This window comes from Archocentrus centrarchus, chromosome 16 (assembly GCF_007364275.1).
Source record: "Archocentrus centrarchus isolate MPI-CPG fArcCen1 chromosome 16, fArcCen1, whole genome shotgun sequence".
NCBI lineage: Eukaryota > Metazoa > Chordata > Actinopteri > Cichliformes > Cichlidae > Archocentrus > Archocentrus centrarchus.
In genome coordinates, this window is record NC_044361.1 from 18,183,319 (window position 1) to 18,469,275 (window position 285,957).

Sequence of the window (285,957 nt, forward strand, 5' to 3'; positions counted from 1 at the left end):
CTTTATCGCTTTGTTGATGATACCGGGTCGCATACAAGAAAGGATTTATAATGTTTCTTTTTTTTGGAGTCTGCAGAAGCAAATAAGGGTCTACAGGATAATACAATGGGATTTTGTTGGCTGAATGGTTGTATTCTGAAAGCACTGGCTTTGAGCACATAAGCACAATAATCCATTTAAGGAAGGCCTAAATGCACATCTCCACCAGATACACACTGACGTGTCAGTCTGATTCTTCTCTGGTGAGATGCAACAAGCTGACAGCGTACAGAGATGGACAATGTAAACAAAAGCTGTTAAGTAAATAAAAAAAAGAAAAACGCCCTCTGGCCACTGAAAGGGACTTAATAGTGAGGACCTAAAAGCTTTACTCTGGCTTGGACCGCCTCATTACCCTTTAAGTCTCCACAAAGCTGATGTGTGCTTTGATATTGTCTCTGTGTACATGTTTGTGAACACTAAACAGAGAGGCCCTGGTACGTTTGTTTTATACAGTTACTAGGTTCAGTTGTGAGTGTTTGCATGTATGTCTTGTACAGTTAAAGGGTGATTGTGTGCCTTTGTGTGGGCAGAGCAGCTGCTGTCCAACTGCTGCAAAACAGTTTCCCATTATGCTTTACCAGCCACTGCATCACATGACTCATTTGCAGTGGATGTTTAACAGCTATTGTAGGAGAGTAGGAGGGAATTTCAATAAAATACAGTTTTAATTATCAAGGTTGAAGCACAGTGTATTCAGAATGAGTTTCAAGTTTTAAAAAAGTCAAAGGAAAATGAGACAATCTGCTTTTTGTTGGTTTTGATCTCTCAGGACATTCTGCTCTTTAATAATTCTTATATTACCAAGTGGATTGAGCTAATTTTAGATGACAGCGCTTTTAGATAGATCTGGACAATATTATTATATATAAATCCCCACTGGTTCCACTATCAGCCTTCCGCAAAGATATCTTAAGCCAGAACAGAAAGCTATTGGCTCTCTGACCCTGCTGTGCCAGGAAAACTGAATCTTTTCTAAAGAACAAGCTTAGATGGCTACCTCTGATCATACTGTATGCAACTTCATTCATAAAAACAATGACTGCATAGAGAAAGATACATGCTTTGGCTTAAGTAATTTCAAGTTTACAATTTTGTTTCCATTTATTCCATCCATCCATCCATTCTCTTCCACTTATCCGGGGCCGGGTCGCGGGGGCAGGAGCATTTATTCCATGGAAACATAACCCCTCTTGATCTGTGGCCTCAAAGCAAAACATCCCTTAACCAGCATTGCTCCAAGCTTCTAAACAGGTTATAAGCCTGTTAGGTAGAGCTGAATTCTTAAGTAATGACCCATTGGATGCATTTGTTATGTGGTGTTCCACATTAGCAAGTGCTTCACCTGAGACCTTACAGCTCCTGGAGTATGTTTGATAAAAACCAGGACCACAAATGATGTAAAACAATATCAGGTTAAAACAAAGGGTGTGCTGTATTAATCTTTTTTTGTAAGATGAATATTTGCACACCATATTTGTTGTTCTTCAGACTACATGCTTTATGACATTTAGTTTGACATAAAATATTGGTTTTACATTAGTCCAAGATGATAAAATGAAGACATAAACCTCAGGTCAGCCTGAAAAATAAGGAAGCTATACTGCGGTTTTCAAAAATGAAAAAGAAAAAAAAAAGAGAGAGAGAGAAACACAACATACAAAATAAACCAGAACAGCTGTGTGCGGTGAAGAAACAAACTGTTCCACGTATCTGGACAAAAAGAAACGTGTACCACCTCATTTTATTAGAGATGGTGGCGCGTTTGTTAACGACATGAAAATGTAAAACATGTAGAGCTATACAGGAGCTTTCTGTGTGCTTTCATTCAGTTGATTGCATCAAAACCCTAAAAGAATAATGTAGATATTACTAATTAATATCAACACTGGTAGATTATTACAGGATGCAAATGGATTGGAGGTCACCCAAAGATTAACATTAACAGTTTTATTGGATTAGCAGTTTTTCCTCAGTTTGTTTTGTTTTTGCTATCAATTTGTTATTGCAGATTTATAATCCCAAAATGCTGTGGCGGGTCTGCTCGTTTTCACATCTCAAACGACCTGCACCTGGAACTCGTCTCAGGCTGATTGCACCAGGCTGCACCTGTCAAAATTCACACCAGTCCGAACAGCATTAAAAGGGCAAACACGTGGTTTATTTTCACCAAACCAAACAGGTATTATACTGTTATGCCCTAAGAAAATGTTTACGTTTGACTTGCTTCTGAGCCAAAATGACCATTCTTTATGATTTGTGTTCACTGTTGCCCAAATAAATGTACCATTAGTTAAAATAATACTTGAGAGAATTACCTGCTGGATTATAGCTATTAATCAGGTAAACTGATTAATTAACTGTGACTGCATTTTCGCTGTAAGTACTCTTTAGAGAGTTAATGCTAAGACACACGGCATGCTGTGTGTCTAAGTATGTTTTCCATTTTCACTTGGAAACAAGCCCGTGCGTCCAGCTCCAAGAACTAAGACGCTGCACAAACGAAGCTAATGAGATCATTGTTTACCATCAGTGGGACCCTTTTCCTTGATGAAGCAAATAAAGTTGTATGTAAAGCTATGGCCCTGGTGACAGGATTACACATTGAACTCTATAAACACTGACTTATCTGCTTAATGTAGCATACTGAAGGGACAGCTCACCTACAGGGACAATTTTCCTGTGTTGGCCATTTGAAGCTACACCTGTTGTTACAATATTGGTGTGCAAGCTGGAAGCCCTTTGAGTAATTAAGACACAGCTACTTAATAAGTGCATGCATGCATGAATATTGGTTGGTGTGTGTGTGTGTGTGTGTGTGTGTGTGTGTGCGTGTGCGTGTGTGTGCACACATATGTGTGAAGAGAGATGGAAAGAAAGAGACACTCCTTTCCTTTAAGGCTTATTTTCTTGCACTTGTCTATCATAAAATATAAATATATGAGAAACCCAAGCTGGCACTGTGGCAGTAATAGTAAGGTAATGAGTTAATCTGTGGTACTCTCATATATAATTACAATATTGGTGCGATAACTTTTATGCATGACCGGGGGAAATTCTCTTTATTCCCAGAAGAGGGCACTATAGTGCTGCACTTGAACACTTCACAGCACTTCATGAACAAAACATTTGTGTTCTTATTGTCCTCAAAAGTCTCATTTACTCACAGCTGCAGATGAGCTAATGGTGGTTGTAAAGAAACAACAAATTTTTAGCTGACCATTTGTGCTGATGCAGGACCAGCTAATAAAGAGCCAATAACATGTTCTCTAAAATTTATTTTCTTTAGATTTATTTTTACTTCCTAGAAACAGAGAACATGCATGTATCCGCATTTCAGTTGATGGCCGAGCACAACCCTTAAGTAACTAAGTTCAGAAATACCTTGTGGCATGAAGCTTTGTCTGTCTGTGCTAAACTGGGAACAATAACTAGTGAAATTTATGAGGGCAGTGGCACCGGGCCCATCACAGGGACAGACAGCTGACCCCAGTTCTTATTCCATGTCTCTTCTGTTTCTTTTCTTTTCCACCTCCAGAACATTCTCACTAAGTAAACAACAAATAAGAAAGGTGCTGTAAATTGTAACCCTTAAAAGTCTGCCTCTGTCCTTCTTTGTGGTTGCATTTCAGTCCCTCTCCAAGGTGAAACCTAACATTCCCATGTTGCCAGTGAAAATAGCCAAAGGACCTATAAGCTGAATTGTAAACAAAATTCTCAATCTACCAGGTCACTGGTTGCCAGGGATTTAACTGAGCAACTCTGACCTTTAAAATAGGTCATTCGAAGACATTTGTCTCAGAAAATTTTGTTGTCATTCAACCTGATTCAAAATGATGAATAAATAGATGAAATGTTTTAACTGTCTCATGAACTTCTTCAGACTCTGCTGCAGAATCGTATAAAGATCGGCATGACCCACTCGTAAATAAGAGAAAAGTGGGCTGATTACAAATTTTCTTGCTGTTCTTGCATTTGCTTATTAATTTGAAAATGTTTGAACTTGTATATTTTATTTTCCTACTTGCTTTGAATTTATTTGGACACCTCAGCACAAAGCAAACAGGCAGCAAAAACCTTTAACCAGATTACATTCACATGATCATCAACCTTAATATACTTTATTCTTTAAAGTCTAAGTCCAAGCCCTTCTGTCATCTTTTCCAGTCAGACCTCTCTCTGTTTATTCTGTTTTTGGTGCACTGTTAAAAATAATACCCCCACAACCTTGACTATAAATGAGATTTTTATTTTTGTCTGTTTTTTTTTTATATATAAGATCTCCCCCAAGTGGCAGCCATGTGTTCAGTTCTTCAGACACAAAGATGTTAAAACAAACATCACCATGGAACAGATGAACTCTGCCCTTGGCTGCAAACTGTGACAAACAGAAAACTCAACAGGGTGTCCTGTTGGAAATGCAAAGACTGACTGTGAATAGCATTAACTGTGGTGTTGTAGTGCTGCTGCTAGCTCTCTCCACTGCCTCAAAATGGCCATCAGAATGAACGCTTTTTTATTTGCTTTAGCTGTATCTTCAGAGAACAGTAGACATGAAAGTAGATACATGATAGTGATTTTGTGCAGACATACACCCCAGTTCAAGTACCTTTAACAGCATGAGTGACCCCCCCAAAGCTGACTGCTTAGGCCAAAATATATGAAAACTATGATCTGCTACTGAGTGAAAGAAAGTTGCCTTTGGATTATGAATGAACCCATTTAATTAATTTTGTTTCTTATCAAAACACTTCCAAATTAAAAAATTCATAATCATTTGAATCCTTCATACTTCATGACCAGATCCAATTACTCCATCTGAAACAGCTGAAAAGCTGGCTGAGTCTAAATGTTCCCCCTTCTCCAACACAGGAAGCTATCGGGTCACTCTGTTTCCTCTAGCAGAGTATAAAGCCATTTGACATCCTGTTAAAGTGCAGCTCGTGGTTTTTCCATACAACATGTTTTATTAGTTGAAGCTCCACATTGGGTCCATCTACTACCACCCATCATAGGAGACTGATGCTTCTGTCCCAGTGATTCAGCTCATATGCAGTGGCATACAGCAAATAAACCCCGACTGAGAGATTTGCGGTGGCCTCCCAAGCTGCTTGACTCACTGCCTAACTGCCACTTGGCAAGCAAACTGAAATCATGATGAGCACTCAGCTTTGTAAATGATTTGTTTTAGAATACATTGTAGACCTTCAGTATGTTGCCCTGAGCAGATTACTAAAATTTGGGGGACAGCAACCAGTCACTTTGATCAGGATGTTTCAACTCTTCCTGAACCCGACCAGAGCAAGAGACGGATCCCTTGTCAACTATCTGGTGAGAGACCCTGAAGCCATATTTACAATGCTTTGACTCACTGCTTGCATAGCTTATTGGGCTGACACTTTTTCATTATTTTGTGTCCAACACACACAGCTATGATTGGAATTCCTTTCAGCTTCTAAGGAAATAATATGCTGCTTAGTTATGTGCCTGAGGAATTAAAGCCAATTTAATGATTTGAAAACAATATTTGGACTTACAGCATGGCTGTTTTAGCCAACTTAAATTATTCAGGGTCTTGTTTTGTAATTCCTTTGGAAGAAGACTGATCAAACACCCCAGTTACTTGTGTTTACACTCTTTCATTTACTTCATACAACTGCAGGATTGCACACTAAATAAACTAAATAGTTTATGGGTTGCATAAAAACATATCCCCCAGAGACCATTAACCCAAACTAACTTTGTGTTCAGTTTTATCATTTTTATGAAATGGGAAAAAGCTCTGTTCTATGTGTGTGATGCCCAGACACAGTTATTACAAACAAAAGGCTGTGCAAATAATTACAGTATTCAACAGAGAATCCAGCCAAATATGCACTGTAAATGTTTGGATCCATATGACTTATACCAGGTGGTTTTCAGGTGGTGAAAACTTTCTACAAACAATGAAGTCACTTTTGAAAAAAAGGATTTTATGAAAATTATTAAAGGACTATAAAGGTCCTGCAATAAAACTGTAACTAAATGCAAAAGTAGAAGAATGCCTCACATGCAGCAAAAAGGCCAAAAACTGATTTTTGATTCCAAACTACAACCTTAAACAGTGTAACACTCACAATAGACTAAATCTAATAGAACATTTTAAATATCTTTTCATAACACATGTCAACAGAAAACTGAGCAGCAACCTCAGGAAGTGAAAAAAAAAAAAGCCACTGTGTCATAATCTGCTGTTCACACGTCCACTTGAGGCTGGTTGGGTCTATTCACATGGACTTCCATGTGCATTGCATAAATTTACAACCTGAATAAATTGCACAATAAATTTTTAAGTAGTACAAAAATAAAGCCAGATGTAGCAAATTAAAACTTGTGTATGTAAATTAATATTAATTTTTTTTTTCTTAAATTTGTCAGCAGGTTCAATAAATGCTTCTGGTTCCCTTGAATTATTTCATGCTTCAGACAAACAAACGTCTGTGCAAATAATTACAAGTGGCCGGACCCTCCAACAGAATCCACCCAAATTTGCACTGTGAATGTTTGGATTCATATGACTTATTGCAGGTGGTTTTCAGGAAGTGAAAGTCTGGTCTCTATAGGCAGTTAAATAACTACTGTAGAAGGAGGATGTATGGATGGTTAAAACCACCTGTTTTACATTGTATTAAGGCTTAGAAGTTAATTGTAATTGTGGGCACATACTTTGAGTGGTATGTGGTATTTAATCACTTCCGGCATTTGGTTGCTTTGTTTGCATTTTTATTGGCTAAAGTCAGCATCCAGTGTAAAAACACGGTGAGTTATGAATGCACCTTACTAACCAAGCTAGCTAGTCAGCTAGTACAAGCCTGTAACTCCCATTTTGTCCAAATATACTGTAGTCATGCCTGGCTTCAAAAAAGAAAAGAAAAATCTCAAGATTGTGAAAATGCCAAACTCAAATTTTTAAAACAGTTCACAAACCAACAAGTTGCAAAATGTCAAAATGGCAATTTCCATCTTTTATATACAGTCTGGAAAAGCTTGTAGCAGTGAATGCAACATAAAGAACAGGACAAAGATGCTGAATCCTCCACTTCCTGCACCACACAGAGTGTTCACCACAAATGTTTTCATGTGATTTGTTGGAAAATATTGTTGGCTCATCCATGTAAACTCTCAGAGACTCATGGTGTGAAACACTCAGAGGAGGCTTCGACTGTGTGGTCTGACCACTTGGCAAAAGGCTTTAATCCCTACAGCAGAGACCAACAACTTGCAGGATGACAGGCCAAGTTAGGGTAATAACGTTTTACCGTGTAATCTTTGTTTAGAAAAGCGTGTGCCAAACCTCCTTTTAAAGTGGCACTAAAACACGTCCTACCACTGGATGATAAAATGATGGTAAACAAATGATGAGTGACAATAAGGGGAAAAAAAAGAAGGCATAAGACTTCATCTGCTATTGCAGCCACAGACCTCCTCTGGACAAATGACTATAGACACAGACTGATAAATAGACCTATGCCTGGATAAATGTTGTCTCAGCCTCCACAGTGTTCCTTCTCTTTTCTTTCACTTATTTTCTTCCACCAACATTTCTCTTTAAGGTGCCATCTATTTTTCAACCCATTCCTTGAACGCATGTATGCAGACTTATCACTTCATTGCTGGAGGATATCTGAGTAGGTTATGTGCAATGTTGTCACACTGCAAATAACCATTCATTGTCTGTTTGCATTTTCATTTAAATCTTTTGACTACTGGTCACAGTTAGTGCAAACTTTACAGCAATCAAAAAGCTGTAAAACTGGGTATTCTTGGAAAAGGGAAAAAATGAGAAGAGCAAGTTGATATAATGTATTTTTCTACCAGTGAGCAAGCAGGCCTTACTGAAAGGAGGCATATTGGATAGTTGATAGTGTAAAATTATAAACACAAAAGCACTTTGTGAATTTTAAAAAATGGTGCTCCCTTCAGTCAATCAGTTGCGCTGTCTTCAGGCAAAGTAGGAGGTTGCGTGGAGTGAAGCATGATGACCCACTGAACTCTTTGGCCTGACAAAAAAGTAGAGGGCCATGGGAAATGATGGCTGTCTTTTATGTTAATATTGTTACCTTAACTGATCCAATTATGAAAGGCTGGAGGGAGAGCAATAAAATGTACAGAAAAAGGATAACTCACATTCAGAATAACCATCGCTAACAGGGTCAGTCACTGCTTTTTTTTTTAGGTGTCACTGTATCAGGTATAAAATCCTCCTGCCCATCCTGTTGGGATGTCTGGCACAGCCTCTTAACCTATCACTCTATAGGAGAAGATAAAACATAAAAGAAGAGGTTAAGAAGCAGAATTCTCCACAGACCAAAACAAACAAAGCCACAAAGTTTGACATTCTTCGGCTTCCTCGGGTAAAACTGTTTGAACAGCACTGAATTTGAAGCTTTCGCCAGTACTAAGTCACTTAGAGAGGGCTTTTTTTTGGGGGGGGGGGGGGGGGGGGGGGGGGGGGGGGCTTCCTTTATGCTACTAACTATGAAAGGGAGTATAATGTGAATGGGCAGTCCAGACAGAGAAGTTTTTAAAGGCATTAGACGAGTGCTTTCACTCACAAAGGAAGATGTTTAAAGAAGTTAAGTTGGAACCTGCATTTAAAAGCTTTGCAAAACTCTCCCTCTGTGGTCATAGTTTTCAGCAGTTTCACTTATTTTAGAAATGTTGGGGAAAAAACACACACACACATTGATGTAGCAACAAAACAAATATGGTCAGACATAAATTTTTGTATTGCTGAGTGAAACCAGGTAGTACATGCCAACTTTCCAAAACAGAAAATGTTGAACACTATTCTCTTACACTATATTATTACTTGCTCTGGATTTTAAGGAGACACAAATCCATCTGGGGTTGCTTCAGGATACAGTATGTGGAGCTACCTACTGTGGAGACCCTTTGTGAATTAGGGAGTAGCCGAAAGTGGCTTCTGTCTCTTTAGAAACTACATATCCTTATTAGAGTAACTGGATCCACTTAGGACGTTGTGTGCATGACCAACCCAGCTTCAATATAATCTGCTCTAATCTATTCCAAAGACTTCAAAAGTTACCTTCACCCCCATTCCATGGATATACCTCTGCTGAAACTGCAGAAACCATAACACATCTCACACCAGATGTTTCTGTCATCTCCCTGCTGTTCCAAGCTGCTGATGAACCAAAAGATTCCACTGTGCAGCTATTTAAAGAAATAGAAATGAGTCTACAGGGAATAACTTGGTTTTTCACTGTGACCTCCAAGGCACGGTTCAAGGAGAGAGGTCAAAGAGTCAAAAGTAACAGAACCAGCCAGCTGCATGTGATAATCTTAACATCTTGGATTGCAATAAAGAGAACCCATAATATAGATAATGAGAAAATGAGCTAATTACTAGATGCTTGTACAATCAAGTGAATGTACTAATATAATTTCTAATGACTAATTGAGCTGAATACCATTAAAAAGGTTTTCTGGGAGAATGCTATTTTGTGTAGGCTGGAACCTCTCCTGTTTGTCGTACCCTCTTTGAGAGGATCTCACCATAAAATGCAGCTCTCGCCTTCATCCAGCAGTCTGGGAGATCTTCCCAGCATTCCTTCCCATTTGTCGTCATGGTGCCAGCAGGACAGCTCGGCCATATTTAAGGTCCTCCTCTTCTGAACCCTGACCAGAACGACAAAGAGACCTTCTGCTACATCACAGCCAGAGACGAGGGAAGATTAAGCCGCCAACTAAAAGACTCAAATCAGGCCCAAAGATCTGGACTGAAGACAACTGAATACTTTTTAGGCTGCAGTTATTTTTGATTCTGTGCAGGAAGATGGCCAATCTGGTGGATAGAGTGGTGTTTGTTTTCTTCATCACAGCACAGGTATGCATTACAGCAATAACTAAATATCCCTGTATGACTTTACATTTCAGTCTAGAGATCATTTTATAATTTAATACCAGGTACTTTTGATAAATACAATAATTTTTTTTACTACAAGTTGTCTAGAATTAGTTATCATAATCAGTTACTGAGAGTTCCTGACATCATTTTGTTTTTCCTTTAGGTTTTTACACTGGTCTGGTCCCAGGTGTGTCCACGGAGATGCCAGTGCCCTAAGGAGCCCCCCATGTGTCCCCCCGGGGTGCCCCTGATTCTGGATGATTGTGTTTGCTGCCTGGTGTGCGCCCGTCAAAAAGGGCAGGTCTGCTCTGACATGAACCCCTGTGACACACGTAAAGGGCTGCAGTGCGACTACTCGGCTGACGTCCACAAAAGGACTGGCATCTGTGCAGGTGAGTGGACCCATTTTGTGGCTAGTACATCCACTCCTGGTATTTTTTTTAATTTGTAAAAATCATAGTTTAACCATTTTTGCCCTCTCTTGTTATTTTGTCTCCTTCCTCCAGCTCCCAAGGGAGCTGTGTGTGTTATAGATGGTTCTGTCTACCAGAATGGTCAGACCTTTTTCCCCAGCTGTAAGTATCAGTGTATATGCCGCGACGGGCAAGTAGCATGTGTGTCACGCTGCAACGTGGATGTTATGCTGCCTGGGCCCGACTGCCCCGTGCCACGCAGGATCCAGGTGCCTGGAGAGTGCTGCGAGAAGTGGGTGTGTGAGCCCCAGGCTGGGACCAGTGCACTGGGTGGCTTTGCCATGGCAGGTGAGAAAACTACAAGTAGGATAAAATAAGATGGGTGTTTATATACTGAAACGCACAACTGCACATTGGTGTCACTCATGTGTGAGACACTGTGGTAAAATATGGTGATTGCTGCATTTCCCAGAAAATGCTTTTAAACTTTTACTTTTAGGTTTGAGGTGTCTAACCTGCAGTCTCTCTGTGTTTCATTCAGCCTACCGTCAGGAAGAAACTGTAAGCTTTGATGGCTGGGACCCAAACCTGAACTGCATTGAGCAGACTACAGAGTGGGGCGCCTGCTCTCGAACATGTGGCATGGGGCTCTCCACCAGGGTCACAAATAAGAACAGTCGCTGTGAGATGGTGAAGCAGAGTCGACTGTGTATGATCAGACCCTGTGATGAGCAGCAGGTCCAGCTGGCACAGCTTGCGCGAAAGGTACTTTTCGAGTTGAGCTTTCTGGATTTTTTTTTAGCTTGCTTAGATATTACTATCCTGATACTGCATACCATACTTAACTGCATCAGGCCAGTTCATCATGACAAAGCACAAGAATAGCATTGTTTTCCAGAGAGATATAGTGCACATTAATTGAGTCATTGTATCGATCTCTCCTTGTAGAGAGACACTAGGTGCCAGAAGATGGTGAGGAGTGACAAAGCCATTCACCTCTCCCATAAGAACTGCACCAGTGTCCAAGCCTACAAACCTCGCTTCTGTGGCTCCTGCACAGATGGCCGCTGCTGTACCCCTCACAGAACCAAAACCGCGCTGGTGGACTTCCAGTGTGCTAATGGTAAAACCGCACGGAGGCTGGTCATGGTGATCATGACGTGTGCCTGCCACAGCCACTGCCCTCGAGACAATGCTGTGTGGCCTCCATCAGAGCTGGGTTACACTGGCATGAGAATATAGATCAGGGAGTACCCAAACGTTTATTAGTGAGATCATAATTGTTAAGAGTCAAAAACCAGATTGTAGCTGGTGACTCCACTCTAAAACCATCAATTCCTCTAGTTTGAATGAAGAACAATTTTAAGCTATTTTTTAAACAATTCACATTACACAAAGTATACTCTACAGACCTCTAATTTGGGACATACAGAGTACACAGTAAAAATAAAATGATATCTGCTCATTGTGGTAGTTGTATTCATAAAAAGAGAATTATCTTTTGATTCCTCCTGGAGAGGGATTGTTAGTATCCTGTGGAAAAAAAAAAACTTAGTACAATGTAAGCACTTAAACTTTATGGCATATAAAACCTCTCCACTTCTGGAGCTCAGATATCAGAGTATACTGCAATCTTTCCATAATAGATTTATCTGGACAGATGGGTGTAGGCTGTAAAGGTTCATTTAAACACCCTCTATTCAAGAGGTAGAGTAGTATGATTGAATACAAGCACAGGGTTGTGGTTACTGGTTTGATTAAACCGGAGACTTTTGTTCTGCCTTAATTATGAGGACTTCTGCAATATAATGTTTACTGCCAATAGATTCAAGAATACTCTATATCAGAATAAATGTTATTGTACAGTGACAGCTTGACACCTGAACCCAGTAAAAACAACATAAAAATATTAAATACTAAAATATTAAAAATTCATATTGATAAAACAGAAAGAAAAGGGGGGAAAGCAGAGATTATCAACAAAGACTATCAGTAACCTTTTCTCCCACTATGGGACACATTTTTGAAATAACTGCACTGTGTACTTTGACGTGGTTGCAAACAAAAGCTCAACCAGTGAAGGAGAGGTCACTGTGGTGTCTCGGTGCTATTTCTAACATTGTCCTGAAATCTTACCTCTGTTTCAAATGTACGCTTTTGTAGTTTTAAAGAAGATGTTGTTTATCTGTTTTTGTTAAAAAAAAAAAAAAAAGAAAATAGTGCACATAACAGCTATTTTGATCATGACAAGAGTTTTGTAAATACTTGCTGTATAGTCTGTTTTACTGAGTGTGTATTGAATACACAGAGTCAATTGGTGATATTAAACATGAATTGTATATATTTTTCCTGCTTGGATTATTCTCAGCTTCTTTCTGTATCTTTCTGAACAAAAACTAGAAAAACTCAGCATTTGAAATAAATGTTTTTTCAATTTTTTTTTGTATGGATGCTGCATTGTCGTTATTGTAATTTACTGTAATAATAAAACCTGCATTTGGAATCATTCTTACGCTTAAGATAAGGATGAAGATTGGAAACAGTATAATTTCGAAGTAAGTGGGCCACAGCACTCTTGACTTTTGGAACCACTGCCCTACACCACGCTGTTTTGCTGTAATTGATGTCTTCAAAAATTTGTTAACCAGTCAAATTCTGAATGAATCTAAATTTGGTAATATATTTTTAAGAAATCACAGACACTCAAATAGTTTTGAATGACTAAAAAAATGCCTTTTCCTGGAAATAAATTCACATATTTTATGTTTCACACGTGTGTTTTGGGAAATACCTCTTCCAGGGGATTCCCTTTTAACACTTCAAGATGTCTGCGTTGGGACCTGGGAGTTGCCAAACCCTGTGAACTCTGTTGACATTGAGTGGTGGTTCTTTGACCTTTCTCCATTTCCCCAACCTGGGTGGTTATAATGGAAAACCCTAATATTCCCTGTGGGACTGCTGCAGTTTCCTAAAATACCTCCTCAGTGGAAACTTTAGTTCATAGCTCAAATCAGCAGACACTGACAGTGTGGTCGGCACATCTGATCTGTGTTGCTCAGAAGAGATGTGTGGTAATGCTGCATGTTTTTAACACGTGGCTCTAGGATTTTAAGCTTGTTCTGGTTTCCGCTGTCATGCTACAGTCAGTTTTATTTATTCAGAATTTTTCATCGGTATAAGAATGCATTCCTTTACTGCTGTTTGATTTTAGTTGTTTATGTATTTATTACATATACCTTGCTAATACTTCCTTTATTAACATAGATAAAATGAGTGAATGGATGAATTGTTTTGCAAAAGAGATCAGAAAACAAATAACCCATTATAAATTAAACTGTTCAAAAGTAATTTAAGTTATCACAACTTGAAAACCATCTACAATATAAAATTTCATATCTTAGATAGCCAGTATCAAAAACAAAGGTCTTGGAGATTTGTGGATATTTACTACTCAAAATATGACAAAGGATGCTGCTTCTTTGACGTTATAGGCCAAGAAAACAATGGGACATTGTATGCACACAAAAAAAGCTTTCATTTATTATGATTTTATCAATTATTATAATTTTAGTTGCTATAATGTTCTTAGTTCAGCATGATAGGATGTTACTGACATCAGAACCGAGGCTAATGGGAATGTCAGCAGGATTGGCCATGAGATTGCCTTACAAATGGAACTGTTGAGCTGATGGTGCAAAATGAAAAGTCCGGGGATCATCAAAGTTACTGTGGTTATCCAAGAAAATCCTCTATAGGTAATTATGTGGCAGGGCTGTGTAATCTTGCTGAAACAACATATAAAATCTGAATCATCCTCTACTGTGCAGGTTCCCTGCTCAGTAAAAATGTCTTTTTATCTTCAGGTGCTTTATATGATATTTGTTTTGAATTATAAAATGTGGCAGTTTAGTTGCATTAAGTATTGTTCGGTTAGATGCAATATTTCATCTGACTACATTGATGTATGACTCAAATGTATGAGGTGGTGTTATGAATAATGATCATATTGCTCCCCCAAGTGGTGTTACCATGCTCTTGAAAACCTTTTGTGAATTCATTTTTCATCTCATAAAATGAACATTCACTCAAAAATGATGCAAATTAGAGCTTTAAAAGCATTTATTGGGATTTACCAATATGCTGCACATGAAGTTCCATCATTTTGTTGCACATGGCTAAGTGACAGACTTCTTAACCCCTATACCTCTGCAAGAACTTTGACCACTGTAGAAACTGTTCAAGGCAAACAAGCAATGTTAAATGTATATAATTACAGAAAATGTATCTAAAATATATAGAAATTGCTGTTAGATAGACTGTTTTGGGTCAACCCTTGATATTGTTTTATGACATACAAAATGAAATTAGAGCAATGACCACCAAAGCAAACCAAAACAAGTAAATGACATTTGATTCTGGATCTTGTAAAATGTCTTGGAACTTCCTCCGTATCCTCTGTGCACAGCTAACTTCCTCAAAAAGATGAAAGAACAGGAAAATCCTCTCACTGAAGTTGCAGCCTGTAACAGAGTAAATCACCATTGCATTGTCTGGATCATAGAAGAACAAGCACCCCTGCTCATAATCCATGACTGTCTCAGGCCTCCTTCTTAAAACAGGCATTTGCAGGCATCTTCGACATCTGCAGCTTTTGCTTCCTGACCTCACAATCCTATTTTGATTTCTAGGGTTTGGCCTGAATGTGCTGTGTCTTTGCATCGACTCTGTGACTACTCCTAAAACCCAGTCGGTCCTCCCTTGGACCTGAAACTCAAGGAAAAAACTCCCTTCGGACAAGCCCCTATTTTTGGGGACGTAGGAATATCCATTCATACATTGTGGGTCTTCATTGCGAAAAGAAAAATTAGAAGAGCCTACCATCTGATCAGACACCACACTATTTGCTTTTGCGCCACCTTTGCCTTTCTTTTTGCTCTGCAGTTCTACCTTCATCTTCTGAGTCTTCTGAGTGTTCTTTCTCTGTTTTTGTTTCATTTCTGGTACTTTTTCCTTCCCCATCTGAGCCTTTTTATCAACATACTCTTCCTCCAAAGGGACGGTATCATGAGCATTATGTTCTGTACACAGGGTACAAACACGAGTCTGCTCTGTCCTGCAGAAGAACTCTAAAATTCTGTTGTGCTTCTTACATATTTTGTCCTCCAGGTTGTGCACAGGATCAGTCAGTTTGTGCCTTTTTAAAGCAGCAACTTGTTTGTGAGGCTCTAGATGTGTCTCGCAAAAAGAGGCCAAACAGACCAAACAGGTTTTAGAGGCTCTGTACTTATTGCCAGGGCAACAATCACATGGCACCTGCCCAGGTTTGACTGGTGCATTATTGTCAGATATTACATGGCGTGTTTTAAAATTCTCCACAACGTCCCTGAATCCGGTGTTGACGCAAAGTTTGAGCCCTTTGTTGAACTTCTCATTGCAAAGTGGACACTGACATCGGTTGTTGCTGTCCCAGTGTTTGGTGAGACAGGCTTTGCAGAAGTTGTGTCCACAGGGAATAGAAACAGGCTCAGTGAAGACATCCAGACAGATGGAGCACTGGAGCTGGTCTTCAGACAGAAAACTGCTGGCTGCAGCCATTCCTGGAGCATGGGTTTTAAATGGACTATCAATAACAACACTTTTTTTTAAAAATTCCACTGCTATGAACCATTACACACAACAAAAATAATAAAACAACAAGCACAGACGATATGATGCTGTCAACTAAACTTTCATGGAATTTACTAATAATTATGTTTTAATTATTCACTTACAAACATAAGTAAACATAAGTACATAAGTAAATGAATATTATTTGAACACTTGATCCTCACCCTCATGGATGCAGATGCCTCTCTAACTCCTTAAAAGTTGTAAAGAGATTCCTTTTCGCTGCAGCGCTCACTTTCGTTTCTTTCTAAAAGATCCAAATGCGCTCCGCCTCTGCTGACTCATGCTCACATTTGAAGGTTGGCTATGGCTACCACATCCTGTAGCTTTAAATCTCTAGTGTTGACATGACATCTGAGTGCAAAAACATGCAAATAAAAAAAAACTAAGCAGATTTCAAAGTATTAAAATACCCTTCCCAGAAATCTCTGATAAATACCTCACAGGTTTTCACAAACCAACCAAAACAGGGAAGCCGAGTCTCACCTTTTTGAATGCGGGTGCTCTGTTTTCTCTCTTTGTACACAAACTGTTCTGTTTTAGAAGTTGTTTGCTTTAATTTCCCTGCAAATGGTGCAAATATGTTCCACTTCTACTGACTCATGCTTCCTTTGACTCATTTATTTACGACCTTAAGCTCTTAACAGACGAGCCCTGGAGAGCAAACATTAAATGAGCACAATTTCTGAAATCAGTGGTCATTACTGCTATCACTAAAACAAACTTGTACACCAAAACCACAAGAAGCATCTCGATCTTGAAAAAGTCTCCTCTAGTTAGCAAGCATGTGGTTATTTGTAAATCTTCTGTTCTTAGAGGGTTAACTTAAACAGCTATTTTGGTGTTTTGCTCACAGGAATGAATCATTATACAACTCTTCCTTCCTCTGCTTGGACAGTTAACTCAAGTTCTTGTTTTTGATTGTGGTTGCTTGAATTTTAAGACCAGCTAGAAACTGGTGATAGAGTTTTACTTGGTCAATGAGTAATGTGACCTGATAACATTTTATTTTCGTCTCTAAAAAAAAACAAAACAAAACAAAAAAAAACTAAGCACTTTGCACACTTTTAGTGCTGCCAGCAGGGCAATGATCTGTGTTTTTGATTTTAGTATCAGATACCATTTGGCACCAACGTGTCATCCTGACAGCTGGCTTCTCAAATATTTGCATAACTTTGTGTCAGTCGGTTGTTTGATTGCCAATAACTTAATCTCCCAGCCACTTCAGAGTCTGCTCTTCCCTCTCAGTCTTGCAGTGTTCCCATTCAGCATCATGTCACCTCCTCATCCATATGCAGAAATCAATTGCAAACTAATCAGTAAATATAGGTGCCCTTTCTATTGTCCACACAGCTTTCTGCTGTATGTAGACAAAAACTGCTTTCCATTTAGGCGGAGTAGTTCCAGCATCCTTGTGGTGTGCATGCCGACTCACTGTCATGGCTTACTGGAACAGAAATGTAATTTGTTTCAGCTGTGCTTTTCCTGTAATCAAAAGTAAAAAAAAAAAAAAAATGTCTGCTGGGAAAAAGTTTTTATAAGCGAATGGAAATATGAGAGGATTAGGAGGCAGGAAAGATGGAAGAACAGGTGAGTGGATAGAGGGGCAGAGGAAGAAGGCTCAGTCACTTAAACCAGGAAGGCAGGAAATAGCAATCGCCTAACAAAACAAGTTTAATCTGACATCTTCACATATATATTTAAAACAAACTTATAGCTGTGAATGCTGATATAACTGCTGAGAATAAAATATATTTGCTGAGAATGTGCAGGTAAAACTATAATTAATCTCTAAATAAAAGAAAAGTTTGGTCTTATTTTCTGGTGGACTAAGAATAAGATTTTACTTCAACACATACATATTTTACCCAGTCCTGTTTTGTTTTGTTTCTTTGTCTATGAATGCAGGCTTCAAGACCACCTTGTTGCAGGTTCCCAAACAAAGAGATGCATGTGCCATTGAGCAAGGACAAAGGTAGTGGTCATTCCCACCACCACTCTGTGAAGGCAAGACACAAAGAAGTTTGTGTGCTGACCAAGCCTCAAAGGACCAAAAAGTTAAGATGCAAACTGCAAAGGGTTCAAATATGGAGTTAGTACTGTAAATATAAGCAATACAGAATCTTAAACCTTTGTTTTCAAAAAGGCCAGTGAGGAAATGCATTTGAGCATAAGCACACACAATGAGTTTTGGAGAAAAAAAAAAAAAAACTCCAAAGGGAACTATTGCTGTCATGCTTCAGCTAGCTGCTGGACTCAAATGCAGGACTCGTAACAAATAAGACAGATTTGCACGGATAAGACACACAGGTAAAAAAGACAAACTTTTGCGAAAAAGTTGTTAAAAAGTAGTGCCAAAAAGTAGTGCTGCGCCCAACCCACCGTTCAGTATTGGTTTAAAATTGAGATAAAGTTTGATTTATTTATAGCATTAAATAGCTTTTCCAGTCGTTTGCATCCCGTTTCCCAACTTGAAACATGTTGCAGCTGACATAATTTTTTTTTTTAACACAGCATCCTTTTAGGGAAAACAGGCCTACCAGGGAGGATTAGCCCAGTAAAAATAGAGATGGGTCATGAAGAAAAGCTGAAGAGAAAAGGGGAGAAGACATACCAAAGCTAGCAAATGTGAGCTATAAATGTGTGTGTTTTTTTAATGCCCTTAAGACCACTTTTTTTTTTTTTTACTCGAGCCACCAGTGTCTCATTTTTAAATAAAAACAAGCTTGAATCTTTTCAGTCCACACGTGTGTCAAAATACTCTTCATCTGGGTGCTTCCCTCTCTTAATTGTTGCCAGAAAGCAAGTTCACAGGCCCACAACACAGACTCCATGTGTGTTTGCGTGTAACCACACCTCTGTGCAGCTGCTCCCTGATGCACTGAAAACAAAATGTGCAATCAACTCGCTGGGGTGAACAGGGATATAAAAAAAGATTTATTAATGCCTTTAAATACCATCACCTTTAATAAGATTTCACTCTCTCTCTCTCTCTCTGTTTGTTTGTTTTGAAGGTCATTATCACAACAAAGAATGTACATTTCACGTGACAGCTCATTTCCATATAAAAGTAAAAAATCAGTTGTAGCTCCTACACCTCATTAAACTAAAAATATTCTTATTATTTCTGTTCCACGTTCTTTCTCACAATAAACAAGTTAATCCTGTCTTTGGTGCAGCTCAGTAGAAATGATTTGACATAGTTTAGAGGGCGGACATATAAGGAAACTTGACTCCCACACTGCACAGCATTCCTGTACTATATATTTACATGATTATTTCTTTGTGGGGTTTCCATGTGCAATGACACGCTTAGTTACATATATAATATTAGACTCACATAATATTTACATGTTCCTTCACATGAGGCAAAATATAGAGCAGCTATTTCCTGAATTCTTTTTCAATTAAATTGATAAGACTAAATAAATAATAATAAACTAATTGTGAATATACAGCACAAAACGAAGGTAAAAAATACTCTAGAAGTCTGTGACCAAGTCGTACATTCATTATGTCATTAGAGAAGCGCAGGTATAAATTTAAAGTGTCACCGGTAGGTGTCGTAGCAACATTTCTAATAGTTTAGTGTGACACATGGTCCACTTCAGCACGTTTCAGCACTTCGGCAGCAGTGAGTAGGATGTGCAGCCTGACAGGTGCTGGAAAAAATGCGTTTACAGAAGTACATTTACTTACTCTCGTTGTTCCAGCCTTTACTGAGTTGTAGACAGCGGCAAGCGGCTGGTGTCTGTGGGTTTTCTAAATAAGCTCATGATGAGGTGAAACCCATCCCCGTCAGTCACTCGCCAGGCTTGAACACGGGTCGTGCTTGTGAAGAAAGGTCCACCCGGTCACTATGCTGACAACTCTGGCTGCGCTTTCAAGGTCTGAGCTGACTTCTTCTTTTTTCTTTTTTTTTTTTTTTTTTAAAACTCTAGATCGCGTATGACTGACAGGGGGGTGCGAGGACGTCCTTTAGAATAATAGTAATAGAGATGGAGAGTAAAGCCTCAGAGAGGGGCCCTTCCTTGACAGCGCTTCGGAGCAAAACGTGTTCTCTCTCTTCTTTCGTTCTTTGAAGCAACAAAACCAGCACAGGCGCATTCCTTTACGCACATAACCCACCTCACTTCAGCAGCGCAAAGAAAAGTGAGACCCACTAGACACTGGAAGACTGGAAATCAGTTGTATTATTATTATTATTATTATTATTATTATTATTTAAATGCGTATTTAAAAAGCTACCGCATTGAAAAATGACACATTTTCTGTTACTTCAGTTTCATCTTGCCCAAGAGCGCACAAAACAAACATATCTTTCATTCACAAATTAAACTTTATTTTACTTTAAGTTTGAAAGGTTAGTAAAGGCAGTTTTAAACATGACAGTAGAATAGGTGCACAGCGTGGTAAGCCGTGTCAGTTTGATGACTGAATGGATGAAAAGTGAATTTTTTTGCTTCATCTTGCTGGTATTTGTATATCTCTGCACTGGTTAACGTGTTTTAGAAGAAGTTGGGAAATTATGTACGCATTTTGTGCAAGCAGGATCTGGAGATGGGATCGACTAACGACGAGGAAAACTCCACCCAGCAGATAGGATCTTGGGCAGGCAGAGCGGAGGGGAGTTTGCGCTGAAAGAGCTGGGGCTGGTCGGACGGGACGCTTGATACAAGTCCTGCAGAAAACTTCAGAGGGAGCAAAGTCCAGCCCGGGCGAGAGGGTGATAGGGTGGAACTTGCAAGCGCGCTGGGAACTAAATCACATGTGATTTAGAAATGCTCCAAAGATGGCGGTGGTAGTAGCGACTGGAGTCCCGATTGGCTCTGGAGTGCAAAAAAGTGGATTTGTGGAGGTTTTGGTGCGAGAGCGGTGGCACAAAGTTTTGGTCAACTTGAACGAGGAAGCGCTCACGTTAAGCTGTGAGAGTAACGTTAACGAGAGTGCCAACGATAATCCTAACTCCAACGGCGTTAGCAACGGATCTTACCATGACAACAGTAATACTAACTCCAACAATGGCCCCCAAACTGTGCGCACCGCGTTCACGGACCTCCCGGAGCGAGTACCCGAAGCGATCGCCAACAGAAAGCGGTGCGTCAAGGTGACCAAGCAGGAAGTTGGGGGACTCGGAATTAGCATCAAAGGAGGGAAGGAGAATAAGATGCCCATCCTCATAAGTAAAATTTTCAAGGGGCTCGCAGCGGACCAGACCCAGTCCCTGTATGTGGGGGACGCTATCCTGTCCGTGAACGGTATGAACCTGCGGGACGCGACCCACGATGAGGCTGTGCAGGCGCTGAAACGAGCTGGGAAAGAGGTGACTCTGGAAGGTAAGCAGACTGGACAGAAGGCGTGAGAGAGGATAGCAGAAACAGAGAAATACTTGAAAGAGAGGTAGCGGCTAGGGAATCCTAAAGTTTTCCATCCCCCACAGATTAGACTAACTCCGTCGAGATTAAGACTTGTTTGGGGGAGCCGATATGAGCCCATGTGATGCTTGTCTAAGTACAGATATTATTTAGTGAAGGGCTGAAAAGCATACCCTAGAGATCAGAGCCGAGTGTTAGATATCCCAAATCAGTTTGTGGCTCGTTTTCTCAAATGTTGCTTAATATTTTGGATAAACCTATAAACTGGCTTAAAGACCTTAGTGGCTCTGTGGTGCTTCATTGAATGAAAGATATAATATGGGAATACTTTTGACTCCAAATGGTTGCCTTTTTGGGTGTGGGTTTTTGGTGTATCATCTACATTAGGCGAGTTTTATATTCTCTGCTTTCCAGTTAATTACATTCACTTGTCACTCATTTATTACATTGATAGAATGGGGGAAAACAGCTGGCCTTTTTGACCTCTGCTGCAGGATGTAATTTATTTTACATTAAAAAAGAGAGGTGCTGGTTGATATACCTGGGAAAGTAAATATTCCACCAACCAATATTATTCACCCTGCTTTGCATCAAATTAGATCTCACTCACCTGGGTCTTGAACAGCTTTGGCATTTGGTGCTGTTTTATTACATAATTTGAAAACAGGTTACCAACGGATTGTCTTTTGCAGAAAAGAATAACTGAGATTAAGGAAATAGGTATTATGCAACTAGATGTACCATGGGACAATCATGCAAGATCAAACTCATATATTTTCCCTTCCCCTGGCCTTTTTTACTTCCTCAAATGTGCAGCCAGTTTGGTATTTTTTACCGTTGCTTATAGCTAAAAGATTGAGATGTAGATGAAGATTAGGCTGAGGGCAGACACACTCCACTGAGAAGGGTGAAGACCATTTTACTCCACACACACACACACACACACACACACACACACACACACGCACACGCACACGCACATACACAGACTCATTCCATCATACAGGAAACTGTTGCACACAAGTGCCTGCTTCTGAGTTTTTTTTTAAATTCCTGTTCCTGTGAGGACTCTTGGACCCAAGACAATAAGAACAAAGTGTCACTCTCTTTCTCTCTCTATTTCTCTCTCTCTCGTGCACACATATGAACATCATTCTCGTTCAACTCAGATACACAAACAGGGTGATCATCCTCCTCATGGGGACACGCTGGTCCCAGCTGAAAACTAGGGTTTAATATTTTTCCCGAAAATGACATGAATCAAATCCCGGGAAATGACGAGCCATTTCCCGGGAATCCCGGGAAAAAGTTTATTTATTTTTTTATTTTAATTAGGCCTTCTGTAGCCTGTGTCGGCCTTAACCTATTGTGATATAGTAGAGGTAGCTTTCCAGCTATGTCCTGTTATGCCCAGTAGGGGGCAACGTTGGCTTGATTAACGCAATAAAACCTACATCTCGACATTTGAGTGCTCGAGCTATGCGGTGTTGTATCGTTCCTCAACACTCCCTTAACAAATATAATTCGAATATTCCTCCATTGTACATGGAATTATACCAAGATATTTTACAACTGCTGGTGCAAAACAATACGGTTCATCTCCACAGCATTGATAATGGCTCAGCCACGCTGTCGTGGCGACATCTGTTGCGCTATATCTCCACCAGTGGAACGCTGTAATAGTCATTGAAAAGTTAACTACCGTACTACACTATAATATGGCATAACACAGGGCCTTGAGTAATGCACTACGACTTGGTCATTGCCATTCTGGCAACAACAAATTTATAACACCGTGTCTGAGGGTTAAAGTAGGTTCGCTGTGAATCGTCTTTTGAAAAACTGGCCAATCCTTATAGCCTAAAAAATATACATTTTACTCAACTCCATTTTAAAAGCGAAATATGTTAAAGCAATCTATTTCATGATAATTTCTTCACACATTAGGCCCGTATCCTAATTCATGATTGTTAGTAAGCGGCTGCAAACGAGGAAAAGAAACACTCGAAGTTAAACAGATATTTCTTTATTGTTCAGGGCAGGCATATTTTATAGGCTATATAATGCAATATAACAATATATAATAATATAAAATTATATAATACAAAATACCTTAGGGTAAACACATTGCCTACGATTTCAACAAATTAAAGAGGAAAAAAGCACAACTGTGTAATACCTCTATTAAAACGCTTGAGATGAAGGCTGAAGCCTTAAACGGAGGCTGAACGTGCCTGAAATGAAGAGTAATGCTTTTCGCATTAAACGAACCCTTCTCTCAATATTTCCTTAAATTTAACATTCTGAAGCTTTCTTTTCTTTCTGAAAGTCAAATCGACGCGCGCGACTTTTTTCCCGGTTTCCCGTCTAACGTTTCCCGGGAAACGGGAAATGGTTCTGATCGCATTTCCCGGGAATCCCGGATCCCGGGATTAAACCCTACTGAAAACTGGATCAAGATCTGAAACAAGGGGAGAGGGAATGGAGCAGAGGAAGGTGAAGAGAGAGAAAATAGGAGACGGAAAGGGAGGGAGATTGAAACAGAATGACAGCTAACAAGGGATTTGAAATAAAGATTACGCCAGTAAAATGACTGTACCTGCTATTTAACAGAGGATTTGGGTAAAACATGAAGGGATTTCACAACAAAATGGTGTGAATTAGTCAAATATAAAGTAAAATGGAATGAAGAGTGTGGAGCCCTTCTCTTATTCCAGAGTGTGAGCCATCTTTAAGGATTTGAATGAGGTAGACTGTATCATATGAAGAAAGAGATCAAGAGGAAACATCTGATGTATCTCTTAGGAGATGATACCTGTCCCATGGGAATGGAGTGTGCGACTGCATTTTTGTGCATTTTGTCAGCAAGTGTGTGGAAGAGGGTTTGTATGTGCATGTTTGTGATCTGTGTATATTTTACTAAAGCACTGACAAGACATCTTGAAAACTCATTATGAAGGAGAGATTCAGCTGAAAATAGGCAGCTGCCACTTCCCTCCACTTTATGCAGGCTGTAAGCGGGCATAAATTTGATCCAGTGGTTTAAATCTGCTCTACAAGAGGAGAACAATGGTTCAAGCCCTGATGTCAGAGAACCTCCGCTTTTGTTAAAGAGTTCCCAGAGACTCTCTGCAGGCTATGTTCTGTGCTCAGTATGCAGTCTGACAAGCCAAAAGGGAATCTCTCTAAGGAGATCAATCAAGGCTCTGCACCACAAAGCTCCTAGCAACCACAGCCGGTGATGTTATGGTGGTCCGGTGAAGGACCAGCCATGAACAGATGGTGCCTTCAGTGATGTATGTCGAAAAACGGAGGTACAATTTGTGTCACAGAATTTAAGTGTCCATCTTGTGTTGTGCAGTGCAGCTGGATTTTTTTGCACTCAAGATTGTTTGCAAACTAGGTCCACTTAGAACACTGTTTAATCAGTCACCTTTAAATAACAGCATGTAGCAGGTCACTGTGATAAAGGCCAGGAGTTTCAGGTTGCTGCGTGTTGTGTTCACAGAGGACATTTTGACATGTCACAGCAAGAAAAGCAGAGCAAAAGAAAAATTATGCTGAATTTAATTTTAACTGCATGAGCACGAGAAATACCAGGACCCTGAAATGGAGGCAGCTACATGGAATTTACCATTCATTATTTTTATTGTTTACACCTGTGCTACTGTGACATGTCAAAGTGCCTTCTGCAAAAGAGCTAATGGCCAGGTGTGCAGAGGTGAGGAAGAAGGCAGGTTTAGTTCTCACAAGTTTTTTTTTTTTTTTTTCAATATAATGACACATGAATGCCTTTGAGGAAACATTGTTTACCAACTCGCATGATTCATATTGTCCAGATAAAGACATACAAACAGACAGAGTTCTTTGACAGATTTGAACCAGTGTGGTGCTATGATGGCAAGTGTTTTTTCTGGTCTTTGATTATTTATTTGTCTACTGCTGCAAATGTGCTTTCTAAATAAAGTTCACTTCATTTGACTCTTTCCCAACACACTTTTGCTTTTAGACATGGTCGATGTCATATTTTATCAGCCAATTTGTTTGAAGTGCACTGAGCCCTTACATGACAATGAGGGATTCTCCTGTGCCCTTCATCAGCAAACATAGGCCTTAATCTGCCTCCTCTCATATTATCAAGCCCCTATAGAAAACCTCTGAAATACCCTGTGTGGCAACATCACGGATGCGAACCCATTAACCTTCCAGCAGTCAACTACAATAAGCAATTTTTGGTCCCTGTACTCTGTTTTGTTTTCTTTCTTATGTTTTATTTTTTGTAATGATGTTTTATGCAGTGATGATTGACACTTCAGTCCAATCGTGTGGGTGTTAAAGTTGATTTATCCCTCAGCTTAAGATGCTAAAGATGAAAAGAGATGAAAAGACTTCCTTTGGAGAAAAATACATCAATTCACTTGTGTCTGTAAAGATAAAAGAGTTTAACCTTATTATAAACTTAGCACAAAAATTAAGGACATTTTTGTTTGGTCAGTTATTTCTTTGTTATAATAATGGTTCTTAGACCATTGGAAAGCCTGTTCATTTCCCCCTAGATGGAGCCACATTTGTAAGGAAAATGCATTTGTGGGTTGAGACCATGAAAAACTTGCCAAATCTTCCCATTTATATGTAAATGTAAATGGGGACTCTTCTTCACACAATAAGGTTAATTATGGCATTCCACATGGTTCTGTCCTAGGACCAGTTCTATTTACATTATTCATGCTTCCCTTAGGCAGGATTATTAAAAGGCGTAGAATACATTTTCACTGCTAGACAGATGATACCCAGCTTTATCTATCTATGAAGCCAGATGACACACACCAATTAGTTAAACTGCAGGAATGTCTTAAAGACATAAAGGCATTCTCTAATTTCCTGCATCTAAATTCAGAAAAAAATTGTACTCTGCCCTACAAATCTTAGAAACTAACCAGATACTTACTCTGGATGGCATTATCTTAACCTCCAGTAACACTGAAGAATCTTGGCATCTGACATGCCCTCTTCTGTGGAGTTTGGATTCAGGAGACAGACACCCTCTCCATTTTTAAGATTAGGATTAAAATTTTCCTTTTTGATAAAGCTTATAGTTAGGGGTGGATCAGGTGACCCTGAACCATCCCTTGGTTACATTGCAATAGGCCTTGGCTGCTGGGGGCTTCCCATGCACTGAGTGTTTCTTCCTCATTCACCTCTTTTCAGTCACTGTGTTGATACACCACTCTGCATTTAATCATTGGTTATTATTAGTCTCTGGCTTTTTTTTTCACAGAAATGTCCCTTCCCTCACCTTCATCCTCATCCTCACCCTCACCCTCCCTGAACCTGATTCTGTTGGTGGTTTCTTCCTGTTAAAAGGGTTTCCTTCCCACTCTTGCCAAGTGCTTGCTCATAGGGGGTCATCTAATTGTTGGAGTTTTCTCTTGTTACTGTAGGGTCTTTAGCTTACAACATAAAGCGCCTTGGGGGGTGACTATTTGATGGAATTTGGCGCTATATAAATAAAATTGAAAAATTTTAAACAGCAACAGGGAACAATTGTACAGCATACATGCTTAAAAAACAAGAATTGGGTGCACAGGTTTGAATTTATTTTGGATTTTTTTCTAATTCACACAAGGTCAAAAGTATACATATAGACTCAAATATATACATGTACTCACTGAAATCTTTTAATAACTAGTTCTACAAGCAAGCATCTCTGCTTGCAGGGCAATTTGCCTAGCACACAGCTGCCAGTGCCATCAGCCCAGTTACAGGGCCATCATTTGGGAGCCACCCTTCTCAGATGTTTCACCCCTTTAATTCCAGAACATCTCCAGGTGGTGGGGCAGCGATAATGACGTCTCCCTACCACCCCATGCAGCTGGCCTCATGATCCTCTTTTCCCATCTCAGGCCTAATCCAAGAGCTCCTCTGCTCTGCTTCCTTATCTTTTAACTTGACAAGGCCAAGTCCTATTAACTTCTCATTAGTGATCATGATAACTATAACTGGTGGTTTCTCGTTGACAGCATTCATTGGATTGACCAATAGTCAGAACAATGGGAAAGTCCAAAGAAGATCTAAGAAGGGGAATTGATTTACACAAGCTGGGAAGGTTTCTAAACAGGCCATTTCTAAACATTAGTTCAAACAGTTGTATGCCAGTATGCTTTGCTGCCAGTGGCACTGGTACATTGCACAAAGTTCAATTCAATTTTATTTATATAGCACCAAATCACAACAAACAGTTGCCTTAAGGCACTTTATATTGTAAGGTAAAGACCCTACAATAATTACAGAGAAAACTCAACAATCAAAAAGGCCCCCTGTGAGCATGCATTTGGAAAAACTCCCTTTTAACAGGAAGAAACCTCCAGCAGAACCAGGCTCAGGGAGGGGCAGTCATCTGCCACAACCCATTGGTGCTGAGGGGAAAGAGATGACTAGTGGATGGAATAATGAAGAAAGAGGACTACCTCCAAATTCTTCAGCTTCACCTCAAATTAACGGCTAGATGGTTGAAACTTGGAGACAATTGGGTGTTTCAAAACAGCAATGATCACAAACAAACATCAAAACTGGTTTTGGAATCGATAAAGCGAGCTAATGTTAAGCTTTTGGAATGGTCTTCCCAAAGCCTGACCTCAACCTTATTAAAAACTTGTGGACTATGCTTAAAAGCTGGGTCTGTGCTAGGAAATCAACCACTTTAAATGAATTCATCCAGTTCTGTTAAGAAAAGTGGTCAAATATCACAAAATAGTGGTCAAAACACGTGTTGGCATAAACAAAGCAAGCACGTGACTAATGAACACAAATATGATTAATATTACAGTATTGATTGATTGAATACTTAAACAGATCCTAGGTTAAACTCTGTATTTTACCATAAAGCTTGCTTGACATATCAGTAGTGTCCCCTACACCTACAGTGATGAGGGGGATTCCTCAGTTTCTCTGTCAGGGCTGTCCCATCATCCAGTGCCTACCTTCTCTTCATCCACTAGGCTGAGCATTTCAAATAGCTTTTAAGATACTTTCACATCTTCCCAAACAAGTCTTATTGCCAACTGTATTAGTAACAAAATGTCATTGGTGGCAGTGCGGTTGGCAAAACCATGGCAGCGGAAACACAACTGCAAAAACAGAGATGGGCTAGTTTCAACTAAAGTAGGACAATTTGGGAAAAATCTCCCCTTTAGACTGTATATATAAAACTGGTGGGGTTTATAATAATTTTAAAATGTCATCAACATCAAGGATACTTAATTCAAAGAAAGTCTACCTGTCACCTTGTTTGGAGAAGCATAATTCCTTGTCTGAGTAGCACAATAACACGTTTATATCCTGCATTTGAGCAAACAATGCTGAGTATTTATCCAGCTTTGCTATCCAGCTTTGCTTTGTGCTTAATCCACATGGCAGTCAGTATATTTGGTAGCCAAATATACTGTTCCTGAATAAAACGGAGCTGCAGATATTTGGATGTTCAAAACAAGTCACAAGCAAATAAGTGCAGATCTTAATTTAGAAAATTGCTGTCAGTTTTGGATTTGCGCATCTCACTTCTGTTTTTTTCCCCACACCGTGTGCTTGCCACTGGTTGCAAAATAAGTCAGACTGCATAGAAGTCTACCAGCCTCATGCACAAACAGAGCATAAGCACAAATCCAGGATTCATGCATATTTTGTTAACTGAATTTATTTGTACTCTGTGAACAAAATAACTCTCAGTGAGTAAAACAGACAATAATGCAGGGTATGCTTGAGGGTATGGCTATTTGGTCATTAATAAGCCACTACAATAGAGGTGTGCAGTGTCCTCTGGTACTCCCTTTGATCCATTCCTTGCTTGGGTTCTCTGTTCATTTTTTTTATATAGTCTGTGGAGAAAACTTCATCTGCAGTTGATTGTTTTAAAAGGAGAAACTTAAAAGAGATTTTATACACATGGTAGTTACCAACTGTGCTAAACGAATGAGGCACAAGCAAGAAATGTTTATTTTCTCAAATTGGCCTCTTTAACCCTGCAAACACATTATTATCTAAAGTATGGAAGTATATCAACTGAAGGAAATATTGTGCACACTTGATTGCATGCAAACAAGTACTGGCAATCATCCCATTGGAAGCAGAAGATATTAAGAATAAAAAGTCAGAAAACAATAGAGAACACCTGCCACACTTCAGCCAGTGGGAAATGAGTCAGTGTCCTGTAAGCCCTCCTGTTGAGCCTTTAACAAGCCAAACCTGCCAACAACTGACATCTGGAAGAGTCTGTGCATGAGTGTGTGTGTGTGTGCTGCTGTCAGCAGAATGATGCAGCATGTGCGTGTGTCTGAATGTGCATCTGTCTGCTTGTGTGCATTCGTGCGTGCCATCAATTTAAATCATCAGTAGTGTTGTCTAGACGAGTGCTAGTCGATATATGGCTGAGTGTGTACGGAGAGAGCGAGAGAGAGAGAGAGTCAGCGTGTCTACCAGCTGACTGTTTATGTCATTAGAGAAACTATCATCTCCTTCAATACAGCTTGTGGAGACTGACTCAGAGCGGATGACTGTGATGATAATAACAGCAACTGTGGCATTGCGCTAGTGGTTGTGGTGGTGAAGATAATAGATTGAATCATTCATTCCTCTCCTGTGTGAGTGCTTATAGAGACAAAACAAAAGCAGCGACCCGGCGCTGAGTCTCATCTGTTTTTCCGACCGGCTTTGTTTGAAAAAATACAAAAACTCCTTTCCTCTCCAGGTGTAATCATTGTGTTTATGTCCATTGTGTCTATTTTAGCCTAGTTTCCTTATGATTGTCAGTACAAAACAGATCTTTTTTTCTTCTTATTATTATTATTATTATGGTGGAGAAGAAACACATCAGTTTAGTGTTTACATTGGGATTTTTAAAAGATGGATCAAAAATGACACGTTAGAGTCTCGTAGTCATGTAACTACACTGACTTCTGTTGAGTGTGTGAGCTCTTATCAAAACCACCATCTGTTCTCACTGTCTGTGGTTGTGGTTTTTAGCAGGAATAATAGGTTTGTGTTGCCATTTATGGAAATAAGGGAATATGTTGTCACCTTGTACTTTGTTTTGTCATATTTGTCAAGTTTGATGACTGGATTAGGTGTCCGACGAGTTGCATTTTACGATGTAGCTACCGGGTATGTCTTTAGCGATATGCGGAAATTTTGTAATGAGAAAAGAGGAAAATCAAGTAGATTTATCTTCTGAATTCAAACTTCCTAAACAACAATAAACACTTTTAAAATGAGAAGTAAAAACTGTTTTAGTAACTGAATTGAAATGATTGCCCGTATTGAGTTGACCTTTACCCTGTGTGCCACGAATTAACTCACTGAGTGTGATTTGTGGTTGTAATTTATGAAAAAGTTGGAGAAAAGAGGGGTAAAGTTGGAAAAAAAAATATTTATTTTATTAGAATGTGGTTCATTGATAGGATGTCAGATATCAAATGATCAATCAGTCAACCACACCCAGACTCTGTGTTAATGCTCTCACCTTTTCACCTTCGCACCAGGCCTTACTGTGATCAACCAGAACTAAAGGAAAGGATGGAGGATTGCCTTCATTTTTTTTATGGACACGGGACTCTCAGCCACTCCTGAAGTTTGTCTGTCATAGTCTGCACACATCTTCTTCTCTCCCCTCCTAAATGAATGATTTACTATTGCGTGGGTGCCTTAGCTATACGAGTACATGAAAACTAAATGAGGACCAATAACACCAAAAGCAAGAGGATATCAAGTCTCTCTGGTTGGATAGTAGGTAACAGGGTGCAGACCACTACCAGTGGAGGGAGGTATATAGCATGCAGGTGCTGTCAAGTCTACAACCTCTAAACCTAGTGAGTGGCAGGCTGGCTTACAAACCACCAAGAAATGAGAAGCTGGCTTTAATATTAAAACTTTTAACTTTTCTTGAATTTATCAAGCAAGAGTCTAAAGTATAGCCACTTAAACTGACTTTTTAAAAAAGCAGGAAAAAACTTTCTTTTGAACCTTTAATTTGATTGATTTGCACACAAACAGGACAGATCTTTATAGCTACTCTATTTCAAAGAAGGCCTAAACATGCTAACATGCTTCACAGCTCCATATATTATCTGGTTAAAATTGCTTGCTTGATAGCAAAGGTTGCCAACTCATGCCTTAGTGGAACAAGCACACTATATTGGCAAAAATATTTGCTTGTCCACCTTCACGCACACACATGAACTTGAATGTCATCCCATTCTTAATCCACAGGGTTTAATATGATGTCAGCCCACACTTTGCAGCTATAACAGCTTCAACTCATCTGGGAAGGCTTTCCACAAGGTTTAGGAGTGTTTATGGGAATTTTTGACCATTCTTCAAGAAGCGCATTTGTGAGGTCAGACACTGATAGTGGACAAGAAGGCCTGGCTCACAATCTCCACTCTAATTCATCCCACAGATGTTCTGTCGGGTTGAGGTCAGGATTCTGTGCAGACCAGTCAAGTTCTTCCACACCAAACTCTCTCATCCATATCTTTATGGTCCTTGCTTTGTGCACTGGTGCACAGTCACGTTGGAACGGGAAGGGCCCATCCCCAAACTGTTCCCACAACGTTGGGAGCAAATGTCTTGGTATGCTTGAAGCATTAAGGGTTTCTTTCACGGGAACTAAGGGGCCAAGCCCAACTCCTGAAAAAGAACCCCACACATAATTCCCCCTCCACCAAACGTTACTCTTGGCACAATGCAATCACACAAGTACTGTTCTCCCGGCAAGTGCCAAACAGAGACTCATCCATCGGATTGCCAGATGGAGAAGCGTGATTCTTCACTCCTGAGAACATATCTCCACTGCTCTAGAGTCCGGTGGTGACGTGCTATTCACCACTGCATGCAACGCTTTGCATTGCGCTTGGTGATGTAAGGCTTGGACGCAGCTGCTTGGTCATAGAAACACACAGTTGACTGTGGAATATTTAGTAGTGGGGAAATTTCACGACTTGTTGTACAGGTGGCATCCTATCACGGTACCACGCTGGATTTCACTGAGCTCCCGAGAGCGACACATTCTTTCACAAATGTTTGTAGAAGCAGTCTGCATGTCTAGGTGCTTGATTTTATACACCTGTGACCATAGAAGTGATTGGAACACCCATATTTCACTTGTTTACTTGCATCATTTCAGTGTTATAGACATGAGCCCTCTAGAATTTTACTTTAATTTTATCTTGTTTTTTTCACCAAGTGAGTGATTTTCATAAAAACAAATGCATCCTATCTGGTTCTCCTTTACACATTAATAAGGTGAGTGTACTGATTGCTCAGTAAAGTTGTCACGTGTATAGCTACATGCATGAATTTGAGCTGAAAGAGTTTGCAAACAAAATCTGTAACCCCATAATTTGATGTATATACTTCTTGGACCTGGAAGTGACTGTATTTTGTAGCTTCCTGCCCACAGTTTCACTCTCTGAAGAAGCCTTGTTCATTTATGCTTGCGAGCTGCCATAATTCAGGGGAAGAGTTTTATAGGCAAATAGTCAACTGCAAGTTAATTCTGATAAACGTGTCTGCTAAATGAGTGTGGGTTTGCTATCTTTCATATCCACATTATTGTTTAATGTAATTCAGATGTCAGTTTCTCGTGTCCTGAACACACAGTGCGGTGTCCACATCCTCTGCATTTACATCTGCTTATTTGCATTTTTTGTTTGTTTTTTTGCAAATACGTCTTTGAGCGCTCCTTTTTGTGCTCCTTTCTCTTTTCAGTTTTTTGCAGTCAAACTACTCTGTATCAAATTCCCTCATTCATGCAGTCAGTATCATATTTACAGCACGATAACTATATTATTATGTTCAATACAGATGACCTGTCACACTAGACATTAGCTTTCATTAATCTGCTGGTACCAGCTCTTTTGTGCTGTAACATCAGTGGCAGTGTATTAAAATATGACATTTTAGCAAATGCCTTTCAGACATAAACATTAGCTTTTATTTAAGTATGCTCTTCAGAAAGTTGCTTATCTTTTGAAGTAGTACAACTTTGACTTTGGTGTCAGTTCATGGTCAGTGCGTAATCCTGTCTATGCACATTTCACGTTTCTTTAACCTACTGTCAAAATGACCTTCACATTAGTTACTGCTCATTGTTCAGTTAAGGTAGTATTGAAATCTTTCAATATTGATTGGCCAACATCTTACAAAAAGATGCCCCGAGGGTGGATTTGTGAGGGCTTTTTGTGCTGCTGTAGTATCCTGATACAAGAGGAAAAGGCTTCATTCTACAGTCAGAGGAGCCTCTTTTTTTCTCCCCCTTTTCTACCTCTTTAGTCTGGTTTGTTCTCTTTCCAGCTCTCACCAGTCTGCTTTCACTTCTGCAGATTTAATGAGAATGCCCCCCCCCCCCCCCCCCCCCCCCCCCCCCCTTTTTGGTGCATTTTCTTACAAAATAAAAAGTACATTTAAAGCATATGGTAGAAAAGGCAATGACTTCTCACCTCATTAAGTATTGTTAAAGACCATTAAATAAAAAAGAGACCACAATGAGACAGCTACAGTAATTACACTTAATGTTATAGAGCTGAAAGTGTGTGTTTGTCAAGCGGGTTGGGACGGACTGAAGTGTGTGTTTGTCTTTGTGCATTCAGTGTGAACAACAAGCTCTAACAGTCAAGAAGAAATTGAGTGCATCAGCTGTAAAATGTGTAAGTAATGGATTGAGTACAGTTTCCAATAAGTGAATAACATTTGAATGTCATCAAAAAAAGTGAGTGAGGATTTCACTGGTGAGTGGAACAGCTGTTTTGATATATTGAGGCATCTGCATCATGACTGCTATACTGTACTGCAAACTACCGTGGAGAATGGGAATCATAATAAAGAAAGATTTATCTGTACATGGGTGAGCATGCATGAGCTGGAAAATGGAAACTAAAATCAAACAGGAAAATGTAGCCCCTCATTTGGATCTTTTAGTTTGACTTCTGTAACAACAAATCAGCTCATAGACTCTCCTCAAATACTGGCTCGAGTACTATGAGCTCTATCCTTTTCAAGTTCTTCTCCAGCTATTGAGGTTATTGCGCAGAATCGGGGCTGTAATAGGACAGAAACAAAACCCAAGGGAATGCACACAGATGTACACACTTACAGTGTAATGACTGCATGGACTGTATCCCTTTTTATTTTCCCCTCCACTGGAAACACTTGGAGCTCTATTTCTGGGAATGGTGATTCTGTTCAATGTGTTTTGTCTTTGTAAATGTTAACTGCAAGCAAATCATCAACTGAACATTATGTTTTTATAGTAGATGGATGGCATGGACTGTAAATTTATAAGCAGGGTATCAGCCGTTTGGCTTGATAATGAAAGTTTTATTTGAAATATCTTTAGTGTGAAATAAATGAGCAAATTGTTAGAATTATACTGGATGTGTGTGAATGAAGAGCAGGGAATGGATTCACCTTGCTTTAAACTGTCTTACAGTCACATCCTCTACCAGCGTCAGAAACTGACAGAACAAAAGCCGCCTGTGCTGCTCAATCACAGGTCTTGTGGTTTCCATGTGGTATACATGCTTTCGCAGTCATTTCTGAGGAGGTGTGATTTAGACACAGTGCTATGGGAAGGCCAGTTAGGAAGGTGTAGCTATTTTTGACCTGAGCCCTAATACCAAGTCTCAACCTTCAAACTGTCCTTTGAAGGAATGCGGAGGGGGTAAAATGCATCCTTTAAAAGTGCTTTTATAGTGAATTTAGTCCTCAAAAATTTCAGTAAAAGCCCACTGCTGCAGCTTTATGAGGTATGAGGCAGACCATCTCTGTGCTGCTTTCTAATCACACAAGTCAAGCTCAGATTTTTAAAGTGTTGCAATTTCCTTTCTGTATGTAAATTCTATGGGTTAATGCACAACACTTAATATATAAAGCAGAAGTGGTCGTTCTCATTTGACTACTCCAGATTTGATCTTTTCGGTCCTTTGATTTCATTTGTATCGTGCCTTTTTATAACCCTTTTAAACAAATGTATCAACCATTTTTCAGTTCTTTTAATCTGATCTGACTGTGTGGGTTATTCTACTGTGTGATTAGATCACATCGTAGCTGCAGGTCCATTGAGGACACTCTTACATCACCCCTGTCTTCTCCTCTGTGGTATGCGCCTCTGTGTTATGAGCCTATCATCCCTAATTTACAGGTTGGCGGTTAGGCTTGTTATACCATCTCATAGTGCTCAACAGTGCTTCTACCGAGAATAGTTCACATGCTGGATTACAAATGCCACCAGCCATATGCCAATTATATGCGGCTGTACTGCGAGATATGCCAATTAGACATTCAGACTATAATAAGGATTTAGAGTATTCAGGACATAGAAAGCATTCTGTGCAGCCACTTTATCTCTGGCTCTATTTCTGCCTTTCATTGAAACATGTGTCCAGCCTTCTTTTCTCCTCTTCTCAAACAGGACATATGGAATTTAAAATGGGTATCAGTGTGACTTGTACAAGTAAAGCTGTTTTTCCTGCATTGAATGTTTCGCGGACAGCCCAGCAGCATCAGCTGTGGGTTGTGAGGTGACTCAGTTTTGATGCCATAATTCCCAGCAGCAACAGAGATACGGTGTGAATCAATATACTTCTACAAATTATTGAGAGGTGAAGAGGCACTTGATTCTGTTGACAAAAACCAATGGAGTTAAGTGGCATATTAACATTTGTAGGTATCATTTCAAAGTGGCAGCACAGAGGGCCAGTTAGCTGTTATAGGAACAACAAAGTACCCCCCCCCCCCCCCACTGGACTTCCTGCTGTCTGTGGAGCAAACATGTAGTGCTTTATCGACATACTCTTCAATAAGAAAATATCAAGCTGTGGGCAATAGTCATCTTCAGAGATGTTTTAATGCAAAGCCAGTGCTCTCCATGTGTCTTTCATGCTATTCAGTGGACACCAAATGGAGTATTTCAGTGAGAGAGCATCTGAAGTGGATTCCTATTGTGCACTACAGAGCACATGTGCAAAGTGTACCAACCTGGTTCTCCCAGTTTTATGGGTGAATATGACTGTTCTTGTAAAGATCTTTTGGGGGCATTTTTTCTGTTACTGGACTGATGATTGTGAAGCAGCACACAGGAAATATACAGTTAGAGTGAGTGGCGTGAAATGCAACACAGGTCCAAGGCTGTAATCAATCCATTTAACTGCCATTGGATGACACAGACATTAAACAGACTTATGGTCCTAACTTTTATTACTATTGGAGGCAACTTTCCACAATATATACACCCTCCTGGGTCTCTGACAAGCATAATTAATGCACAGAGATGTTGTTGAAAATTACTTTTCTGCTGCCGCCCCATGAAAGTCTGTACTTGACAAACAGCTGTATTATAATAAGTCAGTTTCCATTCTGGCTGTGCACGTGAGCCTTTGTGGTATCCACACTTCCTTCCTCTGACTTGTGACAGAGACAGACAACCTTCAAAACAACTTAGGTTTGTTAATTACTGCTGAAACACATATGGATTTTACATTATGAGTATCTGCAAGGCTGCAAACATTATGCTCAGATTTTTATTGGCCTTTGTATTAAATGAGGTTACAACACTGCCAGCAAAAGGACAACCATAATGTTATACAGCTGGCCTTAATTTAATTAAAATTCAGACAAATAAGTGTTGCTAGTCTCTCTGTATGTTGTTTCTACATATAAATATTAACCATTTAATCCACAGAAAATAAAGATGATCAAAAGTGAGGCCAAATCATTTAAAATCTCAAAATGTGCCTTATTTATTAAGTTGCTTACTGAGCACTAAAACTATATCTCTTCTTTCCTCTCCAGTCAAGTACATGCGTGAGGCCACACCGTATGTCAAAAAGGGCTCTCCCGTGTCAGAGATCGGCTGGGAGACGCCTCCTCCTGAATCTCCCCGTCTTGGCAGCCCTCCCATCACCTCCTCCTCACCTGAAACTCCAAGCCCTACTATTCAGCACTCCTTGTCTCTGAACGGTGACAGGAGGTGCATACCACTGAAGATGTGTTATGTAACCCGAGCCATGACCACACCAGACCCCGAGAACAGGTAGCTACATAGAAACACACATTTCATTCTTGAGCAGATTCTCTGGACATGCCGCCGTATTTATGGTCCTTCTGAAATATTATCTGTATTCTCCTTTTGGACTTGTTTAATGACATTAATCACTTGCATACAGTAGTTCCACCTACCTCACTAGTTTGATTTTAAAGGATAAAACTGCGCCGTGGAGGCTGAGAGCGTGTCTTGCAGTGCTGTTTATCATGTGGGAACAGGATCATTACTATAGTTTATATTTTTGCTTACACCTAAAAATGGAGAATTTAAGTGCCCTGCCTTAGCAACAAGGATATGTTGGGTATAAGTTGTAGTAAAAACATCTGTCGTGTGAGTGTAATCTAAAATAGCTTGCAGGCTTAGGTTCTAGCAAATTTTCCAAAGTTCAACCCAGAAATAAACAAAAGGCGGATATTTTAATTAACTAAAGGTTAACTAGTTCCTCGCTGCTCCTTTATGTCACAGTGAGCGAATGGAAATGTCCGCCTCTGGCTCTGCAGCCTTCTTCAGCTATCCTGTGGGGATTACTCAGTAGTGTTTTCTCAAATTTTTTTTAAGTCCGTTTTGAGTTTTTCTTAAAGACAAACCTTTGAAGTAGTGCCTAGCTAATTCTCAGTCAGTGGGGGTGGTCTGTTAGGGCCTGTCATCAAGCTAATTGGTTGGTAATTTGACAATGGCCCACTCAAACAGCATGGGGGCAGATGAGCGTGATTTACTTTCTTCTTCCGAACACTTTTGATATCAGAGTTTGTGTGCTTTATGCCCCAGCTATCTCTTCCTCTGTGCCTCACGTTCTGCATTGTTTCCCTGCTTGTTATACTCGCTCTCTCATGTCTGTTTTTCATACTTGTTTGTGTTTTTCTGGCCCTTTTTTTCTGCTTGGTTTCCTCTTACCTTTCTTTTCTATCATCATCTCTCTTTGTATTCTGCCATCTGAATCAATTTTCTATCTCCATTGTCCTCCCATCATTGTCACTCTCTTCATATATTTTTTTTTTTTGCCCTCATAACAATTGTTAGTGTTTTCCTATCATTCTGTCTCTACGTCTAGTCCTACCCCCTCTCCATATGTATGATTCAGAGAGAAAGTGGAGCCTCACACTTGAAAGCTTTAGATGATGAAGGAAACATCAAAGCCAAGTCAGCTGTCTTTATAGAAACACTACGACAACTCTTTAACATTATAAAGCTACTAAGATAAATAACCAGTCAATAAAACAAACAATACGAATAAAAATAAAATGTAAAGTTTGTGGACAGAGCACATGGTTCTCGGTCAGCTGGAAATTTTGTGTTCCTTTTAAATGTTTGCTTAATCAGTTTCTCATGAAACTGTTATACTCATGAAAGTTATTATTGTTAAGTTCAGATTGCTTTTGTTTTTACATTTCCTCAGTTTGAAGCGTTAGTTTCTCATTGCACTTGAAGCTACAGCTGCTCCTGCTGAAGCACCTTGAAATAGATTCAGTGTAAAGACAACATGAAAGCTACTTCTGATCATACTGGTAATTTCTACATTTAGGGACTGACACAGATACCAACCTTCATCATGGTTATCATTGTTTTAGTATCAAAGAAAATAACTTTGGGTTCATTTAAAATGTTGATTTAATTTAAAAGCAAAGCACGAACTTTCTATTTTGTCTGCTTTCCGCACACTACAAAGAAGATGAGTTGATTCTTCTGTTTTAAAGTGTGCCTGCTTCCATGCTTCTTATTGGATTCACACTGAATAGTGTATAGTGGCGGGTGATATAGCCTCAAAATCATAGTGTGATATTTTGAGGAAATTTGTAGTTTGACGATGTAGAAAAAAAAATAGTGAAAATGTTATCTGTGATTGCAGCTCACAGGCAGCCACATTTATTACTGCAGACAAAATGAAGCATTTTCCATCCTTCTTTTTCTAATGAGCTGCTGTCATAGATGACTAATTCAACGCGTGAACTGAAAGGTGCCAGCAGAAGCAACATTAAAGTGCAATAGTAGTGATGCAGCATAAGCCAAATGTAAACACAAAAGTAGCCTAGCTCGTGTTTTCCATGGAGATTTTAAATAAAAATATAAGGTAACTGCTTAACGCTTTAGTTCAGTTATAGCTAAAGTAACCTAATCTTGTAACTCTTCAGGAGCTTGCAAAACATGATAAAACTGAAAAATGCTTTCTACCTAGATTACCTGTCATATCTTGGGTGGAGCTTTTTAACCACAACCATATCATTTTCATCCACGGTTTGCTCTTTCTGTCATATGGAGTGTAACTCTCAGGTGCTCCAACTACGCTTGGTGGAGTCATTTGTTTACTTTTGAGTTGTGCATGACCAGCTGCTAACATCTGCGCCTCACAAGCTTTTGTAGCCTAATTGTACTCGATGGTGTGTTTTTTGCCTCAAGTGGTGAAACAAATTTGTTGTTTCCACCTTTGCATATTTTGCAAAGTATAGTTATTGTGCTTGGTTTGAGGTCTGAGTTCTTGTAGCCAAGCTCCTTCCTTTTTTGAAGTAGCTAATAAATTGTCATTGCCGTGTACAGCGCTGCTCTTGCTGTCAGACATGTTTCGGATTGTGTTGTTGTCGTTATGCTAGGGAGTGTAAAGGCAAGGCATCGCTATGTCATTGATATTGTGATATGACAATGTAAAATTTATGTAAATATTAGAATAATATGGCACAGCCTTATAGTGTGTATATCTCAAGATACTAAAATAAAGCAGGGCCACGTAAGATCCTTTTTATATCAGTTGATGTTAATGAGCATAATGTTAGTTGAGACAGACACCAAAGTCAAACTGGGCTTGCTATTCTGGTACTTAAGCTAAAAAAAAAATTACACTCACAACTTGCTCACACTGGATATTTGCTGAGTGTTGCTTCTCTATACATCCAGTTGTCAAATCTCACATATAATGGGCTGTTAATTTGCTTCAGCCTGTCTACTGCTGCTGCACCTGCAAGCCACTTTGCAACCAACATTGACCCCAAGTCCTTCTTTTCATGCTCTGCCTGGCCTAATCAGTGTTGTGTCATTATGGATTCCTTCTCTGTTCTCTGGCTTTCCAATGAAGGGCAGAAAGGTCCCAGAGCACAGCCACACTCACAGACATAAACTGCCACTGGAAATAACAGCCTTCTTCTCACTAAAGTGGGCCTGACTGAAGCACTTTAATGGTACAAAAAAGTTGCAATTAATTAGTATTGACCTGGCCCTGGGGTATTTGCTCAGTGCTATTCAGCTCTGTCCACGGGAAACGATCATCTAGTCATCTCATTATACTACTGTTGTAGCTGAAAATTTACTCATGATCGCCCACAGACTTTCAGCAGCATAAATCTAAGTTGAAGAATTAAACAAATAAAAACACTACAGAGTTGAACATTCACTTTGCTGGCCATTATGCTGACTTTCTTTATGAGGAGTTGGGATCAATATCTCATCTAGTGACACAGTGAGCTTAGGCTTTACACAGATAGCACTGTGTTTTGTGGTTTGATAAAGCTTGAGGGCAGATTCACAGACACAGATAGCAAAATCTACCTTGACTAGCCTGTTTTTATAGAGTTCTTTCCTTATCCTTGCAGCCAGGACAAATTCCCCTTTGGCTTACCAGTAAACGTTTGGTAAATGTTTAAATAGAAGGACGCCCAAGTTGAAATCTGAGCTGTTGTCCTTAAGCTATAAAACTTTAAAGTTCACGTTGTTCACATTTATACTAGAAAGTTAGATGTTTCTCAGAGTTTGGCTTTTCCAATATAATAAGCAGAAGTTAAAGATTGCAGGTTGAGACTAACCTTTGTTTTTCCTTCTAAGGATTCAGGGATAAAACAGATTTATATTAAGTGAAAGAGAAGCCTGTCTTATCCTCTTTTACATTATACTCAGTGCAATGTTAATCCATCTGAGGTTTTTTCTTCATTTCAGCAGATGCTGTTTAAACTGTGTTTAATCCTAAGAGGAGATTCAGAAGATTGGGATTTGAGGAAAGGTGGGACAGTTATTTTGGGGTGAAGACAGTAAGGTGATAACTAAAATGCTCAAGTCAGGGCTTCACAACAAGACTTAAAAAATCACTGGATTGCTTCAGTGTCTACACCCATACAGTCTATGCTTGGATCACATCTGTATGCTGGAACAGACCTTTAATACATATTTACTAAATAGATTGATAATCCCACAAGGACAGCTCTCCTTTGATCAAGTGAGAGATTTTACTTCTTTCATGCAGGAGCAGAATTATGTAACTCTTTGCGTTCCTAGCTGGATCCTTTTCAGCTCAGCTCAGGTTCATTTCTTTAGAGCCACTTCCCAGGAAAATATCTTAAGATGCTAAGTAAAAAAAAAAAAGAACTTAAAGACCGTATAACGATCCACTTGTTGTTTGTGTGTTATATGGGTCTTGGTAATAGTCCTATGTTCCCCATTCCTGCATCATACATTCAAGACACGGATAACTTAGGTTGTCAAAGTTGTTGCCAAAGCAAATAGGACAGCAAAGTATTTTATCTACGAAATGCACATCTAGCCCTGGAGTTCAGTCCTTCCACCTCCTTTCCTCTTCTCTCCTCTAGGCTTCCCTTAATCAATTTGCCTTTTTTTACTGGCACCAGATCTATTTTTAGTTCAGATTAACACCTGGAGCTGATCTGCTGTAGATGGTCTTTCCCACCTCCTAGGGTTTGATAGAAGAGCAAATTATTCATATTCACAGGGGATTTTTCCAGGTTTCCTTTCTGTGAGATAAAAGAAACCTGCAAAGAAAGCATTTTTGTGGTGTTGAAATGTGGCGTTTTAGTCCACTGTGCAACAGCTCCATGTTGACATGCAGTTTACATTTTTTTGTTTCACTTGAGTGACAGATGCTGTAGACTTCACATACTTCAGCCACAGCCCAAACTCAATATGAAGTACACACTGTACACTTGTTACCGGGTCTAGTCTTTTAAATCTTTGAGTCAAGAATATTTAATTGTTTTGTGTGCTCACTGTTTTTCTTATTATTGTTTTTCTTCCTCCAAAGTGGGCAGGTTATCTTTAGATAGCATACTGGCTTTACTTCATAGAGATGAGTACTTGCTGTGCTACACTACACTATACTATAAAGCAACAGTGCACTGCTGTACTGTAGGCAGACAAGCGCCTTTTTAAAATTCATATTCAGTGAGCACACAATCAAAGAGCCATTCAGAGAGATTGAAAACCATATGTTTTTTCTTTTTTTCTTTTTTTTTTTAACCAATGCCAGAAAGACTCCCATATCATGTAAGCAGATTAGATATGGAAATTTAGTGAGCGACGGCACTGGTCTCCCACAGAGAATGCAAAAGCAGTGTTTGTTTCATGTTTTGAATTAACATGAATAAACAAAGCTTTCCATGCCATTTATTTCATTGTTCTGGCCAAGTTCCTGTGATTAAAAGGATAAGAAAACAAGCATATGTTAAAGCAGAAACCTAAAAAAGATAACATGATTCCTAAAACTATTAGTTGAGAATATATTGGTGTGTATTGATAAGGCTAACAAATACTTTGAAAACACACCAGTCAATGGGGAAAAAAATCATGCTGGTTATCTATACTGATATGGACTGGGTTATGTGTTAGGAACAAAAGACACCCTGAAAATGATGCAGCAGGCTAGTCCATTTTGCCAAAAATTTATTGCAGCAACTCAAAATGGTACTTAGTAGTTTGTATGGCCCCCACATGCTTGTATGCATGACTGACCACGTTGGGGCGTGCTCCTGATGAGACGATGGGGGATCTCCTCCCAGATCTGGACCAGATCGCTGAGCTCCTGGACAGTCTGAGGTGCAACCTGGCAGCATCAGATGGACTGAAAAATAATGTCCCAGAGGTGTTCTGATGGATTTAGCTCAGGAGAGTGTGGGGGCCAGGGCGCCGGGGTGACTCAGGGCGGGAGTAGGCCACCATGTTTATACCGCGTGGCGGTGTGGACGGTGCTGGTTCGAGTCCTGACCTGTTGCTATTTACCATGTGTCTTCCCCATCTCTCCTCCCAGTTTCCTGTCTCTCTTTGCTACGAAACTTTCAAATAAAGCTGTGAAAAAAAGGCCCAAAAAAAAAAAAAAGGAGAGTGTGGGGGCCAGTCAGTGGTATCATCCTTCATCCTCTAAGAACTGCCTGCATACTCTCACCACATGAGGTCGGGCATTGCCATAGATCAAAAGGAACCCAACTGCACTAGCGTAGGGTGTGACAGTTAGTCCAAGGATTTCATCCCAATACCTAATGGCAGGGTGCTGTTGTATAGCCTGTAGAGGTCTGTTGAGAGTCCCTCTATAGATATGCCTACCCAGACTGTCACTGACCCACCACCAAACTGGTCATGTTGAATGATGTCACAGGTAACATAATGTTCTGCATGGCTTCTCCAGACCCTTTTACATCTGTTCTGCTCAGCATGAACCTGCTCTCATCAGTTAGGATATCAGGCCCTCAGGCCACCCTTGTGAAGTCTGTTTCTGATTGTTTGGTCAGACACATTCACACCAGTGGCCTGCTGGAGGTCATTTTGTAGGGCTCTGGTAGTGCTCATTCTATTCCTTCTCGTGCAAAGGAGCAGATTCTGTTGATGGGTTAAGGACCTTCTACAGCCCTGTCCAGCTGTCCTCCATGCTCTTGAGACTGTGCTGGGAGACACAACAAACCTTCTGGCAATGGCACTTATTGATGTGCTATCCTAGAGGAGTTGGACTACCTGTGCAACCTCTGTAGGGTCCAGGTATCACCTCATACTAGCACACTGACCCTAGCCAAATGTAAAACTAGTGAAAAAAAAAGTCAGAAAAGATGAGGAGAGAAATATTGTCAGTGGCCCCCACCTGTAAAACCATTCCTGTTTTGAGGGTTGTGTTATTGTTGCCCCTCTAGGGCACCTGTTGTTAATTTCATTAACACCAAAGCAGCTGAAACTGATTAACAGCCCCCTGTGCTACTTAACTGACCAGATTAATATCCCAGAAGTTTAATTGACTTGATGCTATACTCTGATTTAAAAGTGTTCCTTTTTTTGAGCAGTGTATATTCTCAACATTCAAAATTTCTGTTTGCCCATGGTTGTGAATTATAAAGTTTAGGACTCCATAACAATAACAGAGAGGTTAAAGCTATCTAACTTTTCTTATATCCTCCTGTAGACAACTAGAGCTACACTCACCTGATGTCAGGCACACTTTGGTACTACGTTGCCCAGACCAACCATCTGCCCTGTCCTGGTTCTCCGCCATACACTCTGTGACATCAACACTGGCACAGGTCTGGTTTTTATGTGAAATATTATACTCGTATCTTTCACTAGTAGATACACTGTATTGCCAAAAGTATTCAGTCACTCATCCAAATCATTGAATTCAGGTGTTCCAGTCACTTCCATGGCCACAGGTATATAAAACCAAACACCTAGGCATACAGACTGCTTCTACAAACATTTGTGAAAGAATGGGTTGTTCTCAGGAGCTCAGTGACTTCCAGTGTGGTACCGTGATAGGATGCCACTTGTGCAACAAGTCCAGTCATGAAATTTCCTCGCTACTAAATATTCCACAGTCAACTTTTAGTGGTATTATAACAAAGTGGAAGCAATTGGGAACAATAGCAACTCAGCCACAAAGTGGTAGGCCATGTGAAATCACAGTGCGGGGTCATATTGCACAGAGATCGGTAACTTTCTGCAGATTCAGTGGCTACAGACCTCCAAAGTTCATGTGGCCTTCAGATTAGCTCAAGAACAGCACATAGTAAGCTTTATCAAGCGCAATGCAAAGCATCGGATGCAATGGTGACAAGTCTGGGTTTGTCAGTTGCCAGGAGAGCAGTACTTGTGTGACTGCGCTGTGCCAAGTGTAAAGTTTGGTGGAGGGGGGATTATGATGTGGGGTTGATTCCAGTGACAGGAACTCTTAATGTGTCAGCATACCAAGACATTTTGGACAATTTCATGCTCCCAACTTTGCGGGAACAGTTTGGGGATGACTGTGCACCAGTGCACAAAACAAGGACCATAAAGATGTGGATGAGCAAGTTTGGTGCAGTAGAACTTGACTGGCCTCAACCTAATGGAACACCTTTGTGAAGAATTAGAGCAGAGACTGTGAGCCAGGCTTTCTCATCCAACGTCAGTGTCTGACCTCACAAATGTGCTTCTGGAAGAATGGTCAAAAATTCTCATAAACACACTCCTAAAGTTTGTGGAAAGCCGTCTCAGAAGAGTTGAAGCCGTTATAGCTGCAAAGGGTGGGCCAATATCATATTAAACCTTATGGATTAAGAATGGGATGTCACTCAAGATCACATGCAGGCAGGCAGTTGAGCGAATACTTTTGGCAATATAGTGTATTTTAGGGCCTTGATTCAGGCTCTCTAAATGCGTTGAATGTTAAGCTATGCATATTGAATGATTTACCTCAAAAACTGTCACCCTACCACAGCGGGTGATGCAAGAGGTCATCCAGAACACAGCCAGGACAGGAGTTGCTGGCAGCAAAGAGATACGACACCTGGGATGGCTTGCAGGCAAGGTAGGTGTATGTATGTGTGTGTGAGCACTTGTATTACTCGTGTTGTGGGGACATAAATTTGTCTACACATTCAGATTCAGGGGGGCCTTTTGGGAAAAAACAGCAAATTCCCGTATCCATTGTTAATCAGCCACTGATTTATAATTTAAATGTATTTTATGATGTTTTATATATTCTGGAATCTGAGTTAATATCCTCATGAGATAAAGTGTTTGTTGTTTGTGTGTAAAGTTATAAAGGTTTTGTTTTGTTTTTTTAATTGAGCTAGAAGGTAGAAACCCTTCAAAATAGCCACTTGAAAGCAGTATAAAAAGTGAGCTGTCACAGAGCAGGGGGAAATATGATAATCAGGTGTAAAATCATGAAATTTGTTTTAAAGTTGAACTCATTTGAACACACAAAATGTGAAATAGTTGTGAAAAAAGCACTTGTTGGAGTTGTCAGATTATGTTTGAGAAAGATACAGCAATTGGCCCATTTGCATGTTGAAAGGTGTAAATCTAAAAGAGGGGCAGCCAGGGAAAGGGACCCAGATGGTTGAATATATGACTAAGGATTAATGTGGAATTGCAAAATGTGTGTGCATGTGTTTGGTACTATGTATACATATATGCACACATCTGTGCATATTTTCACGCCCACGAACATCTGTACCTACCTAATTTAGTCCTCATGAATTTGAAAATATTTGAATTTTTAAATGCAGTACACTACTGTTACTTAGCAACATATTCAGATTATGTTAAAAAGATGACCCTTGACCCCCTAAATCCCACGAAACGATTGAATGAGGCAGAACTTCAAAGAGTAGCTTAGGATTCCATGGCTGTGCTGCAGATAAGCTCTCATAATGAGAATAGTTATGGAGCATTGTAAAATGAAATACCAACTCGGTGTGTGTGCGTGCCCTGAGTGAGGGGTTTGTAGAGATGGGTGGCTGAGGGGGCACAGTAAAGTAAATGCATGAAAACTGTACCTGCATCTGCACATCAACTGTATTCAGGGTGCAAAATAGTGAATCTACACACACACACACACACACACACACACACACACACACACACACACACACACACACACACACACACACACATCAGCCTTCTCTGGTACTGCCAGTCATCAGCCTCAAAAAGGCAAAGTTACTTTTGCACCACTGAGTTGTTTCATCCATCATCAGTACTCAAACATTAAAAACATAAAGATGATCTCAGTATTTGCAAAAAACACAATAGGGAATAGGTATTTCTAATCATGCAGAATTGAAGTAATCACATTTATTTTGCACAAGCTTGCAGGATTAACTGCTCAGTTGACCTATACTGGAATTATACTAGCATTTTACTAATTGGTCATTTAATTTTGAAGTCATCTATCAGCCTTTATGAGACATCAAGTAATACTGCTTTGCTGCTGGTCAGACCTAATCAATGCTAGGTTGTAAATTCATGTCACATATTGTACAAACATATTGGCTATATAGGCCAGTAATGGGAGTTTTTGTTGTGTGGATAATCCTCCTGATTAGTGCAGCTCTTTTAAAGACTATTATATATATAATCAGACCATTAAAAGAAGGCTGTCACAATCTCATTGTAGACAGAGAGCGAGAAGCAGTGCTGGAAGCCGGTACTTGTGATGGTGACAGAAAAGGACCTCCTGCTCTATGACTGTTTATCACGAGGCCAGGAAGCCTGGCAGAGCCCTGCACACACCTACCCACTTTTAGCAACACGGTAGGCCTCTCATATAGAGACATACTTTCAGAAACTAGCGCATGCAGTATGATTGTGCCATAAAATATTTCAAGTGTAAAGTGATGACTAACACTGGGGTGTTGCTGTAATAGTATTTCTATTGAAAATATTGCCAATGCAAGATATCTCATTTCTTCTCTTTGCTAAGTGACATTGTATGTGTGTATGTGCTTATTTAGTCTGGTCCACTCAGGCCCTGACCGGGGTTCACCTCACTCTGGCACGGAGCTGTTCTTTGCCACTCGGACTGGCACACGACTTGGCATTGAGACTCACCTGTTCCGGACTGAAACCACCAAGGATCTGTCCATGTGGACCAGACACATTGTAAATGGATGTCATGCATCAGCTGAGATGATCAAAGAAGTCTCTACAAGTGAGTCCTGATACACAGAACACAAACAATCAGATAAGTCACACAGACACACCATTATAATGCATAAAAACACAGAGAAGCATGAATACTAAGACCCCCTTAGACACAGGAATGCATGTAGAGACTAGCAAGCATGTAGCTATAGATGGAGCAGGTTGAATTGTGCAGGTCACTGTGCAGCTTCCTCACACGTGTTCAGTGATGCTGCAGCAAAATATATCCAGAGAGATTTAAGAGGCTGCATCGGTAAGTACAGCCTGAGGTTTCGCAAGCCTATATCTAGTGCAAAGAGCAGAAATATATACAGACTCCTACATCCACTAAAACACTGGAATACCTTTGGGTTTGTGATATAATTTGACAGCCATATGGAAGATGTGGACAAAGTACTTGCTTTTTATAGAAAGGAATTCTTTTCTAGTGTGTGTGTGTGTGTGTGTGTGTGTGTGTGTGTGTGTGTGTGTTATTTAGCATTGAGCACTGGTTGTCCAGGGAATTTCAGCCGAATACCACCCCTCCCTCCTGGTGGCCTCCCTCTCTCAAAGCACAAAATGTCCTGGGAACTCCATTTCTCCCTTGGGTGCCCCTTCTCACTTTGCCAAACTAACTTTCTCTTCAGACTCTACCCATTTATGAAACGCAACGTATGCCACAACAAATGGTGACCATCTCCATCATCATGTCCTTGCTGACAGTGTAGTTTTTATCACCAAGCTCTTGTTAAAACTTTCCAAAATGTGTCTCCACCCATGTTACGCTGCGCTTAGCGTAGAGCAGCTTTATTCACATCTATGAAACTTCATGTAGCCCCTTAACTGGCAAGGGCCCGGTGACGGGCCGTTTGTAGTCCCTTTTATATGGCAGGCTAGACCCTCCCATTTTTATTGACACGTCATTCGGCCAATCATGTAACTGGCTGCACCAAATCACCTGACAAAGCTACGTGACGCCCTCTGAGTATTATTGGCTCTGGGAAACCCATTTCTTAACATGATTGGCCGAATGAGGTGTCAGTCAAAATGGGCGGGTCTAGCCTGCCATATAAATGCACTTCATTCGGCCCGCGGACCAGACGCAGCCGATTAATAGGCTATGAAATGGGTTGTTCAGAGCCAATAATAACCAGAAGGCGTTATGTAGTTTTTGTCAGGTGATTTTTTTGCTGCCAGTTAAGGGGTTAAGACCTCTAAGCTGTGTTGTAAAAATGTGATTTTGTTTTTTGTCATTCTAGTTAGCCATGAAATGTGAGTATAATGACACCATTTATTTAAACCCATGACTAAACATTGTCTAGACTGATGTGCATTGCTCAACATAAATGATCTGTTGCTCTAAATGTAGCAATGAAAGAAACGGGCAAAGCCAAAGGTCCTGCACAACCATGGTACAGACACACAGGTGATTTTTCTTGTCTACTGCATGATTAGAGCGCTTTATACAGAGTGTGTGTGGGTGCATACCAGTTAGTTTTGACTCCGTGGCAGCTTTGTAAAACTCTGGAGTCTGTGTTGCTCAGCATAGCTTTGCCCACCTCCAACCTGAGCAGAGGTTTATCCCACCAAGATGAGTGAAAACACACGTGAGGTCATGCAGAGCCTTTACAGTCTGCTGCAACTATTTTTGGCCTCTTAGCTGAAAATAATCTGTGAAAACAGCACCAATATATTATCATCATTTAAGTTAATATGACCAACTTGTAAATACTTCATCATTAATACATCCAAGAGACGGAGAAACGTTCACATTCATTTGGAGTCGTGCTTGTGAGCACTTGATTAATATATTCATTCTCTTTTCAGCTGTCTGTCAATAGGCCTCAGGGAGCAAGGAGAGCTGGCCTGACTTTCTGCTGTTTGCTTCTTGACATGTTTTCTTGACAGCTGCTTTATTTGCTAAAACATCTGCATGCACAACATCTGTAAAGACTGTCCATCTGCACATAGTGGCACCAGCAGTAAGCAAAAAAAGCTGGGTTTAAAAACCAAGCAATAAAAACTGATTTTGGAAAGGATTTCAACAGTGTTTGTTGCTGATGGGAAGAGGAAGGAGAGTCACACTCTCCACTATGTCTGATGTTGTGGCAGTGATGTATGTATCTATGGTAAAGGGGTGCCAACCCATTTAACACTGGTATGCATCCCTTCCGTGGTCACCATTTAGGGTATTAAAATGTTAACGTTTTCTACTTAGCACTAAACAGAGAGAACTGCTTAGATTGTTAGTTGTAATTTTAAATAGTGACCTGATAAAGAGCATCAGATGAAATGCAAGGGATTCATTAAACGCAATATTTCTTTTTATGCTGACGAATAATTAACAATAAAATAGCAATTGAGCCAATAGTGGTTGCGAGATTTTACTCGCAACTCGTGTTTTTAAACCTCATGGTGATTGTAGAGGTCAGCTCAAGAGGCATCATCTTTTGGGAATGGCAATAAATATACACATTTCTTCTGCTGCAGTCCATTTAATATTTGGGGTGGATTTATTAGTCTGGGCCAGCTAACAGATCAACATTGCCATCTATAGAACCATGCTGCTACCGCTGCGGCAAATATTTATTGTAGCAGGCTGCTTTGATTTTACACTTTAATTGTGATTTAGGATGCAAGTTAGTGACACGGGCAAAAAAGAGTAAGAATATTTTGTATGGTTATGAATCTCCATTGCACACTATACCGCTCCATATTGTTTCCAAAACAGACCGATGCACCAAGTCCTCACAGAGCATTCGCTCATTTTTCAGCAGTTGCCACTTGAGGATTCAATTATGCCGACCTTGTCAGCTTTTCATCTGTGTTATATTCTAAATCATCCTGATAGTTTATTCACTGTCAAATCTTATAATAAAGATTTACTCTGAAGATGGATTAACTCTCAATCACTCACTGGGCAGAAGGCCATTCTTGAGGGGTTTTAAAGGGGTATTTGAAATCAAATTTCATGAGCTCTTGGCCTGCTGTCATTCCTGTTATTACAATATCCAAGGTGACTTGAACCTTCTAGAGGTTATACTGGTATTTTAAGCAATTAGCAGTTAGAGTTACTGCCATGATGTTCTGTGGTGCATATCATGGTATATTATAAGAACATATGAGTTCACAGGATAATAGCTTAAACCCTCCTCACGTCCACCATAAATCCTCTCTCCCTGCCGTCTGACATCTTACTTCACTGCATGCTTTTCACCAGTATTAACCAAAATCAATAACTGAAAGCTATCTGCCTTTCCTTCTCTAAAGCACACTAATTAAAATGTGATATGTGGTTTGTCTAATGCAGTTTTACATGGGTCTTGTGGCGAGACTGCTTTCTCAACTGTGTTTTCCAAAGTCAAACAAACTTTGACCCACAGTCTCGAACCATTAGCTGTTCAGCCACATCGCCTTCTCCTCAAAGCTTCTCTTTAATGCTGTTGTTGAAGTGACAGCTGCAAGGCTTGCTGAATTGTCATGGAGGTCGATACAGTCTCCTTAATGAACAGGTAAACCGCTTAATGACTTGGAGCACTTTAAAAAGCAATTTTACCTCAGGGGTTGTGGAAAATTAACCTATTAACCTGCTGCGACACTTGAAAACGGGCGCAGTGGGTCGCAGTTTCAAAATATGAAGTACTTTGCCTCCTCCTAATGAGTTACAAGTTAGGAGACCGATAGCACTGAAAACAACTTTTTGTCCCCTAATAACCTTTTAGCGTTTCCACTTGTTGTTGGTAAGGCAGTTAGTGTCTCCCTCCTTTTTCTCTGACCCTCTCTTTCCCTGATTCATTTAGCTACTCTCTGCCTCCCGGTGTTATCACCGTCTGCCCCTCCTTCTGTCTCTTCCACTCACCATCAGGCAGAAAGAAGGGCTTTTGTTGTAGCCTGAAAAGCCTCTTTCTCCCTCTGTGTGTGTACTCTGGTGGGAACTCTCCCCACAGAACAGCATTCTCAGGTAGAAGAGTTTCAGGTCTAATATTCAGTCCTGAAAACCCCCAGCACTCTTTCTTTCATTTGCAGCGCCATTTACACCATTAGGAACGCACTGTTCCCAGTCACATTGTTTATACATCATTAGAAAAATATTGCACATTATGAGACTCATTTTTCATCATGAACTGGATGTCTTCAGGGTTAAAACAGGATATTATACTCCATTTGACTGTTTGTGTGCAGCTCGGCTTCTGTTTGACTCAGACTGTTCTCCGTATCAACATTGCTTCCTGAAGTGTAATCATCACAGGCCCTGTTGTTTGACTATTACAGGCAATAAATAGTAAATAGATTAATTTACTGCTTTACTGCCTCAAATGTAGTTTGAGTCTAGCATTGCTTTTGGGTTACTGTTACCATTAATACAAGGTTGCATATATATTGTAATAGACTATAAATGCAAATACAGATGAGACAAAATTGAAAAAACTTAAAACACCTTAAAAAAATACTTTAAAACACTGCTATGAAAAATTCTTATAAAGGCTTACAAGATAATTTTCTATTTATCACCATGATGCTGACATTGCTCTCCAACTTTTCTTTCAAAGTTTTTGGTTTTGTTTGACGAGAGAAGTTCATTTAGAGGCGCTCGCCTGAAGAAACTGATCTGTTTATAGCATGAGGTGTACAGTAAGATCTGACTGAGGGACTTTCAGAGTTTCAAAGATTACAGGTGTCAGCAAGTTTCTGTCTGTTTAACTAAGGTCCTCAAAAAAAAAAAAAAACTGATACATGAACTTTAATGTTCAAGTTAAATCAGCAACACTGACAATGCTGTACACCTGCAGGAATATTACTGGGTGAAACAGGCAGTCAGCTAATGCAAATCTGACTTTAGTTCTGTGCCTGACCTAAAGCTGTGATACATTTATCACTTTTATGCTTTCCCTATAACTTGACCTAAACCTGCAGTTTTTAATCGCCCGTGCACCTGCAGTTTGGGCTCCTTCTCTTCTCATTTTGCTTTGTAACAAGTGTGTTGAAGTGCTAATTGAGCACGCTCCTGTAGCATTTTGTTCCATGCTTGTTTTACAGCTGACAGCTCTGGCTAATTGGCATCTTTGGAGCAGTGTGTGTAATTGTGAGTAAGGCATTTGTGAGTGAAATTTGTCTTTCTGTTGGCCCTCACTGTTAATGAAAACATGCTTGAAAACAGGAAAATCAAAATGAAGTTAGCATGCATTTTTGTGATTTGATTTGATTACTGTGCACTGCAAATTATCTTCTGCCCTGTACGGGGTAAATAAAACTCACCAGAAGTCTGGTCTCTACTGACTGTGCGATCAGCTAATAGCCCCTAAAGAGCAACAATATTTATCATATATATATATATATAAAAAGAAAGAGGCATCCTTGCATGTGCTACATACACACATCTGCTCAAACAGTGGAAAGATCTCGCTTTCCATCTCTTTGTCAAACGAACACTCTGCTTGGTAAATCAGATATTGTCAGGAGAGGGGAGTTTGTGCTGTAAATGAAGTTTTCAGCTTGTGGCCTTCATGTCTGCCACAGGGAGTGCTGTCAAGGAGTGAAAAATAAGACTAAATGTACCTAGATCACACAGTGTGGGGACAAGGCAAAGCAGGAGGAGTTGATAAAGATAGTACACTCAGCTTTCAGCTAGTCACCTGCTGTGAAGAGAGGAGTGAGAGCAGGGAAAAAAAGTGATGAGAAATGTTGTAAACTAGAGAAATTACACTCCCTGCTTTCAGCCGGATGGTCTCTGCATGAGGAGGAGAGCGTGTCACTGAAATGCTGCTACTTTACTTAGTAAGAAAACAGACAAGATATGAGATGGCTACTTTTTTTTTTTTTTTTTGAGTGGATGACAGGACTGACAACCAGCACTATGACAGCACTAACTAACGTTACTGGTATAAATATGCAAGAGGGGTTCTTTCTATATCAGCCATGCCAGTTCATAAGATATCAAACACATTTCACTCAGAGGAAGCGTGCCTCTCTAGCACTGAATGTGATATATTTAATATTTCTGTCTCTTATTGGACTTTGGGTTCCACAGCCACAGCTATTATAAACTGTGACCAAGACATCACCAGTCTGAGCACACCACTAGGTCGTTTTACACATAAAAAGCATATGCCCTTCTATATTAATGCCAGCAGTTCCGCTCTTGTTCTCTGCAGGTACCTGTTTTTTTTGTTTGTTTGTTTTATTTTGTTTTTTTTTTTTACTTTTTGATCTCACTCTTCCATCTCCTCACAATCAAAAACCTGTGTCTTCCAGGTTGCCTGTACCGGGGTCAGGAGTGCCGGCTCGTGATCCACTATGAGCAGGGCTTCTCTGTGCTGGCTGATCCAAAAGCAGAAGATGGGGAGGACTTTGAGGAGAGAGTGGCTCACACTTCTTGCAAGCCCCAAGTTGTCCTCTCGTACCCCTTTGAAAAACTAAAGATGTCCTCAGATGACGGCGTACGCATGCTCTTCCTCGACTTTGGGGGGAAGGAAGGGGAAATTGTAAGTGGGTTTTGTTGTTGTTGTATGTTTTTTGACACACAAACTGTAACAGCATGTTTATGCACAAGAATAAGTTTCTTGTAAAAGGTAAACATTGATAGTGATTGGTGTTTTTTTTTTTTTTTCTTGTTTTTTCAGCTACACCATAGTTTAATAGACAGTCTTCACAACAGGACTTACAAGAAGTCCTGTTTTTTTAAATTTAATAAAATAAATTAATTTCTAGAATCATGAAAGTCAAACTTGCAGAAGCTACAAACTATCACTGAAAGGGCCGGTAAGAGTCCCTTCAGTAGACCACAGTGCAGCTCCGCCTTCTGCAGATGTTTCACAGGCCTGTTCAGAATGAACTTTAAACAAAGTGACACATAATTTGTTACATTTACTTGATTATAAACCACGCCAGTTAAATTTCTAACTATGATTCAGAAGTGGAGTTTGGGTTACTGAAGAGGTGTAAAAACCTTTTTTATTGACAGGTTGATAAGACAAGGGCCAGAAGGCTGCTTGAATCCATAGTGCTTCGACACAGGTAGTATCATGCAACAGTTATCCACTCTAATAACCATGAAAAAGTGTCGTACTTACGTCAGTCAGCCTTTAGAACTTTCAATATCAAGCTTATACTTTTGTGGTCACATACGGCTCACAGTAAACAGAATAAGTTCATTCCCACTCTCAGGGGGTTTCACAAGGCCTTCTGGGAATTGAAGAGCACAAGCTGCAGTACAAGTGAGCCCAACAGGAAGAGGGAAAGTGGTACAACAGAAAGTGAATTACAGCACTTCATCACAAAAGCTGAAATGAAATCAGCTTTTCACACACACACACACACACTTAGGTCTTTGAAGGTAAGCACATTCAAGAGTGGAGTTTATCTTAAAAATAGCCTGTCACTTACTGTAAGAGTTTTAATCTGTTTTACACCACCCAGCAGTTCACTGATTGGATGTTCAGGTGGCTCATGTTTCAGAGGCCAGCCTCGAGTAATCGGGACCAGAAAGCGAACAAGTGCAAACACAACCCGATGTGTACGTCAGCGTATTTGAAGTTGGATTTTATGTGAAAATGCTGATATGAATATTAATGTGACTATCAGGAACCTTTCCCGCCCTCAAACAAAGTGTTTACCCAGGAAAACAACATTGCTTTTTCATCACTCATAAAACCATGTCGTTTACTGTATGCTGGAAGAGAAAATGACGGTGGAAAAATATAGACTCCCCAGGCTTATGGGATTTAGAAATTGGAAACGGAGGCGTTTATGTCAACGCCTCGATCTGTTCTGACAGTCCACATACAGCTCTGTGTAAAACTTCTGTCAGATACACTCATATTTGACTGCTCTATGTATGCTGATGACAAATAAGCAAAGACTTTGGAGCTGTGAATCAAAATCCGCTGCTGGCTACCTTAGCAGAACAGGCTTTATTGTATATAATGTTTCTAAATCCCAGCACAGCTATAGGCTTTGTTAGAGAAAGCCCGAGGCATTTGTGGATGTGGCTGAAGGCTCATTAGCTCATCATTTGAAAGAGGAGATACCTAGGCCTTTTTTTTTTTCCCGCACAGTGTTGACTATACTGTCAATTTAGCAGGATGCAAACCTGTCTAATTTTGTCACAGATGCCCATACAGAAAATGTGTAATATCAGGACAATCTTTGTGGTCCAGTCTCAGTGTAGTTGTGTGTAGATACATGTAGATCTGCTCAGGCCTCACTTGAATTCCTGCAGTGTTAAAGTTGAACACCTTGACAGCAGTTTTAGTGTTAATTTATAGGTTAAATCTCCCCATAGACCTTAGAAACAGGATATGAGTCATAGTACTGGCGAAATCACCCACTGTTGATTCAGGCTATGAGAGGGCTGTGCTCATAGTGATGTGGTGTTTGTGTGCATACTTGTGTGTGCTTGGCACCAGCTAGGGCCGTCTAATACTTGCCACATGGAGAACCAATCACGTGCAGTTATTTTTGAATATATATTTTATGGTTTTATTTGCTTTGCAGAAACTTTTTCTTTTCATCTTTTGCTGTTAATAGATCATCATCATTTTATCCCAGCTATGTTTGTCTTCATTCTGTTTTGTTCTAGTTTCTAATCCTGTTGTTCTCCCTTTTTTTTTTTGTTTTTAACAGCAATTGGACCTCCACTCATGTCCAAAGCCGATTGTCTTCATCCTCCACTCCTTCCTGTCTGCTAAAATCTCCCGCCTGGGTCTGGTGGCTTGACGGTATCTCCATAAAGGGGCATTTCACCTCCTTTGAAAGCAGAACTCCACCTTGTGTGTCCACCTATCTGCAGCCTGCATGCAGTAAAACCACCTCAAACTCTTTCAGTCCGGAAACCCGAGCTGAGTGAATGTAGCCTCTATCTGGAAATAGAACTTTTTTTGGGGTCTCCAACTATATGTTTAAAAAAAAAATTAAGAAAGTGATCAAAGTAAAAATGTGCTCTTGATAGAAACATTTTCTATAAGGGCAGCATGGACTGAAATGTTGAATGAAGAAACAAAGTGGAAAGTTGGGATTGGGGAAGGATGATATAAGGACACACGGAAAGGAGCAGATCGGGCATTACTGTCACGTTCGGATTTGGAAGTACTGTCCACGTGTAGCAGGGCTGGGATGAATTCACTTTCAATTCAATCAAAATATAAGGCAAACTGCCTTCCATTTACCAATTAAATAATTTATTTACCATTAGCTCTGAAAGGACATTCTGAATTTCGCTTGTCATTTTTCTTCCACAAACACTTGACACACTGTGGAAAAACTTTGCGCATTTGTCTTTATTAGCGTCCCCCGAGATGGCTTGCTAGCAGTGTCAGCATTCATCATCGAAGCTAGACGGCACAGTCCGCGGCTCGGATTCACGCAGTGTGACAGCACATTCAAATTTTAAAAAGTCAGTTCTTTTAACACACCGAACGTGGTAAGCCTCTGGTGGCCCGGTATTTGAGCTGACAGTGACCTGACAATTAAAATAGCATTACCATGCGTACATGGAGTTTTACATTCAGGATGTAAGGATCCATGTGATTAAATTATCCCTGATAGTACAACAACTAAACAAGACATCTAGAGTACTTTAGGTAACTATGCTATGCTTGCTGAGACATAACTGCTTTAAGCACTTGTGACTACTTTATTAGGAACTACTAATGCATTCTAATACAAAAGCAGTGCCAGAAATTTTCAGGTTCTGTGCCTAACATTTTGACCCCTCATGTTTGCGAATGAGTTGGACAAAATTTTAGGAAGCACTTTTCAGTCTAAACTAAATGTCATGGAACGCTGTGGCAGGCAGGATTGAGGACCCCAATATGCAGGACACGCCAGACACAGACTTGAACTTAAATAACTCAGTTTTATTGCCGAAACTCAAAAAATACATACATGAATGAGGGCTAGAACAGAGAGGCACACAGCAGGAAAACTATGAAGACGACACAACCACAAGCAAAGCAAACACAGGACTTACATACACAGCAGGGCTGATAGGGGGAGCGGAAACAGCTGGGAACACAGGTGAACCATATAACACTAACGACAAGGGGGAAGCAAAACAGAACCTCACACGCAGGGACCAGAAGACTATCAAAATAAAACAGGAATTAACCATGACACAAAGATGCAGACTAGATACAAGAGGAGGCAGGCAAACCGGGAATACCAAAACATAGCTAAACTATGAAGATCCGGAGACACACAGCAAAACCTAATAACACAACCTCATCGTAGGAAAAGAACAACACAAAATGTTGGGCCATGACACCAAAAGTCATAATGTGTGTAAAGACTACATATTAAATGTTCCCCAAAAAATAAAATTTAATGCAAGAATTTGCACCAGTAGTCACAGGTTTCTTATCAGTAACTAAATGTTTACTTATCAAAACATTGATATTGCGTTTTCTGAGGAGCATTCCAGCACAGCATGAACAGCTAGCCTTGCAAATAACATCTGAGAAAACAATTTTTCAACAAACTCGTGGTAAAAGTGACTTAGTATGAAATAACTGCAGCTAAATATTAGACAGAATTAGACTGGCATGTGACCCCTGTAAAATAATAACTGAATGTTTTCACACAATAAATGCATGCTTTAATGTGTTAATAAGTCAGCTTGAGAACCTTTGGACAGATCCAAGTTAGCTGTTTCCTCTTTCCAGTCTAAGCTGCGTTCTGTGGCCTTAGTTTAAATGACCAAGTTGTTCTTCTCATTTAAATCTCTTCAACAAACTGAGTCAGCATACCTCAAAAAAAAAAAAAATTGAAAGTATCTCACTAAGAGTATCCGCTCTGATCAGACATGATGATGCTGTTCACTCCTTTCATCTTCATTTCAGGTCCAACAGTTTCCCAGCTCACATTGCTCTAGATCACATTTTGCCTGTTTGACTTAAAACTGCAACCCCACAAAAAAAAAAAAAAAAAATACCTGCCCTGTGTAATTCTAGTGATTCTCAGTATTCGTGTTGAAACTAAAGTTCAATGAAACGTTGCCCCAAACCTCCCATCAAGTATTGTTTGTCAAAAACAAAACCAAACAAAACAGAGTAGCCATGATGGTCTTTAATCCTGCTTTAGTCCTGCAGCCGCCATGCAGCTCATTATTCTTTTAGATGTCGTGCAGCAGATCAGAGCTGTATGCTGCTCCGTCTCTAACAGGGCTGGCTGCCGGGTCTTTTTTTTTCGTGCCTTTAAACGTCTGAAGAAAGTAAATATTTGAATTGTAAAAGAAGTGAATCAAAGATCACAGGCTGAGAGCGACTTTTATGATGGCTGCGTAAGTTACAAATGTGGTATTTTTGTGTTTGCATTCTTTATATTATAAACACACTGAAATACTTCCATTGGTCATTTACACACACACACACACACACACACACACACACACACACACACACACACACACACACACACAGAGTGATTGTAATCCTACTACACTGTAGAAGAAATCTCTGTTGTACTGATAGTAAAAGATAGTGGAGACACTGTAACACCTCGGTAATCCAGCACTTAACTGATAATGCCAAGCGGAGAGAAGCTCTTTGACTAAAGGATGCTTTGATATGTAGAATACTCCAATGCCTTCGGCAGCTACTGTACTGTCACTCAGAATGAAAAAGCTTAGTTTTCAATTCAAACTGTGCACATAAATCATGTATTTAATAACAGTGATGTGATGAGTTTGTTTTTATTGTCTTCCTTTGTGATTTATTCATTGCTCACTAACGTAAAGGACAAATCAACACTACTGCCATATTAAAATGTAAATTAAACTTGTTGATAATTTCGGTTTTCAGTTCATTTTTATTTTCGATATTATGATAAAAAACTTGAATCCTCTGTTCTTCCGGCTTCAGACTCCAGCTGAATACAGCACCATCTGTAAATACTTTCTCTGCAGTGCAGTGTAAACAAGTTTTTACTTTGGGGAGAGTTGGGATGAATGGCACTGTGCTTATTTACCATGTATTAGTGACAGTTCAGCTTTATTTAGAAAGTGTTTTATTGAACATTTCAACGGAAATGATTCATGGAGCAGTTGAGTTGTAGGTTGCACTTAACACAGCCATAACTCTTGACACTGTTTACTTGGATTCCAGGTGATGAGTTAGCATCCTTTCACTCTCCTTCCTCAACAGTCTCACACACACACACACACACACACACACGAGCAAGTGGACGGACACATCGGTGTTGCTGAGTGTAACGTGTTGTGACGTGAAACAGTAATAAATCTCAACATCGTTTATTAGTTGTCATCCTTTGGTAATAAATTTCCACAGCTCCTTGTATTTATCTGCGTTCCCCGTCTGTTCAGGCTAATATTGGATTCAGAAGTCAGACTCTCAGCAGGACACCAAACGTCTGCAGATAGTAACAGTTGCATCATGTGAAAGAAAAACACTTCGCTGCAGGTCAGCTTTCCCACTGAGACACACACACACAAGGCTGTGTTTGTGGCAATATTAATACTTGAAAACACACACACAAATGGACTGAAATTCTGGCACGCACAGAAACATGAAGGCTTACATATACCCAACTTTCTCATGGAGAGGAGAGTGAGAGACCGGGCCATATTGAGTGAGACTTCCAGCTTTTCATTTTAAGGGCTTGGAAAAGGGCCAGATCAATTAGGAATCACTCATAAACTCTCTATGTGTGTGTGTATGTGTGTGTGTGAGAGAGAGAGCGCTGTCCAAAGTTCTGTTCATGTGCACACAGTAGCTACTTCTCTCAGCAGCATGCAAACGCATTCCAGTGACTGAGGTTTTTTTTTTTTTTTTTTAATGTGTGTGTGGGTGGAGGGGGCGTAAAGGGGCTCTGAATGAATAGCTTTTCTCTTGGCTCAGCCTCTTGTTGCATTCCTTGGCTGTGGCAGGTCCTCACAGGTTCTGGACGGCCTCCGCGTGTACATTTTTTGTGCATTTGCATTTGGTTGCATGCAAGTGTGTAAACTGCAATACTGATGTATGTTGTGTGAGTTGGAATCAAAATGAGGTGGTGTGGGAAGAACAGAACAGGGCATGTAAGATGAACAAAGAAAGCAAGAAGAAAGCAGGAAATCAATATTCAGCTTATAAATTTATAAGGTGAAATCTCTCAAGTAAAAATGTACACCTGGATGGAAACTGAAACTTTTATACGGGTCCTTAGTTTGGCAATATAAAAGAAGTACAGCTAGGCCGCATGTCATGTAATGGTGAAAAGTCAATGTCCAAAGGGACGGACTATGAATGGTGTGATCTAGACAGCAGAATACTTGAATAGCCAGTATGTTTCACTTTGATTCATGGAATGACCTGTAAGTCTTTTGAGGAAACAAGACTCGGTGTGTATAATGCACAGGGTGCACACACACATATTCTCAAACCAAACAGACTTATCTAAAATATTTGAGTCTGTGTCAACTATTATAATAAATATTTCTAATGAGTTTGCAAGTCAAGGTACACTAAATCTTTCATGGTGTGCTTCATGAATTTCACGATGCAGCTTACACAAGTTGCCTTTACATTGGAACTGCAGACTTTTACAGTACCCTTGAAGTCTCTCACCATGCTGTGCAGTTGTGCTGTTAAACCACCTGCAGATTACCCTTGAAGGTAGCCGCATTGTATTATCACAGTGTTAAGCTGATATGACAAATGTGTTGGCAAAGTAATCCCTATTTACATGTATAGCATGGATAATGCAACATTAGCATTAATTGAAGGCCTGTTTTGAAACATCTATTTAAATGTTAGTTTAGTATTTTCTCTTTTTTAAAGATAGAGTAAGTAATTTCTTTTGACGTTATTTAATAGAAATATTGTAGTCATAGATATATATTCATAACTGTGTAATTACATCATCCAACAAATTGATGTGTCCTCATAAAGTTTGAATTAATCTGTTAAAAATACACAGGAGCGGGCGCCGGTTTGTGGAAGCTGCCATGTTACCTCGCTATCTTGAATACAGTGGCTGAGCTGGACATGCTGTTCCACCTAATCATGTTTTATGTGTGTGGCTAGAAGCCAGCCACATACATAGTATGAGAAAGGGGGAACAGAACTTGTGGAGTTTGCATACAAATTTTAAGTTGTGTCTGCACCTTCAGACTAAAGATATGAATGATCATACCTATGTTTTATCATCTTAGAAGGGGTCCCTTTCACCAAAGAAGCAAAAATGAGAAGGAAAGAGACATTGCGACTGGCATCTGGATAAAATTTCATCCTCTTGTTCCTCACTTCAAGCCTCATGTCCTGTACTGAAGTCAGAGCTCTAACACACAAAAACATGCATAAACATGCTCATTTATTTACGATATTGTCACAATTACTTACTGTCACCAGATTAGACTTGCAAAACCCTCCTGTCTCCAGACAGCTGACAGCCAGTCAGCAAAACAGCAACAACAATAGCTGGTTATAAGCTAGCATTATTTAGGCTTTAGTGTCCTAAAAATCCCACTCTGTCTGATAATCAGTTTGATTACATTCTCACAAAACATGAGAGTTTGTTCGCTAAGTGTCCAAGTCCAGCATTGTTTGATCCCCTTCAAAGAAAGTTTCACTAACGGCGGCAAAAACAGCAGCGCTTACTGACAGAAAAGTTCAGGATATCGTCAACAACTCACCTCAGTGTCACTGTCATCGGTCAGAAGGGAGCTTCATTGACTCATTGATTCGAGTTGGACTCCTTTCACAAAGTTTTATAGCTTCTTCCAGATTAAATAGGCGTGGACACCCAACATACAGCTTGATCTGCACAGAATGAAAATGAACAGCTTATCAATATCAGATCCTGCAGCAAACTATCCACCTGTTTCCTAAAAGTGGTAAGTGGGTATGATTGCTGTGAATCAGAACTCGTATTTAACCATAAAATTCATTTTTCAGTCAAATTTTCATACCACCATAATCTGTAACTACTAATGGCATTTTCAATTAGGGACACAAAAAATTGTGTTGCTGATGGATGAGTCAGAAAGGAACCTGTGACCAGACTCAGCATTAATGAGCCATTAATTTCACAGATATTATTATTTCACAGATAACTCCTGATCCAGGACTATAGTAGATGATGATTATTTAGTTAAAAACTAGCTGGGAGATACTAATGTATATTAGGGAATCTTTATATACTGATCAGTTTATAAGTCATAAAGCACTAACTATTCATTTATTACTGAGTGCCAGAACATTCGTTTTTTTGGCATTTTTGCATTGCCTCTAGTAGTAAAACATCACACTAAGTAGTTCTCTGGGCTATATTTTAGGCAACACAAGTGGTGATGACCTAATTATCATTATTAATAGGCTCCAAAACACAAAACAATAGTAGCTTGTGTGTAATTTGTTATCTACTTCTAAAACAAATTTTTTTTCAAGCTTCCACTATAAGAGTCTTCATGATCCCAAACCAAACAAATTCAAATTTTATGGACAGTTTATTATGATTGGTTTAGTGTGTGTGATGTTTCACTTCAGGCCACAGTACTGGAGTTTGGTGGTCCAATGCTGATTTCCCCCTAGTTTAGTGATCTCCTCTCTGCAGTTATAAATACTTTTAATCATTGCAAGATTAAACAGGTGAAGGTGGCTGTAAAAGTACTATTCAGTGTCTTTTCATGATTTAAGAAAAAGAACTGACTACTGTTGTATATTACAAATCATTTGTAAGCTAGCTGCAGTAATGTGACAGAGGTTGTCAGAGGAGGGGATCTATTGAGCTGTTGAAGGTGATGCTCAAGTGGGATGTGAAGGACAGGATTGCACTCAGTGGAATTCTCAATGCTTTCATTACCCAGAAGTACTTCAACAGGAGCTCCTATCTCACATCCTGATGACTGTGTGAGTGTGTGTGATGAGTTATTGAGTCCCTAAGGACATTACTGCTTTGTACATGTGTCAGACTGCATTAGACAACAGTAATAAGGTCAAAACCATGTCTGTTTTTTTTTTCTCTCTTTTTTTTTTTTTTTCAACCATCAGCTGCTAAAATGCCCTGAATCCGTTTTCACATCTGCTTTAAGCATGGCACAGCTGGGTCATGTATTTTTTAAAACTTCTTTAAATATTTTCAACAGAAATGCTCAAAGCAGAACCTCTCGGATCAGCCTGTTTTCATTTCTGACTTGTCACATACTGACTGTTGGTCAGAACCTGTAGACATTACACTGTAACATATCGGGTACTCTTTTAAAATAATTTTTCAACATTTAATTTAGTCTGATAGAGTTCAATAAGGGTCACTCAGCGTACACCCCGTATTCAAATTTGAAGGGAAGTGTTTCCAGGCTAGATTGAGATGAGCTGGGTTTTCAAATTTGTCTAGATCTGATCAGAGAAACCTAAACTCCTTTCCTTGGGGCATCGACTCTCACAGAACCAAGAGGAAGCAATCTCCAGGTTTATTAAAAAAAAAAAGAAAAAAAAGGCCCTGAATTAGAAAGGTGGAAGTTCTAATGCCATATTCAGACGAGCAAAACTGGGGCCAGACTTGGGAGGGGAGATCTTGGGCTTGGACTGCACACTTTGCAGACAACATTGATTTGCTGCTCTTTGGATCCACCATCTGCAGGGACAGGCATCGGCACTGGGTGCTGTATAACCTGTGTTTCAGACAAAATAAGGGATCTGGTCACAGATGTAGAGATATGGAATATCAGTTTAATGATCATAAAGTGAAAGGCAGCCCTTCTCTACACAAAATCTTGAAGTTTTCATTTCCACTTCCTTACCCAGCTGGGTTTTCATGCCTTTAAAAAGACTTTTTTTTTTTTTTTGCTAGTTTGTTAGTAGAGTTATATCAAACCTCTGAAGCTGGGTACTGATGTGTTTTAAATGAGGCAGTGCGAGAATGACTCTGTGAGACAAAAGAACACTTTGTAGGCACTGCAAGAGAAGAAAAACTGGGTCAGCTCCTCACCCTCTCCCTATTATTATCTGTAAATAGAGAAGAGGAGGATGAGTAACCTTCTGAGCAACATGCACATCCTGTCCACAAACACAGGAAAACACACTGTCTGACAGCATTAGACAGACGGAGGCATGTTTGTGAGGTAATGCTGCTGTGACCCTCCCTGTTAAGGAGGGCTGTTCTTCAAGGTCTGTTACTCTCAACAACATCCGCCTACATGTAACCTATGCACATACATGGCCTCAACTCATGAAACTGTGTACTCCCACTGACTGTACATAGACTTTCACTATGTTTGGCATCGGATGAGAGACTCTGCATCTACCTGCTCCCTTTCTCTCTCAGATACAAAATGCTGTGCAAACTGCCAGTCTCTGGAAACCTGATGATTAAAAAACTGAGCGAGACAAAGGAATGGTTTAAGACGCCACAGCCAAGTGCCTCTGAGTGCACACCGTCTCTATTGCATGCACGCATGCACACACACATTGGACGATGGCTGCTCTGCGTTCTCCTCTGTACCATAAACCTGCACAGAAGCACAGGTAAAGTGTGTGCTTTGCTCTCTCACATTCGCCAATGGATCCCACAGGTACAGCGTACTGTCACAAAAATAGAACCAACAGGGGTTTGATGCAGTGATAATCCCATCTACTTCAAACTACACGTAAACATTGTTTTTGTGCCATTATTTGATTTGATCTGCAGAGAACTGCTTCAGCTGAACCTATGCCTGTAACAAGATATCCTGTGGACAATCAGGGACAGGGACGATGTAAAGAGTGCATGCAAAATCCATGCAAACGACTCACAGGCTCTATTTTACTCATTTATCAGTATTATAGTCTAAATCTGTATGTTAACAAGTGGGAGGGGGAGAGAGACTACAAAAGATAGAACAAACCCTCTGAGCTGAGACACGGACCGACACAGAGCGAACATGTAGCATGCAGGGGAAGCATTAAAGAACAAATCATTACACTCTCGTTGTGGCAATGACAGGACTAAGTGGCAGTAATATTTGTCAAAAAGAAACTTTGGGAGACTAGAGACAAGGAGCTTGGGACCCAGGTGTTTTCTTCAGGAGACAAAGTTAAAAGAAAAGCTAATGCTGGTGCATGGCTGCCGAATGTTCGAATAAGCAACTATTCGCTAATGGTTTTGCAATATCGGCTTTGCCCAGTAAAAACAAATGGAGCTGCTTTTAAACGTTTACAGTGAGTTTTTTTCATAGGAAACTTACTATGAATCTGGGTGTTTGAGGTTTATATTAAATTTCAAGTAATATCTTCACAGATAAAAGTTTTCTCACCCACACACAGTTATTTTATTTAGTTCAGACAGCAAATATAATACACACTGAAGTGCATAGTATTGATTGTCTTATTACAATGTCTTCTTGTGCTTGGAAAACTTGGCATTTATGTGGATATCACTTTACCACCTACTTAAAACCTGAACATTGTAGAAGAATGCAAACCTCATGGTGCTCCCCAACACTCCAGCAGGACAATACACCACACTAGGAAAGGAAAGGAAAGGAAAGGAAAGGAAAGGAAAGGAAAGGAAAGGAAAGGAAAGGAAAGGAGCGGCCAAGGCATTGACCTCCCCTCCAAATTCCACAAATCCTGATTGGAAAAAGCACCCACAGATTGCCCCACCAACAACTCAAAGGACCCAAAGGTTTCTCAGCCAGCATCTAGTTGTTTGATACAACAGGACACTTTCAGAGGTCTTGCAGAGTCCATGCCCCCATGAGTCAGAGCTGTTCTGTTGAAACAAGAAGGATTTACACATCATTAGGGAGGCAGCTTTGATGTTGTGGCTGACTAGTGTAAAGTGATCACAGAAACAGACCAACAGCAGCAACATTCCCATTGCAGTTTATCCAGAAACTTAATAGTATAGTATTACTGTACTTTTCAAAATAAATAAAAATATTTGTAAGGATAAAAACTGTATTAAATATTTACAAGAACACTTGTATCTGTCTATAGAATAATAGCGCCCTCAGCAATAGTAAGCAGGGTCGGTCAGATTCACATATTCAAAGATTGTTGGGGAAACCCCAGTAGGATTTGTCCTCCTATAGCATCCTCAGCCTGTACTCTTCATTCCAAAACATCTCCTTAACCCTCCACCCTGAACTGACAATCTCAACCATGTTTTTCATTTTTACAAAGTCTGTGGCCTTTACTAATGATGTTGATAACCATGCTGAGTTAGAAACTGATAAATTATTTTATGTTTCTTTAATCTTCACCTCATAAAATGTGCCTGATAGGTCTTAGACTCTTATGAAGTCCTCTCTCATCTGATCCGTCAGCCGTTAATGCTATGACATAGAAGCAGTCAGATACCTACATCTCATCTAGAATACAGAGCAGGTGTTAATGATGTTTATCAAATGTCAAATAATTCCTAGAAGAGAATCTTCTCTGAGGTTTTCCCCTATCCTGCTACCTGGCAGTTCCATCTTCAACATCCTTTGCCCGATATATCCACTATCCCTCCTCTGTACATGTCCAAACCATCTCACCCTTGTCTCCCTAACTGTCTACAAAACACTAAACCTGTGCTGTCCCTCTGATGTAACTTGTTCGGCTACATACCAGCTACAAATGTATACAGTGTTTTGATATTTGTATATAGTGTTTTAATGTATACATGTATGTGTGTATATGTATACATATGTGTGTATTGATATACATTTTATATATATGTAGTGTTTTCTATTTTATTTCATCCTTCTTCTCTGTACTTGAGCTGCTGTAATATGCAAATTTCCCCGTCATGGGATCATGAAAGTTTTATCTTATTTTCATTCTGGTCACTTCCAATGAAAATCTTATCATAGTGCCACCATCTCCAAACCATACATCACACCAGGTCTCACTGCCATCCTGTAAACCTTCCCTTCCCTTCTTGCTGCTATCCTTCTGTCACAAATCACCCCTGTCTGTTGTTTTAGTTGATCCCAGGTATTTAAACTCAACCACCTTCACTATCTCTGCTCTCTTGCATCTTCACTGTTACACCTGTGTCCCTCTCATTCACACACGTGTTTACTGACTTTCATTCCTCTTCTCTCCAGAGCCTCCATCTCTCCAGGCTCTCTTCCACCTGCTCTCACTACAGATCACAATGTCGCCTGCGAGCATCATAGTTCACAGATGCTCCTGCCTGATTTTATCTGTTAACCTGTCCATCAACATTGTAAAGAAGAAGGGGCTCAGAGCCATTCCCTGATGTAATCTCACACCCACCTTGAACCCACCTGCCACTCCTACCGCACACCTCACCACCGTCTCACTGCACCACCCTCACATACTTCTCTGCCACTCCTGACACCCTCATTCAGAACCACAGTTCCTCTCCTGGCACCTTATCATAATGTTTTCTCTAGATCCACAAAGACACAGTGCCACTCCTTCTGATCTTGTCTACACTTCCCCAAAACATTCTCAAACCAAACATCATATCTGCAGTGCACTTTCTCATCATGAAGTCATACTGCTGCTCACTGATCATCACTTCTCTCCTTAATCTAATTTCAACAACTCTTTCCCATAGCTTCATGGTACAGCTCATCGACCTTATCCTTCTGTTGTTACTGCAACTCATCACCTTTGTTCTTAAAAACTGATACCAGTACTCTTCTGATCCATTCCTCAGGTATCGTCTCACACTCCAAGATTGTGTTAACCAATCTGAAAAAGTCCCCTGCCCCCTCTCCTAGACAATCACCATACCTCCATAGGTATGTCATCTGGACCAGCTGTCTTTCCACTCTTCCTGATTGACTATCTTTATTCCATCTGGCCTCCTCTCTCTCATTATATTCTTTTATCAGCTGCTCAAAGTGTTCCTTCCATCTCAGCACACTCTCTTCACTTGTTAGTACATTTTTGTCTCTATTCTTAATCACCCTAACCTGCTGCACATCCTTTCCAGCTTAATCTCTTTGTCTAGTCAATTAATACAACTCCTTTTCTCTTTAGTTTCCAGCCTCACATACAACAATACAATTTCACATACAATTTCATCATCTCCCTAACTATCACACTTTTTCTTTGCCAACCTCTTTCTTCGAATCTCAACTTCTTGATCTGAAATAGATGTTTTTCAGCTGTGTGTCAGTTATAGTGTTAAGATGTCTGGTCGTGGTTGGTCTACTTCAGTACTGTTTTGGTACCGATTATGTATGGCTGTGTACAGTGGACACAGTCGAGATTGTAATTTCAGTTAATGGCACCTCACTTTCATCAAGTCTCATAAAACATCTGGTGAAATGCATTTTTAAATTGCTGCGGTTTTTTTGCCAGGGAAATGAGCACTGTCACACACTGATGCACCCGTTTAAAATCAGGCCCCTACCTCTACTGACACACAAACGCTGTGACTGTCACTGTGGCCTTTTATGACCTTTTCTTCACTAATTATTGTTCTATAAAATGTGTAAGTCTGCCAGCCTGTTTCTCTTGTGACCTGTTTTCTTTCAACCAGCACATAACAGTTTTGCTACAGGTACAGAGAATTATTTGTCAGTCGAGTGATTTTCATACGGGTCAAACAAATCTTTGTGTTGCTGTGTAGAAGTCAATAAAGTGTACCAGCCAGTGTGCAATGAAGTAGTTCTGAGACTTTTTTTTGTTTTACATGTGGCCACAGTGCATCATACTGAACAAATTAAAATCCTTCTAGAAACAAGTCTTCCAGATTGGCAGTCATACTGTAATGCATCCAGCGACTTATTTGGGCAATTATTTTGAAGCATTATCTAAATTAACTAGTTTTAATAACTGGCACATAAAAGCTCCATGTTTAGAATTACCAGCCAAACCTGATTTAAAAAATAAAATTCTCCCATACATTTTAATTCAGGATTATCTGAATGCCATCTCTCACTCTTTTGATATCTGAGGTTACTGAGCCAACAGGAAGTCTTTGATGGGAGACGGGGTGTTTATATCAACAAGAGATCAAAAACATTGTGAAGGAACCCAGCCTTTCACCCTCCTACCATCCAACAGCCATGAAGCAGGAGCTCCATTTTTTCCTAGCTATGGAGTTTGGATATGCAGGCCAAAACTCCAAATCATCGCCCATAAACTGTAACTTCCAGGCCAACGTAATCTTCCCCCAGAGACAAAACCACAGCATCCAGTACTGAAATGCATGCCATTTGAACCGTGTGTGCCTATCCACTGTGGCGCATGTAATTTACATAGAAATTTTTAGGAATTCATAGATATTTATTTACTTTTTCGTGTGTACTTAGTTTTTCACAGGACTGCATAGAGTCCTGTGAAAAACTAAGTAAACACTCACTGATTCCACATGATTTAAGAGGGTAAGTAGCAGCCAAGTGCTGCTAATCAAATGCACTTGGTCACCAGCCAGTGTGAGCACCTCTATAAAAGCAGAGATTTTGGCAGTTTGATGGTCTGGAACACTCAGGTATGTGTCAACATAATGCCACAATCTTCCCAGGAGTGCACATCCCAGCAAATCTGCCCCAAGATCAGACCACGCAGCACTCAAAGAAACTGCAAAAAACACAAGAGCTACATCTCAGCCTCTACAGTCCTCAATTAGCATGTTAAAAGTTCATGACAGCACAATTAGAAAAAGACTTAACAAATATGGCTTGTTTGGAAGGGTTGGCAGGTGGAAGCCTTTTCTCTCTAAAAAGGACAAGGCAGCACAGTTTAGGTTTACAAACTTGCATGTGAACAGATCACAAGACTTCTGGAACAATGTCCTTTGGAGTGAAATGTGAGGCCATCTGTCTGACAGCTAAAGCTTGGTTGAAGTCGGCTCATACAACATGACAATGATCCCAAGGAGAAAAGAAAGAATGGCCCAGTCAAAGTCCAGAGCGCAACCTGATTTAAATGCTGTGGTGGGTTCTTAAGAGAGATGTGCATTAACAAATGCTTCTAAATCTCAATGAACTGAAGCAATGCTGTAAAGGAGAACAGGCCAAAATTCCTCCACAACAATGTGAGAGACTAATAGTCATACAGAAAATGATTACTTAAAGTTATTGCCGCTAAAGGTCTAGAGGCTGTTGAATCACGGGGTGTAAATTAGTTTTTCACAGGACTTCACAGAATCCTGTGAAAACTCTCTTTTCCACATGACTGTATAAGCTACAATCATTTGCACATTCATCACAGGATATTTTTAATTTTTTTTTTTTTTTTTTTAAAAAGCATGGGAAGGTAAAGTCTTTTGTGCTGATTGCATTGTTGAGAAGACACATTATCATAAAAATGACTTATTAATAAATTGGTGTACGGTCAGATTCAGGTGTGATCTGGAACATTTCACTCGCAAATTAACAGTGGGAGGCTGAAATAATTGATACTGTAGGATGTTTTAATATTACACTGTTTATAAGTAAGCACTACTCTCATCCCTCTTTTTATAAATCTATTTCAGCCTATTTTTTCAACACTTTTTCTTCTTTACTTTCATTTTGAAGCTCCTGGAACAAGAACATCCCATGGCCATTAAAAACATTTATTTTATATGTTGCAACAACAGATGGCCAACTTGTTTAATCTTTGCTGCACTTATTTAATGTTCCCACAAAACAAGCCTGTAAATCATTTAGAGTCCCAAAATCAAAAGCAAGACAACAGCAATACATTAAATTCTGTAGATGTAGTCTGGCAGGGGAATTTTTGAAATTCTCTTTTGTTTCTGTCCTTTTTTTAAAAAAAAAAATATCTGACATCATCTTGTGACATAAATGGGTACAACACAGCAGGTTTTGGTCTTCATACTGGGAGTCTAGGCCAAGTTTTTCTTATCACTTAATCCCAAGGACTAGCGATAAGAGTTACAATTTAGTGCCTTGTTCTCTGCACAGCTCCAAAGTATTTTCCTTTTCTGGTCATTTTTCCACCAGGCAGCTTGCTTGACGCAGATGTAGGAAGGACTGTTATATCTCTGTTCTTGATCTGTGCACAACTAATACATGTAGATAATACACTTGTATGATCCACAGTAACCCTGACACTCATCGTACTCTCCTGCACACTCTATTCCCACAAACGTACATCTATGTACAGCACATCTCACTGATACTGTGTACTGTTGATTATACGGTAGAGTACCAGTAGATGTTAATATGCCACTTGCCAACCCTTTTTCTGATCAATTATATTATGGCAACGATAGTAGCAAGCCTGACAGTTTTTCACAATATTGTCCATTCAGTAACTTTCAGCCAGTCTTTTAGCCAGTGGGTAGCAGGTCAGTTGAAACTGCAAAAATGTAGTCATAGTAAAAGTTTTCACAGGACTCTCTGCAGCGCTGTGAATAAGTACACCCCATTCAGCAGCTTGTAGAAACACCTTCAGCAGCAACTTGAAGCAAATATCGTCTGTATCAGGTTCAGGCTTTTTTTTTTTTTTTTAAACATTGCTTTAGTTCATTGACTTTTGAGGGCATTCATTTATTCACAGCTCTCTTAAGGTCCCACCACAGTATTTCAGTCAAGTTGAGGTCTGGACTTTGACTGGTCCATCGCAAAACCTTGATTTTTTTTTTTTTTCTCCCAGTCATTCTGTTGTAGATTTCCTGCTGTGTTTGGAATCACTGTCCCTGTTTCAGCCAAGCTTCAGCTGTCAGACAGCCTCAGATTTGACTCAAGAATAATTTGGTATACAGCTCAATGACTGCAAGGTTCCCAGATCCTGTGGCTGTAAAACAAGCTCAAATCACCACAACTCAGCTGGAATGTGGTGTGTTCTTTTTAGAGGACGCTTTCTCCAGGCAACTCTTCCAAAAAAAAGACTTATTCAGTCTTTTTCTAACTGTACTGCCCTGAACTTTAACATGCTGAGGAATATAGAGTCTGAGTGGTACTGTTCCTCTGAGCATTGTCCAGTCTGACCATGGTGTGCATTTGCTGGGACGTCCACATCTGGGAAGATTGTGGCATTAAAATTGCATTAACACACACCTGAAAGCTCCAGATGGGCAAACTGTCAAAACGTCTGGCTTTAATAGAGGTGCTCACACTTCCTGATGATCAGTTAAAGAAGTGCATCTGATGAGCAGCACCTGGATGCTACTTACCCTCTTAAATCATGTGGAATCGGTAAGTGTCTAATTAGTTGCTCACAGGACTGCAGAGTCCTGTGAGCAACTTTTTTTCACATGACTGTAAATTTGTGTACGGATACAATAAATAATATTGATTTATTTGGTATAAAGAAAATGACAAACCTGTCAAATCTGCATTTTAGATAAAGTTACATTGCCAAATACCAAAGTTTGATGAAGTTATTTCTGTAACAGTACACGAGCCAGCCTCACCATATTTGGCCTAGCAGGAGTCTGCTTCTCATGCTGAGTAACAAAACTGTCTGTCTAGTCATCTTGTTCCACCAGGTAATGTAATACGCAGACAAAATTGCCCACCCCCCCAAAAAAAACAACCTGTTTTGCATGTTGATTTGGCAATGTGGAAGCATTTGTTTTCAATCAGAAACCTGTGGTCAGCTCCTCTTAGGGGAAAAGGAGTAATTCTGGTACCAGTTGTGAAAAGCTGGCTGAGTGTTTTTCTTCCTACGGACGGGGATATTGTAGTAGTGTTTTCCTGATGCACTGTGAAACGAAGAACAAACTAGTACAAGCAGGACTGTCAGTTATAATCAGCACGGTATATTTCGCTGCACTGCTCCTGGCTTTGTTTTCACTGTCTGCACAACAGCTACCATCCAGAATGGGCCATCAGCTGTCAGCTGTGATAATATAGCACTTCCTTCTTTTTTTTTTGGCACAAATGAACTACAAAACTGCCCGCATATTTTTTTCCACACACCCAGCGCCTTTCCTGTAAGTTAAAGTGTTCGCAAAATGAGATCAAATACATTTATTGGGATACAAACAGGAGATTACAAAACACAAAAATATGTACATTCATAAAGGCATGATAACAGTAACTAATTTAGAAGAAAAAAATAGTGAAGAATTAGAGAATTGCTACAGAGAAAAGGCAACTTCATCCTGAAGCCAACTTCTAAAGCCCCCGCGGCGAATGCAGGGAGAGCGGAGTGAATTATGTCGATATGTCTGTTTTTCTGTTCTCGGCTCTGGAGCAGGAGGAGTATATGAGGGTGGATGAACACAAAACCAGGAACAAACAAAAGCTTAAAATGACAGGCTGGTAAAGGGGATCCTGAAAAGTAAATAAAACCACATTAAATAAAGGATTAGGTTGATTAAAACAGGCTGAATGTAACAATTAGAGAAAGGCTTGAAAATCCAAATGTTCTCTTGAATGTTAAAAAAAAAAAAAAAGAAGAAAACAGGATTTTTTGAGGAAAATCTTGTGACAAACCTCATTTATTAGCATCTTCACTTTTTTGAAGTCTTCTCCAACACCCAGTCAATGACCTACAACAAAAAAATATGGTTATATACATGTGAATAGAAAAACAGACAGAGAAGCACTGACATTTGGTAGCATTACCTGTTTAACATTGCTGCTAGCTGCCTTCTTCATCTCATCATGCAGACCCCGAGATGTTTTCAGATCCTTGGAGCAAGCATCAACATGACCCAGTAAGATACAGTAACATCATACAAACTCAACATTTGGACTTAAAGAGTAAAGAAAATATAAACAAGGAAAATTAGGCACCATCATCAAATTTGCACTTGACATCAACATTAAGCAAGAAAAGGTTTTTATGCCGTTTATGTTTTTATCTTGAACAAAAGCATAACGCTGGTCCAACATACAGTGTTGCGCAAAAGTCTTGAGGCACCCCTCAGATTTTGCTAGGAAAACGGGAAATAGGTGCAGAGATTTATTGAAACACACGCAAATATAGATTTACATACAGTACATAAAAACAGAGTTTATATAATTCTAAGGAGCATGAAAGTCAATATTTGGTGTGACCACCTTTATTCTTCAACAGCCTGAACTCTGAGGCAGCTTTCTTGTCATTTCTTAAAGTAGTTTTCAGGAATAGTTCTCCAGGCTTCTTGGAGGACATTCAAAGCTGCCTTGTCTTCTGTTCTCTGTCGAGATGATCCCACACTGCTTCAGTAATGACTGATAGTGTTCCATTGTGTGTTTCTCTATCCAGGTATACTTTTACAGCATTGCCAGTGTGTTTGGGATCATTGTTATGCTTAAAAAAAAAGAATCTCTCAGGTCCTGTTTCAGGTCATTGGTGGATTTTTTTTCCTGACTTCTTAAGGGCATGACTTTCAGATACTGTTCATCTGCTGTAGATAGCTTTTTAGGCCAGCCACTTTTTCTTTTGTCCTCCACTTGTCCAGCTTCCTCAATTTTCTTTTGAGGACACACTGCACACCATGCCAAGAAATGCTAAGTTTTCAGCTAATAGCTCTTTTGTTGGTATAAAAATACTATTTCGTGCCTGTCAAACTGTGTTATCGTTGACATTTTCATATATACAACTAAACAAAGAGGAACACAATATGTGTTTCTCTCACAGGCTTCTAATAACAAAGTGCCTAAAGACATCATTTAAAACTGGTTCTTTGTCAAGTTACCTGTTAAACACAATACTGCTTCATCCCTCAAGTTAGGTGATTTTTTTTTTTTCATGCTTGAATGAGTCACAGGTCATTGTTAAGTGAATTTACAAACAACAAAAACATATAATGGTTTGAAAAAGAGGGGTGGCTCAAGATTTTTGTACAGTACTATAATCTCAAGTTGCCTGTAGTGCTGGGTATTTCTTACTGAACAAATTAACTTTGGGGTACTTAAGTAAAATATCTGAGTTCTTCTAACACTGTTAAACAAAAGCAGCTGATTAGGAAACACGACGAGGCACAAAGAAATTAGCTGATACGGTATTGACAAAAAAATGGGGAAAAAAAGAAAATGTCTTTCAAATGGCTCCTATTATTGGCATAATTTGTAACAATGATCCATAACAAAACACAAGTCCTAGAATCATAAAGTAACACAAATAATCAAACTGTCAAAACAAAGCACAACACTGACTCTGAGAGGGCAGTAAAAAGACAAACCTTGAGATAAAATTTCGAGATATCAAACAGTCTTTTGCTGCAGGCCTCAAAGCAGTCGTGCTCAGCAGTGATCCCATGGTGTTTGAGTGTTTTAGCCACTACCTCCTGCAACATCTGAGGACACAAAAGACAGACACACTTTTGTATTAGTACAAGTGAAAACATTAAATCTAGTTCTGTTTATTCCCTAACCACCTAACGCTAGCCTGGTTCAGAGAAACTAAATTTAGCACAGCTCCCTTTTTAAAAGCAAGGGATGTCAAAATGTCTCGACTTTGGAGGGGGGGGGGTGTGTGTGTGTGTGTGTGTGTGTGCACGTTTTCATGTCCTTGCATGAAAACGTGCGCCTTTACATTCACAGCATGGTGGAACAAACATACAAATATTTCACTGCTAATGGCGACAGGAAAAACACATTCCTGAAAGAAATAGATCTGCTTTTAATCTTGTCACAACAACTGTTCCAAGTAAACACCATAAATTATTTTGAGAAATCATTGGTACTATTCAGTCTCATGAGGAGTAGAAAGACAGCTTTTAATCTCTGTCCTGAATAAACTGCTATCATTATTTTTCAATAGGGCCAACTGTTCTTTCCTATGCTTGGGTTTGGATGATAAGTGTGTTTGCATAGTAATCAGAATTAGAACAAGTCAAGGTCAGATTGTTCACTGTAGGTGGAACAAACTAAACTGTGAAGAGGTAGGTGTGCGTGTTCACTTATGTATGTGTCCATTAATGTGCCATGGTGTCCGCATGCTGCACGTAAAAGGAAAGATGTGGAAACAATGTGCCTACCTACACACACACACACACACACACACACATACTGTGTGTGTGTGTGTGTGTGTGTGTGTGTGTGTGTGTGTGTGTGTGTGTGTGTGTGTGGGCAGCAAGTGATACGATAACAGTATAGTTGTTAAAGTGGTTCTGTCACAACATTATGATTCAGCCCACATACTCACAATGATTGCATGGAAAATATTACACATTTATCTTCGCTGGAGCTGCTGCACAATTCTCATCTGTAATAGAAAGACTCTGCGTTTCTCACAGGTTTATCTATCACCATCTGTGTAGGCCAGGTGGTAATTACAGGAATTGCATATCCACTTAAGATTTTTGTAGAAGTAAACAAATGGGTTTATAGCTAAACAGGTCAATAGGTAAACTCTGCTCATTAAAACTTGGCAGCACACAAGTGAGTATGTGGTTAGATTTATTCTGGGTTACATAAATTTTTTTTTGTTTTGTCACCATTATTAAAATACGAATGCTTAAAAATATTCTGTTTAAAAAGTGTGTGTGTGTGTGTGTGTGTGTGTGTGGGAGTGGGTATTTTCAAAATAAGACGCACAAAATGTTCTCACCCTGTTATGTTTCTGGGAGCGTGACTCTTTGTCAGGTTTGTCCTTGCCCTCGCTGTGTCCTCGCTGTGCCTTCTGCTGTTGACATTTAGGTCTCTCAACACCAGCGAGAGTCACCAAACCTGTAAAGTAATGAAAGGAAAAAAGAAAATTAACAATAAGGCATTCCAGCCAACGTCCAACACTGGGAACCATAAAATTAATAAATAAAACAAGTACGCACTTAGAGATAATAAAAATGTGGTACCAAGCAAACAGTAAATATACTCTGATTCTGTTGATCTGTTCAGACCCCAACACATTAATCTCTCTGTTGTACTCATCACCTTTATGACTACATGTAAAAACACTCTGTGTTAACCAAAGCAAAGGTCTAGTCATGCAGAATAAATGTAAACAGTTGCAGATAATATTAGCTCTAAAAAGTTAGGATCTTTTTCTGGTGTGGCCAACTACTACCTAAGCACTTTTAAGCACACACTCACACTCCGATGGATGCATCAGGGGCAACTCAGGGTTCAGTGTATTGCCCAAGGATACTGGGCAAGGAACGCAGGTCAGAGAAGCCAGGAATCGAACCACTGAATTACCAATAAGTAGGTGACCCTGAAAAATCTGAAAATGTTCTGTCTGCTCTACCTCCTGAGCCATAGCCACCACCCCACCCACCACCACCAATGTTGCTTCTTAGTCCTGTTGCTAAACCCCTGATATGAGGATGACTTATTGTGTAGCAGAAAATGTAGAAACTGGTCCTAACACCTACTTAAAAGAAAGTTCACAAGTGTCCCTTGCCATGTAAGGCTCACTTGTTTTGTATTACCTGATGTCTGTCTTGTGGCAGATGAGGAGGACTGGGACCTACTTGGCTGTTGTCGTAGGGACCTAATGGCAGGGTGTGTCCCACTGCTGCTACTACTCTGAGAACAGATTGAGTCACTGCTCTCTGATTTTGCCAGCCTAGATCATTCAGACAAATGGATAAAGACACTTAAGTTCTACACCATCCATCTTTAAATTTACCAAATCACCTAAACAGGAGGAACATACACCATCGTACCTCTTGTGAGGATAGCCTGCAACCATGTCTGCTTCCCAGGACCTGCGCTTGAGTCGCGCAACATCATTGTTCTGCAGAGTCTCCCCATCGGGTACACTTCCTGGTTCTGACATCACAGCTGGTGAGGGAGCAGGGCTGAGGGCAAATGGGAGGGCACATGGCTCCTTGGAGCAGGTGGTTTGGGTCTCATATCGAATCAAACGAGACTGGAGCCGTAAAAAAGCCTGGTCTCGCTCTAGGGACCGCTGGTTATCCAGACAGAACCTCCACAAAGAAAAAAATATATTAATATACAAAGAATGAAAGTGAAAGTGATGAAAGTCAGCTTCTGCTGATCATAATTAATGCTTCACAGCTGTGAGATAGCTGAACAGTCAGTATACTTTATAGAAACTTACTCTATGCCGTGGTAATGGGAGGCTGCGGCCTTGCTAAAAGGCAACTGGCTGACTCTCCTGGGAGAAAGGTCTGGTGACAACTGGAAACCACTGTTACTGAACAGAACAAGAATGTGGAGACAGAGTAGGGATGGGAGACATAGACAGTAGGGTTTAATCCCGGGATCCGGGATTCCCGGGAAATGCGATCAGAACAATTTCCCGTTTCCCGGGAAACGTTAGACGGGAAACCGGGAAAAAAAGTCGCGCGCGTCGATTTGACTTTCAGAAAGAAAAGAAAGCTTCAGAATGTTAAATTTAAAGGAAATATTGAGAGAAGGGTTCGTTTAATGCGAAAAGCATTACTCTTCATTTCAGGCACGTTCAGCCTCCGTTTAAGGCTTCAGCCTTCATCTCAAGCGTTTTAATAGAGGTATTACACAGTTGTACTTTTTTCCTCTTTAATTTGTTGAAATCGTAGGCAATGTGTTTACCCTAAGGTATTTTGTATTATATAATTTCATATTATTATATATTGTTATATTGCATTATATAGCCTATAAAATATGCCTGCCCTGAACAATAAAGAAATATCTGTTTAACTTCGAGTGTTTCTTTTCCTCGTTTGCAGACGCTTACTAACAATCATGAATTAGGATACGGGCCTAATGTGTGAAGAAATTATCATGAAATAGATTGCTTTAACATATTTCGCTTTTAAAATGGAGTTGAGTAAAATGTATATTTTTTAGGCTATAATGATTGGCCAGTTTTTCAATAGACGATTCACAGCGAACCTACTTTAACCCTCAGACACGGTGTTATAAATTTGCTGTTGCCAGAATGGCAATGACCAAGTCGTGGAGCATTACTCAAGGCCCTGTGTTATGTCATATTATAGTGTAGTACGGTAGTTAACTTTTCAATGACTATTACAGCGTTCCACTGGTGGAGATATAGCGTAACAGATGTCGCCACGACAGCGTGGCTGAGCCTTTATCAATGCTGTGGAGATGAACCGTATTGTTTTGCACCAGCAGTTGTAAAATATCTTGGTATAATTCCATGTACAATGGAGGAATATTCGAATTATATTTGTTAAGGGAGTGTTGAGGAACGATACAACACCGCATAGCTCGAGCACTCGAATGTCGAGATGTAGGTTTTATTGCGTTAATCAAGCCGACGTTACCCCCTACTGGGCATAACAGGACATAGCTGGAAAGCTACCTCTACAATATCACAATAGGTTAAGGCCGACACAGGCTACAGAAGATCTAATTAAAATAAAAAAATAAATAAACTTTTTCCCGGGATTCCCGGGAAATGGCTCGTCATTTCCCGGGATTTGATTCATGTCATTTTCGGGAAAAATATTAAACCCTAATAGACAGAAAGACAGAGAGGGAGAGACGCTGTTATTAGTCTTGCTTCTCAATTTAACTTTCTCTTCATTAAACCACATAAACAAGTTTACCTCTCTACACCGTTTGGTTTGACACAGCCTTTATTAGCCCTAACTGATTACTGCTCTTCTCCAATTTTTTTTTTTTTTAATCCAGCTCAATAATCTTCCTCCAACAGTTGTAATCTCACTGTAGAAGGTTAATGATTATAATCAAATCCTAATTATGGCTTTGTTTAGTGTGTGTCACGTAGATCCATCCTAGGACAAAACATAACTGGAGCAGGTGCCAGGCTACAGTACGTGTATATTCAGTTGTAAATCTGAAAATGTTTGATCTGCCTGAGTACAAAACTATAGTGTGTTTATATTGATGGAAGCTTAATACAGTGGAACTAGGAAGGTGCTTTCTGAAATCTGAAAAAATGAGCCCACCCTCTGTTGATGACCAGTGGTTGCAGCTCCCCTGTAGGCAGACCATCAGACGTGAAGTGTTTCAGAAGTTCTTTGGCATCAAGTAAGGCAGAAGACCCCCTCTGACCATCTTTAGGACCCAGCAGACTGTCACTAGAGCCTGGACCTAACAAACCAAATCTAAGACACAGTCACAAAAACACAACATAACAAAACAAAACAGGAAGGTCAGTCACTTCAACAGTGTAGAGTCACCCATACACAAACATCTCACCCCTTTTACCTTCTCTTCTGGCGTCTCTTCTGCAGGTTCTCCATGTTGTGGAGAACACTTCTCTCAGGCCAGTCAGATGGCTGCTGAGAAATAGTCTGAAAACCTAAAGTGAAAATCAAAAGGCCTCCTGTTTATAGAAATTCAATTCAAAATATCATCAACAAGGGCATGATTTAAGAGTGGTTCTTGTGGCACAATGTTTTACATGCAATCCAGTGATTACATACTTAACCAGCAGTTGAAAAACTGACTTACTGTTTCCTTCTATGTCAAAACCTTTACTGTTTGATTTTTATGAAATGATTCCAGATTATGAAGCAGCAATGGACACAATGGGATACTTTCCTCCTATTTTACTAGTAAATGGGCCTTCATTTTAATGGAAAGCCAACTATTAGATATGGCCTCAGATGCTACAGTAGTGTTTGTCTCTGTGCAGCCCAGAAGCAAGAGCACACAGTAGTAAGAAGCAGGAGTTATCCATCACTTTCAAATGTTGATGAATGAGCATTCACTGCTCCTAATAGAGAATAAAGTTGGTGTTGCAGGAAAAAAACAAATCAGTAACAATAACAGGCTGCAACATCCACTCACCGGCCACTTTACCAAACATTAGATTGCCAGTATTGGGTCCTTTTTGCCTTCAGAACTGCCATAATTCATCATGGCAGATATTCAACAAGGTGGTAGAATAATTCCTCAGAGATTTTGGTCCACATTTGACATGATAGCATCACACATTTGCTGCAGATTTGTCAGTCGCACATCCGTGATGTGAATCTCCCATTTCACCACATCCCAAAGGTGCTCTATTGGATTAAGATCTGGTGACTGTGGAGGCCATTTGAGTGCAGTAAACTCACAATCATGTTCAAGAAACTAGTTTGAGGTGATCTAAGTTTTGTGACATGGTGTGTTAACCTGCTGGAAAGCAGTCATCTGAAGATGTGTGCACTGTGGTCATAAAGGGGCCCAAAATGCGCCAAGAAAATTTTTCCAAACCATTCATACGATGGATCCAAGTTTTCATGTCATTTTCACCAAACTCTGACCCTACCATCTGAATGTTGCAGCAGAAATTGAGACTCATCAGACCAGACAACGTTTTTCCAATCTTCTATTGTCTAATTTTAGTGAGCCATGTAAACTGTAGCCTCAGTTTTCTGTTCATAGCTGACTGGAGTAACACCTAGAGTGATCTTTTTCAGACCAATCTCTGTAAACCCTAAAGATGGCTGTGTGGGAAAATCCCAGTACATAAGCTGTTTCTGAAATACTCAGACCAGTCCGTCTAACACCAACAACCAAACCACATTCAGAGTCACTTAAATCACTTTTCTTCTTCATTCTGATGCTCAGTTTGAACTTCAGCAGGTCATCTTGACCATGCGTATGTGCATAAATGCATTAAGTTGTATCCATGTGACTGGATGATTAGATACATGCAGTAACAAACCTAATAAAGTGGTCTGTGAGTGTACATTAGAGGTGGAAAAACTAAGATAAGATAGATAAGATAAGATAGTGTTTATTTGTCACATGCACAGTTATACACAGTACAATGCACAGTGAAATGTATTTTGTACCTGCAACCTTATATACACACACATATAAATAAGAAGAATAAAAATAAGAAAAAGTAATTCACACTATACACTATACTCTATATACTATACACTATACACACTTTTTAAATTATAATATTTACACTGTGCAATAATGGTCCAGTTAGGGCTCAGAGTTGAGCAGACGGATGGCTTGTGGGTAAAAACTCTTCTTCAACCTTTCAGTCTTAGTCCTCAGGCAGCGGTAACGCCGGCCTGATGGGAGCAGGGAGAAGAGAGAGTGTCCGGGGTGGCTGGGCTGTTTTAGGATCTTCATGGCCCTCAGCCTGCACTGCTTGGTGTAAATGTCCTGCAGGTTGGGGAGGGTGGTTCTGATGGTCCGTTCAGCTGAACGAACCACCCTTTTTAGGGCCATGAAGTCCTGCTTGGTGCAGTTTCCCATCCAGGTGGTGATGCTCCCACGCATGATGCTCTCGATGGTGCAGGTGTAAAAGTTCCTGAGCACCTTGAGTGGGAGCTTGAAGTCTCTCAGCCGCCTGAGGAGGTAGAGACGCTGTCTGGCCTTCTTCACAGTGATGTTTATGTGATGAGTCCAGGACAGGTCCTGTGAGATGGTCACTCCCAGGTATTTGAAGGTGTCCACTCTTTCCACCTCAGCACCACTGATGACAAGTGGATGGTAGTCCCTCTGCTGCTTCCTGCTGAAGTCCACGATCAGTTCCTTTGTTTTGCTGACGTTGAGCAGGAGGTGGTTCTCCTGGCACCAGTTCTCCAGGCGGGAGACCTCTCTCCTGTAGGCTGTCTCCTCATTGTGAGAGATTAGTCCCACAACAGCAGTGTCGTCAGCAAACTTGATGATGACGTTGGACTCTGACGTGGCCTCGCAGTCATGGGTGTACAGTGAGTACAGCAGAGGGCTGAGCACACAGCCTTGGGGGGATCCAGTGTTGAGGGTGAGGGAGGATGAGGTGAGGTGACCCACTCGTACCACCTGTGGTCTGCTGGTCAGGAAGCTGTGAACCCACCTGCACAGGGATGGGCCCAGGCCCAGGTCCAGCAGCTTAGAGACCAGCCTGGAGGGAACTATGGTGTTGAATGCTGAGCTGTAATCTACAAACAGCACTCTCACATAGTTCCCCTTACCAGTGTCTATGTGTGAAAGGGTCTTTCGGAGGAGGAAGGATATGGCGTCATCTGTGGATCTGTCTGGCCGGTATGCAAACTGTAGTGGGTCGAGGGTGGTGGGCAGTGAGGAGGTGATGAATGTCTTGATGAGTCTCTCAAAACACTTCATCACCACAGAGGTGAGTGCTATGGGCCTGAAGTCATTGGGGCTGCTGGGGTGTGGTTTCTTTGGGACAGGGACTATGATGGACTTTTTAAAGCAGGTGGGAATCACACACAGTTTCAGTGAGAGGTTGAATATCACTGTAAACACAGGTGCCAGCTGGTCAGCGCAGGTCTTAAGGACACGTCCACTAATACCGTCTGGTCCAGCCGCTTTCCTGGTGTTTACACGTCTAAACGCCCTCCTCACGTCGCGCTCCGTCACAGTGAGTGTCTCCGCCCCTCCGGCCGGGAGCGCAGCGGGCTGTCGGCTTCCCGACTCAAAGCGCGCAAAGAAGATGTTGAGTTCATCAGCCAGAGAAGCGTCGGCACTCACCGGGTGTGTGTGTGGTGCTTTGTAGTCCGTGATGGTGCGTAGTCCCTGCCACAGTCCCCTGGGGTCAGACTGTTGTAGTTGCTGTTCCAGTCTGCGGCCGTAGCGATGTTTTGCCTCTTTCACCGCTCTGCGGACGTTGTATGATGCAACCTTGTAGTCCTCCATGTTCCCAGAGGCGAGGCCGGAGTTGTAGGCAACGGTGCGGGACCTCAGGGCGTCGCGGACAGATTTATCCACCCACGGCTTCTGGTTGGGAAAAGTCCTGATGGTCCTCCTAAGTGAAGTGTCTTCAACAACTTTCCCAATAAATCCCACAACAGTTTCCGTAAACTCCTCGATGTCTCCGCCCGCGCTGCTGCGAAACATGTCCCAGTCGGTTGAATCCAACGCACCCTGCAGAGCGGCCTCTGTTTGATCAGACCACCGTGTCACTTCTCTCACAGCAGGGGGTTCCTGCCTGAGCCGTTGTTTGTATTTCGGCATGAGAAGTACAGAGGTGTGGTCAGACTTCCCAAAAGGCGGAAGAGGCTTTGCTTTGTAGCTCTTTGAATGGAGAATAGCAGTGGTCTAGGGTCCTCTCTCCTCTGGTGGGGCAGTCGATGTGTTGAATCAACTCCGGTATCAGCTTTTTCAAGTTTGCACTGTTAAAGTCCCCGGCTACGATGAGAGCCGCATCACGCTGGTTAGCCTGATAGGTGGAAATAGCCTCATGTAGCTCGGATAGTGCAGTGTTTGTGTCCGCCTGAGGTGGAATATAGACGGCGCTGAAGATGACCGAAGTAAACTCGCGGGGCAGGTAGTGGGGACGGCATTTCAGGGTTAGGAGCTCCAGGTTAGGTGAACATGATTGTTTCAGAAGGACAACATTCCTACTGTCACACCAGTTGTTATTAATCGTTAGGCACACCCCTCCTCCTCTTGATTTTCCAGACTCACTCGTTCTGTCCGTGCGATGAACACTGAAGAACTCCGACGGCTGTACGGCGTGGTCCGGTATGAGGGGAGTCAGCCATGTCTCCGTGAGACAGATGATGTTGCAGTCCCTTATGTCCCTCTGAAACTGTATCCTGGCCCTGAGTTCGTCCAGCTTGTTATCCAGTGACTGGACATTAGCCAACAGGATGCTCGGCAGTGGCGTTTGGTGCGCTCTGCGCCTCAGCCTCTCTCTTACGCCGGCTCTTTTCCCTCGGGGCCTTGTCCGTGACCTGGGTCCTTTGTTTGAGCTGGCCCACTGGAAACGCAGTATCTCCCGAGGCCAAGTCGGGTCGGGAGAAAAAGGTGTCAGAATACAGCCAGAGTGCTGTATTCTGATATTAAAAAGAGTCTGTCTGTCATACGTGATATGACACAGAGCAGGCGGAATTATAAAGTCCAAAATTAGAGCTAAACCTAATATATACAAACAAAGCGTAGGAGCAGGTACGACGGCTGCTGACCTCACCGGCGCCATCTTGAATCAAGACTATCTAACTAGCATAACATAAGCATTCTCCAACAGCAACATCTGGTACAACGTTAATAATCAAACCTGCAGCGCCCTTTGTTAGTGAGTACACAATCAACTTCAAGTGATGACTGAACTTTGACTTGATGCTGGCCAACACACTGAACTCTTAGCAGATGGATCCCTGAACAGAACAATTCTGAGCATCCAAAATATCATCAACTCTGCACTTTTTTGTGCAAGGACAGGAAGACTGCATGTTATCTCGAGAAGGGCAGAAATGTGATTCATGTGAATACAGCAGGTTCACTGATGAGATGAGGGTGTTTCATGCACAGTGATAGCCTAAGGATCAAAGTGTGTTGTATGCAGAAACTGAAGCCCTCCGCCAGCAGTTTGACAGCCCACACAAAGTCATTCACTCCTTTAGGCGATGTAGATATACAAAGAGAGAAGATGTATCTAATGGATTGCAGAAAAAGACATTCCAATCCCCAGAAATAAGGATTATGGGCAAAATAGGAGTGATTTGCACTTTAGACTGTCTATACAGCCACCATATAATCTCTTGTGATTCTGAAGCTTCCTGGTTCACACTTAACAAAATTCAAGATTATATATGTGGGAGGTCCAGGACCACTATAGTCAAGTATATGATACAGAATATCAAATTCAGGGAATACACTTTAATATGAAGGCCATACTGGGCTGTGTTAATGAACTAGTGGCAGCTTTACTGGAAAGGTGTTGGTCTGTTGGGAGTTTAGCCCAATGGCTTAATATACAGTATCAGTCAAAAGTTTAGACACTGGATATGGATGGGTGAGTGTGTCCAAACTTTTGACTGGTACTGTACAATCAGTTAATTCTAAAATGACTATAAAGATATTGTGTAAAGACAGTAAACATCATTTCCAAATAATATTGCAGCATGACTGCATGACATGTGGGTCTATTAGCGGTTAATTATTGGCGGTTGCCAGGAGAGCAGTACTCGTCTGACTGCATTGTGTCAAGTGTAAAGTTTGGTGGAGGGGAGGTGGATTATGGTGTGGGGTTGTTTTCAGGAGTTCTTTGTGGGAACAGTTTGGGGATGGCCCCTTCCTGTTTCAATTTGACTGCACACCAGTGCACAAAGCAGGTCCATAAAGACATGGATGAGTGAGTTTGGTGTGGAAGAACTTGACTGGCCTGCACAGAGTCCTGACCTCAACCTGAGAGAACACCTTTGGGATGAATTAGAGTGGAGACTGTGAGCCAGGCCTTCTCGTCCAACATCAGTGTCTGACCTAACAAATGTACTTCTGGAAGAATGGTCAAACATTTCCATAAACACACTCCTAAAGCCTGTGGAAAGCCTTCCCAGATGAGTTGAAGCTGTTATAGCTGCAAACGGTGGGCCAACATGATATTAAACCCTATGGATTAAGAATGGGATGTCACTCGAGTTCATCTGCATGTGAAACAGAGAACTTAACATGAGAGGATGATGTAGGAGATGTAATCTGTGCACTGTACTGTAACCTGATCAGCCTAATGTAGCTTTACACAGAAAATAAAAATACACAATATTGTCTTGTTTTCTTAGTCCATACCTGAGTTTTTAGAGGCCTGATTGTCTGTCAGACAGGCAGCAGTCGTGGGCAGAGTGGAGTCAATCTTCTTCAGATAATGCTCCCTGGCCAGATTCAGAATGACCTTCAAGTCATTGACAGGTATTGATGATGCTTCTTTCTTTCCTAGTCACAGAAACAGGGGTAGGTTTTGACTCTGGCAACAATTCAGATTTTGTTTACATCACACTGGCAAACTCACAACTGTTGGAAGAATTTGGCATCGGTCTTAATGTTATGTAATGAGTGGTTTGGTGATTGATTCTCCTCCAAAACAGGAATGTATTCCTTTTATTTGAAAGCTCCCCTGGGTACAAAAAAAAATAAAAAATAGCAAGTAGCCATTTCTATCTCCCTAAAAGCAACTTAACCTAAGTTAAGCTTCATAAAAGGTGTTTTATTAAACTGGAACATTATGTAAAACTACATGTATATTATTATAAAATACTATTTTACTCAAAAACCATCTTTTCCCAAGCTCACTGCACTTGACTTAAACTACAATAGATTGTTAAGATGGGTGTACCTGGAATTTTTGAGGTTTTGTGGAGGACATAGAGATCCAGTTACAAACAGAATGATAACTCCTTGGCAAAAACATGCATGAGCTTGAAAATTCATTACAAACAAGCCACCACAAAAAGTCAGACCCATGATTGCGCCAATACCCACACTCTTCACAATAATCATTAAAACTTCCTGCACTACAAGTAACTTTTAGCAACTTACACGGACATGCCTTTTCCCAATTTAATGCCAAGTCAGAATAAATTGCGATGAATTTCATTAAGGCCCGTGCTCTGTCAGGACTCTACACTCTGCTCATGGCCTTTTCAAAGAACAACCCCACTGCTTTTTCGCAAGTCTGATGAATTTCACTCCACTTTCTTTAATCTGGCTCCACTCTGCTGGCGTTTCACTATCTTTGCTTGCCGAGGGGACATTATGTACGTCTGTAAAATAATGATATTTCAAGAGCCAGCTTGTGCTGAGGGCTGAAGAGAGCTGAGACAGTTTGGGGTGCTCTAAGTGGACTCCACAGCTAATAAGCCTCTTAGGTCCATTACATCAAATTTGTATCATCGGCCAACACTGAGGACTCCTGTTAAATTACACTTGTTTTTTCTCCACCTGCAGATAGGAAGAAAAAAAACAAAACATATGCAGAGTAATGAACTATAGCACTTTGATATTTTTATATTATTAGCTTTAAAGAACTTAGTTTTAATTACGACATATTATAGTATTGATAATGAAATGTAGCAACATGTACCGAGTTGCTTTTACAGGATCTCACCAACAGTTTAAAGACTAAGTTTACTAACACATAAGATAAAGAAACACACCAGTGAATGGGTGAATGGGGTTTGTAGCAAAAAGTGCTTTGAGTGTTCAGTTAGAGCAGAAATGGGCTGTATACCAATAACAGTCCATTTACCAGAGGTTAGAATAAGTAACAAAGGCAAACACATCCCTCTGAAAGAGCCCGCTTTATCCTGAAAACCAAACAACCCCAACCTTATATAATTTTTTGATGTGACTCCACACAAATAAAAAAATTAAATTCACATAAATCTCTAAGAGAATAAAATGGCAGTTATTACACTTCATATGGAAAGGTTAGATTAGATTAAATTAGATTCAACTCATTGTCATTGTGCGCACAAGGTACAATCGTTTCGTTGTGTGCGTCGTTAAAAGGTCAAGTCTAGAAAGACTTGGTTGTAAAGTACAATTTGACAACCACACGACTGTAATTCTCATTAATTTTCAAGCAATATTCAAAATCATAAGATGCACCACATTTCTTACTGTAGGTTAGAAATCTTCCCATAAAATTCCCAAATCCAGCCTCTTCTCTGCAAGATGTCACTTCCGCTTTTCCTGCTTGAGGGCTTTAAACTTTTGATTGACATATCAAACTGAGCTCAAGGTGTTCTGCTGAGGGCTAATCTCTGTTATTATCATATATTGGCAAGCAAGCAATTCATAAATGCACGATGGTAGCAGTAAGAAGTGTTGAAATCTGTCAGACTACAAGAGTGTGCAACCATTTGCTCTAGTGTCATAATGTGTATTACACTCAATTCTGCACTTTTCACTTTCTGGGTCATTTCATTAAAAATCATCATGTCCTTCCTGCCTGAACCCCACAGCATCAGAACTTTTTTTTTCTAAACAATGAATCAAGCAAATCTAATAAAGCTGTGCATAGAGGTGGGCTGAAATTTGGCATTTTTTAAGTCCAACTTATTTTTCCCAGCAGTTTTGAGCCTTTAACACAACATTACTGTTATAAAAAAGGAAAGAAGAAAAAAAAAGTTGTTTACTTTAAATTGTGGCACTTGGAGTGGGAGTAAGATTGATTTGGTTGCAATACTTGAACAGAGCTTGAGCGTGTTTTCCAGCCCTGAAAACGTCATGTGGCTACCATAAAAAATGCTGGAAAAAAAAAGGCGACTTACAAAGTGCCAAATTTCAAACCACCTGCCTGAAAATTATCATAGTATGAAGATTAGCTACATTAAAAAAAAATAAAATCATTTGATTCTGAGGGATCAGGTGGGATCCTTTCTCAAATGTAACTGATTTTATACAGAATGACCCTTCTTGTTTCTTTTCACCCATAACTGCAGCATATTCAAACTCGTCATATTTTACTTACTAAGATATTCTTGAAGTACAAGTTTTTGAACCTGGGTCACCGTTCTCTCTCTCTTCAGCAGGTAGTCTCCTTGAAGACATGGCAGAGGGTGGAGGATGTTACCTGCAGCAGCTCCTGATAGAAGAGATATGCAGAAAACCAAGAGATGGATAAAACAACTGATATTTCTCTTGTGAACTCGCCACTGATTTTAACCAAGTTGACAAAACTTGCACAGAAACTCAGGGCCTGGGGTTTTTAATGATGACAGGATATAACAGGCAGACTTATTGATAACAGACTTATTGAAATTGTGACAAAAGATAAACCTGAGGAGTCACAAGATGATTTATAGGATACAAAAGAAGACAAAACATCCTTTTTGCAAAACAAAGAGTCTTTTGTCTGATCTTCCTGTGTATGCAGCATGTGACAAATGGTTCAAAGTACACAATGCTTCATTTTGTACACATCATAAAGAGCTGGAAACAAGTAAATTAGCACGCTAAATGAAACAAAAAACCCAACCTTGGGTTATTGCTCCAATATTTTGCAGCGAACATATGTTTCCTTAATTACATTTGCAACTCTGCACCCCCCCCCCAAAAAAAAAAAAACTTTTAATCTCACCCAGAATGATTTTGCTGGTATACGACAAGGGCGTGTAATTAGATTTTGTTCAGGTGCAGCATCCCTCAGGTGTGTATTTATACTTGTATTTTCATTCAACCTATGCCGTGTCATTGAAGCAGTCAGGGCATCTTTTATAGTCTTGCTGTGCATTTAAAAGTATCTAAAGTAAAGAAAGATGTCCCCTGAAGGTTGCATAAAATGTTAACAACAACAGGAGCTCTCGAGAGAAAACATCATAGTAGGTCTCTTGAATCACATATAAAGCCCAAGCACAATGAAGGACTTTTATGAGAACAGAATCTTTTAGTTTAGGAGAAAAATAATTTTTTTTTTATTTCCATAAATGTTCACCCATCTAGTTATTTATAACCTAGAAAATTCAACACAGACACTGATTTATACATTACTTCAGTCCTCATGGCCTTTCATTCCCATCTCTGTCAGTCTCTCGCCTTCATTTAAAAAAAAAAATAAAAAAAATAATGAAAAATAATGAAAGCATCAAGAGAGCACGCACAATAGTTCAGTGAGATGAGGTCAGAAGGGAGCAGTGAAGAAAGAGACGAAGCAAAAAAAAAAAAAAAGAAACGAAAAGAAAAAGAAAAATATAGCTTTGATAAAGAAAATCGTTGGCACCCAGATGGACAGCAGAGTTGAAGAGTATAAGCTTTCATTACACAGGCTAACACGATGAACAATGACAACCTCGCAACTTCTGTGGAAGAAGCCAGAAGGGCTTCTACTCCAATCAAGCTGAGGAGCTGCTTTAAGAGAACGTGACACACTTGAAGGGCTTTTCTGGCAGATAACAAATTACTGTTAGAAGTTCCAAAACTACAAATACTGATAAAGTACTAGAGTGTTCTTTAAATGTAATTACAGTAGAACAAAACTTCCCCAAAGGGGCAGGGGAGACTCGAATGGAACATGGCATTAAGAGACTTTTAATTTTAGTTTGGAGCACTTATTTTGTAGAAACTGTGACACAGAACTGAGTCAATTATGTTAGCTTAAAACCCTTTTTATAAATCACACTTATGATACCAAAAATACCATTACCAGTGTTGTCCATTGTGCTTAAACATCTAATACATCCACCTGCACTAAAGAGCCAGTCATTGGGTCATTGCAAATAGGAACTAATAATAATTATTTTAGCATTAATTTAATGGTGCTAATTTGCTAAAATAATGCAAAGTTATCAAAGTTTTCCAGAGTGGATAGCCACACTGAAAGGAAGGTGAAAGCAAAACCTTTACAATTACAGCAGCTCACACAAAGATAAGCACAAGCCCAGGAAAATGTCGAGAGAACAAGGTCAGTACATTGCAAGCAGTTCCCGTTTGTCATATGCAGCACACAGCAGGAAATGGTACACTTCAGATGTGTTCTCACTACTAGAAATATCCCATTTGGTTCCCTGTATAGAGCGTGCAGGAGGCAGAGGCTGGGAATTCTCTGGACCATCACCTGCTCTATTCCCACAGGGGAGCAATTAGACATTACACAAACTTTGCAACAGATACAGGTAAAAAAACAAACAAACAAAAAAAAAAAAAAAACATTTGACATCCAATCTGCTGAGTCAACCACCTGGGCTACATGCACCTATGAAAGTTTAGTTCAGCAGTGCATGTGCGAAAACGGCTATGCCCACCAACAAATATTTCCACATAAAGTACCTGATGATGACGGAGGCTTCTCTCTCAGTAATGCGGACACAGTTGCCATGGCAGCCGCTCCATTAAATTGACTGTCTGAGTGCAGCATCCTGATCCTGCAGGCTTCACACTCAACATTGTCTGAGCCCTGGACCAACAGGAAGTAGGCAGCACTCTCACCTTTCACCTCGACATCAGGCACTAAAGGAAAAGAAAGACAGTAACATGTTTTGTTGCTTTTATCAACTGCTCTCACTTTATTATTCTCTTGTTCTTTGCTGCAGCACTGAACAACACCTCTCACACTGTGCATGAGTATTATTTCATGCATTTAAAAAAAGACAAACTCCAGTCTTACCCGGTAAAGATTTTGGTCTCCTGGCTAAAGATTCTTTCCAGCGCTGGGAGCTGAGTTGGCTGGCTGCAGGCTGGGAAATGGAGGTACTTATACAGGACAGACTGAACAAAGCTCCAACCTAGAGACAGAAATACAGCAGATTAACATACACACAGTGTTTAACTCTCAGGAACGTCATATGAGTAGTCCTGTACATAATATTCTTTGTCTTCTAGATTTGTGTAATCTTGAAAAAGTTTGAATGAAATTATCAGATTTATTTGCTTAAATGGATCTTTCTGTAGCAGACCTTTGTACATATAAAAGCACAGCTTAGAGGCTGATACCTTTCCACGCAGTGATCGCAGCTGATTCAACAGAAGTTTAGCTTTCACTGACTTCCCAGACAGGCATCTGTTTGTTATGTGTGAAGGAACGGCACAATATTGAGGAGCAGGAGTTAACAACCACCTTTAAACAGAGGAAAAGTCTTATGGCAATGACGTAACAGGAAAAAAACAGCAGATTCTTTCTGTTTTTGTTAATTATCATTATTGAAAATGTATATTAACAGCCATGGCTGTTATTTCTAACAGCCAAACTGCTTGCATGGGACACACACTAAAATCTTCCCATATACTGCATCTGTTTCATTCAAACAGATGATTTAAGCAGAAATTAGATTTTCTTTTTAAGCATGCTCTCTCTCACACACACACACACACACACACACACACAACCTAAAAATGAGGATACAGTTCAAACTGGGTGTTGGACATCAGGAAGCTGGGCAGGTCTGACAGATTAACCAGCTGAATCAAGTCTAAAACTGGTGCATAGTAATGAAAGACCTGCAAATGAATCAAGAAAAGAAACACAGAGAAAATGGGATGATGAAAGACATCAAAGTTTTCACACAGTACAGCCTTCAGCTCTGTTTTATATCCTTATCTGGGCATCCTCCAGGATACAGATATTCAAAAAATATAATCCTTAAATATTTTTCAAACCTGACCACTACCTTGGTCTATGTATGCCATATTTTGATAAAAGCAAGGAGTGACCCCCTGGTATATTTTTCAACAGCAGCATGAAGTCACGTGACCTGGCATCCACATGGAAAACCTGGTCATTTTTCAGTGCAGAAACTGAAGAATTCCGGTGACTGTTACCTCTTTAGAATTTAGAGTAGATGAAGATTTTAATGATCCTGAGTCAAAATTACAGTTTCTTAAGAAGTTGGAAATATTTATTAATCCCTTGTCTAGTTCAGTGAAGGCTCCGACTAATGCAGTGACCTGAACGTCATTACTACAAGCATGAATTTACCTGATTGTTGTGTTTTGTTCTCGTCTCGTTGACGTCCCCCAAGCGATTTTTCATTTAGACAGTCCAGGTGTTATTCAGCTATAACAGGTTAATGTGAAAGCACAGACTGCTTCACTATCTAACGATGACGAATCAAATGTTTTGCAACAATTTAGACAAAACATGTAGATACAATTGTGTGACTAAACACAAACCCTTATCAGACCCATGGGAAACTGATTCATGCAAATTCACAGTTACATGTTCTGAATGCAATGATCTAGTTTTTTCCGCTCTTCAAGGAAAATGAGCAATGCTATCAAGAAAGAAACTATCACACCCACTTATTCTCAACAGCTTCTGAGAAAAATGCCTCATCTGAAGCTTGAGAAAATCCAATGCATTACACACATCTGACAAAAGTTGTTTTGTTTTTTCACTAGGTTTGGAGATCATACTCTAAGAGCCCCTAAGTATATGAGTATGTGGCTTTTTTTCCACAACATATCACCCACCTACTCACTGTATTCACATCAGTAACCACTTGTTCATATTTTAAACTAACCACAGTGCGTAAAGACTGTCAACAAGCAGTATGAAAGTTGTGAGAAGAGGAAGTATGAGGTTACTTCCTGGCTTATGCTGACGTGATACGGACATTGTATAATGTCTCTTTGATTGAAATTGATACAAATATCTTTGAAATTTCCCTGCATGTTTAACAAGTTGCTCATTCATGCAGAGGTAACAACAACCAAAATGTCTCCTGTAACCTTCAGCACATTAGCCATCAACAAGTAGTTGCTGCCTGTTGCTGACAAAAACCACTTACCAACCAACTTTCACTGCATGATAAACTGTGTGGGAGTCAACAAAGTCTAAAAGGTCTGAATGTTTAAAACCCCAAAGACAATGCCATGTGGGCCCTTTCCCTTTCTTGATAAACAGGGTTGATCCTCTCTTTAAAATAACACTTAAAGAGACTAAATGTCACCATTTAAATATGCTGCAGGGCAGAAAATTCACTATTAACATTTTTCCTCATACAGCTGCCTGCATATGCATTCAGAAGAACAGTTTTTGGAGCATTTGCTTCCATATTCTTGGAAGGGAGTGAAATAGATTTGATATTACTAGGAACTTTCTGGATGCACCAGTGAATCTCCATGAGAACAAGGCCTACCATTTATGACAACTGTAATATTACATTTTGTTCAATATTTTCACTACATTTCTCTTTAAAATGTGCCCCCCCCCCAAAAAAAAGTCAGTGACAACTGCGAAAATATTAATGTTGCACTAAGTAGCTCCGTGGGTTCCCTTTCCATTCAACAATACTTTAAGCCTGTCTTTTTTTAACAGTTAGAAATTAGTCAAATTTGCTTATGATGTTACAGTTTCAGTTATGTGAACCCTGATACCAAGAAAATTAAAAGTCAAACTTCTGTATCCTCCCTGTCTACTGAGGCTGGGCGTGTGTGTGTGTGTGTGTGTGTGTGTGTGTGTGTGTGTGTGTGTGTGTGCGTGTGTGTGTGTGTGTGTGCTAGTAATTATCATGTCACTAACTCCTGGCAGTGAAAAGGTCTAATAGTTTTTGTTTGAAACTAGTTTAAATTGTGTGTGTGTGTGCGTGTGTGTACCAATCACTGCACAGTCATTTATCCCAGCAGTGTGGAGATGTGATAGTTTTGCTGTCCTCAGAGCTGTTTTTCTAATTGTGTGCCAAAACAATCATCACCATCTGCTTCGCTGTATAGGGATCTGATGAAATTCATACACACACACACACACACCCACACACACACCCCCTCTCTCATTCTCCATGGACGCATAAATAAGCAGCAGGCACAGACGGACACACAGACACTTAAGCTATCAAACTCTGCTTTGTTAACTGAACAATAAGCAAACACAACAACTGACATACTATCTGGTGCCAAACATAAATTCACATAGCAGACGCTTACACATATTATACAACACAAAACATGTATTGTAATATTAGTCTTGCCTGAAGAGGTAATGATTCCTATTTTTTTCTTTAATGCGTACATCAGACACCTTTAAACTAAATATGTCTCTATTGCTAATCCAGTAAATGTTAAAGGTTCCCTGTTTGTGTATGTATATAGACATGTATAATTCTTGGGGCAGCTTGGGCACACTGTCATGTATATTAATCTATATTACAGAACTTTACAATGTAATATAACAGGGATCCTCAAATCCAGGCCTCGAGGTCCGGTGTCCTGCAGGTTTTAGATGTGTCCCTGATCCAACACACCTGTTTCAAATGGCTGAATTACCTCCTCAGTATGCAGTCAAGCTCTCCAGAGTCCTGCTAATGACTTCTATATTTGACTCAGGTGTGTTGGATCAGGGACACATCTAAAACCTGCAGGACACCGGACCTCGAGGCCTGGATATGAGGATCCCTGTAATATAATAACAATTATAAAACATCATGTCTACCACAGAATATAATGTCTGTGAATGCAGTTCTTTAAACTATACACAACCAGCGCCAGGACACAAACTTGGCCAGAGCGCACTTTCTCGGTATGAGCAAATGATCAAAGCAGTTACAAGAAAAATTTTGGAGACGAGTGGAAAACAGAAAAGGGTCGAAGTCCTGTTATCTGATGAAGTTATCAACATACTGGAAAGTGATGTAAGTAGCATCTGTTTTGTTATCCTGCTTTTGTTTGGTATGGTAAAATATGTCAGGTAAAGGTGGGTGTACAGAAACTCATTTTCACTTAATTGTTTGTATATCTTTCCAGTAGCCGAGCACTTCATTTTCAGTTGCTTAAGAGAGAGAATAACCTGTAACTTTCTGCAGTTTGGTGGAAATTATGAAGGCTGATAATTTATTTTATTATGAAAATTATATTTTGCATCAAAGAAAATCTGATTTTTTTTTGTATTTATGTACTTTCAGTTATAGTTCTAGAAAGAAAAGAAACTGCAATTGGTCTCTAATTTTAATTTTGAGTAAATTACTATTCTAAGAGCATAAATAGTTTGTATCTCTAGTTCAATACACACAATCACAATCACGGGGAAGGCTGCTGACTTGACAGCTGTCCAGATGATGATCACCCACCACAAGGAGAATAAGCCACAGAAGGTCATTGCTGTTCGCAGAGTCCAGCATCAAAAGATATTAATGGAAAGTGGACTCAAAGGGAAAATTGTGGTAGGGAAAGATGCAGAAGCAACAGGGATGGCCACAGCCTGACCGCAGAGGACTGTCAAGAAAAGTTGATTAAAGAACTTAGGAGACCGTTACAAGCAGTTGATTGAGAGTGGCATCAGTGCATCCAGAGCCAACATGCACAGATGCCTGCAGGAAAGGGACTACAACTAGCACTGCTCCTGAACCAGAGACCCCTTCAGACCATATCCTGGGCTAAGGAGAAAAAGGACGGGACTGCTGATCCAAAGTCCTCTTTTCAGTTGAAAGTAACTTTTACATTTAATTTGGAAATCAATGCCTCCATGCCTCTACACCGATTCATGGTAAAGTGTATATATGGAGTATATAAATGAGCACACTTTTCAGAATTTCCATATTTCTGTATTGTAAATCTTAATTTGTAAGTCGTATTGTAAATCTAAATTGATCTTGGTATTCTAATAAGTTGAGATACTGGTTTTCTAATTTCTTTAAGTCATAAAGTTAAAACAAAAAAAAAAAAGGGCTTAAAATATTTCACTTTGCCTAATAAAGGCAGAATATGTGTAAGTTTACCTTTTTTAATTAAATTACAGAAAAATGTACTTTTTCACAACGTTCTGGTTTTTTTTAATGCACTGGTATATTTAAAACTTAAGCAAACAAAGTAATTAGGTCCTTAACAAAAAACCTGCAACAACAATAAGACTCATAGTCTAGTTTGTCTGTAAGGCTGTATTGGTTTGACCTATTCAATTCAATTTTAATTATTTAGAGCCAAATCACAACAAAGGCCTCAAGGCACTTTATATTGTAAGGTGAAGACCATACAATAATTACAGTCAACCCCAACAATCAAAATGACCCCCTATGAGCAGCACTTGGCGACAGTGGGAAGGAAAAACTCCCTTTTAACAGGAAGAAACCTCCAGCAGAACCAGGCTCAGGGAGGGGCAGTCATCTGCTGTGACTGGTTGGGGGTGAGGGGAGGAAGACAGGACAGAAGACATGCTGTGGAAGAGAGCCAACGATTAAAAATAACTCATGATTAAACGCAGAGGTGAATGAAGAAACACTCAGTGCATCATGGGAATCCCCAACGGCCTAGGCCTATTGCAGCATAACTAAGGGATGGTCCAGGGTCACCTAATCAAGCCCTAACTGATCAAAAAGGAAAGCTTTAAGCCCAATCTTAAAATAGAGAGGGTGTCTCTCTCCTGAATCTAAACTGGGAGCTGGTTCCACAGAAGAGAAGCCTGAAAGCTGTCAGTACTCTAGCTGCAGCATTTTGGATCAGCTGAAGGCTTTTTAGGGAGTTTTTAGGAATGAAATACAATAGTCCAATCTAGAAGTAATAAATGCATGAATTAGCTTTTCAGCATCACTCTGAGACAGGATGTTTCTAATTAAACGCTAAAATTAGTATGACATTGTTAAAATTTTTAGTACCAGTGAGTCATGTTAACCATTATCAAAATGGTGGGCTTTAAGCATATGTTAATAAAAATATTAAATACAAAGGTCAGCTGAAGAGAATCTCATTAGCTTTACAAGTGTGATCAAAACCAACAATATATAATAAATCAAAAAGGTAAACTATACTGTATTCTGCATTAAATAATGTATATATTTATTTGAAAACAACATTCCTTATCATCATTCCTTCTGCAGACATCCTACTTTCTGCCTGCATTTTCCTCTTTTCTTATTATTTTGCAGTTTGTGACAAGTCTACAATCTCTGGCCAGTGGGTGTGCAGCCCCCAGCTATTTAAAGCAGGATCATCACAGCGATTCTTTCCAAGCAGACCAGGAATGTCTAAACCAAATGGCAATCCATTAGATCTTGAGATTTTTCACCATCACACTGCATGCTGCTAATGGGGCTAAAAAATGCCAAAAGAGTCCCAGTTCTATCTTCTCCCCATTTCATACGACTGTACATCGTAAACAAGTCTATGCTTTTTGTCATTTTTGATAACAGGGAGCTGTGGGTGGGAGCTGTACTGTATTTAGGTTACAGTTATTACTTTGTATTAATGTGGGGTTTGGAGTTTTGGAGAAACAAAAACAGGATGTGACTTATTAATACTTACTAATAATATTGTTAATAATAATAATATCACCATATTAATACTATTAAGGGTCTGGTAAACACTGAGTTAAATATATTGTCAGAAAACACAAGTATCAATTTTAAGTTAATATGAGTGTCATGTTCAATCTATAATTCTGACACAGACATTAACTGAGTGTTATGTGGATGGAGACATGAAGACAAGCTGACAGCTCACTGACAGCTTCTCAGTACCAGTAAGTGAGTACTGAGTGAATCAAATGACTCCATTAAAAAAAAAAAAAAACATACACTTTTACAAAAAAGCAGGAAATAGATTTCCCATGGTAGAAGCCTTGACCACTGGCCTACCCTGATGAGATGATAAATCTATATTTCAATGCCATTTTCTGGCTGCAAGGTCATAACATACATACAAGGTTAGAATTAATTTGGCTGATAAAATACGTTTGATTTATCTGACTGATGGATCTTCTGTCACAGGTTCCACAGTGTGATTAAAGGGCAACCAGAAAGCGACCCTTTCTCAGTCAGTCAATCTCCTTCTAGCCACCAGCTATCATTAGGACATGCACTGCGGGGGGTTCATTCTACTGGACAGCCTGAAGCAAAGTATGGCTCTATGATAAATACAAACTGGGTTATTATCTACTTAATCTGTCAATCAAAACTTTACCCTGAAGACTGTGTGAAGATGAACACACACGCACACAGTAGCCTTTTCTCAAGCTGCATTACGATTCTTGATAGAAGACGTTCTCACTGACAGAGTTTGGATCAAGTACACACCCTACAGTGCTCTGGCAGAAGACTCTGCTCACTACTGTGAGCAGCTGCTGGCAAGCTGGGCACTAAATCTTTGTCAGAGGACAAAACAAGGACTGATTTGACTTTTTGGAAAACAGTTGAACAAAACAGTGAAGTCTGATTATTGAGCTGCCTTTCAAAAACTTGAGCGTAAGAAGGTAACCACATTTTGATTAACTGTCGTCTGTTTCCAAAGTTAAGTTTGAGGCCATCTGAAGTTAAATTAAACAAAAGGTCCAGTGATGTGGAAACTTAGGAGTCAGAGCTCACCTCAGATTGCAGTTTGTGGTCCGTAGTGGTGCAGTGAGCTTGCAAAAGACCCGATTCTGATATCTGATACTCGGGAGAGCGCAGGGAAAAGCCATCAAAGCGGAGTTCTGAACCACACTGAGGAGGAAAATAATAAATTACACAATCTTTCACAGTCAGTGCAAATGTAGAAATGAAGAAATATCTGTACAACCAACAATAGAGAAACACAAACTGGCATCATCCAGACTGCTTTTAACATAAATCATTGGAGCTTTAGTGTTTGTTCCAATATTACCTCAAAAATAACCACTTTTAGCTCTTCATGACCGGCTCTGCCCTTTAGAGCTACACGTGCACAAACAGATGGAAACATAATAACTGCATCAAAAGGCAGTAAAGTGGTGCTGGTTAGTCTTAGAGAAGCTTTTATTCTTTCGGGAATTCTCCTTTGTTCACCTCCTCCTAACTGTAAAGCTTTCACGGAGTGACTGCAGAGCCCACTCGCTTCAGATGGTAGCAACTCAGAAAAGGTCAATTTAGTTGAAGGAGAAGCAGCAAGCTTGCCTTAACACACCAAACTTGGAGCAGATCATTTGCTACTTACAATTTAACATACAGCATCTAAAAGCTTTAATGTGAGGCTCAGACTGCAGCTTTGACCATCTTTTGTCCCCCAAACCTGCATTCCAGCAAGCAGCAGTTCCTCTTGTTTCAAAAAGAAGTCTGAGTGTATAGAAAGCTATGGAAAAATTACTCTTCAGCTCCCTTGATCTGTGACCTCCTTTGGAGAATAGATTTCCCATGGTAGAAGCCTTGACCACTGGCCTACCTTAATGGGGCCAGTGGTCAAGGCTTTCATGTTGAGTTGATTCTCTTAGGTCCCAGTCAGGGCCCATAAACGCTCGCCGCATTGGTTGTGTTGCAAGCAAACAGTGATGTCGCCACAGCTCCATACCATTTATACCTGAGCTGAGGGCACGAGCCACTCGGGAAAAAACCTCCGCATCAGCACTGATATAAGAGCAGAAGTCATCAAAACTGGAAGCAAAAACATCGCCAATTTTTTTCCCCCAAAGTTTCTCCCAGGAAGTCTCATCTTTTCAAACTGTTGCAGCATCTCCCGTCTGTATAATCTGTGAATTTCTGACCTTCTGTACTGACATATCATTAAAATGGTGGTAGAAATCCAACGCAATCATGCAACTGTGTCTTCAACTCAGCTACAGCAATTACAAAAACTGAAAGGTGCACAAAAACAGTGAGATTAAACAGGCCATCACACAGGCTTAGAGACCATTTGGCAATCCCTTAGCAATATCCAGTCACTAGTTTATTTATTCCCTGACTGTTTGGTGAGTGGTTAATGGAGGCTGCAGGCTGTCACTAGGTGAAATTAGTTGCAAAGAGGGTGCTGCACCAAAACTGTCTGATTTGTTTGTTCACTAGCAAATTGCCACGGTTGCTCATAGTTTGCATGGAAGACTCCAACTCATCTGCAAACACTCACCAAGTGGTAGTGAAACCTGAAAAGGTGTGACACAAGCAGGAACCACTGCAACCAACACATTTTGAAAAGCGTCTCTTCTACTTTGAAGGCAAACAGTCTCAGTTTCCAGTTTGTGTTGCACTTTCTACGGTTTCACCACCACTTGGCAAGCGGTTGGTAAGTGTTTGCAGATAAATTGGCATCTTATATTCAAACTACGGGTGACCATGGCAACCTGATTGCAACAAAAGCAATCATAGGAGGTTTTCAGTGCAGCACCATATACCTCTTTGCAACCAATTTCATCTAGCAATTGCCATCATCCTCTGGCAACCATGTGACACTCACCAACCAGGGAATCGGGGAATACAAGTACATATTTTTGCCTAGCAACCAGTGGTTGGCAGGAACTCACCAACTGGTCTCTAGGCCTGTGTGATTGAAGCCTTAGTTATTACTTTAAAGTCTTACTGAACACAACATGATGTTGACTTCATAAAACATGGCCCTCACTAGAATTAATAAAGGCAATAAAGCAGCTTCTACAGGGCAAGCCTGCATTGTGTCCCTCGGTCTCTCAGTCAGATCTGCTTTTTACTTATCATGTCCAATTTGAACCAGTGTTAATTTTGACAGCAAATTTTGATTTAATTTTAGTCATAGTTGATGAAAATGTAATTTAGTTTAGTCATAATTTAGACATCTGAAAAGATTTAGTTTTACTCTAGTTTTAGTCGACTAATTAGCATAAGAATATAGTCGACTAAATCTACAGTCGATTCAGTCGACTAAAATATAAAGGGTGTAAAATGTAAGTGCTTTTTCTTCAGTTCCCTTTAATTAGTCATTATACACACTTACACAAAATTAAACATTTATTAAAAGTTATGGAATATTATTAATGCTTGAAAGACCAATACACATGCAAACATACTGAACAAACAACATATTTATCTACCTGACCTTGTTTATTGACAATAAAAAAAATAAAATAAAAAAAATATTGATGAGTAGGCCTGCTCTGCCTGAAAAATATTGCATTGTTCATAACAAATTGGGTATTACATTCTTTATAAAACTGAGTACCATAAAAGCAGCAGTGTCATTAGTGCAAAAATAAACACCAAACATAACAAAACAGCTAATGTATTAATAATTAAGTATTCACAGGCTAGTGTGGCCTTGCCGGGTTTAGATTGAATTTGTACAACTGTGTGTTTGACTGGATGTTTTCCTAGCTTGTCCCTGCCTTCCACAAAATTAAATAAGTTCTGATTTGATGTCGTCCCCGCCAAGCATTTTCGTCTCGTTTTCATTAGTTGACGAAAGTGTCAATTAATTTCATCATCGTTTTTATCCTTTTAGGTAGTTTTTATTTAGTTATTGTCTCATTTTCCTCATGAAAAAAAGGGTCGACGAAAACTATGACGAAAATAGTTCGTCAATGAAATTAACACTGATTTGAAAATACAAAAATGGCGACGGGAAAAATGCTCAGATCAACAGGATTTCACTAAACCCTGGATGATGTCCCAGTAGCTATGTCCATCTTTTACATACAGTCTATAGTAAGGCTCTAGCTTATAATTCATCTCAACTATAGTATAAAAAAAAGTCTAGTCTTTTTTAAGGCTATACAACCAAGTTTCAATTTTGTTTTCATTTTGTTTTTTCTGGTTGTATAAACAGAAAGAACAGAGCCTTCCAAACATTAAGCCCTAAACTGGGAAATATACAGTAAAGGTAAGATTTACAATAAAAAATATTTATTTCTTAAAAAATGCTCATATTTCAGAAATATCAGGCTTTAGCCTGTCACCAACACCAACAATACACCTTTCATTTTATATTATTTTATTACTATTATTAATATTTTATAATATTTACAAAACACATACCAGAAAACAAAGAAACTACTTTGAGTTGTTTCAAGAAAGCTCAGCTCTATAAATTTCAGCTGATCAGTGTTTAAATCATAAAATGGGACCTGAAAGTCTCAGCCAGATTAAAAACAAAAAACAAACAAAAAAAAACACCAGTATGAGACATGCAAGGAAACCTCACAGTGAAACAGATTGCTGATTCTCCCCAGAGAGCCATGAAAGAACAGCACAAAATTGGCAAATTCTGTCCAGAGAAAGGAAAACTACTGCACCTGCCAGAGTTTTCACTTAATGACAAATAAAAAACAAGTAGGCCTGAAATAATCTCCAGAGTAGGAACAAAAGAAAAAAAAAAGCTGTCACATCACCTCAGCCTAGTTACTTTGATGCCAAAACACAGTTACTTCACAGCAAAGTCGGGAAAAAGTAAAAATGCATGGCCACCTAAACACAACATACACATGATTGTTAAACCTCTAGTTTCAGAATCATTAGCATCAAGGTGATGCTACACTAGCCTGCAGTCTTTAAAACACTTGTCATGAGGTTATAGAACCTGGTTGCAGGGATTTGTTCTATTTCACAAGAGCATTGATGTTGGACATGGTTTGTTCAGGACATTCTGCGACCCAGTCAAGTTCTTCCACACTGAATGCCGATGCAGAAGCGCCTTAAATCTGCTTTCTTTCTAATGGCCTAGATTTATACCCTTCAATAAGAAAAATAATCCTACTTCTCACTTTATTTATGACTTCCTTAAACACTTTCCTGATGTGTTTACGATCTCAACTGCTACTTTCAAGTTTTTCTGAAAACAACATGATGTTCATTTAAATTCTGATTCCAGTTAGAGTCAAACCATAAAGCAAGGCATGCATTATGGTGGGCCTACCATGTGAGTGACAAGCTGCTACTGTATGAACATGATAGCAAGGGAAAAAATAAATAAATATGATGATGACAGCCAAAAGGAACTTGGCAAACTGCACCACAGAGCTGCAAAAACACTACTTATCACTTTATGCTTTTGCATGTTCCAAGTGTACACGAACAAACCTGGGTACACATTGCACAAAAGTATGTAGACACAGGCCACAGACACTTTGCTGCTGTTTGGTTGGGGGTAATGGGTCAGAGTGGGCCAAGCTGGGCTGAACTGGCCCGAACTGGCCCATGCTAGGTCATCTCTGCCAGGGCAATGCCAGCAACACAGCGCTATTTCCCATGACCCTTTAATGACCTCCAGTGATTTTCCAGATTCATTAAGCAGCAGAAAGTGGAGACAAAGTTAGAGAGGCAAGGTTGGATGTTGAAGATGGAGCAGCCAGGCAGGAGGAAAAGAGGAAGACCTCAGAGGAGGTTGATGGATGTGTGTGTGGTGTGACAGAGGAGGATGATGCTAGGGATAGGGTGAGTTGGAGGCAGATGATCTGCTGCGGTATTTCCTAAAGGGAGCGGCCGAAAGCAGAAGATTCAGCAGCAGAAAGACTCATACCTTAAATTCAAAGGAAATATGTAAAGAAATTACCTTTGTATGCACTGAATGAGTAATTTGACAAGAAAAGCGCATGGGAACAAATGCTGAGGCATGAATCAAGTCAACCATGATTAGCCCAGATACACACAGTTCTCTCAAGGAAAAACTCATCTTTCTCTGCTGTCTTTCTCTGAGCCCAGCTAGCTGTGTGTTCATACCTACAGAAAAAAATGTTCATAATAAAAAGCCCTGGGCAAGCAAGCTGGTAAGTTCAAAAGGACACAGATTTTTCTCAGGCCCGCAACAGTATTTGCGGGCCAGTATGCACACAAAAACGCACAAACACAGAGCGGATAAAACAAAAGATGTTCAATCGCTCAACAGCTATACCTACCAAACAGCTTCTTTTCCTTCATTGCTCCTTTTAAAACCATCAATTACACCCACATTGCTAAGTTTGGAACAATTACATCCAAGTTAGTGTATAGAGACACAAGACTTCACAGTCTTCTCTTTGGCAAACAAAACAGCACCCACATACACACGTTCCTAGATGCCTCCACTTTCTTATAACTGACAAACAGCTGGGGCACACACAGCGTCCACAAAATCTTTATAAAAATCCTTCATCTCACTTATAAGCCAGCTCTAGTGGACCCTCAGAGTCACAAAGAGCAGCTCTGCTGTGCTTGTAACAATTACCGGTACACTGATTTGTTTTGTTTTTTTTTTTGTTTTGTTTTTTTGGGGGGGGGGGGGGGGGGGGGGGGTCAGAAAAAACGTATACTACTGGGGAGATTGTGGTATATAAGATGGTGCAAATTAAAGTGAAAATTATTATTTATATTCATCATATAAATTATGCACAGAGAGCTGTACTCGCCTCCACTTTTGGAGCCACACTTTGTCAAACTGCTTCAGAAGCTCGCTGCTACACCTTTTCCAATTCTGATTGCAGGGAGGCCACGTACCTTCCTCTCTCTGATAAGCAGGCTTCCCCTCCACATTTCTTTGCGGTCGATACAGCTGTCCAAGTCAGCCAGCTGGACTAAACCAGCATTCATTGAGGATGCCGTTTTCTGCCATCTGAATGAAGAAAACAAGAATCACTTAATAAGCTTGAGTAACTTTTAGCTCCTGTATTCCGATTCATGTCAAGTCTGTTACATATGCGAGCCCTTTGCTCCCATTTTCTTACCGTCCACAGCAGTAATGCAACAATTAAAGAGCCCAAGCATCATACTGTTAATCGTATTTTCAGCCTCTATAACCTTTAAATATGTTCTTATTTAGTTGCTTTGATTCTGGAAGGTGAAAAAGGTCATTCTGGCAGATCCTGAGATTATCTGTGTCAATGTTGTTGTTTTTATCATTAAGAGTGCTTCTGCAGAAATGCTCCGACTACTCGCCCGTTACTTCGAGCCGGCTCTTATTTATCCATCTAACTCCCCCTAGTGGTGAGCTGGGGAAATTTAAAAAACAATGCTATTTGAAAAGGAATGTTAACACTGTTGCATTTCCTACAGCAAAAACACATCTCCTTTCAAAGTTACAAAACATTTCACAGTAAAATCTATGAATTAAAGTACATTAAAAAAAAAATCTATTCTTTGGTTGAATTGCTGTTAATAAGGGTTTAAGTGACAGCCTATTTAGTATTTTTTAATGAGAGAATAGAGTATGATGCGTGTATATTTTTCATCTTCTCACCCAGTTGTGTGCTGTGCGATTACACTGATCTTTGCAGCATGCCAGGAGGACATGTGTTTGATGGCTCCCAGCAGAGGCAGCAGGTCTTTAATAGAAGGAGACTGCTCAGCAGAGCCCAGCACCAGAACGTCCAACAAGGCTTTACCTGATAAGAGGGAGAAAAAAAGGAAACTGTTTCTCTCTTTCATTTTTTTTTTTTTTTTCTTTTTCACATCTATGTCTCAGTGGGATTTCGAGGCAAGTCAATGAGCTTTTAAGAAGCAGGCAGAATCGCTTGTTATCAACTCCAAATTTCAAGAAAGCTTCAGAAGCCTGTAGTGATTCCGGCTCCTTAGGGTAACTAATGTTAGAGGGTAACTGTTCCTGAACTCCTGTGGAGGCTGTGCGCCAAAAGAACGTTCTTTAAAAGTTTTTTTAAAAAAAGCATATCACTTCGGGAAGGATATTTGCAAAGAAGAAATCAGAGCAGTGGTGAGCACATATTTATGCAGTGCAGCAGGCAACCTTTTCCACAAGGTTGCAGCAGGCAGATTTTCAGAATCTAACTGCTTAAAATTCGACAGCATTCTTATAAGAAAGCCAAGGAGTTCAGCTTCAGCAAAGAAGTTTTAATTCCTTGTTTTGGCTAAGACACAGTCATCCCTTGAGAAATTGTTTTGTGCAGCAAACTTCTTGTTCTGTTTCCATATCAGTAAAACAAGTCAATCATTGTTCTGCTTATTAATGCAAAATGGAAGTAACTGAACTGGGGAGCTGGGCTCTAAAGGTAATCATCGAAATCATCTCTGAACTGCAATGGGGAAGCTTTGTGGATTAAAAACCAAAGACAGAAAAATTGTGTCACTGAATTCATTTAAATAAATTTATTGACTTTTTTTTTGTTAAAGTAAAAGCCTCATAAGATCCGAGTTAAACACCTTCAAAAATGCAAGCAACAAGATTATAAGGGGAAACATATTGCATATAAAGGAAACTGACCGCTGTGAACTGGTCAACTGTACCTGGAGGGGGAAGCTTGTCTGACAGTAGATGCAGACCTTCTGCAGCCTCCTCCATCAGCCTGTTTAATGAAAAAAAGTTCAGAAAAGATGAGCAAACATGTCCCAACTGAGAAGCTTGGATGGATAGATGGAGCAGATCTCTGTTATGGACAATATCATTATCTCACTCTGTCAGTGTCAGCTGGTCACCCTTTTGGTCTGGTGCCTCCTGATTCTTCAGAGAACTCAAAAAAGCTTCCAGAGCAGTTGGTTTCTCCTCCTCACCGTCAGATCTGTTATGGCCGGTACCCAACTCTTCCCACTCAGAGGTGCAAAACTACAAAACAAGAGACATTCGCTGACGTAGTTTGAAAGGTAAAATCCTGCATTTACTCCTTATGTGCCATACGTGATTAAATATGAGTAAAAAAAACAAACATTTCTATTTAAAATCAGCTGGTCAGCATAAGCAGATGTCACAGGGTGCAGTTTGTTGATAGCAATGTTAGAAAATCCTAGAAAAGGTGTGTCTTCTGAAATTTGCAGGTAAGTATTAAGCACACAGCACCTTTGCAGTTTTTATAAAAGACACTCTGACTCTTGACTTGAATCAAACAGGGCTACAGTGCTGTAAAGCTGATATTATAGTTAATAGGTAAAAACCATAAAAACCATTCGCCTCATATTTTGCCAGGAAATGGCACAATAGCTAATTTAATGCCAACTGTAGAGTACAGACAGCTTTCTTCTCAACAGGCACAGACATTCATGGCATCACACCTAAAAAAAAAAAAAAAAAGGCTAAAAATACATACACCGTATCTATGGTCTTGAATCTTCCAAGTGTCTCACCTGTGCAGCTCCTTGACAAGCCTGAATAGCAAAGTACCACTTCTGAGCTGATGGGCTGCCACTGAGAGAACAAGCTGGGAAAATATGCAGTGAGAAAGATGTAAGGAAAGAAAACGACTTGGTCTCTTTTACCACTGTTACACTAAAACATGCACAGTCATGTGAAAAAAGAAAGCTTTCACAGGACTCCCTGTACTCCAGTGAAAAACTAAATACACCTCATTAATTCAGTAGCTTGCAGAAACACTTTTAGCAGCAATAACTTGAAGTAATTATTTTCTGTATGACTGTATCAGTCTCTCACATTGTTGAGGAGGAATTTTGTGCTCCAGTCTGCATGCCAAAGTATCCTTTAGGAAGACACTGAACCCCAAATTGCTTCCGATGCATCCATCGGAGTGTGAATGTTAGACAGAAAGCACTTAGACATAGAAAAAGCATGAATGTGTGTGCGTGAATGGGAGAATTCATGTTGTATAAAGCAATTTGAGTGCTTGGGTAGAGTAGAAAAGCACTATGTAAGAACCAGGCCACTCCTGACAACCGTTAGAAACAAATCATTCTTGTCCAGTCTTTTTCCAACTGTACTGTCATGAACTTTAACATTTAACATGCTAACTGAGGCCTGTAGAGTCAGTTAATGAAGTGCATTTGATTAGCAGCACCAGGCTCCTACTTACACTCTTAGTTCATATAAGTAGGGTGCAGACAAAGTAAGGGTGTGCTTAGTTATTTACAGCATTTAGTCTAATGAAAGTTTCCCTTTTCAAATGACTGAAGTTACAATCTGTATATAAAAGAAGTTGCCATCTTCCTGGATAATAAATCAAATATCTACCAGCACTGTGATATGATATCATTTAATGTTATAGTTTTCATCAGTCATAAAAATATCACAAATGTTATATAGAAAAGATATAGAAAAGTCTAAATGAACTACAATCTATCCCATTTATTACATTTATGCTTATAAAAATGTTAGGGACAGATAAAAGAGATCAAGACTGAGATGAGACATTGTTGTCCTAGAGATAAGAAGAAAAAAACTTTGCAGAGAAGTGCTGGATACACACAATATATGTTGTAGTCACTGTGACCGTTCCTGAAACTGTATTCTTAAAAGTTGGTTAAATAACAAAACTTGCCATCATAGTTTCTGCATGTTGCATGTTTTACTCGCTTTCTGTCTGTGTTTGTTAGATTCCTTCATACCTTTGTCATCTGTAATGTGATGGGACGCTCGCTCTGACTAAACTCAAACCACCAACTCTGTCTATGCAACATCAACAGTTTTCTATGTATCTGTTTTATTTTACAAACTACTTGCATAATTTTAAGCTTTTTTTGTCCTTTATTGCTTTTAAGCAGCTTTAAAATAAACTGTTTTTTTGACGTCTGGCCAAAAGATGACTGTTGAAGCTGGAACATTTGCAGTGATGCTGGTTAATATACACAGACAGACTCACTGACAGACAGTTGCCCTAAGTTATCTGTTACTGTACCTGGAAACACAGAAATCCTCTTCTCTGATTCCTGAGTGGAGATCTCCACAAGTCTGTCATACATCTGCTGTAGTGGCTCCAAACCTGCGAACAGTGACCACTGAGCTGTCAGGATTTATCACAAGCAGATTATTGATTTAATTAAATAAATAACTAGTAGCATATATTGTAAAAGCACTGCAAGCTGCTAGCATCTTTCATTCTTCAACTTCCTTGACCGGATAACCACCATGCTTACAAACCAGATGTACCGCCTTGAAAAACACGTACGTATGAGAACAAAGGGTAACAGTGTAAGTACGGGATTAAGTGCTCAGCCAGACAAAGCTTACAGCTACAAGTGCCCTAAAGTGTATAAACTTAGCCCATCTTAGGGCTAAGGCACTTGCAGAGGAAGTATTGCTTGTTTCCAAGTTGAATTAAAACTTACGGTTAAAATCATCCGCCGGGTCGTCATCAGTTTGGCAAAAATATATAACTAACACGTACCGGTCCATCTCCAGTAAACATTAATAAATAAATTGTTTGTTTACGTGGATATCTCAGTAACAGCCGCGTACTGTCAAATTTCCCACCAGTTTCTCTTCTTCTGTGCAAAGCAGCATGAACTATTAACACTCAAAAGGCGCGCCACCTCCACCTACTGGACTGAGACTGAACTACTGTATTTGTATTCGAGTTGTTCTATGCAAATTAAAAATTACACTATGCGGCCAAAATTATTCGCTCGCCTGCCTTCACACGCATATGAACTTGAGTGACATCCAGTTCTTAATCCATAAGGTTTAATATGACGTTTGCCCACCCTTTGCAGCTATAACAAATTCAGCTCTTCTGGGGAGGCTTTCCACAAGATTTAGGAGTGTGTTTATGGGAATTTTTGACCATTCTTCCAGAAACGCATTTGTGAAGTCAGGCACTGATGTTGGACGAGGAGGCCTGGCTCACAGTCTCCACTCTAATTCATCCCAAAGGTGTTCTGTCGGGTTGAGGTCAGGACTCTGCAGGCCAGTCAAGTTCTTCCACACCAAACTTGCTCATCCATTTCTTTATGGACCTTGCTTTGTGCACTGGTGCTCAATCATGTTGGAAGGATCCATCCCCAAACTGTTCCCACTAAGTTGGGAGCATAAAATTGTCCAAAATATCTTTGCATGTTGAAGAATTAAGAGTTCCTTTCCCTGGAACTAAGGGGCCGAGCCCAACTCCTGAAAAACAACCCCACACCATAATCCCCCGTCCACCAAACTTTACACTTGGCACAGTGCAGTCAGACTTGTACAGTTCTCCTGGCAAGTGCCAAACCCAGACTCGTCCATCAGATTGCCAGATGGAGAATCATGATTCATCACTCCAGAGAACACATCTCCACTGCTCTCGAGTGGCGGCGTGCGTTACACCACTGCATCTCATACTTTACATTGTGCTTGGTGAAATAAGGCTTGGATGCAGCTGCTCGGTCATGGAAACCCATTCCCTGAAGCTCTCTGTTCTCTGTTCTTGAGCTAATCTGAAGGCCACATGAAGTTTGGAGTCTGTAGTGATTGACTCTGCAGAAAGTTGGTGACCTCTGCGCACTATCTGCCTCAGCATCCGCTGACCTGCTCTGTCATCCTACAGTGCCTGCCATTTTGTGGCTGAGTTGCTGTCAGTCCCAGTTGAGTCAATACTTTTGGCAAATATAGTGTATATATGTAGTACCATGACAAATAAATAATCGAAAAAATGACTTTTTAAAATGTTGTAGTTTTTGTCCAAATATTGCTAGAAATTCCACAGCATCACATATATTCTGAATTTTACCAAGAACATCATCTATGGTTTTAACTTCCACCTTCTTTTATGTGCCTGTGTGTTTATTGGGAAGTCTGCTTTGTTGTATCTCTAATATATTGCACCATCTTACAAGCTTGTGGTGTAATCTGATGAAATGAAACCAGCACATCAAGGGAAGAGATTTTATTAAAATACACTTTGTTAGTACAAAATATACCACATAATCACAGACATATTGCACTTACATTAATAATTGACTGAAAAATAAATATAATTAAGGAAAGTGTTGAAAATGATAAGCAAAACATTCCTAAACTCATGTTTTACTGTTTATTGGCAGCACATTACTAGTTGATTTCTACAGTGTGTTCCTGGACATAGACGATATAGTGGTGTGCGTCTTCTCCCTGAGTAAGGACTGTCAGGGTCTCGAGGCCGTGTCCCTCCTCTAACACCATCACCTGGTCGCCATTTAGAGCCCCGTCTGCATTTACCACCATCAGCTGGTTGCTGCAGTTACCGACTTCCTGCTCGTCGGCCACCTGCAACTTCAGACACAGGTCGACATCAGCTTTTTGTTTGTTTGTTTTTTTTGTTGTAAAGGCTCCCCTCCTGAGATGCAGATATTTTGTCGTTTACCTGCTGTACTACAGTTACAGTGCCTGGAGCCATGGCGACCATCGAGGTGACGGCATCCCGAGTCTCCGAGCTGAGCTCAGCGATCTGCTGGATGTTAACTGAACAGAAAGGACACTAAATGAATGCACTGTTACAAAGGACATATGCAAAAGCACATTACAAGCACACAGGAACAGCTTTAATTATACGTGTGGGAGAAAGAGTGAAAAGGTGTGCATCAGGTGTAGGGTTCAGGTGAGTCGGGTATCCAGTGTGTGATTATCACTCTTGATGCTTTTACCGTTGTCCTGCAGGGTTTCTAATGTCGACAGGTGCTCGTCATCCCCCACAGACACATACTGCGCCTCTACTTCCTCTCCCACCTACATATTCATACACATGGAAGAGATTATATTAAAATATAGCTTATGACAATTGGGATCATGAATCAGTTGGCTACATGCTGAAATGTTTTATGGAATATGTAAAATATTTAAAACCACTATCAGTTCAAGTAACAGTCCAGACACTTCAGCCTTCACACACAGCTAGGTTGTTTTTTCTTTCTAATATATCCAGCTTTTGTGTATTTGTTTTCCATTTACCTCCCAGTGGCCTTCTACTACTTTCAGACTGTGTTTGCTCTTCAGGTGACGATTCAACTCCCACTTTGTGCCATAAACAAATTCACATTCAGGACATTTGATACCTCCTAGACACACAAAAGCATGCACAAAAAGCTTTAAAATCCACACATTATAAGTCAGACAACAACTGCAGCTACTACAGAGATAAGGTGACGCAGTCTCCAGAGATTGACAAGAGAAAACAAATGTTAACCACATATTAATATGATTTACAAATGTCTAGCTGCAGTGAAATGTTATTTTAAATAACAAGAAAAGGTTTTTGGACACAGTGGAGGGAGAGCGGAGTTAGGACCTTGCTGTTTCAGAGCGTCGGGGTTAGGCAATCCGGGTCCGGCATTCTCGTATTTCTGATGAGGGTGCTTCACGTTGTAGTGTCGCTTCAGAGCACCAGCAATGTTGCAGGAGTAGTGGCAGTGAGCACAACGAAATGGCTACAGAGACAAACACAAGCACCACGCCGAGAGCGTGCAAAAGAGCGACCTGTTAGTGTTGCTGTTTCATTTTTCTACTGTTATAAATCAGACTGGGTGTAAATACTACAGCTGGGTAAAAATTTGCAGCATATCACAAGCAAGTTAAAAAACACAAAAAACAAAATGCTGATGTTTTTCTAACTCCACTGATATTCTAGTAAAAGAATTATAAAACTGAGCCTGTGAGTTAGGTAACTAAGTGTGTAATCTGACCTTAAATTTAGCGTGTTGCTCCATGTGTCTGAGTAGGGAAGGTTTAGAGACCGAGGTGAAGTCACACTCTGAACACTGAAACCTCTTCCCTGGACACACACACACACACACAGGGTAATTGCCCTGACATCATCATCACTAATCATTTAAGATGTTTATTCATAATTATAACAAAGTGCATACCTTCATCTGTGTGGCTCAGCCTGTGGCTTTTCAGCGTGACTTTAGATTTGAACTTTTTACCGCACAGATCGCACAGGTGACGTCTCTCTGTATTATGTCGGTTCATGTGAGTCTTCAGGTTGCTCTTACTGCGGCCTGCGTAGTCACACATGCTGCAGACGTACGGCTTTAGGCCTACACACGTGGACACACACATACAAGCACACACTTAATAGGTTGCCAGCAGCTTAGAAAAGCCATAAACAGCAAATCTTAACAGGAAAATGTTTTTACTCCAAAACTTTGATGAGCTATGTGCCTACATCGTCTATTTAGTGATATTTGGTGGCAGGTGTTTCTATGAGCAACTGCTGTAAAGGTGCAGCCATCAGTGAGCTGGATTAGAGTTGGCCAAGTGTGGGAATAGAGAGCGATAAGAAAACAAAGCCAGATAAACGTCTTGAAAATTGCTGTTTTATAAACTGGCTGCATTTGATTTCTGACCTCAGGACAGCTTTAAATTCAGGGTAAAAAAAAAAAACTTATCAAGGCAAGTGAGTACAGCAGGGACTAAGGAATACCAGCACGAATAACAATTCACTTCCTCAAGACAAAATGTTGTAATCTACAGCAGATATGAACAAGCTGTATGCATTAAGCAGTTTCAGCTGAGCAGGGGCATATTCTTCAGTCTTCAAGCAATTTTAGCAATCTCACTAACTTAAAAAAAAAAAAAAAAAACTCAGAACTTTTGTTCTGCTGCAGAGGCCACTGTAAAAGAAAAACAGCCATTAAAATTAAAAAAAAAAAAAAAAAGAGTTAATCTTGCCAACATCACACATGGACAATGTTGCTTGTTTGTGCTTTTATCATTTTAAGCGTAACTTGACCAATGGGCCAATTTCCCTCAACAACATCTGCATGTGTATTTTCAGTCTAGTTCATCCTTCTGGAAGGCAGCCAGGAGGAAGAGAGACAGATGGAAGCTCAGCTTCCAAAATAATGATACAGTAAAACATTGCGCAGAGGTGCTTGCCCACATGTGTTGAGGACTCGTGTGGTGCGCGTGCCTGTCAGGTTAAAAGGGCAGAGCGTTTTCGCACCTTGATGGGCCCAGATGTGCTGCTGAAAGTCACTGCTGTTCTTTAGGAAGTAGGAGTCACAGTAAGGGCACTTCTCTGCACGCTGCACCATCAGTCCTTTACCTTGCACAGGAAGAGTGTCTGTCCAAAACATCCATGCAAACATGCAGTAAATGTACAAGAAGGAACATTTCTTATGAGCATCAATATAATTTTGTCTCTTTCTTTCACATTTTTGTTCTTTGGTGAAGGGGACCCCTTCTCAGATGATAAATATAGAGGTATGAACCTTCATATTTTGTGTCTGAAAGTGCAGATGATGAATTAAATGAATGAAAATGCCTTTGGCATACTATATATGTGGCTGGTCTCTAGCCACATACATAAAACATGATTAGTCGGAACGGCGATGATCATCTCAGCCACTGCATTCAAGATGGCAGGGCAACACGGCGGCTTCCACAAAACGGCACTCGCTCCTATGTATTTTTAATAGATTAATTCTATTAAAAATACACACACATCAGTTTGTTGGAAGATGTAATTACACACTAATCAATGCATATTTATGAGTATTTATCCATTTTTTTCAATTAAATCACCTCAAAAAACCGAGTGTCCCTTTAAAACTAAATCTATCCAGAAATGCACCAAATGTGCTCAGAATGAGTGACCATAATAAAATATCATTTAGATTTAGTGAGGAAGGAGCAAAAGTTAATACAGACACAGCTTTTAAAAGACAGACCTGAATCTGCTTTAAAAAAAAACTGTTATGTTGATGTACGCAGGTATACTGCAGTACTTGTGTGTTCTTTACCAGGGTGAGATGTTTTAATGTGGTGTTTTAGTCTGTGCTCTGGATAACTGCGATGGCAGACAGGACAGGTCTCACTTCTCCCCTGTAATCGACAAAAAGAAAGAAGCAATGGCTGAAGGCGTGATCATTTTCAGTTGATTAAGCCTCAGTGTATTACAGTAAATTCAATGGTACTACACATTACCGACCTATCACTCGGAATTTCTCTCTTCAGGCTAGTTACCTGCTCTTGGTGCGTCCTCATATGTGCTTGAAGTTTGTATTTGTCAGGTGTGGTGTATTTGCAGCCAGGATTTGAACAAGGCAGCAGCAAGTCACTGTGCTTCTGGATCTGGTGCCGCTTTAAAGAGCTTTTGGTGATGGAAGAATAGCTACACTTTGAGCAGTAATGCAAGTGCTCCTTGGTGTGTGTGCGTATATGGATGTTATAGTGGACTCTGTACCAGAACAGTTTACCTGCGCGGCAGAAAACTGTGATTAAGAGCAGCCGAGAGTATTGAACACAAGTAAATTACAGGTAAATGAATACTAAAAAAAATGCAGAACAAAGGAAAGTCCGCCTACTCAGAGGTTTTTTTTGTCTTACCACAATATTGACATTCCAGTTCTCCATAAATTTTCCTAAGCCGCTGGAAAGTCTCCATAGTCAGTTGAGTCTTCTGAAGAGACGAAAACACCTGCTCGAACGCACTGTGATGGGAACCCTCTGAAACCTGCCGGCAGAACAGGACGAGTCAGGAGTGAAGAACAGAGAAAGACAAGCTCAGTATGAGACTACTCTTATGAGTAATTTATCTCAGACATAAATTAAGTAAAGCACAATCATTAAACACTTAGAATTAACACACTATAAGATAAGTTATTCCTAAGCAGTCAAGCATAGGAAGTTCCTTTAAAACAAACAGGACAATCTACATCTTTAAAATGATGCAAATTGTCTAGTAAACATAAGATCTCATACCACTAACTTATACTTGTTTTTCACCATTCTTTAATACAACATGTTTTTTCTCTTTTGGTAATGATGTTGTGTCATCTTGAAAAATGTTAGAACATCACTAATGTGGAGAGAAAAAAAAAATCATCCATCTGCTGGGGCCAAAATAATGACCTTTTATGTAAATATAAAAGATAATAGAGGCAATATTTATCTTTTAAGAATCGAATCATCTCATAATTTTGCATTTACCTCCTCGGATTGTGGAGTCTGGCTATTGTCTGGACCTGCAGACAAATGTCTGTGTGCGCTGACATCAGATGATGATGATGATGGTGACGGTGTGTGTGTTTTCTCAGCAGGTGTGCGTCCAATTTTTTTAGTCCTGTCCTCCAAGAGTGGGCTGTGAATGCTCTCTGGTGATAACAAGGTACGCGTGTGCTCTTTAAGTCTTTCAGAGCTGCATGAGTCTGTCGTCTCATTGTGTGACTTCTCCTCTGCTGCTGCTTCTTCTTGTCGGTCTTTGGAGGCTTGCTGTGCTCCTCTCTCTTCTATCCCTCCTTCTCTTCCTGTCTCTCCATCTATCAGCGGCACCGCTTCTAAACTTTCGGCGTGAGTTTTATTAGCTTGTTTTTCCTCGTCCTTCTCTTTTCTCTGCTGCTCTTGTTCCACATCTTGCCGCTCCTCCCCCTCCATGCCATTTTGTCCATCCTGGTCTTGCGTTCTGTCACCTTCACGCCCCTGTGGTATCCTGTGCTCCTGTGCGTCCGCGTTCTCCTCACTCCCCCACATGGCCCCTCCAGGCTGAGCCAGATAGTAGCTGCTATTGATACAGTCAGTCAAGGTCTGCTCTTGATCCAGTTCTGGGTGACACTCTGTCAAGTGACTCTTCAGCCTCTGCGAGCTGACAAACTTCTCGTTACACACAGAGCACAAGTACAGGAAGAGGTGCTTCCTGACGTGGGCGGCAAGGGCAGCCATCTTGGTTGAAGCATGGTCACAGAGTAGGCAGGCGTAGGGACGTTGGGGCCCATGGACCAACATGTGGCGCTCCCGCTCCAGGTGGTTCTTGAAGCGTCGGTTACAGGCGGGACAGTGGTAAAGGAGCTGTCTGAGACCCTGACGTGTTTTTAACCTAGATTATATAGACAAGTGGAACAGATTACAAAGACAGGGTAACAAGAAATGGTCGGATGTAACACAAAATTAAGTCATCTGCACCTTTTCACCCAAGTCTTAAAAAAATGCATGAGTGCTGTGACTCTCGAAGGTAATTTTTGAGGTAAATCGCAATGAACTACATGAACTTGTTCTATCGGGAACTCCTTTTTCTCTCCTGCTCTCTCCATAAACCCCAGTCAACATCTGACACGTCCTCTCTGGAGGAGTGCCTGACAGTTTGAAAACCAGGACAAGCAGGACAAACCTCAGTTGCTGGTAGCTCTGGTAAACAGCGGGATCTTTTAGATTATGTCGTTTCTCTATGTGTTTCAGCAGGTTCTTGACATCAGAGTACTTTTTCTCGCAGAATCTGCAGTGCTGCTTCACCTTCATATGGACACGCTCTATGTGGACCTGCATCAACAGAAACACAAATTGCAAACTATGCAGCTTCACACTGAAAATATATTCAGTATATCTAACATAGTTAAATGATAACTAAAGAAAAAAAGGATAACCAAAATGCTCAATCACATGGAATAAAAATCCCACGATGAGATTTGACCCTAAAAGTCACTGGACTGACTGATAAAGAAAAAAAACAATAACAAAATAATCCAGATTAAATGAGCTTTTAATTTAATGTTGATAACACTGTGGAGGTAACACTATGAGAATATTACTAAGAAGAGTAAAGTTATATCAGCACCTTGAGGTGTCCTGGGCTGAGGCAATTGAAAGCACAGTGCTGACAGCTGAACTTCTCTCCAGTGTGCTTCCTCAGATGAACATTCAGGTTTGCTTTGAAGGAAGAATCAAGTAAGTAGAACAACTCTTGCTTTCCAGTAAATCCTACCAACAGCTTTAACATACTCTGTCCCCAAAAAACTAAGTTGTGTAAAAATTTGTATTAATTTACTTAATCATCCTGAAACTTATATATATATAAAAAAAAATCCTGCATCCTACTGAGGCTAATTTACCTTTAATGGCTGATGCGTAGTCACAGTGTGGACACTGAAATGGTTTTTCTTGGGTGTGTGTCCTGAGGTGGGCAACCAGTGAGTGTCTGAACTTAAAGATTTTGTTACAGAACTCACAGGCAAAAATTTTCAGCTGGCTCTGAAGCAAACTGTGAGAAAAAGACAATGTTACATTTTTAGTTGACCAGTTTCATTGTGGCTGCTATCATGTTGAAAGAGGGTGTAGAAAGAGTCTGTGCCTCAATATGCAAACAGCTGCTCAAAGCCAAAAAAAAAAAAACTCTTTGATATTATATTAGAAGGAGTTTTTAGCTGTACTTTAACCCCAAACACATAAACAGTATAAAATAAAATGGATATAGTCATGTCTATGCTGTCATATGAAAAATTAAATATACCCCAGATTTCAGCTTGGAAAACCACCTTTAGCAACTTGACATAACCATCGTCATTTGAAAACCTTCTTTTTCATATGACTGAAAATATAACTATGAAGATTAAAATATCCAAAAAGTACTTGGCAGCATCTTGCTTGATTGAATATTCCTGGAAGCCTCTGCTGTGAGCCGCTGCTGTTGTGGTAGAAATAGAACTAGAGAACAAAAGAAAGCAAAACACTGACAGGTCACACAGTGACAACCAGAATCCTAAAAGACCTAAGTTTAAAAGTCAGCTATTTTACCTATAATCAAATATAATGATTTCCCAATTATGTATTGCATTCAAAAAAATAGAAGATGGGCATTATACTTTACTACCTTGGCTCCTGGTCTGTTTGAGGGTTAACTGTGCAGGTGGTGGCTTCACTTGGAGCATCATGTGACTCGCTCTGGGAGACTGCAGAGTGCTGAATGTCCAGAAAGATCAATATAATAATACCATAAAATACTGAGTTCATAATTTTGAGATAATAAAAACCAGAAAAACAAACTCTGTGCCATTTTTAGCACAGAAGCTACACAAAACACTGTTAACAGTTTATAGAGACTTCCGTATAAAGTAGGCTTAACGCAAACTCTGTGCACAATCCTGAGCAATGGAGGTGGTTTCTGAAGAACAGATGCTGCCGATTAATTTTCTTTAAATGTAACTTTCCACCTTTGTGAGCCCCATGAAATCAAAAGACCACACACGTGCCTGCGGTGGCTACAAAATGTGCATAATTTAAACTGTCTGCGTGGCTCCAAAAACATTTGGGTGAACTGAGTCTATTCCAGTGCTTACCTGAGCTTCAGGCTGAGGTTTGATAGCAGCAGACTCTGCTTCTGCTGAACTGTCCTCTATTGGAACCATTTTGTAAACACCTTTTGAATTAAAAGTGAAGTATTTTATTCATTCATCAAACTACATTTTTAGCCATTACATAAAAAAACAGGTTCAAATATCATTTTAAGACCAACCTGGAAGTGTTTCATCTTCTGTCAGAACAACACTGATGACAGATTTTTTGCTTCCTGTTGTTAGGCCTCCTTCCTTGGAGATGCGACTTCGGTTGTTTTTTGAGGATCTAGAGTTTCCCACATCTTGAAACACAGAACAAGAAAATAGATTAGCTTAATAATCTTGTAATAATCATTCATTTTAAGAAACCACGTACTGATCTTTAACTCACCATTTTCTCTAACAAGTCCTGGTCTGGTTGGGGTTTGTTTTATCTGGTTTGGATCGGCTCCTTCAGGAGCCACACTTTCAGAGCCCTCCCCTTCTGCTGCACCACAGATGCTCCCTGAAAATTATTGCGTGTATTAATTTGAAAAACTTGAAATGTTAGGTACAGTAAATACATCTACTGTAGCACTTACAGTTTTTGCAGCACCTGTAGTCAGTGCAGAAATACTTAATAATCTTCAAGCATCATTTTCAGCACGCTTCTACAGTATTCTCTTCAGCTAACTGCTCTTTGAAGTCGTCTGTTGCATATATTGACTTTCCTGCTAATAACGAATTTCACATTTCTGCCCTCTTCATTCCTCACCATTTTCCTCCTCGACCATATCTTCATCCTCTTCTCTTAGGCAGATGTGTTTAAGGATTTGTCGCCTGTTACTGAATGAGCGATGGCAGTGTCTACATTCCAGCCCTGACTTCCCATAATTTTTTTGTACTAAAAAAGAAAAAGAAAAACCAATTACAAAAACAAATTTACCACAGATTACATATCACAGCAAAGCAGTGTTACTAATAAGGAATGCAGAGCAAGAACCAGCTAGACAAATAATACAATCAGTTAGCAGCCTGTAGGACCAGCACTATTTACACTGTATAAGGCAGCAATACTGAACTAGATTGTTGAATTTCCTCTTCATTCCTCTTTTCTTCTTTTTCAAAGTTATCCTCTGGAGAATAGCTGGAAATGGCCATGCCCTCCGTCAAATCTGCACGCATTTTCTTCGTAGAGCCCTTTGGTCTTCCTCGTTTTCGCTTCACTGGGGTCTCTATGGGCCAATAATCAAGCAGAACAGATAAAAAAAAAAGTCAGCACTGTTTTTTCATCTTTTTCTATTTCTAGAAAACACATTCACCTAAGAGAACAACATCAACAAAGAGGTTATTCTGCAATTATTTCCTGTGTAGCCAAAGTCAAATCACTGTACCCTGGTTGTTTGTGTTCCAGGCATTGACTGTCAACATCAAACACAATGGGGAAAAAAAAAACAAAACAGATGTCTTTTTTTCTCACATTTGTTTTTATTTTACATTGTATACAACTATATGCACAGAATATGAAATGTTCTTGAGTCTTACACTAATATTGTTCAAATATAAAAAATTCATCCCTGAATTTGTGAATGTAAGGACAACGTATATGACAGAGCTTATACATTGTGTAGTTTGAGAGTAAACAGATTTTGTGAGAGTAATCATGGTGTAATGGTACTCTGACCTGCCAGCTTCTCCACAGGCTCTGCTACAAGGGGCTGCAGTGCAATGACGATGTCATCTAGGGAATTGTGCTGGGGGTGCAGCTGGGAGCAATGTGCAAGCAGCTGAGAGCGACTTGGAGAGAAGAGGTTACACAGCTGACACATAAACACAGAACCACCTGCAGACACAGAAAGTAAAGGTGGCAGACCCAGAGGCTTTTACATGTGACTTCTGTATAACTTGTTCTCTACATGTTTTCTTCTTGATATTATATACAAGAGAAATGTAGATGTTTGTGTTTCAATTACTTAACTTGTATATCACACAGAAGATAAATTATGGGGAATTTAAGAGATTGTAGGGAGGAAATTGGCCAATTTCACCATGTTGTATTCTGCATGTATGTAATGAGAGATACCCTGTGCATCTGCTGGAAAGTGTTAAAAGATTAATAAAACTCAGCAAGTAATCAGGTTTCATATAACCCCACAATCCAGCTCAAATTAAACATATTATTAGAGGGAAATTAACTTTATGAACTGACAGTAACAACAAGCAGAAAAAACCACCTCAAACACAATAAAAAGTTGTTGTACTTTCCCATGTCGTTAAAACTGAATAATGTAATGGAAAGCCAAGCGTGAACCACTTGGTGCTAATTCAGTGAAAGTGAAGTAAACTTATATGATTTGTAATTTTATTCCTAAATTAAGGGTGAAAACTACATTGAGTCAGGTCAGACCGTGTGTTTACGTGACATGTTACGCTTTGTAGCCCATTTGTACTTTTCTTTCAGTAAAATAGTGTCTAACAGAATATCTAAACAACGCAAAATGAAAGGGTGTCTTTTCAAACCATACACGTTTGTTTATTTTGATTTGGCCCGAGTTAACATGAAGACCCGAAAAACATATTCGAGTTGAAGCTAGCCGCATTTCTTACCTGCTTTCTGTCCGTCCATTTCACCCTGCGGCCAAACAGCGAAGTAATTCTAATGTATAGTTGGGCCGGAACCTCCATGCAGACAAGTTTAATCACTGAATTATGATTTAGAGTCAAATTTTACATTGCAAAGATACAAATTTCTGTCGAATCTGCGACACAAGTCCTTCACGCCAGCGGAAGTTGGCAGGGGCGGCAGCACTGTAACAGACATCGCCCTTTGTGGCGGGAGGACCGTACTACAGCTAAAGCAGTGCGTTTCGGCTAAAAACGTTTGTTACAGACTAATTACTCATTATTTATCCCCAAATTGTCAAAAATTAGTCTTTGGACGAAAACTGCGAGTCCGCTTAAGTTTCTTAGTAGTTTGTCAAAAACTTGACAATAAATAAATGAATATTATACCCCTACTAAGACTCCAGCTGGTGACCACAGCTCCTGAATTATGCTATAAGATGTCCCTCTTACAGAGCTTACAGAGTTAAAGATATGTTTTACCATTTCCGATTCATTAAGCACAGTCATAGTCAAAGTAGATGACCAGTGCAGATTAATTCATTCAGGAATTTAAGGAAAATTTGACACCCCCCCAAATTCTTTTTTTTTAATGATTATAATTTCTGTGGTTTTGGTTCTGTCTAATATGGTTTATTTCACTATCAGGAAGTAATTTAAATTGTTTAGGTTTAAACAGAAAACTTATTCACTTAAACATATTTGCTCCCCAGTCAAATAACAAACTCACACTGATCTTGTCATGGAGAGTAAGGGCTAAAGTTGCAAAATTATGGAAGCTTGTAACTCTAAAATTTAAAAAAAATGAAAAATAATTGCCAGAAAGAGTCAAGTTGAAATATGAGGTTATTAACTAAGCATTTTAATGTACTTCTAAATAATCTGAAATTTCAAAATACCTAATTTCCGATAGCAATTTTATTAATTTTTTTCCCAGAGGTGGTAAGAAGTTTCCATACAAAATATTTATAGATAGGCATTAAAGTGTGATTTGGCAGGTGTGGAAACCCTAAGGTCGGGTGTGGCGGTGCAGTGTGGGGAATAGAATCACTTATAAATAAGTGAAAATTTGCTTTTGTGAGGTCCAGATTTTTCTTCATTTTTTCTTCAGCTGGCCTTGTGCTGCTACTCCAATAGTTGCTGCTCTTTGAGGAGTTAGCCACCTGAACTTAACAAGACATAAGCAGATGTTTGACGAGGTGTATGGCTCATCAAAGCCATAAAGCTTTTTTGAATGGTAGAAACCAGTGAGTGAATCTAATCAGCTTTGTCACCTTAAATACAAATTGATGTCTGCTGCTTTTGATGTAATCTAGCATTGACCATGAACATCACACACCACATATATAGATAATGGCATGACATTTATTGAACAATGCAAAAAATTTACAGACAATACATTTACAGCTTGTTTTTTTTTTTTTTTACATAAAAAAGTGTCAGTGTCTAGAGACTGCCCCATACACCTACCCACACATACACACATACACACAGACACACACACACACACTCAAACAAATATACACACACATCATGTGAACATGAAAATAGTTGTAATTTGTTTAAAATGCTTTCAGGTAAAAATTGTAAATCAAAGAAACTTTTCCTTCACTACAGTTTCCTTACTTCAGTTTTACACCCTCTGCTTATTCAGTTATTTAGTTTTTCATAAATTGTAATTTGGCATATCAATTCAGGTTGAAGATTCTTTTAAAACAAAAACTCATGAGCATCCTAAGTTTTACATTAAAAAATGCATGCTCTTTCATCAGCAAAAATAGGTTTTTGTATGAATTGTTCAAAGCAGTTGCTTACATGCATCATTCAGGAAAAATACAAATGAAATAAACTCCACACCATTATGTATAAAGAAAACTTTAACCTAGACTAAATAGTGTAATAATGCACATGCAACATTTGTGCTCAGATGAGACTAATACCTCCACCTAATGTTGTTCAGTGTTTCAGGCTAAAGTTAGCCTTGGATTCAATCAGATTGGTTGGTGTGTGAAATTTTAGTCTCTCCAAATTGTTTAAAACACATTTTTAAGTTTTTTTTTTTAAAGCCAAATAAATCTTAAAGAAACACAAATCCACAGTTTGCAGTGTTACGTCCTGATAGTGTTGAAGTTTCATTGAAGTTGAAGCAGGCTTCAGGTGTTGAAATCCAGTCACACCAGAATTAGAAGTTCCACACCAGATCTGTACAGGTTTCTCCACGTGCACATACAGGGATTTATTTTTTGTGGAAAATTTGAATGTGACTCATGCACCTCATAGCAAAACTCCCCGCAAAATTATATTTTATTAAGCAACAGCAGTCATCTATATCATATTGGTTTTTTTTTTTTTATGATTTTCTCCCCTTCAACCATTTTTCAGTGTTTTTTTCACTGTAACTTACAGTATATGGTACAGCAAAAAAAAAAAAAAGATTAATAGACAAGAAATAATTACAAAATGAAAAATGTTTATAAGATTAAGTGTGTCCAATGAAGTCTCTGCTTTTAATATCTGTGACAATGACTCAAGCCTGTGTACTGTTGAATTCCTGAGAAATTTGTGTGTGTGTGTGTGTGTGTGTGTGTGTGTGTGTGTGTGTGTGTGTGTGTGTGTGTGTGTGTGTGTGTGTGTGTGTGTGTGTGTGTGTGTTCACATGATGCAACATTTGTTCTTGTGTGTGCGGGAGTCTTTGAAACGGAGCCTATGCTTAGATCGATATTTCTCCAGGTAGGTTAGCTGTTTGCTATTGATGGCTCCACGACGCTTCCTGAAACACAAACACAGTGGTATGAACTTTTAAAAGCTTTCAGAGTTTCATTAAATACTGAGTGATTGCAAACACCTTCCATTTCCTGTCCATTCAAGTATAAAATCCTTTTTCATCACATCACTTTGTCCATTTTCTCCTGTGTTGCATTTCTCCTCATATAATAGAAAAAGGGTGCTTAACCCTATGACCTAATTTTTTTAAAACAACTTATATTAAATCAGCACAGACTCCCATATAAAAATGCCCAACTTACAGTATTAAAAAGCATTTTTACAGCCTGGAACAAAAAACATTTTGGCTTCTATGAATAATTTCACCCTAATAACAACAAGCAGACTTTCTAAGTTTGGTATGTAGTAATCTACTGTATCGGAATGTTTATTTTAATTTAATTGAGAGTGTTTTGTGATGTTGAAATTCTTGTTGCAAATAAATATTGATGTTATCACAGCTGGCCAAATGGCACTTAGTGAAAGAGGGATTTATTTCTGACATCTTAAACTGTGGGTGGCGTGGTGGTTAGCACTGTTGCCCCATGGAAAGAAGGTCCTGGGTTCAAACCCACCATCTAGCTGTGACCTTTCTGTGTGGAGTTTGCATGTTCTACCTGTGTCTGTGTGGGTTTTGTCTGGGTACTCTGGATTACTACCACAGTCCAAAGACATGAAGTTAGTTCAATAAGAAAGGTCTGAAATCACGCATCTGCATTCTTCTGGTTAATTCCTATCTCTACTGGGATTTCCTTCAGCTTCGATGGGCCATCAGTGTCTAATCGCCAAAGAGCTACTTGTATTATCAAATCTTGTTCAGGTTCTCTCAATGATTTCTCCTTATTGAAATGCAGTTAGTGAGGTTAGGTTACTTGGTGATTCTAAATTGCCCATAGGTGTGAATGGTTGTCTCTCTGTGTTACCCCTGCATTGTACCCTCTTGCCCTATGGCAGCTGGGCTAGGCTCTACTCACAAATTGCTCCCTAGTCTTATAATTAATATAATACAGGATGCAATACATAAATGTACTTACTGTCTGATGAGTTGAATGGCATCTTCATACTTCATCCCACTTTCTATCAGAGCCAAAGCTACCAACACAGGAGCCCTGTGTGCACGTGTAAACACAAACGTCCATGTGTGATGCCATTGTGATTTTCATGTACAATGACTTCTGCTTATCTGTAATTTAGGAAATCTTCCATAATTTTAGTAACTTTTGGTAATTGCAAATCAAACATATGAGTTATTGTCCAGTGATGCTAACATGTAGAGGAGCTCTGGTATGTGTGCGCTCACATGCCTTCCTCTGTTTTTTTAAATTCAATTTCTACTTTAAATGTCTCCTACCTCCCTAGCCCAGCCACGCAGTGAACAGCCACACAGCTTCCGGGATCCTCCTGAAACTTCTTCTTCAGCAGATTCAACCAATCTTCAACCAGCTTACTAGGTGGTGGGGCTCCATCATCAAATGGCCAGTCCTAAAAGAGATGTCAAACTGGTTTTCTCTGTTCTGTATTTTGTCACAGGATGTGTAAATTTTAGCCTTAAAAGTGTGTGTTTGTGACCTTACCACCACCGTAATGCCATCTTTCTCAAGTCGTGTTTTGTCATAGGTGATGTCACAGACTCGGACCACTGTTGTCGCACCATATCGCTTCAAGTCCTGGAAGTAGCAACATGGGGAAAAGCTGTTTTTGGAAGTCACGATACACAAAGCTTTTATGACATCAAACAGGAAAACAAGCATGCAGGTAATATCCTGATTTTATAAAGCTTGTCACTGTATTGTTTTCTGTCATAAAGGACACACATGCACATTTCTCACCTCTATGAAGGAGCTGAGTGTGCCATCTGTTGGGTTGTGTGTAATAAGAAATCTCATGTTCTTGTGGCACAGTTCGACTGGAGCTGGACGGTTCATGTTGACCGGTGTGAGGAATTCTTGCAGTAACCCCTGTAAAAACCACAAGCCATCTTTTTCACATTTTGTTTTTTTAAGTACTAATTAAATAATCAAGGAATGACTGGTAATGTGATCATTAAAAACAAAAGCTAGTTGTGGGACCTTAGAGTTCTACATGGATGGAAATTACCTTGTTTAGATAAAATCAGAAACACCTGTACTGTCTACTCCCACAGATGCTTTCACTTTCCTGCTTAATTAGAGCTTCTTCTTTTTTTTGTGCATTATGTTCTTTTTTATGCTAGTGACAGTGTGATAGTATGTAAACATTAATGGCATCTCCCTTCAGCTAAGCTGCAATTAAAACTTTTGAAATACTAATAATCTCACTCACTCGACTTCTGGTTTTATTGGGGTAATCTGAAAAGAATGGGCCCATGTGGGATAAACTTTTTTTTATAATGCAATCAACAGAAGGTATTAACTCAGACCTGGGCATTGTATGGCCACATCTGGCCCTTTGGCTGTTCCTGATTAGGCAGTGGGAGGTCAATGGGAAATTAGGATTCAAATGCAATCGTCCAGTTTTTCCCATGTCAGCTACCAAACTCTCTTTCACTAGAGATTCCCCATCAGAGAATAACTTACAGTTTTTTTGTTTTTGTTTTACAATTTTATGGAAAATCATGATATGACTTTGTTCCTTTTATTTGAAAACTGCTTTTTTTTTTTTTTATTTCAATTTACATATGTATGTACATGTGTGCAAGGGAATACAGCTTCACTGCAAAAGCGTTGGAACGTAATCAGCTCACATTAAAAAAGAAAGACTGATGCAGATTGTAGAGTTTTTAAACGAGATGTGGACTTCTGAGTATTTATTTTCAGAAGTCAAAGGTAAAGTCATGTGCCTAGGTTGTGGAGAGCAGATTGCCATGTATAAGGATTACAGTTTAAATTGCCATTATGAGTCTAAACATGCAGAGAAAAACAAGCATTGTATAAATGCATGTATAAAACGACTTGACTGATGCAGAGCAGGAACGGTTGCGTTAAGCTTTGCTAACAAAGTTGCAAAAAGCAACAAAGAATTTTTTCTACCAAGATTTACACATCCAGGGATGGAGCAGTGAAGACTCAAGACCAGGGGTGGGCAATTCCAGGCCTCAAGGGCCGGTGTCCTGCAGGTTTTAGATGTGTCCCTGATCCAACACACCTGAATCAAATGGCTGAATTACCTCCTCAGTATGCAGTCAAGTTCTCCAGAGTCCTGCTAATGACTTCTATATGTGATTCAGATGTGTTGGCTCAGGAACACATCTAAAACATGCAGGACACCGGCCCTCGAGGCCTGGAGTTGCCCACCCCTGCTCAAGACAATCAAAGTGTCTGATGCTAATATGAGCTGAGAAATCATTTCAGCATGTGTCCCTCTCCTTGCTGTGGATGTGACTGTTCTTTACTTTTCCATTACAGACACTGAACCTGACTTCAGTGCACTTGTTCAAGCCCAAAAGACGCTCATTGAACAAGAAAAACAAACTGAAAAACTGCAGATGAAGTAATTAAACTGCAAGCCAAACAGCAATAGCACTTTGTATAAAGTTAAAAGTCCTCAAATGTTTGTAAAAACATACACATTTTGTTCACATTTGTTTTTGGGAATGTTGATTAAATAGTGATTGTAGCATCTACTCTCACCAGTAGTTTATAAAGAGATAAAATTAATATTCAGAAGAATTGAGTCCCAGTTTCTTTTGTGGCCCCTTGAAAAAGTAAATTGCCCACCCATATATTACAGCAATAGATATTGTTCCAGTTTTAGATTTCTGTCTGTTTTAGTTATCATTTAGGCTCTAGAGCTATCAGCAGACTATATAAATCCTTGATTGACCAATCAGAATCCATTCCAGCTTTTTACTGATAGTACTGGCTTCTCTATGAGTAAAATTAAAGGAAATATGCGAAATAAGTGATACTGTATCTGTGAAAATTAATGCATAGTGGTGGGGGTGATGGTCTAGAAGCCAGTGTAAAGGGTCATTTAAGCAGTTTAGCTCCATTAGCCCTCGAGTGTCCTCTACTACCACTGGCTAATGATTAATAGGATTAACAGGAAGTGAAATGGCTCTACTAGATCGGTTAGGGCTGTAATGTAAACAGTAAACAGTAAAAAAAAAAAAAGAAGTTCACACATGAATCTGCTCGCAATAAGGTTTGTAGATTTTCCTTTTTCTTTCAGAAGCCAGTTCAGGATTTTTGGAAAGAGATGTTTCTTTTTCATTTTCTTCTATTTTTCTTTTTATGTTTTTGACTCTTTCAGCACCACCAGGCAAGTGCCACCTGGTTCTGGTATATTCAAGTCAAGGTCGATATTTCTATAGCTGACAGCTCCAAAACGTGATGTGTAAGTAGCACTACGGGCAAGGGGAAGAAATGTGTGAATGTGATCTTAGGTGAAATTTAATGACACTGAAAACGGAGAAGGTCATTTATTTCTATGTAAGACCTGGAACATAAAAGCATCATTGTGAGTTAATTTTATTCTCCAGAAAAGGCAAAACATTTAATCTCATACTGACCAACCTAAATAAATTATTACTGAATCATATAACCAGTCAAATGCGGTTATATGAAATATTAATAAAGTGGAGTTGAAGTGTTGGTGCATTACTATAATTAGATCACTCCTCACCTTTAGCTCCAGCTGTTAGCAGCTATGTCTTCAGTTTATATTTGATCTCCAGGTGAGTCAGGACTTCTGTTTTCAGATATTTTCCCAGATCTGAGGTCCTGTTGTCTTGATTATTATTCCATCAGTTAACAGTCTCCTATAGTCCAGGAAGTTTCAGTGTGTCGGCTTTATCAGTCTCAGTCACTCTCTTTTTCCTTCTCTCTCCAGTTAGCTTTCAGTGTCGAGGTTCCACTTGTTACCCCATGAGCTGACAGGTTCAGAGGTCAAAGGCCATTCATCTTTTAGGGTTCATAGCCCTGGGACTACATGGTGCAGCATCATCCTAGATGGGTTTAAAAGTGTTGGGCGTGGCAGTAGTCACCACTTCGCCTCACAAACTCCATCAACCAGCGATTCTGAAGTACAAAATATATATTTAAAATAAAGATTAAAAAAGTCAGCCAGAGAAATGAAACTTGTCATAATCTTTTTAGTAATTTAGCATGGTTTTCACTGTTTTAGGCCCATATGATTCACATATCTTATGCTGCCAGCTATACTAATTACAGTCATCATTAACTGTGTAAAGGCTCACTGGAAATCTGCTTGGCTGCACAAATACGCACATAAACATACGGTAAATGCTCTTGTTTAAACCACATATACAGTATAATAATACAGATCTTCTGTCAGACAGAGGTGATAAAACACCTTTTGATCAGTAGTCGATGACACACTGAACAACAGACACACCCATTAAATACAGGATGTGTTTTTACGGTATATGATACACTGTAGATAAACATGAAGCTTAAGAATGAAAATGAATTAAAAATGTGGGAGTTAATGAGTGTAGTTGTAGCCGGCCTATTACTGAAGAAATATAGCAACTCTGGTGCCTGTAATATTTTCAAATTAATGTTAAATTAACAAGGCCAAACATATTCAAGGCCACTGATACCCTCAATAAACCTGTAATTCTCTTTTATTTGAAAAAACATACCCATAAGGATGTTCAATATAAACAATATGATAAAGATGTAGAGTTCCTTCGTGTATGTGACTGATGTACAATGATGACGACAATGCAGTGTGAGTGGAAAGCTGACCATATTTGGACATTATCAACAAATTAAAATAGGTTTGAAGAAAACTTTGAGAGGAAAGTCTATAAAGAAACGCTCTGGTTCATCTAGTCCAGGTTTTTTTTGTTTATGTGAAAGCAATATCTAGACAATGTTTAGCTGTCTCAGCGAAGATAAGGCGAGAGGAAAATGTTTTGTGAACCTGCTGAGCACTTGAAGTAACTTGTTTTGATTTATTCTGAACTTTAACCATCATACGGTTTTAGTTTAATATATTTTCAGGAAAATCTGCTCTGTTCAGCACACACAGTTACTGTAGGAACGCATGAAGGATGAGCACTGCTCCTTAATTATAATGCAGTTTCTCTAAAGTACATTTTATACATCACTCTTCTTAATGCATGATTCAAAACAAGGCATTGCATCATCTTAATAATATTCCTCATAAAAAAAAAAAAAAAGCATCCTCATAGTTGTCCAAACTTTAGTAAACAAACTACAAAGGAAAGTCCAGAGGTAATCTCTGGTCACCTTTTGGCCTCTGTTCTGAGACCACACACAGACACACACACACTCACATAATCACTCACAGACTCACAGGCTCACTCTTCCAGAAGAGTGTAGTCAATTCCAACTTGTTGACAATCTATATTTAGGAATTTATCCTGTGTCACCACTAATCGGGATAGAGGTCATTTCTTTTCCACTGAGCTGGTTAAAAATGAACATTCGCTTTACTTGAAGCCTCAAGTGACACAAGCACACCAAAATTACAACTGAGACACAGGATTAAAGCTCATTTGTAAAGCAGCGTAGCCGGCACTGACACAGACAAGCTGTGAATGCACAGAAACTTGTTCTAAAGCATCTGAACATAAATAAAAGGTCAACTCTTCACTCCTTCTGCTGCCATTTAGCTGCATCTAAAGCAGAGTGACTTGATATAAAAGCAACATACAAAAACAAAAAGGGCAGACATCAGATGGGATTCCAATTAAACCTGTGAAGCCAGTCACCACTTTTACTTTAGAGTGTTGTTTGGTTTATAAAAATAGGCATGTCTCCAGACTGGCTGCCTAGCTGTTTCCCTGTCACATGCTGGGTCAGGACCCAGAGAGGCTAAAATGGATCTCAGTATTATTTTAGAGCTGCTGTGTGGTTACTTTTTCACAAGGTCTGTAATGTAAAGATGAATGAAACACATTAAGGCTGTAGATTAACAGCAATAAGAAACTTGGTGGGCCTTAAATAAGAAGAATCCTACATTAGATTAACACATTCACATCTTCTGACTTCCAGTTATCACATGAAAAAGAGGTTTATTGCATCAGCGTCAATCATCTAAGTCACTCTGAAAAAGAAGCTAAATGCCTTAATTTTTCCTTTTTTTTCTGGAAACCTAATCTCTCTCTTACCTCAGAGGACAGCTTGTCTGTTGAACAGGGAAATCCACAGGGCTCTGACTGGCAGTTACACCAAAGTCCTGCAGAAGCAGCAGCAGCAGCAGCAGTCCTACAACAGTTTGAGCGCTGACATACAGCCAGCTGACTGCCTGTTATAGTAAACCCCTGTAGACTCTGAATACCTGCAGCTGTATTTTTAGCTCCATCTGTACTAGAGTGTGATTCTATGACACATCAGATTTTTGTGGGGACAACAGTATCCTCCTGTCTTCCTACTCTCAGCCTTTTCCAATACAGGTCTATGATTACCATCTGGCAGCAATATAGTGTGGATAAAAATGTTTATGTAGATTTTCTGTAATTCTCTGCATCACTTATCCACAAAGCAGGGCGTTGGTCTTCTGGCTGTGTGACAGCATGAGGAAATACTATATAATTATGCTATTTATATAGCAACAAAACAAATGCAATATTTGTTGAGTGTTTGTTCTTACCGCTTAGCTCTTCAATGCCATCTCCAATCACAGGCTAAACACCAGTTCTTCTGCCCTCTTGTCACGGTAAAGTCAGCCCTCTTTCAGTCTTTTTCTGCTACAAGATCTTGAAACACCTGGTAGTCAAGCAACAGAAGGTAAAGTCTTTCCTCAACAACCTGTAGCTCTGCCCCACTATAACACTAAACTCCCGTAACACCTCCCGTCCCTTCTGGCCTGTTCAGTGGCGACTGAATGTGCCAGCTCGTAGATCCACCCTAGTGTAACAGTGCAGCGTGTTGGGCTGGGGATCTGCTGTGAGCTGGTCTAATCAGGCTGAGCAGCCATCTGACCCTGACAGCCCTGTCACCAGCAGAATGCACTACAGTTAATGCTCTTAGAGCCAGAGGAGAAGAGCCTCACGCCCCCTCCTCCACGTCTTCCACTTCTTCATCCACTCTACTCCTTTCTGTCGCCACTCTTCCAGCAAGCACTGGGTTAGAGTCCTGCTCCTAACTTTTCTAAGGTGCTTATGATTATGTGGTTCAACCAGGGAAATCCATGGTCTCACATACAGTACTGAACAGAGAGAAAATATAAGAGGAGCAATGTTTTCATCTCACGCTCCTTGCATAAACTAAAACAATTGGTCCCCTGAACACTTGCTGCAGTGTCACGTCTGTCCGGATCTTTTCTTGTTTTCCCTCCTTCCCTCCATCTCTCCCTCCCCTTCTTGTCCCTGAACCATCTAAAAATAGACAGTCTTTTGAGCTGCCAGACAGATTGGCCAAGTCAACCTGTGGAGTCCCATTTGTAGAAATTAACTTTCTCTTTGAGTTTTAATAGAACCAGGATTGTTTTCTTGAACTCAGCTCATCACTGTTTGCCCAGTAAATTTAAAAAAAAAAAAGGGGAAAAAAAGGATCAGTGTCTCCACAAGGTGAAGAATATGAGTTCAGAGAGTCACAAGGTAGTCACAGGTCCAGACTTTTTGAAGCAGGACAAACTGGGGCCTCACCTCACTATCAATCACTTTGAGTGGTGGTTAACATGACTGTTCACCCACACAGAGAGCTTTAAAAACCACCACTTATTTGCTAAAATTAGCTAAAGCACCAATTGAACTGTTTCCAGTTCGTCACATTAAAATCGCAGTGTTCGTTATCGTGCTGGGAAAGACAGAGTGATTTTCTGGGTGTGAATCTTTGGAGCTATTTTTTGATGCATCAAGGTGACAAGTATTCATCTACTCTAACGTGGTACACTGTTATCTCACGTTTGATTTGCTTGTCTTTCTTATTCTTATTCCAGATAACACTGTAAAAATATCTACGTGTGATTATTAGAAGATCTCAGACAGTTCTTTTTGCCTGGTTGTTGTTAAACGAGGACTTCTGTTGCAAACAGCATCTATTCATTCATGTACACTGCTCAGGAAAAAATAAAAGGAACACTTTGAAAACACATCAGGCCTCAATGGGAAATACAATCATGCTGGATATCTGTACTGATTATGGACTGGGTAATGTGTTAGAAATGAAATGCCACATCCTTTGGCGGAAATGAAAATGATCAGCCTACAGAGGCCTGAATTTAAAGATACCCTGAAAATCAAAGTGAAAAAAAATGATGTGGCAAACTAGTCCATATCAAAATTTCATTGCAGCAACTCAAAATGGTACTCAGTAGTATTTATGGCTCCCTCATGCTTGTATGCATGCCTGACAATGTTGGGGCATGTTCTTGATGAGACGATGGATGGTGCCCTGGGGAATCTCCTCCCAGATCTGGACCAGAGTATCACTGAGCTCTTGGACAGTCTGAGGTGCAACCTGGCAGCACTGGATGGACCAAAACATAATGTCCCAGAAGTGTTTTATCGGATTTAGATCAGATGAGCATGGGGGCCAGTCAGTGGTATCAAATCCTTCATTCTCCAGGAACTCCCTGGGCACATGAGGCCATGCACCAGGAGGAACCTAGGACCCACTGCACCAGCATAGTGTCTGACAGTGGGTCCAAGGATTTCAACCTGGTACCTAATGGAATTCAGGGTGTCGTTGCCTAGCCTAGATGTCTATGTGTCCGTCCATGGATACTGACACCACCAAACCGGTCATGCTGAACAGTATTAAAAACAGCATAACATTCTCCACGGCTTCTACAGACCCTTTTACGTCTGTCACATGTATTCAGGGTGAACCTGCTCTCATTTGTGAAAAGCACAGATGACAGCGTTAATTTTCATCTGTGCTAATTCTGGCATTTTATGGCAAAAGCCAGTTGGGCTCCACGGTGCAGGACAGTGAGCACAGGGCCAACTGGAGGATGTCGGGCCTTCAGTCTAACCTCATGAAGTCTGTTTCTGATTATTTGCTCAGAGACATTTGCACCAGTGGCCTGTTGGAGGTCATTTTGTAAGGCTCTGGAAGTACACATCCTGTCCCTCCTTTCACAAAGGAGCAGATAATGCTGAAATTGCTTTATTGTTTTTGCAGGTTGTGTTATAAATACAAATAATTTGTGGAGAATTACTGTCATCCAGTGGCTTGAATCATTCTGACATGTTTTAAATGTACTCAAAAACACATTTAGTAAATTATGATGACTCCTTTGTACGTGTTTTTACATATAAGAGTCGCATTTAAATGCATCTTTACAAAGTTTCTGGAGTAATTATTTGGATCATTTGCCAGACAAGAAAGTTACAGTTAAGGTTGGGAATTTAAGAAAAATATTGATACTTGAGGATCTTGATTTATAAATTGTATTGACTCAAAAACACTATTTTCTCAAATTAATAGTATCCATACCTAGATATTATTATAGGCAAATGTTAAATCACATCCCAAGACTGAAGAAATAATGTATTGCTATGATTTTAGATGTTACAGAGTCTGTGATGAATGCAAATGCTCATCATAGTCTTTTTAATAAAAAAAAAAAACATTTTTTACTCCGATTTAAATCTATTTAGACCGTGATAGTTTCTCTAGATGATAATTATCTTTGACACTGTCTTTGTTTGAGTAAGTTGAGTAAGCCTCATCAGTCACACAATTCTTTCAAAATAAAGTGCAAATTTGCCATCACAGTCTATTCCATACAGAACAACTGTAAATTTTGTCCAGAATTCTCGTTTGTGAAATTTAGAGTCCCTTAAGTATGGATCCAGTCCCTTTCCACTGAAATTTATTTCATTCAGTTAATTTGGACTTCCATTTTTGCTACAAGTAAAATCGACCTGCGACAGACCACTTCTAACTGCTTCTCAAACCCATGTAGTCTTCCTCTGTCAGATCATCCTGTGTAAAAGTCAGCTCTGGAGGGACCATCTGTTTTGATCCTACAAACTTGAGCATGCAGGCATGAACATTGATGTAGTGGTTTCTGGAAATGTGAGCTGACACTCAGTAGGTCAATCCAGACAAGCTTGTGCTTTTTGAAGACCCCAAAGGACACTTTGAGCACTGGCTGCAGCCACACTCCTGGTTTCATTAAAGCACTGACCTGCAAAGACTTCAGCAGTGAATCCTTTCCCAAAGGTACGAGGAAGTAACGAGGAAGTATTCACGCCTTGTTTTAATAATAGAAACACTGCTGATGGTCATGATCATGGTATTTATAAATAACTATGCATCCATCCATCCAAGCTGGAGCCCATCCCAGCTGTCATAGGGCTGATAGTCTATCACAGTTGCAAAAATATGACTGGAGATAAGTTATTGTTTTGCTCATATCAAACCTTTAATTTCATATCTCATTAGTGTGTGTGTGTGTGTGTGTGTGTGTGTGTGTGTGTAGGTGTCTCTAGGCATTAGTGTAAATGAGCTTTTCAATTTAAAAGATGTGTTTATACAAATATATGCTACATATTTTTTGAAGTGGGATCTGTTGGGGGAATTGCTAAAATTGGAAATCAATTTACAAAAGTTTTTTAATAAATTATAGCCAATAAAATTGACCTATCCTGGGAGGTTTGCTTGAGTTAAAAGAAAAACAGTTTTGCGGTGATTGTGCATAAATAAGAAGTGTTGCTGTTTTTCTTAGTTTATTCCTCCCATACTTGCATAAATGTTGCTGTTGTATTATATCCTTCCTGGTAAGCCATTCTTGGAATTATGCAATGCCTTGTTTCTATTTAAACCTCTGATGGCCTCCACAGAGACGCTCTAATCTGGCTCAGGAGCTTCTAGTCTCACCCTGTTGTATTTATTGTTGTGTCTGGAGAAAACAAACATAGTTAAAATAAATAAGCCAACCTATTAAACACAATTATGGGGAATTTAAAAGCTTACTACCACTTCTGTGACAACTGTTATTGAACCACAATGCTGTTACAATACTACTGTGTTTATACAATATATTTACAGCTGTTAATTCCATTTATCAGCCCATGTATCTCTGCAAATTACTCAGAATGTAATCTTTCATAACCCACTTTCCCATTTTGTCTAGCTCTGAATCCTTCTTTCATAATGAATGCCTGAAGTGCGAGTGCAGGCGAGCTTACTCTGATTTACCATCTTCGTATATGCAATTACAAAGTGGGTCCCCTGCTCTGGAGCTGTTTGTAATTCTGTCTCTCAGCCACACCACTCATACCGCTGCTGTGTGAAATCGTATGTAATTCCCTAAGCAGCTACAAAGAAACTGGATATGAAAAGGAAGTGTAGTTCCTCCCATTAGTTGTAGCTCCTAAACTGTAATCAGTCCTTCCATATTTCACACATAATAAGTGTGTGTTAATGACTTCCAAATAGTGCAAAGTCACACCATGCCAGACTTTAGACTTTAAGAAACTCTTGATACAGCCTACTTATACTTTATAAGTACTGTAATACTTGTACTATTACTTCAGTTGTAACAAAATAATTTCCTCTTGCTTGGCCATTAAAATCCTACAATATAATCTTACAACGGATTTGTTAAAAAATAAATAAATTAAAAAGCAGGCATGGAAAGGGTAATGTGGGGTTTTGCACGTAAACATTCACACACACGTGCTGAGCACTCACACGCGCTCACGTACAAACAAAAAAAAACCCTCACACACATGCGCACACGCAGTCAAGTGTGTGGCAAGCGGCGGCAGCTGCTGTGTGTATAATTAGAGTGTTTTGAAAGCTGAGAGTCGGACAGTAAGACTTTCACCTGCGGACTGAACGGTTACCATGACAACCAATTATCAGCACGGTAAATAGGACCTTAATGTGCTTATGTGGCGTCTCTGCGTGGTAACCCTGGTGCCCTGAGGTGAAGCAGCTTCAAGAGGGGGGAAAGATGGAAAGTGTGGGGGGATACTTGTCGCTGAACAGCCACTTCACCATATGCTGAGATCTGTTTCCTTTCAAAACTCACTTTCCATCTCACCGTCTCTGCCGTCTGTGCTCGAGCAGGCACACCCACGCGAGATTATCAAAGCAAATAAAAATTCAAATTGCTTCGCCAAGCGTTTGAAAATATATTTAAAAGCAGGTGATGTGTGGAAATCACACAGGGGGGAAAAAAAAAGAGAGAGCATGCACCGAAACTAATAACGGGGTATTAAGAATGTCGTGTCAGAGGTTTATCAGGTGAAAAACAAAGAAAAGTGATTCTTACCTGCATCCAGAAAACTGTAACGGCGCTCCATCTAGTGGATTCTACAGGGAAACGTTACGAACACGCAGATTGTAGGGTGGATCGAGTGCAGCTTTTCTATTACCACAAAAAAGTTAGTGAATGAAAACAGGTTTCATTGCATTGATGATTCCTTTCCTTGTGCACTAAAAAATTTATAACTAATCACTTCTATGAGTACTTTCTGTTTTTCACAGTAAAGTGCAGTTTTGCTCCAGTGCCTGGTACAGCTGAAACACATGCTGTAAAGTTAATGCTTTGGCTCGCGTTTGCTGTAAAGCTGCCGAACCAATTCAACACAAATGCTAATACCTTAAAAAAAAACAACAAAAAAAAACAAGACAAGTCAACAAAAACATTTAATTTCAATTAATAATTTCATTTATTTGGCAATAGTAAAAATTTGTAAAAAAAAAAAAGAAAAAAGAAAAAATACATTGTGTAAAACTTGAACAGCAATTGCAAATGGCTAGAAATATTTAATTATATTTCATTTTATTTTACATTTCAAACATTTCAAAACTATTCTTTTAAAAAGCAACTGCAAACTGCAATAATAACACTGGAGGCTACAACCACATATCAATACCCTAACAAGAAGCACTCCAAGAGCATAAACCTCCACCAAGGCAGCTCACTCTTGGGCAGTATGAATAGCATTGTATTTTTTTTACATATTCATTTTGCTTTCTTTGTTCTTTTTAAACATACGTTAAGAAAATGTTTACTTTGATTGCACAAACTTTATTTTGGAGTAGGTAATGGATAATAGGTATTGATTCATAAATAACTGGACATCAATAACTTGAGCTTATTATATAATATTATATTGCAGTATGTTTCTAACTAACAATGGCAGCTCATTTTCTTTCTCTTGACAATATTTTCTTTAAAGCTATAACACATTTTGAGTTCAACTTGAAAGAAAAGCAGATGTGAAATATAAAAGTGAGGTCAGAGGTCAAATGTGGCATGATATTTGGATGCAAACTAAAATGTGATATTTAGATCCCCCACATACTAGTATCATTTCCTACACTTTTCAAGCTATCATGTTTACAGACAGAACAACACACATAAACGCACACATACTACCAAAAACATAACTGGTTATAAAGGTTATAAACCGTTTATGAAAGCACAGTCATTCACCTACTCACTCAGTCAGCTGGGCATTGTGTCTCAGCTGTACACTGCCTACCACCCTGCACATTCTTAACTTTGAGTTTATTAATTAGTTAATTAGTTTACATTTTGCAGTAGTTTCATCCAACTACAGTCATTCAATTACACCCCCCCACACACACACACCCTTTTGAGTAGTTAACTGCTAAAACATTTAAATTTTATCTTTGCTCCTTTACTGTCATTGACTTTGTTTGACAAGCACTGTTCCCCAATGGTTAATATACACACTTTATTTATTTATTTCGGCCATTATTAACATTTTTTTTTCTTTTAAGCCTGTCACATGTGGCATTTTTCGCAATCGGAATGATGATCCGAATGCACTGATGTACCAAACATATTTGCTTTACAAGAACAGCTCTATAAGTTTTCTATAGGCTATTCTTGTTAATGTTTGTGTTTTTATTTATTTATTTACTTTATTTAGTTATTTAGTTATCTGACAGGCAACAAGGAAGGGGCAAGAACAAGGGGGGGGGGCAAAGGGAAGAAAGGGGAAAAAAAGAATCAAAAAAAAGTAGATATACATACACTCACACATCCATACACACACACACATGCACATACATGCACATACATACACATTTTTTTAATGGCAAAGGGAAGAAGACAAACTGTTGCCCCTATTTCCCAGTTTCCTTGCAAAATATGAGTCATGGTTGGCTGAAGACTTTTGCACAGTACTGTATTTATCACCTGATCTTAGTGAACTACACACGACCTTAATTCCTCAGCTTGTCCATCACTCTTGCAGCCTGCTCTATGAAAAGTGCTAAACAATGCATTAGGCCAATGAACTGCCCTTGTTATATTACTATTACTACCATTGTCATACTGCTGCTGCCTAATGAAACAACTTACCGATAAAGGTAAAATTATGTATATAATATTCTTTATTAAAAGTTTTTTTCATTAGGAGTTATTCTTGATACTTTTTTATGCATAAAAGTCATAACCTGCAAAGGTAAGTAATAACAAAACTGGACTCAACTCTTCTTTCTAAAATCTGTTATGACTGAATCAGGGGGGGTTAATTAATATTGCGCTGGCCCTGTAATATGAACAGGAAAAATACAAGAAAACCCCTTGTCCATTGCTACTGCTTTATTAAATATTACTGAAGTCAAACCTCTGCATACAATAAGTGACAAACTTGTGAAGCTGTGAATAAATGAAATAATTTTGATCACAACGGTTTCCTGAATATGGGACAGTGACCAGTGGTGAAATAGGCTAGTAGGGCAGAGCTTAGTCAGGGTTCACATTTTGATATTACGCCTTCACAGTGACACGAAGCTGGGTAATTCCCATCTGCTGCCTTCTACTCTTCAGTCACTACTAAATGGATTAAATCTCCTGTGAACGCAGCTCTCATCTGGCTCTGTGTGTGTATGGTTAAAACAGTGGTGGCAATATATCTTAAAGAAGGCAGTCACGGTGCAGTCTGTTCTGCTTCCGTTCAGCCAGCTGTTACTGTCTGCAAAGTATTCCAGGTACCACTCTGCAGTTCCCCCATTGCATGTTTAAGATTTATCAGCTTAAACATGTGATGTGGTGCACGTCCTCAGAATGATATTTTTTTAAAATAAAGCTCTTCTAAAGTCTCATTTGTAGTCATGATTCAGTGGTTTGCTCAGGAATATATGTCTAAGATCATAGGAGTCATCATTTACCCACAATTATTTTCTACAGCTATTCCAATCCAGAAACCTTTGACTTTTTTGCCATGATGAGAATTTTTAATGCATCTATTTTTTTCTTGATCATTAGATAGCCTAAAAACTTCAGCCAGAAACCCCTCAAAGCACCCAAACAGAGAAAAAAGATGTATTTAACACATATTTAATATGCTAATTTATAAATTGTCGCTTCAGTAATGTACGGTTCACACTACAGGCAGTGTTAATAAGTAAATATTTTCTTTTAAGAATAATGAAATTTGCCCTCACAGTCCTGAAAAACATAGAGTCTGATTTTAAGCAGATATTTTAAATTTGTTGCTGCTTTTGCAAAAGCACAAATTTGATATGTAAACCTGGATGCAGATATTCATGGAATTTAAAATTTATTTACTCCTCTGCTATCACGTTTATCTTCTGAAGGATCACATCTCATTTTATCCTTATCTTTGGTTAACACATTTACCAAAGAAGCAAAAGATCCCAATCAACCGTGGGGAGCTACCTGTTCTGGCACTCCCTTGTGAATAAGGGAGCAGTCAAAAGTAAGTCTCTCAAAGTGCTTTAAAGCCACATTGAGATGAAACTAAAAGGTACTGCTCCCAGATGAACCCTTGCAGTGACTTTTGGCTATCAAAAATGTTTCAAGGTTAGCATGGATTAACCTGGTATAGCACATTTGTTGGATGTTTTTATTGAGAGGATGAAGTTATAGGCCACTGGAGATCATTTCAGCTGCAGTTCTTTGCAAGACCTACATGATATGCTGGGTTTAGAGCAGCTATCCACATTAAATTATAATACCCTACATTAACAGAAGGGTCAAGCTTAGTGACAGAGAGCAGACTGCTTTCCTGTGAGGAACAGATGGCTCACTGAGATTAAACAGCTGACCTGCTCGGCTCATGTCTGAAGGTGCTGTGATTCCACTGATACTCACAACATTTTATTTTATTATTATTTTCAGTTCAGTCTATCAGACTTCCTACAGGTCAGATTTAAGAGTGATTTCATCACATTTCCCTTGTCATTGTATAGGAAGAAGAACACACAGAACACACAGAACACACAAAAACAAACATAACTCAAGTAATCTTGAAAATGATATGAATAACTGTAACTTGCTTGTATTTAATATTTTTGAGTGTGATGCAATGACACTTCAAGATAAAGCTTTGTTTTTGCAGTATAAATGTTATGGATAATTCCCTGTACAAATCCCGTGCTGGTTCTGTGGGAATACAGCAGCCTGAGGTCAGATTAAAAAAGAAAGGTCCACATGGTCACGTGTGAACCAGGTTGGGGTTAGGGCTTAAAAACAGATCAGAGTCAGAGGATATAAAAACCAGCTCAAACACATAGTCTGTCACACACACAAAGAGCTGACGATAGGACTATCCAGATACACTAATTAGGAAAAAAACTTTATTCAATTCAAAGAGTTTAAAGGAAGTTCCTCTGCAACAGCAGCCATGGTTCTGGAGAACGACTGTGACTCTGTCTTCAACCCCCAAATCACTGTGAGTATCACAGAAAAATTAGGTTAACCTTAGTGTCCTGAGACCCTCTGTGCTCATATGGGGACGTTATATTTTGCTTTACATTTTGCACATTATACTTCATTCTGCTCATTCTGCGCATGCCAAACAGGAGCCTCAGGTCTTAGGAGGTTAAGGGTGTATCCATTGTGACTGCAGTGCAAACTGTAATGAGTGATGACAAATAAAATAGGTCAAGCAAACTGTATCTCTGAAATATCTGAATCTTTGTTTCAGGAGGAGCATGTAGAGACTCAGTACGGGAACCTCCACTGTATCATGAGCGGGACACCAAAGGCAAATCACCCTGTCATCCTGACCTTTCATGATGTTGGACTTAACTGTAAGTACCAGCTCTTAGCCCCAACAGTGCAGTATTTGTCATCATTACATCCTCTAAACAACTATAATATACCTGAATACAAGTGGACAGAGATAAATAAAAGTGGAAATCAATGGAGCAAAAAGCTGAAGTTGTTTAAATACTATGATATCCAAATCCAAACGAATCTATTTTCATATCTGGAACACATCGTATTGACTTTATCATGCAATTTCACACCTTCTAAATTGTCTAAAAACAGTTCATTTGTTTTCTTATGCTTTCTTATATTATGTTTCACATTCTCACTGCTCAAGAGTGCCATTTCTTTGTGTTTTCTTGCCGCAGACAAGTCCTGTTTTGAGAGCCTGTTTAATCATCAGGACATGCAGGAAATCAACAGACATTTTCCTGTTTGTCACATTGAAGCACCAGGACAACATGAGGCAGCCAAAACTCTGCCTGCTGCGTCAGTAGATGATCTTTGTTACTCATTTTTCACAGCACACTTTCATTGTGTGCATTTTAACAATTAATGTTGGAATTATAAAATGATTTGATATGAGTTCTATAAGCTGTATAGTCACAGAGTTTGTGCACGCTAAAGGCAAATTTGACTTTTGACCCCTCAGTTACACCTATCCTTCCATGGATCAGCTGTCTGAAGCGCTGGCCTCTGTCCTCAAACATTTTGGGTAAGACAGACTTGAAACTCCTCAGAGTTACCAAACAGCTTCACTTGGAATTTCCTCTCAGTTAAATCTGGACCAAATTCATCTTTGGCTGTGTATTCTGCAGGTTTCGTAGTATAATTGGTCTGGGAGTGGGAGCAGGAGCATACATCTTGGCTAGATTTGCTGTGAGTTTGAATTTTTTCTCTAAATTCCATTCAACACTAAAGCCGGTTTTATGCATAGTATATCATTTTGTGTAGCTAGAAAACAAAACTAATTTCAGAGCAGATCTTCCGGGTTTCCTCTCTATTTAGATGGGAATAGGGATGTTGCCAGAGGTACTGAGCAGATCTTTGCTTTTCAAGTGAATTTACAGAGATACAATTAGACATGTCTTATCTCAGAAATGCGGTTAGGTCTGTAAATGATTTTGTGGATGCTTTAGACTAACAGATTTCTAATCTTTTCACTGTGTGTACAGCTGAATCACCCTGATTTGGTGGATGGATTGGTTCTGATCAATATCAACCCCAATGCTAAGGGCCTAATGGACACTTTTACAAACAAGGTAGACAGCATGTAGCATGTATGCATATATAGATGGGTACAACCTCCTTTAATGTTGGCTGTTAAATTTGATCAATTGCCATGGGAGTGTTAATGATACCGGTATTTTTTTTTTCACTGTTCCCATTCTCCATTGTTATTAAACACCCCTAATGTCAGTGCATTAAAGGCTATTAAATGAAGGTAGATTAACCTGGTGAAACTCTGTTTGTTATAGATCACTGAATGGACCCAAACCCTACCAGATGCAGTCATTGCCAACTTGTTTGGAAAGGTAAGTTTTCAAGCCTTCTCTAAAGTGACTAATTTCAGTTAGCATAGCAAGAAAAACTGAAACATGCATCTTAAAGTTAAGCAGCATGGTATATGTGTCCTACTTATAGGATGAGATCCAGACCAATCATGACCTCATCGCTACATACCGTCATCTCATCACAACAACGATGAACCAGTCCAATGTCAGTCAGTTCTTCCGCTCCTACAACCATCGCAATGCTCTAGAGGTGGAAAGACCCATTCCTGGAGGAAACATCAACGTCAGGACTCTCAAGTTAGTAAAACCATTCATGTTGATACAGAATCTTTCACTTATTTAATGACCCTTCTCCCAAATCAGTTTTTTTAATGCCCTGATTGCAGCAGGCCAAGTAAATGCCTGCCATGTGTTTAGCCTCTCTGACTCTTTAATCTCCCTTTTGTAGGTGCGCCGCTCTGCTAATTGTTGGCGATAATTCTCCAGCTGTGGATGTTGTGGTGGACTGCAACTCTAAACTCAACCCCACCACAACCACACTGCTTAAGGTAACCAGATGACTGGTTGATTCAAAAATAAAGACACATGCAATATTTGATGTATTACAACTATTTCATATAAAACTGCGATGCTGATAAGGACACAGCCTTAGACTGAATCCTACACATTTCTTTTTCTTTCTTTCCTCCTCTAGATGGCGGACTGTGGAGGACTTCCTCAGGTGAATCAGGTGTGAAAACATGTTTTACTGGCTACTCTGACAGTAACGTAAATTCTCTACTCCTGTTTTATTACCCATGATTTAATACTTATCTCTCTTTCCACAGCCAGCCAAAGTGATTGAAGCCTTCAAATATTTCATCCAGGGCATGGGATACTGTAAGTGGATATAACTAAACTCGAAACTATATCTCTAAATTCCAGCCATTAATGATCACAGTATTTAATTCAGTGTCTTGATTCTCTGCTGGTGACACTCTTAATTACATGAAGTCATTATTTTTCAAAGCAATATTCTGAAATAGCAGTAATTTATATAAAATACCTGAAATCAAACTTCATTAACAAGATGTACTGCAAAATGTGGGGGGAACAAAAAGAGACCATTGAATGGCTGATGCAGTGTAGTAAAATGACTCTGTTCTCATTTCTCTACAGTGTCCAGTGCCAGTATGACCAGACTTCGCTCACGGACGACGTCCAGTTCAAGCCTTATGTCCTTGGACGGCCCTCGAAGTCGTGCACACACCAATGAGTTGCAACGTGGCCAAATACATTCACGCGGCAATGAGGAGAAGCGTGTGCGCTCGCACACCGATGTCTCCATGGATAGCATTTCCAGTATGAACCAGAGTGTCTCAAAGGCCACTGAAGTGGCGTGCTAGAGCACAGGCTCCTCTAAGCTCCATGCACTTTATACAAATTATACCTCATTATATGTAGCCAGGTGTATCATACAGTCATCTTTACTTTCCCATCTCTACCCATCTTCATCCAATTATGCCCTTTCATCTGCACTATCTCTGCTTGAAAGGCCACAAGATATGCTTCTATGTGACTTTCCTCCATCCCTCCATTCCCCCTCGAATTTCCACTCTGTATGTCCTTATCCCTTCACTACTCTGCATTCTTTCTAGTCACTACTACTTCATCTTCTCCAAAGCCTCCTCCTCTGTATATTGCAGTTTACCTTTACCTTTTTTCACTTGGTCTCTATTCCTGTCCTTTTCTTCCCTCTGTCACTGACCTTTTAACAGAGATTATACTGCAAACATCCTTGTTTACTATTTATTATAAGATACAGTACATGAGAAAATCATGTAATCTGAAATGCATTCATTGAAATTTTAAGTATATTCACTGTAGAGATTGTAATAAAGATGTAAAATATGGATTTTCTGGTACAGCAATTGCATGTTTATAACCAGGTATGTATATTGATTGTATGCAACTATGACAGCAGTGCATTGTTAACTGCAAGAAAGTGCTATGGATATACACTGTAGTTCACACAGTGTTTCCTTTTGGATTATCTGTGTAAAATAAAGTTACAGTAGGAGTTTCACATTCAGGTGAAATATTAAAGCATTTCATTTAAATGGCTCTTGTGTTGTCAGTGAGCATTTTTTTAAATGTAGGCACACTACAAAATATTAGATTTAAATAACTAAATACAAAAACTTCCATAAGTAGAGCCAGATAATAAGAATGAACACAATTTCTGATGGAATATTATATACTGTTGACCAATTATTTCAAGAATCACTATTTATAGGACCACTTGCATTTCAGGGCAACTCTTGATAGATTTTACTGTAATCTTGTTTACAGATCTTGGATAGGACTGTGAGAAAAAAATGCAGCTTGAAATCTGATTAATCGTGCTGGTTGAATGCGAAGATCACAACATGGTAAAAGCTCAGAGTCTGGAGACAGAAAGAAGTGAGCTTAGCTACTATCAGTGTAACACAGCTGAATTGCAAATAGTTTAAGTTCAAGTTGCATAGCAGGTTTTGACAAGTACTTTGACAATATTTATTTTTTTTAATTCTTTATTTAAAATCAAAAAATCTGACAATATTGTTAAAATACAATTCTCAGTAACTAAACTGCTCTTCTTAGATACAAGAAAGACACTGGGGAAAAGTGAGATATTTCAAATTTAATGTGTTATAAAACATGAACCTAAATACAGGCTAAGGGACTGTAAATGCTGAGTGTCAGTCTATAAGAGCTTTAATGCCAAATCTTGCTCATCAACATTTCTTTTGTGTCATTTCTGTGATTCAGTGATAAGATGCTTATAAGACTGTAATGAATCCTAAAAAATTAGAATAATTTTCAAGCTCATATAGTACTTCTCCAAATTTACCACTAGATGGAAGCCTGTACCTCCTCACTTACTCTGATCTAATAAGCAGTCAGGCACCACTCAGGAAAACACTCAGTCCTAACAGATTGCATTGTCTAAAAGAGCTGCATGCAAATCAGTCACATAGAGACCAGCTCATCCACCACATACTAGGGTTTTAACATCACTCTTCTCCCACAGTGTTTTTTTTTTTTTTCATTTGTTTTTTTTTTTTTTTTAAATATCACTCTTTGTTCTCTCCCAGAGGGCTGGATTAAATTGTACTGTATGAAAACTCTGCCCACATTCTCTGACATTACACACTCATATGCCATTCATTCATTTGTTCAATTTTGGGTGACAATTTTGAGCTATTTTTTTTTAATCATTTAAAAAAGAAATAATGTGCCAAGGAAAAATAGCAGGTCAAAAGAGAATAAAAGAGGAAAATAAAGCTGGAAGATAGTGATACAATTTTAAACCCTTAAATGTGACTCTCTCTAACTGACTTCTGCAATGTAAATATGTTAGTCTAAACTTAATATTTTGCCCCAGTAAATGCCAAGGTGTGTGACGTGCAAATGTGGGCTGCACTGCTGGCCCATCATACACCACGTAATCATGACATTGTGAGTTAATCCAAGTGTCACCATCCCTCGCATCATAATTTGCATCGCGCGTGTGGATAAAAATAATCTCTGAATTGAGAATGTGTCTGCATGAATGCGTGTTTGCATGGGCATAAGCTGGCTGCATGCATGAATGTAGTAGATATGTAGGTGGGACTGTGTGTGGGGGTTGTGAGTAGATGGATTGTTTTGAGCTTTGGCTGCAAGACAGTGGAGATACACAGATAGAAGAAAACACAAATGCAGCCAGCATTAAAGTCACAATAATTCTGAGTGTGTGTGTGTGTGTGTGTGTGGTGTCTCTTTATTTCAAGGCCTCTTTTGTTTGTCTTGCATTATAAAATGATGATGAATAATGTATGACATAAATCTCTTTGAAGATTTCATTTAAACATGAGGCATCAGCTCTACCACAGCTGTAGGTTCAGTGTGTCCTTTATTTTACTGTGCCTCTGTGTAGTGTGTTGCGCCATGAAAACGCAAATTGCTCAAAACTTCATCTGCACTGACATACATTTGTGATTTGTCCAGCGGGGTTAACTTAATGGCTGTCCTGTTATTGCCTGCGTGACTGAGTGGATATCAGCTTTTTTAGTGCATTCACTAACTATAACTGACTATACATCTTTTTATTCAGTGAAGAAGCAGGCAGATAAGATTATAGACAAAAAAGTGTAGTTTTATTGTGGCAGTGGCAGTTTTACTTCACACTGTGAAACAATATTGCTCTGACAATCCCCCCAACACACTCAGACACACACACCTCTTAAATCTTAAATGAAATAGAGATGCACTTCAGTGTGTGTACATACTTTACCCAGGCAAGGGCTCTGTGCTTAATTTCTTATGTTTATGTCTGATATAAAGCCTGCCAGTGACCATATATACACTAAGTGCATTAAGTTCTATTGTTTGTATAGCTTATTAACCAGAAACAACTGTGAACATAATGCATTTCCTGCTCAATTTCTGCTCAATGTAGCAAAAAACAGATTTCCCTCTATGGCCCTATATAATAACCTATATTAACTGGTCATAAATATATAAAAATCAATAAAATATCACTAGTGCATTAAATGTTGGGATTTTGAAGACCTTCAAGACCGGTGCACAGTGTAAGGTAGTTTTACTCTCCTGTGCCACTTGTTTCTCATATGACGAGAAATATGGGATAGTGTAGCATTCCAAAATCTGGATCTCACATGCAAAAACATCTTGGGACCCTTGGTGCATGAGTGGACACGTAGGGCCCCTCTCCTCCTGTCAATGAGCCCTTGCCAGCTGCAGCCATGTTGGAAAGGAGCAGGCTCCTCCAGCAGCAGCAGCAGCAACAGCGGCAGCAGTGCTAACAGCTAACGTCAGTGGACACCGACAACCGGGCACGGCGCTGTTGTGGACAAAAACAGACAGGGAGAGGGACCTGGAGCGCAGAGGCATAACCCATCGAGCCGGTTCCTATTATCAGCGGATGTATTAAGAAAATTCAGACACGCTGGCTGGATAAGGTGACCGGTTACGGAAAGAAGGTGCGGTCGTGCTCCAGGGCTGAAGCGGGTGAGTATTGATCCCACTTGGGGGGGTGAAGGACTGAGTGGGAATAGTCCTGCGTTAGCTGAGCTAGCTTAGCATTAAAGGGGGTAACACACAAACACAGACAATGGGGGTTAACGCCAGTGCACTTAGGCGTGGGTGTGTTTTTAGGAGGTGGCATCAGGGTTTAGGGGAAACACTGAGGAGCAAGCGATGTGAATTACTAGTCAATTTTTGGCACAGCGGAGTCATTTGTATTCCTAACAGACAGACAGTGGTGCAGTGGCCGAAACCACCCCTCCGTGTTTCTCCGGTGGGTGCAAAGGTCCAAACCAAGGAGGATTTCTGTCATGCGGAGCAACAACGCCTTTGCAAAACAGCTGTGTTTTGTTGAGCAACGAGTGGCTCAGACTGAGACTTATTGTTACAGGCAATGGTTTGGAGACAAAAGGGGGGCAGCTCTTGCTTAAACCTGAGCGTCTCAAGTGTTTGGGACTGCTTGCTGCCTTGTCACCCACAATACTGCACACTTAGCACTGTACTAGGCCGATTGAAATGTACTAATATATATATATATATATATATATATATATATATATATATATATATATATATATATATATATATATATATATATATAATTTTAGGGCCACAAATCATTCTTGAGCATGCTTGATGGGATTAAACAGAAATGGATGTGTATTGGTAAAACTGACAGCTCTGTGGTTGAGATTTGTCAGTCATTTGTTCCCTTTTAATTTCAGGGTTTTGCGAATCAAAGCTTCCCTGTCTTGTCTCCTGCAGATGTGTGTTTTCCTGATGTTTTGCCTGTCTTGTTTCCTGCCTTTATGTGACTGTTACCCCAGATCACAACCCTGCAAACATCCTCTAGCAGCAAAACTACAGGGTCAGGAAACCAAAGTGTGTTTGCAGATATTATGGTGTGATTGTGGACAGAATAATCACGCTTGACACGGAGTGTATGTTTGTCCTGAAAAGGGATATGACCACTTTTATTTTTTTTGTTGGGTGAATGAATTTCACTTTCTGGCGTTTTCATGAAACTGCTTCCCTTCCAGTGGATGTCTTTCTGTGTAGATACTATTAGAGCACTCATTAATGTTTTCTAGATTGCACATCCAGTCAGTGCAACAATTCATGTTTTTTCTTTCTCTTCTGTATTTGCCTCCATGTTAAATATATTTGTCATTATCTCAAAAATGTGTTATTAAAAAACAAATATGATGATTGTGAATGAGTTTTTATTTGTAGAAGTGATGTGTAAAAGGGTAAGCAGTGACTTTGTTACTATGCCTGCTGCCTGATCGCCTGTTATTTCCACTAAGATGAAGAGGCAGGGATGGGGAAACAGCTTTTCGGCTATTGGATTGATCTCTTCTCTTGTCAGTGGTGGAGGGGTGAAAAGGGTAGGAGATGAGGGGAGAACCAGTGGGAAGGGAATCAGAATTAAGCAGAAATTAGAAGAAGGCGGCAACAATTTGGAAATGAAACTCAGCCCCTCAGGTGTGTCAGTCCTAAACATTCAGTGGGCGGGTGTTTTCACTCTCCTATAAGTGACAGCATACAGTACAACTAGGAAGTGGAGAGAGAGGGGAGAGGAGCACACAAGCATTCGTGATTTAGCAGAGGACCGGGCCTCTGCGTACCGACTGCCAACATGCAGTTCTGGGATTTCCTTGGTTGCACCAATGGAGGTACGTACGTGTGTAGTCATACTGATGGCTCGGCGACTCTTCTTGGCTGTGATTGGACTGGTTTGTGGGTGCTCTGTGCCAGGCGGGTAGAAAGGGTCTGACGGGCTGAATGCTGGAAAGGAATTTGTGCTGTGCACTGCTGTGCAAGCAGTTGCATGTGAAAACCTCACAGACAGGTAAAGAGTGGAACACAAACAAACAAGATTAGGGGTCTGATATGGTCTCAGCCTGTTGTGTTTTATTTGTTAAACCTGGTTGGTTCTTTCTAATGTTCATAAATTTTTTTTTAGTTAAGTGGCACAGATGTGCTTGTTTGTATATTTTAGCCTAAATGTTTTCTTTTTCTTTCTTTTTTTTTTTCTTTTTTCCCATATTTTGCTGGCTCAGCTGGACTTGTGAATCATAGCATGACTGTGCGCTGTCCTGTCTACACTGAGCATATTTAAATTTTTCTGGGGAACAACTTTGAAATCCTATCAACCTCAAGTTGGGTTATAACAAACACTGCTGCGACTATAGTTCCCAAACAGTGCTCTCATTCTTTAGATGAACTAGCACCTATGTCAGTGAAAGCCAACAGCTACATCTGAACAACCTGGTTATTCACAGGGCTAGGTTTAACTCCTATTAAGATGATCGCATGTAACCCTGACATATCTCTCTCTCTTATGGACTGTTTTTTAATCCTAGCCTGCTATTCTTAAGTTAACCCTCTGTATCTAAGCCTTTATTCACACAGACAGCTTTTTAAGGTGGTTGAGAAAAGCATGGAGTCCAAACCTGTCGACTTCTTTGTTCAAGCCATGTTTGCTTATACTTGTACCGCACTGAGTTAAACATCTGATTTCTAGTTTTGTACAAATGCAGCAAAACAACTGCCCACAGCTATCAAATGTCCATTTTCTCGTTCACAGAACTGTGTGTAGGTTTTTTATATTGCCTTTACAGCAGAACAGATTGTCCCCACGCCTATAGAAAAAATAAATTAAGTGTGTTTGTGTCTGCAATATTAGCGTGTGTATATAAACACAAACACACCCTTATAATCTACAGTATAAAGGATGTAAAACTTCAGCTTATGATTCCAGTTAAGTTGTGTTGTCTCACGTCTTGCCTTAAATGTGGTTACTTTATTGTGCTGTATTGAATTCCAGGACACTTCAAGCTCCAACACCCATCCTGTGCCCGAGGCCATGTTTTCTGCTATTGCACAAATAACTATAGCTAAGATACCTGATGGCTTCTGTCATATTTTTCACACTTACAGCACAGGATCACAAATAAGAAGCCGTTGCTTGAAACAGTTTCTTAGCTGAAGCATCCGTCCATAAAATTTTCTTGGAAAAGGTTGTAATGTTGCCGATCGCACATAACATGAGATCGCAGAATGTAAAATATGCTTAATCGTGGACATACAGCTGTTTAGTTTCTGCTACAGTTGGTTTGTTAAAGTTAAAGCCATCTTTTGGGATAATACCAAAGCAGATTGTGTTGAAAGATCAGTGACTGTGTGACTGAAAGGAAGTGCTCATGTGTCACCATCATTCTGCCCCTATTTGCATCCACAGCTCGCTGTTTTGCTTAAGTTAATCCATGTGGGTCAGCAATCACTGCCTGTGAGGTACTGTGATTGGAAATTGATATGAACGTCTTCTCATACGGCCTGATTTAGACTTCCGTGCTGAATCTTTGTAGAGCCAAAAAATAACCTATATAAGTGACTGATGTTGTTGCCGGCATTAATGCTTGTGCGAGGTGCATTATGTGTTAATTACCTTGCGGTCGTGTGTCTGTGTTTTATGTGAGGTGCCAGCTGATAGAAACAAATAAAATACTGGGAATTTTTTCCCTCCCTCACTCTTTGCTGTGGTCAGTTTTTTTTTTTTTTGGGTGCAAACAAAGTTGTCCCTCTAGTTTTTCCACTTCTTTGTACATTACCGCACGCACATTCTGATAATTTCAGCAATCTCTCTCCAGGAATTTACTGACATCCTTATATTGATGCTATGATCATTATTCCATATACTGAGATGATTATTGACAAATGTGTTGTTCCAAAATGACTTAGCTATCATGTTACCATATTACCATTACTGAACAAAGTGATTGTGATTATTGTTTTGTTGTTGCCATAACCGGGGAGCTCTCAGCATGTTAAATATTAAAGTTCATGAAAGCATAATTAGAAAAAGGCTGAACAAGTATGGCTTGTTTGGAAGGACTGCCAGGAGAGAGCCTCTTCTCTCTAAAATGAACATGGCAACATGGCTTAGGTTTGCAAACCTGCATCTGAACAAAGCACAAGATCTCTGGAACAATGTTCTTTGTACAGATGAGACCAAAGTGGAGATGTTTGGCCATAATGTACAGCACCATGTTTGGCAAAATCCAAACACATCACATCAGCACAAACACTTCATACCAGCTATCAGCACGGTGGTGGAGGGGTGATTTGGGCTTGTTTTGCAGCCACAGGACCTGGGCACCTTGCAGTCAATGAGTTGATCTTGAACTCCTCTGTATACCAAAGTTTTCTAGAGTCAAATGTGAGGCCATCAGTCTGGCAGCTAAAACTTGGCCAAAATTGGGTCACACAACAGGACAATGATCCTAGACACAGCAGCAAATCTACAACAGAATGGCGGAAAAAGAAAAGAATCAAGGTGGTGATGGCTCAAAGTCAAGACCTCAACCTGACTGAAATGCTGTGGTGAGACCTTACGAGAGCTGTGTATAAACAAATGCCCGCAAACCTCAAATGAATAAAGCATCATTGTAAAGAAGAGCAGGCCAAAGTTCCTCCACAACAATGTGAGAGACTGATAAAGTCATTCACTGGTTCTACAAGCTGCTGTACTTTTCACCTATGTTATACATTCGGCCCTTTATCTCATACTCACTTGTATCAAAAGGTGTCTATAGCGTTGGGAGATAACTAGCAAATATATATTTATAGTACAGATAAACATATACTGTATTTGGTTTCATGTTTATATCTGACTAATGTTTCTTACATGGTTGTGTGAGAAAATGAAGTGTACCTCAAGTGTTTTGAAAGTAGGGTGGATATATTAATCCTTGAACGGTCACCTTGGCTGTAAATGTTCTTGGCCATAAATCTTTTTAATGGCAGACAGGTCTTTTCATAGAGTAAATGGACTGAGAGGAATTTATATAAAGCATATAGAAAATCAAAACTTTTGGGTGACTAATAGCAGAATCCCCTTTTCTGAGTTCTTGAAAGTATTCAGAGATGAGAAGTTTTTGTTAGATCCCACTGACGCTGTGGTTTGAGTTAGTGTGTTTATAAATGTCTGAACTGTTAACTCTGGTGCAGTGCGCTGCACACTGAGGTAGAGCTATAAAACTGCTTGTAAAAGAATGACACTATAAATCTATGAAATCAGAGGAAAAGCTGCAAGAATAGGAGGGAATAAAATAAATATCTGAGCGTGCAAGCTCCAGTCGTGCCTTGTAAGCTTTTATATAAAGTCAAAAACATTTAGTCTTTACATGAAAGTGAACATGATCTGAAATTTAATTCATTGTATTGTTCAGCCAGAGAAAAGATGTGATAACTTTACAAAAGACATTTATGTTAAAAAGAAACTTTTGGAAACAATCCATGTATCTGAATTTGTTAAGTTTAGTTTCATATACACTCACCGGCCACTTTGTTAGGTACACCTGTTCAACTTCTCAAATATCAAATATCCAAATATCCAATATGCAAATCAGATGGTGGCAACTTAAAACATAAAGACATGTCAACATGGTAAAGACAACCTGCTGAAGTTCAAATTGAGCATCAGAATGGGGAAGAAAGGGGATTTAAGTGACTTTGAATGGAGCACGGTCACCACACAACCCATCAAACCTTGAGGCAGATGGGCTACAGCAGCAAAAGGCCACACGTGGTGCCACTCCTGTCAGCGAAGAACAGGAAACTGAGGCTACCATTGCATGGGCTCACCAAAGTAAGACATTAGAATATTGTAAAAACATTGCCTGATCTAATGAATCTTGATTTCTGCTGTGATGTTTAGATGGTAGGGTCAGAATTTGGCAAAAACAACATGAAAGCATCGATAAATTGCATGAATGGTTTGGAAATAATTTCTTGCTACACTTCGGGCCCCTTACTACCAGCTTAGCATTGTTCAAACACCACAGGTTACCTGAGTATTGTTGCTGATCATGTCCATCCCTTTATAACCACAGTGTACCCATCTTCTGATTACTGCTTTCAGCAGAATAGCGTGCCATGTAACAAAGCTCAGATCATATCAAACTGGTTTCTTGAACATGTGCACTGGCCTCCACAGTTACCAGATCTCAATCCAGTAGAGCACCTTTGGGAACAGGAGATTCCTATTTTGACAGATTTGCAAGAACTGTGTGATGCTATCATGTCAATATGGACCAAAATCTCTGAGGAATGTTTCCAGCACCTTGTTGAATCTACGCCATGAAGAATTGAGGCAGTTTTGAAGGCAAGAAGGACCGGCACCGTGCTAGCAAGAAACACCTATAAGGCATTGCATCAGCTCTTTTTAAAAAAAAAAAAGATTTTGGCCGGACATTTTTGCCTTTAATGGATAGGAGTACAGTGATGATTGACAGGAAAGTGGAGAGAGAGAGAGAAGAGGAAGCCACACAGTAAAGGGCCATAGGTCAGAGTCAAACCCAGGCTGGCTGCATTTCAGCCATGTGGCATATGTTCACCTGCTCACCCACTGAGCCAAACTAGCACTCCTGCATCACTTTCTTAAAGGTCCATCTGATAACTGAGTGATAAATGGGCTGTGTGCAGCAGATGCCAGGGATGTTACAAACTTAATAAAGGATCTGTTCATTTTTATGCTCAACTCTGTGAATTCATGGGGACGCACTGGAATGTGTAGTAGTGTACATATATGCTTTTTGCTGTTCCCTTATTCACAAGGGGTAAGCACAGCAGGTAGCTGATTGATTTGGCAATTTATTTTTTATTTATTTATTTACTGCACTTGATGCCCTTCCTGATGCAATCCCAGAGGGATTTGTAGCTCCTTTTGGGATTGAACCAGTGATCTTTTGCTGCGTAAACTACAACTGTGTAAACCACTACACTACCCATTCAACATCATTTGATTAGGAACTTAATCTGCCCTATGGCTTCTGCTAATCTGTAGCCTATAAAGGCCATTACACAGGTGTCTCAGCCTGTGAAAACTTAACCTTTGTGACATCAGTGCATGTTCTGCCCTTTCTGCTTAACATTAAAAATGCAGATGTGAAAAAGTGCTCTGGTGTAAATGAGAATGGCCCCCATCTTACTTCCCTACTGGTGCAGTAGTCTTAATACTACAATACCATTTTTTTTTTTTATAGCTGCTACGTACACTGACAGCTACCTCATTAAAGCCTTAGCTGCTGCTGTGGTGACTGCTCTGATGCCGCTCTCAGTTCGATGCCCCTCTATTCTGTTGTACTCTGTTCTGACAGGCTAAGGAGCTGCAAAAGGCTGTTGTTGTTTTCATGATGAGAATGGAGTTGTGCAATGCCCGTAGCGTGGTGTCAACTGGTGTAGCCTCTGTGGTTTACAGCCAGAGGCAATAGCTTTTTCACTCCGAGTTGGAAAGCAAAAGAATAGGGCCTGAGAGCATGAGGGAGAAAATATGACAGAGTAGGAGGGAGAAGCTCTGAAGAGTGTTTATGCAACTGAAAATGACTTCAGCAGTTCTAGTGGCAGATGTATTGGTCCTGTTTTTATTAACGGGCTCTAGTTTTGGGACATTATTTGTGGATTTTAAAAGTTTGGATTAGATTTAAATAATTTCTCATGACAAAGATATGTCTCTTGAACTACATATGAAGATTTTTTGGTTTCTATGTTGTACTACCGTTATCATGCATACGGTAAATGTTTAAACTAGATGCAGCTGTATATATATCAAATTTATGGGTGATTTTTAAAGGGCAGTATTGGTTCAGAAGACTACACTTTGATGTATATTTTTAAATGCTGAGAAACATTTCAATGCATCCTTAATCCTTTGGCCGTCTTTGCTGAATGTACTGCCAGTCCTGGCTTAAAATTGCTTAGATCCACCGTGCTGCATTTATCGGTAGTGAGTGTTATACTCAGTGTGAGGTAGAGAGAGAATAATGCCAGGATCGGTGTTGTGTTGCTTTTTGTAACAGCATGCTACTTGTGGCCAGCGCTTTGGATACAACTCTGGCAGGAACAAACAGGATTATGTGTTTACAGGAAATTACCATTTATAAAGTGGTAGCGCACACGTAGAGCACACGTAAAATCAAAATATTTTTTAATATTTTGTAACTTAATACGCAGTAAATGCTTATATGGTACAACATCCATCCGTCCATCCATTCATCCTTCTTTTTTAAACCACTTATCTGGGTCCTGGTTGCAAGAACAGCACTCTAAGCAGAGATACCCGTAGAGCTTCCTCTCCCTGGCCACTTCCTACTTCCGAAGGGACATCAAGGCATTCCTAAAACAGCGGTCTCTCTCCAGCATATTCTGGATCTGCACCAGGGTCTCCTCCTTGTAGAACATTCCTGAAACACCTCACCTAGAAGGCACCCAAGAAGCACCCCAGTGCTGGTTCCTTTCGGGTTCCTTTTGAAGTGGAAGAGTAGTGGCTCTTCTCTGAGCCCCTCCTGAATGACCAAATTCCCCACCCTATCCCTAAAGGACAGCTGAGCCACCTTTCAGCAGACGCTTATTTCTGAGGCTTATATCCATGATCTTGTTCTTTCAGTCACTACTCAGAATCTGTGGCAGTAGGTGAGGACTGGAACGTAGATTGACCAATAAGTCGACAGCTTTCCTTTCATGCTCAGCTTTCTCTCCACCACAGCAGATCAGTAAAGCATCTGCATCGCTGCCAACTCCACACCAATCGATCTGTCAATCTCCCTCTCAACTCTCACTTGTGAACAAGATCCTGAGATACTTTAAACTCCTCCACTTGGGAGAGCAGCTCGTCCCCAACCCAGAGAGGGCACTCCATCCCTCTCTGGCTGACAACTGTCGATTGAAAGTTGGAGGTGCTAGTTCTCCTTCCCGCCATTTCACACTTGACTGCAAACTGCCCCAGTTTGCGCCAAAGGTCACCGCCTGATGAAGCCAAAAGATCCTCATAATCCACAAAAAGTAGTCCTGAGGCCACCTAACTGTAGATTAGCTCAGAACCTCAGAATTTGAGCTTGTTGGGTTATTCAGTTTCAGATCTCAGCAATGGTACCACAGATTTTTTTCAGATAGCTTGAACAGTAAAGCCAACACTGAAGTGCTTCAGGAGGTGACTCTAGTTCCAAAACAAGAAGTTGGGTTGTAAAGAAGTATGAGGGAAAACGACTTTGGCTTGCTTGATGTATGACCTCAGTAAACATTTTCCTAATGAGTTTATACTTGCAATTGCTAGTTTCAGTGCTTATTAAATACAATGTGGGGCTCATTTTGTAAATTATGGCTCTTACTAGAGTTAAAAAGGACGCTCAAGCAGGGTATGCTTTAGGGTGGGCCTGTTTTGTATGAGTGTGCAGTATTAAGATGGGAAAATTGTGAAGTTGGGAGGCTTCAGGGCTTTAAAGAGATGTCATTAACTGATGGGTTTTGGCACTCTGTCTACATCCATATACAGTGTGTTATTGGTGTTAAATTTATTTAATTTTGAAATATGTTGTTGAAAAACCACTCTATCATCTGACAGAGTATTGCATGAAGTACTTATTGCAGTGTTACATATTGTTTGCTGCCAGTAGAAAAAGAACATATTTAGATATCTTCTACTGTCAGCCATGTTTGCCTATATCTTTAAATAACACGGCAAATTAAATATTTTCTATCAATTTTGCACACTCATTTTTTGTCTTCTCAGGTGTTCCCTAAGAAATTGTACCACCAACCAAAAATTGTGTAGCTGTTTTTCAGCTGTGGCCACTTCAACTAATTTCTTTGCGCAACTGATAAAAATAAAAATAATTAGCTTGTACACAGCTTAAATTGAGCATTTAAGATTGAATCAGCACACACCTCCAAATGAATGCAAAATGAATATTAATCAAGTCAAAAACGTCTCATTCGAGTCTCATTAGATGTAGCTTTATGAAAAGCAGGTCGCTGACATGTTTCTCAACATGATTTTTTTGGAGAAAGTGTGACGTTCCTGCATATGTCAACACTGATGTGCTCCACTTTATGGTACAGTAACATAAGACTGGATGGAATTAGGAAGCTTTTTTTCCCCCTACATGTATTATAAGACAAAGCCTCACAGCATCCTTATTAGCATCACAGTCCTGCTGTCTGTTGCTTAGTAACCGGCAGCTGCTTAGCTTCATATTGTCGGACGTTTCCATACAATGCTCGGTTTGGTGTTGTTTTTGCATGAGAATCTGGGGAGTGAAAAACATGAGAGGTCAGGAAACAGATTGAGATTTGAATGTGAGCAGGAGGGGAAACTATTATAGCATGACAGAGCAGATATATTCTACAAAGTCATGATTCTCACCTCACGCCAGCTGTCTGGAAGGCAGGTCGCATCAAGTCCCCATCATTCATCACAGCTGCTGTGCGGCCAGTGCTCACAAACGTGTAAACCAGTGGACGTGATTAGCACGACTACACATTAATTTTTGCCAGTTAGGAAATAAATTAAGGATTTTATTCTGTTCTAGGTGGAGTTTTGGAGTGATCAGAGTCCTTTTTCTCTTTCTGTGTCTTTATTCCAGAGTACAGTACTTAGGCAAGCAGGTAGCACACATGCAAATAGTTTAAATTTATTTGTGCATGACAAATCTTCTTCTATCAGGTACTGAATGTGATGCAAAGCGAAATGACTTTAAAGTGTGCTAAATTTGATGGCATCCAGCAACAGGACATTCTCGTGTTTTTGGACACAGACAAGTTGTATCTCTACCCACTTTACGGCTGGGTGCTGTATTGAGAATTATTCAGCATGTAAGTCACTGAGTCATATCCACAAATTTATCAAAGTAAAATCTTTTATTTTCTTTCTTTTCCCAGACATTTCCAGAATATCATACTATGCCGGTGAGTACACATTTTAATTGTTTTCAACACATGAATGTATTGTTGCAACTTTGTGTCAACTAATGATAGAAATTAAAAAGTCTTGCTTTTTTAAAAGTTGACCTTGCATTTTCGACTTTGCTGTTTAGAAATCAATCCTGTAATTCTAATATTAATAAATTGTCCAATTTATATACACATACACTATTTTATATTGAAAAGGTAAAATCATGGAACCCTTTTTTTTGTTCACTTTCCAGCTTCTTATTTCACAAACTAGTGAGCAAATGAGTGTTAAGCCAGCTGCTCAGCTGTGATGCTACATATGCTGCAGACAATTGGAGTTCCAGCCTCTCTGCTGGAAAAGCTACGCAATGAAATCTTTTTTCTGTTCTGTAGAAAAAAGCAGTTTTCATACTGGGGTACGCTGGTAAAGATGTGCCAGTGATAAGCCAATATTGACCAAAATATATCAGTCAGGCTTTATTAAAACACATCGACTACTAGATGAAAGCTAGTGCAACAGTGCATGTTGATGTGTGCAGTATGCAGCACATGAATGCTTGTATCAACTTTATTTTGAGTATGTATTTCCTTTTGCACCCTTTTTTTGTTGAATATGCAGTGGATGCTGTAGTATGTTTGGTTTAGCGCATTTGCACAGAGTTGCCGTTCGGCTTTATTTTTCAGAAGATCTGATGTTATTTGATCTTACTCTTGACTCAGACTTCAAGAAGGCGGCGTTGCTGTGTCACAGAGTGGATCGAAGTTGAGTGGAATAATTTTAGAGGTATAGATAAGACATTTTATAGCGCTTAGTGCCTGTATCTCTCCATAGCTGTTGCTAGGTAACCGTTGATCCTACAGTATGTCTTCAAGCAGGATGCTGGATATTCGGAGCTGAGAAAGACCAAAACAAAATTTACATTTCTTAACTCTGGGAACTCTCAGATGGCAGCCGTAATGCTAAAGTTGAGGGTAACATGAACCTATAATCAGATGAGGCTTCCTCTGTTTGCTGGAAAACAACAACAGCACCACATCCAGCATGCAGACTGGCAGAATGTAACCTTTGTGGTAGTTAGACATTGTTGGTAATTGCTACAGGGTTGGATCCCCTTTTTCCTTCAGAACTGGCTTAATTCTTTGTGGCACAGAATCAACAAGGTGCTGGAAACATGCCTCTGAGATTTTGGTCCATATTGACGCATTTGCTGCAGATTTGTTGTCTGCACCTCCGTGATGCGAATATCTTGTTCCAGCACATCCTAAAAGTGCTCTATTAGAATGAGATTCGATGTGTGGAGGCCATTTGAATACAGCAAACTTATTGTCATGTGTTCAGAGATGCTCTTCTGCATACCTTGGCTGTAATGAGTGGTTATTTGAGATACTGTTGCCTTCCTGTCAACTCAAAGCAGTCTGCCCAGTCTCCTCCTCTTCACCCAGAGAACTGCTGCTCACTATAAACCCTAGAGATGGTTGTGTGGGAAAGTCCCAGCAGATCAGCAGTTTCTGAAATACTCAGAACCAGTCCACCTGACACAACAACCATGTTCAAAGTCACTTAAATAATTTTGTCTTCACAACTTCATGTTATATATTTTTAATTTGTTATACATGCATGAATTTGCAGAATTAACACTTAAACATTAAGCTTTGGTGGTGATTTATTTTGTTTTTTTTTTATATCAAATAAAAAAGTAAAGTATAGCAAAAACTAAAATGCATAGACATCCTAGCATTTAAACATGTTTCCTGTGTGGCTGCGCATATTCTGTGAGCAATTGTTTGCATTGTTTTGCTTCTAGAAGCTTAGCTGTAAAGTGTTTGCAGTTATTTTGTGTGTTGTCACATTAGAGGCATATAATATTAGAGTGAAGCTTGCAGGCTGCAGGAGCAGATGGAAAATGTGCAGAGAGGAGGAGAGTGTGGACAGAGGGCAGTATAGACCTGCTAAGGACTGCAGAGTCAAAAGGGAAGTATGGTGTAATGAAATGTAGACAAACAAGTGTCGTCGGGGTAGGAGAGTGGAATGTATGTTTTCAGTGGCTAATCACTAATCCTGGTAAAACCCTGTGTGTGTGTGTGTGTGTGTGTGTGTGCCAGGTTTGTGTGTTCATATGAGTTCCTGTTTATCAAAGTCAATGTGGTCCTTTTTAGCATACTGTCCAATCAGCACACCTACTTTCCAATGCATCAAGTCTCATTTACAATATTTCTATCTATCTTTTTTCCTCCTCTTCCTCTTCCCCTCTGCCTTACACACACGCGCGCGCGCACACACACACACACACACACACACACACACACACACACACACACCCCTCTACAAACACACCAACATCCCCCTCCCTCCATGGTTCTGCCTGTTAGCGATCAGAGCAGCTTTTTCGCTGCGTGGTCGCAGCAGCTTAGAGCAAAAACACAGCAGAGGAGAAACACTTGGCTCACAAACACACTCTCACTTTTTGCTGACACTCACATACAGTCACTTTCTTTCTCATTTCCTATGCATTTCCCCCTTGTCTCTCTCTCTCTCTCTCTCACTCTCATACACGCACGCATACAGTCTTACACACTCTCTCTTTGGCTTACACACACTATGACTGTCCTTAAAGATTTTGCTGGATGGACTGTGTGTGTGTTTGGTTGCAGTGTTGTATCTGTGTGTGAGAGAGAGGTTGGAAATGATGTTGTAATCTAGCTGCTTTTCCGCTGCCACCGAAGGACTAAACGACTGACTTCAAAATGGATTTACGGCATCAAACTTACTCCTGTTAAACAATTTTTCTCTTCGTAGTCCTACTTCCATCCTGACCTGCTTTGCATCACAGCTTTTTTTTTTTTGCTCATTTATGTCCCTCTCTAGCGTCAGATACCTGCTCTGACCTGGTTAACTCCTGCTGGCTCTGAGTATTGTGGGAAAGCTTTGGAGGACGTGAGGCTCAGCTTCGCCCCGCAGTTTCTCTGCCTTTCTTTCATCATCCTGCTCGCTTCATTTATCCCCCCCTTTGGAACTCAAAATTGTCTTTTTCAACTCATCTTTAATTCTAACTGTATTTCATCTTTCTATTTTTTTTCAGCTTTATGTCTTTGCTTTTTCTTTCTGCCCCTTGCTTCAGTCACTTTTGTTTTCCTTTCCCTCATTCAGCTCAGTTTCTGTGCCCTACATTTCTCACTGATGCCTCTCTCACTGGTCTCCTTGCTGTGATCTGTTTTGCCATCCCCTTTGGACAGCATTGTGGATTTACTGAACAGAAAATAAAAAACTACCTTCCTTGGAAAATGAACTTTTGATGTCATTTTATGGAGTCCTACTTATCCAGCGAGGGCTGTCACATATTTTGTAACCTGGAAATTTGACGTGCAATGCCAAACCCGGTGGCTGAAGATTTACGGCTGTGGGGAAGAAGCCTTTGAGTTTCGTATCAAGGACTGATATATTGGATCACTAACTCTATATGGATGACCTGAATTTGATATTTTGTGGAGATTTATTGGCCTTCAGGATGGCCTAGTGGGCAAGGAAATCATCAGTCATGAGTATCTTTTTCTGGAAGCTTCCACAGAAGTGTCCTTGAGCAAATTACTGAATTATCTCTACCCTCAGAGGCTCAATCTCCTTGAGGTGAAAGAGCTTCCTGAGCGAGGATCATTACATATTATGTTGCAAAATGTTCTGGGTGAGAGGACATGGCAAGAGTTGGACGGACTGATTATAAGAGCTGGAATCCAAGTCATGAAGTGAAGTAATGTTTGAGCAAGCTGTGGAGAAATGAGTTGCAGTCTTGTGATCGGCAGCTTGGATTTTCTCACCAAATATTATACATTAAGTATTTATTAATGAGATTATTGTGCAGAAGAAGCCCTTATGGACCTCTGTCTCAGTATTATTTAAAGGATCACACATTTGCGTCTTCTCTCTCAGCTGCACTTGTAACGCCGTGTTGTCTGATGTACTGACTGCTACAGCACAGACAGCAAGACTGCCAGTGTTTTCTCTATTTGATGTGTCATCAGATTGTGGAGTACAAAGGATATTTGACACTCTTTATTTCCTTGTATTGGTTTATTTCCTTTACTGGCATTGTTTTCAGTCCTTGGACACGAATTGATTTTTAGTTATTTATTTTCTACAATCGATACACTTTTCACCAAAAAGAGTCCAGTCACCAGCACAACAAATTAAAATTTTTAACTTCTGGGGAACTTTTTTGGGTATATCTCTAGTTTCATTTTTAAAAAATTATTTGTGTCTTCAGATTTATCTTCTTGGGTTCTTTTTATTGTTGCAACAAGCCAAATGAGGAACTGCCCCTTGTCTTAGACTCTATGCTGTTTTCAGGGCCCAGTAGTTTTGTCTGGGCCCCGTGGCCAGACCTGGAATTGCTCCCCCTACAGTACAAATGGAAAGCAGCGGCTGCATCCCTCTCTGCTGGACCAAGGGGGGCTGCATCTATGCACAGCACCCCTTACCAAGTAGGTACTAAGAAGCATCAGTAGAGTTAGTGGTAACATGCTGCATGAAAACTGGAGATCTATAGCATGCATTGTCCGGTTAGATTTTGTTATTACTTTCCACTTAATATTTTACTTAAATAATAAATCAATAACATTGATTATCCAGTTTGAACTATTCTTTAATACAGTACACTGTTCCTTCACTAGGTGCATATATGTTGTGTTTGTGTTCACTATTGGATATAGTTAGCCTGGACAAGCTGAATAGTATTTTCATCACGCTGAGCTTTGGGGACATTCTTACAGTATACTACAAGACACTGAGCTCTGCCCTCTGTTTCTGTTTGCTGTCAGTATTTGTTACACACGAGGTCCAGTTGCAGTAATGGCTAAATTTATGGCTGGTTCCTTCACGAGTCCTTTTTACCACTGGAAAATGAATGAAAGTTGCCAAAATATGTGTAAAAGTGAAAATGAGCAGCTCTCGTCACTAGTTTTAAATTGGATTTTGTTTGCCCTAGAAGCTCCTTGTAGGGTGGCTGGTTGCCAAAGCTGTCTAATGAGTTGTGTTTATCAGTCCATGTCCACAGCACTTGATTAAATACAGTAGGAAAGTGTGAATATGAAACATGCTTAACCATAACAATTGATCTTTTTTGCCGTTTGTTATATAGTGCGAGCAACAGGAAAGTGGAGAGAGTGTGTGTGGGAAAACACAGCCAAGGGTGTCAGGTCAGAGTTGAACCTGGGTTGCTGCATTTAGCCACTGATGCATGTTTCTCCAGTCGCCTTACTTTGATCTGTTTTGCCATCCACTTTGGACAGCACTGTGGATTTACAGAACAGAAAAGCTACCTTTCTGGGAAGACACATAGCCAAGGGTTTTAGATCAGAGTCTAACTTGGGTTGCTGCATTTAGTCTTGAGGCATATGGACATCTGCTCAACCTGTGAGCTAAACCAGCACCTCAGCAGTCTTTCTTTCAGAATAAATGGTAGAAACAGTTTAACAATTTAACTTTGGTTTAAAGTCCAAATCCTCAGTTTGCCAGATTTGGAGCTTTGTCGTATTTGTGTTGGGTTATGATGCTTGTAAATCTTAAGTCTGTATACACAAACTAAATTATTTAGGTTACTGGCCCCTCACAGTGTGACTATAGAAGCAGTTTCATACAACCACACCATTAGAAATATGGTTTCTGGTTCATTAAAAAAAATAAATAATATTGAACTATTTATATATTTCCAACTCATATTTAGTCTTCACACTTCTTGTCCTCAGTCTAATATAGATAATGTGTATGGTTGGAAGTAGAGAGAAATGCACAGGGATAGGGAGGGCAGAGGAAATTGAGGATGAGAGAAAGATGAGAGGGAGGAAGGAAGAGAGGTGGTTCAATCAAATGGATCAAATGGACTTGTGAAGGCAATGGCTAAAAAGGTCTGTAAGTATGAGAAAAGAGACAGGAGGAGTTTAAGAGTGCGAGAAGAAAAGAGAAAGGGTGAAATCATGGGGAAAGAACCTTTTGGGAGGTTTGATATATGAGAAACAGAAGAGAATGCAAAAATATGCAAACTTCAGAAAGAGAGGCTTGATTAGAGGGATGTGAACAACTGAGGAGGAGAGAAAGAGAATGGGTACAGAGATAGAGAGCCCAGGTCTCTGTTCCTCCAGGGTTGCGCTAACCCCAGTAACCCAGATACCCGTTAGAAAAGGAGATAAACTGTCCTCAAGCTGCTGCTGCTGTGGGACTGAGCTCAACTCCAGCCTTCTGTGGTTCAACAGGCTTACTGTCAGTCAGTGGAGCCCCACTGAGAGTGCGGGTAGTGGGTCTGGAAGCTGCCTGCACCCCTCCTGGCTGCCTACTTGGCCTAGTTGATTTGATTCATCTCTTCGTGTGTGTGTGTGTGTGTGTGTGTGTGTGTGTGTGTGTGTGTGTGTGTGTGTGTGTGTGTGTGTGTGGGAGGGCTTGCATGTGGGAATTTAGTGCAGTTGCACTGAGCAGAAATTGGTGCAAATGAGAGATGATGTCATTTGTTCTGTGTTGTGCACCTATTTTAAAATGGTTGTTAATTTGCATTTAGAGCCATACGTGTACTGAACTGTCCTAATTGCCATTGAGTGTGTGTTTATATATATATATATGCATGTGTTATTAATATGATTATTATAGCAACACAATTTAGAATAGCTAAGCTACAAGTATTGCCTTCTAGCCTATAGTACATTATATAGATTTCTTCTCATACTTGCAGGTATGAACACAACTTGTTTTGATAAACATTTCCTATGTGTGATGTAAGCGTATTAGGATTATAAAGTGGCTGTGTGCATGCACCGAAATGTAGGTATGCCTACTTCTCTAACAGGATTTAGCAAAGCTCTATGTAGTATTTAGGTTATCGGTGCATGTAGGTGATTTTGTGCTACTACTGTGTTTTATGTGTACGTGGTGGTGTGTTACAACGTTGGAGTGCTTAATATCTAATCTGATTACTGACTGACCGAGTGAAAGCAGCAGATGGCCGACTGCAGTTTTGCGACTCTGTAGCTGAAATGCTGCAGTTGCCTAAATTTAAAAATAAGTTGCAGTCAAAATAATGCCCCCAATACATTTTTTAACATGCCCCTCTGAGACAAGGCATGAAAGCTGGAGCTAGTGCTGTTAAAACAACTGAGGAACTGTTGGGCAACTGCATCACAACTCTTTCTGGACTCACAGTCGGGACAGGGGTTTTCACTAGTGTTTTAGTGTATATTTACCACCTCTTAAAAATTAAACTAAACTGAGACAATGCTGAAAGCATTTCATGAGAAATATGAGCAAATGATGCACCATACCTCTACTTTCAAATGCAGGGTTGATTGGTGGTAGGATTGTTCATATCAAATCGATACTTTAAAAGAATGGTTCAGGAAGCCTGGAAATTTGAAGCATTAAGCAGAGCTAATTTGCATATGCCTCCTTATGAAACTTGAAATTTCAGCTGCTGTCAGAGTAACAGTAGAGGGATTATAAAGTTCTTTGCTGCAAAGCCCCACTAATATATTTATTATGTGCAGAAAGATGGTAATGGTTCACCTTTAACATATCCATCTGGGTTTCATCAGATGGATTCAATGGATTCAGCAGTTATATTAAAAAGGCAGTTGGTCATTGTTAAAAAGGATGGTATAGTGGTAATATTAATGGGATTATTGGGGATTGTTACAAGCCACCTAATAATCCTAATATCATAGTAGTATCATTTTAATTGGATGATGATAGTAACACTCTAGGAGGGGCATTTATAATCTGATCTATTAATCTACTTTATTTATGCCTTGAGGATTTGTTGGGTGACCATTATACACTGACCTATATGCATTACAAGCACAGCATGAGCTCTTTCTCTTTTCATAATGTAACCTTGTACAGCATGATGTAATCTAGGTAGAATATTAATTTCTTTTAAATTTCAGGGACTTCTTGCATTTGGTCACTGAGAGGTTGTGATTTTAATACAACAGGGTGCGAATAAGGAAAAAAAAGGATGCAAACATTATGGCAGTCTTCTGATGACCTGAAAGTCAGAGCGAACAACAGTCACACTTGAGCGAACCAACCCCTGATTTTAAAAGACGCTAATTTTAGCACAGTAGTGGTGAGTTTCCTTTAGCTCTGGCTAAACCCTGGATTCACAGAATAATGAATCAGATGAGTAAATAATCCATGTGCGAATCTACAGACAGTAAAGCTAATGCATCACCTCTGCATAGATCCAGGAGACAGACAGCCACACACACACACACACACACACAGTTTTGATACAGCAGATTCTTATAAGAGAGTGCTGAGTCAAGTCATCAGATGCATACTGTCCTCTTTTACATTTCTGTTGCAGTCACTACGCATACACACACACACACACACACACACACACACACACACACACACACACACACACACACACACACACACACACACACACACACACACACACACACACTTTTATCTGTCTACCACTTCTAGCTGTAGGTCAAACTGTTAAAAGTGTTCCCTGCATCATTCAGTCTCCATAAATCTGTCTCAGCTTCTTTCAAACTTTCTAACAGTTCTTATCAATAGGAAATAATCTGGCTGTGACCCAACATCTGGTAGATGTTAATGATACAGATCACTTTCACATTTTGTCAAAGATTGCACTTTAATTACTGGAAATGAGCTGTGAAGTAATTCTGATTCACTTCACTTGCATCTAATTTGTTACCACATGATAGCCAAAATTCACAGTCAGCTGAAACCAGTCTCTGCAGTGATGATGACTCAACAAAAGCCTGCTGGGATGACCAGGAAGCAAGATTGTGACACAGGAAGCATCAGGGTGTGTGTCAGGCACAAAAATGCTGCAGAAAGAGGGACAAATCAGCAACTTATGAAGGGTGAATAGGTGAAAGAAGAGTTAGAGACAAGAATTTGTTAGTATTTGTTTATTAGGCAAGCCAGCATTTTTATTATAAGCAAAATGTGAGACTCAAAATGTACTTCAGCTTGCTCTTTTTGATAGGGCTATTTATTATTATGCTCATGTCATCATGAATTTGGGAAAGGAAAAACAGAAATGCCTTCTATACTCCAGCTGCATTGCACTTATGATATTCAATGATTTACATACTTAACTGGTTGAAAAGGCTTCTGTAAATTGAGCCAAAACCACTCTCAGTCAACAGCAGTTTTTCCAGAATAGTTTAGTTATCCTCACGTATCTTTTAGATTTTAGGAAACACCGAACTGGAGACAGCAGCTTAGGAGCTACACAGAGATGTCGCTCCACAGAAGTTCAAATGTGGCATGCATCAGCTCCATCTATGCCGCGCTGCAGGTGGGACTGAATCATCAACCCACTTGCAGATAGTCAGTCTGAAAGCTGTCTCCCTGCTTGATTTAGCAGCTGCTGTCCTCCTTAACTACATGATTTCCCACTGGTTGAGGATTTATTTTCTAGAAATCTTTATGCATCCATTAGATCCTCATTAAAAGGCTGCAGGTTATTGTTTTGCTTGTTTAGATTGACTCACTGACTCCTCTGACATAACTACTCTTCATCACACACTTATACATGAGACCTATTGTTAAGTCATCAAACTACGTATACATATATGTGCATGTTTTCTCACACACACGCACACACACACACACACACACACACACACATACATATATATATATATATATATATATATATATATATATATATATATATATAAAAGGTTTCTTTTACCGTAGCTGCAGTTGTGTGAGAGTTGTGTAGAGGTCTGAAATCTCTTCTCCACTTCAGTTTGTTTAGATTAATTCTTACATGGCTTTATGAATATTACTATAATATGTTTTTGTGGGGACTTACAGGCTTTGATATGTTTTTACCCTTTCAAATTTGTCTTAAGGATTGAAGAAGCATGTATTGTTTTTTTCTTATTCTAAATTTACTGAATTTTCTTTTTCATTTAAGGTGTGCAGTGCTCCCTTCATACATAAGATAACTTATCTCTTTTCAACTCAGAATACAAGTTGATTCATGTACTAGGTCCTTATTCTGTGTCTTCATCTTCTTTTCAGAATATGATGGCCAGTTAGCCCCAGGAGGAGCATCTGAGTCAGGCATGGCATCGTCTTCCTACTTGGAACCCAACCTCAACCACTCCTCAGCGGGTGGCTGTGGGGTTAAATCCCGGTCTGGAATGCCTGGTGGACCCAGCACCAGTGGCTCTGCTGGAGGTCTAGAGCGCCCTCCAGGCTCCATGGACCGCGTTCTTAAGATCTTCCATTACTTTGAGACAAACAGTGAACCATGTACATGGGCTAGTAATATCAGGCACGGAGATGCTACAGATGTCAGGGTAAAGGGCACAGACATTTCTTACCTGTGTAGCTCTTTATTGTTGTTATTTATGAGATTCTCACTTTTCTCTTTGTTCATCCAACCATTTGTTTCCACAGGGTGTAATCCAGAAGATAGCAGAGATCCACAAACTGCGCTGTGTGGCCTCTTTGGGTCTCCGTCTGACCCATTTGCGCTCAGACGCTCTCCATTGGTTACACCCTGATTTGGGTGTGTCTCATGTGAGGGAGAAATATGAAAAACAGCACCCGCAGGAGGAGTGGAGGTAAAAATATAAGATTCTGTGTTTTTGCTCAGTATCTGCCCCCCCCACTGCTCATTTCTACTATTCTCTGACCTTTTCCCATCAGAAATAGTAAAGAACAAGGTTTAAGTATGTATAGACTAGAGCCTGACTGATACTAGCCTTTTGGTGGGTGATACTGATGTGAAAAAAGTCTGATATCAACAACGGTTAAGATTCTTCATACAAATAAACAGTACAGTAATACTGAAAAGCAGAAACTATTGAAACACATACAAACATAAATACATAGTACAGTATATAAGGCAAAAACAGAGTTTGTACAATACTAAGGAGCTTTAAAGTCGATATTTGGTGTAACCACCTTTATCCTTCAGCACAGCTTGAACTCTCTGAGGCAGATTTCTTATCATTTCTTTAAGCAGTCTTCAGGAATAGTTCTCCAGGCTTCTTGAAGGACATTCAAAGCTCTTCTTTGGATGTTGGCTGCCTTTTGTTCTGGTCTTTGTCAAGATGATCCCACACTGCTTCAATATTGAGGTCCGGGCTTTGTGGTAGTGTTGTAGTCAAGACCACCTAACCCGAGACCGAGACAAGACCAAGACCAGAGGGTATCGAGACCGAGACAAGACCAAGACTTTTAGGGTCCGAGACCAGTCGAGACCAAGACCGAGGGGGGGCGAGACCGAGACAAGACCAAGACCAGTGCCTGACACTACATGACACAATAAAATGTGAAACATGATCAAAATCACTTCTCAAATTGATCTGAAAGATCCGCATTCCCATAAAATCATCCTGATATTAAACACTCACAGCTCAAATAAATATAACCATCTTTATTTAATACTCCTGGGTGACTTCTATCATTTATCACAGAATGTAAAACAATTATTCATAGTTCATCACAATAGTCTTAACTTTTCTCTGCCTTTCATAAACTATGCATAAAGTTGTGTTGTTTTTAAACCAACAGCCTTTGTAAAAATGGGTGCTTTTTCAAAACCACATAGCTAAATGTGTAAAACTGAAAAAATGGCAAACACTCATCAACAGTAAGAACTAAAGCCTTTAATCTTATACAGATTAAAGCTGCAGGATGTAACTTTTATAAAAAATCTGGTTTTTACATATTTGTTAAAACTGTCACCATGTCAGACAGTATGAGACCGATAATCTGCGAAAAAAATGGAGCTCCTCCACCTCCTCCCTGAACCGCTCCCAGTCAAAAACAACCGGTCAGAGCCAGGAGGAGGGTCTTAGCACTGTCAATCACTCCTGGTGTATGCTGCTCAATGTAGTTGTGTGCAACACTTCATAATTTGGTATCGATCCTATGTAAAGTAAACACAGGGCCATTATCACCGATACTGATACCAATACTTTTTAATAATTATGAAGAATTTCCATGAAGTTTAATTGGTTTGAGATTTTTTTCCTTTGGATCATTAATTAGTTAAAACCCAGAATAGAATTGGGCAAAGTTTATATGTAAGTAGAAAATACTTTATCAAAATAAAAGTAATTGTTCTGAAACAATAGAATAAAACATTTTTCCCCATAAATTGATGTCTGGATTTTTTTTTCATAAATTAAGTGTACAAAATCATCACTCAAGAACAAATGCAAACTTTTTTCCAGGTAGATTTTTCAGAAAGTATAATAAAAAAATGTAATAAAAAATGTTCCTTCATTCACTAATTTTCTACAAATTTAAATTTAAATTTGATTTAAATGTTTCATAGCAAAATCCTTTTTTTCCCCAAATAAAATATGTTATGCATCACATGACAGTATAACAAAACACTGTGGGGAGGGGAGGAGCAAAGTGCTCTGTGCTGTGACAGGAGCGACACTTAGACAGTCAGCTCGCATCTTTGATGAAACCGCAGCACTGCATACAGGAGAGAAACTGAAGCCAAAGTATCGATCTCATCACACTGATATTGATCAATACCAATACAACGTTGGCATCCATATTATCGATATTAGGATCAATCTGCCCACCACTAGCTCAATGTACTAATGGCGGAGAAACAACTTACTTACTTCTCTGCTGTTACCATTGGTGGTGGCCATGGTAACTTCCGGGTTCTAGCAAGAAATATTCCTCACCCCAGCACTAATGCTAATGCTAATTAGTAAGCTAATACTAACCACTAAATGCCGCTCCCACTTGTTAATTGAGTGATGGGGCCTAAGACATAACCAGAAAGGAGTAATCAGTTTTTTTGGACGTGTAGTTACATTTCTCGAGGTGCATGTCAGGTTTGCTTCAGAGAGGATTTTCAGTTATACACAAAGGATCAATGCAGAACTCTAAATCAGGCCTTATTAGATCGATAGAATGATCATTTTTGCATATAATCCAGAAAAGTTACATTTATACATCAAGCATTTAATGTGTCCCAGAGTGCCGTTTCCTTCCACTGTGTTTGCAGAAATCACATAAAAAAATACACAACAAAAACATAATCCAGATTCCTCGGCTGCTAATAGCATTTCCTACATTTGAATATCAGCCACCATATTGTGAGCATAAACTATCACGTTTTTAATGCAACAATAGGAAGTGACATCATCTTGCTGGGAACTGTAGTATTTTATTCTTGAAGGCCTCTCATAGCTCTACTGGTGCTGAAAACTAATGTTTGACTATGGCTTTCTGAATACAAGTAGGGCTGCAACTATCAATTATTTTAGTAATCAAGTATTTAATTGATTACTCCGTCAATTAATCAAGTAATTGGATAAGAAATAATTTTTCATTTTAACAATTCATCAGCATATTTTAACTTCCGTACTGCAGATGTTTCTCTGTGTGAAACAAACAGGGTGGATGGAGCAGCTACAAAGTTCTCTGTTCTTCATGTTGCTGATCAGGTGGTTGATAAAAACATTTTGAAGGAGCCCCTCTGTACTGAAGGGGGTGGAGGGGGCACCGAACGATTGCTAGTGCTAATGGCAGCCCCCCCTTTCCCCAGTACACTGTGGTTATAGATCTGTTCTGGTGGCTACAGCTGACGTAAAGAAAAAAATAACAGCTGACATCCTCTGCACAACACGTGCGCACATTCAAACATGCGCACTCACAGCACAGAGAAGTGGGGGCGTGAAAAAACATCTCAGCGATCCACTCGCGTTAAAGGGTCGTTTTTGTTTTTTTTGGAAATGCTCCGCTTACACGGAGACACCTGAGCTGCAGAGCTGAAACCAAACATCAAAGCAACAAATTTGTGTCGAGGATTTTTAATAATCGAATTGCGTTATTCCAAGAATCGTTGCAGCCCTAAAACTTGCATTAAATTTTTAGTTTGTGTATCAAAATACATGAAGGTTGGTATTTACCTTTCATGCTGGGATTTTTTTGTTGAATCGGAAGCCTGAAATTTTCCTTTGATCTTCATTTTCCCTCTTACTTCTCTTCGTGTTCATGCAGTTATTTCGATTTATGCAGCACACGCGTGACCATAGTGAGATCAAACATACACATTGTGAATGAAACTGTCCGTGCTCTGTGGTAGATTGCAAACTGCGGTGAAATGATACAGGCGTAAGCAGCGATAATAGCAGCGACCTAGCCGGGGCGGAGTCTGTGAGGTGCGCTCCTTTGAGAGGCAGAGGAGCGCAATATTTGTGGGATTTGAATCAGTACGTTTTGCATCCAATAAAAGCAAAGATGTTAACAAATAAATTGGACAGTATTCTGGCAATTTAGTGATATTTCCACAGCTGTGGTCTTGACTGGTCTTGAAATAAAATCCCGAGTCCGCAAGGTCCGAGTCCATGACAAGACCGAGACCAAATGCGGTCGAGTCCATGACAAGACCGAGACCATCAAAAAGCGGTCTCGAGACCGGTCTCGAGACCAAGACCGATCTCGAGTACTACAACACTACTTTGTGGAGGCCAGTCCATGAGCGATAGTGTTTCACTGTGTGTTTTTTCTATTCAGGTATGCTTTTACTGCATTGGCAGTGCGTTTGGGATCATTGTCTTGCTGAAAAATGAAGCCACTGCCAATCAGAAGCTTTACAGATGGTATTGCACAGCAAATGAAATTCTTATGGTACTTTTCTGCATCCATAATTCCATCAATTCTGACAAGATCTCCAACACCACTGGCTGAAATACAGCCCCAAACCATGACAGAGCCTCCACCATGTTTTACAGGTGGCTGTAGACACCCTAACCTCTCCTGACCTCTTCCATATACATTGACAATGATTTTAACCAAAAATTTCAAATTTGGATTCATCACTTTATAACAGCTGTTGCCACGGATTTTTCAGTCCAGTTCTTGTGTAATGTGGCATACCTCAGGCTTTTCTCCCTGTTTCCCTTCCTTAAGAATAGCTTCTTGACAGCCACCCTTCCACTGAGAGCATTTCTGATGAGCTTCAGTAGATGGATCAGCTGACGAGCCCGATGCAGCTCTCAGGTCCTGTGTCACGTCTCTGCTTGATTTTTTTTTTGTCCAGTTTCTTAAGGACATGACTTTCAGATACTGTTCATCTGCTGTAGTTTTTTTTTAGGCCTGTCACTTCTTCTTTTGTCTTCCACTTGTCCAGTTTAATCAAACTTTTTAACGATACACTGCACACCATGCCACGATACATCAAGTTTTTAGCCAACAGCTCTTTGGGAATCACCTTGTTGGTTCAAATATATAATTTTATTCCTGTCAAACTGGTATTTTTTGTATATTCAAAATGGAAACAAATGATGTGTTTCTGTGACAGACTGTTAGTAACAGTGCCTAAAGATACACATTAAAATTGTTTCTTTGCTAAATTGTCTGTTATGTGTAGACAACACTGGTTCATCCCTTCAGTAAAAGCCATTTCACACCGGATGCGTTGTGTAAAAACGACACGAAATTCTGAATCTTTCGGCTGCGAACTTGCCATGTAACCTACATACACACCGGATGCATTGCTCTTTTGTGAATAAATCATCCTCATATAACCTTTTTTATGCTTGATGGATTCATAGGTCAGTGTTAAGTGGCTTAACAAATGGAAAAAAAACCCATTCCTCTGAAAATGGTCAGGTAGAAGTAGTGGACTGAAAATGAGTGAAAAAGTAGCCAATGCCCAAAGAAAATACCTTCAGAAAGTCTGGTTCCTTGGAAACAAAATATAAATAAATAAGTGGTGGTTTAAGACTGTATTTCAATATTTTCAAACTAGATAACAACTTAACATGGTGGTACTGCTCGACTCCACACCAGCATCCACAGACCAATGCCTTAAAATACTTATTGTAAACTATGTTATACAAGCATTGAAGAATGTTATCCAGTTTTTAATGGAGAATTGGCCCATTTCAGGGCCACAAAAACTACTCTTGGTTTCCTAGTATTACATTAGCACTGCATTGCTGGTTATTTGAGGGCAGTCAAACTGTGCTGATCCCTGGTAGACACTATTGATATTGTTACTAACTCTCCTTAAGATTCAGTCCTTTGTCCTGCATCTGATGCATTACACCCAGAGTCATTAACATTTAAATGAATTCAACAAGAACAAGCTGTTCACACTGCTGACATACAGCAGAGGCGCTCCGCCAGTTGTTGCAGTTCTATCTTGGAGGGCGGCAGAGCTGCAAGCCCACAGGAGTTTCTGCTGCTGCCAAGCTATTGTTAGAACAGCAGCAGTGGCCCAAGGGATGAATTGACTATCTCACTGCTTTCCTACTCCCTTTGTGATTTGTCTCATTCTCGCTTACGTTCAGTCACTGTTCACTCTCATCCTTCTCATCATTCCCTCTTTTTGATTAAACACACCATTTTATCTCCTATCATTTCCTTTTGGTTCCTTCATCATAGACCAATCATGTTTTATTCATTTTGCCCTCAGCCTTGATTTTCTTTGTTACCTAACTACAGTCCTGTAACGTCACAGCAGTTCGGAGCTCATTACTCTTCTGACCCACTTCTCTCCCCTGTAGTGACTGCAATATGTCACTCATTAGATAATATACCATCATAAACAATGGTGACCCATCTGGGTACTTCTGTGACATAGCTATTGGCAAGTGTAACTGCAGGAAACTTGTTATTCTTTATGGTGTCCACAAAACATAGTGTAGTGAGTACTAAAGGCTACATAGTTCAAATTTGAGACTCAGTTTCAAGCACATGTTGGCAAACAGCCATTCTGTTAAAGTGACAGAGCAAGCAAGATACCCAGATGCATCAGTGCTGTTCTGTCTCTGACACATACTTTAACCTCTCCATCTTTACAGAAAGCAAAATTTCTAATTCATATAGCTGTATCATCAGGCAAAACACAAGTGCATTTTGATGGTATAAAACATAATGCAAAATACAGTATGAATTTTAAAAAGCTTTTCCTGCATTATCGCTGTAAAAGGCTGAGATTTTTCTCAGGAATAATAAATGGAAACACCTTCAGATTATTTGAAAGCCTATGGATGAATATAACAATTGTGATTAACCTTAACTTAAGGTGCACTGGAAAACTTCTGTGCATGATTTGGTGTTTATCCGTTAGTATAACCACAGCAGTTTTCCAAGTCACAGATGTTAGCCAATTAGAGACAAAAAACTGCAAAATAATGTCAAATTTCTAGCCTCAATCTGTCAGATTGGTCCATGTGATGTGCAGAGTTTTTAATTTTTGCACAATGTGTGTCTAAGCTTTAGGGATGTGCTTTGAGATGAATGCTTCTTTTTAGTCAGGTAATACCAATTTAATGATCCTGCAGGTTGTTCAGGCCAACAGATCCATTTTGTTGTTTGTTTATTTATTTATTTTTTTAATTTCTTACACTGTGCCAGTTTTTTTGCTTTAAAATGTGTGTATGCATAAGCATCCTCCTTCTGTTTTTAGTCCTCAGGCAACTATTGATTTTGGATGCTACACATTATTTCATTATGTGTTGGTTTGTGAATGTGTGCATGTTTATATGTGTTTCTGTTTGTGGGTCCATTTGAGCACTATTTGGTTATTAAGTCACATGTTGCTGTCATTCTCAGGTATGAGTTACGGATACGATACTTTCCTAAAGGCTATCTCAGCCATTTCTCTGAAGACAAACCTTCTCTCAACTACCTCTATCACCAGGTGAGGCCACATGGCAGAATACTGAATGAAAGAAAACTAGTCCATTTGACTTAAGTGATTTCATTTATTGTAGCCTGTTATATTATATATAGTTGATTCATTTCTGTTACATCCTAATGAGGCCTTAAAATCGGTTAAAAAGGTGTGCCGCTCTTATACATTTACAGTCCTTAGCTTACCCCAGAGCTCATTAACATTTATTAAAAATGTGCTGCCACACTGTGTTTCTTCAGGTAAAGAGTGACTACATGCAACATATAGCTGACCAGGTGGATCAAGATGTTGCACTGAAACTGGGCTGTTTAGAAATAAGGTGAGCACACACAGGTACACACTCATCACGCACATGCACATACGAATATTTGAGGCTACTCCCTGTTTGTTTATTTATATATATATATATATATATATATATATATATATATATAAAATGTTTTTTCTGTGAATTATGCAGGCGGTTCTTCAGAGAGATGCCAGGCAACGCCCTGGATAAGAAATCAAACTATGAGCTACTAGAGTAAGATTACATTATTTGTCCACACTGTAAACCATGTTGTCTTGAGAGTATATTTCATAAATTTTGTTTATGTTGAGGTAGATTAGTCCAAAGATAAATGTTGTGGCCCTGTTATTCTTTTTAGGAAAGATGTTGGTTTGAGAAGGTTCTTCCCCAAAAGCCTGCTGGACTCGCTTAAGGTGAGGTTAAACCACTGTAATTATATAAATCCACTTAGTGACTAACTGTCCACCCACTGCCTGGTAACAAAAGTGTCAAAAACACAAATTACATCTGACTCCTGCTTTGTGTATCGGCTGAGTTACGGCTGACAGGCTCTTTGGCTGACTGGCAGGGAGACAAACTCGATGACTGAAAGGACATTTGGCTAAATGCCTGATCAATCAGATTGTCTGGAATTAAGTTAAACTTCCTGTTGTCACTCTTAGTGGGGCCTGTCAGTTGTGTGCTGTGCTTTTCTTGGCTCTATCTCAATGGTTTCTCAGAAAGCCCGTACTCTTTTAAGTGTTTTGTCCCCCCCACTCTCTGTCTCTCTATCAGCCGAAGGCTCTTCGTAAGCAGATCCAGCAGACCTTTAAGCAGTTTGCTAACCTCAATGATGAGCAGAGCATCCACAAGTTCTTTGAGATACTTTCTCCCATCTACCACTTCGACAAGGAGTGCTTCAAATGTGCTTTAGGGGTAGGACTCTCAGTACATTGAGATAATGTTGCATGTAAAGATCAATAGTGATGTGTTTTTAATGCATTAGCCATACATTAAAAGTCACGGGGTGGGAGGCTGGGGTCTCTTTATCATGCACAGGGTAGAAAATATCCATCAGGTAGTGTCCTCTTTAACAGTTATTGATTTTCAGTATTTTGTTCTTATTAGCATATTCTCTATAGTAATTTAACTTCAAACCTAACTCTGTTCGAAATAGCATTAAATATCAAAAGTTCAGAGAATATTAGAATTTTTGTGAAATTTGTGAATGCACATGATGTGATGAGATGTGAGATACACAAGTTTTCTGTACTGTGTCTCTTCTCCCCTCTAGTCCAGCTGGGTAATATCAGTAGAGTTAGCTATCGGACCAGAGGAAGGAATCAGCTACCTCACAGATAAGGGCTTGACGGTGAGTATTCACACCGACAACTCATCAGAGAAAGTTACAGTAGCCAGCTCTGTATTTTTCCTGTCTCTTAATAAGGCTTCCAGCACTGCTGTATAATGCAGCATACTTAGGTGGAAGGTCACAGTAACAGTTCACCATGCTGCCCTCTTCTGGTGGGCCTCTTTTTTTTTTCTCATCTCCTCACTTGCCCAAGTTGGAAAAAGTCAGAAAGGCCAGTTGGATTGGTAAAAGCTAGGAAACATAAAGCTAAATGTGTGATCGTCAGATCACAGGTCGATTAGAAAAACGGTTTTCAGCATTGACCAGACACTGTGGTGTTTGTTCTAAATTACACCAAACAGAAAACTCCAGTGCCTAGACTGACTTAGTCCTTAGTGAAAGTAGACTGCCTATCAGCTGCTGGCAATTCATTTTAAGATGCAGCTTTGCATGAAAACAAATTAGAGCTTGTCCTCATAGAGCCTAAACAAATAAAAATGTGCTTTGACTGATGCTGTCTAAATAGTATACAGTGATAAAAGACTGATTTTAGTGTGCTGTTGTATCTAAAAAAAAAAATAATAACATGACTAACTTTTACTGGTGCTATGTAAAAATATCAGCAATCGTTCAATAATACACGAATAATGAAAATTTCTTTTAAAAGGCACCAATCTGAGGCCGCAAATGAAGATATTCTTTTTTGCATTCATATACTTTCCCTATAAATGATCAGCTTCACAATTTGAGTGGAAAGTTGATTTGCCCTCTTTTCGTTTTAATGACGGCAGACTTTCTGGCCGGTATGGACTCAAGTTTGTGCAGAGATGCTTCTCGTATTGTCAGAAGTTCTTGGCTCTCTCAGACTTCAGGCACCCCTTAAATTGTTAATGGGGTTGAGGTCAAGTGCTGAAAATGGCTCCTTGTTCCCAAACCAGAAGGTCTAGCATGTCTCTGAAGAATGGAGTGCTACTTCACCCTTCTGAAGGTGGAGTCAGTTCAGTGCAGGTGTCAGTAAAACACCCTCAAACTTGACATCACCATAATTAGCTAAAAGTTTGATACATTGTGATGTTCTTCTCTCTTCCTTTTGTTTGCTTTAACACATCCTTCTGTTACTGCCAGTAATGTCAAACTTTGCATTAATTAGTAAATGGGACTTTTTTCCATTGCCGATAGTAAGTGTTTGTTTTGTTTCCCCACCTGAGAAATGGTTCATAGACCTCTACTCATGCAGTCGAGACGAGTGCCAGACAATCTTCTTTCCACAGTACTCTGTGTCTGTGATGAAGTTGCTTTTCTATCTGTCAGTGAACAAAGCTTGATGTATTGATCTTCTGATGTTGTGGTCACTTTTGGTCTGCTTATCTGTACTTTGGATCCAGCTGATAAAGTTTCTGCAAAGTGTTTTAGAGTGCTGTGCGCTGCCTCCTTAGAGACTTTCTGTCTAGACGTGGTTTGACGCTGAGAAAGCTGCAGTTTGCTTAGTACAACAGTCATATTTCTGACACGTTCACTTAGTTCTGATGTCATGTGTTTCACTGGTGCAGTGCTTCTTAGTAAGCAATGTTCTGTTGGAAACCTGAGGCACACAATGCATGCCATACAATCTAACGCTGCAAGATGACTGACTTTAACTGTAGTGGATCAGATCCTGCTGAGTGTCATCTAATTTTATGGGGTTTTTTTTTAATCTGTGTAGAATCATTTAGACTATTTCCAGATTTATTTAATGTGTGTGTATCTGCCTTTGTCTCTGCAGCCCACACACTTAGCTAACTTTAATCAGGTCCAGTCCATCCAGTACTCTGCTTTGGAAGAGAAGGACAGGAAAGGCATGCTGCAGCTGAATGTGGCCGGAGCTCCCGAGGTAAAAACACACATACTGTATACTCTTCAACTAGCTGAGTGTGTGTGTGTGTGTGTGTGTGTGTGTGTGTGTGTGTGTGTGTGTGTGTGTGTGTGTGTGTGTGTGTGTGTGTGTGTGTGTGTGTGTGTGTGTTACAAAAGGATGGTTCAATGTGAACATAAATTATTGTTATTCAAGTTATTGTAACACCTGTTTGTATTTGTGTTGCCTCTCATTAAACCACGTGGCTCATGCAGATTTTAATCTGCAAGCATATTCTCATTGAAAATGCATACATTGTGCATACAAGTGGATATTATATTTCTGCTTATGTTGGCTTCTGATAATATCACATTTATTCCATACAGCTGATGAATACTAATCTCATTGTTTACTTCAAAAAATAACTTTAAATAGACTAACTGAAGCGTATTAGTTGAAGTTCTATTAAAGCACAGGGAAAACAAGATGAAAAGTTTTAGGGAAAAGGAGAAAGATTGTGCGTTTGCAGCAGGCTAGGACTATTATTGGAGCAGGGATGTATGTGTGTATCTATATAGGACTGCATGTGTGTATGTGCGCTAGTAGTGGGCCTTATTCCTAATAGAGCCCTCATTGTGTCACTGTGAAGCAGCTCTCTGTCCCACTCTTACACTAATCCCTCTGTGTGTGTGTGTGTGTGTGTGTGTGTGTGTGTGTGTGTGTGTGTGTGTGTGTGTGTGTGTGTGTGTGTGTGTGTGTGTGTGCGCGTGTGCGTGTGTGCGTGCATGCGTGCGTGTGCAGCCCCTCACTGTCACTACAGCACTGCTGACTACGGCAGAAAACATGGCCGATTTGATTGACGGTTACTGTCGGCTCGTCTCCTCGGTTACTCACTCCTTCATCGTCAGAGTCCACAAAGGTAGGACGTCCAATTATGCAAATTTTGTGTCACAAGCTTGTAGTTTCACTGCACACCCAAATATCAGTGTTTTTCAGCTTTGTAGCGGTAGGATTGTGCAAAGATGATGATTGTGGTCATGTTTCTGTTGTTTATACCCTAACTGTAACTGGAAATGAAAACACAATAAAGCAGACATATACAAACATATAAATAGTACTCCAGATTGAAATTGCTGTCAAGTCATCTCTCAGACTGTAGTGGAGTCTGATTGTGACTAGCGAGGCTTTATGCTTGTTGCTTTGAATAACCAGCTGGTGTCTGGCTAGTGTTTTCTAAAAATAACTGTGACTACAAAGAAACTGAAATTGTAGCTCTAACTTGAAGCCAGTCTGCTCTGTGACCAATTTAATTGTTGATGTTTGTCTCTGCAGAGGGAGACAGAGCTCTGCCTTCTATACCAAAGTAAGTCAGCTAATTTGATTTATGCTCATTAAGGGCTGTGTTAAGTGAAAACAAGCTATCTTGTTCCAGTGACACCCACCCCCTCTTCCTTTTTTTCCCTGTGCAACCTGTTGTCTTTTGTTTGTTTGGTTTATTGCTTATTTTTATGGGTTGAATGTGACCATGAAACTAAAGCATGGCATCATTTTTTTAGTCCACATCTCAGATCCATTAATTCAACATTCTTGAGCTGCTACAAAGTAAATATAATATTCTTTCTAAACTATAGAAACTCATATTTTTTTAATGTTTGACACTCTAAAGCAGCACACATGACAGGATGTGGGAGGACTCCCCGTTTCTCCGATTGCTCTCTTCGTAGCTGCAAATAGAAGCTTGTTCTGTCTTAGGACGACGTGAGCCAAATCCCCAAAATAATTTTCTTCTCTCTGGTCCAGAGTTTCAAATCATGAGAAGCGGATGGAAAAGCGGATGGACGGAGTACGAACTCGAGCGGTTTGTGTCTCAGGTATAAACCCCCCGTCCTGTTTCCTCTTTGCTAGCCCATCAGTTTCTCCTCTGTCGCTGTGCTTCTCTGTCCTCTGCTCTAAATGTCATGAATGACAGTGACCACTAAGGGTTAGCTAAAGGGTTCACAAGATATGTGTGCATACCCTGTTTCCACATAAAGCCTCATCTGTGTGTGCAGTGAAGAGTCCTTGTCTGGCCAGATGTCTTCGTGGAGAGCTTTAGTCACTGTCACTCTGTCTGTGCTCTGACTGTCGTCTGACCTCAGATTAACTCACATTTATACAAATAAAAACAAGCTTTAATGCAGTCTAAAACCATTAACAATAAAACTAATGCTTCTCTCCATGTTTCTCCCCCATATTTGTGTTTCATGCTGCTTGTGGCTTCTGCAGGTCACATTAGTGGCGATGGTAAACAGCATTTTCTTTAAACCTCCTTCATTAGTAACAGTGGAATTCCTCATCTGTATCTTCATTAAAGGCTACCGTATGTGTGTAGAGTATCTCTCTATCTCTCTGTCTCTGTTTGACACTGTATTAATCCTCTCCATGACTCAACCTGTTTTTCTTCAGCTTGTTTCTCTGGAAAGAAAGAATATTTCCATCCCTCCCCTTTCCTCTCTTCTTTCTCTCTCCCTCTCTATTGTTCTGTGTCATTCCTTGTGTGAGGCTGCACTGTAGTACACGAACATTTCAGTTGTTGTGCATGTATTTGGAGTTGGGTATGGTGACGGGCTTTTGGAAAGGTAGTTCTGTCTGATGATAGTGTTTCTCTTACTGTTACAAATTGCACTCTTTGTCTCAGGGAAGATGTGTTTACTGAACTCAGTAATTTAGTGTTATCAGAAGGCGGTAGATGTAGTGGCATGAGATGCAATTATATTGTTGATACAGAAGATTTTGTTGTGATTTTTTTAGATGTGAGCTTGTTTGTCAGCTCAAAACTGAGATTTGTTCTTTGCTCTTTTTCCCCGTCATGACTTTTCTCTTGCTCTGCAGAAACGGACGACTATGCTGAGATCATAGACGAGGAGGACACCTACACCATGCCTTCAAGTAAGTAGACATATGCTGAGGCGCGTAGATGTAAATGTTGTGGGCAGCTAAAGTGACAAGTGGAGAGGCAGTGATAGGTGTTTATGTCTGTGCTGATCAGTGGACCTTGTCAGAGTTATATCAGAGGCATTTTATAGAGGGACTTTGGTTATACTCTGTATACTTACAAGCATTTCTTTATGTTGATGTGATTATGAATAGAGATTAAAAGTCTTTAAGAGACATAGACATTGCGTGGTGGCATTTTAGATAGATTTTGCTGTTAAATTTGGATAAGATTAGAGTCGGAAATCTCTTTTGCTGTAACACAAATTTACTTATGAAAATATATGTATTTTATCTTGGCATACAGTGCTGTGCAAAAGTCTTAAGCCACCCCCCAGGAAACTGGGAAGTAGGTGCAGTGATTTATTAAAATGTGCAAACCATCCATCGTCTTCTGCTTATCCTTGTCAGGGTCGCGGCAGCCTATCCCAGCAGTCATAGGGCGAGAGGCAGGGTACACCCTGTACAGGTTGCCAGCCTGTTGCAGGGCTAACACAGAGAGACAGACAACCATTCACACTCATGGGCAGTTTAGAATCACCAATTAACCTAACCCCACTAACTGCATGTCTTTAAACTGTGGGAGGAAACCGGAGTACCCGGAGAAAACCCATGCAGATATAGGGAGAACATGCAAACTCCACACAGAAAGGCCCGGGCCAAGGTGGATTCAAACCTTGACCTTCTAGCTACGAGGCAACAGTGCTCACCACCACACCACTGTACTGCCAGAAATGCGTGAACATTCATGTAAATACAGTATATAAGGCAAAAACAGAGTTTGTACAATTCTAAAGAGCTTGAAAGTCAATATTTGGTATGACCGCCTTTATTCTCAAACACAGCCTGAACTCTCTTCAGCAGCTTTCTTGTCATTTCTTTAAGCAGTCTTCAGGAATAGTTCTCCAGACTTCTTGAAGGACATTCAAAGCTCTTCTTTGGATGTTGGCTGCCTTTTGTTCCTTCTCTGTCAAGATGATCCCACACCGCTTCAGTAATGTTGAGGTCCTGGCTCTAGTATGTTTTTCTCTTCAGCTATGCTTTTATTGTATTGACAGTGTGTTTGGGATCATTGTCCTGCTGAGAAATGAAGCCGTTACCAGTCAGATGCTTTTCAGATGGTATTGCATGGTGGATCAATATCTAGGAGTACTGGGAGATAGCTCATGGGGTAAGCAGGTGACCATATGCTGTGAGGCTGACTACAGCAGGTTCTTCACCCACTCACTCTCCCTGCTTTCCTGTCTACTCTTCACTACTATGCAATCTAATAATGGCAAAAAAAAGTTAAAAAAAAAAAAAATCTGATGCAATCTCTGCATTCATAATTCCATCACACGATCCCCAACTCCACTGGCTGAAATCCAGCGCCAAAATTTGGATTCATCATTCCATCAGACCTGTTGCTAGAGATTTTTAGTCCAGTTCTTGTGTAATGTGGCATACCTCGGGGGTTTCCCCCTGTTTCTCTTCCTTGAGAATGGCTTCTTGACAGGCACCATTCCACTGATGAGCTTCAGTGAACAGTAGATGGATCAATTGGAGGGCCAGATGCATCTCTCAGGTCCTGTGTCAGGTCTTTGCTGGATTGTTTCCCCTATTTCTTAAGGACATGACTTTCAGATGGTGTTCATCTGCTGATAGTTTTTTAGGCATGACACTTCTTTTGTCCTCTTTTTGTCCAGTTGCCTCTAATTTTTTAAGGACACACTGCACACATGCCAAGATGCTCCAAGTTTTTGACCAGTAGCTCTTTGGGGATGGTGCAAAAATACTACTTATCCTTGTCAAAGGATAAGTAGTATCCCGTGTTATCTTTGGTGTTTTTAATAGGTTCAACTAAAGAAATGGAAATAAATTATGTGTTTTTGCAACAGGCTGCTAGTAACAAAGTTAGATACAATTTAAAATTGGTTCTTTGCTCATCTGTTATGTGTAGACACAACACTGGTTCAGCCCTTGAGTTATGTGGCTTTTTGTATGCTTCGAGGATTCATAGGTCAGAGTAAAGCAAGGAAAATATAAAAAATGAGGGATAACACAAAACTTCTGTACTCTTTCTTTAAACTAAATCAAGTCACCTTCCAAACCTGATTCACCCTTAAAAACAGATTTAAAAATGAGTTTGCTTGAAATCATTTTAAAGTTGAAGAATTTCCCACAAATTCCGATGAACCATTCAGCATTTACACGTGTTCCAAAATGAAAAAAAAAAAAAGACATCCGTTAAATAGGTGTCGTGATTAACAGTACGATTTTTTTTTGATCTGGTCAGACTCTAGTGTGAATGACCACATTTTCCATGGTCACATGCAGTAATATTATTTAAAAGGGGGAAGCCACTTTAACCACATACTGTGTGTATTTTTGTACTCCTAATCTATATTTGTTTTCATGAGTTACGACAAGCTTTGGCAAAAACCGCAGCTTCCTCCGGGTCTTCTGACGCAGTATGTGCACATTGTCCGCATTTTTAGTGAACATTTAGAAATGACTGATCACTGCCGTGTTAGTGCTTCATGTGAAAGGGTGGTAATATTTTTAGTATGAGACATCAGTGTAGGCGCTTGTCTGGCCTTAATGTGTCATACATGGAGGCTGAACAGTTCTTTGCATTAATCAAAAACATTGCTGAATAAATGAGTAATGAATATGAAGAAGTTCGTCTGTGCTGCTGTTGCTGCTGAGCGTTGTCTGTGAACCAGGCTTAAGACTCATACTAAGCTGAATTCAGTACTATGTGGTAATGCTGAATAGGCAACACAAGCAGAGTAGACGGGCAATAGCAGCTTAGTGAAAGATGGGAAGATGGAGCGGGGATTTTAAGTACTTTTTTTTTTAAAGCTGTTTTGACAAATTGCCTGTGCACAGCACCACAAAATGTTGCCTGAGTATCATAAGCACTCGTTCCATGCAGCTGAATCCCGACATGGCTTTGCTTTTTTGACCATTCATAAGTTATGGCGTTGTAGTTCAGTCTTCTGGACTCAGATGTAAACACAGTACCAAAGAAACAATTACTGTATTGATGCTTTTTACTAGTCTTAAAAAGCTCTGATACATTCACTTGCATCACAGCTGCAAATGAGTCATTCAGGTCAAGATCAGCTGTTTATGTTGGGACTGGGTAGTTTTACAAAACAAACAACTTATACGAGACCTGCTGTTAACACAACCACAATACTCAATCACACCTGCTAAAAACTGTCTAAGATAGCTGGCGGTGACTGGTGGTGTGCGCCTTTGTTGTTTTGCTTTGACATTTGTGTTTAAAAGAATTTAATTTAACGCACCAAACGAAAAGGATTTTTATGCCAAAAACAGTTACACATGCTAATATTTTGTTGGACCTCCTTCAGCTTTGATGGCAGCACACAATTGTCATAGTTTCAGTAAGCTTATGCAATTTCACAGCGTTTATTTCCATCAGGTGCTGCATTAATTATCCGCCAAGATCTTTTATCGATGATGGAAGTGTCTGTGTTGCTGAACCTAGACCCGACTAACTAAAACAGCCCCAGAACATAACAGTGACCCCAAAGGCTTGTATGGTAGGGATGATGGGTGCATCACTTCATCCACCTCTCTGCTTACCCTGCCCGTCACTCTGGAACAGGGTAAATCTGGACTCACCAGATCACATGACCATTTCCCATCGATCCAGAATCCAATCTGTATGCTCTCTGTCAAATTGATTCCTTTTATTCCCTCAATTAGCCTCACTGGTAATTGGTTTTCTAAAGAATACACAGCTGTTTAGTCCCCAACCAGTTGTATTCTCTTCAATGCGTTTGTGTGGAAATGCTCTTACCTTCATTGTTAAACACAGCTGTGAGTTCTACTGTTGATTTATTTAATTTTTTACAATTTGATTTTTTACCAAACATTGAAGTGATCTCTGATCACGATCACTGCTGTCCTTCCAAGTTTTAAAATGTGTTGAACAGTTTTTAACCCAGTGTTATTAGTTTCAGCAACCTCCTTAGTTTTTTTCTTTGCTTGACCCTTCTGAAATGGATTAGCATCTCTCTCTTATCTGTTTGTGTAGTTAAATTTTTTTTTTTTTTGGCCAGACAATCTTAGAATGAGTTATTTTATGTGATAACACTGTGATTGACTTACAGGACCCCAAAACCATCAGCATCACTGTCACACTCACAATCACCGCAGCTGTGAAAGTAACACTGACCTAATTAGTAGACTTCAGTAACAATTTGTGGCTCTCTGTACTCACAGCTAGCTATTTCTGTCTCTTATCACTAACCCATTTTCCCAGAATACTATGGACTAGATCAAGGTAATGACTGAAAAAGTACCATAAGTCTGGTTGTTTTGTGATGGCACTTTGATTTGGTGGTTGTTGTGACCCTTTTATGTTTGCTTGTGACTGGAAAATAAAATTCAGAGTTTCTTTCTGTACCTCTACCCTGTTGATTTGGCGCCCCCACCCCTCCAAACCCACCCCTCCTCAACCCCCTCTGTTCATGTGTGATGTGCTGTGAGTTTCTCCTAAATTGGTGGTAGTTTCAAAACTGAGTCAACCCAGATAGACTTGGAGCTTGTTTTTGTCTGTGTTTAAAAGGTGGAACAAATTGAGAATGAACTTATACTACTCTACAGAAAAAAAAAAAAAAAATCAATAATAATATCAACAGTCAGCCGCTGTTAAAACCCATTCACTGCTCAGAGTAACAAAAACATGGCAGGTGTTCAGAAACATTTTTTTTTTTTCAACCGGGCAAGTTGTTTCAGAGCATGCTCCTTTTTACAACTTTGGCCTCGAGGAGGAAGTGCAGTGAGAGGAAAGGCTTTAAATAGATGCATACATTTATGCACTGTAACATTTTAAACCCAGACCACTAACAAACAGGATTGTCTTACTTCATTATTTAACACTGGGTTTTAAAAGTGTCAGCCACACGGGGGGCATTTAGAGACAGAGAACAATCATTATGGTTCACTTTTTTGTTACTGTATTATGTAGCCACATTGGGGCCATTCCAGCTACTTTTTACTACCCAACAACCTTGTCTCTAAAAATCACCCATGTGCTTGAACAGCAGTGATTATCATAAAAGTCCAGAGAATAAAGTAAAGTGACATTCATGGCTTCAGGTGTGCTTTATTCATATGCTTATTACGTGGACAAAGTCAGGTCAACAGTGTCATGCACGTCAGGCAGAGCAAACCATCAGCTTTCAACAGCCTACATTTCACAGACCAGCTTAAAAGAAAATACACAAAAAAAGCTGCATTGTTTCTTTACAGAAAAGCCACTGAATACTGACCTGCTACAGCTACAGTGATACAGATTTGTTTTGTACCAAGCAAAAGTAACACAGGTCTTGTGATGTTTCACCATATACCACCTGACTTTATCCATATAACATTTAAATCAGCATAGAAATTCATGTTCATTGATTGCAACTGGCTGCTGTTTGTCTGTGTTACATGGCATGTCTAGCTGTGGTTTGCTGATGCTCTTGTTGCATGCTGTTGATGGTGAGCTTGTTGATAAATTCAAGCTTGTCAGAGTAGGTCAGATTTTTTTTTCCCTCCCAGAAAAAGCATCATATTGCATCTGACAGTATTTACACGGTGCACTCTGCAATGAATCTTAAACAGCTTAAATATGCATGTTTAACATAAAGATTTATTGGACAAGCTGCAAACACTGTAAAGTGCTCTGACAAGCTTGGTTAATGCAAGGCCAGCGTGTGGACATTAACGTGTGTGTTTTTCATCTGAAGATTTAATCTGTTCATTCTCATGTGTGTGACCGTATCTTTGTGTTATTGTGCATTCTGTGTGTCCAGCGCGTGACTATGAGATTCAGCGAGATCGTATTGAGCTGGGACGCTGCATAGGTGAGGGTCAGTTTGGAGACGTCCACCAAGGAATTTACATCAGCCCGGTATGTTTGCTCTCTCACGCTCTCTCTGCACAGTCACTTTTAAGAGAAGCTAAACAGAATGAGTTATATCACAATAATGCCACACAGCGTAGTCAGAAAAGTTGTACCAGAGAAAAATAAAGGGACGGGTTTGCCGCTCAGGAGCTATGATACTGTATACTAACAGTTAACAGTGGACTTACAGTGGAGTTTGATTTTGACTCTTTCTTTCTGTTGAGCAGACTGTGAATATGCTGGATGTGGATGCCTCTGTTGAAATGATCTGATTTTGCTTGGGTGGATTTATTTCTTGCAGGAGAACCCAGCGCTGTCTGTGGCTGTGAAGACGTGTAAGAACTCAACATCAGACAGCGTCAGGGAAAAATTTCTCCAAGAAGCATGTAAGTTCCTGAACTGACAGTTGAAAATCTTTTTTTCAGCAGCCCCTTTACTAAAGAACCCCCCCCCCGCGTCCTTCTTACAGTGACCATGCGTCAGTTTGACCATCCTCACATAGTGAAGCTAGTGGGAGTCATCACTGAGAATCCAGTCTGGATCATCATGGAGCTCTGTACATTTGGAGAGGTATAACACTAATAAGCATGCGTGTGAGTTGCGTGTGTTTAAAAAAGAACAATTAATCCCTCTTTCTCAAATCTTCCTGTGTGTTTTTCTGCACAGCTACGGTCATTTCTTCAGGTGAGGAAATACAGTCTAGACCTGGCTACTCTCATCCTGTACTCTTACCAGCTCAGCACAGCGTTGGCATATCTGGAGAGCAAACGCTTTGTACACAGGTATGAAAGAGACATACTGAAGTAATATATCAGAATATTCATAATTAATAAAAAAATTTAAAAAGCAGTCATATAGAACTTTCACAGTGTAGTGGGTATGTTGATATGTTTATCAGTTAAATCATAATTTCAAATAACTGCTTAAAAAGTTTTAGGATTGTTAAATGTAACGGAATTTAAATTTTATCGCAAATGTCCACAGCCTGGTGGTGTTCTGTTAAAAATGAAAACATGTACTGATATGTGGAAAAGTTCACTGCTGATATTAGTATATGAATGTGCGCAGTGAATTTGAGTAAAAGAATGAATATAAATGTGTTTTTGACTTCCTCTCATTCCCTTTTATCCTCTCCAGGGACATCGCAGCGCGGAACGTGCTGGTATCAACGGTCGACTGCGTAAAGCTGGGAGACTTTGGGCTGTCACGATACATGGAGGATAGCTCGTATTACAAAGGTGAGTAAACACGCATCACCATCTTTGTCCAACTTTCTTTGTTTGATCCCATGGAGAAGAGTTCCATTATTATTCAGAGTGGACCTGATCAGTGAAGTGTGACACAGTTTTCTTCATTTCTGTTCAGCATCTAAAGGTAAACTGCCTATTAAATGGATGGCTCCAGAATCCATTAACTTCAGACGGTTTACTACAGCCAGTGATGTCTGGATGTTTGGTATGTTTTAAGCCTGTGCTGCTTCAGTTTTTTCCCCCACTGCATTGTGTTTTATTAGTCTGCTCCTGTTTTACTCTTCACCTTGTGTCTCTTGCTTTACGACCCCGTGGGTGGCTGTCTCATTCTCACTCACGTTATCTGTCTTGCCACAGGTGTCTGCATGTGGGAGATTCTGATGTATGGCATCAAGCCTTTTCAGGGTGTGAAGAACAACGATGTCATTGGCAGGATAGAGAACGGCGAGCGACTGGCTATGCCCCCCCAGTGCCCTCCTACTCTCTACAGCTTGATGACAAAGTGTTGGTCGTACGATCCCAGCAAGAGGCCACGCTTTAATGAACTTAAAACACAGCTGAGGTACTCAGTGGAGTGTGATTGGTGTGTGTATGTGTGTGTGTGTGTGTGTGTGTGTGTGTGTGTGTGTGTGTGTGTGTGTGTGTGTGTGTGTGTGTGTGTGTGTGTGTGTGTGTGTGTTTGAGGAGCTTTGAGTGTCGATGCTGCAAGTGGATGTTTTGTTTGAGTGTTTGAATGAATATTAAACTATTTAGATGCTGCTCTAAAAAGAAAGAGAAATTACAGGAGCACTCACGCAACACTAACATAAGGTACTTTAAAGTTCAGAGATCAAAACGACCACAAAAGCGGGACTGGTTTTTCAGGTGGCCACAGACCATTGTATCCTGACTGATCTTTCTTTTGTTTTGTTTTTTGCTAGTGTCCTGGTAGCATGTAGCCCATTCGGGTTGCACAGGTAGTCCAGTTCCACCAAAATGGTACATCCATATGTGCCAAAGAAGTTTTGCTGTGTCTCTGAGCGCAGCCTCAAGAGTGTGGAGCAGATACCAGGTGGTGGGCTATTACACAAAGAGGGTTGGACAGGGCAGCAGGACCAGTATGTGCACCTTTGTCCAAAGAGAAACAGGAGGAGCACTGCCAGAGCCCTACAAAATGACCTCCAGCAGGCCATTCATGTGCATGTTTCTGACCAAACTGTCAGAATCAGAGAGTCAAATGGTAGCACAAGGGCCTGATGTCCTTCAGTGGGGCCTGTGCTCAGAGCCCAGCAGCATGCAGATCAACTGGCATTCACTAGCAAAGATCCAAACTGGCAGGTCCACCGCTGGAGCCCTGTTATCTTCACAAGTGAGAACAGGTTCACACTGAACACTTGTGACACGTGAATGAGTCCAAAGTCAGCATGGCATATGCTATGCCAACTGCAACATCAGCCAGCATCATGGGTTTGGCAGTGAATCAGGGATGGTCTAGGTTGGCCTTCGAGGGTTACATAGGGTGCAGTGAGGGTTCCTCCTGCTGCAGGACATTTCCCTGCCTCATGGGGTCAGAGTGAGTAGATCGGGCCTAGATAACACAGGCATTGAGGCAATTGACTGCCCCTTATCAGACCTGAATCCAGTTGAGACTCTCTGGAACAGTGTATCTGATGCTACCAAAGAGTGCCACAAACTGTTCAGGAGCTCACTGATACTCTGATCCAGGTCTGGGACCAGAGCCCTCAGAATACTGTTTAATCAGGAGCATGCCCCAGGCTTTGTGTCATGCTGCCAGGAGTGACAAGGACACTACCAGTGACTCAACGATGAGCCTTCCTTTAATTTTTTGAGCAGTATATTTTGTTTCAGCTGAAAAAGCACTAATTCTTGGATTTTGGATCTGTCAGCATTTTGTTCCCTTGGTTTTAGCTTTGGCTTTAGTGATATGGGTGAAAAAAAAGCTCAAAAATGTTGTGACTCATGGGAAAAAGGCAGTGTCATTTTTATTTGATCTGGTTTATTACATCTTATCACTAGAAGGAGTCTACAACTAGAAATTTTCACAGCTACATTAAAATAGCTGATCTTGATTTATACTAAATATTAACATTAGTTATGTACCTGTTTGCCTTATAAGTGAAAGTGTGATTGTTCCATTGCTGTTAAGCCCAGTGGACGTTTTTCTTTGCTGCTTTCCAGTTGGTCCATTTTCCAGATGAAGCTTTTTTTTTTTTTTTTTTACACTTGTTTGACAGCAGGTGTCACTCTTAGTCTGTTGTAATCACAGTAACATCACAATGAGTGGGCCAAAGAAGGAAATGTTGCAGATATTTCAAAAGGATAAAACATACTGTGGTCTTCTATTTTACCTGGTGACATCAGACCAAAATGAAATCTTAACTATAGATAAACAGGTCAGACAGCAGAAATGTCTGCATGTACCTGGAAAGATGGGAACTCTTTGTTCATTCAAGCTTGGATTATTTTTGTCTGGTTTGTTTAAACAAGTTTGTAGGTCCTATGTTACACTATGAGGGTATTTATTGAATTATAAACTATTAATGTAAAACTAGTTTTAAAGGTAACAGTTCCTATCCCTGTATAAACTCACTGACCACTTCATTAGGTACACCTGACTAGTACTGTTCAGATCTTGGTGGCACAGATTCAACAATGTCGCAGCAGAAATCAAAACTCGTCAGACCAGGCAGCATTTTTCCAATCTTCTATTGTCCAATTTTAGTGAGCCAATTCAAATTGTAGCCTCAGTTTCTTGTACTCAGCTGACAGGAGTGTCACCCGGTGTGGTCTTCTGCTGATGTAGACCCATCTGCTTCAAAGTTCAATACGCTGTGCATTCAGAGGTGCTCTTCTGTATACCTTAGTTGTAATGAATAGTTATTTGAGTTACTGTTGCCTTCCTATCAGTTCAAAGTGGTCTGGCCAGTCTCCTCTGACCTCTGGCATCAACAACACATTTTCTCCCAGAGAACTGCTGCACACTGGATATTTTCTTTTTTTCAGACTATTCTCTATAAACTCCAGAGATGGTTGTGTGGGAAAATCCCAGTAGTTCAGACTAGCCCATCTGGCACCAATAAGCATGGCACATTCAAAGTCGCCATTCTTTTCCATTATGATGCTCAGTTTGAACAAGTATTACAACTTTTCTTGTTTATTTGCAAAGTGTGCTGTTTAAGTAGTTTGGCATTGCTATTTTTTACTAATAAGAGAATACTCAGCTCACTTTGTCTTCTGCAGTTTTAATAATATTCACGCCCTTAATGAGTGCCCAGAAAAGGGTTCCTTGGATGCATTACTGCTCAGCATGCCGTATGTGCTCAGGATTTAGGATGTAACAGCCCAAACAAACCTGTCCAAATATAAAACAGGGTGCGTTTTGCGTTCTGTTTGGGCTGATGACTTTATGGTTGGCATGGTAATGGAGGTGCGATGATGGCAGAGATAGATTAAGTGAGCAACTTCAGTCATGCCTTGCCTTGTTAGATGATACATCACGACCTTGTTGCTAGATTTGCCTGAAGATGGTTTTGCAAGGATAGATCATATTTTATATGAAATCCTGGGTGTGTTGTGATCAGATAAGGCAGAACCAGACATCACTTCTGGTAATTTAAAAATTCCCTGAGTGAGTCCCAGACTAATGTGTCACTTAACACAGGAAGGCTCAGACACATTTACACATCAAATAAAGGCATACTCATACCATTTAAAAAGAATTTTCCAGTTGCCGTGTCAGTTGTCAGACAGCGCGGGGTGTGCTTTTAATCCGCTTTAAAACAACATTTGGTCACCGTGTCAGTTATCATCATTAGGTGCGGTCAAAGAAAGAGACTGACTTTATAAGCTGGTACATGTGTAGAACAACAGCCACACAAAAAAGGTGAATTTAGCTACTGAAGCTACAGAATGTTCAACAATTACAGTTATTAGTTTAATCTAAGATTCTCTTCTTATAAATACTAATGTCATTTAATTCATAATTTAGTAGTACTTAAATCTCCTTCAAATTAATATCGTCTTTCTTTGTGGTACACTGTAGGGTTAAGTAGAGGTCCAGTAAAGACTGAGTTTTTCTCAGCCATCATTGCTCAACATTTCATAATCTTTTGGCATGAACAGACCTGCAGTTTTTTTGGAAGCGATGTTTCAGCATTGCTCCTTATGGGAAATGAAATTTTTAAAAAAAGGATTATGAGATTAGGTAGGCTGATATGAAACTGTTATTAGAGTGTCATCTGAAACTTTAAAATCTGAACAGATGATACTTGATGTGCATATTCATTATATTCATTTAAGTAATGTCCTTCTTGTTTCGTCATCTTTTTTTTTGCTGAAACCATGGCATTGGTGCTCCAGGTGTCGCCTAACCATGAACCACAGAGTCCAGATTAATGTGCCGACAATGTTTCTGCTTTATTGTTGTCTTGTGCATATAGTCTACATGAAAGGAGTCTGCAAGAAATGCTGTCAGATATTTAATCTAGACAGGCCCTCCCTAATAACTTCATGATGAGTTTAAATGCCATTATTTTTTTATACAGCTATGCGTTCACATCTGACTGAATTCCTCCTGGCAGAACATATAATATTCAGTTTGTGTATCTTATAAAGTTTAAGTCACATTCTTGCTTTGTGAAACATGTGGGCAACAAAGCAGCAGCAGAGCAAGATGCCATCATTGTTTCCTTCAATATGCACATTCTCTCTACCTTACGCTTTTTTTTTCTTGCACAGAAACCGGAAAATAAGAGTGCATATTTAACTCCTGTGGTTTTACGAGCTTTGCTTAAAACCAGCATGACTCACACCTCACATTCCACCTCCAATTTTCTCAGTGTCAGCTCCCCTGTTTCTCTAATTCTGCTCCTTTTACACTTTCTTTTCCAACTCAGTTTTCTGCCCTCTCCTCCCAACCTCTTTCACCTCTTTAATTGTCTCCTCCTTTTGGCTCAGAGCGAAGTACCGGCCTTCGCGTCGTGGAGATCTGCTCGTTACTTTGACACATGCTCTGCATGTTTGTGGTTGTATGTTTTAACAGGGTGAGAACAAAGTGTGGAAAAGTACACGTGAAGTGTGGCTGCTAAGCTGGCAAAATTAAGGACATTTATTCAAATTGGGATGGCTGAGAGCGAAGGAGCCCTCAGTGGGCCTCATCCAGTGTCTTGGTTACCAAGTCAATATTGACCATGTTCACTGTGGTCACTGGCTATTAATAGGAGAAAGTGGGGCCATATAAGGGTATACAATTTGGTTTACTTTCAGTCTGGCTGGCTTTTATATCATAATATCAATTATAGGTCCCTGCTGCCAAATATGCAACTCTCAGCTACTACTAGAGAGAGAGAGAGAGAGAGAGAGAGAGAGAGTGTGTGTGTGTGTGTGTGTGTGTGTGTGTGTTTACACAGTGTGCAGCTGCCATGAGCCACAGCTTTCCAAAGAACAGAGAGAGAGAGAGGGGGTAGAGAGAGAGAGAAAACAGATAGAATTAAAGAAGAATGGAAAAAGCCGAACAGAGCTACTGCAGCGCTGCGCTCCTCATCGTCAGAGCTAGCCTACTAAGATCAGCTTGTGTTGTCCTGGCAGTGAAGTGTATGTGTGGTAAAGCCTGTTGATTCGTGTGAGGCAGAGCAGATTTATGTCATCCCACCCGAGGAATTAGGCATTACGATTCGAGTGATGCTAATATCCTCTGCGGTTCATAATGACCTTCAGTAGAGTATCAATGCTGAGTGCTGTTGGTCCATCATCCTTCTAGTGGCTGCTTTAATCTTCCAAGGTGCTCGAGTGGATATAGTGGACGCTCTACTTGGGTTTTGCTTTCTTTATTAAAGGTAAAGTATCGTCTTTGCTCTTCTGTCTCATTTGACTTTGCTGAATGAATTGTGATGTCAGCCAATAAAAGACTTTTTTCTTTTAGTGTATAATGAGCCGCATAGAGCAGTGCACTGAACAGAGTGGGGAGCTTTTCTTTTGTGTACCTCTTGCCGGGTTTGTTCTTCTGGCATCCTTCTTTGATGCTCTGATGGCTTTTGTGGTCATGAGTTTGTCAGTATTTCAGTTCCATCTTTTAAAAACAGGGTTATTTTTTTTTTGTAGACCTTTCTTGACTAGTTGTGGTCTGGTGTCATATGTATGTCTGTGTTCTGATAATCTTCTATCGTGGTCATACTGACAGCTCTCAGGTGAGAACTAGAGTACGTGAGATTAAAGCCTGGTGTTGCTTGAAACCCTAAGACTATGTACGTAGTCAGCCCGGCCTGAGTAAATAAACCAAAGAGGCCTTGTTATTCCAGGTGGTGGTGTGGTGTAGGTCGGGTAGGAGACGGTCTGTGTTGATGTTGCCAGGTGTTGATGGTATCGTTATTGCATGTCGTTTACTGTCATTTAAATTGCTAAGCAAGATTGGCAGATTCATTTGATGACTTCTTACATTAATTATTGTCTTTGCTTGTAGTTTAAAGAATTTGAATTAAGAAATAGATTTTAATTATTAATTATTAATAATCAAGTTATCGACTATCTGTTCACAAAGGTTGATGTTCGTGCCGTGTTTCAGTGTGTCTGGATGATGTTGTGTGGGATGGAAAAGGAGAGCAGACTGGAGACTGACTTGGGCAGGTGCAAGGACACGCAAACAATCAGCAGGAGACAAGAGAACAGGAGCAGGGTAACAGTGCCTGCTAGAAATAGCTCCTGCCCTTGTTGAGGCGAAGCAAGCAGAAAGAGCGTGCGGCTGTGTGGAGAGTGTGTCTGCCGGACTGTTCAATGGCAGTTCAGTTTTCTGTTTTGTAAAAACCATCTGCTCTTCCTCTGGGATTCAGGGTTTGGCTTGGTTTAACTGCAGTTTTCCCAGGAAACGGGTCAGTAATTTTATCGCTAAAATTCAGTGTGGAATCTTTGGCTACACGAGGCCTAAAAATGTTGGGTTTGGGGCATGGGATGTTGCTGAAACAGTGAAGTGATTCAATCCGTCCTTGAGCAATAGGACCTGAAGATTAACTGCATATCAAACGGTTGATATGCAAGTAAATGATAACTGTAGTGATGTTTTTAACACAAAAACACTGAAATTGAAAGACAATGATGATTCATTTTTATTAGGCAAAATGCCCTACATTTGAATTGTTCTGTTATCATAGCTGGCCCACTGAGAGTTATTTATATGGGATAAACTGTTGTGGTAAGAAGAGGCAGCGGTAATGCATTTCACAACACACTGGAATTTGATTTTACTCTCACTTTAGTAGTTTGTGTTTGGAGAGTCTGTACAAACAGTGTGTGAGGAATGCATGAATTTTAGTGGGTGCACAGCACAGTGTAATAAAACCCTGATACAGAGGACAGTGTGTGCCTTTAAAATGGGGTTCACAGCGAGCTTTCATATTTACAGCAGGAGGCAGAAAACCACTTAAGCCGGCAGTTTGCTTGTAAAGAATCGCTGTTGGGAAAGACCCTAAAAAGTGGGAATTGTGTGTTGGTCTAAGAACTTGTGTTTATGTGAGTTGAAGTAAAATTTCTATGCGAAACCTTTTACTGCATATTTTGGGCAGCAGTGGGTGTTACAGTTTCATTTAAGAGCCTCTGGATGCTGCGTGCGGATGGACATCATTCTTTAATTTCACTCATTATTCACTTTGTAAGAGGCCCGATTAAATACCTGGGACCTCTGTAACACAGCACTGTATTATAATAAACAGGCTAAAGTGTGACAGAGGCACTCCTGCCTATATACTTATAGGCTTATCTATCTTTGAGTAACAGTATATACAAGTACCATGTATGAGTTACATCATGTTGTTTATTTTTTCTTTCTTTCAGCACGATATTAGAGGAAGAGAAGGTCCAGCAGAAAGAGAGGAACAGGATGGAGATGAGGAGACAGGTCACTGTTTCTTGGGACTCTGGAGGGTCTGATGAAGCACCACCAAAAGTAAGACTACACCACATGCATTTGTTGTATTACACAGTCAACTAAGTGGCTACCATTAACATTAAGGAGTAAAAAACAAATTTATGGTAGCATGTTTGATCTGATGACTGCTCAGTTTGCGCCCTTGTGATGTATTCAGATGAGTTATAGTAGAATTCAAAACAAACAGATGAGAAGGGATTTGATCTCTTTAATCCAGACTTTTCAAGGAGTGTCGTGCGTGTGTGTGACCAAGTCTCTCCTCATATAAATGCTCACATAAAAAAAAGGAAGGGCCTCTCTCTTGCTTTTGCATGTGTAATAAATTTATTTTTTTGTTCGAAAAGCCTTTTGTTTTCCAGTGTGCCAGAGTTTCTATTATGCTATTTTAAATATGATCATGACGGTGATGACTATGCAGGCTCCTGACCACAATCAAACCCTGTTACACAAGACAAGAACAAAAAAGAAGACTTTTTTCTTATTTCCTCTTCTACTTCTTCATCACTTATGCTGCTTCTTTCAAACATGTAAACCAGACTTATCTCTTATTTGTTGCTACAAATACAACACTGGTTTGTAAATCCATAAACCCAGCCCCCTGCCTCAACTACTACCATTACTCCTCACAGCTTGTTGCCCCAGCTGCTGGTTGCTTCACCCTCGCTTACTGTCCTCTGTTACCCCGCTGTTAGCATCTGTTTTAACTGCTTCCTCCAACTACAACGAAAGCCAAATGTCTTGAACAGAAGTTTATGAGATTGGGATTTTTTTTTTTAGGCTCCATTCAGGCTAGTTTTGTTTGCCAACATGCAGCCAGTTCATCGACAACAAAAGGAATGAAAGTGTTCTCGCAACATATTGAGTATTGATTCGGATACTGTATTAAAGCTCATTTGCATTAGGATACAGTCGTGTATATTTCTGTCTGTGCTTTGCCTCCACCCACCTGTCTACAATATATCCTAGCCATCTGTGGTGCCTTTATTTCCACATCTCCCTCCTCTACCTTTGTGTTTCTGTTTGCAGCCCAGCCGCCGTCCCTCCCTGCAGCCCACCTTCAGTATGGATTGTGTTTCTGCCTCTTCTCCTCATCCTCACTGCCATCAAAAGCAGCGCTTTGCTTCACAGCTTTCCCTCTGCACTGAGAACCCTCATCCTTCATGTCCCTGCACCTCCTCTTACCTACCCAGTCATTCACTCAACTTATCATCTCTAAAATGTCCTCAGCACTTTTCCTCTCCTCTCAGCCCTCAGCCTCAATCACCCCTTCAAAACACCACTTACTGCAACAGCTCTTTGTCTCCGCTCAGCCCAAAGTTGAATCGTGAATTCAGATCTTGTCCTTCACCCTCGCTTCAGGCTCAAACTAACGTCTTTTTTCCACCTCACACATATTCAGAGAGCCTATCCAGTGGCAGCTGCCCACACAAGACAAGCCCCCCTACTAACGGCCATGTGCTCTCTTCCTCCCATCCAAAGTCAGACAACTCCCACTTACATCGCTGGCATTTCTCTCTCCTTTCCCAGTCTAGTCCAAACTTTAATTCTCTGCCCTTCAGCACACCAAATGCTTGTACCCATACCCTCCGAAACATCCAGGCCAAGTCACGTTCTGATCTTAAGACCCTGCTGTTGCCCAGGTCTCACACTGACTCCCAGACTATTCACAGTGCTCCACTCCAACTGGATTCTGACCACCAGACCCGACATCCTGCTGTGCAGTCATGTGGGAATTCCCTGCTTGTCCCTCCTGCCCCACTCACAGTACCCTCTACCTATAATCTGTCCTCCACCAACCTTCACCCACCCAGCCAAATGTCCAGCCTCCCCATAACTACCCACGCACCCTTTTGCATCCTCTGCTCTGAAAGATCAATGTCTACACCTTTGAAGGCAGGTGGTGTGCTGCTAAACTAAACTAAAGCTTTTTCTAATAACAAGAACAAATTTCCATTTGTGGAGAGTTTGAGAAATATTTTGGGTTAAAACCAGTCAACATGAATAAATAATTAAAATTATGGGATGAATAGTGTGTTTTTCTTTGTTTGTTTGTTTTTTAAACATTCTTCTGGCTGATCATTTATTTTAATGGTCTAATTTCCACATTCAAGAAAAGGGGGCACAAAAGTTGCAACATTTTTTAAAACTCTCCACTGAGGACTAAACTCTAATCTTTAAACCATTAATCATAATTACCTGCAGTGTTTCTTTTTCCACAGCATGTTTATGCTTAGTCTGCTTGCATGCTTCACTCATGCTGCTGAAAGGTCCTCTGCTCTCTGTGATTGAATGCAGCCACATATATGTGTGTTTGCGTCTGTCAGGCATAGTTTTGACGTGTCCGAGGATTATTGCACCCTATTTCTGGCTTGTTCAGGAATGCCTTCGATGAATCCTAAATCCGCTGGGCCAACACTGACTAATCTAGCAAACATGACACTTAGAGTAGAGTGTGTGTTAACTTTAAAAAAAAAAAAAAAAGTCACAAATATCTGAACTGATTTTTCATTAAATGAGCTCAAAACTATGTTTAATTATTGTTCACACTAGATGGAACCAAAGTCTGTTCTCTGTGAGTCACAACTAATGCAGCCATCTAACACAGCATAATTATTAAATATACTGTAATTCTATGGATCTGCATTATATGTTGTACTATATTATATTACTTTATTCCATGTTAGGAATTATTATTATTAAATCCGGTTGTCTCATTGAGGTGTTTTTCAAGAGCCCAAAAAACATACAGAGTTTCTACTAATATTTAGAAGATCATCTGAAGACAGTTACTATAAATACCCAAATGAGCTAAAAGCCAAGCTAAGAGGTCTGTCTATACCAAATGTGTGTGCTCTGTCACCTTGAGCTAGCTGTTGGGTACCAGCCAGTAGTAGTAGTAGTACATATAAGCTCTAGGTAACTATAGGTTACTATATAGGGCATGTTGCCCCATATAGTAACTGTGCTTCAGTGATACATAAAGGTAAGGAAAAACCTTCTTATGGAGGTTTAACATGGGATCACATGCCTGTAACATTGTATGTCTCTCAAAATTATAGATTTTAAAAAAAAAAATCCTACTTACAGTTTTTCCAATAACGTGGTGTCTAGAAATTGTTTTATTTTTAAATTTCACACTCTGTTTAAAGGTGCAGTAAGTGAATTTCAGAGGCACTGAACATCACATCACCAGCATCTTAAACAAACAAACAAAAAAAGGCCTTCATTTCGACTCCACCCACCTTTTGTGTGAGGCAACACAGTACTACAGACTCTCATACTCAGCTGAAATGAAAAAAGTACACTTAAAAAAAATAAATAAAAAAAATACACCTGCTGAACACTCCGCTATTAGTGTCAGATCCATACGGATTTGGTAAATGTAGCGGTTTTTGTAAATTTGCCTCTATACACCACCACAGTGGATTTCAAATCAAGATGTGATTCTCAGCTTTAATTCAAGGGGTTTAACAAAAGTATTGCTGTAAATGTTTAGAATTACACATATTAGACTTGCAAAAATTGTGTCACTGTCCAAATACTTATGGACCTGACTACATCTAACCTCAGCACAAAGTCACACACGCTAATGTACATGCACAGCTGGAGAACCGTTGGATTACCATGCACACAGATGGAGTATGACTTCACTTTGTTTTTTTTTTTGTGTGTTTGTTTTTTTTAAGCATGTACGTATATTTTAAATGAGGTGATATTAGTTTTATTAGGAGGACTACGGATGGAAATTAGCCTTAAGGCTATAATCTGGCATATTTTACATTGTTACAGATGTTTGTTAATATGTGTTGTCCTTCTTAAACAAAGAAAGAAAGAAAGAAAGAAAGAAAGAAAGAAAGACAGGATGCTATTATTCCACTATTGCTATTATTCCATGCAATGATTTCAAAATGTAGTGGCTTCTTAATGTAGTGGTTGAAACATTTGCCCCACAAGTGAAAGAGCCCCTGTTTGAGACTGAGAGGGTTGCTTCAGGAAGGGCATCTGGAGTAAAACCCTTCAAATCAAATATGCGTATCCATCCGCTTTGGTGACCCTTGTGAATAAGGGAGCAGCTGAAAGAAGCTTTTATCTCTGTGTCTTTATTTGATATTCTTAAAGTTCAGAACCTCATATAGAGAATCTGTAAATGCTAAAAGGTAATTAAAAAATGAAGGTCAGCTGCTTTTGCAGGTGTTCCTAGCTCCATTTTTCAGAACAACCAGAAACCAGCTGCATGCAGTTTTGTGTAGTAACATTTACCTCAAACACTTTTAGTCTAAGGTTGTTTTTTCTGCTCGTGCACCTGTGACTTCAGTTTATTTATTTATGGTAATATCACATTGCCATACCTTAGATAGATGCAAAGCAACTCATTGAACAGGATTATTGCAGCCTCTTAGCTGGTTGCACTGATCAGGAGCTTTAGGTTGCGTGAATGTCAGAAGTGCGTCCGCTTATTTTCCCCGAGATGAAGAGTATTAGCACATGCGCATGTTTTAAACTCCTGCTGCTATTATGTTTTTCATGCTAGGTGGTGCAGGTCATCGAAAGCCTTTTTATTTATGTGGTCATTAATTATGAAATTCAGTCATTCACCACAACCTTTCCAAATATCAGCCAATGTTTGTCTTTATTATCCCATCTGATTAATCTTCCATCTGTCTGTCTGTCCCTGTGTGTTTATCTTTCTGTTTTTATCTTGGGTATTCCCAGGGAAACCTCCCTCCCTGTGGACTGACTGCCAAAGGAAAATGAATCTATTTGGTGCAGATTTAAACTTCCAAGATATAGTTTTGTTCTTATTAACCCTGAGTCCTCCCATGTGTGAGCCTGTCCACAGACAGGCTGAACATCTGAAGCCAGTTTTTGTCTCGTCTTCAGTGTTTTTGTCTTGTCTGCTTCTCTTTGTCCCACCCCCCACCCCCACCCCTCCTTTCTATTTTCTCCAATTTTTCTTTCCTTGTCTCCTTCCATCCCTCTTTGCCTTTCTTTGCATTCTCCCTCTCTCCTCGTGTGTCTTTGTGTCTCATCTTGCTGTCGGAGGTGTGGTCCAGAGAAAGCTACTATGAGAGACTGTGGAAGGTAGAGGTTACAACACTGCCGTGCTAGAAATTAGCTAAATGTGTCAGAGAAGTTGAAATCATTATGGAAAAAAAAAAAAATGTCTCCAGTCATTGTAAGAGGGGAAAGCAGTTCATCAACTTTCAACAGCTTCATCTCAACCAGCAGCAGAGGAAACAACACTGTGGGTTCACCAAGCACTTCTGTTTTTAGCTGAAACTACCAGTGGGAGGAAGAATAGGATAAAATCCAGTATTTGACTTGCTGATCTCTACTAAACTTTGTTCCTTTGACCAACAACACACAGCAGAAGACAGGAAACACCCCATTTATTATGCTTATTGGGAATATTTTGCACTTCTTTCAGTCTTTTCTGCTTCTGTAAATACTTTTATGAGTTCGTAAGAGTGCTTGAAAGAGAGGTCTTGGTGAACATGTAACTCTCTGTTTACACACCTGCATCACATCTAACCAGTGAGCAAAAGAATAGCTCATAGTTTTCTAGCAGTAATCCATGGGTGTTGTTGTTTGTAACACTGTAGTTTGTGACAGTTCGACTAACAGCTTGCTGTACTTGCAGCCCAGTGGGTGTTCCTTGTTTTGATTGACAGCTAACCTGGCCACACAAACAGCTCCTGGGGGGGCGTTTGTGTGCTGATTGTCTGAATGAAGTGTGGTCTAATATTTCTTTAGGTAAACGATAACCAAGCATTATAACTGGACTTATGTTTTTCCCCCTCTGTCTTCCTATATCTCAATATACTTTTCGGTGACCTTTCCCTCCCTCTTTCTCTTCCGTTTTTCTCTTTTTCTGTCTGTCTCTGTAGCCAAGTAGACCTGGCTATCCCAGTCCTCGCTCAAGTGAAGGGTTCTACCCCAGTCCCCAGCATCCTGGACACTACCAGGTATGTAGACTAACGCATCAGCTCTTTCGCTATAAATGCTCTTAGAGAAAAGTCTTCAGGTTTTTCAGAATCAAAACATTACGCATAACCTCGTGTCTTTGCCTCTGTCTTCACTCCGGTGTCAGATGACAGGCTATCCAGGCCCTCACACCCTCCCCTCTGTGCCCAGCGCCTTGTACCCCCCACAGGCGACGATGCTGGACACCCACCACGCACACACACACCCCCGCCACCACGTCCACACACACTCGCACGCACAGCACCTTCCGCAGCCGCATGGACAGGATATGGCGCTGTGGGGCTCTGTGATGGAGGTAGGAGACTAATTTTACTCTGATAGATACACAATCTCACACACTTATGTACACACAGGTAAGTTGTGGTGTGAAGATGATGCTGCTGGTTGTGCTCACTGAGTGTTGCGCTGCTTCCACACAGGAAGTGAAACATGGCAATCAGAGATCATAGAAAGTCATTCACATTGAGCAACTTCAATTAAAAAAAAAAAAAAAGTGGGCAGGTCCCAAAATAAACTTTTCCCAACTTTGACACAAGCAATTAAAATGACAAACAATGAGAGGGCAGGATGCCATTAATTGAGAGGGTTACCTAGACAACCTGAATGTCTATTAGTGGCCAACCGTCACTTTCAGAGCTGCAGGACTAACAAAGACATCACATTTTTAAAAAGTATTAGAAAAAATTTACAGGTGACACTGCCAAAACTAATAAATGAAAATGTTAAGACGCTGAAAAATTCAACCTGCATAATAACTCCAGTCTGCAAATGTATTTAAAAGAGAAGGTTTTAAGATTTTATAGATTTCTAATCTGGTTAAATTCAATATCCTACTGAGACCTCTGTTATTTTCAGTATGTGTGTCCACCATCTCAGTTCAGCCTCTCATCAGTCTGGTGTATACGTGTGTTTGTCTCCGTGTCTGTGCATGTTTCTCCTCCTGTGATTGTGACTGTGTGTCTGCGTGCTGGTGTGCATGTCTGTTTTGCTATGCTCGTCATTTTGTTGCACGTGCGTGCGTGCGTGCGTGTGTGTGTGTGTGCAGGACAGGGCAGTAGACATGCAGCAGTGTGTAGACCAGCAGTGCCTGTTAATGGAGGAACAGCTGATCATACAACAGCATCAGATGGAGGAGGATCAGAGGTGGCTGGAACAGGAGGAAAGGCTGCTGGTAACACACACACACGCAGCACACACAGTGGTCAACATCCCTATGCACAACCGACGCACCCACGCTATGGATGCCGTTACAGTGCATTTACTTCAGATTGGCTTAGTCCTGCTTCTGGATGGTTGGTTAAATTTAAGCAGCCTTGTGACTGATTGTATTTGTGTAGTCCTGGACATGCCTCTTTGAAAGAATAGAAGAAAAGCAGCTACGTTTTAGGAGGTCTGATGTGTTCTTCTTGATCTTTATTTATTTTGGGTTGTTTGTGAGGTTGTGCGTGGTGCTCACTGTAAGGCAAAGATATCCTGCTTAGTTGGTGACTTTCTGCGTGCTGTCATCTTCTATATTCAACTCATTTTGGACTCATTTTTAGGTTTATCATTGTGTCAGTGTAGATAAATATACTTGAATTTATTTAATTTGATTGTGCTGAAGTGTGCCAAAAAATTTTATGATTTTCTGCTTTATTTATTTATTATTGGTTTTTACTGTGGCCCTGAGAGCTCAGCGCAGTGCAGCTTAAGAAATACAGAAACACAAACAAATCAAACTGACAAGAAAACATCTTCGCTACTTTCACAACATTTACACAGCACGAAAAAAAAATGCTGCAAAGCCAAAAAATTTGATTTTTCACCTACACATGGAAGTGTGAAAAATTTGAACTCAAAGTATCAGTTGCCAGATGTGATTTGTGTTGCTCACAATGTCATAAAAAAGTTCACAAGGAGTTACAAATGAGCGAGAAGTAGTCAGATTTGAACTCCTTTTGTCTGCATTCAGGCATAGCTTGCCTGTGTTTTCATGGGATAATGTTTGTGGTTTCAGAGTGATTATATTTTTAAGAGCACGGCAGTTTGAGTTGTTTTCTTCTGCAGATTCTTGTCCTGCAGGCAGTGATGATTGGAGGAGGAATCAGTCAAGAACTACATTTTTAGAGGTGTCCTGTGTGGCGATGAACATTAGTGTCATCTTCAAAAGAGTTTTAAAATTAAGTATTATAATATTATATATATGTTTAGTTATGTCCTTAAGCTGTAATTCTTAGTGTTGTTGAGCAATAGTTCTCCTGGCTTTCTGAAGTTCTTTCAAAGATTTTCCTTGAACATTGGCTGCTTTTTCACTCATTTTCTGTCCAGTCCTTGTACGTGACCATTTTCAGAGGAATGTTTTCTTTGTTTGTTAAACCACTTAACATTGACCTAATAATGATTTGAGTACAAAAAAAGGCATCTAACTCGACAGACGAAACAGTGTCTCTACACATAACAGAGAACTTGGCAAAGACTGAAATGTTTGGCTCATACCATCATCAATATGTGCAAAAGGGGGTCAAGAGAGACATACAACAGTGAGTGTCTATAGCCATCTTAAAACATGGTGGAGGCTCTGTCATGATTTGGAGCCGGTGGTGTTGGAGATATTATTAAAACTGATGAAATTATGAACTCAGAAAAGTACCATCAGATTTTGATCCACCATGCGCTACCATCTGGGAAGCGTCTTATCGGCAACAGCTTCATTTTTCAGTATGACAATGATCCCAAACACACTGCTAATGCAGTAAAAACGTACCTGGATAGAAAAACACAGTGAAACACTATCGGTCATGGATTGGCCTCCCCAGAGCCCCGACCTCGAGACTGTTGAAGCAGCGTGGGATCATCTTGACAGAGAACAGAAAAAAAAAGCAGCCAATAATCCAAGGAAGAGCTTTGAATGTCCTTCAAGAAGCCTGGAGAACTATTCCTGAAGACTGCTTAAAGAAATGACAAGAAAGCTACCTCACTGAGTTCAGGCTGTGTTAAAGAGTAAAGGTGGTCATACCAAATATTGACTTTCAAGCTCAATAGAACTGTACAAACTCTGTTTTCACCTATTTTCTTACCAAAATATAAAGAAATGAGAGGCGGCTCGAGACTTTTGCACAGCACTGTGCAGTATTGTGTATCCATCAACTTTACGTTCCTCCTTAATACACTGCTGTTGAAGCCTCGGCCCTGCAATAACATCCAAATGGAGATGAACTACAGTTTATCTGCTTGCACAGGATACGCAACCCTTTATAGTGAAAACAACACATAAGTCTCATTAACGAGCAGCATATGCTTATATGGATTAACTATATGGACCATAATGTCTGTGCCTTTCCACACTCAAAAGAAAAAAAAACTTTTTACTTCCCGCACTTCACTTCTGTTTTGGGATTTGCCAACAGGAAAATGTTGGCCGTGTCTCCTCCGACTGTTAGTGATTGGTAGCTAGTTTCCAGACAAGGATGAGTGAGCGCAGGGTTTGATGCCATCTGAGAAATCTACTGTGTTCTTTCTGATATGACAAGAAGAGGTTGGCAAGAGGGCTGTTTTATGTAGCATGCATTTTTCTGTGAACACTGATTGAAGGAGCTGTCTGGGTTTTTTTTTTTTTTTTTTTTTTTGCTCAAGACATTTATGGTGCATGTTTGTGTGTGTGTGCGTGTGTGTGAGAGAGAGAGTGAGTTTGTAGGCAGGTGTGGCCTGTGTGAATTCCAGGCTAATGATAGGCTTACAGAATCTGACAGTCCAGTCCACAGTCTGTCTTTGACCCACAACCACTAGCTGACAACACACACGATTACTGAAAAGATGAAGTATGAAGTAAGTTTGTGTGTGTTTCTGTGTGTGCATGTGAGTGCGTGTGTGTGTGTGTGTGTGTGTGTGTGTTGAGAGAGAGACAAGAAAGGGGTGGGAAAGAAAGGGAGGAGAAAGGCAGAAGGGTTTGGGAAAGAAGGGTAGACATGCTCGCGTACTGACAGCTCGTTGGCAGCGTGTTTCTTCCCTCCTCCTCTCCTTCCCTCTCTCTGTGCGTCACCGTCGCACATAAGAGTGCTGGAGGCAGGAAGCTGGAGTTGAATCTGAAATCTTCTCTTGATGAAACTCCTGGCACTGACAAGGATACAGACAAAGCAGACAGGGAGGCATTCAGACCGTAACAGAGGCTACAGTGCGAGATACTGTAAGATCACAAGATAACAGCAGAGACGAAACACCTCACAGAAACGATTCATCGGGCAACTTTGATGAATTCGGTGGCGATGCTGGTCTTCAAGTCCTGCCTTGGAAAACTGGTATGAATGGATGGGTGTGTGTGTGTGTGTGTGTGTGTGTGTGTGGAAAAAGGGCAGTGGGTGGGATGTTGTGGTTATTTTGTGTGTGTAGAGGCCTTTGTGTGTGGTTTTATTTTGGCTTGCATGGCAGCACCAATAGAAACATTTGTTCTCAAGTTGTAAAAACTTTGTGTGCAGGGTCCAAAGAGCCCTGGCCTTTTGGATCCTACAGCTTTGTATGTTGTGTTCCAGTTTTCATTTGAGGTTTTGTGTTTGGATAGTTGTGTTTTTTTCTGCCACAGCTCAGTCATTCATTTTTTTTTTTTCCTGAACCATCTGGATTATTTGAAAATGTTCATACTACTATATGTATATGGACTCTACATATATATTAATATAGGGAGATCTCATGCATGATTATTTGTGATTATTTAGAAACCCGACACAAGAAGTTCAAGAGGCAGTCTGGACAGAGAAGATGGTGGACTCCAGCCACCGGTGAGCTTGTTTCCCTTTTTCATGTTTGTCATTAGCGTTGTCTGCATTCACAGCAGGACAATAACTCAACAGGGACATTTGGAGGAGTTAAGAGTTGAACTGTCCTGCATTGTTTGCCACTGAGCTTCTTTCTAAACATTCACTGTCCAAATCGTGTCTAATTTGCTGCCCCCGCCACATTATAAAAGGGAAGTGATTTTCCTCAAGTGTTTGTGTTTTCAAGCACGGAGGATGTCTGATAAAGACGAGTGTTGATGGAAGTCCGTGTTATGGTCGGACTCACTGCAGTTGGCTTCGGCATGTGTTTGTTTTCTTTCCAGCTGAGGGGACTGATTCAGGGGACAGGAAGTGACCTGTTGAGGGTAAAGTCAGCAATGTGGGGTCAGTGGTTTCTCACAGCATCGCTGGATATTAATGGGAGAGTGTTGCAAAAAAAAAGAACATGGCTTTTTAAAAAAAATCTTTCTGTCCCCTGTCTGGTGGTCTCATTTCCTGGTGTCTTCCCGTGACTGTCCATCTGTAATTACACACTTTAACAGTGTGAAAAACATCTTTACTGTTAAAAGATGCTAGAGCTGGGCACAGTTGGCAGCCCTTTGGTTCTAACATCAGCACAGCGACACTTGCACACTTAGCAGAACAAACAGATACTCATATGGTGTGTGCATCTACCTTCACCCCTTTCTCCCTGTTGTAATATGTAATATATCAGAGCTGGGGGGAGTTGTGTGTGTGTGTGTAACTGTATCCCAAACCTGGAGTATCAGAAGCTGGACACTGAGTTGCTTGTTGTTATTTCCTTGATGCCAGCAGAAGTTGTTGCAGCAGTCTGAAGTTGCCTTGAGTTAGATATTTCCGTCTCTGTAATTCATTTCTCTGCTTGTCCTCCTCCTCCCATTGAATGGTTGTGGTTTGTGGTGGGAAAATCTCCCTAGTTTTTGTGTGCGTGCGTACATGCGTGCGTGTGTGTGTGTGTGTGTGTGTGTGTGAGTAAATTGCTATAGTGAAGTATTTTTGGGTGTTGGTGGTTGTCAGACCACAACACTCTGATGGCACCATGGCTTTTAAATCCCTCTGTGCTGTTTTCTCACACACAGAAAACAAGGATACAATACATTTAAATATGTAACATTCCTGGTATTTTCTTCTCACAAGCATCAGATCATATAGACACGCTGTAGGATTTTTTTTTTTTCCCACCACTTTTTAAATGCTAGTTCTAACAAAAGAAACACTTTCTTTTGTCACCCCTGTGCTGTCAGGCAGAATATTTTAGTTACCTTAAGTAAACCAACGCTGGACCACACAGCACTAAAAAACAGGCGCAGCTCCTCCACTGCAGACGACCGTGAACTTGCTGTGTGCAAACGGCGGCTCGGTGTCGCAATGACAAGAAAATAAATTGGATCCTGTGCAGAGGCTGCTGGTGGTTTTAAGCTGTGAAGTTCTAATTCCCTGCAAAGCTTTTGATTATGTCTGCATCTGTGCAGTCGCTAACCCAATGCTTTGTTTTGTGTGTTTGTTTGTTTGTTTGCGCAGACAGGAAACCAGCACATTTACCAGCCCGTTGGCAAACCAGGTAATAGATGGGCCCTCAGCCCTCCATAATTACAGCAACGCAACCACTATTGTTATATGCCGTCTTCTTTTTCTCCCAAGATATGTAGTTCACACATATACCATTACACAGCTCTGTTATTCCCTCTCAGTGTAGGACGCTGTGTACCTCCGGCCTTTCTGGGGTCAGCGTCTCTCTGCAGAGTTTACAGTCTGTGGTCACAATAAGGCAGATCCGGCTGTGAATCTGTTGGCCTGCTAGTGAGCTAACCAACCTATGTCAGTACGCTGCAGAGCACAGAGAAAACAGAAGCATCTTTAGTTTCATATAGGCTTATGCTGTGATACATATTTAAGTTTCATAGTTAAAACTATTTGTGGTTGAATTTAAGCAAAATTATACTAGAGCTAATTATAATCTGAATGCTCATTGAGAGCTGCTAAGAAACCAAAGTAGGAATAAAATTGTGAGTGGAAAGATTTTGTACTTTACATGTTGTCGTATGTTGTTTCCTGCAGAGCATGTGGCCCCGCCAAAGAAACCCCCTCGACCCGGCGCCCAGAGCCAAGTAGGCAGCCTGGCCTGTCTAAACACTGGAGACAGTTACAATGACGGAGTCAAGGTATACACACACACACACACACACGTGCGCAAAGAGTGAGTGATGTACATGAATGCACACATGCAGAAATACACAAGGAATGAAATCCTCAAACAGCAGCTCATGCAGGGATACATTTACAAGTTGACACATTGCATGTTTTGAATGCTTCGAGCATTAATATTTACCTTTTTTTTATCTTCTTTTCTTTGACTGCTCCGTCTCTTCCCTCCCCTCCTCCTACTGCACTCTGCCTTACTGTTGACCCCCAGCCGTGGCGGGTAAGCAGCACACTGTTGGTGTGTGTTTACTGTGCGTCTTGTCTCCTCTTCCGTATGTGGTCCTTCTCCTCTATCAGTCCTTTGGTTTTCTTTGTCCAACGAATCACATTCTGTAGTCGCATTAACATCAAATCACTTGTATTTCATCCCTGCTCTTCTCCTCGTTGTGTAGATCGCAGTCTGTTTCCCTGTTTGTTGTTTTTTTTCTCCTTTAACATTCAGATCTAAGTGTTTTTGATTGTTATAGATATTTTTGATTTACTTAAGTGCTAATTATATGGTTCTCTGTGTAATTAGTAGACAACTGAGTCTTCTGTTGCTCTTTTATAAGATTTATTCATTTTTTTTCCCTCATCTTCGTAAGAGAGGGTCATATTTGTTCTAGATAAACACTTCAAGTGGTCGCAGTAAGCCATTGTGTGCCCAGTGTATTGTTTTCACTGTAGGTGGTGACTTACTGATTACTCAGAACACAGTGAGGACTGGAGAGGCGAGGGCGTGAAAGGAGAGCCAGAGAAAAATGCACAAAATGAAGTGAAATTGCAACCAGGCAAAGAGGATTAGAGTTTAGACGTGCGCGCGCTAATGTAGGCGAGAGAAAGTCTCTGCATTCAAAATGTGTACGTATACCTGCAGTTAGTGGTCAGGCGATTTCAGTGAGCGAGGGAGATGGTGAAGAAAATGGAAAGGCAGGAAAGAGAGAGTGCTTTATTTCAATGCCTGATGATGATCATCATTTTTTACAGCAGGTCCAGGAAGGTGTGACTCCCTCTGCCTTCTGTATTTAATTACAATTGTGCATTGATGCATTTACAGCACAGGTTATGCCTGTGTGACACTGCCATCTAGTGGCCAGAGCAGACCTCTACCTTTAGATGTCTGTCTACTAGAAGGAGCTACTTTCAGCCGTTTCCTTATTTTCCAGTGGTTGGGGTAGCTTGATTTGACAGAGTTTGTATGCTGGCTGCCCTTTCTGACACAACCCCAAAGGGATTTGAGTCTTTTCCTGGAATTACACCAGGGATCTTTCACTTAGAATAGAATGCCTTTATTGTCATTATACAGGATGTACAATGAGATTGGATTGTTAGGGATTAGGATGTCTACTAAAGCCCTTATGTATAGTTGAAACCTGTCATAGGTACAAATAATCTATATATATTAATTTACTCACTTATTCATTAATCTACTTATTATTTTAGTTTGGACCATTAGATATAGCTAGGGTGTAAGCAGGATGTACATCTTATAATCTAGCAGGATTTCTGAAGGTAACTGTTTTGTTTTCATCCACATTGTCTCAGCTGGTTTTTGTCATCAGTCTTCACACTTCTCTCCCAGGTATGCGTTCACTCGGAGAGCCTCTCACTCATCGCTTTCTGTCTTCTCATGGTTTAGCTACAGCCTCAGGAGATAAGCCCGCCTCCCACCGCCAATCTGGATCGCTCGAATGACAAAGTCTACGAGAACGTGACAGGATTGGTCAAAGCTGTGATTGAAATGTCAAGCAAGATCCAGCCAGCTCCACCCGAGGAATACGTGCCCATGGTCAAGGTAACAGAGGCACAAGTGGCAGGTTTTATTTCCCAGAAACGGAGCTACAAACATTGAGCTAAAAATTCAGCACAGTAGATCAAAGCAGCTCTTTGAAGTTTAATAGTCATTATGTCCTTGACCACTGTGACACACTTTGAATTTAATTGCCCTGTACAGCTTTCTAGGGGTAGAATTTTGGCACGTCATTCTCTCCTTCATGAATAATTTGTGCTTCATATATTAACCTTACTCTGCAGAGAGCCTAACCAGCTTTTAACCACCAGAGTTTAATAATTAGTTTTCCTGTGAGTCCTTTTGACAAAGATGCATTTAATTTTATTTCTCCAAAGAGTTTTTACATGTTGGCAAAATGGGAAGAACAGGGGAAACGCCCCTTATTGCTTATTGCAAAGTGTTTACTCATGTTACTAACCTTGTACTCTCAGCATATAAACAGCTTTGACAGAATATTTTACCAACTCTAACCAGGTTAGAACAAATAATGCATATCTCCAAGCTCCATTCTTAGAGATATGCACATGAGTGTTTTCACACATAGAGTGGATGGTGTTGGGAGAATCAGGTCAGGACATTGTCCGCAGTTTCCCCTCCTCACAGACAGCAAACACAAAACAGGAGTCACATGCATTCGGATTACTGGAAATACTCTGTGTGGTACGAGAGGGAACTGTGTGCAAGTTAAGCAGGACTGTGCTGTGAATTCACCTGCTCTCACATATAACAGGACATTACACAGACTCTGTGCCAGGGAGCTGGCAGATATAATCTCTGATTGGACTAACAGACTGAAATATAACACTTTGTGTCACGTCTGTCTTTTCTATGAGAAATTTCAGACATTAATCAATTTGAAACTCGCCATATGAATTATTGATCCCACATATAAGTTGTCCTGTTCTGAAAACTAATGTGTGTGTGTGTGTGTGTGTGTGTGTGTGTGTGTGTGTGTGTGTGTGTGTGTGTGTGGTGTGTGTGTGTGTGTGTGTGTGTGTGTGTGTGTTTCAGGATGTGGGTCTGGCATTGAGGACATTATTGGCCACAGTAGATGAGACTCTACCTCAACTTCCAGCCAGTACACACAGAGAGGTAGAAACAGCTTTTACCAACAGCAAACTTGCTCATTGTTATTAAACATCTTTCAAGAATTATTTGATCCTACAGCTGCTCCAGTTTGCGTCTTATTTTATACGGTTACTGTTGTCTTCACCAGATCGAGATGGCACAGAAGCTGTTGAACTCTGACTTGGCAGAACTGATTGCAAAGATGAAGTTAGCCCAACAATATGTGATGACCAGGTAGGTGCACATGCTAAAAGCATCAGAATATATACTCGTCGGACACTTTATTAAGTATACTTTGCTAGTACCAGGTTGGACCCTCTTTTGTCTTTAGTCTTCGTGGCACAGATTCAACAAGGTGCTGGAAACATTCCTCAGAGATTTTTGTCTGTACTGACATGATAGCGTCACACAGTTGCTGCAGATCTTTGGGCTGGACGTCCATGATGCAAATCTCCCCGTTCCACCACATCCCAAAAGGTGCTCTGTCAGATTGAGACCTGGTGACTCTGGAGGTCATTTAAGTACAGCGAACTCATTGTCATGTTCAAGAAACCAGTTTGAGATGATTTGAGCTTTGTGGCATGATGCCTTATCCTGCTGGAAGCAGCCATCAGAAGATCAGTACACAGTGGTCATAAAGGGATGGACATGGTCAGCAACAATACTCGGGTGGTCTGTGGTGTTTAAATAATGCTCCGTTGGTACTAATGGCCTTAAAGTGCACAAACAAAAAGTGCCTGAACAGTGGATACATGGCAGGATGGACCCATGCTTCATGTTGACACTACCATCCGAAGGCTGCAGCAGAAATCGAGACTCATCAGACCAGGCAAAGTGTGGTCTTCTGCTACTGAAGCCCATCTGCTTCAAGGTTCAGTGTTGGTTGTAACCAGTGATTATTTGAGTCTGGCCTGATGCTCAGCCTAAATGCATTTCATTACTGCCATGTGATTGGCTGATTAGATATTTGCTTTAACAGGCAGTTGAATATACAGTACCAGTCAAAAGTTTCAGATGAATGGATGAGCATTTCCAAACTTTTAACTGGTACTGTATGTATATGTCCTTTTCTGTGTGTCATGCTGACTTTCTTGATGCTGCCATATTTCTGCATATATAATCTTTAATATTGGACTAACTAGTAAAAATCTGACCTTGTATATATTTTGTGCTCCTAGTCTCCAGCAGGACTACAAGAAGCAGATGTTGACGGCAGCTCACGCTCTTGCTGTTGATGCCAAGAACCTGCTGGATGTCATTGACCAATCCCGACTCAAGATGATGGCCCAGTCCCGTCCACACTAGCCCCATATGGTCTAAACTGACCAACAGGAGAGATGGCATCATTATTGTTTCTAAAGACTCCTGGATTGAAGACGTCAGTCCCGATGTGTGAGAGTTGATGGAGGTAGCTGCTTTACAAATCGACAGCGAGAACAGTGGCTCTGATCATCTGATAATGGTCCACGATGAATCGTTAGATTTTTTTTTAATCCCGCTATAGTCGAGGTAATTAGTTCATCTGGGATTACAATCTCCACCACTGTGACTTTCTTTACACACGAATAGAGCAAAAACACTTCCTGAATCAGGGACTTGGCAGCTTCACTCTCTTCGGACTGGAATACAATGATGAGAGGAGGAAACGCAGAGGATGAAAATAATATACTCGTGATTTTTAGGCTGGAAATCTGGATCTGAGGTGAGCCGGATCCCTGAGGTCAGAGGTTTAAATGGCTTCAAAACTATCATGAAAGCTGGTAAGATCAGGTGGATTGGAACGTGATGGGATGGCGGCTGATCTGCAACATATCTGCATGAAACTTCACGGTGGGATCTTCGACGTCAGCCGCTTCAGTTTGTTGACGTTTCGATTCCTGGTTTGGAGCGCCTTTCTCCAGTGAAATATCTTTACACCAGGCAGATCAAATCAGATGTTTCTGGTGCTTTGGGTGGACGTTCCAACAAGAGAATTCACAGTAACGACAGTCTTGGTTTGGTTTTCTCCTGCTCTTCATGCCTCCTCCTCGCTCCTTTCTCTCTTCCTCTCTTTTCTCTGTCTCACAGTGTTTTATTTATAGACTTAAACTGCAGAGGAGGAGACAGAGGCAGGAACTTAAAAAAAAAAAAAGCAGAATGAACCTCGAGGACAGTCTGATACCACTCCACTGCCTGGAGAAAGAAAACATTCTCCTCCCCTTTCACTCACTTTTCCTTCCTTTCACCTTCACTGCTCCCCTCTTCCCGCAGTCTTCCTCAGCTCCTCTCTGAGCCGGTTTTAAAGACTCCAAATGTGAAGACTCCAGCTCTGTCTGGGTAAACAACACAGACAGGATCCTCCCTACTCGCACTCACTTTAGTCTACACTTTTTATTGACTGGCTCCATGTTTTTTGTGTTGTTTTGAGCAATCTTCTTCCTCTGTAGTGAAAACAGTTTGAAACTTTGAACTGCAAAACAGATTTTCAATCCCAGCAATGACTGATGTGCAAAAAAATGAAAAGAAAATGGGTTCAGCATGAGTAGCAGGATGCTTGCGATTGGTCCGTGAGGAAGAAGAGGGTGACATGTCTCAGACTGGTCACTGAGCATTCATCTGTTTCTGTGAGGACAGCGTCTCCTTTTCTTTTTTCTCTCCTCACATATATTCCCAGTGTGCTCCATATGTTCATAATATAAGACTAGATTAACTGTCCAATCACTCACTAGTGACACTAAAACTATATTTCCTGGTCACGTGAACAAACCTCACATCACCTTTGTGCACACGTTGACTCCCACTCTCTGTCACCACAACCACCACCTAATAATAGTCCCCAGGGAAACAAGCACACATGAAATGTGGAGCCACATGACTGGAACTTGTTTCTCAGACACAAAACACTGAAATGACAATGCAGCAACCACATTTGTCTTTGTTGATATTGACCCCACATGGACTATGACATACTGCTATATGAAATATACTGGTGACTGTACCGGTTTATATAGCATGATATACTGTTTATAGAGAAGAGCATATTTGCACAGCACCAAAATAACACATCCTAAAGTCTTTTTTTTTAATTTTTAATTTTTAAATCCTGTTTTACCCAGATGTGACTTCCATGTTTCGCCAGCAATGAAACTATCAGATCAATCGATCTGGGTGTTATAGAGATAAAAGAAATGTAAAACATAGAAAAAACAACAAACAATCTATTTTATTTCCTTGTTGTTGTGTAAATCTGCTCATGTTGGTATATTGTAAGCTATACTGGTGTGTATCACTGGTGAATTGTACAAAAGTCGTACTAGTAAACACTGGTATTTATTTTGTCTTCTGGGCTGAATAAGCCATCTTGTCAAATAGGAGGGGGAAAAAAGCAATGGAATAAAAATAATTATGAAATGAAATGAGTCTGTCTCCATTGTAATTGATTGTGATTTATTTAAAGTGATTGCCTGTTAGGATTAATATTTATAATTTCAAGGTAATGTTGGTGTAGATTTTTTTTAAGAGCATTCAGAACTTGAAGTAAAACTTTATTAAAGTGCTCAAAGGACGCGGTTCCTATGCCAGCTACTTTTAGGTGAGATAAATGAATGTGACCTGTACAGGGTGTATCTCGCCTCTCACCCTGTGACAGATGTGATAGGCTCTGGCACACCTGTCTCATCAACCCGCCCATCCACTCCCGTGACTCTGACTGAGACAAGCAGTTAAGAAAAGTGATGTATGGATAAATGCTGCTTTTAATTCATAAGGGATTAAAGCACGATCAAAGTGTACCTAATGCTCGTATACAGAACACTGAGAGTATGTCTTCATGTTTACATTGTACTTAGTTGCCTCATGGTGTCTGATGAGATGTAGAACTATAAAGAAGAGAGTCAGACTTTCTTACAGTTAAAAAGGACAGTGCATTTCTGTCAGATAAGCTAATATAAACATACTGCCTTTACTTGTTGTGGAGTCAAACACTGAAGTCCATTTCTGAGCCAGAGCAAAGAGTTAGAGCCATAACGTAGCATAGAAAGAGCTTTGATGTGCAACAATTAGCTCTGTCTGTCAGTATTATAAATATAGGAATATCTAATCATGCATGTGGTGTATACAGTAAATGTTAGTTTTTTGTTAAACACAGTCTGAAATATAAACAGTTTTTGCAAATGCATAACATTACAGATAGAGCGGAGTGCAGCAGTGTAGGTTGTACAGTTGTACATCCCACTGACCTCAGCGTGACAGCAGTAGTGCAACACCGACAGTCAGGAGCAGCAGCTCGGTGTTTCTGTTAATGGAGTCGGCTCCACTCAAGTTACAGAAGTCAGTGTTGCTACAGCACCTGATGGTGTTTCCGTTTCCGTTTGAGTCGACTGAGGCGGTGGAAGCAGCTCCTCTGCATGTGGCCTGGCTGGCACAATGCTTCGCTATAGCTTTCGAGGCACCTGAGCAACGCGCGCACACACACACACACACACACACACACAGCAGGGATCTAGAGTTAAATTTTCTACATTAAGAACTGAGCATAGTACGACGGAGTATTAGGGCCACTTTGAGAAAAATGCATTTTGAGAAAAAGTTGAAATTCTATTTCGAAAAAAAAAGTTGAAATTCTATTTCAAGAATAAAGTCAAAATTTTGAGAAGAAAAAGTCGAAATTCTATTTTGAGAATAAAGTCAAAAAAAGTTGAAATTCCGTTCAAGAATAAAGTCAAAATTTTGAGAAAAAGTCGAAATTTCGAGAAAAAAGTTAAAATACTATTTCAAGAATAAAGTCAAAATTTAGAGAAAAAAAGTCAAAATGTGCAGATTTATTAAGACGTTTCAAGTCAACATCTGCCACGCCACGTCTGCTATAACCTCCAGAATGTCTTGTATTATGAGTTAGTGAAAACTATACTTTAGAATCAGTTTTAGTAACAGGGAACTTATTTCTCTTTTAGTACACAAACACGATGTAGTGATGACTATGAGGATGTTAAAGAGATGGTGCAGAAAGCAACATCGGCTCAGGAGGAAAACACACAAACTGGCAGTGGTCAGATGCGCAAGGATTTCGATGACTGCACCTTCGTGTAGTACAGAGAGGATGTGCAGAATCACAGGACACAATAAGGGGCTCGACAACACGGTGTTCCATAGGAAATGAATGGAGAGGGAGCGACGTCCCTCACCGTGTGTCGAGCCCCTAAGACAGCTGATAAGTTGTTTCATCTAGCCAAGGCATTTTGTAGAGGGAATAGCTGCTGTGGCCGCTTTTGGACTTGAAATGATGACTTCGACTTTTTTCTCGAAAAATTATTTCGACTTTTTTCTCGAAATTTTGACTTTATTCTCAAAATGCACTATTTATTTTTTTACTCAATGTGGCCCTAATACTCCTTCGTAGCGTAGTGTGTAAAAGTGCCTTTCATAAAAATTCCTCTACCACAAAGAAACTGTAGAGAAATAGATTCAAAAGCCATTTTATATAAATGCTGACTACTAAAGTCGTTTACCCGAAGTGTCTATGATGGTCATGCATGTGTCATGAGGTGCTCGACACTCCTGAATATTCTTGTTGCACTCATCATTGGTGGCAGATGAGCTGCACATATAGCACTTCAGTGGCAGCACTGCAAGAAGAAAAACAAACATGATGCAAAGGCAGATTCAAAAAAATATATAAACTAGAATGTGGTTTGAAGTCTCAGAAGCTGGTTGGGGGACTTGTGTAATTTTGTGTCAATCAGGTATTGTTGTGAATGGCAATCAAGTATCAATGTAAGGCTGAATTTAGATTTTTTTTTTTTTTTTTAAAAAAGATGGAAATCCAAACCTTTTGATGTTTTAGATCTATTAAGTGTTTATGGAAAGGGAGAAAATTGGAAACCTTAATGAAACAACTACTCTCAACACATAAGTGTCAGATGATTGAAAGGGTGACTGCACACAGTCATTGTTCTGGTCGTTAGTCATCAGACTTTCGAGGAAACTCCAAAGTTTAATAAATGCAGTACACCAAAACTAATCAAACAAAACCTGATAACTCAACAGAATTTAATTCAGGATTGAGGGTGTTTCTCTTCATTCTTATTCACATGTAAGTCATCTAAGTCCTGATGCTTTCACACATTTTTGACCACCTGGTAAATGTTTGATGTATTAAAGATGGTTTTAGTTGGCCATTAGTCTAAAATAAGATCATATTTAGCCTACATAGATGAGGAACACAAACACAACATTTAGACAGACAGATCAACTATGTGAAGTTTTAAATCTTCAAATAAATGTTAATCCTGCTCCAGTATAAATCCATAAACCTGCTGTGGGAATTAAATGAAGGACATCAGAGTTAAACCTCTGAAACTAGTAAATTATTAATCAAGACAAATCAGTGCAGAATAAGCGCTGATATTTACAGCATGTCCTTCAGCAGCAGAGCCACCCAACCTTATGACAAACTTCTCTTATTCTCCATGACTTTGTAGACAGAGATAAAGAAAAACAGATTTACAAACTTCTGGAAACAACAGCATGAGGTCGAAAAGGCAATGACTGATAGACTCATCACCACATACTGGTATGTTTTTCATCATATTTGACTACATGTATTGTCAGATTCACTCGACTTTCATCCTGTCTGTGCATAAAAATCCCATAACCTTTGACCTACAGTTTGAGCAGTCTGCTGTTAACTTGTATACCTGGAGTGACGAGGAGAAAGAGGAGCCCAAGCACGAGCAGCATCTTCCTAACAGGTGTTGAAGTGTTCCCAACCGGAATGTCTGCCGTCTGCAGTTAAAACTGTTGTGCCAAAAAGTGTTTGTGTGTGTGTGTGTGTGTGTGTGTGTGTGTGTGTGTGTGTGTGTGTGTGTGTGTGTGTGTGTGTGTGTGTGTGTGTGTGTGTGTCTAGTGAAATAGTTCCACCCACATCAAGCACCATCATTACATGAAACAGAAAGCATCTAATAAATTTTGCCTTACTGTGTGTTGCTGTGTGTGTGTGTGTGTGTGTGTGTGTGTAGGGGGTGGGGGTGGGTTGCTTTGGTTTCACAGATACTTGCTCTGTAGTCTTCTTTGTCTATCTTCGTTCTCTGTTAATTATAGTCACAGACTTACACCAGGTAGGAGAATTTTGTCTCTGCAGGCTGAGGCTAAGGGCATCCTGTCACCATTTAAGTGCAGTCTGGAAATTTCCTTTGCCAAGACAAAACATTTATTTCCCTCTAACAACTGCCACTATCAAAATATAGAAAAGGAGAAAAATGTGAACATATTTCAGCAATGTATACAAAAACTGATATACTCAATGTAAATCAAGCTTCCTGAATCAGTGAAGGTGTGGTTACATTTAAACCACATTTTTATAAATGGCACACCCTTCAGATTAAATTACCCACATGTGTGGCTTTCTTCTGGCTCTTGCAAACACTGTGAAAGTTTAATCCCTAAATAAATGAGTTCTTACTAATAAGGAAGGACAGAATCTTATAATATCTGTAATCTATAACAAACATCTGCTGGGATTCCAGTTATTATGAATGAGACAAAAAATGTAAATATACAATACTGTGCAAAGGTCTTGAGACATCTCCAATTTCTTTATAGTTTGCTGAAATGCGCTAATATAAATGCCAATAACAGAGGTTGAAGGTCAGTATTTGGTATGACAACATTTATTTTTCAACACCTGATGGTGCTTTCCAGATGGCACTGCATGGTGGATCAAAAATTTCATCAATTTTAACAAGATCATCAGCATCATTGGCTGAAATGTGGCATGAACCATGACAGACCCTCCACTGTGTTTTACAGATGGCTGTGGACACCCAGTGTTGTACCTCTCTCCTGACCTCCTCCATACATACTGACTGTGATTTGAACCATAAATTTGGATTCGTTGCTCCACCAGTCCAGTTGTTTTTCATTATTAGACACACATGCACTCAGTGGCTGATGTGTTAAGTGTGTGTAGAATTAAAGCCAGCTACATTTACAATTCCAGTTTATTTAAAAAAAAACAAACAAACAATGAACAAGCAAAGTGCATCACCAAAACATTAAAAAATAAATCAATAAAACAACAATTTTTAAAGTATATTTTTCTGTTCAAGCAGTTCAGTCAGAAATCAGGACCGAGTTTGATGCAGCAGGCCTACGAGCACAGGCAACGGCTTGAGATGGACATAATGCTGTGTTTTGAATGAAAAGAAAGAGACTTCTTTTAATGAAGCAGCTGTACTGTATGTTTTTCATCTTTTCTGCTTCTTTTTATATGCTAATATTACAAAGTCAGTCTTTTCTTTAAATTGGTTTGCATTAAACTGACAGCAAGAATCACTCAGCATGTAACACATGATAGGAAATTTAGGAAGACTTTTAGACTTTTTCTCATGAGATTTAAGATGTACACGAGAACCAAAATGGGGGGGGGGGGGGGGTGTTTAATTAGCAAAACAATGTTGACAGTTTGGGGGATCCAGATCTCATCATGTAGCAGTATAAATGTTGTTACAGTCCCCTATATTTTACCCTACTCTCTCTACATTGTGACTGAGGCTGCATTCTGTAGTCTGAGTAATATGTTTAAGCCCTTTCCAGGATTGCTGCCTCCTAGTGGCCCTTTCAGAGCAGACATCAGCTGGCAGAGGCTCTCTCTTATGGCACACAAGGCAGGGTTAATAACCACTGCGCTCTGCAGAAGGCTGCCTTTTAGGGAAGAGAGATAGGGCTAAAATAACTTCTTTGAGATAAAGAATGAGCTGATGTGGGATATAAAGGATCAGTATAAGATGCATAAGGATTCTTCTGAACTTCTGAAGCTCAGTGACAGAAAGAGTAATTACTGAATCATCGAGTTGAAGGCTTAATCCTTCACAGTGCACCCAAAAACTCCAGCTCCCTCATGTTTGTATAAAGAGGAGGATTGAACAAATAAATGCACATCACAAGTGCTGATGTGATACTGCAGAAATCTTTTTTGAACGGTTGCCCGGCATAAAATGTACAGCAGAGATGTTGATAGATGAATGAGTTGAGTCAAAGCAGCAGTAAAGGGGAAGCTTCATCAATGCCAAGCAAAGAGCAGCAGCAGCAGCGCCACAAATATGCAGCAGTGCAGAGTTTGACTCAGTCAGGAGCTGCTGTTGCACACGTGGGCGTGCGTCCTGCCTGTGTCTCTGTTTTACATCCCCGAGGCTCGTCAGTTCACATCTGTTTTTAAAAGCTGGTCGTTTGAGTTCTCTCACTCCTGAAAAGATGGAACTGTCTCTCCTCACTGACTCTTCGCTTTCTTGGCATGAAGGACGGACTCTCGTTTTCTGGGTTTAGCGGCGAAACGTCTGGTGAAGACATGAGGCAAAAGCAAGAGTACTGATGTTATTTTGGAAACACAAACTGATTTGTGAATATGGAAGTACACAAATTCCAAAACTTCAGTCTATGCAGTATATTTGAAAATAATATCACTTAAAATCACAGGGATTATTTTGAAATGTGTGATCATTATGTATATTGTTGTAGTATTTGAGTGTTTTCTGTTGATTTTCTGCATCTGTGAGGTACAATCAGGAAAGCAGATGCTTGAAAGTACCTACAGTATACTCACCAGACTGCAGGCAAATCTAGCAACAAGGCCTTGATGAATCATTTAACAAGGAAGCGAGAAGTTGTTCACGTAATCTATCTCTGTCATCACTGCACCTCTGTTACCATGCCAACCATAAAGTCATCAGCCCAAACAGGAAGCACCCTGTTTCATACCTGAACATGTTTGTATGGGCTGTGTGCAAGGAACCCTATTCTGGTCACTCAGTAAGGGTGTGAAAACTATTAATAATATACTCTCACCAGCCACTTTGTTAGGTACACCTGTTCAACTGCCTGTTAATGCAAATATCTAACAGCCAGTCACTTAACTCAAAGCATTTAGGCATTCACACATGGTCAAGATGACCAGATGAAATTCAAACAGAGCCTCAGAGTGGGTGGAAAATGGGGTGATTTAAGTGACTTTGAACATGGCATGATTGTTGGTACCAGACTAGCTGGTCTGAGTATTTCAGAAACTGCTGATCTACTCAGATTTTCCCACACAAACATCTCTGAGGTTTACACAGAATGGTTCTAAAATTGCAGCGACAATTCTCTGAGTGAAAATTCCTTGTTGATACCAGAGGTCAGAGGAGAATGGCTGGAGTGCTTTGAGGTGAGGAAGACCACACCAAGGGCCACTCCTGTCAGCTAAGAACAGGAAACTGAGGCTACAGTTTGCAGGGTCTCACCAAAATTGAACAAAAAACATTGCCTGGTCTGATGAGTCTTGATTGGATTGTAGGATCAGAATTTGCTGCAGTCACCATGAAAGCATGTATCCATTCAGATGACCACAGTATACCCATCTCCTGGTGGCTGCTTTCAACAGATAATGCATCATGTCACAAAGCTTAAATCATCTCAAACTAGTTTCTTGAGCATGATTATGAGTTCGCTGTACTCAAATGGCCTCCACAGTCACCAGATCTCAATCCAATAGAGCAGTTTTGGGTGATTTGTATCATAGATGTGCAGCTGGTAAATCTGCAGCAACTGTATGGAGCAAAATCTCTGAGGAATGTTTCCAGCACCTTGTTGAATCTGTGGCATGAAGAATGAAGACAGTTATGAAGGCAAAAGGGGGTTCAGCCCAGTACTAGCAAGGAGTAGCTAATAAAAAACTTTTACTCTGTGTGTGTTTGGGTCTGTGGCATTGCATTGGGTCATCGTACCTTCGCTGGTAGAGGTAGAGAAGGAAGAGAAGCTCATCTCTGAAGCAGGAAAGTTGATGGGAGGAAGAGAAGATCCAGAAGAGAAAAAAAGGAGGCACAGGAGCACAGATCTGAAATCAGCGTGTTCACTCCCTGGTGAGGAGGAGAAAGGATAACTGACTGAACTGAATCACTTTAACACAAATATTACATAAAACAGAACACAACACAAAGGAAATCTGCTCTCAGCTAGAGGATGTCACTGATACTGATTGTAAATGAGCTACAGAAATACTCACTCTGTACATCAACACTGTCCCCTGCAGGTGACTCACAGACTTTAACTGCTCCACAGAAAGAAATAGATTAAGTTTATTGTAATCTTTAACATCATTTTTTTTTTTTGCCAAAGAAAATATTTCCAAATGTTGCTATTTAGCTGGAGGACAAACCTTGTGGTTGATGAAGACCTGAGGGGCCATAGATAGAAAGCCAAAGGCATACACTCCTGAGAGGAGGAGGCAGATATTAGAAATTAAGTACAGCACACTAATTAGTGAGCGATATATAAATAAAGGCATCAGCTTAGTCTTAAGGAAAACTGACAAGGAATTCAATGAAGTACTGTACTTCTTCTAGATGATCTACGTAGGAATGAAAACATGTTGAATGGATGTGGTAAAACTCACCAGTCACCAGAGTGTTGATCAACCAGGAATAGTAACTGTGTAATACAATTTAATATTAATGTAATAATCAGAAGATTTTCAGTATGCACACAGTAACTGTTGGGTGAACATAGTACACAAAGACAGCTTTGGGTAAAACCTGAATGTTAAGAAGCATTCAGGTGCGCTGGGAATCTGAAAGTCTGCGCTGAAGTGTTAAGGGAGGGTGCTGAAAATGTGAGATTCGGTGGCTCTTTAAAAACAAATTACGTAGCAAAGAGATGAATCTGCTGATTGACTCACCTCTTTTGACGTAAGTAGGCCAGAGAGAAAACGGCTCCGCTGATACACAGGGGATACACCAAATAGGACAAGTATCTGGATGCCTAGAGGGAAAAACCAAAGATAAAATGTTTAAAATTACAGAAAGCCTAAGGGAGAATCTTAAAGCAGAGATCAAACAAACAGACTGATACCTGCGTATCGTAATCTATTGTCTTTCTCTCCTCTTCATCCTGTTTATTAACCTATACAGTAAGACAGGAGGTAGTGATTTAAAGATTTATAGATCACACTTTGACCATTGCATGGTGCATTGTTACACACTCCTGTAAACACAGATGGGTAAGTACGCCATACTCACATGAAGCTTGTTGCCTTTACACTGTATCTGGATCTTAAACACTTTAAACACCTTCCAAACCTGGCGAGATGAGAGATTTCTGGGTTAGAACTTTTGGTTTGGATCTTTATTTGACTCTAATTTGTCTGACAAAGACCAGTTATATTAATAGCTACCTCCACACATGCTCCCAGCCCAAACAGGAAGGAGCACCAGCAGACTGGTCCTCCTCCAGAAGATAGAGGAAATCACCAAAGTACCGAGACTACGCCACAGAACTAAAAACAAAAGGAAGGAATTTAACATTTTATGAGTCCTGTGTATCAATTAAAGCAAATGTATGAGTAAATTAATGCCACTCATAAATGATTTTTTTTCTAGTGCGATTATAATTACCTGACTTCCTCGACATCCCTGCCATGCTCTTCTTTTTCCTCCATGAGCTGATGTCATTTTTAAGAGCCAGAAACTCACAGATCAGCTGTAGAAAAAAAAGGGAAATAAAGCCTCACAATTCTTCATTTGACTCACTGTAGTTCATGTCAGATGTGGCATTTAGAAAAGAAATCACAGTCCTTTCCACTAAATCTATTTTTAATATGTTCCGTACTGTAAATGAGCAGTACAGTGTACTCTTACTTGTAAAGCTGTGATAAGAGCAGTCAGCACTAACAGGTAGAGGTTGGATCCGACCAGAGTTTCTTTAATTTCATCGATGTTTTCTTCTGTGAAGCCTGGAGACACAAGAGGCAAAGAATGAGTTCATTTTGAACTCCAGTCTTGCCCCCACACTGACTGATGGGCTGAGTTATTATTTAGGCTGTACTGAAAAGAAAAACTACTACATACCATCAAATGACGCTTCAAATACAATTAAGATTAATGGATTGTTATAATGCCTTCAGCATACGTCTGTTATATAAATAGCTCACCAAATTGCTGCAGAGAATAAACCATGTCCTGTAGGTGGACCCAAAACCTGAATCCTCTCAGGACTGATTCCCTCATAGGACACAGTGAGAGGGAGCTGAACAGTGCTGCTGCTGATCTCCTGTTGGTGAATTGGTACATTGATATGTGTCCAAGTTACTCTGGAATCTGTCACAGACTAAGTAAGTGTCTATTAAAGTTTGCTTGTAAAAGCTTCCTACCATGAGATCTCTGACTCGGAAGTTGAGCTCATTAACCAGCAACAGAGGGAGGTACATCATCTGCCTGCCTTCCTGAGAGCTGCAAGGAAAAATGGGATGATCATTTAATTTCAAATGGCATGTTGCCTGAGGCCTTATTTACACCTGGGGAAATTCACTGGAAAAGTAACTGTGAACTATTTTACACACCCACACCCAGTTATTCAACCAGCAATGAGGGGCCAGATGTATTTATTTATGCATGATATATTTACTGCACCAGATCCTGTTTCTAAGGGGGAGTTTTTTTTTTCCCCAAAAGGTTTTCAGTTACACCCTTCAAATAATAACACAGTCCCGCATAAAACACCAGCGTGTGTTTGATTTTCTGTCAGAATGTCTTTTCCTCTCAGCTTTCCAGCGCCAGTGTGCTGCATCTGCAGCAGCGAAAAAGCAGAAGTCAGCAGCACTCTGACAGCTCACCTGCCTTTGACCTCCACAGCTTCGTGTGACTTACACTCTCATGTAGCGACGCACATCACTGGGAAGCCCCGCTTTGGTGAAGGTGAAATCCTCTGACATGACAGTAAGTGACAGGTGGGGTCTCCAGTGGGAAACAGGATTCCCAGATCGGGGACTCGGCTTCTGGTGGAGCCACAAAAATAAAGTATAGGCAGCTAGGCCAAAGGACACAGTATAGACTTCCTGGGAAGCCAACACGCTGGTTGAAATATGATGCAGTTTTGAGTGATGATATACCTTCTCTGTGTCTTTCTGGACTTCAGTGTGTGAGGGGTTGATGTAGGTGGTGAGCTGAACTGCATAGTGGACTTCTCTGCTGTCCTCCAGAGGTGAGACACCAGCTTTGTGCACATAAACAACTGCAAAGAGGGTGCCATTAGCCCGAGTCTCCTCCGGCAGAGAGACATGCACCTTTCTATGGAGAGAGCAAAGGGTTTGTTTTTTTAAAGCAGTCAGCATGACAAACAGAAACTGTTTTAACTCTTCATACTTCATACTAGTCAGTACTGTGTAGGTGCAGCATACATTTATTATCTACGATGCAGGTTTACACGCTAATGGCGACAAACACAGGACCTTTTAGCAACCACTCCTGTGAACAGTTATTGAAAAAGTCTTTTGAAGACCTGGATATATTTATATGACTAAAGCTTTCTCTTGCAACAACTGTGATACTACTACTGTACTATTATATAGAAATAAATAAATAAATCCTGGCATGCAATTTCCAAATTGTTGGTCTACTCTTGTGCGGTTAGCAACTTGTCAGACCCACCGCTTGAACGTTGAATGAGGGTCGAACGGGTCTATTTTTACAGCAAGGTGGAGGGGGCTGTTGTCTGGCACGAGACAGGTAAAGACACTCATCTGAATGAAGGAGGAGAGGAGATGTTAAAAATAGTGCTTGCATCTTAGGATAGTTTGAGAGTCATGTAAAAATGAAAGCAATGCAATTGCAATCACATCAGCAATCCTTTTACTGTATTCAAGTAAATGTGCACAAGAATGACACAAACCTAAAGGCCAAATCAAAATTCATCATATTTTTCTCTAACTACCATGGAGGGTTCATGCTGAGTAGTACAATTTTTTTTTTAACTGTTATTCTCATGTAAATGATCAAACCCATGAATCCTGATCTCAGAGAAACTGACTTTTCGGTGTCCCTGATTTTGTCTATTTGCCATCAGGAATAAGACAAGTGCTAACCTGTAGTCTGGGTCTGGCTGCCAGGTAGGAGGTGATGCAGTGCTCTCCTCTGCCTCCATCGCAGGGTTTGGTGTTTAAGAAACCGTACAACAGCCAGGCGGTGTGGAGCATATAAACCACAAACACCCCGAGCAGCAGCTTAGCGATGGAGCTCCTCTTACTGCCGCTGTCCGCAGGTTTGGAGTAACAAGACGGGAACATGGCAGCGAAGTGATTCAAAATTTAACCTGCAAAATACAGATTAAATAAAATAAAAAATAAACGGTCCCGGTTTGGTTTAAGACCGTAAATGTAACAATACAATCCCCCCGCTTCCTCCCCGATTCACCATCTTCCGGTTATCTGCATCCAGCAGAGGGATGCTGATGCTGACAAAAACCTCCGCGGCTGCGCCCACACGGAAAACACACACACACACACACACACACACACCACACACACACACACACACACACACACACACACACACACACACACACACACACACACACACACACTTTACTACATCATGCACAAAAACAGAATCCGTGCTGAGTTAGAAAATAACATCTACTTTAACCAATCACAGTTTTATTCACTGCATTAGAGGACTGAAGCACGTTTATGTTGGGATTACCTGTTAATAATTTATCCAAAGGACCCCTAGAACCCTTTGTTACAGCTACAGAGACCTTAAACAGTCGTTAATCATTTTGTGAAAGCCTTCTGATACCTGAGTCTAAATAATTTATTTGGTTAAAAAATTGTCATCTAGAATCTCAAAATTTTGACATAGCATAGCAAATAGCCATTAGAAACTTGTTTTGGCCTCTAAAAAAATGTTAAAAATAAATAAATGCCAGGCAGAGCCGAATCAATATTTCTATCTCGAAATTTCGACTTAATTCTAAGTAAGTCGAAATTTTCCCTGTATCCCTTTATATTTTCGCTCCTCTTCCGCTTGTTTGATGCCACAGTTCGCGGTCCGAGTGATGACCTTCGTCATAGACGATCTTTGGCGCTCGGCGCTGTCACCGCGGTGCATTTTGGTCCGGACAGTCGGTACTCTTAAGTCCTCCTGGCAATTCGTTCCTGTCCTCATGCTAACTCGGAAAACCGTGTTTTCAGCCTGAAACACGGCCGCATATGTAGATTCAGGACACTTTGCAGGTAGCGGCAGGTCACCCGTGTGTGATACTCGTGTCTGCGTTTACTGTCACTACAAAAAACTCGATAATTGCTGTGAGTGAAGCATGGTCGTTATACTGTAGCGGCTACGATAATTAGCATAACAAACAGAGCTGCGCGACAAACTTGAAGAAAGTTATAAAAACCAGGTTTTAGTCGCAGAGACGAGGCAGCATGCGCATGACAGATACCCGTGTTTACTTCTAAATTACTGTAACCTGCGTGGGAGTGTTCGCTCTTGTTGTACCTGTGGATTGGGACTGTCTCAAACATCTGGAGGGCACTGAGGGACCGCTAATAAGAGGATTGTAAACACTCGGAGCTTGTCAGCTTTCTCTGCTTATGGAAGCTGAAACTTGCCTTAATTTCCACCCTCCATTCCCTGCTGCTGTATTTGTTTTATATAAGCTCTTACCTGGGGTGAACAGCAGCTCTCCAGCACCAGCATGGCAGTCTGTGTAAAGGCTGTGTGTTGCGTTGGTGTGGAAATGAAAATGCACAAGTTGTTGCTGGCCGGCTGTGCGAACTTTAATCCAAAGCGCCTTTTAAGCGCTGTCAGTCCCTTTTTTTCAAGACTTGGTGGAACAAGAGCTTTCAACCATTGTAGCAGACCTACAGACCTCTGCCCACCGGGACACACTGTGCCACTGGGAAATAGAAAACTGGGATTATTCAGCAGGAGCTACAGTGATGTCTGTTTGAATTCACTTGTCAGTCAAGCAGTGCCTTTATCAGGATGGCAGACCAGAAGATCTCAGTGTGCTGCGGTGAGAAAGGGGAGAAACTTACTGCAAAGAGGTGCAGCATGGCCTGGTAAGGACAAAAGATAATGTAGTTAGTTTGGTTCATACAGACCACAGTGTAAATGTTTTCCATGTAACCTGTAGTGTTTTTTACAGTCATGGAATAAAGAAAATAGTCTCTTTCAGTTCTGAGGTTTTATGTATAAGGACATGATAACAAATCTAGTATTTAGTGAGTATTTAAATTGAGGTAACTACAGCCTCAGATGAACTACAACACATGACATATTACACCATATTATTATTATTTAACAAAAATGAAACCAAAATGCAGAAGCAGAGTGAAAAACTAAGTACACCTTCTTCCATAGAAATTAGCAGCCAGCTTATGCTAATCAGATATAATTAATTAATCATCAGCAAGTGTGAGCAAGTTTTGTCAGTTTGCTGGTCTGGCACATCCAGATGTGTGTTAATACAATGCCAATGAAGAAAGACATCATCAGTGATCTTGGAGAATAAACTGTTGCTGCCCATCAGTCTGGAGAGGGTCATAAGGCCAATTCAAAAAAAGTTCATCGTTGTACAGTGAGAAAGATTATTCACAACTGAAATATTCAAGACAGCTGCCAATCTTCCCAGGAGTGGATGTTGCAGCAAATTCACCCCCAAGGTCAGACTGTGCTATGCTCAGAAAAACTGCAAAAAGCTACATCTCAGATTCTGCAGGCCTCAGTTACCATGTTAAATGTTAAAGTTCATGACAGCACAATTAGAAAAAAAAGAATAAGTATGGTTTGTTTGGTAGGATTGCCAGGAGAAAGCATCTTCTCTCTAAGAAGGACATGGCAGCATGCTTAGATTTGAAAAGTAGCATCTGAACAAATGACAAGCTTCTTCGGACAGATGAGACCAAAGTGGAGATGTTTGGCCATAATGTACAGCACCATGTTTGGAGAAAACCAAACACAGCACACCAGCACAAACACTTCATACCAACTGTCAGCACGGTGGTGGAGGGGTGATGATTTGGGCTTGTTTTGCTGTCACAGGACCTGGGCACCTTGCAGTCATTAAGTTGATCATGAATGCCAAAGTATTCTAGAGTCAAATGTGAAGCCGTCTGTCCAACAGCTAAAGCTTGGCTGAAATTGGGTCATGAAACAGGACAATGATCACAAGTATGCTAGAACAGAATGGCTGAAAGAGAAAAGAATCACAGTGTTGCGATGGCCCAGTCAGACCTCGACTTGATTGAAATGCTGTGGTGGGATCTTAACAGAGCTGTGAATAAACAAACCCCAATGAACTGAAGCAAGAGTGGGCCAGAATTCCTCCACAGCCATGTGAGAGACTGAAGCAGTCATAGAGGAAACTGTTACATCAAAAAAATATTTGCTAAAGGTGGTTCTACAAACTGTTGAATCATGAGATGTACTTAGTTTTTCCCAGAACTGCGCATAGAAAAGAAAAGCGCTCTTTTCCATTTGAGTGTATTTTAAGATTAGGTAGAGTAATGAAGCACCTCATGCTGCAGGTGATAATAATAAACTTTATAATTTTTGCCTTAAACTCTTTAGATGCAGTTGAGGAACAAGGTATTACATTTAGGCACTGTTCAGCTTTACATGTCAAATATTGTTTTAACTTGTTTTTTTTCTTTGAACAGTGTCCTTTATGTGCAGAAGACTCTCAGACATCCCTTCTTCCACTGTATCACCAACTTTTGTAGTGGTAAGAGATAAAACCAATTTAAGCAGTTATTAATTAGTAGTTACTAACATTATTTGTAAGTTGGATCTGCTGAGTGATAAGATACTTTTGAGAAACTGATACAGACGATTGAATTTTACAACTATTATCCCATATTTTCTACTGACATACATGTGATCACAACCCAGTTTTCAAACACATTGGGACTTTATGCAAAATGTGCATATAAAGGCACTGCGGTATTTTGCAAATCAAGCTAATTTTGAATGTTATGCCAGCAGTGTCTTTAAAAATATGCTGGAAGGGGGCTTGTTTACTTCTGTGTTGCATCACTTCTTTTAACAATACTCTGCAAGCATTGGGGGAAATAAAGAGACTAATTGCTGTAGTTGAAAAACCAAAATATTCTTCTGTTTTTCAAAGAGGTTTTTGGCTGTTCAGCAGTTTGAGGCTATTTTATTTATTTATTTTTGTATTTTTAGCTCAGCTGTTTTGAAGAAAAAGTCAAACTATGACACGGCCTTGGCATTGGCATCTGTTTCACCAAAACACTGGCCGTAACTCGAGAACCATAGATACATCTACTAAAAATCTCGGACGAGTTTGAATCTTGGCGACCTTGACCTCAAGCTAAGGGTCAGAGGTCAAGTTTTCTGAAAATCTTGTGAATGCAGTAACTCCAGAATGATCTTACCTAGGATGTTCATATTCACACCATAGATGCATACTGTTCAGGCTAGACCCACCAAACTTCACACACTTCTTCAATGATTTTATTATAACAGCACTTTGACCCACCCCTCCTCCCCCCTTACAAATCCAAAACAGCCAAACATTGGCACCCTCTCAGCGGTGCTCTTGTTTTGTTTCATAATACATCAGATGATTTCCTAACAATCTGAGAGCAAGTAAAGAATAAATCCAAAAACAGAATTTAAACCTAGGCTTAGTCTGCATACTACTTTGCAGCGATCAATGCCAGTAAGAAGTGATCCACTGCTGTAAAACTCAGGGTTAACCCTGAAGTTTCCCAGATAAGCTAAAGTTCTGCTTCGTAGTACAGGCATCTGTTGTCTTTGTATGAATTAAAGTACGTATTGTAAAGTATTTCTTCCTGTGCGTTTTTTTAATTCATTAATTTTTTTTATTACTCTGGTCATAAAGTAAGTTTTTCTGTAATTATTTACATTTTCCACAGTATGTCAGACTGTGTTGCACCACTTTGCTCTTGTACAATAATACTGAGTGAAAATGTGATTGCTTGGTATAATTAATCAGCTTCATGTTTTATTTCTGTGGCAGATGAAGTTTGACCAAGAGGGAAATGTGACCTCATTTGGTAAGTGTGAAGAAATTAACTTCATGTATCTTTATATGATGCTCTCTTCATAACTGAGACTGATGATTGTCTCTGGTATCTGGCACTGTGTCCACTTACTACAGGGTGCAGGTATCTTTTTTTTTTTTTTTTTTTTTTTAAACATATCCCTGTAGTACACTTCCTTAACCTTTCTGTGTAGAACTGGACATACAGCGTACTTTTGTTCATCATTGCTGTGTTTCTATGTTAGTTCCCCTGTGATTTGTTGTGTGACCATCTACAAATGGGTATCATTAGAATCAGTGACTCTGCTCTGTTTATTGTCCTACAACAAAAAATATTTTTGTTATAAAAGATGCTGAAAGCAGTAGATGCATTTGAACCTCTACTTTATTGCTTGGCCCAACTATATAGGTGTGTGTGTGTGTGTGCGCGCGCGTGCGTGTGCATGTGCGTGCACCTCTGTTCCTCTTATTTGTTTTTCCTCTTCAAGAAAAAAAGAAGACAGAGCTTTGCCAGGAGTTAAGCCTTCAAGCCAGAGACCTTCGCTTCCAGCACAGTACCAGCCTCACTGCCAGAAATAACTGCATTATTTTACGAATGGCGGTATGTTTTCTTTCTCTGTCACAGTCCACTTAAAGCAAAAATAAGGTCCTCTTCATTCTGTTTTTGAAAGGGAAACATGCTGTTGTCATAATTATAAGCCCAACAGTTTATTATTCCTTGTAAACAATTTTTTTAAAATCTATGAGCACCAATATACTATATATCAGCTGTGCAAAGCACTTTCATCACCTTAAGTGAGCAAAAGATTCAGAAAAATGGCTGCTCCACAAGCTATGATCTCTCGTCTTCCAGAGGGACAACTGGAGAAGGTGGAGAAGAAGCAGCAACCATCATGGTCCCTCACTTTATTGAATGAATCAGTTCCATCTCAGCACATTGCCTTTTGCCTCCACCGTTGTCACGGTGAGGTAGCCACACTTACTATCCCACCTGATTATGAATGAGAGGGCGAGTCAGGTCTAGAACCATAAGCTTTGTTTTGGGTAAAAATGAATCCTCAGGGGAAGAAATACACATTTTGTTCATTTATGATTTCTCATTGACAGTAATCAGCAGTGAGACAGCAAGTGAAGGAAAGAGATGTAAAGTTAAAATGTCACAATGTTCATTCTGTCAAGAGTTTGTGGAAGATAAGTAGAGGACACTCCCAAATCCCACTGCTGCTGCACAGCTGCTGTTTTTTGTTTTGTTTGTTTGTTTTTTGCCATACAGAAAGCAGTTTCCATGGTGCATCTGCAGGCTTCACCTGTCCAGTTCTCATAATAGCGCATATCCTGTTACCTCCACGCATTCTGTTAGATTAAAAATGTATTTTAACTATCAGTCTGTTTGTAATTAACTCAATATACAAAGCAAACTGAGCAGGTAAAAATTTGTTACGAATCATTTTTTTTGTCACATTGAAAAAACATGAGTGAATTTGTCTGTTATATGCTTTCCTTTAGGATAATATTGAATTATCTATTTTCTTAAAGTCTCATCAAGTCTTACTTTAAGTTTTCAGACACTCAAATGTTTCTTGTAGACTTGCGCTGTAAAATTATCTCTAATGTCACAGTCATTGCAAAGCCTCTGGGTGTGATGTGTACAGACCAGGGCCCAGTGTTGTTGTGGTTTGAGATGTCGCTCTTACTGGGACACTGTGCAGCTTCCACACTCACCTGTAGTGTCAGAGGAACTGTTTTTAGAATAATTTGATTTTATAGTACAAATAAGAAGCAAAACTGTTGTTTTGTAAGAGATTGAATTGGACATCATTTTTCTGATATGTGCAAATGGGGTTTCCTGTTTATGCTGCTCAGTGTGATGAGTCAAGCTGGCATGTTGCTGTGAACAGAGTCAGCTCTGTGGTAGGGGGATCAGTTGGCATGGAGATGGATAGAGGAAAGGACTGACTCACGTCTGGCTTCAGATGCAAAGACTTTCAGGAAATTCAGTCAAGGAGTCTTGAACAAAACAAGTTTTTAAATAAAATGTTCTCACAGTAGTATCATCCACTGTTTGGATCAGAGTATATGTTTGTTTCCATAAGCTCTAACCCGCCAGCCCCACCCTCTGTCTTCTCAGTCTTTGAAAGCCATCTTGACCCCAGAGTCCCTCATGGTGTTGGATTTTCGTGGTCTTGGACTGGACCGCTGGTTGGTTCTGGAGCTCGCCCCCCAGCTAACATCGCAGACGCACTCTTTACCCTTTGAGTTCAGAGCGCTGGAGGCCATCCTGCAGCACAAGGTGATACAGATCAGAGAAAACGGTGCACTTGTGTATTTAAATATGTTTAACTTACAAAAAGCCTGACTGAAAGTCAAGGACACACGCCTGAAGCTTTGTAGTGTCTGTGTCAACAGGTAAACACTCTACAAGCCTGGCTGAACGATGTTGAACCAGTCATATTGGATACACTGGAATCTCTCTTAGACCCTAAAATCCTTTCTGCTGATAGAAGTAAACTACATATACTTCTGCAGAATAGCAAGAGGTAGAACACGCAAGCATGTTACTGTTTTTCAAAAAGTAATTAATTTATATGGCATGCCTCAATTTTGTTGTTTTTTTTTCTTTTCTTCTCTCATGTCTGTGACAGTTTATCAGAGTTGGAGACGGACATAAAAATGTTTAAGGACTCCATGCTGAAGATCTTGGATGAGGATGAGACTGTTGAAGAATTCTGTCTCACAAAGTGGACAGACCCAAGAGTTTTGTATGTTACACATGCACTCAGACACATGAACGTGAATGCTGAATGCAATATCTTAAAAACAGCTGGAAAGTGGCAGTCAGTGGTGAAGCATATTTAAAAAGAGAGACAAAACTTTGTTTGACAAGACTCTCCCAAAGGATCAAAGTCTGTTTCCCCTCTAAGAGTGTTTTCACACATTTTCAGATAATACTTTATATGGTTTCAGGTCAGCCCTTTCCAGTGTGCGTGTATATTTTCAAAAGACATTAACTGTGCCATTCTGCCCTAAATGTGAGGCTCAGCTGAATTTTCATTGATTAATTTTTATTTTATTGTCTGTATAACCTGTCTGCCTTTTAGTGAAGAGAGCAGTTTAGGTCTTGACCATGCTGAGGAGATGGAGCTTTTATTGGAGAATTATTATATGCAGGTATTTGTGCTTTAAATTCCTAAATGTGAACATTTAACATTACCAGCAAATACTGTAATTATGAGAAACTGTTGGTAAAGACTGCATATTCTGGGATACAGATATTGACATATTTGCATAGGCTGTAATCCACTGACCCCTCTGAAGCTGGAAGATTTTCACACTGGTGATTTTCATCGAGTCTGACTGCTGCTTCATATGTTTTTTTTTTGTTTTGTTTTGTTTTGGTTTATGTTCATGTAAGCATTTATACCCATGTACACTTTTGTTGTGGTGATTAACCAGTTCCTTTACCTCTATTTAGTTTAATATCCAAAGCACTGAAATGCTTTATGTGCCATCTGTAGCACACGTGATGGAGTCAGTGAAGTGCTGGTTGTGGTTGGTTGTTGTTATGACTGTGAAATACTTCACACAGGCCGAAGAACTGGGGAACAGAGCAAGAGAGCTGAAAGGACTGATAGACGACTCTGAGAGTGTAATCTTCATCAATTTGGACAGGTGGGTACACTGACTAGACACTATTCATACATACACACACACACAAAATCTCTCTCTCTCTCTCTCTCTCTCTCTCTCTCTATATATATATATATATATATATATATATATTATATCTATATATATATATATATATATATCTATATATATATACTATATATATATATCTATATATATATATATCTATATATCTATATATCTATATATCTATATCTATATATATATATATTCTATTATATATATCTATAACTATATATATTATATAATATATTAATATATAAGACTATATAATATATATATATATATCTAATATATCTATATAATATATATAATCTAATCTATATATATCTATATATATATATAGAATATAATATCTATAATCTCTATATATATATATATATATATATATATATATCTATATAATATATATAATATATATACTCTATCTATATATATATATATATATATATAATATATATCTCTATATATATATATATAATATATATATATATATATCTCTATCTATATATATATATATATATATATATATCTCTATCTATATATATATATATATATATATATATATATATCTCTATCTATAAATATATAATATATATATATATATATATATATCTATATATATATATATATAGATATATATATAATATATAATATATATATATATATATATATATATATATATATATAATATATATATATATATATATATATATGAGAGAGAGAGAGATATAGATATATATATGTATATATATATAGATTGGGCCCATGCCGTGTACAATCATACACACCTACATACACATCTGCTGATAATAAACTGATCCATGATTTCTAAATAGAATTTACTTCAGAGACTTATCTTCCCTGGGACCCAGTTATAGTCCTAATTAACAATTTGTTGTGAGATGTTCTGCTACCATTTTTTTTGAACATCTTGTTGCATAAACTCCAAATGTAAACATTATATTTTTGAAGACCATAACATTTCTCAGTCTCTCAATTAATATATTGTCTTCTCAGTGCTAACAATTAAATATAGCTATTTGGAATTATTTGTGAATCATCTTTGAAAAGGAAAATTCAGTCATTCTGTGCATGTGAGAACTGTTTCCTTGTTTCGTGTGATTTATTACAGCACTTTGTGTTTTATTCTAGCCACCGTAACGTGATGATGCGACTGAATCTGCAGTTGACCATGGGGTCCTTCTCCCTTACCTTATTTGGTCTGATAGGCGTGGCATTTGGAATGAATCTGACGACAGTTTTTGAAGATGTGAGAGAGCTTCTGATAAATAATTTAGTAGTTGCAGTTAATGTTTATAGTAATTTTATGCACTGACTTGCCTGCATTTGTCTCCAGGACCCTCGTGCTTTCTGGCTGGTAACGGGCTTCATGTTCTTGGGCAGCGGGCTGATATGGAGGCGACTTTTATCATTTCTAGGACGGCATCTAGAGACTTCAGTACCCCCACGAGTAATCCAAACACATACACAGACACTTCAGTGGGACTTTTCTGTTTTTCTTTACATTCCATATAATAGTGTATTCCTGTAAAGTCCAGTCTACACATGCTATGCACACCTCTCCCTGAACTGCTCCAGAGAAATGCATCCTTAAAGATAATTTCTTCTCTGTGCTGCAGATCCCTCCAGTTTGGAAGAGAAATATGAGACCATCAGACATCAAGGCTGGGGTCAGATGAAGTTCTACCACTCCACAGACTCTGCAGCGCTCTTGGTCCTCCTTAACTAAAGACTTCAACTACAAAAATGTTTTAATTTTTAATACACCTCATTATTTTACTCTCCCATAGCCCAGAGCAGAGGTGGAGATTACACTCACATCTCTGGAGACTATAGTGCAGTGATTCTCAAACTGTGGGGCGGGCTCCACTAGTATGACATAAACAACCACATAACAAATATGAAGTTGAAACTACAGTGAATTATTTAATTTTTTTATTTTAGAAAATAAAACTAGAGTATGCTGCTGTGGGTGTTGTGCACCTTGCATGAAGATTTTAAGAACCCCCGCTCTAGTGTGTATGTGTCAGTGTTTCCCCTCGATTGACAACCTGTCATTTTTTTGTTTATACAGATAAAACTTGAGTTTTATCTGTATAAGGTACTGCTCTTAGCTCTGCAAATTACAGTGCCTGGAGCAGCAGGTCAAAGCCAGTCCTGTGGTTGTTGTGGGTGCAGCTGTGACATAATCAAGGGAGCTGCTAGTGCTCTGGCCAGGACTAGCCTCCCTGCTATTAGCAGGTTTCATTGCACTTAAAGTAATGAGCAAAGTGTTGTTGTCAACTCCAGTGATGTTTTCAGCTGTCTGCTCTGTTGCAAACCTTCATATATGTGGATAAAACAAGTCAGGTCATATAGTAATCATTTGCTCATGCAGTTGTGCTTTCCTTCATTTCACAGATGCAGAAATATGTTAAAGAGAAAAAAAAATCATTTTTATATTACTGCAAAATTGATAAACTTGTGACCTTTTTTTTTAAAAGACTAAATCCATCTATGCTCTGACTTCTGCCTTTATTAAACAATGTGCAGCTTTGTGGCATCAGCTGTCTAATTATCAGATGATAATCTGGTGTTAATATCAACATGGGTGACAGCACAGGAACTATATTTAGGCAAACTTATGAAAATGCCAACACACTTGCTAAACAAAATGTCATTAATTTTCTTATAAATGCAGAGCTTAGTGTGTGACTGAAGCTGTTACAGATTTTATCAAAGAGAGGCTCTATCATTTACAAATTTTATCAAGTATTACAAAAATAACTCTCTTTATAAAGGGGTTGATGAAAGGCTTGGTACATCTGCGAGATGTCAGTATAAGCGACAGACCAGGCCTTACATTAGTGGTACCCAGTTGTGACACTGAACAACAAAAATGACTTATCAAAATGGAAAATCCATGCAAATGCATCTAAATAACTGTAAGCACAAACATCATACTTTCTTTAAAGCCAGAGTGCATACAGTGACAGATTTTCAGATTCCTGATGAGCAGTGTTTGGAATGAGGTGTTGTTATTATGGACTTTCTGGATACTAACGTCATTGTTGTGGCTGGAATATGTTCTTTATTATTATTTATGTTAATTGAGGCACCTCACTAGTAGTGAAAATAGCTTTATGACTGCCTAAATGGATTAAAAGTGATTTCTGTTTGTCTGTTATGGTAGACTTCACATTTTGTAAATATGAGTTCATCTGAGAGTAAAATGTTGGACAAAAATAGCCACCTAAACCAAACATAGCCTTTCTCCACTAGAGGGAGGCATTAAACATAATTTAACAGTCCTTCAGTGAAATCAATATGAGATAATGTTTTTATTGAAATCTATGCATTTAGAAAGTATTTAAGATTTATATGCTAGTTTTTAAAAGTATTGTGAATGAAAGAAACCTTTTACAGCAAAAAACTATTTCTGTCATGTCACCCCATGGCACTAACAATGATCATGGGTGGTATGACAGGGCTGAGTGACGCAGACAGGATTTTAGTCAGAACTGCAGAAGTGGAGTCATACTTGGTGCTGTCAGGTGATGAGGTGGAGAAGGGCCAGATATTGGAGCAAGAAGGCGAAAGCTCAGAGGAGGGCAAACCAGCTTTAGAGGAGCCTGAGGAGGGGCAAAATGGCAACACCTGAAGTCCATTATGGATGAGAAGTAAGCTGTGTAAGTTCGGGCTCTGAAATTCTGATATCAGCATGTAAACAAGATACAGAAAGTCATTTAGGACACAAAAAAGGGCAAAATTCACTCCACTATCACTGAAGTTGTGTTCTGATTCAGTTTATATATTAAAATGGAGTGTGAAGAAGTGCATGCTTATCAAATCCTACCCCTTCTCCATAATTTCTCAGTTTAACATTTCTTCAGCTTCCGTATTGATATAAACTTCATGAACAACAGACATATTTCTAATTACACACAATATATACACTGTAAAATACAAATTCTCATATTATGGTTTCCCAACTCAAGAATTCACTGAAATTCATACATCATCTTCATCTTTGTATCTCATGAAGATCAGATCTTAATACCTCTTTTTCAAATGCTCTATGTTTGGATATTGCTTCAACTCAACACTCAAAGTTTTCCAGTTTCACTCCACACACATTCATAGGTTTGAAGTTGCAAAAAAAAAAAGAAAAAACTTTTAAATTATAACTTTCTTCCCTCTCAAAAAAAATAAAATAAAAAATGCTTTGGATATTTCCTGGTAGTTGGTTATTTTTTTTGCTCCGAATAAAAATTGTGCTGTGTTGAATTTCACTAGAATGATGCACTGTGAATGATGCAAACTTTTTTCCCCCGAAGCATAAAAAGTGTATGCAATGTACTTTTATAGTTATTGCCCCAGACCTCTCCACAATAGCTTCATTAAGTTGAACCCAATGAACAGTAGAGCATATAGAGTGGTGTACAATCTAATGTCTGTTTTGCCTCGTTAAGTACTGCTGTGTTTCTCAATACTTTAGAATTAATATATTTAACATACGTTTTCCAATCAAGTCTCTATTATTACCCAGAGAAATCTGTTTTCATTGACTCTTTGATATTTGGTTTCTCCACTGGCATACAGGACACCGGCCTGTGAAGGGAATCTTTCCGTGGTCTCAGCAGATTGAAGCAGCTTGTTGCATTCTGTTTAACCTTCCAGAGGGCTTTATTCTTTGTCCCCTTATCACAGGCATCAAGATCATTTCTTACTTTAATGGACTGCCTAATCTTGAAGAATCTGTCTCTACTTATTGAATTAACTATAACTAGGACCCAATAAATTCAGGTCCTGTTTTATCTCATTCGTACTGTGAGCACAGATGCTGTATGCTGAAGAATGTTGTCATTTTTTAATGCTACCTACAGAGATGAGCACCTCCCTCTGATTTGCGTGCACTGACATTTTTTTTTTCCAAAACCTGGGTGTCTGTTTACTGTAATTAGAGGACAACCTGTTTTGGTGGTTTGAGCAACAGTGTCCTGTTTTCATGTTTCATGCTAAAAACAAAAGACTTTAACTTTAAACAATATTGTTTAAAGTGAATTGATAAAGACAGGAGGGGTACAGTTTAATGCACTTTTAGCATACATAATTATATAAATCAGCTGTGTGTGTTATGAAATCCTAGTAAATCAAAATTAAGACTCTCAAATTCTATTTGTAGTAATAGAATCACATCTACAGAGGACAAAACTTAGTTGCTGTGTCTTATTAGGATATATCAGCTTTTAAAGCAACAGCCATGTAAACAACTGTTTTTAAAGGGTAACCTATTATTATTTAATCACAGTGTAATGCATTTGAGCTGATTCAGTGTGTGTGTCTACACGCTACCGTCGTCAAGGACCCTGACGTGCTGACGTCATGCTGAGCCACGCTGCTCTGCCAGTCTAAACAACTTCTTCGGCAGAGATCTTATCACAGCGAAGCTGGATCTGCTCGCGGACGGACTGAGATTTAACCGAGTGACCCGAAAGCAGCAGTATCATCGGCCGACACGCGACAACAATTTAGCTGTACATATATAACACTGAGGAACGAGCGGAACTTTACTGTATATACATATTTTCTTCTTCTTTTCAGCTAGCGTTGTTTTTTTTTTTTGTTTGTTTGTTTTGAAAGTTAAGATGGGGAATCTGTGGTGGTTGCTTCTCGTCGGACTGGCGGCTGGGTCAATCAGTGAAAGAGTAAGTGGCTTTTGTTCTTGGCTGTTTTATTCTAATTTTGTAATAGTTGTGACGTTAGTGGAAAGCCTGGATGTTACTTGCCTTTATGTTGTTGTTTTATACCGAGGAAGAAGAGCACCAAGCCGTTAAAATGTTTTTGAAAAAAGGCGACGCTCCGCAACGTTTATTTATGATCAGTTGACCGTTTGAGGTTTTTTTTCCCCGTAGAGATTTACACGTAAAATTACAGGAAAACTTGTATTTTATACTCTACTCTGGATGTTATATCGTCCGAGCTTTTTCTGTGTCCTTATATTATTTTTTTTACGTTAAATATACGTTAAAAGTTAATAAGCCGTTTTTTTTTCTCCTTAGAACGTAAACAAGGGTTCGCAGTGGTGTTTAGGCTCTGTAAGATCGGTGACTTTTTTTTTTTTTTCTCTGAGTTGTGTGACCGAGCTCAAGTGTCCAGTTGGTGTGAAGTTCACACAGGGCCAAAGTCTGTTCACCGTTTAGCTCACACCTTTCGACCTTTTAAACCAGACCAGGTCACAGAGGGCTCATGTCATGTTTTAAAAATGTCCTCATTCAAATTCTAAGCCAGAAAATGATAATTAACCAAGGTTAATTAAAAAAATATATATGCAAAGAATTTAAAAATCCTCCCTCTCTCTTCCCCCTTCTTCATTTGTGTGGCCGCTTTTAAAGCTGGAAAACACCTGGGAATGACAGGCTTCAAGCAGAGCTTTGTTCAGTGTCACAAGTATGAAAAACATCCAGGCTGGTGATTTATTAACTGTAAGAAATCCCTAATGAGAGCCAGGGAGCCTCACCACCTCTGCAGAAATGCATGTTATTTAAGATTTATGGACTGTATATTGTGAAAGGAGAGAGAGCTGAAACATGACACTATCCTGGTGGATATTTGTAGCAGAGGGAGAGGCATACAGTGGCTTAGTAGGAGTCAGGGAGTTGTGGATATGGTGAAAATGAATACAGCTTGGCATTTCTGTCTTGCCTTAAGGCCCAAGTTAATATGAATATAATATCTTATAAACAGGTGTGGCCACTCAAAAAAGAACAACAAAACCCCACCTTTTTTTTTGTTGTTGTTGCTTAACTTTAACCTGTGTCATTTCATCTGTTGATCCACACATGCTTTGATTCCTCTTCACGTCATACCACTAATACACAGACTCCAGTCTTAAATTGCTGGGTGTGATGGATTGTATCTTACATCCAAACTATCTGTGTCCCTGAGTGTGGCTGTAGAATTACTGGTTAGTCAGTCAGTGATATTACTCCCTTCTGAGGGATGAATGTTGAAACAGGCTTTCTGTTTGACAGTTTGTGATCCGGTAGTTGTGTCATATTTATTTTTCTGGATGGATGACTCAGAGAGTCCCAATGGGCTAGTCCAGGCAAGCACGCAACTGCGTGGGATACATGCAGTTTTTCATCCAACTGAAAGCAAGAGAAAGAGGGTGACACCTCCTCACAGTGCTATTAATGACGATTTTCACAGTGCTTCAAAAGCACTCTACTGAAACGCCTACATGTGAGGAAGACCAAATTTAAAGAAAAAGAACATGATGTAAAATACTTTGACACTTTCTGGCTGTGGAAAACTAAATGGTGTGGTGGGCCGGAAGTGTGTGTGTGTGTGTGTGTGTGTGTGTGCGCGCACGCGCATGCGCGCGCTTTGTTAATCAGCATTAGTCACAACATGGTTATGTGTATCAAGGGAAGTCTGTACACATTTTATTGGCTTGAAGATTTTACTGAGATCTTTCTTTTGATGAGTTGTTGGTGTAGTATGTTTGACTTTCAGTATCAGTGTGCACTATAGGGACACTCACATCAAGACTCAAGAACAGTTTCTTCGCCAGAGCAATCACCACCCTGAACTCACACACTCACCCACTGTAACTGTGCAATATTATATTATTCATACTGAACAATATCTGATATTCCTATATTGTGTAATATCCAGTATTCATTCACTAGTGCAATATTCATTCACCAAGTGCAATATTCATCATCTTCATTATTATATGTATACACATATTTACTTTTCTTACAATGTACAGATGCACCAATGTATGTATATATTATTATACATTCTATTTTTTGTATATTTTACACATTGTTTATTTCTGTATATCTCTTGATTATATTGATCATACTAGATTATAATATTTTTATAATATTTTTATTTTAGAGAGTTTGATTTTCTGTTGCATGGCACTGAACAGGAGTGGCCCTCCAATCTCATTGTACATCCTGTATAATGACAATAAAGGCATTCTATTCTATTCTATTCTATCATCATTTTATCTCATTTTCAATCTGCTTTTAGAAAACAGCGCAGTACTACTACAGCAGCACTAAAAGTAGTGAATGATTTTGACTTTTTAGATAATAGGCAGCATTGTGTAGCCCCTTTTATGGATCTTTCCAAAGCATTTGACACTGTTGATCACAGCATTGGTGATGATAGGTTGGTTTGGAAATTATCTGTCAAACAGATCTCAGTGCATTAAAGCTGAATGGCTAACTTCCACCTCTGTCAACATAAGCAAGGGTGTGCCCCAAGATTCAGTACTTGATCCACTACTTTTTACTATTTACATAAACTGTTTAGATCATAATGTGCCACATGCAATGTTTCACTTTTGCACTGATAACATTGTTATTTATTGTGCTGCTCCTACCCTGAACAAAGCACTCAGTCTCCTACAATTAGCCTTTGACATTGTTCAGAGAAATATGAATAGTTTAAAGCTTATTTTAAAGGCAGATAAATCCAAGCTGACGTTGTTCTCCAATTCAAAGGCTAAGTTATCTGATGATCCAGCAGTCACCACTTTTCAAGGCATTAAAACTGAACAGGTGTCAGTATAAATATTTAGGTTTTATAATTTATGATGCACTCTCCTTTGCACCACATATTCAACAACTTGTTAGAAGACTCAAATTAAAGTTGGGTTTTTAGTTTAGAATCAGGTCTTGCCTTTCTTTCGAGGCTAAAAAGCGACTTGTTGCAGCTACTTTTATGCCAGTACTAGACTACAGTGATGTCTTCTACATGCATGCATGTTCTCAATGGTTACAGTCACTGGACTCTGTCTGCCATGGAGCGCTGTGTTTTATCACCAATTTTAAAACCTTGACACATCACTGTGTGTTGTATGCCCAGGTTGGATAGTTGTCCTTGTCCACCCGCAGACTGAATCACTGGTATTCTCATATACAAGGCTGTTCCGGTTCTGCTCCCTTCTTATCTTTAAGCATAAATCTATCAGAAATCCACAGGAGGATATGCTCTTCACTCCTATGACTACATCTTATTGGCAGTACCCAAAGTCTGGACAGAGCTTGGGAAAAAATCATTTCAGTTTGCTGCTCCATCTTCATGAAATAAATTACAAACTGATCTGAATCTGAAGGAGCTTATCTCAGTTTGAGGTACAGATGTCTGGTTGTAAGTGTCTTAACAGATAGGATATGCTGGTTAAATACAGATGTAAATTACAGTACCAGTCAAAAGTTTGGACACACTCCAAACTTTTGACTGGTACTGTAATTTAATTTTCAAGTTTAACAGTTTTATTCACTTCAATGTTAATTGTTGTTGTATATGTCTGTTTTTATGTTTGTTTTTATGTAACTTTGTATATTGCACCCAGTCTTGGCCAGGACTCCCTTGTAAAAGAGATTTTAAATCTCAGTGGTATTTTTCTGGTAAGATAAAGGCTAAATAAAAAAATCACCCAGCTAGATAAAAACAGAACTTTTTACGCAGGGAAATGCTATCAAAGGCTTTTATTTGTATTTTAAAGATATCCTGTAAAGATAACCACACATTGCTGGTTATCTTTACTGTTCTCTGACCATCACACAACTTGTGGACAAGCCATATTAGCTCTTTGTTACATGGAGTGAGGTGGGGCCTATAATTTGGGGTCAGCAGTTTCACATTACTGTGATCTGTTTATTGTCCTTAATTGAATCACATGTAAGACAAAAGTAGATATTGTGTCACATTCTACTTATTTGTATCACCAAAGACAGCTGTACCAAACTCCGTCAGGTCACTAAAGCTGTAACAGAAATATTTGGTCTCTTTTGGCATCAGATAGTTTTGCCTTTACAGTCTACAGCTGCTTGATGTCTGTGGATAATTCATTTTATGACTTAGTCAAACATACACAGGCCTTCAACACAGCACTGCGCTGCTGCTGCTCAGCTATCTAAGTGATGATGACAGATCTGTTGTGTGCTTTTGGTTGTTACACAAACTTGCTCTCAACCCAACCATTCTCTCATTAACTTCCAGCTCACTGGGGATATAGCTAGCTATCAGCCTAGCAGAAACATGAGTTTGATGATTACTGGATTTAATATTACGCTCCACCAGTGCTCAGCTTTCTCTCATATGTCAGTGGAGTGATACTGTACAGCTGTTTCCAGTAAACTGTCTTCACTGTGACAAAGCACCAGGATACCAGAATGTTATATACAATGTGTGCATATTCGTTCATGTGTGTGTCTGTAAATGCTGTGCACATGCGTATGTTTTCCAGATGTGTATAAACTGAATCACGTCTTCCTGTAGACCCCAGTGCAAAACTTGTATGTGTCAAGGGGAGCAGATAGTTGGCAGAAAACAGTTTCCTGACATGTAGTGAAATATAATGATAAATTAAAAATATTTGATTCATCAGTTCAAAAGATAATGCATTACTTGTACTGACTCAGCTAATCATGTGGTTAACATGGATTTGGTCTCATGAAATAAATGCCAGTGAAAAATCAAAAATTACTTTGATCATCACATCTTTTACTTTATGTATGACTATCAAGTTAATTTTATTTATATACACTCCTGTCCAAAAGTATTGCAACAGTGAGGCCAGTCCCTTTATTTTTGCTGTAGACTGAAAACATTTGGGTTTGACTTTGAAAGATGAATTATGTGACGAAAGATCCCGATCTCAGCATTTATTTCCAGAATTTCTGAGCCTTGTCTCTGTACTTCTTGGCAAATTCCAGCCTGGCCTTCCTGTTCTTCTTGCTAATTAGTGGTTTGCATCTTGAGGTGAAGCCTTTGTACTTTTGTTTATGAAGTCTTCTGCGAACAGTAGATTGTGATACCTTCACTCCTGCCCTCTGGAGGTTGTTGCTGATGTCACTAACAGTTGTTTTAGGGTCTTTCTTTAAAGCATTTACAATGTTTCTGTCATCAACTGCTGTTGTTTTCCTTGGTCTACCTGTTCAACATCTGTTACTCAGCACACCAGGGATAACTTTCTTCTTCAGGATGTTCCAAACGGTTGTGCTGGCTGTGGACGGTGTTTGTGCGATGTCTTTGATTGATGTTCCATCTTCTCTCTGCTTCATTGAGTGCTATTTATTGTCTGTATAATCAGTGTAATTGGACACACCTGGGCAACAACACACACCTGTCAGTCACATGCTCTAATACTTTTACTCATAAGAAAAATGGGTGGGTTCAGGCAAAAGGTGCCATCTTCTGAACTATGTGTCAGATGGAAATACCTGGATTTAAAGCTGAGATGTTGATCTTTTAATTCATATTCATCTTTTAGCTTCAAGCCAAAATGTTTTCAGTCTACAGCAAAAATAAAAGGATTAATACAACAGAAGTTGACCTGAAATGCTTTATAGGCACATCCACGTGCAAGCCAGGAAGGACTCTAAGAACCCAAAACACAGAACTCACATAAACAGACAACATAGTAAAGAGAATGACTGACTGAAAAAACTCAATTGTACTGTCAAACAGTCAAATAAAAGAGCAATAGAAAACATTTACAGCTTGACCAAACTACGATAAACCTCAGACTTGACTAAAAGCAGTTGAATATATGTATGTCTTTCTAGTTTATTAAGTCTTCATATAAATATGCCAATAGCTTGGTGATATGTTAAGGATAAGCGTTTGGTGTGCAGTTACAGATTAGATACATAGATTTCATATTTGGATCCTTTCTGATGTCTGACTAATTTTGCTGCCTGTTCTTTGTGCTGTTTTCTGTTTGCATCATTGCAAACTGATAAGGTTTGCTACCAAAAGAGAAATGGTATTAACATGGAAAAAAATGTTGCTTTAAGACTATATTTCGTGGATATTTATTGGCGTAAAACCCCCTTTCTCTGGAGCAGCTGTTTTATGGGAATGCACTAAACTGTCCTTCCTTTCCTTTCTCCAGGCTCCCTACTTTCTCCCTCTCTCAGCACCTGTGTTAGTGGAAGCATAGTATACATACCAGACATACTTCAGGTCTCAATGGGCCATATTCATCTGTGTGTGTGTGTGTGTGTGTGTGTGTGTGTGTGTGTCTCTCTCTCTCTCTCTCTCTCCTCTCTCTCTCTCTCTTTCTCTCTCTCTCTCCCTCTCTCTCTCTCTCTCTCGAGATATATATATATATATATATATATATAATATATATATATATATATATATATATATTAGATCATAATCTCTCTATAACTATGTTTGAGCTTCTTCTCCTGCTCTTTATGAATTGCAGTGCCATTATCCAATGTCTTTCTTTGGTTCATGTGATCTCTGGTGTGTTTGAGCCATTCATCTTATTACCTTTTGTCTGACTAGGCCTGAGATGAAGGGAAAAGTAGATCTTTGGTTTTCATCACACTCCTATGTGTAGCAGGGAGGATTTCATGAGGTGCAATCTAATGTGAAGTGATCTTTCCCGTGTGTGTGTGTGTGTGTGTGTGTGTGTGTGTGTGTGTGTGTGTGTGTGTCCACTTGTCTGCTCTCTGTGTTGTCTTTGAAGCTGCTTTATCTCGTCCCTCCTCCTTTCAAACACACTTAGGTCTCTGCTGTCTGGTTCTGTGAAGTATTACAAATTATTGCTGCAGGACATCAAATGATCAAGAAAATATCTCCCATCTACTGTACATACGATAGTATGGATGTGATACTCTCAGACAGCAGTGTGCACTGCTGCATATTTGGAGAGCATACATCATTGGTTGTGAGAGGTATTGTCTTACTCCAGAACTGTAGCGATATCCACATGTTGTCAATTAGTGAAGGGAATTCTGCCTGTGTGAATCTGTGTGTGTTTCTCTCCTACTTCAATAAAAATGTATGCTTTTTTTCCTTTTCTTTTTTTTCCCTTTTGGCAGATCTTTGTCTCCTCCCAGTCCTTTAGCACAGATGACTTGTACATAGAGGGCCAAACATCAGGTGACCTCCCTATAGATGATGAAGATGGTGAAGATGGTGGGTCAGGCTCTGGATCTGGAGACTTTGGTAAGGAAGCTACTGTCTCTTGAGCTGTTTTTACTGACATTGTGGTATAATCTTTCTTTAAAAGTATCTGGAAATACATATATATATTAAATAGAAATTTCTTCAGAGATTATTAGACATTATTTAACTCAATTACATATACAGACTTATGAGCAATACACCAGTGAGACACAAGTGCTTGTATATTCAGACACAGAAGCACTCAGTGTGCCAGATGTTTGTCCTGAGGTGATATGGTGGAACCAGGTGAGATTTTATTAGAAACTCACAGATGTGATATAAATCCCTGCTTTTACTATGAATGACTCACCTGCGCAAGCTGTAGTGAGTGATGTGCTGGCACAGTCAGTTTGATCTCAAGCTAAATTGTGTTTAGGTGAATTCCAGTAAGTGATGAAGCTCCTAGTACAAACTGTTTCTGCATTTCTGCCTGACTGTGCTGTAGAAAAATAAATAGCCTCAAGTGTCAACTCTTTATCCAAGAACTGCCCTGTTCCTTCATTTAATCCAACAGATTAAAAAAAAAAAACATTTATTCCATAATACTGAAAAGAGACCTGCTCTGAAATGTTGTGTGTTTTGTTGTGGTGATTTCTCAGCTCTCCTCTCCAGAGAAGTGTTTCAATCACAGCCTACAGCAAGCACTCCTCACAACCCACCAACCACAGCAGCACGCAGCCAGCAGCCAGCAACCACAGTGAAGGACACTCAGACACCATGGTTCATTATCCCTGATGGGGACAACAAGGATGAGGAGGTAGAGTATGACTGTTCCTTTTTATTCATGTCCTGATGAAGTATGACTTATGTCCATTGTCTAGATGATATTTAAATTTTATTCAGTGATAGTAAGAGTAGATGTTAAGTTGTGATTCATTTTGGAGTTGAGGAACTAAGAGTAACGTGTATCTGACCACTTCATGGTCTAAATGGTGATAACTGGAAAGTATTTAAAACCACATGATGCCTCAGTTTTTTGGTTTGTTTTAAATCAGTGTGAATGTCCTTCCAGGTGCCAGATGTGGGTCCCAGCACAACCAACACGCCTCTGAGTGACACTACTGCAGCGGATGATGGTGCAATGGATTCCAACGACAGGAATCTGGATGGTTTAACACCAATTTACGAAGATACTATCAAAAAGTCTGTTCATGACGGTCAGGCCAGAGCTGGTCACGGTGACAGATTACAAGATGTGATATCCTCTGAGAACCTGCTGGAGAGAAAAGAAGTGCTGGCAGGTAAGGATTAGGTTTTTTACTGTCCTACCAGTTAATATTAGAAAATCACAGTAGTCAGTTTAAGATAATTGAGCTCAACCAAAGTCTAAAATTTTAAGAAGTGTAGAATACTGTCATGAAAGTGTTACTTTTAAAATCATAATTTCTTTTTTTCTTTTTGCCCCCTCCAGCTGTGATAGCATGCGGTGTGGTGGGATTCCTTTGTGCTGTTTTCCTCCTAGCCCTCCTTGCCTACCGCATGAAGAAGAAGGACGAAGGTAGCTACGAACTGGGAGACAACAAACTTTCTGTGACTGCATATCACAAAGCACCTACCAAGGAGTTCTACGCCTGAACTGACCAACAGGGACAAAGCAGGGTGGACTTTGTCTCCTGCCCATCAGGACTCAAATGGCTCTGTAACCAGCCGAAGGTGATTCCTCTTAATGAAGTTTAAAGTAGACATCTCTGCTCCTCTCCAGTGCTCCATACACTTTATTTTTTTCTTGCCGTTCCCACCTTTATCCTCTGTTGCTTTATTATCTTTCTACGTAACGTTCAGTGTTTGTGAAGAAGGGGTCATAAGAAAAATAAAATCAGACTATTAAAATGCATTCCTGTCACCCCGTGCTAAGGAAGGAGTTAGATATAAATCCACATCCTATATTTTAACAAAGGAATCCTAGAATGATCAGTGGATCATTCTAGTGTTGGTGAGTCGTCAGTGTGAAATTAAATGTAACGCTGTGCCTTTAGACCCACAGATGAACCACGCTGGGCTAAAACTGGTTCTGTATTGATTGTTTTTTTTGATGGATGTACAGCTGAATCAGCTCAGTTCAGCCTATTTTGAATGCTTTGAAATGGTACTACATTCTGTATAGGAATAGTATTAAAATGGACCTTTAAAAAGTTGACACGCTTTTCTTTGTATTGGAAGTCAGATTTTTTTTTTTTCTGCTTGTCAATTGTCTGTGTTGCTCTTTACTTCCTCTATATTTTCTTTGTTTGTTTTGTTTTGTTTTTTGTTTGTTTGTTACGTGAATGAGAATTGCCCATTCGTTGCCCAGTGTTGCATTGAGAGATTTTACTTTGAGGTACAAATGTTTGTTGTTTTCACACAGGCACTTACAGAACTGACCAAATATAAAATGTGCTTTATTTGTCTTTTGTAAAAATATTTGTAGTAGCTTTGTCAATGTCTTTTTTTTTTTTTTATTATTATTATTTAGAGGTTATTTCTGTAAAGGTGATTTGTCTTCATACAATGGCAGTCTTGGTAAAACTCCCTCAGGCATGACTCTTTAGAACATATGTAATATTTTCAGGACCGTTTTTTTTTTTGTTTGTTTTTTCTTCTGTAACTGAGTGCTGCAAGCATGTGGGGCAGGTGGAGCCAAAGCTAATGACTATAATTCAGAAACCATAGAAGTGATCAAGGTTTTCTGACGACAGCCAAAGCACATTCCTTTCTCACTGTCCTCTGTATAGAGCTATAATAGGTGGTTTAAAAGGACAGTAAACAACATTTAGAACTTTTTACAGTTTATAGGGTTTATTCACCTAGCAGGGTTAGAGAGTTAAAATGCAGTGGTTCATAGTTTTTAACTCTCATCTTTTTCCTCTTAGTGTAAACATGCCAGGTTTTAAACACCTATATCCTGATTTTTAGACTTTACCTCAACCAGAGCAGCATACTTTTTTTTCTCTTTTTATGTTTTAGAGCTACAATAAAGATGCATGAGGCGGGTAACGACAACAGGGTTCTTTTCCCTTTTGATAGCACATAAATGTGTACATACATATACACACACACACACACACATATATAATTTTTTTTTCCATAAAAATATTAGGAATTTGCCGTTCATATGGATTTTTAACCAGCTACATACTGCCTGTAATGTTTCAAAGAAGACTGCTACTGTTTGTCATAATAAAAATTATTTTAAAGCAATTAGAATATTTGAATGCATTTGCAAACTACCTATTCACTGTGGCTAGAATAAACAGGAAGATGTAGTCATTAACCCACTGTGGTGACTCTTTGTTGATAACGTGACATTTGCTGAGTTTTCAGTGCCTTGCGTTACATTGTATCTTTTGATTTCCAGTGAATTTCCAGTATTAGTGTCACACTTTGAACTCTGTGGTGTGCAAAACTCAGCTCAGGGTTAAAATCCACAGTGCTGGTGTGGTGGAGGAACAACTTCTCGCTAAAATGAACCAAACACAGCATGGTAGCATTTGCTGCCAGTACAGTATGATGACAAAATAACTTGTAGGATTTTCATACAGGATATGATTTATATGTATTAATTTATACTTAGACTATAATTTATGGTGAATATGCCAGTGATCATTAGGATTGTACACTATTTACTCATGGTTAAAGCCTCTTTGTGCCTTCAGCTCAAGTTTTATATGTGTGTTTATACAGTATATTGGTGTATTGAGCTTTAGTTCAATTTATTTTCAGTTTTATTTTAAGCTTTCTGGCTTTTATAAAATGCTTCTTTTATATGAATACATTAATAAGTGATAAAAGTAGAATATGTTTATTGGGGATATGTTGCAGCCTTATTTTTTAGCACAGCTGACTAAAACTTTATTACAAATAAACTACACAGGCGTGAAGACCAATCAAGTATCAGTTTACCAAGATGACCAATGGAGAACTTTGTAGCTGAAACTGTGTATCTCATGAGGTTCACTACTGAATAAAAGCTGTAGCTTTAATCCAATGCTGATACTGGCTGTTTTTTATGTTATTGCCTTTGGATGAGTTTTATTTTTTTTTTTTTTTAAGTCATCGTTTTTCCTTTTATACACACACACATCAAAAAGACAGATTTAATATTATGTGTGCTAATGTTCTGTCCCTCTTAGTTTCTCACCTTTACTTCCCATTCATTCCAGGTCAAGATCTTATCTTACACATGCACAAAATGTGTGCTTGCTGATTACTGAGGCGCCTTCTATTTCGAAGCCTACATGTTATCACAGATTTGCATTTTGTGGTCAGCGTGTGAGATGAAACCAAAATGTGAAAGCTGAGCTGCAGGTAAAAGCCATCATGCGTAGCTTTTGTTCAGCTGATTTGCACAATAGTGCAGAACATTTCCTCCATGTCTCAAGAAACATCCTTTTACAAATTTAGACAAAAAAAACCACAAAACAACTTCTCAATAACCAAATCAGCAGCATGTGAAACGAGCAGCATGTGAAACGAGTGAAATGGACAGATGTTTTTGAAGATACAGTCAGGGAAATAATTGTTTGATTCCCTGCTGAATTTGTAAGTTTGCTCGCTTACAAAGACTTGAACAGTCTCTAATTTTTATGGTAGTTTCATTTTAATGCAGGAAGACAGAAGAGCAACCAAAAATCCAGGAAAAACACATTAAATAAAAGTTATAAATTTGATATGCATGTAATTGACTGAAATAAATATTTGATCCCCAATCAAAATATGACTTAGTACTTGGTGGAGAAACCCTTGTTGGCAAGCACAGTGGTAAGATTTTTCTTGTAGTTGGTCACCGGGTTTTCACAAATCTCAAGAGGGATTTTGGCCCACTCCTCTTTACAGAAACTCTAAATCCTTTGGTTTCTTGGCTGCTGCTTGGCAACTCGAAGTTTCAGCTGCCTCCACAGACTTTATATAAGATTGAGGTCTGGAGACTGACTAGGCCGCTCTTTGACCTTAATGTGCTTCTTTTTTGTCTTGGTGGTATGTTTTGAATGATTGTCAAGCTGGAAGTCCCATCCATGACCCATCTTCAGTGTTCTGGCTGAAAGAAGGAGGTTCTAGTCCAAGATTTTATGGTACATGGCCCTGTCTTTTGGCCTGTCAATGCAGTGAAGTCATCCTGTACCCTTAGCAGAAAAACATTTCCAAAGCATAATGTTTCCACCTCCGTGCTTGACTGTGGGATGGTGTTCTGTGGGTCACACTCAGCATTTCTGCATACTTACCTGCGTACTATCTGTTCTGGTCGAGTTGCTGCCAAAGAGCTGGAAGATTTCAATCCATTACAGCACAGTTTGTTACTGATGGTGTTCTTGGTGACTGTGGTCCCAACTGGCTTCATATCATTAACAAGCTCCTCCTGTGTAGTTTTGGGCTGATCCACCACCTTTCTCATGATCATCATCACCCCATTGATTGATTGATTGATTGTAATTTGTGTGACACATGGGCACACAGCCAGTCTGTGGGAGCCAGAATTTCTGAGCAAACTTACAAATTCAGCAGGGGCTCAAATAATTATTTTCCCCACTGTATATCATACAGAAAAAGAGAGAGAAAGAAAAAAAAAGCACAAATGTGGATGTGGATATTGGATGTACCAAATGTTTTATCATTTTATGTATAAAGAAGATAGCAGTAGTAGAAGAGAATCATAAATAGAAGGTAAATCCATGCACATGAGTTAATTATATAAAAGTGGTGGTAAAGTGTAAGAAGATTAAAGAAATATTAATCTGACATGGGTGGGACACTTAAAGTGAATATCGATGACTGGTGAGGAATGCAGAAGACTAGTGGGAGGGGAAGATGGGAGATAAAAACCACAGACTGGGATGTGCTGTGTTTCCCACAATGTGCATTGTTAGCACTGGGCATTGCTTTAACCACAAAATTGTTTACAAGGAGACACGGATAACTAGGAGAAAGCTCATGTAAAATTTCTCTGATATAGCACTTCCGTGTTTGGTTTCTGTATAGTTTCTAAATAGAGAGTTCCTTATTTTTAATTTAATCACAAGAATGAGAAGAATACACTTCCTATGTCCAGTTGTTTCATTCAGTAGAGATATTTCTCTCTCTGAAAACTTTTGCTTGTGTGCATTGTTTAAAAACAGCCTTTAATATATGTTTAAGAAAAATAGCCAAAGCATTCTCAAAAGCTTCACAAACTACAAATAATATTAACTAGGACATCTCTTTTGAAATGTCAGTTTGGTCATAAGGTATAATTGAAGGTTTGGGAACTCAAACCTTTGATTTATGCTGGAACATAATATTTATTGCTGCCTGCATTTTAGTCACTCAGATGAAAGGAAGTGTTGGCTATGACATCCTGCCATGATTTCCTGAATCTTTATGTGTCTTGTATATTTTGCATATGTGAACGTTTTTTGTGCATAGTAGTGATGATATGCATATTCTGAATTGACTATACTACATATGTGGTGTAAATTGAACAAAAATATTCACCCGATTTATGTCATATTTAATAATTCTGTATGCACTGTTGAAATGACATATTTCCAGGTGTTACATACTAATTTGTTTTATTGATTTATTTGTTTTGGTGGGGGGAGAAAGGGGGGTTTGGTTTAACCTTTAATCGGTTTGGGAGCTCATGGGCTTAGCAAATACACTTTTTTAAATAGCTGTTTATTTACAGTAGAACTACTGTCATGTGAAGTTTTACGCTTTTATTGTGAAAACAGACAAATCGGAAGTGTGGTAGGGACGCTGTAATCACGAGTGCGGAACCGTTTATATTGCGGTATTTGTGTTTTTGGCATATCTTCAAAATCGGACGAAGTCTCACAACGTCAACAAAACCAAAGCCATTGATTTGACTTGAAGGGTTTGTGCTTTTATGGAGCTTTCAAAGCGGGTTTTGTGTTCATTGTTATTGTGAAATCTTTTAACTACTTTAACGTTTCTTCCCTTCTCAGCTCGTTTGCATTAAAAACACCTTTTTTGCATCGTGTTTGGTTTAAATACCAAATGAATTAGTCTGTGTTAATACCATAATTCAATAATTGTGGTGTCCAACTACATTTACCCAGAGCTGCAGTCTAATGGCCTAAAATGAAAGTAAAACTGTAACTTTAGATAACGTAACGTTACTTTTCTAATAGAGCGCCATTTACGAGTAATATAATACAATAGTACTGTAAAATAATATGTACCATACCTTTGTTTGCTTTAAGGCTTTATTTCGAGCATTTGTTATTAAGTTAAAAATAAATGCAAGGTAAACGTAAGGAAAACACGGGACTTAACATGTTCAAAAAGGAGTAGTAAGAAGCAGGAGGAGCTTAGTTTATCCCGCTCGTCCACTGTTTAGTAACTAATAATCATCGCGTTACTTTCAGTTTATGTTTTGTCCTATCATAAATCCTTATTTAAAATTTGCTGCATATATTTGGCTTTATAAACCGAGTAACACACCAAAAAGATACACGTATTTTACAGATATACAGTTGTGGTCATAAGGTTGCAGACACTCAGGCATGAATGTTATGGTAATTTTGTGCTATTAATGACTTCCTTGAGCTGTTCTTTTTCGAGGGTGGAATGATTGTACAGCAGACATCTTTAATGACTTTCAAAAACAAGAACTGGGTGCACAAGTTTGAATTCATTTTGGATTCATTTAGATTAGAGATAATCTAAAATAAATTCAAACTTGTGCACCCAGTTCTTGTTTTTGAAAGTCATTAAAGATTTATGCTGTTAAATCATTCCACTTTGAAAAAAGAAAAGTTCAAATAAATTAAAAGCCCAAAATTACCATAACATTCATGGCCATGATGAGTGTCTGTGAACCTCTGACCAGGGCTGTATACACACACACATGTCAAAGAGAGAAATGTGTTGCAAAGTAAATGTCTTTGTGAATTACATGCTGATTAAGCCATACAGTGGGGGAAATAAACTTATTTTTCTATTGACTCTTGTTTTGAGCTTCTGGTACAGCAGGTGCTGTACTTTCAAGCTCATCAAAATGATATTCAACCAGTGGCAACTCTACAGTCTGGGACCAAACTCTGTCCTCCAAGATGACAATGCTTGTCCCCACAGAGCGGGGTTTATCAGAGACTACCTCCATAATTTGGGAGTGGAGAGGATGGAATGGCCTGCCTGCCAAATGAACAATTGTTGCATCAGCTTGGCTGTGGCTTGGCTGTTTGTGCCAGAGTGACCAACACAACCACATTGGCTGACTTGTGACAAATGCTGGTTGAAGAATGGGATGCCATCGCACAGCATTGTGTGACCAACATTTTGAAGGGGCGCCAGGCTGTTGTGGCTGTGTATGGTTCTTCCACATGCTACTGAGGCCCCTGTTTGTTAAACTAATATATTGTTTTTTCAAACTTCAATCATCCAATCCCATAAACAACACCAAACAAGAGTCAGTAAAACAATAAGCAGTTTGGCATTGGCAGAGATTTCATGGGTGATTTATTGCCAAGAAGCATTGTTACAACAAAGAAATAATTGACCAACTTTACTTACTTTTTGCATTAAGTTTAATTATTTGATCCCCTGCTAAATTTGTAAGTTTGCTCACTTACAATGAAATGAACAGTCTCCAATTTTTATATCAACCAAAAAATCCAGAAAAAAAAACCTCATAGAAGTTACAAATTGATTCGATGTAATTAAGTGAAATACATATTTGATACCCAATCAAAACATGATTTAGTACTTGGTGGAGAAACCCTTGTTAGCAAGCACAGCGGTAAGATGTTTCTGTTAGTTGGTCACCAGGTTTGTGCATATCTCAGGAGGGATTTTGGCCTGCTCCTTTTTACAGAAACTCTAAATCCTTTAGGTTTCTTGGCTGCTGCTTGGCAACTCTTAGCTTCAGCTCATTCCACAGATTTTCTCCATGGCTTTAATGCACTTCTTCTTTAGCTACTCCTTTGTTTCCTTGGTTGTATGTTTTGGGTCATTGTTAAGCTGGAAGTCCCATTCACAACCCACCTTCTGTGTTCTGGTTGAGGGAAGGAGGTTCTAGTTCAAGTCTTTACAGTACATGGCCCTTTCCATTGGCCCAGCAGTGCGGTGAAGTGGTCCCTTACCCTTAGGGGAAAAACAGTTCCAAAGCATAATGTTTCCACCTCTGTGCTTGACTGCTGATGGTGTTCTTTGGGTCATTCTCAGCATTTCTCTTTCTCCAAACACGGCGGGTTGATGCCAAAGAGCTGGATTTTGGTTTCATCCAACCACAGCACTTTCTCCCAAGCCTTCTTTGAATTATTTAGGTGTTCACTGGCAAACTTAAATGGGCCTGTACCCGTCCCTTCTTGAGCATGGGGATTATTCAGGCGCTGCAAGTGGGAGCCAGAATTCTGGCTGTTTTTTTTTTTTCTGGATTTTTGGTTTTTATTCTGTCTCTCCATTAAAATGAAACTATCATAAAAATTAGACACTGTTCATTTCTTTGTAAGTGAAATTCAGCAGGGGATCAAATATTTATTTACCCCACTGTATCTGCTAGATTATCAGTGGTTTCTAGTGCCTAGCAGGAGTCATTGATGTTCCCATTTAGTTAACAAGGAGAGAATACTTGCAGTGTGTGAAGTTTTAGGAGGATTTAGTAGCAATTTGTTATCAACTGCTAGTTGTCGGGAATTTTCCTTTCATCTTGTTTTATGTAATCACACTGATATTTCTCTGTCCACAGATGACTTGGAAGGGGATACTGTTTATCCACCTCTCCCTCTCTGTGTTTCTCAAGCTATCCTCTTTTTGTGACTGTCATCCCCACTCTCTTCAAACTATAAATCCAGGATCTACTGTCAGGGTCTCATCCAATGATACTGCAAGGGAAGGTAACCCTGACTTTGAGTGAATAAAGCTGTTTATGAAAACCATCACTTTATACTGACTTAACTGGTGCAATGTCTGTACACACCTTTACAGTTCGGTGATGACCCTTTAAGTTCTTTTTATGTGTCTTTGCATGAACCCAGCTATAGATGTAGCAGCTGAGATAGCAGGCTACGCTGATGTGGCTAAACAGATCATTGACCTGGCTGTGTTTGGTGCTGCTCAGAACCGCTCTTATAGACGGCTGGCAGACTTTACAGACACTATAGGAAACCGTGTCAGTGGGTCACACAACTTGGAGATGGCAATTAAATATATGTACAATGCCCTGTCACAGGATGGATTGGACGTACATCTGGGTAAGTTTGCCTAAGTTTTGCGGTTTTTATCCAACATATGTTTCAGAACATACAGGAACTATCTAGCTAATTTCTAGTGAATATATGTCCCTTTATGTGGTTTCTCGTCCAGAGCCAGTGAAAATCCCACACTGGGTAAGAGGGAAGGAGAGTGCAGAGATGACTGCACCTCGAGCCAAGACTCTGGCTATACTGGGATTGGGTAGCAGTGTAGGAACACCGCCTGAAGGTAAAGACCACACTGTATAAAACCATCTTCAAGTTGTCTGTTTCTCCTTTGTGTTCACTGCCTGATTGTTATCTCTTCAGGTATTGAGGCAGAGGTTTTGGTGGTTCAGTCTTTTGAGGAACTGAAGCGTAGAGCCAGTGAAGCCAAAGGAAGGATTGTAGTTTTTAACCAGCCATTTGTTAGCTATGGAGAGACAGTGGCATACCGTGCTTATGGTGCCTCTGAGGCAGCCAAAGTAGGAGCTGTGGCCACACTCATTCGATCAATCACGCCATTCTCTATTAACAGGTATATCTGTCTTCTCTAAGTGTCTAGTTATCTGACTGCCTTGAACTGTTGATGTGCCCGTGGGAATGCCACACGTCATCACCAGCTCAGTTACATACATTTCTGTCTTTATCACTTTCCATCTAGTCCCCACACAGGTTGGCAGGACTATCAAGCTGGAGTGAAGCGCATTCCTTCAGCCTGCATCACTGTGGAGGATGCAGAGCTGATGTGGCGTATGGCACAGAGAGGTCAGAAGATTGTGGTCAAACTCACCATGGGAGCCACGACTCTTCCTGATGCTGACTCTTTCAACACAGTGGCTGAGATAAGAGGTTGGCAGCACCCTGAGCAGGTAGCTTTGGCTCACTCATATGTATGCATGTGTGACTCATTTATCTAATTTATAATCAGTCACTTTTTCCATTTTGGTATAAGAATAAATCTCTTTGGGTGGATATTATACATATACCACATGGAAATCAGACGTGCTTTTTAATCTCCTTAATTAGTTCTTTCTTTACCTTTGCATGGTGGAAAAGAAAAGAATGGTGTGATCTTGCTTTGCTGACTAAAGATGCTCTCATAGCTCTTAAGTCTGCCTGTATTTTACCATTGGTTATATGTGATCTGATCTTTCCAGGGAACAATATAACATAGGCTTTCTTAAAAACACTGCATTCATTAAACAATATAGTGATTTATGTGTGTAATGTATGTACACGTATTTGAGTTTGTGTTACAATCCCTCACCTAAAAGACTAGGGAGGCACGGAGTGTAACCTAAGGTACCAGCAGACCAACCACAAACCTCCAAACAAGATTGCCAAACAAGCAAAGTATTTATTTATAACTGGTTTACAATATTAAAACAAATAGAAAAAGACAATACAAGGAAGCAAATAGACATCAGGGTCTCCACGGCCAAAACAACAAATAAAATCCCCCATTCTTACCAGAAAGAAAACAAACACTAAGCTATTTGCCAACATAAAAATTCAGTGCCTAACCTCCCTGGCTGGCCACAAAACAGCAGAAAACTTGTATGAAGAAAAAAAAAAAAGCCAAAGAACCTATAACAAGCTTCCACTAACATACAGATGGACTTCCTTAAACACACAGCAACAGAGCATGACAGGTCCCACAGGCTTGCCACAGTTCACCACTGGAGAGCATTTTAAGTTACACTGAACAGCACAGATCCAGCACCCACACATCTCAAAGCCCAGTGGCCAAACAGCAAAGCCCTCTGGCTGCTGGAGCTATATATGCAGCTACATAAACGAACAGAATGCTTTTCAGCTGTGGCAATCGTGTGTGGGAGACCTGCACCACAGAGAGGGAGAGAGCAGCTCTCTTTCATGAAGAGGCCAAAAGGTCAGTGGATGGAACAGTTTGCAGCTAAAACAAATGGGACACATTTATGCTGGAGTGTTGGAAGTAATTGCTTGGAGTTTGTACATTCACACAGACAGTCCCAGCTGGGTTAAACCAACATGTCCTAAATAGCTGAGCAGGGTAGGTAAATTTTAGTTGCAGTTATTTGTAAAGAGGAGTGATGAAAGCTGTGTGAAACAAAGCTGCATTGAAATGGGGGCGAAGCTTCTTGTTCAATTTGACTAAACTGAATTTTGCATTTGTGTTTGTCACGCTCTGTGTGAAATTTCCATAGTGGCATCTGATAACCCCAGAGTATACTGTATATTTGTGGAGGTTGCCTGGAACTCGGATGTTATTGTTGTTAAGGAAGTGAGTGTTAAACAGTTTGGAAAAAGCATGTATTATCTGCTTTGCTGGCAGATGAAGGTATAAGATGTTTGTTCTTGGAAATTTCCAGGAATGTGAAAATGACCTATATCTGTACAAACTTTTAGTTCCTCACAAATGAAAGCCTTCCTCTATTAACAGTTTCAAAACTTTGCATCCTAACAGTTTGTAATTCAAGTGAATTCAGATCTTCTTTGGTTTAGTAGATTAAAATCTGTCTATGAGTCTTGAACCAGAGGGATGATGTCAGCTGTTAGTATTCTGATGTGGGAACCAGCACTTGGCGATTCATTATAAAAAAGGGAAATGAAACACATGGCATGGCTGACATCATCTCTGGCCCTGTAACTGTGCTGTAGTTTGCAGTAGCAGTCATTGTGGCTGACGTGTGTGTGTGTGTGTGTGTGTGTGTGTGTGTAAGTTCATAGGAAGTTGTACATTTTGGGCTGAGTGAATCATTTCCACAGTTTAGTTTGTCAGAGTCTGTCAGGCCTGTGTGATAGTTCTGAGTTTGGGACTTCCCACCTCCTTCTACACCTTCTTTCTTTCTTTCTTTCTTTCTTTCTTGTAAATGAAAGTTTTAAACTTTCAAATCTCAGATGTGATGTGGAGGATTTCTGTTCTGATTATAAATGTTAGTCTGTCTTTGGTAGGAGAAAAAAAAGCTTGTTTATTACATAAACCTCAACGAATCATCTTTAAAAAAAAAAAAAAAAATGCATTTGAGGTTTCTCGTAATTTACACCAAAGCACATTCAGTGGGCTCTACTATGACCACAATGTACAATCAGGCTTTAAACAGACTCATAGCAAAACTAACCAAGTGGTCGAGTGTATATAAATATAATATCAAGTTAACAGGGGCAGGATTATTGTTGTGAGTGAAACCAATGTAAGAATTACAGTACAACTGAAAAAGGAATCCACATTTTGAGGTTTAAATTTGTATATAAATGTCCTGATGTTTCAGCACTATTGGTGATCCGAATCTGTGTGTTTATAAGAGAGGTTCAAAGGCAGAGACAACTCGACTGTATAAGCCCTTAATGCAGGTCGTAACCTGGGATGAACTGGGAGTATATGACTCATAATGTGAAACCATGCCTAGCTTCTGTTCTGGCATCTTGACGAATGTAAACCCAGTGTGGGAATCTGATGGCTTTATTATGCTGTGATGGAATGGGCCCAGTTGTCTCCTTGGAGGGGAGGGGTCAGTGCTGTAGTGAGTCACCCGAATGGAGTGATCTGCAGGATGACAGTTCTCCCATCCACAGGGCATGAAGACCTTCTAGATGGTTTGATCAGTATGAGAATGATGTTCCTCATATGCTATGGCCATTGCATTGGAGATTTTATATGTGAGAGGCAGTGCTTTGCACCAAATGAGTTAATTTCTTCTGCAAGAATGTTGGTCCATCCCTTGTGTAGTACACCAATGTCATATCTGTTCTGGCAGCATATGGTGGCCAAACACCTTTCTAAGATACTTGTCAGGTTTTCCTTTAATTTGTCACCTGCCAGTATAGATTATCATATAATCATGGGGAGAAGAATGCACACTGTCTTTTTCACATAATAAAAAAGATCCAGTTCTTGCTTGGTTTTAAATTATGTAAATACAACCTGATATGAACAACACCACGACATATTACACTGTCATTATTATTTGTAAGAACACCTCATGATTCAGTAGCTTGTGGAACTGTCTTTAGCAACAGTAACTTAAAGAAAACACTTTATGTATGGCTTTGTCAGTCTCTCACACATGGAGAAATTTTGGTCCACTCTTCTTTACAGCGTTTCTTCAGTTCATTAAGGTTTGCAGGCATTAGTTTATACACAGCTCTCTTAAGATCCCGCCACAGCATTTCAGGTTGAAGTTTGACTGGGCCATTGCAGTGCCTTGATTCTCTTCTTTTTTAGCCAGTCTGTTGTATTTGCTGTTGTACTTGGAATCATTGTCCTGTTGCTTGACCCAATTTGGGCCAAGCTATAGCTGTCGCACATCTGACCTCACATTGGACTCTAGAATACTTTGCTATTCAGAGGAGTTCATGGTTGACTCAATGACTTCAAGGTGCTCGGGTCCTGTGGCTGCAAAACAAACTCAAATAATCACCGCTCCACCACCACGCTGACAGCTGGTATAAAGTGTTTGTGATAATTGTGCCTTGTTTGGTTTTTACTAAACATGGTGCTGTGCATTATGGCCAGATATCTCCACTGTAGTCTCATCTGTCCAAAGGACTCTGTTTCAGAAGTCAGGTTGTTTGTTCAAATGCAACTTTGCAGACCTAAGCCATGAGGTCATGGCTGTCTTCTGGCGATCCTTCCAAACAAACAAACAAACCATACTTGTTCAGTTTTTTCTTATTGTACTGTCATGAACTTTAACATGCTGAATGAGGCCTTTACAGTCTCAGATGGAACTCTTGTTTTGTTTTGTTTTTTGTAGTTTTTCTGAGCATTGCATGGTCTGACCTTGGGGTGAATTTGCTGGGATGTATATAAATAATCTTTCTCACTGTACAATGATGGACAAATTTTTTTTGGAAATGGCCATATAACTCTTCACAGATTAATGGGCAGCAGCAGTTGCTTCTCTAATATCATTGATGTCTTTCCTGTATGGCATTGTGTTAACACACCTGAATGCTGTAGACCTGCAAACTGCTTTTCTAGAGGTGCTCGCATTTGCTGATGATCAGTTAAACAAGCTCATTTCATTAACAGCAGTTGGCTGCTACTTAACTTCTTGGAAGCAGTAAAGGTGTACTTACTTTTCAACACATTGCTTCTGCATTTTGGCTGAAATTTTGATACATAAAACTTTAGAATTGACAGTTACTGCAAATCATCCTGTGAGAAACCTCAATATCTGGACATAATCACATCTCAGTCTGGAATCAAAGGGGTGACTAACCAACACATTGGCATAGATTAGCAGTTCTGTTGCATAAGAAAAAGAGGGGGAAAAACACATTAGTTTTACGGGAATGTGTGGACTCTGGGTCATTGTACAGACAGGGCTAGTTCAGGTCAGAAACTGTTTTGTAACCTGGAAAACTGGATCAGTTACATCCGACTAACAGGAATCTTGGAAATTCCAGGAAGTACAGATAACACTGAACTGTGTGCTCTTGTCTTTGTTATCATGTTTGTTTTTTGAATCCCTCTTTTCCTGCTGCCACAAAATATTTATTCTGTCAGAAAAAAAAAAATCAAATTTACAGTGCTTTTAAATATTTGTGTGCGCTTTAATAAAATGTCAACAGGATATGGGTAGCAGGATATGGGTAGCGCTATCTGCCCTGTTTCCTTGAATTTGTTCCTCTTGTCTCTGTCTTCCTTGTTTAGACATTTTCTCTTTATCTGTACAATCTCCTATTGCAGGTTGTCTTACTGAGTGGACATTTGGACAGCTGGGATGTAGGCCAGGGTGCCATGGATGACGGGGGTGGAGCCATCATTTCCTGGGAGGCCCTATCGCTCATCAAAGACCTTGGTAATATACAGACAGATACATATATTCAATCACAGATGAACTTCCACGTAAATAACATGTACATATATAGAAAGCAAGGACCCCCTCCCCACAAAGCGGTAGGAAGTTTGCTAACATTTGGAAACAAAGTCAAGTAATTGATTTGCTTCATTATTTACATTATGCAATCAGTTCAGCCTACTGTTCAGCTCAGGTTTATCAGTTCAGCTCAGATGTTTGCCAGGAAAGGTAGATGGCAAAAGTAACTGTTCATTTATTCATTCACTGGATTAGGAGAACATTTTCTGTTTATTTTTTTCTTTATTTTATTAACACAGGAAATTACTTTGAAATGTAAGAATTCTATAAAAATCCAACATAGTAACATGAACGAATGAATGAATTATAAAGAGAAAGGAAACACCAAATACATGCAGACCCCGAAAGCAGAATCACACGCCGTGGCTTCAGTCATCAGCAGCGATGTTGGACACTGAGACCAACAAAAAAATAAATTGAATATCATTAAATGGAGGTAGAGTTTCCAGTTCTAAACATAGGGACAAAATGAAAAGCAAATCCTCTGTAAACAGTAATTTCACCCCACTGTTTGCAGAGGAACAAAATGCATGTAACTATGACAGGAAGCAGACTTGGATATGAAGTATTCTTGTTGACAATAGAATTTACTTGAATGAGCCTTGGACAGGGTCATCAAATCAAGAGTACAAAGACAAAAGTTTTATAAAGTTTTCTGTGTATTACAAGTTTCAAAGAAAAGAAAATTTCAGTAGTAATATTTGGATTTGTTTTCCTCCTCTTTCTGTACTGTGTATGCGTCTTCATCTCTTTGTAGGTTTGCGTCCAAGGAGAACTTTGCGAACAGTGCTGTGGACGGCTGAGGAGCAGGGCGGAGTCGGATCACAGCAGTACTATAATCTACACAAGGTGCCGTCTGCTGTTACTGTGGCAATCAGTAGAAAACAAGCATGAAGAAAATGTTATTCCTCCTACCAAGAAGCAGGAAGAGTCACCATTGTGAAAAGGGGAGATTAAAAGCATACTTCCACCAAACTGGAGAGGACTTGGCAAACTCCCATATTTTTCCTCTGTGCAGAGGATCTAAATAACAATCTGCAGTCTTACGGTTTCCTTCTTTGGAGTCGCTGCTGTGCACCGGGCCCTGACCCATAATATAGTGCATTTTAAAAACCAGAAACGCCAGTGTACCATAACTGCCAGTGGGACTGGTGCAGTCCTTACATTTGATGTATAATTACATTTTAAATTGCCTAAATTAGTTAAGGCAGCTGCTCTAGATACTTCTAGTGGCTGGCTGAGTGTGTATGCTCTCTTTGAAAGTAGTGCTGGTTAGATTTAGAGGACATTATTTCCATTTGACTGAAGCTTTTATTTGTTTTTGATTTTTTTTTTTGTTCAAACCGACTTTAAATAGTTTTTCTCTGTTCTCGTTCTTTCTTTTCTCTCTTATGTCTGATCATGTCATGTTCCCCTCTTTGCTTCCTCTCCCCACACAGGTAAACATGTCCAACTTTGACCTCGTCATGGAGTCTGACTTGGGGACATTCACCCCTGTTGCTCTGCAATTTACAGGCAGTGATGCAGCACGAAAGGTGACATTAAAAACAAAACTAGTATAAAAAAAGTATTATTAGTGTTTTTATAGTGTGAATTCCGCTGAGCACAAATTTTGCAAAATGACATGAAAATAGTATCCTGTCCAGTAAATGTACTTGTTTTTCTCTTTAAGCTTTAGAAAGGTTTCATAAATTTACATGTAAGGAGGAAGTAGTAGGGACTACATCATAATGTTGCACCAAAACATCCCTACATGGTCACGGAATGCTACAGTAGTCCAGAAATTTAGATAGTAGCTAATACAATAGTAATAGTTATAGTAATATAATAATTATTTACCGTCTCTTCCATCTCAACAGGTGATGGAAGAAGTGGTCAAACTTTTGGCTCCCATTAACACAACCAAACTTGAGGCCCATGGTGAAGGGACAGACATCTCACCATGGATGCAGGCAGGAGTTCCAGGTCAGTCTAATCAATGTGCCTTTATCTGCTATATGGCAGCGAATGTTTATTGCAACAGGGAACCACAAAAATTAATAAAACAACTTATAAAAAACACACACACACCCTGAACTGGACAAGTGCTTAAGAAATTGATGGAACTACTAGAAAATGGCTAAAACGGCAACTCTTACAAAAAAGGAAGTAATACATCCTATTTTTAATGGGTGTGGTTTTAATGACCTCTTCTTCAGAAACTGCTGTGTACAAAGAATCACATCCTCACTGAGCAACCATGAACAGAGTGTATTAAGTAGTATAGGGAAGTGGGGGCAGACAGATACTGTAACTATAATGACTTAAAAATATGACACCAAACTTCAAGAGTCTTAAGTTAAGGATATTGAAGTGGCAACAATTGTACCCTGAACCCTGGGTTAGAATTTGGTGTAAACAACATGAAAGCATGGATCCTTCCTGTCTTGTATCAATGGTTCAGGTTGCTGGTGGTGGTGTAATGTGAGAGATATCTTCCTGGTACACTTTGGGCTCCTTTGTACAACTGACCATCATTTAAACACCAGTCTACCTGAGTATTGTTGACCATGTCCATTCCTTTATAACCACAGTGTACCCATCTTCTGATGGCTGCTTCCAGCAGGATAACATGATAACATTGTACAGATAAAGAGAAAATGCCCAAACAAGGAAGACAGAGACAAACAGGACAAATTCGAGGAAACAGGGTGGATAGCGCTACCCATATCCTGCTGACATTATAGTAAAGTGCACACAAACACTTAAAAGTGCAGCAAATTTGATTCTTTTGTTGTTGGTTTTTTTTAACAGTAAAAATGTTTTGTCAGCAAGAAAAGAGGGATTCATAAAAAAACATAACAAAGGCGAGAGCACATGGTTCAGCGTTATCTGTGCTTACTGGAATTTCCAAGATTCCCGTTAGTGGGATGTAACTGATCCATTTTTCCAGGTTACAAAACATTTTCTGACCTGAACTAGCCCTGTCTGTACAATGACCCAGAGCCCACACATTCCCGTAAAACTGTTATTTATTGGATGAAACAGAAATGCTAATACATGCCAGTGTGTTGGTTAGCCACCCCTTTGATTCCAGACTGAGACTATTAGATGTGATTATGTCCAGATATTGATGTTTCTCACAGGATGATTTGCAGTAACTTTTTTTTTTTCTCTAAAGCAAGTCTAAACTGGGGAGCCTAAAGTATCTGTTAAGAGGAGAAAGTGTGATCAGTTTACCTGCTGGTAGCGTCACTATTTGTGCATGTGCCTCTGTCAATTCTAAGGTTTCATGTATCCAAAAAGTTGGTCAAAGTGCAGAAGCAGTTTGTGAAAAACCAAGCCACAAAATGCTCAGAATTACTTTAAATTAAAAAAAAAATGCATATAAAGAAAACAAAATACTAATTGTGGAAAGGTGTAGACTTTAAACTTTTGAATTTGGCTACCTTTTAAACTGTACTATTCCTCATCATATCTTAAATGATCATGAAAAAAAGACTGTTTTTCATTGCTGTGAGTTTTTCATCTGGGGCTGACAGATCATGTGCTCCTTGTCCTCCATCTGTTTTCTTCTTTTTCTTGTAGTGTGTTAAGTCTTTTTTCATATAAACATTTAATTTCAAGCCTTTTTTTTTTTTTTTTTTTAACTTGAGCCATAGATTGTCTCAGGAGACCCCCCCCCCCCATCCCATGAGTATAGTGCAAACATTTTTTTCACATTTGACCTTTGAAAATAGTGTTTACTTACTGGAAATCACATCAGCGGTCAATATTAGTAGTGGTGGGGTTTCTTATAAATTTAGATAAAAAGTTCTGCTATTTAGATGTTAGAGGAATAATTCAAGCACAAGTAAGGTCATCTTAACCTTAGAGACTCAGACTTAATTTATTGGACTGCGGCTACAAAAGACAAGTGTGAAGGAAAATGAACAGTGAAATCAGTTTTCGTGCAGACCTGCTCTGCGGTCAGCAGTCTTTCACGTTAGCATTTTTTTTTTTTTTAACTACTTGGAAACAAACTACTTTAAATGAAACAGTCTGCTCAGCAGAACGGGCAAGAAACTCCACCAAGCCAGACTTTACCCCTTTGGTTTTCCTGGATTTTGAAAGTAGACATTGGTTTGTTTCAGTTCGTGGTTTTGTAGAGAATTAAATGAAGGAGTTTAGTAGAAGTGAAAGCGCTTTGTAGTCACAAAGATGCCACAGAATAATGTGTGAAAGGTGGACTGAAAACCCTCATTAAACAGAAACATGTGGACCAGAAACGCCCCTTCTTGCTGTTATAAAGAGAGAGAAAATTAATGCCTCAATTACAGTTAATTAGAGTTTCATATTGTTAAGTTTGTGAGTGGTTCACGCCCTGCTGCAGGACACTTTGAAGGCAGCTGTGCTTTTGAATACCTTCTCTTTTCTGGTGATTGTAGAATATGAAGACATGCACTGCTGTGTGTAGTAGAAAACCATTATGAATGTCAACTTCATTTCTGAACATCTAGACATACCAGTTGAGGTGGGTTGAGGTTAATAACAAGTTCATGACCCAGTGTAAAGTTTGGTGCACTTGAACACTGCTGTTCAAACAATCATTCACTAACATGCTCACAAAATGTCATGAATATGAAGGTAACTTTGCATGTGCACAAAGATCATTTCTGTGCATATTATTAGTGACTAAGAACCATTTTCTTGGTTTTCACCTCAGAATTGTTTTCGGAGTTCTTTGTTTTCTTGGTGGGTCCGTCACCAACTCCACTCCTTGAAAAGACGTCTACAAAAAGACATTCCTCGTTCATGTTAAATCTTCTTCTTTACATACCACCTTGGACAAGCTGCATTTTTGAGGGTCTTCCTCATCATCTGTGATGCTGAATCGAGGTCTCTTGGGCGATCTCTTTACTAATGTTGGTTGTAGGAACAGCATGGGGCTATCCAAAGGGAAGGTTACGGTACAAACACCACAATCTCTGCTGGGAACTCGTGCCTGGGTAGCTACAGTGCAAATACAAAGAACAAGTAATCCTGACAGTAGCAACATAAATAAGCACACTTGCTATTACAGTGGAAGTATAAACAGGAAATTTCATGCATGACTTCGTGATCTGTTCACAAACCTGTACTACGGAAAGAATTCTGCAGAGTTTTCATCGACAGCTGTGTGCTGACTGATCTTCTCTCTGGGGGATCAGTCTGGGAAGCTACATGTCTGACAGAGGTCAACACGCCACAAAGGCCTCCATCACTGCCCTAAATAATGACACAGGCAATATTAGCACTTTATGCACCATCCAGACTGTCATTTAAATCAGTCTTTCTTAAACTTTTTCTCAAACAGAAAAGGTTCATGGCCCATAATTTTTTAATCATAAATTAATTAAAAAAAAAAAATCTTTAATTTTAGTGAGATCAAGGTCACCCATGCCTGCCTGCAGTGGCTTTATGACTCAGGAATGGGGCCTGTCCCACAGTGTAAGAGCCACCTATTTAAATAAACAACTGAACCTAATTAAAGCATTATTTCCTGCCAAAGTTGCAATTTAAAGCAGTTTATCAAATTTGACTTGTGATTATGTGCATACAGTTTTATGTCCCAGTGAAACCTCATATTGAAGTTATGGCTCTCTTTCTGTTCATTTAGATCAGCGCTTCAGCTGCTCAAATAACTGCCCAGAAGCATTACCAGTGATGGCTGCTGAGGGACAAGACTTGCTTCTAGATAAACTTCAGTGGTTTTCTAGGCTTACTGAATCCGTAATGTGAATTAGCAGAGGTATTGATGATGCTAGTATAAAGGTGAAATGTCGTGAAACAATGCACATGAAGTATAACCCCTATCATTGGGCAAAGCCAGCAAACTGTTAAAATCTGATAAAATAGACTATTTTATTTGATGACAATTTGTCTGTCAGACTTCACCTTGCAGACATTTCAGCAGCTCTTTGGCAAACTAAGAGTTGGTGTCCCAGTTCGGGTGCCATGTTTTTTTTTATATCAGATTTTGATCTCTTTAAAGATGTTGGCCTCTTCTCTTCTTTTTCTAACCTTAAGACTCCAGCTATCTCATTCTGGTCTTTTTCTTTTAATGCTTCACCTGTATTCTACATTCTAACTACAAAACGTGCTGCAATGACTGTTTACTTGTTTTCAAAGAGCCTCAGACATTGGCTTATGTTTTCTCTGCTGCTTTCCTACAGCATATCATATGATTTGTTAATACTACACTATGTAGGTAAAAGTACTGGGTCACCTAAACCTACAGAACCTGATCAGCCATGGAAACTCAGGCCATGAAGCTGCAGGCGCAAACCTTTTGTGCTCATGTTAATGCCAGAGGAGGTTTGAAACTGCAGTTATTGGATAAGCGAGCGTTGGTGACTTTTGTGCACTATGCACCTCAGCCCTCGGCGATCTTGCTCTGTAGCTTTATACAGTCTGACACATAGCTGAGATGATGTGGTTCCTAAACACTTCCACTTTACAACAATACAACTTACAGCTGATTATGGAGTCAGTAGGAGGGAAGAAATTTCTCAAACTGACATGATGCAGCGGTGGCCTCCTGTGACAGTACCACATGCCGTGAGCACTTTAGAATGAGCCAGTCTTTGACAAATGTTTGTAAAGGCAGACTGCATGGCTAGGTGCTTGATTTTATACACCCGAAAATAAGTGAATTCAGAGATTAAGAGACTTTTCTCCATATAGTGTAGGTTAGCCAATCACCTGCCAATATTTTCCAAATTGTTTCAAAGAACATCAGATGGCTGCCCCTCTCTGAACCAGGCTCTGAGAAACCGTCCAGGTGTCGTCCTGTTAAAAGGGAGTTTTTTTGTTTTTTTTTTACTATTGTAGGGTCTACCTTACAATATAAAGCACCTTGAAGCGACTGTTGATCTAAATTGGTACTATAGGCTCCAGCCCCCCTGCGACCCTGAACAGGATAAGCAGAAGAGGATGAATGGAACTGAATGACATCACTGTTTCCATTCACGTGCAGCTGGTGTTTTTTAGGACCGTGACTATTTCATGTAACTGCATGGTTGTGGTTAGATTAGATGTTCTTTTTGACTAGGAAGAATTGAATCGTGGATATCTGCACTGCATATCTACTGTATTTATTCAGTGTTGAAACTCTAATCATCTATTTCGAAATAATCCACAATCTGATCAAGCCAAAAGCCAGAAAACTGCACGGTGTTCTTATCTTAAGGCTCCAATGCTGTCCAGCTCAGCTACACCAACCTCTGCACTGTTCTAAGCATAACAGAGCGACATGAATAAAGCCCACTCACTGACTGTGATCCTGACTCTCCAGATTTTCCCACCAGAGTGGGGACTGCCCCGTCTCTCAGGACTAACCGTCGCGAAAATCCAGCATTAAATTGTGCCCGGTTCAGGAAGCAGTTCTCAGTAAAATGAAGGGAGCACAGTAAAAGGTTGGGGTTGTACTGCTGAGGAATAGTAGTGAAAATGAATTTTAACCACTGGTTCTTCACTTCGTCTTCCTTTGGCAGTGCATACAAAGGGAATTTACGTTCGCAGTGCAGAAAACAGCGCCTCCTCGACATGATGATAACCAAAACGAAACAGTCCCCCGGGTTCTTCTTTGTTTCTGGGCAGATTTCAATATGATCTTTTTACACTGCCACCTAAGGTACCGGAGCATGCAGCGCAGGCTCTGTTTATAAAACCAAAACTATATTTTATTACACATCAATTGTTTACTAAGACCTCAGTTACACTTACAGGGAGTTTTTACACCCTATTTCACTTTGTATGTATTTAACATGTAGCATTAATAGAGTTTCAGTTATAAAATAAGATAAAAAGAAATCCCTTAATTAGTCCCATGATGGGGAAATTTAGATAAATTTTGTTACAATTATGTTACATTTTGTTTGGCATTCCCAGACTTTAGCATACTGTATTTTTTCCATTATATTTTCAAAATTATTTTTAAATGATGTTTTGACAGTCACACTTTTTTTATATCAGTGTTAAAGGGAAGTCTCATGCCTGTCAGTGATCAGTCAACATTGCTAGCAATGGAATTTTTTTTAGTAATCCGGATGGAAGCTGAAACAGTTATTTAGGAAATAGGTGAAGATTTGCATACTTTATCAGTATAGTGAATAATTGAAGTACAAGTAGGGTCATTTTAGCCTTTAAATGGTTTTAGAAAATGGTGGTGTTCCTTCACTGGGCACAATATAATATAATATAGTCAGGCTAACAAAACGTTGTTCTGTCACAACAGATCTATTAAACTGATAAGTGTTTTCTTTCTTTTTTTTTTTTTTTTTTTTTACAGAAAAAGCAAGCCTTGCTAGTGATGCAATACATACAGACTCATATACAATACAATAATATATAATACTAATATACAGTACTGTGCAAAAGTCTTGAGTTACCCCAAATTCTTTGTTTTGCTAGGAAAATGGGAAATAGGTATGGTGGTTTATTGAAACATGTGCAAATGTTCATGTAAAAACAGTCTATTAGGCAAAAATAGAGTTTGTGCAATTCTAAGAAGCTTGAAAGTCAATACTTGGTACGACCACTTTTATTCTTCAGCACAACTCTCTGAGGCAGCTTTCTTGTTATTTCTTTAAGCAGTCTTCAGGAATAGTTCTCCAGGCTTCTTGAAGAACATTCAAAGCTCTTCTTTGGATGTTGGCTGCATTTTTGTTCTGTTCTCTGTCAAGATGATCCAATCCAAGCAATCCATGACTGATGGTGTTCCACTGTGTGTTTTTCTATCCAGGTATGTTTTTACTGCATTAACAGTCTGTTTGGGATCATTGTCATGCTGAAATATGTTTTTTTTCAATCAAATGCTTTCCAGATGATATTACATGGTGGATCAAAATATGATGGTACTTTTCTGTGTTCATAATGCCATCATTTTTGACAAGATCTCCAACACCACTGGCTGAAATACAGCCCCAAACCATGACAGAGCCTCCACCGTGTTTTACAGATGTCTGTAGATACTCACTGTTGTACCTCTCTCCTGAGCTCCTCCGTACATATTCCCATTTTGTGTAATGTGGCATAATTCAGCTTTTTATTCCTGTCTCCCTTCCTTAAAAATGACTTATTGAAAACTACCCTTTCACAAAGACCATTTCTGATAAGGCTTCAGTGAACAGTAGGTAGAAGGGCCAGGGCAAAAATATTATTTTATTCCTGTCAAACTGTCATTGTTGGCATTTTTTATAGATTTGACTAAAGAAATAAGAACAAATTGTGTTTTTGTCACAGGCTGCTCGTAACAAAGTCCCTAAAGATACAGTTTAAAATTGGTTCTTTGCTAAGTTATGTGTTAGGATCCATTATGTGTAGACACAACACTGGTTCATCCCATGAGTTAGGTTGCTTTTTTTAATGCTTGAATGAGTCATAGGTCAGAGTTAAAAAAAAAAAAAAAAAAAAATCCTCTAAAAATAATCAGGTACAAAGATTGGACTGAAAATGGGTGAAAAAGCAGCCAATGTCCAATGAAAAAGCTTTCTGAAAGTCTGGAGAACTATTGCTCAACATCTGTCTGGCTCCTTGGAAGCAAAAAATCAAGAAATGAGAGTTAATTCAAGACCTTTGGTTAGTACTGTGCAATATTATACAACAAAATATCTCAACAATAGTTACATAATACTTACTAGGCCTTCTCACATCTACATTGACTTACTGGTTCAGGTCCCAAAGGTATATGATGCTACACTGAAATGCAGCTGTGGATGGGAATAAAATGCTTTGTTAACTGAATGTCACTTACTAGCAAAATGTAGATTTAGTGTCATGGTCACAAACTAAAGTCTTGAATGCATAGTAAACAGAAAGTTTTCTAATACATAAACAAAAGCAAAGCATGCCCAATAGTTTAGACAGTGAGGTGATGTACAACTAAAAGGTAAACTGAGGCTCAGCAGGTTTCCTTCCTTTGGTGGCTTTCATTATTGTCATATTACATTACAACATGATTAAGCCAGCAGCTTTCATGTGGCATAAATCAACATATTCTGAAGAAATACACCAGACACAATGATGATGTTTCTTCCAGTCCAGGACTATTTAAACAGCTGACATGTTTGCTCAGTATTATTTGTGACACTGTAGAAAAATGCCGTATGCATCATTCTCTCCATGTTTCATCCAGGCGCGAGTCTCCACGTGGCAGACAGCCGTTACTTTTGGTTCCACCACAGTGAAGGTGACACCATGACCGTCCAGGATCCTCGAGACATGGACCTCTGCTCGGCACTGTGGGCCGTGGTTGCTTATGTCGTGGGGGACCTGCAACATGCTGCCCAGATAGCACGGCCTGCTGTGAACTGTAAAACTGTATATAAATCCTACTTCCTAAGAATGACTTGAGATTATATAGAGTTTATCTTTTAATGTCAGTGTCTGTTTTTAGTTTGAACGGACTTTGGATCAACTGGTGAATCATGAGAGGTGTCATGTCCTGGGCCGTTTGCCCAGCGTTTTGTGTTTATAGTTTATTTCCTGTGCTTGTCCTCCCAGTGTGTTGTCTTGTTCCCAGTGTTGTGACTCGTCTGCGTGTTCCTTGGTTTATCACTTCCTGTATTATTTTGCCAGTGTGTTTTCCCTGTGCTTTGTGTCTAGCTTTGCTTTCCCTGTGTAATTAGTTTCATTTGCCTCACCTGGTGTTCCCTGCTGTGTCCTCTTGCCCTGATTACCCTTTGTGTATTTTAGCCCTCAGTTTTCATTTGTTCTCTGTCGCGTCGTTGATGTTTTGTGCCCGCATGTTCCTGTGTTCCCTGTGCCTGCCCTCCGTCTCCCTTCCAAGGTTTTTGTATTTATTTTCCCACCTACCTAAATAAATACCGCTTTAAGTTATGATTAATTCTGGAGTCCTTCATGTTTGCCCTTCCTCGCCCGTTTCCTTCCCGGCCATGACAGAACGACGCGACCATTACAAAACCCCCTCCGGCTCCAATTTTTCCGACGGCACTCGTCTAGCGCTGGGGGGCCCGGCGTCTTTGAACACTCCCCGTCATCGTCACTCACCTGCCTCCCCTTTCGCTGATCCCTCCCTTCCTCGGCAGCCGCGGAGGAGAGGGAGTTCCCGGCAGAAACGGCGGAAGGCACCCCTAGACCCGAGCGGTATAACGCCGCGGACCGCTTCACCACTTCACTCCGTTTCCGTGAGTAACACTGGCTTCAACGCTACAATGCTTGCGGACAATTATTCCTGTCACCCCCCTGCCTTTCCCCTCCCTGAGGTGGCAAAGCAGACCATTATCCGTTGGGTGGATTCACTGGTTATGGACCTTCTGGCTGACCCATGTGAGCAGGAACAGCAACAGCTCACGGCCCAGCTGCAAGGGCTAGTCGACGATTACCCTTGGCTATTTGGCTTTCTGCATGGGTTAGTGCAGGATTTCTTAACCTCCACCCTTCACCTACAGCAGTGCCCAGTGTCGGCTCAGTCTCAGTGCCCCCAGTGTCGGCTCAGTCTCAGTGCCCCCAGTGTCGGCTCAGTCTCAGTGCCCCCAGTGTCGGCTCAGTCTCAGTGCCCCCAGTGTCGGCTCCGCCTCAGTCTCCCCAGTCAGCTGTGGCTCCTGCAGCTTTCCCTCGGCCGGCCTCTGCGGAGCTCCCTGCACCCGCTCCTGTTCCGCGGGGGGGGGGGCAGCCCCGGACGGGCGGGCCTCTGCACCCGTTCCTGTTCCGCGGGTGGGAGCACCAGCGCCTCAGTCACCTACGCCGCCTGCAATAGTCACCCCTCAGCCACCTCAGTCAGCTCGCACTCAGTCTGCTCCAGCCCCTGTAGCTCTCCCTCGCCTTCAGTCAGCTCCAGTAGCTCTCCCTCGGTCCCCAGTGTCAGCTGTTTCAGTGCCCTCTCAGTCAGCTCCAGTAGCTCTTCCTCGGTCCCCAGTGTCAGCTGTTTCAGTGCCCTCTCAGTCAGCTCCAGTAGCTCTTCCTCGGTCCCCAGTGTCAGCTGTTTCAGTGCCCTCTCAGTCAGCTCCCTCTCGGGCCCCAGTGTCAGCCAGCTCTCCCTAGCTCTCGGCCTGCTTCCACGCAGCCCGCTCTCCCTAGCTCTCGGCCTGCTTCCACGCAGCCAGCTCTCCCTAGCTCTCGGCCTGCTTCCACGCAGCCAGCTCTCCCTAGCTCTCGGCCTGCTTCCACGCAGCCAGCTCTCCCTAGCTCTCGGCCTGCTTCCACGCAGCCAGCTCTCCCTAGCTCTCGGCCTGCTTCCACGCAGTCCCCTGCACCTCGGTTATTCCCCGAGCAGCCCCTGCTGCTCAATAAAGCAGCAGTGTGCCCTGTTCCGCGGTCCCAGCCTGCGCATCCGGAGCCTCACCATGTAGGCCCCGTTCAGCCCAAGGTCTCCGCTCAGTCCGAGCGCTCCGCGCCAGGGGGTCCCGCTCAGTCCGAGCGCTCCGCGTCGCCCGAGGGTTCCCCACCAGAGCCCGGAGTCGCCCGTCTCCGCCGCCGCTGGGAGCGCGGTCGGCCTCCAGTGACTCCTCCTCGTCCTCGTCGCCGCCGCCGCTGGGAGCGCGGTCGGCCTCCAGTGACTCCTCCTCGTCCTCGTCGCCGCCGCCGCTGGAAGCGCGGGCGGCCTCCCTCGTTGGCACTCTGCCTTGTGGCTCTTGGCCTATACGGCCCCTGAACTGTGGACTGCTTTCCCCCTTGCCGATTGCTGTTTCTGTTTTGTTTTGGTTCCTGAGTTGTTGTGTTTTGGGTTTCGTTTCTGGTTTTGTTGCTCCCTGCCTGGTTTTGTTTGTTTGTTCTGGGCCCTCCTTCCTGGTCCCCCGCCTCCCGCCCTGGTTTGTTTTTGTTTCTTGTTTGGCCGTCGGGAGCCGGCCTTTGGGGGGGGGGGGGGGGGGGGGGGGGGGGGGTACTGTCATGTCCTGGGCCGTTTGCCCAGCGTTTTGTGTTTATAGTTTATTTCCTGTGCTTGTCCTCCCAGTGTGTTGTCTTGTTCCCAGTGTTGTGACTCGTCTGCGTGTTCCTTGGTTTATCACTTCCTGTATTATTTTGCCAGTGTGTTTTCCCTGTGCTTTGTGTCTAGCTTTGCTTTCCCTGTGTAATTAGTTTCATTTGCCTCACCTGGTGTTCCCTGCTGTGTCCTCTTGCCCTGATTACCCTTTGTGTATTTTAGCCCTCAGTTTTCATTTGTTCTCTGTCGCGTCGTTGATGTTTTGTGCCCGCATGTTCCTGTGTTCCCTGTGCCTGCCCTCCGTCTCCCTTCCAAGGTTTTTGTATTTATTTTCCCACCTACCTAAATAAATACCGCTTTAAGTTATGATTAATTCTGGAGTCCTTCATGTTTGCCCTTCCTCGCCCGTTTCCTTCCCGGCCATGACAAGAGGAGAAAAACAAGAGATCTACTGATTTCTTTGTAAAGCTGCTGCTGGATTTAAATAGCAAACAAATGGCCAGGTTCAAAAGAGGGAATATAAAGATTTATTAAATACACAGTGCAATGTGATAGATACATAATGATTTTTAACACAGAACACATTGTTTTAGAATGGGGAGAAATAACTTTAATGTTTTTGTTTTTTTAAATTCTAAGTTCTATAATGTAACATCCAACCAGATTTTTTTTTTTAAGGTGTGTGAAATTAAAAACTGTATTACAAAGTTGGGAAAATCATTCTGTATCAATATTGTTGGCTTACAGTCAACCAAAGCAAAAGAAAAGCAACAATAATAAGCTGCTGGAGAAGAAGCGTGTTGAGAACTTGTGTCACTGATTCCTGAGTCCACGTCTTTGTCTGTTTTCAGTTGGATCCAAAGTACCTTTAAAAGCTGTAATTGTTTTTGGAAAAATGGTTGTTTGATTTTTATGCAATTCCAGAGTCTACATTTTCTGCCTAATGCCAATTCTGTAACATCTGACCCAGGTCTAAGTGCGTCCTTGAAGGATTCATCATGGTTTTCCACATTTACACCCATCTTCTCTTTAGCTGTAGGTCTTTTAATTTTGCTTCTGTGAAGAACAAGGAAGTTAAAACGAGACCGGCTGACAGCATAGCAGACATATATTACATATCTGCTTAGAAAGAAGAAGAGCAAAGTGGAATAGATGAGCAGGAGTGGATATGATTGTGAGCAGTCAAAAAACCAAAAAGATCACACAGAGGAGGAGAGGAAGTGAAGAGGATTATTACGGTAACCATTAATCATTTGTGGGTGCTATGCAGATCATCACAGCAGCTACAACAAACACACAGCTGGGATCTCTTACCCCATGGTCTGACAAGTCAGAACTCCCAGTGGGTGAAGTCAAGGTTAGTCAGCCAGCCAGTGCAGATAAGCTCTGTGTGTGTCTGTTGAAACACAGGAATCAGCAGCTTTGTGTCAGTGTCTGGTGAGCTCCTCAAATGTCAGAAACACTGACTCACATTCAGACAGTTGTGCTAATGAAGGAACACAGTCTGCGTCTGTGGATGTTTAACACACGCTGGAGTCACACACATGTGCCACTGAGGTTACCTATTAAAAACAAATGCACCCATGAAGATCACAGACAGGCAGGACTGTTCGAAATGAACTCTGACTGTTCTGAGATTTCAGAGCAGTCAGTCTAGAGATCATTTTTGCTACTATGTGTGGTCTTTAAATGTTATATATCTAAATGAAATGTAATATTTATCACTACTAATGAAAGTCCAGTGCTTTCGGGATCTATTTTATCCTTGTTTTAATGATGAGCTCATACATCTTTGAGTCCTGTGTTTTGCAGACAGTGATTTACAGTTATGTTTTTTTTGAGTACAGCTGAACTGTCTCTTCTTGTCTTGTGTTTACAGCAACTGCAACTGACTAGCTGAGATGATTTAGATATTTAACATGTTCAGGCAGAAATGCTGACTTTATATGGATTTACTTTGTAATATCTGCTTAGGTTAAGCTCAGTGTCCTAAAATATTCATCCTGAATGCATGAAATTATTCCATAATGTCGTGATTCAATGTTGCTTCATTTATTTGACCACTGCAAGTGCTAGCCGCAGTGTTGCACGTAAAATGGCCAAGGTTTTCACTATTGCTGGTGACTCCTTATTCACAAGGGTAGGAGTGGCTGTAGCTCAGGAGGTAGCACAGGTCACCTACTAATTGGAAGGTTGGCGGTTTGATTCCTGGCTGCTCCGGCCTGCATGCCAAAGTATCCTTGGACAAGATACTACGTAAACCTCAAGTTGCTCTCTGGCGCAAGTGTTGGAGCATGAATGTGTGTGAATGTTGGACAATAAAAGAACTTAGTTACATATGGAAGTGCTTGTATGAATGGGTGAATGTAAACATGTTGTATAAGCGCACTGAGTGCTCAGATAGAGTAGAAAAGCACTATGTAAGAACTAGTCCATTTACCCTTGTAAATGGACTACCTTCCTGGAGCAACCTCAAAGGGTTTAGTGTCTCCTCCCAGGATCCAGGTGGGGATCTTTCACTTGTTAAGCAAATGTGTAAACCACTACACAATGCTTAACATGCCTTTTTGTCCAAACATAAAAGAAATTAATTTCCCATCTGCAGTAACCTGATAGTCTTAATCAACCAAAAGACAATTAGCAGGCTAGTAAATCAAAGCAGTGCATTTCATGTCATTTGTCTGCATTGGAGAACCAGAATTATCCAGTGTGTTGGGTTTGTGTACAGTTGTAGTCGAGATGTTTACATCCACTCATCACAGGCATGAATGTCATGGCAAGTTTGGGCTTTCAGTGATTTATTTGAACTTTAATTCCAGGATGGAATTATTGTACAGCATAAATCTTTAATGACTTTAAAAAACAAATACAGTGCACAAGTTTGCACTTACTTTGCATGAGTGTGTATAAACTTCTGACCTCAACTGTATAGTCAGCACAGGGCACCACCCTGTGGACAACCTCCAGAACAGCACCTAATTCCAACATTACATTTTCCTGCCAAGAATGAAAAGGATGCAAATTTATTTTGTGATAACTTGTTTTAATTCAATGGTTTTTATGCATAAAATAAAAACTAAGCTCAAGATTTGCCAACAGGCATTTCTAATAAACTGATTTTGACAGAACGCTGAAGAAGTCATATTGGAAACAAACATACATATAAATGAATGACAATTAACATGCAAATGACAATTAACTTTACAGTAGGCGTGCTCATGTAGCCACGGGCCTTCTGGAGTTGAAAACTTTAATCCCATTTTGCATCGAAGACCGAGCATATTTGGTCAGGAGGGCTCCGGTGGTCTGTTTCTCTCCACACAGGTCTCTGGATGAGGAAATGACGGAGGAAGTGGAGCGTTACACATTATAAGCAAAAACTGAGAATCAAGTCATTCACAAGCTGTTGTGTTTCTTTAATTAAAGGCCTTGATGATTTCCCACATGGATGACACTAACTGTATGTATGGCGTGATGTCCTCCTCTGTCCATTTCTCGCGGAGTGTGAAGAGGTGGTTGAAGCGCTCCACCGTGTCCTCTGGAAGATCCTCCACACGAAGCAGGCAGATGGTCTCGGGGCGGGAGGTGCGGTCCAACAGGGCGATGCCCTGGAAGATGCACAATGCCAACAGCGCCGATCAGGAAAATAAACTAAACCAAACTCTGGAAACGAGCTCCACAAATACAATGAAATACAAACTGGTTTAAGAGAGAACCAGACAAAAACTCAATTAAAAACTGAAGAATTATCGTGGAAATCCTAAGGATGGGTTACCATGCCTTTGAGCATTTTGCTGATAAAAACAAAACAAAAAAAATTGTCCAAATGCACAGCTTTAGAATATAAGCTGTGTATTTGGACAGTTTAAGTTAGTCAAACTAACTCCTTGGCTTCTCTTTTCTACTAAGAATGCAATCTATAAGAGAGGTACAGGATCACCTTTAGCTGGTCCAGTCTTGTACTCATGGCCTCTGGGACGCTCTGCTGCCAGACCTCCTGAAACTCCTTCAGGTTGAACTTGACAGCATTGTGCAGCAGCATTAGTGCTATACCCCGACAGACTTTATCCTCATTCAGCGCATAAAACACTTCATCTGTACAGAGGAAGGACATAATACAAGTTTATATTTGTAAGCAGTTGAAAATTGTGTCGTTTTTGTGGTCTGTCAGTTGAACCTTCACCGTTCTCAGTATAGCGTTTCCCATAGCAGTTCAAACAGTGCTCGATCATCTCTCTGTGAACAGAAAAGAAAATGTCACAGGAATCTGGCTGCTTAAAGTATATTCTTAGAAAGTCACGATCACTGCTTTAATTGTGTCATTTGGGTATGTTTATTAAAAAAAAAAAAAATCACTGCTAGTTTACAACCATAAATATTTCACTTTGTTGGTCTCTGGAGGTGAACATAAGGATCACAGACATTAACTCACCTGGGCTCCAGTGGGGCCAGCTCATCCAGGCTGGTTTGAAGAGGAACCCTGTTGAAGGACCAAGACTCAGAGTCCACCAGCTGAGCCACATGGCCAAGCAGCTTCATCTCATAGTCAAAGTCCAGCACGCGCCAGTAGCCTGGAAGGAGGAAGGATGCCCTCTATAACCAGCTGCAGCTATCTGTTTTTTCATATTCGTAAATTAAATATAAATTGTAATAATACATGCGTCTTTATCCATGATGTCACTGTTTACCATCTATCTGACAGGCATGGATAGTCTCTAAGTGGGTCCTTATCTCCTCTTCACTGGCCTGAATCGTCTCTAGTAGATCCTGCATTGTGTACTGGCAACAGGGCAAACTGCTTACTAACAGCTACAGTATCATTCAAAATGAAAAGATCTAAGGGTAATTTAAGTGTCATAAAATTACAGTTACATATATTCACCCTGTTCTCTGTATTTTCCAGTTGCCCTCCTAATGCAGGTCCTTCATAAGGATTT

General features: G+C 39.9%; 15 protein-coding genes across 25 annotated transcripts in view; 7 read left to right on the forward strand and 8 right to left on the reverse strand.

Annotated features, from left to right (window-relative positions):
- Positions 1-9,673: 9,673 nt before the first annotated feature.
- On the forward strand, positions 9,674-12,676 carry LOC115794678 (CCN family member 3). Its single transcript, XM_030750300.1, has 5 exons — positions 9,674-9,928; positions 10,113-10,341; positions 10,456-10,710; positions 10,904-11,127; positions 11,311-12,676. The coding sequence occupies exons 1-5, from the start codon at positions 9,878-9,880 to the stop codon at positions 11,602-11,604; spliced, it is 1,053 nt and encodes a 350-aa protein (XP_030606160.1). The 5' UTR covers positions 9,674-9,877; the 3' UTR covers positions 11,605-12,676.
- Positions 12,677-14,463: 1,787 nt separating this feature from the next.
- LOC115794892 (E3 ubiquitin-protein ligase TRIM4-like) lies at positions 14,464-19,906 on the reverse strand. Of its 2 annotated transcripts, none has more exons than XM_030750583.1 (3): positions 19,729-19,906; positions 16,194-16,383; positions 14,464-15,959 (listed from the first exon to the last, which is right to left on the reverse strand). In XM_030750583.1, exon 3 carries the CDS (start codon positions 15,955-15,957, stop codon positions 14,707-14,709), a length of 1,251 nt encoding a protein of 416 aa, XP_030606443.1. In that variant the 5' UTR covers positions 15,958-15,959; positions 16,194-16,383; positions 19,729-19,906; the 3' UTR covers positions 14,464-14,706. The 2 variants fall into 2 exon arrangements, with proteins under 2 accessions (XP_030606443.1, XP_030606444.1); XM_030750584.1 differs by lacking the exon at positions 19,729-19,906 and adding an exon at positions 16,516-16,546.
- sntb1 (syntrophin, basic 1) lies at positions 19,822-59,875 on the forward strand. The gene is made up of 9 exons (XM_030750582.1): positions 19,822-19,917; positions 20,581-21,365; positions 37,245-37,485; positions 44,651-44,768; positions 45,941-46,030; positions 47,627-47,763; positions 47,964-48,160; positions 54,385-54,614; positions 56,755-59,875. Exons 2-9 carry the CDS (start codon positions 20,822-20,824, stop codon positions 56,845-56,847), a joined length of 1,650 nt encoding a protein of 549 aa, XP_030606442.1. The 5' UTR covers positions 19,822-19,917; positions 20,581-20,821; the 3' UTR covers positions 56,848-59,875.
- A 14,067-nt stretch (positions 59,876-73,942) lies between these two features.
- mtbp (MDM2 binding protein) lies at positions 73,943-110,618 on the reverse strand. Its single transcript, XM_030750338.1, has 24 exons — positions 110,476-110,618; positions 110,046-110,129; positions 108,544-108,617; positions 107,880-108,028; positions 107,713-107,771; positions 106,712-106,856; positions 105,973-106,087; positions 100,174-100,290; positions 93,291-93,385; positions 92,882-92,948; positions 92,556-92,673; positions 92,219-92,398; positions 89,925-90,038; positions 87,242-87,385; positions 80,984-81,077; positions 80,722-80,880; positions 78,903-78,998; positions 78,505-78,768; positions 78,268-78,404; positions 77,448-77,566; positions 76,078-76,191; positions 74,534-74,599; positions 74,402-74,457; positions 73,943-74,239 (listed from the first exon to the last, which is right to left on the reverse strand). Exons 1-23 carry the CDS (start codon positions 110,540-110,542, stop codon positions 74,419-74,421), a joined length of 2,616 nt encoding a protein of 871 aa, XP_030606198.1. The 5' UTR covers positions 110,543-110,618; the 3' UTR covers positions 73,943-74,239; positions 74,402-74,418.
- A 1,406-nt stretch (positions 110,619-112,024) lies between these two features.
- zfat (zinc finger and AT hook domain containing) lies at positions 112,025-122,918 on the reverse strand. 2 transcript variants are annotated; one of them, XM_030750882.1, is made up of 24 exons: positions 122,728-122,918; positions 121,805-121,963; positions 121,203-121,355; positions 120,896-121,024; positions 120,533-120,646; positions 120,321-120,443; positions 120,145-120,224; positions 119,679-119,767; positions 119,438-119,512; positions 118,921-119,069; positions 118,647-118,738; positions 118,203-118,351; positions 117,029-117,911; positions 116,426-116,552; positions 116,063-116,295; positions 115,840-115,921; positions 115,041-115,160; positions 113,959-114,132; positions 113,776-113,864; positions 113,382-113,520; positions 113,045-113,151; positions 112,741-112,822; positions 112,461-112,558; positions 112,025-112,363 (listed from the first exon to the last, which is right to left on the reverse strand). In XM_030750882.1, the coding sequence occupies exons 1-24, from the start codon at positions 122,744-122,746 to the stop codon at positions 112,169-112,171; spliced, it is 3,660 nt and encodes a 1,219-aa protein (XP_030606742.1). In that variant the 5' UTR covers positions 122,747-122,918; the 3' UTR covers positions 112,025-112,168. The 2 variants fall into 2 exon arrangements, with proteins under 2 accessions (XP_030606742.1, XP_030606741.1); XM_030750881.1 differs by having other exon boundaries at positions 112,025-112,369.
- A 1,171-nt stretch (positions 122,919-124,089) lies between these two features.
- Positions 124,090-133,501, reverse strand: LOC115794164 (protein tyrosine phosphatase type IVA 3). 3 transcript variants are annotated; one of them, XM_030749491.1, is made up of 8 exons: positions 133,069-133,501; positions 130,108-130,502; positions 127,335-127,463; positions 127,080-127,172; positions 126,857-126,987; positions 126,540-126,614; positions 125,395-125,512; positions 124,090-125,336 (listed from the first exon to the last, which is right to left on the reverse strand). In XM_030749491.1, exons 3-7 carry the CDS (start codon positions 127,428-127,430, stop codon positions 125,395-125,397), a joined length of 513 nt encoding a protein of 170 aa, XP_030605351.1. In that variant the 5' UTR covers positions 127,431-127,463; positions 130,108-130,502; positions 133,069-133,501; the 3' UTR covers positions 124,090-125,336. The 3 variants fall into 3 exon arrangements, with proteins under 3 accessions (XP_030605351.1, XP_030605350.1, XP_030605349.1); XM_030749490.1 differs by having other exon boundaries at positions 124,090-125,340; XM_030749489.1 differs by adding an exon at positions 132,587-132,979 and having other exon boundaries at positions 124,090-125,512; positions 133,069-133,498.
- A 9,405-nt stretch (positions 133,502-142,906) lies between these two features.
- On the forward strand, positions 142,907-146,784 carry LOC115794792 (protein NDRG1-like). Its single transcript, XM_030750438.1, has 12 exons — positions 142,907-143,056; positions 143,312-143,417; positions 143,745-143,865; positions 144,029-144,091; positions 144,195-144,255; positions 144,552-144,638; positions 144,855-144,911; positions 145,021-145,187; positions 145,339-145,438; positions 145,585-145,620; positions 145,718-145,769; positions 146,049-146,784. The coding sequence occupies exons 1-12, from the start codon at positions 143,009-143,011 to the stop codon at positions 146,273-146,275; spliced, it is 1,125 nt and encodes a 374-aa protein (XP_030606298.1). The 5' UTR covers positions 142,907-143,008; the 3' UTR covers positions 146,276-146,784.
- Positions 146,785-149,741: 2,957 nt separating this feature from the next.
- LOC115794879 (focal adhesion kinase 1) lies at positions 149,742-219,013 on the forward strand. 5 transcript variants are annotated; one of them, XM_030750567.1, is made up of 36 exons: positions 149,742-149,924; positions 160,659-160,685; positions 170,725-171,005; positions 171,106-171,272; positions 178,255-178,342; positions 178,576-178,655; positions 178,797-178,859; positions 178,984-179,038; positions 179,400-179,540; positions 179,899-179,976; positions 181,718-181,825; positions 182,588-182,705; positions 183,119-183,149; positions 183,587-183,657; positions 184,052-184,069; positions 184,658-184,714; positions 189,036-189,056; positions 190,576-190,673; positions 190,969-191,053; positions 191,137-191,237; positions 191,334-191,449; positions 191,805-191,905; positions 192,033-192,122; positions 192,275-192,479; positions 199,739-199,850; positions 205,721-205,798; positions 205,924-206,112; positions 206,863-206,988; positions 210,506-210,568; positions 212,108-212,147; positions 212,645-212,748; positions 213,000-213,008; positions 214,407-214,562; positions 215,571-215,651; positions 215,776-215,861; positions 216,806-219,013. In XM_030750567.1, exons 3-36 carry the CDS (start codon positions 170,769-170,771, stop codon positions 216,930-216,932), a joined length of 3,300 nt encoding a protein of 1,099 aa, XP_030606427.1. In that variant the 5' UTR covers positions 149,742-149,924; positions 160,659-160,685; positions 170,725-170,768; the 3' UTR covers positions 216,933-219,013. The 5 variants fall into 5 exon arrangements, with proteins under 5 accessions (XP_030606427.1, XP_030606424.1, XP_030606425.1 ...); XM_030750564.1 differs by lacking the exon at positions 149,742-149,924 and adding an exon at positions 151,511-151,615; XM_030750565.1 differs by lacking the exons at positions 149,742-149,924; positions 184,052-184,069; positions 189,036-189,056 and adding an exon at positions 151,511-151,615.
- Positions 219,014-219,845: 832 nt separating this feature from the next.
- Positions 219,846-222,344, reverse strand: LOC115793763 (urinary protein 2-like). The gene is made up of 3 exons (XM_030748856.1): positions 222,302-222,344; positions 221,114-221,230; positions 219,846-220,057 (listed from the first exon to the last, which is right to left on the reverse strand). Exons 1-3 carry the CDS (start codon positions 222,342-222,344, stop codon positions 219,846-219,848), a joined length of 372 nt encoding a protein of 123 aa, XP_030604716.1.
- A 1,304-nt stretch (positions 222,345-223,648) lies between these two features.
- LOC115794548 (cleft lip and palate transmembrane protein 1-like protein) lies at positions 223,649-230,824 on the reverse strand. The gene is given in 20 exon segments (XM_030750118.1): positions 223,649-224,938; positions 226,364-226,435; positions 226,437-226,495; positions 226,642-226,686; positions 226,795-226,850; positions 227,032-227,066; positions 227,314-227,396; positions 227,487-227,537; positions 227,654-227,713; positions 227,809-227,829; positions 227,831-227,910; positions 228,029-228,113; positions 228,272-228,366; positions 228,565-228,616; positions 228,618-228,683; positions 228,784-228,862; positions 229,280-229,407; positions 229,522-229,699; positions 230,060-230,151; positions 230,494-230,824. Coding segments are annotated over 20 exon segments (1,605 nt in total). The 5' UTR covers positions 230,695-230,824; the 3' UTR covers positions 223,649-224,871.
- A 677-nt stretch (positions 230,825-231,501) lies between these two features.
- Positions 231,502-243,314, forward strand: mrs2 (magnesium transporter MRS2). Its single transcript, XM_030750120.1, has 12 exons — positions 231,502-232,473; positions 234,073-234,137; positions 235,419-235,455; positions 235,931-236,043; positions 237,571-237,732; positions 237,849-237,979; positions 238,085-238,201; positions 238,541-238,610; positions 239,029-239,111; positions 240,285-240,402; positions 240,490-240,603; positions 240,773-243,314. Exons 1-12 carry the CDS (start codon positions 232,107-232,109, stop codon positions 240,830-240,832), a joined length of 1,437 nt encoding a protein of 478 aa, XP_030605980.1. The 5' UTR covers positions 231,502-232,106; the 3' UTR covers positions 240,833-243,314.
- A 1,202-nt stretch (positions 243,315-244,516) lies between these two features.
- Positions 244,517-254,260, forward strand: LOC115794698 (syndecan-2-like). 3 transcript variants are annotated; one of them, XM_030750334.1, is made up of 6 exons: positions 244,517-244,669; positions 244,776-244,840; positions 251,999-252,125; positions 252,725-252,882; positions 253,138-253,366; positions 253,537-254,260. In XM_030750334.1, the coding sequence occupies exons 2-6, from the start codon at positions 244,781-244,783 to the stop codon at positions 253,698-253,700; spliced, it is 738 nt and encodes a 245-aa protein (XP_030606194.1). In that variant the 5' UTR covers positions 244,517-244,669; positions 244,776-244,780; the 3' UTR covers positions 253,701-254,260. The 3 variants fall into 3 exon arrangements, with proteins under 3 accessions (XP_030606194.1, XP_030606195.1, XP_030606193.1); XM_030750335.1 differs by having other exon boundaries at positions 244,537-244,669; positions 244,781-244,840; XM_030750333.1 differs by having other exon boundaries at positions 244,540-244,840.
- A 4,554-nt stretch (positions 254,261-258,814) lies between these two features.
- Positions 258,815-279,856, forward strand: LOC115794013 (carboxypeptidase Q). Its single transcript, XM_030749240.1, has 12 exons — positions 258,815-258,951; positions 261,787-261,934; positions 262,076-262,291; positions 262,404-262,520; positions 262,601-262,808; positions 262,935-263,142; positions 267,948-268,059; positions 268,895-268,986; positions 269,577-269,672; positions 269,997-270,102; positions 278,273-278,449; positions 279,549-279,856. The coding sequence occupies exons 2-12, from the start codon at positions 261,787-261,789 to the stop codon at positions 279,854-279,856; spliced, it is 1,788 nt and encodes a 595-aa protein (XP_030605100.1). The 5' UTR covers positions 258,815-258,951.
- On the reverse strand, positions 271,826-275,712 carry LOC115794460 (uncharacterized). The gene is made up of 3 exons (XM_030749988.1): positions 275,409-275,712; positions 273,231-273,363; positions 271,826-273,108 (listed from the first exon to the last, which is right to left on the reverse strand). Exons 1-3 carry the CDS (start codon positions 275,682-275,684, stop codon positions 272,909-272,911), a joined length of 609 nt encoding a protein of 202 aa, XP_030605848.1. The 5' UTR covers positions 275,685-275,712; the 3' UTR covers positions 271,826-272,908.
- A 4,204-nt stretch (positions 279,857-284,060) lies between the features above and the next one.
- Positions 284,061-285,957, reverse strand: part of dscc1 (DNA replication and sister chromatid cohesion 1) — a 3,511-nt gene continuing 1,614 nt past the window's right edge. The window contains exons 3-9 of the mRNA XM_030749987.1: positions 285,903-285,957; positions 285,709-285,799; positions 285,453-285,591; positions 285,204-285,256; positions 284,961-285,115; positions 284,480-284,628; positions 284,061-284,348 (exon numbers count right to left, since the gene is read on the reverse strand). The exon at positions 285,903-285,957 is cut by the window's right edge and continues 80 nt beyond it. Of these exons, the coding sequence (XP_030605847.1) occupies positions 284,237-284,348; positions 284,480-284,628; positions 284,961-285,115; positions 285,204-285,256; positions 285,453-285,591; positions 285,709-285,799; positions 285,903-285,957 (754 nt within the window). The 3' untranslated portion in view covers positions 284,061-284,236. The remainder of the gene's footprint in view (positions 284,349-284,479; positions 284,629-284,960; positions 285,116-285,203; positions 285,257-285,452; positions 285,592-285,708; positions 285,800-285,902) is intronic.

What these genes read in the sequence shown, in the direction of transcription:
- LOC115794678 (XM_030750300.1), top strand. Translation starts at nt 9,878, where the DNA reads ATGGCCAATCTGGTGGATAGAGTGGTGTTTGTTTTCTTCATCACAGCA. An exon ending in TTTTCTTCATCACAGCACAG is followed by an intron (nt 9,929 to 10,112) that starts GTATGCATTACA and finishes TTTTTCCTTTAG; the next exon opens with GTTTTTACACTGGTCTGGTC. An exon ending in GGGTGGCTTTGCCATGGCAG is followed by an intron (nt 10,711 to 10,903) that starts GTGAGAAAACTA and finishes TGTTTCATTCAG; the next exon opens with CCTACCGTCAGGAAGAAACT.
- LOC115794892 (XM_030750583.1), bottom strand. Translation starts at nt 15,957, where the DNA reads ATGGCTGCAGCCAGCAGTTTTCTGTCTGAAGACCAGCTCCAGTGCTCC.
- mrs2 (XM_030750120.1), top strand. Translation starts at nt 232,107, where the DNA reads ATGGCAGTCTGTGTAAAGGCTGTGTGTTGCGTTGGTGTGGAAATGAAA. An exon ending in GCATTATTTTACGAATGGCG is followed by an intron (nt 236,044 to 237,570) that starts GTATGTTTTCTT and finishes CTGTCTTCTCAG; the next exon opens with TCTTTGAAAGCCATCTTGAC. An exon ending in TGACGACAGTTTTTGAAGAT is followed by an intron (nt 240,403 to 240,489) that starts GTGAGAGAGCTT and finishes ATTTGTCTCCAG; the next exon opens with GACCCTCGTGCTTTCTGGCT.
- LOC115794013 (XM_030749240.1), top strand. Translation starts at nt 261,787, where the DNA reads ATGACTTGGAAGGGGATACTGTTTATCCACCTCTCCCTCTCTGTGTTT. An exon ending in TGGATTGGACGTACATCTGG is followed by an intron (nt 262,292 to 262,403) that starts GTAAGTTTGCCT and finishes TTTCTCGTCCAG; the next exon opens with AGCCAGTGAAAATCCCACAC. An exon ending in AGTACTATAATCTACACAAG is followed by an intron (nt 268,987 to 269,576) that starts GTGCCGTCTGCT and finishes CTCCCCACACAG; the next exon opens with GTAAACATGTCCAACTTTGA.
- zfat (XM_030750881.1), bottom strand. An exon ending in TATGGTCGAGGAGGAAAATG is followed by an intron (nt 120,647 to 120,895) that starts GTGAGGAATGAA and finishes AATAATTTTCAG; the next exon opens with GGAGCATCTGTGGTGCAGCA. An exon ending in AACCTCAGCCTGAAGCTCAG is followed by an intron (nt 119,768 to 120,144) that starts GTAAGCACTGGA and finishes CTGGACATTCAG; the next exon opens with CACTCTGCAGTCTCCCAGAG.
- LOC115794698 (XM_030750334.1), top strand. Translation starts at nt 244,781, where the DNA reads ATGGGGAATCTGTGGTGGTTGCTTCTCGTCGGACTGGCGGCTGGGTCA. An exon ending in CTCTGGATCTGGAGACTTTG is followed by an intron (nt 252,126 to 252,724) that starts GTAAGGAAGCTA and finishes GTGATTTCTCAG; the next exon opens with CTCTCCTCTCCAGAGAAGTG. An exon ending in GGGACAACAAGGATGAGGAG is followed by an intron (nt 252,883 to 253,137) that starts GTAGAGTATGAC and finishes ATGTCCTTCCAG; the next exon opens with GTGCCAGATGTGGGTCCCAG.
- LOC115794460 (XM_030749988.1), bottom strand. Translation starts at nt 275,684, where the DNA reads ATGTCGAGGAGGCGCTGTTTTCTGCACTGCGAACGTAAATTCCCTTTG. An exon ending in GAGAGTCAGGATCACAGTCA is followed by an intron (nt 273,364 to 275,408) that starts GTGAGTGGGCTT and finishes GTCATTATTTAG; the next exon opens with GGCAGTGATGGAGGCCTTTG. An exon ending in GAATTCTTTCCGTAGTACAG is followed by an intron (nt 273,109 to 273,230) that starts GTTTGTGAACAG and finishes TTTGCACTGTAG; the next exon opens with CTACCCAGGCACGAGTTCCC.
- mtbp (XM_030750338.1), bottom strand. Translation starts at nt 110,542, where the DNA reads ATGGACCGGTACGTGTTAGTTATATATTTTTGCCAAACTGATGACGAC. An exon ending in TGCCACAAGACAGACATCAG is followed by an intron (nt 77,567 to 78,267) that starts GTAATACAAAAC and finishes ATTACTTTACAG; the next exon opens with GTTTGGTGACTCTCGCTGGT. An exon ending in TCTCGAAATTTTATCTCAAG is followed by an intron (nt 74,600 to 76,077) that starts GTTTGTCTTTTT and finishes GCTTGCTCCAAG; the next exon opens with GATCTGAAAACATCTCGGGG.
- LOC115793763 (XM_030748856.1), bottom strand. Translation starts at nt 222,344, where the DNA reads ATGCTGCTCGTGCTTGGGCTCCTCTTTCTCCTCGTCACTCCAG. An exon ending in CTTTCTCCTCGTCACTCCAG is followed by an intron (nt 221,231 to 222,301) that starts GTATACAAGTTA and finishes TTCTTCTTGCAG; the next exon opens with TGCTGCCACTGAAGTGCTAT. An exon ending in GACCATCATAGACACTTCGG is followed by an intron (nt 220,058 to 221,113) that starts GTAAACGACTTT and finishes CGCGTTGCTCAG; the next exon opens with GTGCCTCGAAAGCTATAGCG.
- LOC115794879 (XM_030750564.1), top strand. Translation starts at nt 151,579, where the DNA reads ATGCAGTTCTGGGATTTCCTTGGTTGCACCAATGGAG. An exon ending in CTGGGCTGTTTAGAAATAAG is followed by an intron (nt 178,656 to 178,796) that starts GTGAGCACACAC and finishes TGAATTATGCAG; the next exon opens with GCGGTTCTTCAGAGAGATGC. An exon ending in AACAGGAGGAAAGGCTGCTG is followed by an intron (nt 206,989 to 210,505) that starts GTAACACACACA and finishes GTGATTATTTAG; the next exon opens with AAACCCGACACAAGAAGTTC.
- LOC115794164 (XM_030749491.1), bottom strand. Translation starts at nt 127,430, where the DNA reads ATGAACCGTCCAGCTCCAGTCGAACTGTGCCACAAGAACATGAGATTT. An exon ending in TGCGTGGCTGGGCTAGGGAG is followed by an intron (nt 126,615 to 126,856) that starts GTAGGAGACATT and finishes ACGTGCACACAG; the next exon opens with GGCTCCTGTGTTGGTAGCTT. An exon ending in GCCATTCAACTCATCAGACA is followed by an intron (nt 125,513 to 126,539) that starts GTAAGTACATTT and finishes TTTGTGTTTCAG; the next exon opens with GAAGCGTCGTGGAGCCATCA.
- sntb1 (XM_030750582.1), top strand. Translation starts at nt 20,822, where the DNA reads ATGGCGGTGGTAGTAGCGACTGGAGTCCCGATTGGCTCTGGAGTGCAA. An exon ending in ACACCAGACCCCGAGAACAG is followed by an intron (nt 37,486 to 44,650) that starts GTAGCTACATAG and finishes ATCCTCCTGTAG; the next exon opens with ACAACTAGAGCTACACTCAC. An exon ending in GATCAAAGAAGTCTCTACAA is followed by an intron (nt 48,161 to 54,384) that starts GTGAGTCCTGAT and finishes TGTGTCTTCCAG; the next exon opens with GTTGCCTGTACCGGGGTCAG.
- LOC115794792 (XM_030750438.1), top strand. Translation starts at nt 143,009, where the DNA reads ATGGTTCTGGAGAACGACTGTGACTCTGTCTTCAACCCCCAAATCACT. An exon ending in TGGACACTTTTACAAACAAG is followed by an intron (nt 144,639 to 144,854) that starts GTAGACAGCATG and finishes TGTTTGTTATAG; the next exon opens with ATCACTGAATGGACCCAAAC. An exon ending in TTGCCAACTTGTTTGGAAAG is followed by an intron (nt 144,912 to 145,020) that starts GTAAGTTTTCAA and finishes TCCTACTTATAG; the next exon opens with GATGAGATCCAGACCAATCA.